The sequence below is a fragment of the Anastrepha obliqua genome, chromosome 3 (genome assembly GCF_027943255.1).
Source record: "Anastrepha obliqua isolate idAnaObli1 chromosome 3, idAnaObli1_1.0, whole genome shotgun sequence".
Lineage (NCBI taxonomy): Eukaryota > Metazoa > Arthropoda > Insecta > Diptera > Tephritidae > Anastrepha > Anastrepha obliqua.
The window spans coordinates 97,204,622-97,492,979 of NC_072894.1; the positions used below are offsets into that span (position 1 = coordinate 97,204,622).

Genomic DNA, 288,358 nt, shown 5'->3' on the forward strand with positions numbered 1-288,358 from the left:
AATTCATCAACTGTTTCTTATTAATATTTAAATAAACAAAAATTAAATGTTTTTCAAAATTTTTGTAAACGTTAGCTCACTGCGACTCAGAACAGTCTCAGAAGATACGGCGCTCATCATAGCTGGCCTATACTCTCTCGACCTGAAAGATAGGTGTTGTATGAAGTCAGAACTGTGAATTACAATGAAGCCCAAAGCGATCAGTTGGCACAAAAAAGCTATATATCAGCGCTGGGTAGAACTAGAGGCAGACGCGATAGGATAGTGCAAAGACCCACCACCTCATCTCCAAAATTGAAGCTTGGCTCCAAGAGGAAACACAGAGAAGTAGACTACTACCTTATCCAAAGCTTGATTGATCATGGCTGTTTTATAACGTATCTTTACCGCTTTGGGCAGGACTCCGTACTGCGGGCAGTGTACACCAGCAGTTGATGAAGGAACATGTGCTTTTCGTGTGCCTCCGCTTCAGAAGTCGAATGGCTAAACTGGAAGATAGCCTCGGCTGCAGCGTCACGCCCGAGAACCTAGAGCCACTGATGTTGATGAGTCAGGATACATGGAACAAAGTACAGCACATGGCTACAACAGTCTAAGTCTGATTCTAGAGAACGTCGAACAGCAACAAGGAAAATGCTCTCGAGTGTCCTCATTCTCACAACAAGATAGGCCTATTGGGTAATCAGTGATTCCTATGGTAGACATATGCTGACCACAGGCGTTGTGTTCTGTGATTACACCCACTAGTACTCTCAGGTCCTTCCTACTAAGGCTTAGGAGAAAGGTCGTTAATTTCCGGTTTCGTTCTTTCACAAAACACTTGGCTGTACTGCAGGAGCCTGACTCAAACCAACGCCTTTTATGAATTGATACAGTATTGGCACCTAGAAAGGGTGCAGCGTCTAGTGGCATACTTGCATAGTTTTCATTAGCCAGTTTATCAGTCAACTCATTCCCTGTAATACCGCAGTGTCCAGGCATCCATGTAAGACAAACTTTGTTTTGTTGTGCCATGTTCAGTTTTTTCTTTCATTCACCGACTAATTTCAAAGACCAGCATGGGTTAGCAAGGGTTCTTAGTACAGCTTAACTGTCACTGCAAATTCCAATACTGCTACCCCGCCACTTTTTCTCAATTAGCCAGTGCGCCACATTCAAGAAGGCATAGATTTACGTAAGGAATACCGTAGCCATCTGTCCTGTAGGCTAGGAGTACTTAGTGCCTTCAGCCAAATACCATCCAGATCCACTACCATCACTGGTTTTGTATCCGTCGGTGTGGAAAGTGTACTGAAATGCCGTTAATAGGTTTCCTGAATTAACCATTGTTCTCTATCCCTTTCCGACCGTGTACGCACAATTGTGCGTGTGAGTTTAAATCCTAATATTTCCGAAAATATCTCCGATAGTGCAATTTAACCTGATATACACAATTCTGCGAGCTATTTTCTTAATAAAAACACAACGAACAGTTATTGGTGTCCGTTATTTTTCGCGAATTTCGCTATTTTGATGTTGCATTTCAATCATTTGCAAAAATGAATCGAAAGAGTAAGTTAGAAAAATTATTTAAATTGTGTAAACCGAGAAATTTATTTTTAAAAAATGTGTTGTCATAATAATAACAAAAGAAGTTTTAATTAAAAAGTGAAATGAAGTGTATTTTTGTGACGTTAATTAATGTACAGCCAGTTCAGTTTGAAGTGACTCAATTGTGCGTGTTAGGACTTGTTTAACGAAATATTTGTTTTTTTTTTTCAATCAGAGTAATTGACTGAAGACGAAATATTGGGTGCACTATTAGACTCGGATTTGGGGGACTTTAGTAGCGATGATGATCTTCGAGATGCTACTTGGGAGTCACCTGGCGCGCACAGTGAATCTGCAAATGATGAAAGTGATGACAATGACGAAGGGAATGGCGAAGGTACTGAGGAACCACCATATGAAAACAGCAATCGCCGCGAAATTTGGAGGAAAAGACCATTTCAAATAAATCTGGAAGAGAGTGCTTCCATTTCTGTGGAAGTTAACATAGATGTGGAGTCCCCTAAATGCTATTTTTATAAATATTTTAATGACGACTTTTTCAAACGCGTTGCGGAATACACAAACAGATTAAACAGTTTTCGAAAGGAAAACCACTGGGGACTACAATTGGTTAATATAAATAAAGAATTTCTTTGGCATAAATATTGCGATGGGCTGCATACGTTATCCAAGATTGCATGTGCTGGGAGACCAAAATGAGGCTTTCAATTCTTGCTGATACAATGTCTCGTGATCGCTTTTTTCTTTTGCGAATGTGCCTCCATGTTATGGACGAAAATGAAGTGACAGAAGCAGGGAAACAATCAAATGTTTTTTGGAGGATTAATCCATTAATTGAAGCTGTAAGATCGGCATGTCGGAGCATTCCTAGAAAGCCAAGAGATAATTATCCCATTTACTGGTCGTTGCCCCGTGAGACAACGTTTTCTTAACAAATTAAAGAAGGGATTAAAGAACGAAGTATTAACGACATCTGAAGGGCTGGTACTCGATTTTGAAATCTACCAAGGAAAGACGACACCACTTTTCAATACGAACTTAGGCGTAGGTCCAGCCTTTGTTTTACGTTTGGTTGAAACACTTCCAGAAGGTTCAAAAGTGTTTTTGACCGATACTTTACGACAATACCACTCCTTCAAGCTTTACCTTACCAATGAAAGTGATATGGAAGAATTTTGTCATAGCGAGGATAATATTGTCGTGGTCCAGTGGAAGGATTCCAAAGCGGTAATATTGGCATCATCAGCTTATGGTTGCGGGCCCGTTTCCAATGTAAAACGGTGGAAAAAAAAGAAAAAGAGGTTGCTGAAGTACCGGCTCCAAGGATAGTGCGAGAATACAACAAGTCTATGGGAGGGGTAGATATATGTGATCAATTAATGGAGGCATACCGTTCGTTTTTCAAAACTCGTAAGTGGACGTTGAAAGTTTTAATTCATTTTATTGATCTTGCATGCTGCAACTCTTGGGTACAGTACAGAGAACCTTGCAAAATAAATTCGAAATCTCGAGCGGATTCTCATGACTTACTAAGTTTTAGATTAGCATTAGCTGAGCAACTGATAGCTGTTGCGAAAAGGCCACGTGAAGAGTATATCTCCGATACCGAAGAAGAAGAAATTCCAAGTGTATCTAAAAAATATCGACCATCTGAACAGCCATGCATTGATAAGAGGCTTGATAGGTACAATCATATACCAGAGGAGCATGATTTGTCATCAGCAAGATTTTGCCGGCGTGTTGGTTGTAAATCCCGCACACGTTTATTTTGTACCAAATGTAAAGTTTATTTGTGTTTAAATAAAAGACAAAATTGTTTTGCGGAATATCATACAGAAAAATAATAAAAGTGCCTAATAAAAATAAAATAAATTAACATTTCTAGCAACGTGCATTTGTATTTATTTATAGATTTTTTTTTGTATTCAGGCCGAAACGCAACAATTGTGCGTATCCTGGAAATAAAGGATACACATAAGATTCGGCGAAATAAACTTTTTAGCTATTTTCTACACTGACCAAAGTGATAGGGAACAAAAATGCATACCGATTGGTTGGCTAGATTTGCCATAGGTCGAAAAGGGCTATCTGGGAACAAACCGTCATACTTTTTCCCGAATCTAATATAAGGCTCCCGATTGTCTGCTGGCATCGAGAACAGTGGCGTGCAACGCTCCGACAACTGGTGGTATATCTTACAGTGACCTGTGCTTCTTCATTTCCCCAGACTTCGTTTAACTTGAACCTGTACGCCGCTTTCATTGATTCCTTTCGGATTTGAAGATCTAGACGTTGCAAGTTCAGGATGGCATTAAGGGCATCGCCATGCTAGGTAGGTAGGTAGGTAGGTGCCCCGAAGAGGCAACCCCGAAGCCCCCGGAAAACTGATGGAGGACCCCTTGCTGGTACTGGCCACCCCGTCCAGTACTGCTAGATTAGGAGACGCAGTCGGTTCCGCCTGCAGCCTCCTACCTACCATAAGCGGGTTCCCGCTTGTGACCCCCACATTCTTGCTGGAAGTCGGTTCCGACTTCCCCTCAGGGTCCCCCTCGTGTTCTGCTCTGCTAGTCGCTTCTGACATTTTGCTGCTACTGGGAACTTCAGCTCTCAGGGTAAGACCCCGGGAGAGTTTACGGGGAGGCGATTTCGCCCCTCTGCTCTACACCCCTACCAGCATGTAACCCAACGAACATCTTCAGCGCTGAAGAACTTACATCGTTTCCTGCGACATGACTTAGCTGCCCAGCGGCAAAATCTTTGAACTTCTAAACGATTCAATGCTTTACAAAAGTAGTATCTACATACATTCAACTCGGAACCGGCGTAAGCCACACATTTATATACTAAATATTGCATGTTGTGTTGCACATTACTTTTGTTTTTTACATTCGCCGATCATTTCTCGTTATCTTATTAGACTTTCAAATTTATAGATGTTTACTAACACACATACAGGCACACACACATGTGCCTATGTGCTTTAAAACTCATCTCCCATCCTTTTGCTCTGTTGCATGCTACAAGTATTAGCCTGGTATGCGCGTAAGTTCAATGCTTAGATAAAAACGGCTGCTAAATTACAACAAATTCCACTGGATATAACTACACAGATAATAGCTTTCGCTTTTTGTTGCCATTGAAGTTTTGTGCAACATAGAAATTGCACGCGATGCGATAATGTTAAAATGTTAACAACTTGGTTGAAAAACAAAAACAAAAAAATATAAAAAAATAAGTAAAAAAAAGTACATACTCGCTTTAGCTGGCGGAAAGCCTTGGCGCGTTAAAAGAAAATTGCAACAATGTTGCACGTGTATGACACATACCTCCATGCATACGCACACGCGCTCATGGTGTAGTCGCTTGATATCCTCTTAAACCCTAAACAACAGGATATGCTCTCGACTCTTAGCGGGTGGGGTGCAGCGCGCCGCTGTGACGTCCTTTGAACCAAACCGCGTGCGCCATACTCGTATATCTACTTAAAATGTGATGAGGCAGAAGTAAGCTGAAAGGAGATGAAGAAGAACTAAGTGGGAGAAGAAGTGGCAGAAGTACTAGGTTGTTCAATAAGTTTTGCGGTTCGATAAGAGTGAGCGTTGCTTCTAGTGTGAATTTTTTTGTGATTGATTTTTTTCTGGAAGGAAGCAAAACAAATTCATGAACAAATGTTGAAAGTGTGTCATGGAAAGTAAGTCATGAACAAATAGTAAAATAGAAAGATGGTTTGCCGGACTTAAACCTGATCGTACAAAGCTTGAAGACGATCCACATCAAGGACATTCAAAAACAGCAACAACACCAGAAGTCGTAGAAAAAATACAAAACATCGTATTGGAAAATCGTCGAGTGACTGAACGAGACTACGATTTAGTAGAAGCCCTAGGCATCTCATTGGGCAGAGTAAGCAATATCTTGACTTAAGTACTGGGTTTCAGAAGGCTGTGTGCAAAATGGGTGCCTCATTCGCTGGCAATTGAACAAAAACACATTCGAATGCGACTTTCACAGCAACATTTAGAGCGCTTTCAAAAAGATAAAGTGAATTTTATGCGTCGATTCATACCCATGCATGAGGCTTGGGTCTATCACTATGATCCTAAAGCAAATCAAGAGGCCAAAGAGTGGTGTGAACCTGGTTTTTCGGCTCCGAGACGAACACGTATCCAGAAATCGGCTAAGAAGGTTTTGTTTTTGGGATTCAAAATAAGTTTTGGATTACTTGCAAACTGATAAAGCAATAAATCTTGAATATTATTGTAACCTTTAAGATCAGCTGAAGAAAAAAATTCGTGAAAAAACACCCAGTTTGCAAAAGAAAAAATCTTTCCCATCAGGACAATGCACCGTTTCCTAACGTATTGCGCAGAAGCTTGGACGGGGACAACATCCGATAAGGCGTCCCTTGGAGTATTTGGGAGAAAGATTTTTGGACCTTTGCCGTTGGTGACAGCGAATATCACAAGCGATGGGACAATTAGCCGTATGAGCTTTACGACGACATAGACATAGCGTAGCGAATAAAGATCCAGCGGCTACGTTGACTGGGTCATGTCGTCCGAATAGAAACAAACGCTCCGGCTCTGAAAGTATTCGATGCGGTACCAGCTGGTGATAGCAGAGGAAGAGGAAGGCCTTTTCTACGTAGGAAAGATCAGGTGGAGATGGGCTTGGTTTCATTTGGTGTATCCAACTGGCGCCGGTGAGCACGAGAAAGTGGCTATCGCGCCAATCAAGAAGGAGAAGAATACACCGTGTCACAAGGGCATTTTGTCAGTGGTTAAAATTCATGCATTAAATTTCAAATTGTTCGGGTAGGCTATACTGAATAATAAAGGCTCAATTCATAAGTTACATTTAAAAATTACCAAAGTTGAAGATTCAAAACTTTTTTTTTAATAAATAAATAAATAAGATGAAGAAGCAGTAAAAAACGAAGGAATAAAAAACGGCGCATAGAACTTCGACGGGTTGAGGCTAAACCTTGCTTTTGTTATGTAGAATATTTCAGTATTTTTTTATCAAACCGCAAAACTTATTTCACACCCTAGTATTCGAGTAGTGAAAGAAGCAGAGCATGGCGCTCATAAGCGCGGTAGCAGCATCAAATGCGCAGATAAAAGTCTTTTGCTTCTTACACAATTTCATACCCGTACATCCTTGCATGTTCCGAGATTTTGCAGAGCAGCCGAAAATATATGTTGACAGCTGCAATTGCATGCCTTGAGCTGACTGACTTTTTCCAGCGGTAGCGGCAGCGGCTGCGACAGTAGCTGTTGCAACAACACATGCTGCGTCTCGATGCAATGTGACGCAGTGTGCAGTGAATGGCGGTTGCCACGCTGGCCGCGTCGTCGTCACCGCCTCGGTCACCGCTGTGTGACATATTGCTGGCATATCAAATGCCGCTTCACGTTGTATTCGTTTTCGTTTTTGTGTATCCTTTCAGGCGTTTTTTGCTTCTTTGTCATTCTCCTTAGCCTGGCTTACCATCCGCCAACATTTGCTCCTATCTTTTTTTTGTTAGTTTTTTTTTTTCTTTGTTTTCTTCTCAAGCGCCTATGGCATTTACTGCCAAGGATATTTCGCATGCTATGGATATTTTACAACTATTTACTTATCGTTTTCATTAGAGCAAATTGCAATCCTGTTTCTACTGTCTTGACTATTGCTTCTCTCTCCCTCTTGTTATTCCTACACGCTGCACGCTGCCTGCCTGCTTGTCTGTTTTGCCCTCTTCCTCTACAATCGCTTCTAATCCACTTTTCGTCCTGCTGTGCAAGGATTTATTTTATTTATATTTAATGTAATTGTTGTTGCTTTCTTGTTGCCGTTGGCTTCATTTAATTTAATTTTTCATTGAATTGCATTTAAGTTTTGAACTACCTAACCAGTAGCCATTGTTGTTATTGCACTGATATTGTCCTTGTTATTGCCATTGTCATTGCTATAGTATTGCGCCTTTGTGCGGTGCTTAACAAGCTCCCCAGTTGTTTTTATTATTGTCATCATCCTAGTTGCAGTTGTAGTTATTTCTGTTGTTGTTGCTGTTGTGTATCGTTCACAATGGCCTCTATAATGGCGCAAATTGAATTTGAATTGTTGCTTGACAATATTCTTTGCTCCCTTTATTCGCTAGGACCGTCTCCGCTCACCCATTTCACTATTCATCTCATTCATCGCACCATTCAATTCCCATATTTTGCTATTTTGATGCAGCCAAGAGAAAATTAGTGCTCATTGGAAAAAAAGAATAATTTTGTCACAGCAGCAGCGCCTACCTTTTTGGCTATGCGGCTATTGTGTCCCTCCAATCATGGGAAACAATGCATCCTTGATGTCCTTTGGCCTCAAGTACGTGCACTTATATTGGGCATATCCCGAACTGCATGCTGAGTGGAGTGCTTGAGGATTCTGCGTCTACTTATGTGAAAGAACGCCGCTTGAAAGTGAAAGAAAAAAATGGAAAAAAGAAGGGAAAAATCTGCTAGCCGTCAACGTAATTATTGTTGTCGGGGCTGGTCTAGTAAATATTATTCTTTACAGCCTCTCAAACAAAAAACTAAGTAGACATTCTGTTGCCTGCATTTTTATTTTCATTCTGCTCCTTCTTTTTTTTTAAATTTTTAAGTAAATCAGTTAAAAATCGGCTTTTACAAAAAGGTCGCCTAGTCTTAGAAATCGTAAATTGTATCAGCCTACTAATTCAATTGCAGCTGGTGTGCTGAGGGAACAACGAAGGATGTCATCGCCGAAGTATTGCAAATTGCAGGCACAAAGCAAACAAACGTGCACTTATATATACATAAGGATGTATGTATGTGCATACATACTAACATAAAAAACCGGTACATGCTTCCAAATTCCGCGTACGCATTCCGTTTTATTCCTTTTCAAGCATCTTCACAAAAAAACGGCAAAGGTCCTTCTAATTCGCACATAATTCTATCAAATTGTGTGTTATAGTAAATTACAGCGTTGACATATTTCTATTTAAGCAAGATTTAGTGTGCGTAGCACAGCTCCAGAGGATTTATTATAAGACATACTTCAGGGCTTAATATTATTTAGCGTTCAAAGTTTTGATTAAAAATATGTTTGCGTCCCTCAAAATGCATTATCATAGAAAAGATAGGGAAAATTTAATCAAAGGTTGGACAAATTTCTATTTGGTATTTCTATGCAACATCACCCAGCCAAGGGCTCATTGCAATTGTTTTGGATAAAAGAAGCTGTGGTGGTTAATAGCTACAAGGTAGCACAAAATTAGTCATATAATTTTGTTTTTCAATAACCTTTTAACTTAATAAAAAAAATATATTTTGAATGATGGAAACCTTCATTTTTATTCACCTTTACGCGCTCCATTTCTCCGCAGGTGTCTAGTTTCGTCTTCCCCTCAATTGGCGTGACAACCGCTTACGCGACTTTGCCCCAGGTTAACAAGGCGCGCCAGTCGTTTCTCGTGCTAACCGGCGCCAATTGGACACACCAAGTGAAGCCAAGTTCTTCTCCACCGGATCTTTTCAACTTAGTACTTTAAGAGCCGGAGTGTTTGTATCCATTCGGACAACATGACCTAGCCAGCGTAGCCGCTGGATCTTTATTCGCTGCGTTATGTCTATGTCGTCGTAAGGCTCATACAGCTCATCGCTCCATCGCCTGCGATATTTGCCGTTGCCAACATGCAAAGGTCCAAAAATCTTACGGAAAATCTTTCTCTCAAATACTCCAAGCATCGCGTCATCGGATATTGTCATCGTCCAAGCTCCTGCGCCATACGTTAGGACGGGCATGATGAGAGCCTTATAGAGTGTTAGTTTTGTTCGTCGGGTATTCGTCGGGCGAATACTTTAGTACCCAATTACCTACTTAGTCCGAAGTAGCACTTGTTGGCAAGAGAGATTCTACGTTGGATTTCAAGGCTGACATTGTTATCGGTGTTAATACCGGTTTCTAAATATACGAAGACTTTTACAATCTAGAAATCATAGCTGTCAACAGTGACCTGGGTGCCGATACGCGAGTACGCCGACTGTTTGTTTGATGGAAGGAGGTATTTCGTTTCGTCCTCGTTCACCACCAGACCCATTCGTTTTGCTTCTTTATCCAGTTTGGAAAAGGCAGACGTAACAGCGCGGTTGTTAAGGCCGATGATGTCAATATCGTCGGCATACGCTAGCAATAGTACGCTTTTATAAAAAAATATGCCTGAGCGATTAAGTTCTGCGGCTCGTACGATTCAGGTTGAAGAAGTCACACGACAGCGAGTCACCCTGTTTGAAACCTCGTTTGGTGTCAAACGGCTCGGAGAGGTCCTTCCCACTTCTGACGGCGCTGCTGATGTTGAGCAACGTCATCTTGCATAGCCCATTAGTTTTGCGGGGATACCAAATTCAAACATCGCGGCATACAGGAAACTCCTTTTCGTACTGTCGAATGCAGCTTTGAAGTCGACGAAAAGACGGTGTGTGTCGATTCTCCTTTCTTGGGTCATGTCCAGTTTATAAGTGTCAAATATGATTGAGTATGATGTCATTTACAAAAGTTTTACATTTTCCGACAGGGTGATTAATTTTGTGTTCCACGTGCTTTTTATCGGTGCCATCAGACTAAGTATTCCATATCTCTGGAGATTTTAACTAGACCAAGTATGCACAGTAAAACAGCTTTTACGCTTTCACTTTACACACCGAAGTGAAAGACATATGCGCTGAGCGTTTCCATATCAAGTGATGAAAGTATTTTGGATATTGTCTTCTATGCTTGTAGACTTGAGAAGTAAGAACTAAAATGAAAAAAAAACAAAATTAATTTTATGATTTTTAACCCTTAAGGCCGAGAGCTTTGTTTTGTAATACTCGCCCTAAGACGACGGAAAATTAGGTGAAATTCTAAAACTTTTATAAAGATGAAAAGTTAAACTAAACATTTCAACTGGTTTATGGAGATATGAATTCAATATATTTACTTGATTTGTAATTTTATATGACCAACAAACCAGGATGTACAAAGTTGGAAAATTTGTTAAAGAAAACTACAGCGATGATAAATAAATGAAAGGAAAACTGAATTTTTTTCATGTCCCCGTAGCGGGGCCTTTCACTTTCTATCGCATAAGTAGCGCCGCCTTTCGGCCGTTAAGGATTAAATTTAGTCAATGCTGAAAATTTGGTGAGGAGTTTTTTAAAATGACATATCTTCGGTTCAGTTCAATATTTTTATATAAGTTTTTTTTTTAATTTTTAGGATAAAATATAATTTAAACAAATTTTTGACAAACATTTTGGGATACAAGTTTGTGAAATTTTGTCATCGGTTCGTTTTAACATCTTTGCATATTTTTTTATTTTTTAAGATAATACATACTTATTAAAATTAATTTTTTTGGAAATTTGTTAAAAAAAATTTAGGGAAAAAATTAAAATTTTTAGTTCAAACTTTTTCGTAAATTTTTTTTTGTAATTTTTGGAAACATAAACTCTCAGGCGGCCGCCGTAGCCGAATGGGTTGATGCGTGATTACCATTCGGAATACGCGAATCTCGGTGAAAGCAAAATTAATAAAAACATTTTTCTAATAGCGGTCGCCCTTCGGCAGGCAATGGCAAACCTCCGAGTGTATTTCTGCCATGAAAAAGCTCCTCATAAAAATATCTGCCGTTCGGAGTCGGCTTGAAACTGTAGGTCCCTCCATTTGTGGAACAACATCAAGATGCACACCACAAATAGGAGGAGGAGCTCGGCCAAACACCTAACAGAAGTGTACGCGCCAATTATTTATTTATTTTATTTAACTCTCATAATTTTTTTAATTTTTTTAATCAAGGGCAGGGTTTTTTTGAGACGGCTTTGACCGGGTCCAGTCCACTCAAATGACTGTCGTTTCGACTCTGGTGTGTAGTGGTGGATCCATGTTCTATCCATTGTGACATATTGACGCGAAAACTTAGACTTATCTCGCTTAATAATGACCAAAGCGATTTGAATCGTCAATTCGTAGTTCTTTTAGTTCCGGCGTGAGCAAACGGGGCACCCATTTCGACAACAGCTGTTTCATAATCAAATGTTCGTGCAAAACAGTGAACGCACTGCCTTTTGATATCTTCAGGATGTCAGCTATCTCTTGCAACTTCACTTTGCGATTTCCCATGATGGTTTTGAGGGTTTTTTCAATATTTTCTGGAGTAACTGTCTCATTTGGACGACCAGGACGTTCATCATCATCGGTGTCTGCACGGCCACGTTTAAAGTCAGCATACTATCGTTTGATGGTTGTTTCCGAGGGAGCAAAGTCCGGATAACGTTTATCGAGCCATTACTTTGCTTCAACGGTATTTTTTTTGTCATAAAAAACAATGATAAATTAACACACGAAATTTATTTCAATTTATTGTTTTTTAAAAATAACAAAAGTAGCGTCACTTAAAGCACTGTAACTTGGTAAATAATCAATCGGATGTCTTGAAATTTTGACAGTATACTTCTAGAGCTTAGCACTATTAAATAACAAAATCGATTTGTTATTAGTGGTGCCATCTAGAGGTTCAGGTCCGGGACTTATTGACTGATGAGTTATCTTTAATTCTTTTTAACATTTTCATAAATTTTTAATTTTTTTTTAGCATAAAATACTTCTTCTTCTTAATTGGCGCGATAACCGCTTACGCGATTTTGGCCGAGCTTAATAAAGCGCGCCAGTCGTTTCTTTCTCGTGCTAACCGGCGCCAATTGGACACACCAAGTGAAGCCAAGTCCTTCTCCACCTGATCTTTCCAACGCAGAGGAGGCCTTCCTCTTCCTCTGCTACCACCAGCTGGTACCGCATCGAATACTTTCAAAGCCGGAGCGTTTGTATCCATTCGGACGACATGACCCAGCCAACGTAGCCGCTGGATCTTTATTCGCTGCGCTATGTCTATGTCGTCGTAAAGCTCATACAGCTCATCGTTCCATCGTCTGCGATATTCGCCGTTGCCCACGTGCAAAGGTCCAAAAATCTTACGCAGAATCTTTCTCTCGAACACTCCAAGCGTCGCTTCATCGGATGTTGTCATCGTCCAAGCTTCTGCGCTATACGTCAGGACGGGCATGATGAGAGTCTTGTAGAGTGTTAGTTTTGTTCGTCGAGAGAGGACTTTACTGCTCAGTTGCCTACTTAGTCCAAAGTAGCACTTGTTGGCAAGAGAGATTCTACGTTGGATTTCAAGGCTGACATTGTTATAGGTGTTAATGCTGGTTCCCAAATACACGAAGTCTTTTACAACCTCAAAATTATAACTGTCTACAGTGACGTGGGTGCCGATACGCGAGTGCGCCAACTGTTTGTTTGAAGACAGGAGGTACTTCGTTTTGTCCTCGTTCACCACCAGACCCATTCGCTTTGCCTCTTTATCCAGTTTGGAGAAGGCAGAACTAACAGCGCGGTTGTTAAGGCCGATGATATCGATATCATCGGCATACGCCAACAATTGTACGCTCTTATAAAATATTGTGCCTGAGCGATTAAGTTCTGCGGCTCGTACGATGCTCTCCAACATCAGGTTAAAGAAGTCACACGACAGTGAGTCACCCTGTCTGAAACCTCGTTTGGTATCAAACGGCTCGGAGAGGTCCTTCCCAATTCTGACGGCGCTGCTGGTGTTGAGCAACGTCATCTTACATAGCCGTATTAGTTTTGCGGGGATACCAAATTCAGACATAGCGGCATACAGGTAACTCCTTTCTGTACTGTCGAATGCAGCTTTGAAGTCGACGAAAAGATGGTGTGTGTCGATTCTCCTTTCGTGGGTCTTTTCCAAGATTTGGCGTATTGAGAATATTTGGTCGATGGTAGACTTTCCAGGTCTGAAGCCACACTGATAAGGTCCAATCAGTTGGTTGACGATGGGCTTCAGCCTTTCACACAATACGCTCGCTAGAACCTTATAGGCGATATTTAGAAGACTAATCCCGCGGTAATTGGCACAAATTGCAGGATCGCCCTTCTTATGGATTGGGCAGAGCACACTTAAATTCCAATCGGCAGGCATGCTTTCATCCGACCATATTTTGCATAGGAGCTGATGCATGCACCTTACCAGCTCCTCGCCGCCATGTTTGAATAGCTCAGCCGGGAGTCCGTCGGCGCCCGCGGCTTTGTTGTTCTTTAGGCGCGTTATCGCTATTCTCACCTCGTCATGATCGGGTAACGGAACTACAATTCCGTCGTCATCGATTGGGGTATCGGGATCTTCACATTCTCTATGACATGCGCAGCTGTCACTGTTTAACAGGTTCGAGAAGTGTTCCCTCCATAATTTAAGATTGCTCTGTACGTCAGTCACCAGATCGCCGTCTTTGTTCTTACAGGAAAACGCCCCGGTCTTAAAACCTTCTGTAAGCCGCCGAACTTTCTGGTAGAATTTTCGGGCGTTGTTCCTATTGGCCAGCATCTCAAGCTCCTCGCACTCACGTATTTCGGCCTCTCGTTTCTTCTGTCGGATAATACGTCTCTCTTCCTTTTTCAGCTCTCTGTAGCGATCCCACATGGCTCGCGTTGCGCCCGATCGCAGCGTGGCTCTATAGGCGGCATCTTTTCTTTCTGCGGCAGCATGACACTCCTCGTCGTACCAATTGTTTTTTCGGGCTCGCCGGAATCCGATTTCTTCTTCGGCGGCGGTACGTAGGGAACGAGAAATGTTGCTCCATTGCTCGCGTATGCCGATTTGTTGGGCAGTGCTTTCGGAGAGCAGGAGTGAGAGTCGAGTGGCGAATCTTCTGGCTGTCTGTTGTGATTGCAGCTTTTCGATGTCGAACATTCTTTGCGTAGGTAGATGCACGTTTTTTGCTGCACAGAGGCGGGTGCGCAGTTTGGCTGCAACAAGGTAATGATCCGAGTCGATGTTGGGTCCTCGGATCGTACGTACATCTAATACACTAGAAGCGTGTCTTCCATCTATCACAACATGATCGATCTGGTTTCGCGTTTTTCGATCAGGAGACAGCCAGGTAGCTTGGTGTATTTTCTTATGCTGGAATCTGGTGCTGCAGACTACCATGTTTCGGGCCCCGGCGAAGTCGATCAGCCTCTGTCCGTTACCGGATGTTTCGTTGTGCAGGCTGAATTTTCCGACTGTGGGACCAAAAATTCCCTCCTTGCCCACCCTGGCGTTGAAGTCGCCAAGCACGATTTTTATGTCGTGGCGGGGGCAGCGCTCATAGGAACGTTCCAGGCGCTCATAGAAGGAATCTTTAGTCGCATCGTCCTTCTCTTCCGTCGGGGCGTGGGCGCAAATTAGCGATATGTTGAAAAATCTGGCTTTGATGCGGATTGTTGCGAGACGCTCGTCCACCGGAGTGAACGACAGTACTTGGCGACGAAGTCTCTCTCCCACAACAAATCCGACACCGAATTTGCGCTCCTTTACATGGCAGCTGTAGTAGACGTCGCAAGGTCCTATGGTTTTCTTTCCTTGCCCCGTCAATCGCATCTCTTGGATGGCAGTGATGTCAGCCTTTACTCTCACGAGGACATCAACCAGCCGGGCAGAGGCACCTTCCCCATTAAGGGACCGGACATTCCAGGTGCATGCCCTCAAATCATATTCCTTATTTCGTTTGCAGGGGTCGTCATCAGTAAAGGCAGTTCTCATCCGAGGCTTTTTTAATCTTTTCATTGGGGGGGATTTTTAAGTGGCGGGTCCCAAACCCAGCGCACAACCAGCTATCCTGGAATGTTTCGCCTTCTCACGTTAGCTCACTCCCGAACGGGTGTTCGGAAGCTAACCAGAGGATACGTGGGCAAATCCCGGACGTTGTGAGCTGCTTGAACCATATGTAGAAGAATCGTCCTGGCCACTCCCAAGTGAATGGCGATCAGTAACTTTCCCCACTTGCGTGGACTTCTACACATGGAACCATAAAATACACTACTACAAAAATTTTGAAAAAAAAAATTAATATTTTTGTTGAAAATTTGTGAAAAGTTTTTTTTTTGTTTCATATTTGTGAAAACACCTCATACATTTTGTTTAGGTTTAGGAGGCAAAAATGTTGGTGTTTTTCGAGAATTTTTTGAACAAAGAAGGAATAATCAGAAATTATTTAAGTTTAGAGGATATTTTATTTATATTTTTAGATACACTTTTAAATTTTTTGAAGCTATTTCCGCGGGAGATAGTGGCGTTAGAGCGTGCTGTCCATGGACGATCGCCATCCGAGTGTCTTGTCGGTGGGAATTCTAAAGTTGCAATTTTTCTCTGAAATCAAAAGCAATTTTTTTTATTAACAACATATTTCCTAAGAATATGAACCTAATTATGGTAAAAAATATTGAAAATTGTATGCTTTCGAGGAGCTTGAACACAAAGTAGTTTTTTATACAATATTTTTAATCTATTGTGCTTAAAAAACCAGAATTAGGTTCATATAAATTAGAACTGAATAAAGAAAAAATCTCGAAAAATTTCAGAACTATGGGTCGATAACTTTTTAAGCTAGAAGGCCCAGCAGTTGAAAAAAGTAGTTTCGAGAAAAACGTCGTTCTAACTAACGCGCGCTACGGTGCCGAACCGACGGGTAGTTACTTAAGTGCTCATAGAATCAGGAATAATCAGAATTTCGCTTAAACATTTTTAGCACATATAGTATTCTTGATCTAAACCGGTTTCCCCCCTTAATAGCTGAGCCTACGTCCAAAATAAAGGTACATAGTTCTGTTCAAAGGTTTTGAGGGCAATGTTGAGAAGGTTTTTTTTTTTGGTGAAATGTGTTTGATTCAATTTAACATTTTCAGATTTCTTTATATTTTTTAGCATAAAAAATATATTGTATACACATAAAAAAAAATGTTGGAAAAAAAATCACTTTTTGCTCTCAAAACTCTCTTTAGGAAAAAAAATCCTGTTTTGCTTTTAATAATAACTCAACCTCTGCTCAGTAACTCCAGCAAGCTTCGTAATGGGTATACTTTAATTTTTCGCGTGTTATTCAAATACCCACAGAAATATACTTTCATCTGACGATGTAGAATCGCTTAACTGCATAATGCTTTCCTCATAAATATAATTTTCAAATAGCGAGCAGCAAAATGGCAATATTTGAAAGTTTAAGCTTTTAGCCTATATACAACCTTTTCGGGTGTTTGGCCGAGCTCCTCCTCCTATTTGTGGTGTGCGTCTTGATGTTATTCGACAAATGGAGAGAGCTACAGTTTCAAGCGGACCCCGAAGGGCAGAATTGATTGATTGATTTTATGTGGAGCTCTTTCATGGCAGAAATACATTCGTAGATTTGCCATTGCCTGCTAAAGGGTGACCGGTATTAGGAAAAACTTGTTCTTCATTTTGGTCGTTCACCTAGAGAGAACGTAGGTTCGCTCTCTGAATTCCGAATGGTAGTCACGCACCAACCCATTCGGCTATGGCGGCCGAATACATTCGCATTCATTACATACAATGAAACTTGTAGCTGGTTAGACCGTTCATAAATATTTAAATCCTTTTTAACGCAGAAAATTATAAAGAACTTGAAAGTTGAACTAACGGATGGCCAAATGGATGAAAAATTCATTTCAAAAACTGTTTACGTTTTTTCTTTCAGAGTAAATTTTTTTAAGGAATTTGAAAATTGGGTTGTCAGATGGCCAAATGGATACAAAATTACTTACAAAAACTTTTTGCGTTTCTTTTCAGAGTAAAATTTTTTGAGGAACTTGAATGTTGGACTGACGGATGGCCAAATGGATGCAAAAGTAGTTTTAAAAACTATTTGCGTTTTTTTTTCAGAGGAAATTTTTTGAGGAACCTGAAAGTTGAATGAATGAAAAAGTAGTTTTAAAAACTATTTGTGTTTTTTTTTTCAGGGGCAATTTTTTGAGGAACCTGAAAGTTGAACTGACGGATGGTTGATTAGATGGAAAATTAATTTCAAAAACATGTTTGGGGTTTTTTACGGTGAAAAATTTTTTAGGAGTTTAAAATTTGACTTGACTAATAGTCAAATGGATAAAAAATAAATTTCAAAAACTGCTTGCGCTTTTTTTGAGTAAAATTTGTTTTAGGAAATTATGTTTGAAAATTTTATTATTATTTATTTCTTTTTAAACCTTCATAAGCCCTCCGATAAACTTACTGATATAAAGTAAATCCATTCAAATGTGACAAAAAAATTTTATTTCGAAAAAATCCATACCAAGACGCACACCACAAATAGGAGAACGAGCTCGACCAAAAACCCATGTGGAGTGTAAGCGCCAATTATTATTATTTTTTTTTTTAATTCATCTTCCTTCCTCTCCTGATGTATTTATTTATCAATCATTCGAAAGTGACCTAAATCTTTCCGATATTTAAGTTGGTATGCAGAAATTATATCTCTAATTATAAGTCTATCTCAAAATAAATAAAATAAACAGTATTCTCTGTTCTGTAAACTGTTCGAAGAAGTAGTTAAAAATGAACTAATGATAAACTTTCAAGCGAGTAGGATATCTGCTTTTTCCCTTTGCTAGGCTCCATGTTTTGCCGTGGTGAGGTTGTAGGTAATGTCCTCACAGATGTTTCTGAAGCTTCGTTTTCCGATTCGCCTTATTTTATGTTGTTATGTGAACTGCGCATTTCTCACAGCACTCAATTTTTTATTTTGGCAGCATCATCGGAAGTACTAAAGGTCTCTGCTATTACTGAGCAATCTAGCGAAAGGATTTTTGAAATTTATTTTTCGCCTATTTCAAATAAACTCCCTCACTTGTAAAAATATTTAATATCCGTGTATGTATGTCAGATGTATGATATAAATGCACTGCTGGTATAAATTAAGTGGACTTAGTCAATCAATTTTTGTATTCCATACAAAAGCAAATCCTAGCCAATTCACCAGCTTGAGGGCACAAAAGTATGTATATCCATACGTAGTATCCTACTTGCGGGAACCGCTGCAAGTATCGGTCATAAAAGTGTCGAAAACACACTTTTAAACATCTCCCACCTAATTTTGAGTAATGGCGTCATTAGGTAATGAGGATGGAGGGTGGCAAAAAAATGTTAAAAGGTTAATCGTTCACAGGAACTCATTAATCAATTTCGGGTCAACAAAATAAGCGAAGCATGTAAATAGGCACATAAGCAAGCGACAAAAGAGAGTAATGAACAATCTGGGAAGGAAGGAACTAAGGATGTATGTGTGTGTGTGTATGTAAATATGCAAAAAGGTATAAACAAGACTAAGCAATATTTCGGAGATAAGGAAATAAGGAAATGCAAAGAAGAAGAAAACCAAGACGGAAATGAAAGCTTAGTCTAGCGTAAGCGAAAAAATACCGCAAAAACCCAAGATTGATATAGTAAAAAGAGCGATTACCTTGAGCGGTCAAGTTGTATGCATGAAATCGTTCTATACAAGGACATTTTCTTGTTTTTTTTTTGTTTTGTGTTTGCCCGAGCGGAAAGTGTATGCAGGCAAAAGGTGTAGGAACGAACGAAAGTGAATAAATTGCCAACAAAGTGAGAAAATTCGCTAAAAAAAGTAAAGTTAAATTTAAAAATCTCTCTAAGCAGACACGGGATTAGGAGTGAGTAGTAAAAGAGAAAAAGCATAGAATGACATAAGGAAGGCTGCAGATAATTATAAAACCCATGATGAGTCTATCGCTGGCGATTATGAGGTTAAAGCAAGCGAACGAGGTATGCAAAAATGCGTAGAATAAAGAGGAAAAGGCAAAGGAAGTGCGCCAGGAAGTACGCGATATGCATTTAAGGTGGGAAAAGGAGTAGAGCGAATTTACAAAGTATTTTAGGAGAATTTACAAAGCAAATAAACCCACAAAAATGGTAATGAGCAAAGCAAGAAAATTGTGCGAGAAAAAAGTCCCCTTACACACACACACACAATGCGAATCCCTTTGAAAGCGCAGCAAAAGGGACACTTTCGGCAGACATACGCGCGTGCATTTATCATTTACCAACCGCAAAGCGGCGTAGAGTAAAGCAGAGCGATGACGCTCTAATAGCCCAGCTATTACCCAAAGGAAGAAATATAACCGATTGGGCTGCGAGCTTTTGGGGCGACAAAGTGTTTTTAATTATGTGCGCAAACGTTCACAGGCTTAATGCATGCCCTTTCATAGTTTAACAAATACATGCAAATGTATGTATGTGTGCACAGTTGGGTGCATAATTATAGCAGCGCGTGGAAAGGGGCTTCACTATCTATTTACTTTTCATAATTTTTTTTTTGTATTTGATTAAAATATAACCTATACTAGGGCAAAAATCATATGAAGCCATGTTTTAAACTTTACGCAAAATAAAAAAAAAAATAGAAATTTTCATCAATATTCCGAACTTCTTAGCCGGGTTTGTTAGAAAATTTCGAAGTATGCAGTTTTATAGCTCTCTGAGTTTTGGTAGAATAAAGTGCAAATTTGAAGAGGCTCAAAAATCGCGTTGATTTTTGACAATTTTTTTTGCCGGTGATCTTGGTCATATTTTTCATATAAAAAAATTTCGAGCAGTCGCTCAAGTGATTTTTACCAAAAAATAACGCGAATTTTGAAGTACTTGAATTTTGGACTTTATTACACCAAAGGTAAATGAGCTACAAAACTGCTTACTCAAAATATTTCTTGAAATTCTGGTCAAAAAGTTTGAAATTTTGGAAAAAAATTTTGAAATTTTCATTTGTGTAAAAAGTTTGGAATTTTAAGCTACTATATTAAAAAAAAAATATTGAAAAAAAATTTTATTAAAAAAAATTGTAAAGCATTATATAAAAAAATTGTCTCAACCTGTCAAAATGTCGCATACCTATTATTGTGAACACAGCTGTTCATTTTTGTAAGTGTAAAATGGTTAGCCGAGCATGCGACACTTTCGTCCGGACTACCACATCCGCCAAGGCTCGTGCGTCAAAGCCTTTTTGCGCCTGGCCAGCGCATTCACTGAAGAGTTGTTTTTGTTCTCACCTCTTCCATTTAACCAGTTCATCTGTCAACTTCTTTGTGCGCGTGTTTAAGCAACTCTTTAATGTGACACCACACCACTCGCTTGCTCACAACAAAACCGCAAGGATGATAAGATCTGCTGGGTTCAACGGCGACGCTTTGAAGCTTCTGCAGTACTAAAACTTATTTTCCTACACGAAATTGGCATTTTTGTAAAAGGTAAGGCGGTTGCGTTAGCTGCGGGTGTGCGCCTCACTTGCGTCGAAATGAAAAACACCAAAAAGTATTGTCATCTAGTGCTTGTGTCCTTTGTCTTTGATGATGCATATAAAAGCTAACAACTTTGTATTCAATTTTCCATTCTCATTTCTTTGTAATATATTATTCTTCCATTATCCAGTCTATTCATTTTACATCGTTACATTGGTATAATTTCGCGCTTGTTTTTCAACTTTCTCCAACCACTTAAGTCGGCACAAAGGTTTTGCTAATCCTTTACCATTCCTCTCATATCTGTGCGTGTGTATGTGTGTGTGCTTTGTATAATTTTGTCTACTTGTCTGCGGTTTTCTTTCATATTATTTTATTTTTTGGGTGCTCGCCATTTGTGGTTTCGTTTGGTGTCCGTAAAATTATTTGCTTCGACCCAATAAATGTTCTACGGCTGACTCAACGTAGTTTGGGATAGATAAGCCATATTAGGTTGTTTACTCAACTTTCCTTTTTGCTCGCATGCTGTTATTTTTTTCGAGCATCGGGTTAAGTGTTTTCTGAAACGCCTTTCATTAGCTTAAATTGTTACTAAGAATTTTTTTTCAACTCACTTGGAAAAATTTACTTGCGCAAGGCCAAAAAATAATCGGAAAGGCACGTATTTTTCTAATTAAAAATGTAATTTGAGGTGAATGAAAAATAAACAGGCTGCTTGCAAAGGATTTCCTAATTGCATTAAAGTCAAAGCTGAAAGGAGGCAGATCTTATTACTTTACGTATTTGAGATTTTGAGAGCAAGTTTTCATATGATTCACGGATTTGCTTTGGGAGTTGTAGATTGGGTAATCAGGGGGGATTAATTTAAAGGCTATCGCATTTTAAATTGAAATAAAATAAAAAAATTTAAATTGATTTAATTATAATTTTTATGTAGAACCATTCATGGCATTTATTTATCAAAAGTCCGTAAACACCGATTTTGAATGACTCACTGGAAATCTTCGGTCGGTGTCTCGTGAATAACTTTAGTTATGTTGGCTTCAAATACCTCAATCGAAGCTGGTTCATCCACGAAGCTAGACTTAATAAAAGTCCCCACAAATAAAAGTCCAAAGGCAAGATAAATTACTCACCGAAAGGACGATGCAGTAAATCCATTGTTTCACAGACTGTAGACGCAATGGGCGTCTTGTTGGAACCAAAGGGCTTCAATTCCGGAGTCAGTGGTCATTACTTCCTCAGCCTGTTGATTGTCTGTCTCATATTCCCAAAGAAATTTAATTACATTTTTGTATAAAAAAAATAAAGTTAAGAAAAGTGTTTGCAAAAAGTCTATGGATGGTTAGTTTGTCGATAGAAACTGATATCAAAAAAACAAAATGTCCAACTCTAATAGCCCACAAAACATGTACATCTATGCCAACTGTGAGTGTGTCAAACTTCATATTGCTTCTATAATAACTTCTGTCGCAATTCTCCTCTCATAAATTTCCCTTCGGTTTTTACCAACCTTCTGCTTTCAAACTGTACCATTCCTGTAAAAGTTATCCGGTCAGAAGGCACGAGACTCACTCTTTAGATGGGTCATGAGTGAACCTATTTTGTTCCAAAATGCCATAGATCAAAGACCAAATATTGATGATAATTTTGTAGAAAGATCTCGCGGTCTTCACTCAGAAGGTCTCATTGACTCATAATTGGATACAAATGACCATCCCCTTCACTATCTTGGATCACTTGATAATGGTAGAACTGCACAGCGTAGACCAGTGATAGACACGATGGAGTAGTTCAACAAAAGGCAAGTGGATCCACTCACTCATCTACAGAGTGCAAGAATGGCTTGAAAGAAAGCATCTTGGCTGTAGCATCACGCCCAAGCATCTAGTGCAAGTGATGCTGAAGAGCAACGACGGAGTAACTTCGGTATAGCGAGCAGGTAAGGCGAAGACGCGAACGCCAAAAAAGCATGTAAGCCATCAAACTCGAAAATGCAGGTCAACTGACGATACCAGACATAGACACTTATCTTTCTGTGATATAGACAAGGACATGGTGGGTGGGGTAGTATTGATACGACAGGGATGGCTCTTTCCCCAAAAGATACAAACAGTGGGTGGTTACAAGCAGATTCTGCTTTCGACATACCATATCAAGACCTAAACGGACATAGAGTTTAGTGCTCGAACCGCCACCCGACGAAATACTTAACGATAGTACCAGGAGGATCGTAAAAAAAAAATAAAAATCTTATCTTAGAAAATTTGCCATGGATGATCCCGACTCCACTCTAATACTTTGTAATTCTTCTTAGCTGCTTTGTCAACAAAGAAATTTTTTACAATTGAGAATTGGGAAGCCGGATTGTGTTGCCAAGTAGCAATTGCATCTGAAGGTAGTTATCTTTTGGCTTGAGCTTTAGATCACTGATATATTTCTCACTTATATTTGGAAATTCTAATAGTAACGCAATTTTTTTCGATGGTATCAGTTTACGGGTCCACCTATCCTTTGTTCATATTTTCCACCGGTCTGAACCGAGCTGACTACCCTACTAAAAATAATCATTTTGCTGTACTGAAGACAGCCGTTATTTGGAATTATTCGCGATAAGTAGGACTGAGCGCTCGATGCCTTCTTTAGAGCGTTGATGCATTTCAAAGTTCAAACGACTGTCAGTAATCACTTCAAGACTTAGTTGTGATAATTTCAGCTAACACTATTATTCTGCTGCCGAGTACTGCTGGTGGTTTTCAGGCAGAAGTCTTTGCGATGCTGCAACCCTGCAAAATGCTTAGGGAACGTGGAAGCGGGGGAGATACTAACTTTTTTCCCATAGTCAAGCCATGATCAAAGCTCTGACAAAGCCATTGTGTAGATCCAAAGAAGTCAACTCCTGCAAGGAGGGCATATAATCTCTTGGGTGTGCAGGTAACGTTACTCTGATCTGGGTTCCAGGACATAGCTTGCTAGGAAGGGGACTGAATTGGCCTCATCCCCTTACTGCTGTTAAAGGGGAATTTAATAATTTATTTCTCAGGAAAGGCAAAAAAGAGCTCCATTTCTTCATGCGATATATCGAAAACCCTTTAGTCCCAGTAGACGGAGGACTCAGAAAGTCCTGAGGACTCTACGCCATTCAATTTCCTAACTCATTGTTGTGTTTACTAGACATTGGATTATCGACAAACACACGGAAAAGCTAGGGTTACCATTTGACGGCCATTGCAGAAGCTGTGGGGACCGTTCAGGGACTGAGACTGTTGAGAACTTTCAGTCAGGCCAGCTCTATATCAAGTAGTAGTATTTCCTAAATTCAGATCTCACAAAGTCTTGGAAATATCACGTCATTCAATTTGCAAACTGATAGCTATGTTTTCTGGCCATTGGACGATCGGCACACACGCGGAAAAGTTGGGTTTACCACTTAATCCCCATTGCAGAAGCTGTGGGGACTTTTCAGAGCCACTGTAACCGAATGTGTTTATGTGTGACTACCAGTCGAAGGTACAGAGGTTCGAATCTTCGGGCATGAAACATCAAAAGATAGAATACGTTTTTTTCTAAAAGCGTTCGCCTCTCGGCAGGCAATGGCGAACCACCGAGTGTTTTGCTGCCATGAAAAAGTTTCTCAAATCAAATTCGCCGTTCGGAGTCGGATTAACACTGGAAAAAAATCAAGACAGATACCACAAATAGAAGGAGGAGTTCGATCAAATACCAAATAAACGATGTAAGCGGATATTAACCCTTCATCCTTGCATTCCCCCCCTTTCAGGACGTCACCATCACTCTTGTGAAATATAACATTAATTTTTTTAAATTAAAATCTTCCAACCATTTAAAGTTTTCTTCAATAAACTCCATAAAACACCAAGGACATGTGAACGAAAAACGACAAGCCTTAACTTCCTAACAGCATCAACGGCGAAACAAAAACAAATAAATCTACTAGCAGCAAGCACTTTTTCCTCCGAGAAGTCATTAGTAACGATTAGCAAGTTAGTGGCGTGAGCGCGCGTACGCTGACATTGACTTCATTCATTAAAGAGCAGCAAGCAACTCGACAAGCTAACCAAGTAGCTGCTAGCAGCATAAAACAACAATGCCAAGTGAATGCAGTATTTGGTCTACTGCGCCATATGCGCATATGTATATGTACAAATGTCTATGTAGGTGTGTGTATTCATTGGAGCAACGCTTGGTGGTGCGCTACTGACATCGCAAATGTTTAGTCAGTTAGTTGGTTTAGTGCGTTGCTGTTTACTTAATAATATTGCATTTAAGACAAGACAAGGCGGCACTTTTTTGTTTGCTTTTACCACTCACACACCCACGCATAGACACACGCTTGCGCTTCGTGCCACACCCCAGCGCACTTGCAGGCATATAAAAATATGGTCCACACAAATGCTAGCGAACAACTAAATGCGCAGCAAGATAAACAAATGAAAGTGTCCTTTTTGTTTAATGTGCATCTGTTTGCTTGCTGCATGCATCTGGCTGTATCTCTGTATCTCTGTGTGCCTTTGTGTGAGTCTGTATGTTAGTGGCTATGTCAGTAGGTAATGTGCCATGCCAGAGTGGCTGCTCTGCTTACATAACTCTTCACTTTGTTGCCATACTTTACATGGTGTTTGTGTAGTTGTTGTCTAAGTAGTGTTTTGTGTTGTTGATGCGCCACTGAAGTGCATCCTTTTTCCGGGTGCAATGTACATTTTCTTTTCATGTCCTGCCGCTCGTAGCCACCGCCACTGCTTAGACTCTCATTTATGTTGTAGTTTGTTTTGTCAGCTCTCGTTGTTTGCTTTGTTTTGCTTATTTGTTGATACATATTTCCCTATGCTGGCAATGACAGAGGCGTACACAACAACAAAAACAAGAACTGCTGGTCTGATGTTGTTTATAACCAAATTGTCAACATAAAGTTAAACAAATTCCAGTAACTATTATGAGAGAAATAAATACTTAGCGTGCAAGTTAAACTAATGCGAAAGTAATGTATTGCGATTCAAAATGGGGAGAACTGTGATTAAAATAAGTAATATTTTTTCTTGCAGAAAATAGCAATTCATGGAAAGCTTCGTCGCTAAAACAAGACAAATCGTATATTGACCTGCAAGCAGGAACTTAGATCAAAAATTATGGACTATGAAGTGTGGGTGGTCTAAGACCAGGAAAGTTGTATCATAGATTGCAGATCGCAGAGCATATATGGATAGATCATAAATTCTAAATAAACGACAAACAATTTAAGGTTATTTATAACAGATTTTAGATCAAATACCATAGATCATAGGCTGCAAGTCATAATTTACATATTAGAGACACAGTTCATTGCATAACTTGGATTGTAGGCTATAGATCAAAGATCATAGATTATAGACCGTAGATCATAGGAAGCAGATCATACGTCAAAGATCATAGATGGTAGATCATAGATCATATATCAATTGTCATATACTATAGATCATAGATTATATACTAGACCCCAGGTTACAGATCATGGACCATAAAATCTAGACGACAGACCATAGATTGTAAACTACAGTTCAAAAACCATAGGTCAAACACAATAGATCATAGATCGTAGATTGTAGATCGCAGGTCACAGATAATAGATTATATATCAACGATCAATCTCCCCAGGTTATATAACATAGATCATAAAATGGCCATATCCCTCAATTTTGCCACAATTTACTGTATATTCACAGTAAACTGCAGACTGACGAAATCGATTTCCAAACAAAACTAAAAAACATCAAGTCAACTGTCTGCTCCAATTGCTTTGCTACTCCAACGCTCAACGCTGAGTTGTATTTTGCACCACTAGACATTGCGGGCAAACTTACTACGATAAAGTAGTGAGGTGCAACCTACGTCCGGACCAAATAGTGAAGATCTAGGTTGGCTCTATTCGCGAATGGTTGACTGTGGGATGGAAGTACCGTGAATGTGTCTTCTTCGAGGAATTCTTCATTTCATCTAAATTTATTCATCTGGCCCTATGCAGTGATTTTCATGCAGGCGTAGCTACTACCGCAAAGGCAAACGAGTAGCTTCTGACTAGTCTAATAACCTATAAAGAGGTAAATAAAGGGTTTTTCAGTAAGAGCGCTTCAACTTTTGAACTTTTTTGAATAAAATACAAACGGTTTGACTTTTTTAACTAATTTTTTTTTATTATCGAGTTTGAACATATACATTTAAGTATAAAATTCGATTTCTTTTGCATGACCACCGCGTGCACGTTTTACGAAGTCGAATCGTTGAACCAAATTTTCGACCAATCTTTTGCATAAATCGGCCGAAATTCCAGCAATTTCGCGTTCAATATTGGCTCTGAGCTCACAAATCGTCGCCGGCTTGTTACTGTAGACCAATGACTTCACATAACCCCAAAACGGGACGGCTTGTTAAATGGACCGTAAAATGGCCGTAATGCTCTTAAAGTAGCAGCAACAGAACGAATATTTTCATAAAAAATTTGCACGATTTGCAATCGTTGCTCAAGTGTGTAGCGTTCCATGATGAAATGTATACTAATGAAGTTTACAAATGACAAGCGAAAAATAAAAAATATTGCGTCGTTCGCACTCCCTATCGGAAAAAAGTTGAAGCGCACCTATTGAATAACCCTATATTTGTTGGAATAACCAAGCGACTATCCGAATTTTTGGCTCTCTGGTGTTGTAATCGGACATAGTTGGATTGTCATCTATTTCGGTTTCATCTGTACATTTGGGTACCAAGCTAAATTGTATTCTAGCTCATTGGCTCGTCACAGGAGACTGCACGGGTGATGATATGTCTAGGCAGAGCACTCTTTTCTTGGATTCTCCTTACAAGGAGGAAGCATCAAAAGCCTAACGCCTTCAGTGTGAGACTTTAACCCGAACTGCACATATTACCGTCAAAGCATCGATCCCACAACTACTACGGTTAAGTATTTCATTTGAACACTGGACTCTACGTCCATTTCTGTCCTGATGCAATACATAGAAAGTAGCATCTGTTTAAATCATTTGAAATGTCCCGACATGTCCCTGTGTATATCACAGAAAGGTGAGTTTCTGTGTCTGGTATTGTCTGGTATTTGCTTACATTCTCGTGTTTGATGTCTTATACACTTTGCTGATGTTCGCTTCTTCGCCTGCTCGTTGTATCGAATTTCCTGCATTATTTCGCCAGCCACATGCGGTACGTGTGTCCACATGTCGTTGCTCTTGAACGTCAGTGGCACTAGTGTGAGGCTACAGCCGAGGTTATCTTCTAGTGTTTTCCTAAATCTTCTGAAACGGGGACATACGAAAGGCACATGATCCGCATCTTTGTCGATTCCTGGCTCGCACTGCTCGTCGTATGGATTATCTTCTTGCCCAAAGCGATGAAGGTATGCTTTAAAGTATCCAACCACTAATTATTTCTTTCAAGCCATTATTCCATTCATCCATCAAGGCGATGAGACGGTGGCAGGCAGAACACCCTTAAGATATTTTTTTCATTCAAAAAACATGTGAAGTTTCCTTTAATTACTTACCTGCAATCTACTCTTGGCCAGTTGAACATTCAACCAGCTCTGCTAATACTAGGCAAGGAGCTTGACTTGGAGAGTTGCTAAGTTTTTCTGGGCACGATTGCATCGGGGATAGTTAATAGAACTTCTAAGACCAACGTAACCATATTTTTTGTTAGGTGTTAAAGCTCTTAACCGAACGCGGGCTGTTGTGAGTCACTGCGGTAAAACTCAATGAGTTTTTCTTCATCAATACCTGCAAGGAGGCTGAGAAGATGACATCAGCTCTGCATCATCGCGGTAAGACTCAATATATCTTTGAGTCCCTCCGAATGTACTTGCATGAAAGATAATCAGATAAAATCTCAGCTCATCTCAGCATTTACTCGTTAGGTAATCTGCTTTGTCGAGGGTGAGGTTTAAACATCTTGGATCTAACTTCCTACATACGCCTGAGAAGCTATCAGGCTTGGATATTAGGAACTTTGGCATAGGCACGCAGCGGATTTCATTCATATCTCTTAATAGTGTGACAGTAGCGTAGCCTTTTTCATATGCTCTTATCCCTATACTTTTTTACTCCCATCTAACAGTTTTGCTCAGCATTTACTTGTAGGTATAATCGAAGTTGTTTTTGTATTTTAGTACTACTCATTGCAAGCTAAAGTCTCAGCCGACCCTGCCACCATTAATCGCTCTTCAACTGTCATTATTAGTCCCCGGATACTACTTCTGGGGTAAACAGGTGCGATGCTTCAAAGTGTATGAATGCACTCCCCACATAGCAGTTTGTGCTCCAACATGAGGAGTATCTACTTGCAACCAAAAACAAACAAGTTCAAAAGGTAAATATTATTTTTAGTAGTCTCTCAATTCTAAAGAGGAAACAACAGTTGACATGATTACATATATCACTATTAATGCGCTAAGTGTTCTGGCTGTCATTGGATGGATGGAGTGCATTTGGAAATCGGCGGAACAACTTACTCAAATAACAACCAAATGTAAAGGAATAAGTGGCACAACGGGAAACCCACTGGGAAAAAACGCAGAGAATAAGACTTTAGAGGCCTTCGCGTCGAACAGCTCAATTTAATGAATTAAAAAAAAATATATATACATATATATGTATATAAACAACCACAACAGCAGCAGATAGGGCATTTGTAGCAGTTGGAATGAATCAATCAAATGCGCGAGCAAACTGGAAGCGACTAAAATTGAGGCGATGAGCCCGCTGTGACTTGCGCGCTGTATGAAAGGCAGCCGTGTGTGTGGCACAAGCAATGGCGTGAGCACCTTCGGGAGCATATGAAACACATTTTGTTTTAGGGTATTTAAAATATGTATGCACCACAGCATAAAACAGCTAATAAAATAATTTCGAACATAATAAGAATGCACAGCATGTCAATAAAAATCAGCAAAGGATGTGAAGAAGTCGAGGCAAACAACACAATTGACTGGCAAGAAGAATGGACCAAAAAGCAAAGGGTGAACCAGTTGTATGAGTGGGAATTTTGAAGTTGAGAATGTTGAAGACTACAAAAATAGCAAACAGCAAAAGTATTTGAACTCTATTAGAAATGGCAGCCAATGTAGGAAGTGCAAAGAGTAGAGGGGGCTTAAAAATAAAATGAAATTAAGAGGCAAGTGAAAATTATTGACCCCATGGGGCATGCTAAACAGAAAATGGAAATATGGGCATATGCATGCAAGCGATTATTAGTAGAAAAAGAACAAGCCACGTCAAAAAGGAAAGCAAAGAACATTTGGAAATTTAAGGTATTTGGTTTCAAGCTGGAAAGCCATAAAACAAAATATGCACCTTCATTTTCTAAAATATATGTGAAGTATATAAATGTTTATAAAATAGTGTGCATACACATTAAAAATGCCAATATGAGCGGTGATTAGCAATCCTGGTATTTCGGTGCATTTTTAATGTAATTCCGAATTTTCGGGATTTGTTTTGGGACTCACTGGGGGTATATATAAACACTATATACATATATATATATAATTAGCGCTTAAACCATTTTGGATGTTTGGTCGAGCTCCTCCTCCTATTTGTGGCGTGCGTTTTGATGTTGTTCCACAAATGGAGAGACCTACAGTTTTAAGACTCCGAACGACAAATGATTTTTCTGAGCAGCTTTTTCATGGCAGAAATACGCTCGGAGGTTTGCCATTGCTTGTCATTACTACGAATCTAAACAATCGGAAACCTATTGTTTATTGGATTTAAAATGTGTCTTTGAAAATAGTTACTCACATAAAGTCGCGTCTTCTAACTGTGATCTTAATTTGAGGCACACAAATCATACCAACGAATATTCTCGAATTGGTAATGTTGCACATTTATCCACTTATTGCACGTCAACAAGAGGAAATTCAGTAATTGGATCAATGTAAACTTAGTAACATTAATAAGAGTTTACTCTAAGTCTTTGCTACACTTTAATTTAAAAAAATGAATGAATTATCGTAGGATTCATATACTATATTCTGGCCCTATTCTAAACATCTATAGCATTTTTGTAACGAAACACGTTCTCATAAGCGACAGACGACCCATCCAGTTTTGACTTTGCCAATCTCCATTAGCTTTTTGGCTTTCAGACATGGCAGGCTAATGATTTAATCGCTTTGTGCACCTCTTCCTTGGAGGTCACCTCATCGATGTCGTTGCATTCTATTTTGATGCGATGGGTAAGCGCCTTCACTGCTTCTTCGCTACCTAAAGTGGCACCCACGATAGTTTTGACACGATTTCGTCAGTTCGATTAAGAGATCGCCTTTTTGGGTTCTTCTTATTGTCGATACTGATTCAGCGAAGTTTTTGAGTTTTTCGTCGCTTTTCAATTTCTTTAAAATGTCAGCGTAAGAACTAGTACCCGTTTTTTTTTTCAATTATTATGGCGTCGGGTCTTACTCTTCCCGCACTTTTATTACTAGCTTGTTTGGCCTTTTTTGAGTTTTTGTTTTTTACCAGTGTCCACTCGTTTGTAAGCTTCCTCTGGACTGAGTGAGAAGAAGCTGGTACATGAACCTTTTCCACTGCTTCAGCTTATTTGTTTTACTTGTAGGAGAAGCCTTACTGCCAGCCTTTTGGCGTCTAATGTCTGTGTTAATTCTTGGCCTGGGAGACGTTTGTGTGCTACTCGAATGGCAGGGTATATCTCTAGAGTTTCCTCAGCAGCTCCGTAGTTGCCGGATTTTATGCTAAACATAACGTCCTTCATAGGTTAATGGATGATATATTCTTGCTGGTCTCGTGGCTTTAGAGGCTTTGGGATTAATCAATCTCAGGATTGGCCTCTTTAATACAAGAATATTTCTTTCTCGTCGTCGTCACGTGGGAAAAGCTCTGTACTACATAATTCTTCCAATCACTGCTGTAAATAATAATAAATCAATTTCTTGACGAACCCATGAAAAGTTTTTATTAAAAAAGAAATCACTTGGCTCTAAGCAGCGTTAATGAGGTTGTAATATTGATTTGGCATCCACTTCTAGCGCTTTAAAATAAGGAAAAGCGAGTGTCTAATAATCAATGTGATTGAAAAAAATTCTTAAAAAATTAGTATCCGAAATAAGTTGTGTTAGATTAGGTTATAATGGTTGCACACTTGGGCGAAGAATTCATGTCCATCTTTTGTGATACTATTGCAAGGGCAAAGAAATAAAGGAACACGCTAGGACGAAAGAAGAGGAAGTAAGAGAAGAGAGAGTAGGGGAAGGAGAAAGGGGTGGAGTATTTATGGATTGCGAACGGTGACTGATTTGCGGTTGTGTTAGCCGCTTTATGCTCCTGATGAAGTACATCAAATTTTTGATATCAAGGCCTGCTATATCAGCAGGCGTAGGAAAGAAGTGAGAACCAAGATGCTTAGTTGAAGAGCAGGTGCTGAGATATTCCACTTCATCCTCCTTACAGCGGACGCAAAGAGGACTCGAAGTAATTCCAAGAATCACAGTATCATGGATAGAGACCTGTGAGGACACCCACGAAGTTTGAGAGCTGAGATATTGTCAATCTCAGAAAATGCCTCGAACGCTACCAATTCACTCGTGGCCAGAAGGATTTTTCGACTTTAGAAGTTTGTGTACTTACCTAGCGCTCCCTGAGTTAACACAAAACCCATCGTTCCAGTGGGGAAACCACCTCACAGGTCCATTGGCTGACTAGCTCGTCCGCTTCGCAGTTTCCTGCAATATCACTATGACCAGGTGAAAACTAAGTGAAATCAGGCATTCATAGGTCAGTTTCGAATGCATCGTGATTGAGCCGAGGGCCCTCATTGCGCTTGGCTATCGGATTAAATATTTACTGTCTTAACAGTAATTGCGCAAGTGAGTAGATAACCTCTGCTTGGAACACCCGGTAGTAATCCGGTAACCTGAATATGAGTCTGATAGAGAGATTCGAAAAAAGTACTAAGTAGTAAAATTTCTATATTCCCGCTAAGTGGAGTTTAACCAAGAATGATAGACAGAAGATTGCGCCCATCAGAGCGTAAGTGACGTCACGTTTGCTGAGTTGTGCAGTATTGCCAACCATTTGCTCTTCGCAATAAATTTAGTGCTTTTTTATACCGAAAATGCGAAAATTTTTAAGTTTCGTGTTTGTTTCTTTTTTTTAATTTAAAGCTATCGAAACCTTAGGTTAAAAAACAAACTATATTATTAAACAAAAAAAGGTTAAAAAAGGTCACTCTGAGAAGATTTTAGTGCTAGTGAAAATTAGTTGGTTTTTATAAAATTTGATATTTTGAAAGTGTGAATTTAATTTTTGGCTCCATTTAAGGTTATGCAAAAATATTAAATGCCCATCTCTCAACTCTTCTTAAGATTGAAAACCTTTATACACATTTTATAAAGCATTTGAACTTACTGAATGCGAATTAAAACCATAGAGGTGTAATCGTTTCTTCCGGTCATCAATCCTTAGTGAGACATAGGACATTAAGAGTTATATTAATTGTAAAAATAAACAACAAAATACCAAAAAATACTAAAGAAACCTTACTGACATTTTTACAAAAAGAGTACCTTATTTAGTTAATATACATAACTTCAAATATAGCAAAAAAGTCGTTCCCTTAACAAAAGAGTCTCGCTTAACAAAAAAACTCATAAATTAAATTGTACATAAATATGACACATTTATTTAAGAAAACGCACATTTTAAAGACAATTTGTCACGCATACAAAGTTCTTTAAGTGATTCAATAAAAATTTGTTGCGTTATTTTCTTTGAATGGGCATTTTAGTGCGTTTTTATACCCAAAGCTAGGCAACACTGCAGTAGCGAGAGAGAGAGATTTGACTACCGAAAGCAGAAGAACACCAACAACACCTGCAATCGCGGGCAATGCCACCAGATGTTAAAAAAAAGTAAAGCTAAATAAAACTGAGTGAATTATTTAAATAATTATTAAAAAATGTGTATTTTACAAAATTATAAACATGACATTTTAATTAGAACAGCTAGAAAAGTGTCATGAAGAAAGAACTAAAACTCCGAGTCAAAAAATAATAAAAAAACAAAAAAAAAATCCAAATCAAGTTACGAAAATGGCCATAAAAAAAAAAATAATTAATTGGCGCGTACACTTCTGTTAGGTGTTTGGCCGAGCTCCTACTCCTATTTGTGGTGTGCGTCTTGTGTTGTTCCACAAATGGAGGGACCTACAGTTTCAAGCCGACTCCGAACGGCAGATATTTTTATGAGGAGCTTTTTCATGGCAGAAATACACTCGGAGGTTTGGCATTGCCTGCCGAGGGGCGACCGCTATTAGAAAAATGCTTTTATTAATTTTGCTTTCACCGAGATTCGAACCGAGGTTCTCTCAGTGAATTCCGAATGGTGATCACGCACCAACCCATTCGGCTACGGCGGCCGCCAATACTGGAGCTAAAATCACGTAACTAGTTGTCAAATTCGCTGAGCGCAAAGTAACGGGACCACGATAGGCGCCATCTCATTATTCTTTCCATCATGGAGTTTAACCATAAAACTCTCCGCCATGAATAGACTGGAAGCATTTGAAATGTGACGGAGACGTTTCTAATGAAGAATGAATGAATTATAAAAATTCAACACGCCTCCTTTGCAAGCTAAGTCCAAATTAAGACGAAAAAACCTTCCAGCAAAAAAGCTTCTAAACACAAAAAAGCCTGTACATACTAACAAATTTTGTGGCTTTACTTTGTAAGATTTAGAGAAATGTAGATGCGCAAGTTAATTTCATTTCCTGAGGGGGCGGGGTTTCAAACAGGAAAAGTGAAAGGTATCTCGAAATAAGTATTTCAAATTCGTAAATTAGTATGCGAGTACATATGTGCAGTTATATTTCCAGGTTTGCATGCCTGCACGTATTCAACCATGTAAGATAATTTTTGAATTCCTTCAAAACCCCCGGTCACCCTATCTATTCCGAGCATACCAATGAGGCCAACCGAAAGGCTTGCCTACACAAAGGTTTGCTTTCAGTAAATTAAAGCTGTCAGTGGCGCAGAGTTGGAATGGGGACAAGTAATGCCACACACACCTTCACAACGGACGTATACTCGTACATTTAACATAGGGCCAACTGTCAGATATTGGCGAGTCAAAAAGTCGAACAGGAAATACGAGCGCTGGCGAAGGTAATTTCAATTTAAATTTTATTGAGAACAAAGTGAAAGTATGTAAATACTAACAAAACAAAACGAGAAGGCGGGGAAAGCAAATACAACAACCAAAGTCAAAGGGGTAAAGGTGAAAGGTTAATGGTGAACGGAAGTGAATGGAAGTGAAAGGAAGCATAAGACAGCTTGTAAGGGATGTGGAAAAACAAAGGACCAGAAGAAGAAAAAGAAATGCCGAATGAAAACCTGCTGACTGACGGGAAATACACGCCATAAAGCAGACACGGCCAATGTGGATGTTGGCACATACAGCCATACATACCTATATCTCACACATACATTTACTTTTGACGTAAGAGTGGCAGGTGAATCATTTCTGGGCTTATCGCGAAGGGTGCGCAAATAGACACGTGGGGTTGGCAAGACATTGAAGAAGCAGAGGAAGCTAGTCATCAGTTTTGAGAGGCAATAATCATGTATACATATATACCTACAGAGTAAAAGAGGACGCTTGCCTCTAGAACGTGGGCAGAGTTCGCGCTAATCTACGAAATTTTGAAGGACTATCGAAGAAAGAATTTTACGCAACGCCAACAATTTAGTAAGCCAATAATTTAGTTGATGTAATATACAATAAAATTTATGTATGCTATGAGTGGGGGCCGATACTTTGCTACTATTTTTTAGAAGCAGAAGCGAGTAACTTCTGAACTTTAAAGCCTAATTATGCTCTCAAAATTGGCAGCAATAAAATAGAAGTAAAACTGTTTATATATTTCGAAGCTTACCAGTCAAGAGGTCGCACCACTTTGTAGTAACACATTCAACTTTTGCCCTTCTCGAGTTCAACCGATGGTCATTTTAGTTTTGGCGCAAGTTTGTTAAACGTCGAGCACTAAAAGTGTTTAGGTAACGAAAAAATCATCAACTGAATAAAACATCGACCGTCGGCAAGTAATCTTTTACCGACCTCGACCTCTGCTCCCTGCGGGTTCCAGTCCAGTGCCATTCTCGTTATGCTTTCAAAATAGAGTCCCAAAATTTTCGGGATCAGTCAAATCTTGGCAATTGACATTGACACAAATAAGTACAACAAACTCTATACAAAATACAGTTTCGGGATCCCGCAATTACAAAATAAAATTAAATTTTGTAAGATCACACTTTAATATCAAAAAATAAGTACAACAAATCCTATAGGTGCTAAATTTAATATCGGGACTGTTCCGGGCTCCCTAACCTGCAAAATAATATCCCGAAATTGTCGGGATCAGTCAAATCTCGAAAATTGCCATATCTAGTATAAATGCTACTCGCTTTCCATTGTCAGGGTTTCTCTGTGAAGCAGCTCCTATTATTGCCAATAATCTCCAAACCTGGCTGAGGCGAGAAAATCAATGGCTTGAAAGCAAGAAAGCTGAAACAAAATAGTAATTATGATCTTTGGTGTTTTCAGTTAGGTAACATAAATCAAGATAATCCCTTCTGCATTAAGAAATCAATTAAGTTTATACCCAGAAGCTTGAGAAATGCAGTAGAATTGATGACAATCCTGACTCGCTTGCGAAACCAGCGCGTTGAAGTCCAGTTTCAAATAGTTGCTGAATTTCTTTTAACGATTAACAAAACTATTCTCATCATTATTGCGCCTTAATGCAATGCGACTTCTGCTGTGGTATATTGTGCTTGACCGCAAGCTTAAAATTGAAGGCTTCTTTTGAATTTGAGCACCTCCTTCTTGTGACATATAACGAAACTAAGTTCATGAAATTTTTCAGGTTCAAACAATTTTTATAAAATATTTCTTTTCTTCTTCACATTAAGAAAGAGAGTCTTACATACATTTTTTACATCAAATATTTTACGCATACCCCAAATCATATCCAGTGCCAGATCAGCCGCCTTTGATGAATCTATTGTTTCCCCACAGATTCTTTCGCACATATAATTACTTATTTTTCGTTAAGAAAATTAATTATTTATTTACTCGCACGTCAGTGCTTTCCCACCGATACTGCAAGTAATTAATTAAATGATTTTTCTATCCATTGCATTCCACTGAAGTCTAAAATTAAATTTCACACTCCTATAAATAGTGTTTTTTCCAACGCGTCATGCTCCGAGAAACTTATTCACACGCACACACACACACAAGTGTAATTGTGCGCTCGTATTTTGTTCTCATTCCTTGTGCTATATTATTTTGTTAATCGAAAATAGACAAATGATTTTGTTCAAATGTCAGTTTTAATTTTTCTACAAATTTGTTGCGCTCTCCGGAAACTGCGTGAGTTTATATGTGTATGGATGTATGTAAGTATACATATGTGTGTGTGCAATGTACAAGGGTGAATTGAGGCAGAAAAAATGAAAAGGCATATTTGTTTGACTTCGTTGCACAAAAATTGCGATAGGGAGCAAAGATGCAGTAGAGGAGTGGAGTTCAAAGACACCTACATATTTAGAAACGCGTGCAGGCTTGCGGTTGTGGAGAAAGAGAGTGTACTTTTTAAGATATGTGGAATATTTTTGGAAAATTTTAACAAAAGATTTCCTTGGCGATTTCCAAAACGTTTGTCATATGAAATCTTCGACTTTTTGATAAGTTTGGATAACAGAATTTGGAAGAAGTATTTATAAATGATACTAGCCCTTCTTATAGCCGAACTTCTTCGTGGCGCCGCAGAAGTTTTTTAGTTTTTTTATATCTTATTCCTGTGATTAGTGAACCCATATTAGTTAGTGACATAAACCTCATTAAGATCAAAGCTACTAAGAATATCAATTTCAAGCCCTTTTTCCTTGTCGATTAGTGCCAACTGCGAAAGTTTCTACCAAGGTCGGAATACAGATTGTATTTGAAGACGAGACTACAATCAAGAGAAACTTAATCCAGAAAGATTTAGACAACTGGGGTCTCACTCTTTCGCTACACCTTCGGATATAGCGGGTTCAAATATCATACATCTGGTGGAGTTCATCAGTAGCTTGATGCGACTAATTACGAATGTAAGTGAGCCACCGTCAACGTCGTCGTAAGTGCATGGTCATCATCTCCTAATCCCAAGGGGATTACTCCCTCCCGGATAAATTTTGAATATTTATCCAATCCACACAAAGGCAGCCATTAAACCTAACCTAACCTAATTCAAAAATATTTACTCATCATTGATCTCAACAGCTAAACATTTCACTCACCGCTCTAATGCGAATTTTGCTCTTGAAAATGGATTTTTTTGCAAGTTTTATTAGTTCAGTACTTGGAAAAAATCGACTGTCCGCTTTGTTATAACTTCTCTCTTTGCATCTTAGAGTAACACGAATTAGATGTCGGCGTTGACTGAAGAGTAATTTTTTATGAGTATTTTAGCAGCTTAAGGGATTGTAAAAAGCAAATATATCTACAGAAAATGACAAATAGGTGCAGAGTTGGGACAATTTGGACTTCACACTGTGGGTTTCTTTCATGAAAATCTTACTTGGCAGACAACTTCAACATAACCATGATTTTTACGAGTTGAATGAATGAATGAATAAGTTAATGATTGTTTGATTGAAAATTAGGTTGGTATTTCCACTTCATGATCTTTAGTGCCCCCTACTCATCACAGTACTTCATACAAGCTCATCTTTCTTAATAAACCTAAGATAGAGCAGTGTTGGGCTGAGCGTATGTGCCTTTCTTTTGATTGCATGCGGCCGAGATATCTTATTCTTCTTTACATAGCGCTATAGCATCACATTCGAGAGTGGATATATTGTTATGAGGTGAAACTAAAGGCGTGATTTGATAGGATTCTACGTTTCAGTGGAATAGCCTGCTATGTGAAAAATCTCATCAGACAAGAGAAATTTGGCTCACTAAGTTAATGAATTGTATTATCAACCACCTTGGCGATGCCAATTTGCCGTCTCGTACTTGCTGTTTCGACCCTACTAGACCCTTTTTCGGCGATGACCTGAGAGATTGCAGTTATATCGATGTTCTGAAAATTATTTCGGATGTAAGGTCCACTCATGAGATAGAATGAAAAACTGAGAACTAAATTCAATAACGCGAAGGTAATGGCAGACGCAAGTATTTGATTATAACCCGAACAGTTACGGAATTCCCATTACGCAACTTTCAGAGATTACTGAACAGAGCCTCTGCTATTAATGAAATAAATATCAAGAAATTATTTTGGTGAACAATTCAAAACAAGTTTTTTTTTTTAATTTTAATATATTTTATTCTATGAAAATAAAAAAATACCCAAGCTTATAAACCTCTCAAAATTATAAATTTTGTTTTATTATTAATATATTTCACTAAAACTCAGGGAAATATCTTGTCGATGAGTTGTTAAACAATAAAAAAAAAGGTTTTCGGAAAAAACAATTAAGTTTTGCGAATAAAAGAATTTTTTTTGTCAATAAAAAAATTATTTTTTGTTACGAAAAGAAATAAGTTGTGCAAAAAATAGTTTAATATATCTTTAAATTGCTAAAAAGAATCGAATATATTTCACTTCACAAAACTCTATACCAAAATTTCAACATAGAATAAGTCTCAAAATTATAAATTTTTTTCAAATTTTTTTTAGTATAAATATATTTCCCTACAACTATTCTCTCTTGCCGATGAGACGCTAAAAAAGATTTTTTTGTGAATTAAAAACAAAAAATATTTTACAAATAAAACAAAACGATTTACAGCGTTCTTCCATAGAAGAGTATTGCCAGTAATGAGCTATCTCACCGGTTGATTTGTGAGCGAATGATTCCCCAAAACTCGTATTTTGATAATACTTTTCCTACTCGCTTAAAACCATTTAACACTCAATATGTCAGAGAAATGCGTTTCTCGCTGAGAAGAGAGTTTTTGGTGAGCGAAGAAACTATGGTGAAAAGATTTCAAAGGCGGGCTCTTTAATAGGCTTTTAAGCGGCTCTGAGCGAATTTCACAGAATCAACTGTCAGGCTGACGTCATTTGAGGTATGTTCACAAATATACTGAGATTGTGTTAGTGATATACGAAAAAAATTCAACCAATGACACTTCCTTGCTGTCTCAACAACGACTGATTGGACGAGTGTGTGAGTACATGTGAAATTATCGTTCTAAATTCGGCTACCGAATCCCTAAGTGACGTAGTAGCCAAAGTTCCCCTCACTCCTTTGTTTTCCAAAATAGTTAAATAGCAAACCTGGTAATCTATCATTCTTAGTAGGAACTATCCAAAAAGGTTCTATAAGCACATCCCAGGCCAGATGATCTAAAACTTTAATTTGAATCTGCAAGTTCTGAAAGTAGTTTTGTTGAGTTGGAGGGGTATTACTTTATATAAAATGCCTCAGTACTTATCGTATATAGTCAGAATATTCCGCAGATGAGAGTTATTATTTATCACCCATAAAAAAAATACAGGTATGTCGTCGATTGGTACTTATGAGCGAATTTTTGACTAAAACAACTACCAATATTTCTAATCAATAAATCGGTTTGCTATTACAAAAAAAAAATTTACCTAAATGTTTGTTCCTATTTCCAAAAACTGCTGTTTACTTGAAAACATACTTTGCATGCTTGAGTGCTTCGAAAATCTGTTTCGCCTTGTACCATTCCTTAGCCCTAAAGGCTGGTAACCACCACAACCATAGGTACTCATACTTCAAAGCTCCAATTGAGAGCTGAAGGACCACAGTTATAAGTGGTATTAAGAAGTTTATGGTATTTGATGCTGCCAAAAAATCAAAAATTAAGTCATTGTCAAAATGAATTAAAAGTTTTGGCAGCAAAGTGGCAGTGAGGAGTTGAAGTTACGTGCCACATACTCCTTGCAAGTCAATTCAAGAGATGTGCTTTGGCATCATTCAATGGGGGTGCATATACGCATATAGTTACATAAATATGTATGTGTATATTTATATATATAACAAGTGTATACACGCATGCATGTATGTGTATAAGTACTTCTTGCAACACATCAAATAAATTGTACGAAAAATAATTGCCAACTCGTTTGGAAAATTACGCAAAATAACAACATAATGAAGAAAGTAGCAAGTGGCAAGCAGCAAGTGGCAACCGCTACAGCAACACCAATAACAAAAGCAATAAAAATTGGATGCAAAAAAGCCAAGCACAAAATAGCCAAGTTGAAATGGAACGCAAACAACGCAAATGAAGAACGCAACAACCGAGCACAGGATGGCAAAATAAAAGCGAGCGAATTCCTGCAACGCAATCGCACCGAAACACTACATTGATGTACAACAGACAAAAACAAAAAACAAAAAAAAAAAACACAAGAAACCTCTACCAGAAAGCCAGAATAGTTCGGATGGTCGTGAGCTATGTAATAGCTGATATTACACCACCAGCGCCACCAATCAGCCGAGTGGAAGTGGTGGTCGTCCAAGGATGCTGCCAACAGCAAAGTGGTCAAATTGACTACATTGCTGTGTTTGCTATTGTTGTTGCGCTGTTTGTTGCTTGTGGTAGCTGTTATCAGTGGTTTCGCTCGTACGTTACTCGTTGCCCATTGCTCGTTGCCCCTTGGTGGTGATGTTTTTGTGGAATCTCTTGCAATAAACTTCTTCTTTACAGTCATCGATTTCTTCCAAGAAACTTACTCCTGTTAATTTCAACTTATTAATCAAATTGCCAACGTAACGTGTATTCATTGACTAACTAACTCCATAAGGGGTGTGTGTACACCACAACGATGGCACTGGGAAACTACTGTACATAGGAGTACTACATACTTTTGTGTGTGCGTATAAAGTCGTAGTGTGCGTGGGCTTCCTGACTTGCCGGGACAAAAGTTTTTGCGCAGCGCAAGAGCGTTTGGGAAAAACAAATAAATTCATTCGCTACATCAATTTAAATTTCCGTTACGACCACCATGAAATCCAATTAATTAGAGAGGGAGAGCGACAATGGGAGTGAGACATCAAACAGTATTTGCCAAATTATTCTAAACATCTTTTATGTGGGTTGTTTATCAATAGGAGTTTCTCTATTAGTGGCCGATAGCATTTGCTTACCAAGTATTTTAACGGAGAGCAGTCGAAATAATAGAAATGGAATGAAAACCTTATTATTTGCTATACATTTTCTTTCACAACATTAAAGATAAAATAATATGTACTAGTACATCACCTTCAGTGGCAGTGTAAATAAAGTAAACACTGAAAAGAAGTTCAGTCAGCGCCCATAAAATGATTTTCTCTATCTAAAATGAGCTGACACTCTAAATTAGAGTAAAAATACTTGAATATTCTCTTACTTCATTTAGATGGAAGAGGTCAACCATAGCCATTGTCATCATAACTCCTGACTAGAAGACTTGAAACTAGTCGAATGTGATCGCCACGATGCTTGAACGCGAGGAGAACTGTAATGCGGTTAAAAGATACGTTGAAGGCGTATTACAGATAAGAAAGGTAGACTTTGACGCAGTGCAACAATGCGAAGCCGCATAGGCAGAGACATACGCAGATGAGCCTATAGCATGAAGTTGGCTAAGAGCAAGGTGGACCCAGATGTTTGTGAATATAATAGGTCCATTTCATGGACGTCATTCTGGGCCCTCCCGAAGTAATGCAACAAATAGTTCCGGGAAGGAAGTCTCCCGAAAAAGGGGAAGACCGATTTTTTTACTGGTCACAACACTCGACGCAGTAGGCGGCGGTTGCTGTAAGTGCGAAGACATTTTGAACCCTCCCTCACCAAGCAAAAACAAAAAAAAAAATTATAAAAAAATAAATAAAAATAAAAAATACCCGGCACAGATGGTTTTTAATGAGGAGCTTTTTAGTGGTAGTCACGCATCAATCAATTTGGATGCGGCGGCCAACGTGAAAGCATCAGCAGATTTGCGGAAAATATTTTTCGAGTGAAAAACCTGGTCGCAGGTATATAAATAGGGATCTTGTAAGGATAAATATGGAACGAAACTAGAAGTCGCTGCGAAGGCCAGAGTGGATGACAGTTTCAAATTACGAGGGGTGCCTTTTATATGTCGGGATTAGAGAACAAAAACTAATTTTAATCATTGAACTGTTCTGCGTTGTTCTAGTGGTACGGTTGCGACATGTCCAGTTTTTCCGAAAAAACAGGCGACTATTTTCTTGGAGGTGCTTCGTGCGCGAACAACTTTTGTTGGATTTGGTTCATCTTGAAACACCCATACAGTCGACTGCTGTTTACTTTCGGGCTCATACGCGTAAATCCATGATTCATCACCTGTCACGATGTCATAGACGTGTTTCGAAGCCCCGCGATCGTATTTTTTGAGCATTTCCTTCGACCAATCGACAGGAGCCTTTTTGTGAGCGATTGACAAATTGTGTGGGATCCAACGCGAACAAATTTTTTTGACAGTCAAATGTTTAGACAATATTGAATGTATGCTGGTCCCACTAATGCATAAGATTGTCTCAATCTCACGATAGGTCACATGACGATCTTGCAATATCAGTTCGTGCACAGCATCAATGGTTTCCGGAACAACCACTGATTTTGGACGACCTTCACGAAATTCGTCTTGGAGTGAATTACGACCACGATTGAATTCACCATACCATCGATAAACACTGGTCCTTGATGGAGCTTCATTGCCAAAAAATGAATTAAGTTCTTCCATGCAATGTTGCTGAGTTAATCCACGTCGAAAGTTGTAAAAAATAATCGCACGAAAATGTTCACGATTTAATTCCATTTTTGGACCGAGATGAATCTTTTAAGTTACTGTAAACAACACAAATAGTGCTGGTATTTCAAAACGTTCTGAGTACGTAAAAGCCAAAAAATGTCAAACTTTGAGACACAGCTGTCAGTTGCCAGATTGCAACATCAAGGTTGCCAATTCCTGCCAAATAAAAGGCACCCCTCGTAGTAACTTTTCCATGGCAGAAATACATACTTTCCTAGTTTCCTAAATTTTAGAGAAGTCCTCAATTTTCTGACACAAAAATGTGAAGCACATATGGCGCGCTAAGCAGTTAGAAGACGGTGTTCCTAAGCAACGACATGTGAGCATTCCCACTCTCTAGGACTGGTAGCGGCAGGCTAATTACCTACCCTACACCAGAAAGTAAAATAGATTCACGAAACCAACACAAGACTGAGTCTTGTCGAGGCCCTATGCTACCAAGTGGCAGGAAAACAAATTGTCAAAATACGCTTACCTCTATTTGATTTCCAATAACCTCTTGGCCTGTTCCGAAACACTTGAATTTAAACGCATTGATGGAACCCTAGAAAAGATAGCACAAAAACGACGAAACAGAATACTTTTTCTCTTAACAAAAGTGGAAGACCCGTCATCGGAAAGTAAAATCATGTATCACTTTACTCTCTTTTACAGTGTGATTCAGCTCTGGTGCATCGAAGAGCCTCTAAGGTAGCCTGAGTAAATGCCATACAGTTCATTCTGACCGCATTAGCCTACAACTAAGACATTCACTGGCACATATTACAAATATGTGGGAAGTTTGGAAAGGGTATCATTATTGAATGAACAGCTCAATGATGTCAGTCCTTTTCGACTCATTTCCGGAATGAGCGAATTGCCATTCTGAGTGACAGTCATCCTGTGAGATCAAATCCTCACTGGTCCTTGAATGTACCGAGAAACTTAATCTACTAAGAACGCATAATTGCATCTGCCTAATTTGGGTCACTGTGGGAAGTAAACAGTAGTGGGACAGTAAACAGTAGTTGGACACAGGGCTATAATTGGGAACGAAATAGCGTACGCATTGGCGAGAGAGGCCGCGGCCTCGTCTTTAGTAGGACCCGAGCCGTTCCCTGCTATAGGACAACACACCATCAAGGAGAAGCTTAGGAGTGAAGAGCTAAGCTAAGGGTGATTTGCTGACACCAAACTATGGCGCTATGCCAGGCGAAGCCCCTACTGGGAGGGTACAAGATTAGATTTAAACAACTCATAACTCTCCCTAAGGATAAACTGAGAATGCTCAAGGGCATTCTCACAGGCCACTGCAGACTACGAAGCCATGCGCACATGATCGGGATTTGGTTTATGGACTCTTGTCTCTTTCTGCGACCAATCTCAAGAGACTCTAATGTACCTTCTTCTGGAATGCAACGTTATAGCGCAGAGATGGTTGAGACATCTTGACCAACTGCAGCACAGAAGAAAGGTACATACGCTCAATCCAACCCAGCTCCATCTTGAGTTTAATAAGGGAACCGAGTTTGGTTATGGTACTGTGATAAGTAGAGGGCACAAAAGACCATGAAATCGAAGTGCACACCTCACAATGAATCTATCTAACTATCTTTCGACGAACGATAAGCCTTTTTACTTCTTAGTAGTAAAACCACGCGATCTTTTTTGATTACCATCTGAAATGTTTAAAAAACACTTTTTCCCAACATGGCCAATAAAAACTCAAAGTAAATATATGTTAACACACATTTTATTGCACTCGTATTTACATTTTACTTCTCATATAGATTGTATATATTAAAATTGTTTAGTAATTTCTTTTACCTTATATTTAAATTTTAAAACTTCAACTGGTGTGATAACTTTTCATCGCAACAATTTGTGCGCTGTTAAAAAAATATACAATAATAAAAACAAAAAAGGTGCTAAAACTGCTCAGCATTTCTTTGTAGCCCCATATTTTACTACACTAAAGAAATGGGCGCCTCACAAAATTTTCAGTGCTCACTAAAAGCGGCACATACATACAAATTTGTGACAGTGCATACCCTGCAGTAACAATAAGGGGCAGTCTCGTTAAGCACCAGGAGGGCACTAGACATTTCGTGACTGTCTCTCAACTACTCTCAACTTATTGTGTAACGGGTGCAGGGCGAAATATTTCGTGCTAAAGCTAGCACCGCTGCTGTCTATACTATATAACTCGTGTCTGTATCGAATATGGATGAATATGAATATTTGATTGCATTAATTAATTAAATAGGGCGGCCGCCGTAGTCGAATGGGTTGGTGCGTGACTACCACTCGCAATTCATAGAGAGAACGTCGGTTCGAATCTCGGTGAAACACCAAAATTAAGACAAAAAAAAACATTTTTCTAAAAGCGGTCGCCCCTCGGCAGGCAATGGCAAACCTCCGAGTGCATTTCTGCCATGAAAAAGCTCCTCATAAAAATATCTGCCGTTCGGAGTCGGCTTAAAACTGTAGGTCCCTCCATTTGTGGAACAACATGAAGACGCACACCACAAATAGGAGGAGGAGCTCGGTCAAACACTCAAAACGGGTGTACGCGCCAATTATATATATATATATATATATAATTAATTAATTAATTATATATTAAATTAAAAATTTAAGCAGATCCTTAACTGGTGCTTCAAGGCTTTTTTTCTTTCTTTCTTTATTAAGTCAATCAAGCAGTAAGTTCGGATCGATATATACCGGGTGATCAATCATGAGGTGCTTTTTTCAATAGTTAAAAAAAAACAAAAATGTAAATTATGTTCAAAACCTTTATTTATTATTTGAAAGGACATTCTTTGACATTTACTTTTTGAATATGACTTCATTCAAATGTTGGCCGCAACTACGCTTAAGGTGGTCCATTCTGAAGGTCCAATTTTCAATCACTCGTTCGAGCATTTCGACTGGTATGTCGTGAATAACACGCGTAATGTTGGCTTCCAGAGCTTCAATCGTAGCTGGTTTATCAGCATAGACCTTGGACTTCACGAATCCCCAAAGAAAAAAGTCCAAAGGTGTGATATCACAAGATCTTGGTGGCCAACTCACAGGTCCAAATGTCGTAGAGATCATTAGATTCAATTTCAGGTAGCAAAAAGTCCGATATCATGGTACGGTAGCGAGCACCATTCACAGTTACGTTGCGGCCATCATTATTTTTGAAAAAATATGGACCGATGATTCCACCAGCCCATAAACCACACCAGACCGTTGTTTTCTCTGGGTGTAAAGGTAGCTCTTGAACCTGTTCTGGTTGCTCTTCATCCCAAATATGGCAATTTTGCTTATTGACGTAACCATTGAGCCAGAAATGCGCCTCATCGCTGAACAAAATTTTGCTCGAAAACAGCGGATCTTCTTCAATCTTTTCAAGAGCCCAATCAGCAAAACGGTGACGTGCAGGAAGGTCATTTGGCTTTAGTTCTTGTACGAGCTGTATTTTGTATGCTTTTAAATGAAGATCCTTCCGTAAAATTGACCAAGTTGTTCCATACGACAGTCCAAGTTGCTGAGAACGGTGCCGAATCGATTCATCGCGGTTTTCACGTACACTCTCTGCTACTGCCGCTATATTCTCAAAGCTTCTTGCTGGACGGGGTCTATTCGGTCGAGAATTATCCACCAATGAATATTCGGATTCAAATTTGTTGATGGTATGTCGAATAGTGTTTAAGGCAGGCCGATTATGTTGACCATAATGCGGTCTAAGCGCACGAAAAACATTTGTCACAGAACGCTGATTTTCATAATACAGTTGAACAATTTGTAGACGTTGTTGCGGTGTGAGTCTTTCCATGATGAAATGCCAAACGCTGTTCAACAAATCCACGATGACAGTTTGCCACAACTCGCACGCGATCTGTAAAAAAAACGCAAATGAAAAAAACTCCTCTTAATTGATCACCCGTTATTACAAAAAAAAAATCTGAGTTGCATGAATAGAAGAATAGAATATATATTAGATATATTTTATTTAGTTTTAATAAAAACTAACCACTATTTCACTAGCTTGAAGCTATCTGTTTTACTAGCTTCCTGTATTTCCTTCACAAACATCTTATAATCACCCCATCGGAATAAGTTTCGAAAGCCTTGCAGGGACTGATAATTCCCACTTCGTTAGAAGTAAGTAAGTAAAAGCAGCATTTGAAAGCATTGTCTATAGATAGAACTAAAACCAGTACTGCTCCTTAATGAGATCGTTTTTCTCTAGTTACAAACTCGTTCGATTTACCACAGGGCATGTTTCTGGATTGCCGAGTGTTTACGAGCACATGTCACATGTCAAGTTGCGTCGATAAAATGAATGTTACTACATCAATACACAATAATAAAATTTTGTAAAACTACACGAAAGACAAATTTTATAGCCAAAACAAAAATAATAGGAAAAATATAAGAGGCAACAAAAGAACTGTTTTTATTGTTCAAAAAGGTGTGATATGTATGAGTTTAAAAAAATGTATGAAAATTTTAAGTTATGTAGGTTAGGTTACAGTGACATTTACAATGAACTCTAAAGTAGAGGCTCGTTCTGGTACCATAGTTCAGCATGCTAGTCACCCTTGCAGAATCATCTGAGGTCTCTAATGAAGTTCATCGTGCCTTTTAAAGCAATATTATCGAATTCACATAAGGTAACTAAAAATAGTGCTTCCCCCGCATGCAGGAGTGCGAACATCAATCCAAAGAGCAATTGAGTTATTGAGGACTTCTAAACTAAACATCGTTAAAAAATTTGTAAATAAAATAAAAAGAACTATCTAAATAAAGAATTTCGATTCAACGTACCAGTAAAATAATTGAACTGACATCACCGCGCGGCAAAAATCAAACCCTTTTTCGTTATCCAGGCAAAATTTCATATGTACGTGAAAGTATAAATTGTATATAGTAAAGCTGCATACTCAGTTTTTTATCTTCTCATAAATTAAACAAAAAAAAAGAGGTTGTCTGTAAAGTCGGTTTACTGACGATAGTTTAACGTGACAACGTCATAAGAAAATACTGATGTAAGGGTTGCAATTTTCAAAACAAAATTTTAATTTTATTTGTTTGATAGATATTTTGTATGGATATAGAAGAGGAGGTAAATGGAATTGCAATGGAATAGGTCAAGTAACATTTACACAAACGTGAAAAATTACGAAACATTTATCAAATTCATGAAAGATATGTTCAATTTCGATTGTGCATCAGACGTTAGTAAGTCAACAACACTGAGAGGCACCATCATCGATTTGCCTTTTTCAAGACACTTTACACTCGAAACACTCCCTTTCATTTCCTACTTTTTCTATCATCGTGCTATTCTCAACAGAGAAATGGTTCATTACCATGCACACAGGAAGAAGGCATATGCAAATACAAGTATGTGAATTTATATACAAATGCGCTTATGCATACATATACATACATATATATGCTCACTCAAGTAGGACAGAGCCAGATGTCGAACGTTGCCGAACGCGGGGGCCGATTGTGCTCTTTGTCGTTCGTTCCGCGGTCTCGCTTGCAGTTCAAGCACATTAGCTTACATTTGCTTGCATACGGAATAGATTCGTATATTTGATATGTCCATATGATTTGTATGCATCTTTACATATAGATTTGTTCTTTTTGAAAATTGCGCGAAATTGTATATGTATATGCATGTTTATATACATATATTAGTATACAACATATCTTATAAGTATATGGTAAATATTAACATACTTTTTTTCCTTCATATTTAATAAAAAATTAATAATAACAACATTAAAACAACAGGTATTATTAACAAACTTGGTTTTATTTTAAATTCTTCAAGTAAATCAAATTAATAATAATCAATAAGAAGGCATATGCAAATACAAGTACGTGAATTTATATATGTACATATGCGCATATACATACACATATACGCTCACTTAAGTAGGAGAGAGCAAGATGTCGAACGTTGCCGTTCGTTTGCTTTGTTTGCTTTGTTCGTTCCGCGCTTTCGCTTGCAGTTCATTCAAGGTAACGGCAATGAGCAAGGTAACGACAAATGAGCAAGGTAACGACAAATGAGCAAGATAACGACAAATGAGCAAGGTAACACTAATGAGCAAGGTAACGACACATTTTTTCGTGCGTGCAGCCGGCTAAATCGAATTATAAGACGTTATCACGTCAAAAACTTAAAGGACTTTTAAAAGACTAAACGAAAGAGAATAGATCCAGCTTAAAAAAAAAGCATTGATTGCTTTTGGTCAGATCAAGTAGAAGTTAAAGCTTATATCGAGCTTGGAAAATTTAGTACTCTGAGACTGTAGAGTCCCTTAAAATCATAAATTTATGAGATAGTGCAAATGCGAGTATGCAGTATTTCTTTATAAAATTTATAATTTCACATAAATATGAAAATTAACTCATGTTGTATTACGAACGCCGATGAATTTCAATATTCGGCGCTTACACCCTTTTTGGGTCTTTGGCCGAGCTTCTCCTCCTATTTGTGGCGTACATCTTGATGTTGTTCCACAAATGGAAGGACTTACAGTTTCAAGCCGACTCCCAACGGCAGATATTTCTTATGACGAGCTTTTCATGGCAGAAATATACTTGGAGGTTTGCCATTGCCTACCAAGGGGCGACCGCTATTAGAAAAATGTTTTTATTAATTTTGGTGTTTCACCCAGATTCGAAACTACGTTCTCGCTGAATTCCAAATGATAGTCACGCACCAACTCATTCGGCTACGGCGGTCAAGTCTGCTCGATTTCACACTTTTTTTGCGCAAACAATATTTGTTGAGCTAACGACATACATACATAGGTAAAGAGTTCTGAAAGATGACTTCTACAGGGTGGGCCATATAGCGTTTGCTTTTTTTGAGAATGGTAACACAAATGACATGTCAAATGTGTTCATAATTTACTTAACGGTTTGAAATTTACGAAATGGGACGCTATACGCTTGAACGAAATTGGAAAATATTGAAAACCTATTTCCAAAGTGGTGAGTCTTCTTCTCCTTCCGCGGTTACAGTAAATGGCGAGCGTTACCGTGACATGCTCAACGAGTTACACTCGAACGTTTGGCTACCATTTTTGAAAACCGAATAATCAGCCGAAATTCCGATATCAATTGGCCGCCTCGGAGCTGTGATTTAAGGCCGTTGGACTATTTTTTGTGAGGAGCCGTTAAGGACAAATGCTATGCGAACCATCCAGAGACGATTGATGCTTTAAAACACCAAATTGGGAGTTGCCATTCATGAAATTGGAGCCCAAACAATCGAAAATGTGCTTAAAAATGGGTTGATTTATTTTCATAAAAAATTATTTTCATAAAAAAATTAATATATGAAAATTAAATAATAAAGAAATAAATTCTCAAAACTTGTCAAAAGGTCGCTGGTATTTCACTCTACGTAAAGTACTCGCATTAAGGCGGTTGAAGGCTGCGTAGCCCCAAGGGTCTGTTTTTGTGCACTTATACTGTAATTTTTGGTTATAAATTTAGAAAAACAAAAATAATAAAAATTCGCGGAACTTGTCTTAAGCCATCATTCTGTTTTTCACTGAAAGTTTCTCTGTCTTCGAATCGTCTGTAAATAGTAGCTGAAACATTACATTGCAGCATCAATACATTGTAAATGTACTCAATGTAAATGTACTCAAATAATTTCCCACACTTTAATTTTTAATTCGAATTAGCGCTACTAGTATTACAACTGCTACCGTTTTTTTATAGTCTCTTAAAAATTTCAGCTCTTTTAAAAACAAAGTGCGTGTTGCGTCGTACACAAGAAGTGATACCTTCAAGGCAGACAAAGAAAGAGGAAGAGACCCGAGAGAGAATGAGAGAGAGAGAAAGAATATACATCTAAATAAATTCGTAACATTTGCAGAAAAACCAGACAAAATTTACAAAACACGGAGGAGGGTCGACCACTGTAGATAAACTCCGGACACAAACCGTGGCAAGAGCGCGCACTACTCCGAGCGTTTATCACCCGCACAAACGCAGCAATTCCAGGACCGCAGCAACGGCAAAATTACCGCAAGGCAATACCAATAAATCTGACGTCGGAATGGATAGCACTTTATAGTACGCACAAGCACTAGCCAGAACGTTAGCTAGTGAACGGGATAAGCGCCAAAAAGTAGGCACCAAAAATATATTTCCTACAAGTTTGCACCAACAAACAAGCTCCAGAAAGTAGGCAGTGTTATTTCTCACTAGAAATTAGCAACCACAAGGAAAAACTCAGGAAAATTAGCCTAAAGTGTATCTAAGATATATACAAGGTATACATAGCTGTCTCTCTCCTTTTCCTCTACATTATAACTTTTTTCTCTCTCGCGGAACGAAAATGCCCAAAATGGTGCATGGCCTTGAAATTTTACTACACATTCTCGCTTGTCCATCGAGGCCTAAGAAGTTTCACTTAAAACAAATGTGCCTTATTTTGCAATCAACTCTCACTGATAGAATCTTTTCTTGGTGTGGAGAAACATTCTTCAACGTTCTTCAATTGCTCCTGCGAATTCATTTAAAATCTTCTGAGAAGGGAAGCGAAGTATACGACATTGTACTTTTTCATGTTATAGTTTGTCTGTTAACATTAAAGTATTCGATCACCCAAATTTTGCTATGTAACTGTAACTATTTAGAATCGAGTGACTCTCTTTCGTGCATAAGAACTGATCTTAGACACATTTTACACCCAGAAAGCGTTCTCTGTGTCGTGTATTTCAGTAATTCGAAGTCGTTCAATCTAAGTCTGTTAGTGTAAGTTTTCTCACATGTTGCATGATTATAGACATACAGACTGATTCTACTTCTTTCTTTTGCTTGAAGTTGCATTATTAGCTGCAACTTTCGCTCCCTTATGTTTGTGACAAATTCACTTCAGCGTAGCAGCAACAGCTGTTAAAAATTAAATTCGTAAAAAAGCGAAATTAAAAATTTTCCAATTTTTTATATTCCTACTCTTTTCATATTATTTTAGTAGCTGTGTCTCTGTGTGTCCTTGCTTTTCTATACTACTACTTCTTATCGCCTTCATCACATCTATCGCATACTAAGTTCACGCCTCCAAGAGCATATTTATGCAACATCACATGTGCCGGCAGTTCAAGGCTATTGCGTCCCTGGCGCTGTGACATCTGTGTGATGAAATTTTATTATTTTATTGTATAGACTTTTGTGGTTATTTGTGTTATTATTCTCCAGCTGCACGTGTTGCATGGCTGAGTGAGTTTGTGTAACCGCAGTGGTATGTAGATTAGTTTTACTTTTTTAATATTTTACGAATATGCATGAGCATGTGGCGCTAGTTCTGACACTGAATGCATAAAAGATTAAAAGAGGACTTGTAAACTTGGAATTTATAGAATGATGTTTTTTTTTTGTAATTTGTAAAGAAGAGCAAGAATTTTTTTTTTTTTTTTGTATTGGCAAGTGTAATATATTTACAGTTAACTATAAAATGCAAATACCTTATAAATAGCTATGGCTACAGTAGCCCAAAGCTAGGCAGGAATATTAGCTACGTTCGGAGAATTGCGGCAGCTAAAGAGCTTTAAGGAGAAACTTGAAGAAAATAAGTTTACCTTAGCATGGCGCGAAACAATCTTTTTTCTTGTACCAAATTCTAATGGTCCATAAAACTTGCGCATTTATGCCGTAATGTGCGTGCACTGATTTTTGAGATTTGTTTTTTCGGCACGGTCTTGTGCATTTTCTCCATTTAACGCCGCATTTCTTTTTATATTAAAGGAAAAACACCCGACAGGCTAACAGAAAAAATTGTCAAATATCAACGTGATTTTTGACCACTTGAAACTTGCCCTTTATTAAATCAAAATTCAATTATCTGTAAAACTGCATATACGAAATTTGTCATAAAAATTATGAGTAAGCAATTAGAAATTTTGATGAAAATTTGCCAATTTTTTATGAATTTTATACAAAGTTCAAATGGTTCTTGTTGTAGTATGAGATTTTTATAAAAAAAAGAATTGAAATTATTAGGTGCGCTACTAAGTTCCCGCTGTTTGTCAATAGATGCCGCCAGCAGTGGGTGCTAGTCGATTCTAACATAACCTAAACGTGAAGGAAGGCCAAAAACCTTCGAAGAAGCTGAATTGGCGGGATTGCTCAATGAGGATCCGTGTCAAAAGCAAGAAGAGCTCGCTTCAGTATTAGGAGTTAGGTGACCAGAAGTTCCATTCATATGAAGACATCACAAAATGGCTTGATCCGTGCATAGCCTCCAATAATTCAATATAAAAACGGATTTCATCACCATCATTTCCAAAGCCAATGGGTCATAAAGGAAATGATGGTGATGAAATCTGTTTTTATATTGAATTATTGGGGCCAACTTCTGGCTATGTGTTGATTCAAGCACAATAAATGGAAAATGCCATTTTAGGACTACTTCCTGGTTATTTGCATAAGACGAAGAAAGAAACAGATAGACTCTAGATTTTCAAAAATTTACAATAGATATTCCAATAAAGCTGTGGAGGAATTCAAGCATTTAAACTATCCTAGGACTTGTTCTAGAGGTATATTATAAGAGCCACATTTGAGCTTCAGTGGTATGACGGTGGTGATTAATAAGAGTTTCGTACTGTGACAGACTCCATCCTGTTATATGCCGCTCCCATTTTGTCCCAAGCCCGAGAAATACACCTGCGAGGGGCTAGACAGTGAGTGCATTGAGAGTAGCCTGTGCATACCGGACTGTATCTGATAATGCAATTTGCGTGATTGCGGGAAAAATTCCACTGGATATCCGAACACGGGAACTAAACCGTCTCTATCCAAGGTAAGGTGCAAAACCTACAAGGGACCAAAAGTTGGCACAGCGAATGGCGTCACTTGACGAATGGCAGCGAAGATGGGATCATTCTTCTAAAGGCCGCTGAACACACGAACTTATCCCTAACCTTAACACATGGAGAAGTGGATTACTTCCTCTGCTGAGCGGACACGGGTGCTTTCAGAATTATCTGCATGGGTTTGGTTTCTCCGCCTCACCACTCTGCCCTACCTGCCCAGAGAATGTTGAAGACGTACGACACATACTCTTCGACTATCCAAGATTCGCAAGAGAAAGTGCGGAGTTAGCCACTATCCTTGGAATGTAGCCAAGCAAGACTAATTTAACTGGCAGTATGTGCATTTTAAGACATTGCTGGGATGCTGCATGCAAGTTTTCCAAGCAAGTAGTGCGTACGCTACACAAGCAGGACGAAGAAAGGCGAACAGTAGAGCTGTTTCAGTACCGACAGCTAGAGCAAAATAATATTAGCGTCCTGTGCCGCGTCTGATCACACGGAATACACCAGTAATGGAGACTATCACCGACGTATAACCTCCATAAGTCATAGGTAGAGAGCCTGGACGCAGGTTTCTTTTGTGGTTCTTATCCACAAACACGGCTCCACCCTCGTTGTAGTGAAAATGCGGTCCCGGGGTGGAAATCAGCCGAAGAGGAGAGATCTGTTTTAGTGGGAGCGTGCCCCACATATCATTGGCGCGACGGCATCAATTGCATGTTTGTAACATTTTTAACCTCCCCTCCCACAAAAACAAAAAAAAAAGAATTTAGTACTTTTCACACTTTCTACTAAGTTAGACGACGTACCTCAATCTGGTGCTTCACATCTGTTACTATAAGTTATCGCAAATCATTTAAGTATTTGACAATTGAAGAAGCACGGCTAATTATTCCTGGACTCGATCACTCCATAGACAAAGGTAAATGTGGTCACAGTGCTCCTCTATCACTTAAAAGAACAGGCAGATGCCTACCTTTCGTGGAGGGTAAAGATTTCTGATTTTGGACAGAATCAGTAGGAACACCAAAAATTGTAAGATAGATTCGATCGTGTTTTAGATATCAACAGTGCACCTGGGACTTAAACCTTTTCCAGCAGCAGTTGTCTTTCGTCTTACAGTGGCAAACCTTCTAATGCATCTCTGCCTAAAAAATGATTGCCAGAAAACCATCTGTCATTTGGCGGCTTTTTAAAGAGAGATAAATGACAAATTAAAAGAATGCACCATATATTGTAAGCGAAGTTGCGCATAAAGACTTTTTAATAATTATTATTATAAGCGCACTGAAGGTTATGTCTGAGCACTAAAGCAGAGTCTCCCGCCGACTTCAGTAACTAACATCAGATTTAAATTTCTCATTAGAACGCTTGAATCCTCTTGGAGCTTAGAAGCTGTACATCTGTGCAAAACTGGCCTTACTGGCAATAACTTTCTCATACCAATATCATTCCAAACCTTTACCCATTAGTAAACACCTTTGCTTTGCAATTCTTTTTCATACAGTACCTCTCTCTCTCTCACTCTCTCTTTCAACCCTTCTGAATATTCATGTATGTGCACTAGTGTTTGTAGGAGCATCTAAACTTTTCTTTAAAGTCCCACATCCCATGGCTGAATCTCATTCCTTGCAATCCTTCAACCTGCCAACTGCCACCAACCTTCACAGCGCAAGAGCAAATTTGACCTCGAGCAGCCGGCGTATGCGTCATTACTTTTAATTATGCCCGACTGCAATCATTACTTTTTACTGCCAAGAAATTCAACTAAAACATTTTCGAATAATTACCGAAATTTCAGGGAATTTGTCCTTAGAGATGCACTGCAGCAGCAGCAAATATGTAAGTATGTATGTACTGACAGAAAAAAATTACAAAATTCGCTTCTGCAGCAAACATTTAGAAAAACGGAAATGCCTCACAGAATCGCAAAAAAGTGGCGACTAGAAAAATTTGCAAAGTAAATAATACAAATAATTTGCAATGATATTTTTTTCCCCCTTTTTTTTTTGTTTGCTTCTCAGTTGCAACTTAAATACACTTTTGGGCACAATTTGGAGTCATTTTTCTTATCGTTTCGTATATTTCTCGTTTGCCGTGTAGTGGAGGCAGGCCGCCGTTGGTGTGGCAAGCAAGTGTAAATGTTAAGTGTGTAAACTGTTTGAAGTTGCTTAGAGACACCCAAAGGAAATTGAGTTGCCAAAGGCAATGCAGAATGGGGGAAATGCAGTAAGTGGGATAGAATATGAAATGTAAATAAATATAGCATAAAGCGGTTAGGCAAAAACGGTATGGAGATGGGCGATGGCTGTGATATGCAGCAGGTCTGCAGCCGGCATGATGTGTCGTTGGCAAAGCGTTCATTGGCAGCGCCGGAACCATTAGGCAATGATGAAGTGGCAGTGGTATAATGATGGTCGAAGTGCCAAAATGCCAGCGCCATTTGGTGAGTGTCAATATCTGCACTCAAATGAACGCGAGTAGATGTGTGGGTAAGGGTTTCTCCACTCGAAAATCATTATGGTTTCACATTTCTCACTTTTCCTTAAATGAGTTGATTATTGATCGCGCAGCGAGTGGGTGTTTGATATTCAAATACATTTTCCAGAAGCTGCCAAGTGTATGTGGCAAAAGGATGCAAAAGGATGAAGGCTGTCTGGAAGAAATTGTGTAGTTAAGTGGAGAGTAGCAAAAGAAGGCTGGCTTTGCAAATGAAATATCGAATTTCAAGCGTAGAGTGGCCAGAAATTGCAGTGAGAAAAATTTCTGGAATTATAAGGTAAAATATTTTATGCATTTTTGGTGTTTTACGAGTAAATGTCGCTTCAGTTAAAGGGTGCCGTGTTATGAGTTTCATCCTGCTTTCCTTTTCTTTTGACATACCTAACAGAGGTCGCCGGAGAAGAGGATTATGTTTGTGGAGTTATTAACTGTAGACGGCTGGGTTTCAGTAGTGTAGTGCTTTGGTTACCACTCGACGTGCTGGGTCTGACCCCTGTCTCCTGGCTAGAAGCCAGCAGCTCGTCTTCTGAAAGTGTGCTGGGCAGTTTTTGTTGTATCCGTAGTGTTTTTTGTATTGTTTTTCATTTATCTAAATGTTGGTCCCACGAGGATGGACGGAAGGAAATGGTCCGCCGCGGCTGAGCCGGCATACCGCGGTAAGGCACTTGCTACAACCGAGCTTGCCTGGGCATCGGAGGAGACAGTTAGCGATTGGTTTTTTAGGCACTACCAGTCATGCACGGGTACATCAGCATCTTAGCTTAAAGTGTTGACAAGGTTATACCACCTTGACTCGGTCGCAAGAGTCTTGGTTTGGTTAGGCTTACAATCACTTGCACATGAGGCCAAACCCCAAATGCAGAATGACCCACAAGCACGACAAGCAAATCTAAAATTATGCACTGTTAGGTTGTTGAACGCTTCAATGATGACAGTGTTCCACCATCGTCACCAAGCCGTTTCTGTTTCGCTCATTCTCTTATCGTTGAGTTATCTCATAAATATCGGGCTTAGGTATGGGTTTTAGTCGCCTCTTACGACAGGCATCCGTTACCTTGGGCAAAATCTAACTTCCTAGCGCACGTAAATTATTTCATCGTTCTTCTACGATCAGGAGAGAAAAATAAGTTAGTATCGCTTACCATTTGCGAGACATGAACTTTTGCACATGAACTATTTTTTATGTTTTCCTTTTTTAAGTAAGGAGAATTTCGACTACTTTAGGGAAAATCGATTCTGTTAAGAGTCACTTTAGTGAGTTTATTGGAATTTCGAAGGCTTTACTTAATTAGCTATAAAACTTGGCAGTAATTTTCAAATTCTAAAGTACAAGAAGGCCTTCAATTTTGGTCGACTATGACCCAAATTCTTTGCTATGGATCGGAGTCTTGGACAATAAGTGAAAAAGGCAGAAGCAAACTAAAAGTATTGGAGAGAAAAATGAGAATGGACCCCACAAGAGCTCAACGAAAAATAATTGACGTAAAAGTATTTTAAACGAGAGCAAGAAGCGCACCAAGATGAAGATGGATTGACAAGCTAGAAGACGACATGGAAAACTCAAGATTAACAACTGGAAGGGATCAACTAAGGATCGGGGCAAATGGAGACGTTTTGTCTAGCAGGCCAAAGCTCACACAGAACTGTAGCGCCAAATGATGATGATGACCCAAATATCCACAGAGTACCAAACCCAATCGCACCATATATCCTGCATTCTACTAAATTCTAGCTGAACGAGTCTCAAAAATTATATTTCGCAGCCGGAGTTACACATCATAAACGCAGTGAGAGAACTACAAGAGCAGAGTACCTAACTAAGTTGTTTCAAAATCAGCGTCTTCGGTGTCCACAAGAAAACGAGAACACTGAGGATTATGAAAAAACAAAAGGCCGAACGTTGTCTTAACCTGGTAATGCTAAACGCTTCATGCTACTGATTAAATTCTTTTACTCATTAAATTCATCATCCATTATTTCCATCTCATTCTCCAGACAGTTGCTACTAAAAGGACTAGAAGCAATGCTGAGTTTCTCAGCGGATAATATCGATTAAGAGTACCCCAATATTCAAGATTTGTGGTTTTGCTAACCTTTGAAGCTCGCTCGAGCGCCTTCGATCCGCTCGCATATAGAAAGATCGCGCAACCTTGCAAGTTGGTTTAGTTGCCCAGAGCTTGCTGAATTCATGCGAAGCCAACCTTTCAACCAGCAGACGACAGACCCAATCCTCTCATTCCGAGAGTATACCATCTCACAGGTCCCCTGCTCAGATACTCTAAAGGGCAGAATTTCAAAGAATTCGGATACGCACAAAGGGGAATCAGGCACCAGCTGCGAGCGTACCAACATCGAGCCCAGAGCCTTAATTGCCGCTTGGCTCTCTGAGTAAATGTGTGCTTCCTTGATAGTTGTTATAAAGGGCTTTCCAATAACAGGTGTTATTTGAATATCCCGCTATTTCGGTAGATGTCACTTTTGAAGCTGTCATTTTTTGATATTTGACAAGTAGAAACTACGCCATTAATAAAAATGGAACGCTGCACGCTTAAACAACGCATTGAAATGATTAAAATTCACTATAAAAATGGTGAAAATTTGGCAGAGACAGTTCGTAAATCTCGAACATTTTTTGGTCATCGTGAAGTACCTTGTGGACCGCAATACAGAAATTGGGGTAAAAATTCGAGCTGTTGGGACAAGTTAGTGATGTAAAGAATAAAACACGCGCACGTCGCTCAAGAACAGCCGAAAATATCGCTGTTGTAGCCGACAGTATTGAAGAAAAGCCAGGTTTGTCCATTCCTCCTCGTTCTTTGGAATTAGGCATTCCACAAACGTCATTACACCGTATTTTGCATAAAGATTCGGGTCTTAGGCTGATAAAGTTTACACAAGAACTCAAGTCGGGCGATCATCAACAACGTCGTGTCTTTGTTGACTAGGTCGTTGAAATGCATGCAAGTGATCCGGAATTCCATCGAAAAATCATCTTGAGTGACGAGGTTCATTTCCACCTCGGTGGCTTCGTCAACAAGCAAAATTGTCGGATCTGGGGCTCAGAAAATCTAAGAGTTATTGTTGAAAAGCCTCTCTATCCTCAACTTGTGACTGTTTGGTGCGGTTTATGGTCCGGCGGCGTCATTGGGCCTTACTTTTTCGAAAGAGAAGCTGAAGCAACAGTTACGGTGAATGGATTGCGTTATCGAGAGATGATTAACGATTTTTTATGGCCGGAATTGGATGGTATTGAACTGAACAATGTTTATTTTCAACAAGGTGGCGCTACGTGCGACACAAGCAACGAAGCCATTGATTTTTCATCAAAATAATTCTTATTGGAAAACCCTTTTCTAGGCCGCTTTATTGATTGTGATTACCTCCGCTTAGAACACACTAGAGTGGTTCGGTACTCTGAACTTGACTTTGGTGTAGAGTTTGCCACGAAACACTTTTCTTCTATTCAACTTCGAGCCATCAGGCCCTGCTCCCGAATGCTACACTCGCCAGCTCTTCCATTGAGGAAACCCAAATGGAAAATTTTGTGATCGGACCGAGCTACACTCGCAGATGAGCTCAAAGCTTCTTAGGACATTGGAATACCAATAACTGAGGTCAAGTTTGTAGGCTGAACTGTTCAATTTGGCTACGGAAAGCGTACCGGCAGCTTTGTGTACAATGTCCAAGGACTACATTTAGCATTAAAAAGGAAGAAGTAGCTTCTTAAAATCTTTACTCATGCCAGTCAAAATCTCTGCCTATCAGATGTGTAGGAGGTAACTATGGTGGCTAGTGAGTGACATTTAAATTTCCATTCATTCCTTTAAATTTAAGTGCATTTTGCAAATGTGAGAAGATGAAAAAATTCAAGTGGAAGCCAAAGTTTGTCCAAGGTGCCAAGTATGACAAATTAATATTTAAAGAGAAGATAGTTTTTTCATATTTTCGAAAATCGTCTTTTCTGATGACACCTGCTCTCTAACCAATTTTTGCCATGCCCTATGCCACAAATAGGCCTAAAAAATCAGTGGGAATTGGTTTGATATTTAGAAAAATCGTTTATTTATTGTAGCGCAAGAAAGAAAGGAAAATAAAAAAAAATTGGTATAGAATAAATTAAGGGGAAAAAAGAGAAATTGAAATACAAAATGGGAAATGGAAAACAGAAACTGGAAAAAAAGAAAATAGAAAACACTCAGCCATCAAGAAAAATTAAAGCTCAAATATAGGGTCACAAAAACCGTAATCACAACAGACTGTCTGGTTGGCAGGCCATTTGGTTGTGCGCCAAGTCGTCAGACAGTCTGTCCCAACACTTGGTCGTTTGGTGAAGAGTTAATAAAAAAAAATACAAAACCAAAAAAAAAAAAAACAAAGTTGGTGTCAGATTGCGCCACCATCACAGTGAGTGGTTGGTGGTCTAGGGGCGGTCTGCTCCAATTTGGGCACCGCCAACAAACTCTACATAAACTGCAAAGTTTTTTTGATTATTTTCATATAAGTAATGGGTTTTTTTCTATACTCGTACATATACATACATATGCGTGTATGTGTTCCTTACTTTTTTTCCACATATTCAATGCCAAAGCACCAATGATGGATTGCTTGGCCTGCTTTATTTATTAACAGCAGTTTTTTACTATAACTTCTGCTTTTTTTATTACTTAGTTTTGTGTTTTTTTACTTCATTGCATTTCGACCAATGATTATTTTCTCTTTTTCTCCATCGGCGTGTTTGTTTGTTTGTGTTTGAGTTTCGTTAAACAAATTGTAACCTGATTGCTCTCGATATCACTTTGTTCGAAGAATTATTTTTTCTGTTTCTTTTATTTTTTTTTGCATTTTTTATGTTCCTTATTTTTTTCGCCTTTCGCCATGTTTCGTTGATTGATAAACAAAAATCCTTTTTGGCGTAAATACTTACAGTTCTGCAAAGGGCTTACAATTATTTTGCTCTGAGCAAAGTAGTGATGGTGCTGCGCTTTTTACTGGGGTGTATGAAGGTTACTTTGTTCGGTTGCCTTTGCGAAATGAGCACAAAGCGCATTAATTTCAACGATTTATGTGCAGCAGGAACATTTTATAAATATTGTGCTTAACTTTATACACATTTTTTTGTACAAAATATGCACATGTGTGTGTGTATGTATTTGTATTTAATTTTATTTTTTTGCTTAGGCAAAGTTTTTGCTTTAAAATAACTCTTCAATAAAATTAATGGGATTGATTACAGTCAATAAAAGTCTTAAATAAAACTACATATCAACGAAAATAGACTCAAAAAATGTCTTTAAATTATATAAATTTAATTTATTACTTTATTTACTACTTATTTTTACTCGACCAAGTGAATCTCCCATGGCGCTTTCCGCAAAAAATTTAATATTTGGAAGAAATATTCCAAAAAATAAACAAAAATATTTACTACATAATTTCCTGCTAAGTCTCAATCCAAAAGCTTTTCTCTGCCTCAGTCATTGTAGATGATTATCAACTCTCTTTTGTGAGTACCAATACTTGATTCCAGTTAACAGTTGAGCTAAGAAATACCGGCAATGATATTCCTAGTGTTAGAATTGTTTTTTCCTGAGAAACTGGGTAGCCAGCCCCTTTACGATATGCTCCAATCAAGTGAGTAAAGGGTCTTTCAAAAGTGACGCCCAGATGTCATTAGTAAATAATTCTTAGACGGTAACTTGTTTATATCATCTGTGATATTTTTCAAGTAGACATATGCAATGGCTGACTGGACATTGGTGGGCATTTAAATGATTTCATTTTTCACATATAACATAACTCATAACAGCTGTATTTTGAATACAAATAATGAAAACTGAAAGAATCTTTTTACATTGAGTTTACATTACTTACAAAAAATTTTTATAATTTTACTATTTTAAAACAGCATTTAGGCGCGTCTTTTGAGATACCCTTGATATCTCTTACGCAGACTGACGCAACGTAGCTTCTATGGCCGGATTACTAATGATGATAGCAATAGATTTCCTTATTTATCATTCCTTTTAAAGAGCAAGATTCAGTTCCTCCTAGTATTATAAAACAACCGTCATCAACAATCTGTCAAATACCTTCCTCCCGTCAGAAGCCAAACGATAGACGCTAGAGTACTTCACTTCGGATTTCATTTCTATTTTCAACCGTGGATATACAGGATTTTCCAACAAGGCCAAGTCGAAATAGAATAAAAGCAGTGTGTGAGGTATTAAATAAATACATTTTTTTATTTCATGAACCTACATATGCCTTTATGTGTGGAATATGACAACATTCAAATGTCCCCCACGGGTTCACACGACAGCACGAATCCGAGAGCTCCTTTTAGAAGTCAGTGTGGAACTTACATTTGCTATGAAAACGAAACAATGTTAATTATTACACCTCTAACTCTTTATAAAAAAAAAAATTAAAAAAAAAACATTAAAAAAAGAAATAAAATAAAATAAACCTAATTTTCGTCTTCTTAATGGAGCTGTGGGCACTACATGCTTAAGTAGCTCTGAAAATCATTTTCCACATTCAAGGCTTTTGGAGCTTTTTTGTGTTTATACTGAATCTTTCGTATTCTTCCTATTTTTATTTTTTTTTTATTCCTTTGTTTTAGAAATCGTATGGAGAATCCTTAATACTAGCACGTCGTTTCTTCAACTGGGTAAGCAGTTTTACAGTAAAATACCATTCGCTCTATTGACCGGTTCAGAAGCAACTGGAAAATTCATGGAGAAAAATGTATGGACTTTTATCATTAGTGAGAGTAAGTATTTAAATATTATATAACTCGTAAACTTATGGGAATCTCACTACGAAACTGGCTGTGATTGGTAAATATGGTCTAAGCAACTCATCATCCAGTGGGTACTCCACTAATCTCTTCCAGGTTTCTCTAAAATTTGCTAGTGACCGCCAGTTTCTCACTCCAATTATTTTCAGATCATCTTCGACGTAGTCTAATCATCTTTTGCGCGATCTTCCCCCTTTTTCTCTCCGCTATCAGCATATAGTCCTAAATGGTTTTTTGGGCGTGAGTGCTTTCCATTCTTTTGACGGTCTAAGCAACTATAAAGCAAACACGAACAAATCTGAAGGGATTGTTTTTCAAAAATAAATCATGTCTCAAACTTTTTTAACACCAGAGAATCTAGAAAAGGCTCTTTTAAACTTCTGATTGGCAATGTCATGTGCGAGGAGCAGTTGATAATACCACGATGTAGGGCGCATCGTTGCTGACAACACTCATTTCATGATTCATCCCTGTTTTATCTGCTTCCTGATGTAAGTAACAGCACCATACAAACAAAAAATGGAAATTCTCTGAATTTGGAGCACCGCAGTGTGACTAAATTCCCTGTAAAGAAAATTAAGGAAATACGACGTGCAGTTTTTTTACATTCGAGTTAGTATTTGGCCGAGCTCCTAAACTTATTTGAGGCGAGTGTTTTGATGTTGTTCTACAAATGAAGGAAACTGAAGCCTTGAAAATATTTCTTAGGAGTGGTGTCAGAGTGAGTTGAATGAACATTTCAACCGCGTTTTCACCGTTAATGAAACCTAGATTCGTTGGAATGAGTCAAGAGTTCATACAAGAGATCAAGCAAAATTGGATCCAGTGGATAAAAAGGGAAAAAGGTGATCAAGAAAATGCAATGTGGAATAGTCTGCACCGAAGATTATGGCCACCATTTTTAGGAAACGTTGGGACTTTTTTTAATTATTTACTAGCCTAAGAGGTTCGCAGTGAGTCAAAAACTGGCTCTCAGTGTATTTTTTGGTTTTTCAGATTTTAAAAAGAAGTTACAGACTCTTAAGTCCTCAATCGACAGTGAGATGAAAGAGGACTTAGATAAAATAAAAAAAAAATATAGAATTGAAAAAAAACATCTTTTCGGGGGTATAGAGGAGTCATAATTATGATGTCAAGAGTGTATTTCACTCATTGAAGAACTAAAAATATTAGACCATACTTTTTCAACCGAAAAAGACTTAGTCTGCTATGTTTCAAAATAAAAGCGCTCGTGAATCCTGAAAAGGTGACGCCGACGAAGCAACAAACACGAAAAACATAAATACTTTGCCTAGTAGTCAGCCTAAAAGATATATAAAGAATTAATTTAAGATCCAACACCTCTCAGAAATCACGGTCTACCCAGCGCGAATGCAAAAAGTATGGGCAAACATGTCGCTTAAACGTCAGAAACATCACCACTTCCGGTGATGTGAACAATAAGAGGAAAATAAGTTCAACAGACGCATATAGTACAGCAATCGGCAACACCAACTGCTACGAAACGCCGCTCTTCCTGAAATTCTGCGTGCAACTTTTCCCTCAGTTACTCCTGCCAAAATATCACAACCTTTATTTCTCTTTTTTTTTTTCTATGCCGTTTGTATGTAAATTGACTTTTAGCACAACAACAAAAAAGTGCTGCAGAGATGCGAGAGAGTGTGAAATCGAATAGCTTTTGTATTTTTGTGCTTTTGTTTACCAAAAAATGAAATCTGCGCTATTGCTTGTGTTGCGTGCATTGCACATTTGGTTGTCGCAAATGCTGTTGACTTTAAATGCCAGTTGTTGTTGTTGATTGTTCGTGTGTTACGCCATGAGCTAACAAACATACACTTGACTGCTGCCACCATCAGGCACCAGCGGCTGCTAGAGTACTGCTAACAACAGCATCAACTACAACACCAACAACAAGAACAGCAGGCGATCCAGTTGTAGCAACAATATTTTTGTTAGGTGTGCTGGTTGTGCGCAATACTTTTGCTAGACATGTTGCCATGTCTGGGATTTTAATTAATTTTTCACTTTTTGCTAGCACTTGCAAACATCTCAACCAACTGACTGCCATCAATTTGCCACAGCGTTGCAAAGACGCTTAATGTGCAACTTTTTAAATGTACATTCAACATTTTTTACTGCTACAATTCATATGCAGGTACACAAATACATGTGCATGTATAAGTCCACGTGTATGTGTGTGTATGGCACGCATGCATGAGCAGCAAGGCAATAAGGCTGGTGTGTGAGTTATGAGTATCCAAGTGCCACGCGTTGTAGAATTGGGGCATTCGGCCCAAGCAGTAATCCCGTACTACATACTCCGGAACTACTTCATGGGTAGTACCAAACGAATGCAGAGTGGTTCAGTTGGTACACGAAACTGGGATTCCTTGGTAATCTCGCTGGCTAAGTTGTTTCGATCGAATTGTGGTTTGATTTTCGATTCTATCTCGCCAGCAATGCTGCAGTAAGGAACGAGGCCTACATTTAAATAAAAGAACCTGCGCTGTAAAATATATATTTCGTTTTAATTTCAAACATATCATTACTTTTCTCTGTCCAAAACACTCTTCTTGCCAATCTTCCATTATTCAAAACGGTACTGCAGATCTTCTTCTGTAACTCCTTAAGGATGCGTGCTACTTTCCTTTTCACTGCTTCAACGGGATAGAATATCATTTTTTAACGCGGATTTCGCCTTAGGTAGCAGCGGGTCTAAGATTGATATGCTGCACTTTATTAGGAACCTCTTCGCAAACAATATAAAACGAGGCCAGTACCAATACACCTTGGTTAGTTATCCACCACTTGCCCTTTCCATGATTTGCCCTTTCATGACCGAAATATTCCGGTGGCTTTGTAAATACTTTAATTTTCCCTCTTTCATTGTCAATGCCCGTAGATATATGAATTAATAAACAGACGAAAATAAGAACGAAATATAAAAAACGTGCATTTTTAGTTTTTTTTTTCTTCAACGTCAGTATTTTTTGATAAAGATTTTCAAATTCTAAGCATGTGTTTTTTCTTAAAAAATTAAAAAAAAAATTTCCCACAATTTTTTACTTTTTTATTTAGTTGTTTTTCAAAAATGGCCAACAAATTTTGTCAGAAATATTTTTTCCTATTACATTTAGAGAATTTAGGAAACTGTTTCCTACGATATTTTTTTGTAACATTTATTTATTTTTCACACATTTTTTCCCATAACATTAAAAAATAAAAAAGAATAAATGATTTCCCAACGCATTTGAATGTTTTCCGAAAATGGTTAAAGCAATTTTTCCCAAAAAATTTCCCACAATTTTTTACTGTTTTATTTATTTGGTTGTGAAAAATGACCAACAAATTTATCCCAAAAAAATTGTTTTAAGGAAAAAATTCTTTGCAATAAAATTGCATTTTATGTTTCTCTCTCACATCAACATTTTTATAAAGGATTTTCAAATTTTAGGGATGTTTTTTTCTTAAAAAATAACAAAAAATTTGTCCCACAATGTTTTTTTTACATTCGTTGGTTTCCAAAAATTGCCAAAAAAATGTTCCCCAAAAAATGTGCACTTTTAGTTTTTTTGTCTAACATCAGCATTTTTTTATAAAAGTTTTCAAATTTTAAGGATGTGTTTTTCTCAAAAAGTTTTAAAAAATTATTTTCCAGAATTTTCTTTTAATAGTTGTTTGTTTCTTTTCAAAAATATCCAAATAATTTTTTTACCTAATTTTTTTCCAAAAACTTTTCCCAAACATTTATTTTGATTTAAATAACATTTAAAAATGTCAAAAAATTGTTTGCCAATTGTATTTTTCCTAAAAATTTTGCTCCAAAATATTTTTGCCATACCATTTTTTAAGCATATTTTATTCAATAAATTAACGAACATTTTTTTCCCATAACATTTTTTTGTAAGTTTATTTCATACTCGAAATTAGAAAACCAAACATTTTTTAATAAAAAAAAATCCTCATATAACTCCACACCAAAACTTTCAACATTAAATATATTTCAAATCAAGGCGAATCTATTAAAGCTGGTGTTGGTAAATCAGCTGAGTTGTTTTTTTCTTTCGCCGTGTTCATGTGGCTGTCAGCCCAGAATGAAATAAAGGGAATTCATTATTTGTTTTCTAGTTTCTAAATACTTTGCTTTGACAATCAAACGTACAGAACATTGTTGTTGGTCTAGTGCCATCACCTTTAATGAATGCGCCTTGTTTCAAATAATTAAATTTGCTTCAAAAATTTTTTCAGTTTATCTTATTGTAACTCGAGCCTGCAACGTTGAATAAATTTCAAAATTATAAAAATTGTTTCAAAATTTTTGCAGTTTACTTTTTATTATAACTCAGTTTTCAGAAAATGTACGTCAATGTACAAAATTCTTGGTTCACTAGACTTAAAATCGCTTCTTAGGTTTGTAGAAAAAGTGAGCAAATTCCTACAGTAATCATCAAGAGCTGGCATCTGAGAAGTTATTACGATTACCTTTAGTAAGTAAATGTGAGCCACAAATTCAAATCTGCCAAACTTTGTAGACTCATCGCACTGTAATAGTCTGGTAGACAGCGCAGAAATAATTCGTCCTAACACAGCAAAAGGCGTAAAAACGACTGTCAAAAATTACACCTTAGTATTACTATCTTAGATATGCTACGAGTAAGAAGCGATTTTGGAAAAAGTGATATATAGTAGATAGTATCATTTTTTGATGGTTAAGGAAGGGCGTGATTTTTGACCCCACATATTTTAAGGTCGTCTGCATATATCAGAAAATTTGCGAATGAGAATCAATCACTCAAAATAATATAGTGAACTGTCCAAAATGCAACCAGTTCCGAACTCAATTCTAAGCCCCCGCTGTGGTGACTCTCTCCATATGATAATGCCGTGTAAGTGCAAATAGTCGAGAAAGCTACAAATAGTTCCGCCCTCTATGAAGGTAATTCTGTACTTTTTCTAAACCTGCGCATTTCACCATAGGGTACCAACTTTTGTTTATCTCTAGCGGTTGTTATAGGAGTATCTTGCTATCATTACTCTCATATGGACACATTCTCTTACATATACATACACACTCCTCCAGAGTGCTCACATTAAAAGCAAAACTTTTTCAACACATCTTTCTTCCACTTCCGCAAATGATCTGTTGCCACGCTTGTCTATGTGCGGCGTAGTACTTGGTCTCTGGCGCTTATTATCTAGCAAATTAAACATTTTGTTATGGATATTATTGCTGGCAGTTTTAAGTAATTTCCCAGCTTTCTGTCTACAAACTTTTCCTGCATAAACATAAATCGTTTAAAATAATTTAAAATTTTGCAATTATTCTAATGAAGAGCACAATGAATAGTAAAAATTGTTTTGGAGTTGTTAAAAGAGTTTTTTTTTGTTAGTTTGTTGAAATGTGAGTTAGATGGATTTCCTGTTTCCTGATATGCTACTTTTGAAATCCCATTTTAACAAAAACTTAAATATTAAGTGCCGTTATTTAAAGCCTGAATTTTTTCCAACCAACATAAATTTAATTTCATATTTATTTTATTTACTACTGCACTTGACTGCAATCACATCGCATGCGACAAAAAAACAACAAAGAACACGATTGTTTCAATTTGAGTGACAGCATTAACAATTCTATCCATCAGCATGCGAATATTTCAATGTCAAAGCGAAAAATTGCATTTATGCGATATACACCGAGAACTTTCAAAAATCACACACTCGCATGCAGAAATAAAATATGCATCCTGGAATCGAGCAACTCTCTGTGTGTGGAGTTGTCGGGCACAAAAAGTGTAACGCAACTCCTGTGAGAAATTATGATAGCAAGCAGGCGAGTGTTAAATAATTGCGTGTGTATGTGTGTATGTGCATATAAATGCCACATATGTTCAGTGTTGTTCGCCAACATTTTTATTTGCAATGAAAAATTGAAGAGCACTTCAAATTCTGAGTGATGGAAATCGTGTCGGATTGGACGATTGAATTTTTATATTTTTTTGTGCATGCATATTTTTATCATTCTATTTCATTTATATTCTTAAAGAAAAAATCGAATTTGAATATAGTGAACTTTATGAAATTGGTTTATTGGGCTTGAATATGGTAGTAATAATAATAATATATAATAAAATGAAATAAAATAAAAATAAAATAAAATAAGATAAAAATCGGAATCGTTCACGTAAGTCTGACGGGAAACCTCAAGAAGCTCAAATTGGAGAAGCACCTTATATATGACCTTCAAAAAGCGGCTCTGCTGAATTCTTGCCACATCATAAGAAATTCCCTTCAGTAAATTAGTATACATTTATTGTTACAATATTCACACCTGTACCTATTAGTTCTATTTTAATTTAGAGTACGATAGTTAAAAACTTATTACAACAGTGTAAACATCTGACTATCAGCTAAGCTGCCGCGAAGTTGTGTAAATGCCTCCCAAAGAATGGGATGTTTGATTAAATTATATTAAATAAAAATAAAAAATATTAAAAAAAATGTAATAAACTAAAAAAAACAATAAAAACTAAAATTAAATAAATTAAATAAAATAAAAATTAAGAAATAAACTAAAAAAAACAATAAAAACTAAAATTAAATAAATTAAATAAAATAAAAATTAAGAAAAATTTAAAAAACTATTATAAAAAGAATAAAATAAAAATAAAATAAAAATTAAATTAAAATAGAAATAAAATAAAAGGGAAAAATAAAAATAAAATGAAAATAAAATAAAATATAAATAAAATAAAAGTAAAAATAAAAATAATTGAAAATGAACTGACAATAAAATTAAAATAAAATGAAAATGAAATACAATTAAGGCTAAATTATATTAAAAAAAAGAAAATTAAATTAAAACAAGAAGTAAATTGAAATAATTTAAAAAACATTTATAAAAAACAACTTTATTTGATATTCTATACATTAAGAGACTTTTTTTTAATCTTTTAAGATAAAAAAATATTTGGAAAACAAATTTTTCGTGAAAAATTTTATTTTTGTGTAAAACTTTTTTTTTGTTTTTAACAAAAGTATGCATTATAACTAAAGATATCCCACTTTAAAAAATTCTATACCTCAATTTTCAATATTGAGTAAATTTGAGAATTGTCAATTTTTTTTTCAAGTTTTCCTAAACATTCAATTTCTTTTTTTGTAATTTTTTAAGATAAAATATATTAAAAAAAATTAAAAAAACAATTTTTTGCGGAAAATATTTTGTTTTCTTTTAACAAAAGTGTCCATTAAAAGCATAGATATTTCACTTTCAGCAACCTTACAGCTCAATATTAAACATTAAATAAATTTAAGAATTGATAATCTTTTTTTCAAAATTCAGTTTTTTTCATATTAATTATTATTATTTTCATTCCGTTATTTTATTTTATTTTTATTATCCTCAAATCTACAAATAAGCCAATTTTCAAAATATTTCCGGAATAAAATGCGCACGAACTTATGGCCTGACCTGATACATATTAAGAAGACGGCAACCATGAGTGCATTAGCGGGTCGCTGTAAAGAAAAAACTTATGATCATGCAAGTCTATTATTGCGACAAACTCAGTTAACCTCGGTGAGAACTGACTATATCGTCCCGACGGTAACATTCAATAAAAAATTTGGCACCATCTTTACATCTAAGGAAGAATGGTATAAGGGATTCTCTCTAAACAACTTCGACACTACAGTCCATACGAATGGCAATAAAATGAACTGCGGTATTGGAGCTGGTATATATTCTCATAGATTTAAAATTGAGAAGTCTGTGCGTCTCCCTAATACAAGCAGTGTTTTCCAGGCGGAAGTACTGACATTTTGGGAAGCCTCTAGGCTACTAATCACATATTCCTCGTTTAAGGGGAATATCGCTATTCTTTCGGATAGCCAAGCTGCAATCCAGGCACGGGGTTCGGTTACCCCAACTTCTAAAGTGGTGAGTGAAAAGCATGAAGTTACCTTAATCTGGGTCCCGGGACATCGGAACATTGAAGGTAACGAAAAAGCAGATGAACTGGTAAGAGGGGGATTTGCCATGAATAACGTTCTTGCAGAATCGGTATTCACACCATTAGGTGCAGTAGAGAGTACAATTTCCCAAAGATACCTCCGAATCGCGGATTGTAGGTGGAAAGGCCAGACGAAATGCAAAATTAGCAGAACGTTATGGCCCACCCACAACTTCAACAATCGTCGGCATTAATAAGCATGAAACGACGGGACTCCTGTAGACTAACGGCTTCTGGTCTATCGGAGAACAAGCCGCCAAAATGGGCATCCCTCACAACACATACTGTCACAGTTGTAAGCAACCGGAAAAAAAGAAAACAATCTTCCATTTCCTCTTTGAATGCCCTGCCCTATGGAAGGACAGAATGTTAACCCTGGGCAAACCGCTGTTCGAGAATCTCGAACAACTGTCTGGCTTAGAAGTCAACAATTTAATAAGATTCTTAAACCGCACAGACTGGATATAGTCATGCTCTAAATAACCGTTAAACAAGTTGGTAACGAGGATGTGGCAACAAAATGGTGCGAAAGTGCTAGTTGGATTCTGGAAGAATCACCACTTTAAACAACCAACCAACCAATAGCTCTTTGCGGCCTATATGTAGTTTATTTTTGCCCTCTGTGAGAAAAGCGTCCATGATTTACTACCTCCAAGTCAAGCATCAACATATTAGTAAGAGTCGGCTGGCGTAAATTTGCAAATTATCGAAATAAATCAATGCTTTTCAGTTATGACGATCGCGCTTTAAGCCTTTCACCACTCTTTTTTGGCCACCTTAAAATGCAAGTGTGCATGTAAACTTGAGCAATGAGCAAAAAGCTGCCAATAATTCTTGCTATAAAATATTCACTAACTGCTCGCTTAGCTGTAGAAGTTGAAAACTCATTCAATTAAGATGCAGAATTCCAATAAATTTGATACGAAATGAAAGATCCCAAATACAACACAAGTTCTCTAATAACTACTGAACAAATAAAAATAAACTTCGACTTGCATTGTGTTGGTGTTAGTGCACTCCTATTTCAAATATCCTGTTGTCTTTTGTGCCAGCATGTCTGCAATTTCAATTACATTAATTTGTCGCTCTTTGTTTTCGCACAAGGAGTATATAAATAAACGAAAAAAGAAAACAGAAAATATAGACGAGTATCTGTTGGTTGCCTTTGAGTGCAAAACTCATCCCATAATAGTTTAGTTGGCAACCAATTTTTCTATTGTCTGCTTTGGAAAAAGTGCCAAACTTTTGCGTTTGTATTGAAACTAAACACACATTTCGCACATAACTCTCTTACTCATACATTTGCAAGGCAATCCGTTAACAAAGAGGCTCTCCAACAACGCGCTTCATCCTTGCCACGCGCAATGTCAATGGTCAATGGTTGAGAAAATAAAAATGAAAATAATAATAGAAATAAATTGGGATATTGCACTTTCATTTTGGGCGCACACTCGCACACATGAGCACACACAGATAAAGTCACGAAAGTACAAATGTACGTATGTATGTATGCAGCTTCATAGCTTATAGAAATTTCATATCCTACGAACATTTGTACATTTCCACAAAATATTATATGGGTATGTGCTCGTTGACTTCCTCGCGCAAAACACCACCGCCAGCTATCAATAGCACCAGCACTCATTTGCGCAGTCAGCCACTCAAAGCGGTCAAGTTCAAGTTCGTTGTGCAAGAGCGCGAAAAAGTTTGTAATAAAAGTTTAGTGAACAAAGTTGGAAAGGATGCATTGAAATAAATGAAAAATGTGCGCAAGTACACGCATTCATGTAGCTTTTCACCACTCACTCCACTGCTTCTGGCATTGGGTGCAATATGGCTCACAAAGCACACAAATATCGTATTGCGGCGGCTTCCGCTTCGCGTCGAACTCTTCCGGCGTGACTATTGCAGTTATTTTGTTTAGAATTAAATGCTGTAGCACCAATTCGAATTGCAATCGGCACTTGCATGTCACAAGCAGAAAACACAAATACAGATGTAAACTAAATTCAAACCTACACATGAAGACCCCAGTTGGTATTGCGCTTTAATTGACTTAGCTATGATGAAGCCATGCAATTCAAGTGCCGTTGTTTCATGTCACGTGATCCAAATATTTTGGCAATGGTCTTCAATTCTTTTAAAAATTGGTTTATTTGTAGGTTTGAGTTATTAGGAGAAGTAAACTGAAAGTTTTTTTAAAAATCTGTTTAATTTTAAGATTTTTTCAAGGCCGAAAATTTTGGTTTGGAGTTGTTTAAAGTGAAATATCTTCGGTTTTATTAACATTTTCTAAATTTTCATACATTTCTATTTTTTAAGATAATAGATTCTTTTTAAGCTTTTTCATAAGAACTTCATTTTATTTGCTATTAACATTTTTATAAATTATTTTGTAGGATAAAATATTCTTGAATTTTTTTTTTTGTTTTTGATGAAGACAAAATTTTTGGGAAACATTTTTTTCTAAATGTTGAAAATTTTGGCATAGATTTTTCAAGGCAAGTATCTTCGGTTCCTTTTAAAATTTTTATGAATTTTTATTTTGTAGGATAAAAAATGTTCTTAAAAAAACAATTTTCTAATTCTTTTTAATTTTTTAGTTTTATCAGAACAAATTTTCTTTTTTGATAAAAAACATTTTTTTAAAATACCTAATTTTTTTTTTTTTTGTTGAACGTTTTTTTTTGCCATTTGTAAAAAATGTAATTTCATTAACTTCACAATTATTCAAGATTGATAATTTTTAGATAAAGTTTTTAAAGTTTTAGTTTCAGTTTATTTAACCTTTTTATAAATTTTTATTATTTAGGAAAAAATATTCTCGTCAAAATTTGTTGTTTTTGGTAAAAACTAATTTTTTGTACTTGATAAAAACTGATTTTTTTTGTTCAAAATTTTTGGAAAAATTCTGTCGTGCCATTTGCAAAAAGATTTATTTAATAAATTTTCAAAGACTGAAAATTTTGGGATAGAAGTTTCCAAAGTTAAAAATCTTCGGTTTTTTGCAACATTCTTATAAATTTTAATTTTTAAGGATAATATATTCTTTAAGATTTTTTTTTGTTTGATGAAACCTAAATTTTTTTTGACATTTTTGAGAAAAATTTTTTTTAATGTTGAAAATTTTGGCATAGAGTTTTCAGAGCAAATATATTCGATTCTTTTAACATTTTTATAAACCTTTATTTTTGAGGGTCAAATATTTTCTTAAAAATAAAAATATCTTTTAGATAAAGCTAAATTTTTTAATAATAACTACATTTTTTTGATAAAAACTAAAATTATTTTTGTTCAAAATTTTTGGTAAAATTTATTTTTTGAATATTAGATTTATTCAAGATTGAACATTTTTGGACAGAGGTTTTAAAGTCAAAAATCTTTGGCTTTACTTAAAGTTTCACATATATTTTTTTTAGCATAAAATATTTTTTTAAAAAACTTTATTTTTTTTGATAAAACCTTAATTTTTTTTGTTAAAATTTTTTGGAAATTTTTTGTTTTTTTTTTAATTCTTAAATTTTGGTGTAGAGATTTCAAAGCAGGTATATTCGATTTTTTTTCTTTTTTATGAATTTTTGTTTTTTCGGATAAAATATTTTCTTTAAAAATTTTTTTTTTTGTTCAAGGCTTAAAATTTTAGTGAAGTGTTTTCAGAGTAAGTATATGCGTTTATTTTAAACATATACACTTTTTAAAAAAAATTTGGAATTGTAATTGTGGGAAGTGTAAATACACTTTATATATTAAAATAAAATTTTAAATATAATATAAATTTCAAAAAGCTTTTCGTAATTCATTCTTATTTTTTAAGACAAAATATGTACAATACAATATATACAAAATAAAAAAAAATTTAAATTTTAATTAAAAAAAAATTGGAAAGGTTTTTTGGACATTTGTTTCTTATTTTCACTCAGACGATGCTCAGTAATTCTAAAAGTTTTTTCGTGAAATTTTATTAACGCTTCGAGTTATATTCAAAAACGTTCAGCTCACCAATACTAGCCTGAATTTTTTATTAAAAAAATAAGTCGGAAAAAAATTTGAGGGAAAGTTTTTCACAAATGACGATTTTCAATTCAATTTTTTAAAAAGTATATTTTCTTTACTTTATTTACTTATAAAAAAGTGTAATTTTATTAAAAAAATATCTTTCTAGCCTCTTTTCCACATGGTATCCTCTATTTCATATAAAAATTATAAGAATTGAACATCAGCAAGACTGTATGGTCGCCTTTCAATAAAAAAATTTAAATTGTTATTTCCTTAGTTTCTCAAAGTATATCTAGAATAAATACTGTGATGAAATCTACGAGCCATTAAATCTATTTGTTGTTAAGCTTACTATTGTGCTTAGATATATTTTCCTGCGGGGCAGCTATCTGCCGTACAACTACTGCCCCAAGCAACAGATTTTAATACCTGCAAGTTCAACTATTTAATTTTTAAAAATCAATCCAAGCGCAAATTGTTCGAAACTATACAAGAAAAACCTTTCAGCTAACCTTGAACCATCCGGTCAGCAAGACTCACCCCGTAAATACATCACCGCCCAGTCAGTTATCCATCAACATTTTTACCGTCATCTATCAGCTTGACGCGCCATCTACACACACATACACCGGAACACATACATATGTGTTTTTCTTGCTATGTTTTTATGTGCATGTGTGTGTGCTCACTTGCAAATGGTATGTCTATGGGTGTATGTAACTAAATGCCATTTCAAAGTCACGTGCGGCATCTGCTGGTGAATGCTACCTTTCACTCTCTCTGCCCCTTTTGCCATTTTGTTTGCCATACCGGCAGACACCTACTCACATCAGCGTCTGCTGTTTTTCCACTACATTGCTTTGCGTTGTGCACCACGCCCACTTAGCAGCTACCGGCAAAGTAACATACCAAAGCTATTGCAAAATTGCTGTCTGTTTTATTTCAAGTTGTTCTGTTATTTGTCTGGTTATTTTTATTTTTATTTTTATTTCTTTTTTTTTTTTTTGTTTTTTGTAAACAAAATACATTCATGTTCACGGTCATGTTGCAGTTTGTTGTGTCACTAATTGTTGTTGTCGATGTGGTTGATTGTTGCTGCACGTATTGATGTTTAGCAGTGCTTCCTTTTATTTTCTCGATACGTTTGCGATTTTCTATTTGCATTTACATTTTAGTCGGTTAGACTATCGAATAGTTTTATTCCATTTTATTCGTTGCGCATTCCGTTTATAAACTAATATATATAAATATATACATATACATATACATGTGCTTTCATGCATATGTTTGTTTATTAGGTTTGCCGATTTGGCAACTCCATGCATTGTGGTGCCACTTACCCTTGCACCGCCGCCTGCTTTGGAACTAGAAGATGGAATTTGTTTGTGAATATCTTTTGTTTGTATTTGTTTGTGTATATGTATGGACTAAAGTGTATTGGGTTAAACTAAAATTATAAAGTGGCCCCCTTCTTTAAAGTCTCAGACACGCTTAAAAATGTTGAAAGAATCCAGCCATTGAATGCTGTAGTACCTCCTTAGCTGCTTGTTGCTTTCAATTCAATGTAATAAATATTAGGACCATGCGCAATTATGAGCAAATTACCTGGCATTATGGCATTTTCATAAATCTTCATAGTAACACAAAAACAAAATTTGCCTTCATAACCTGTAAAGTCGATCTTACCTGGTTATTTACCCTTAACTTAGAGCTGCACTGTTATTAATTTTCTAATAATATTAACCTTTAGTACCTGAAAATTTTTAACCAGGCGGGTTATTTTACTTCTTTCCCCTTACTTTTGTTTTTGGTTTTTGAATTCTTATTATTTGTTTTTAAAAAAGGATGGCTCATTGAACCCCAATTTGAAACTTAATACAATACAAAATTTCGAGAAATTCCAGAAAATTTCGCTTGTCCATGGATTTTAATTAGAATTTCTAGCACAATTTTTGGTATGCATTTTTATGGTCCATTAAATTTTACTATAATAAAATATAAGCTTCAGGTTACTAAAAAATTTGATTTTTGACAATTATTTCCCTGACGGTGTCGTGCATTTTCTCGATATAGAAATAATTTCGAGCACTCCATATATGGAAAAAGTTTTGCCATCAAGGCAAAAAAATTATCAAAAATCAACGAGAATTTTCAGGTACTTAAAACTTGGACTTTATTATACTAGAATTAAATTAGCATAAATTATTATATGTGACTCACTAAATCATATTTTGAAAATTCCATATTGAAATGAGTACAATTTACCAATGCGAGGTAGATTTTCTCACTCACTCGCTAAAAAAGAAACGACAACATGCAAACTATTTCTTCTCTTCTTAATTGGCGCGATAACCGCTTACGCGATTTTGGCCGAGATTAACAAAGCGCGCCAGTCGTTTCTTTCTCGTGCTAACCGGCGCCAATTGGACACACCAAGTGAAGCCAAGTCCTTCTCCACCTGATCTTTCCAACGCAGAGGAGGCCTTCCTCTTCCTCTGCTACCACCAGCTGGTACCGCATCGAATACTTTCAAAGCCGGAGCGTTTGTATCCATTCGGACGACATGACCCAGCCAACGAAGCCGCTGGATCTTTATTCGCTGCGCTATGCCTATGTCGTCGTAAAGCTCATACAGCTCATCGTTCCATCGTCTGCGATATTCGCCGTTGCCAACGTGCAAAGGTCCAAAAATCTTACGCAGAATCTTTCTCTCGAACACTCCAAGCGTCGCTTCATCGGATGTTGTCATCGTCCAAGCTTCTGCGCCATACGTTAGGACGGGCATGATGAGAGTCTTGTAGAGTGTTAATTTTGTTCGTCGAGAGAGGACTTTACTGCTCAATTGCCTACTTAGTCCAAAGTAGCACTTGTTGGCAAGAGAGATTCTACGTTGGATTTCAAGGCTGACATTGTTATCGTTGTTAATGCTGGTTCCTAAATACACGAAGTCTTTTACAACCTCAAAATTATAACTGTCAACAGTGACGTTGGTGCCGATACGCGAGTGCGCCGACTGTTTGTTTGAAGACAGGAGGTACTTCGTTTTGTCCTCGTTCACCACCAAACCCATTCGCTTTGCCTCTTTATCCAGTTTGGAGAAGGCAGAACTAACAGCGCGGTTGTTAAGGCCGATGATGTCAATATCATCGGCATACGCCAGCAATTGTACGCTCTTATAAACAAACTATTTCACTGCTCCCAAATATTAGGTTGTATTTTTATTTGCAAACGGTGGCCATCGTTTATCGGAAGTGAATTACTTAAAATTTTTTTTTATTTTATTTGCAACTCTCCTCTATGATGGGCAACTCTATTAGGTGTGAAGTAGTGAAAGAAGGAGAAAAAAATATATAAGTGGGCGAAGAAATTGCTAAAATTTTTGGTGGAAGACTTCGATGCTGATGAATGGAGACCGTTTTGGAGTTATCGCTGTCGTAGAGAATTCTGTGCTTCCAATTAAGCACTTCTTTGCCTCGAAAGTTCTTATGATATGTGTATACATCATCATCATCATTGTTGGCTGGACAACCCTGGTCAGGCCTTCGCTTGCTGCAGCATATGCCTCCAATTGACTCGGCTTTGTGCCTGTGTCCTCCATGTCCGAAATCTCAAAAAACGTGAGTCTTCATCTGCCCCGTCAGTGAGCGGTGGACAGCCTCTTCTTCAAAGTCGCGGCCTTCGCTGAGAAGAGCTGGTTCCTAATTATGCTGTCGTAAGCTGCTTTAGAGTCTATGAGACGATGATACGCCGTCATACCGTATTCACGAGACTTTTCCAATATCATAAAATTGCTGACATATTCTCCCATTTTCAATGATTGTACATAATGGCCTGCTTTTACTAAGGCAGTGATCCTTAATCTACTCAGTAAAGTTACAAAGATTTTATATGATTTAAATCGGAGCATGCTTTGAACGTCACTTTAAATTTTCTGACGTTAAACCCAGTAGAACGTCAAATTGCAGCTTTTAATGCTATCTGTTTGAGTGGACTAAATTTGTTTTGGAACACGGCAATTGAGTAGTAAAATCCTCTCTCGACTAACAAAACTAATACTCTATAAGGCTCTCATCATTCACGTCGTAACGTATGGCGCAGAAGCTTGAACGATGACAACATCGATAAGGCGTTCTTGGAGTGTTTGAGAGAAAGATTCTGCGGAAGATTTTTTGACCTTTGCAGATTGGTGATGGCGAGTATTGTAGAAAATGGAATAATGAGCTGTATGAGCTCTACGAGGACATAGACATATTACAGCAAATAAAGATCCAGTGGCTACGTTGGCTGGGTCATGTCGTCCGAATGGATACGAACGCCCCGTTCTGACAGTATTCAATGCGGTAGCAGCAGGTGGTAGCAGAGGAAGAGGAAGACCTTCTACATTGGAAAGATCAGGTGGAGAAGGACTTGGTTTCGCTTGGTGTTTCCAGATGGCACCGATTAGGACAAGAAAGAAAGGACTGGCACGCTTTGTTAAACTCGTCCACAATCACATAAGCGATTATCGCGTCAATTAAGAAGAGGAAGATTGGTAATCCGTATGGCACTTAGGAAAATTAACTTCAGGCAAGCTAACGTCAGAGAAGAGAGGTTGGATCCCACTGAAAAAAGACCTGAAAATGACGAATATATCTCCGCACTGCATTCCAATATAGAATTCCTCAAATGAAAAGTTGTATGTTTATTTGTTCGGAACAAGTAATAGAAAAATGTTCATATAATCCTGAAAACAAAAAACAAGTATTTCTGTCAATTCTGAGTACACGCTTATATTGGTGGATTTTGTGTCTTCTCGGTGACCTCAACTGAAATTTACTGGCAAATATTTTTGTAGTATATTTTAGTCCATAAACGTCCTATTTATATGGAATTTTTTAACTTTTCTTGAAATAAAGGTCGAATTGAGCCTTAAAATGGAAAATAAAGCGTTAATATTATACTTTCCACAAATTTAATCCTTGTGAAATTCTATGACAGAAAGTTGTGAAAAATATTTCTGTCAGAAATCGATTTATCTCTTTTTTAGATAAGCCATTGGGGACTACAAATTAACTCAAGAAATGAGGAGACATGCAGTTATGGTCGCGATATGAGCAAATCACATCGACTTAGATCTCTAATTTTCCTAAGTACGCCCTTGAATTGGAAGCATTAGGCGGCGATGCAGAAGCTGTTGCAAAACACAAAAAACAGGAGGAACATTTTGACACTCTTCGATCTGCAGAATTTATTCAACAAGTTGAAGCGATCATTGAGGAGTACCCTTCATAATCAATGAGGGCCCTTGTGAGCGGGAAAGTTTAATGTTTCTAATGGTATTATCCGTCGAGGTGTCCATGAAGATCTCCGTTATAAATCCTAGATTATGCGCAGAAGACTGTTTATTTTGGAGCAAATACGAGAACAGCGAGTTATCCGAACCTCTTCTAAACAAAATTAAACAACTGACAAAATAAATTTTAATCCATACCAAACGATCAACCGCAGGAATGACAGATGGTCATGTTCAAATACTAAACTGGTTCCTGTTGGTATACGCACGAGGTTTTCATCCACTGTTATGGTATTGAGTGTTGTGGGTGAAGGACATGTCATGCCACCCCGCCAATCTCTACTCAAGGATTTCGTGGAAGTTCTTGTGCAATTTGTAGTGTTACATAGGTACACTCGGGTGTTTGCCATTACCTGCCAAGCGCGCGCGCAATTAAGTGTTTTATGCTCACAGTGGGTTTCCTGCAAAAATAAACGGTTAGACAGGGTTGAATATCAGAGGCATAATTTGTTCTTTTTATTGTTTCAATCAAAATATTCAAATTTCCTGAGTTGTGTAATTATGGGATTGCAAATTCTTAAGAAAATGTACGCCTTCTTATATATTTTCGCTTTCGGTACAACTTTCACTGCTATTTCGCCAGTAGCCGGTTGAGGTGCTGGACTGAATGCACAAATTTGCAATATTTCTTAGTTTTCGCAGTTAAGATACAGATTTTCAGGTACAGAAGACTTTGTTGTTTTGTGCTCAATTCAGTGCATAAAATATGCATTAAAAACAGGAAAACTTTTCACATAAAAATTCATTATTCCTCGCTCTGCAACGCTCAGCAATAGTTTTTGAACTTTTTTTTGCTTTTTTTTTTGTAACTTTAATCAACCAACGCTGTCTTGCAAGCACTTACCGAGGCAGAAGCTACATTTTTGAGCAACGTACATAAATCAGAAACTAAAAACAGACATATTGGTGCCTTGCACAGCATTTATTATTTTATGTATTCCGGGTTTTTTTTCGTTTGTGTCCTCAGTAAGAAAATATTTTGCGCAGGATTTTTTCAAACTTACTTCTTCCTACTACTGTGGCTGTGTATGTGGCCAACTGTGCTTTGCATAAATCAATTATATTGAACGCACCTTTCAGCGCACAACACGCCTGTTATTCTGCAGAAAAATGCCACAACAGGATATTAAGGATATTCGGAATGAATAACTTTAAGAGATAATAACAATAAGTTAGGTGGTAAGGAAAAATGTACAAAAAAAACAATTCACTTTCAATCTTGAAATCTTCAAATACCAGTACAAAAAAAAAAGACATTAGCAGGTACTAATTCAAGCACCTGCCTCCATCTGGCAACAAGTTTCCACTTGCTAGGTGCGCTACTTGCCACTCAAACCACTTGACAGCGCCCCCGCACAGATCTCGATAATGTGTTGGTGGCCTGACGCCTGTTTTTTGTGTTTTCCTTCTCATGATTACCACCAGTTATTTACTCATTTGTTTGCTCGTCGCGTTTTGTTAGGTTTTTTGTTTTTTCATGCCGTTCTTATCGCCGCTGCCGTAGCGCCTCTCCAATTCGTTAATTCGTTTTTTCGCTTTTGTTTTTTGAAAATTTTCTCATTCCAATATTTTGCTACGTTTACAAGCGTTGACAGAATTTTTAATTTCCTCTCGCGCCCATTACTAGCACTTATGCAATTAAACGTGTAGGCGTCCTTCCGGCCAAACGCTTCTACGCGCCACTCGCCACTCGCTTCACGTTTCCTCTCTGTTGGGGACTACTGAGCGCTCGCAGCAGGCACAATCTCTGACTGTGTGACGACCTTATCACCACCATCGCCGTCGAACTTTTTCTTGCTGTTAGAAAATTGAAATACAAATAGGCTCGTCCGAGTGCAAGAGTCACGTAGCGGCAGTTTGGTAGGCGCCTGTCTGCGCGTTTTCCACCATAGCCCGCACATCCCACAGCCAATGCTGCGGTGGTGAGTGGATAAAGGGAAGACATTGTCGACAAGCGGTGAAAATATGTAAAGAAAAGTTGTCTTGTAATTTGGTTTATTTTTAGTTCGAAATTACATTAGCGTGCCAAGGAGACGCAAAGCTGTAGAGTGGGGAAGGCGGCTGAAATGGTTGAAATGTTCGACAGCTTCGTAGAAGTCACCACCGAACTACTGGGTAAAGAACAATCGTACATGGATAAAATTATGTAAGACAAATAAAAAAAAAAGACATTGTAATCATTTCAAATGTCTATTGGGAAAATACAACAACAAACACACAAGCGGCACTTACTTCGGCCAAACCAAGACGAACAACGTAAACAAGACCAAAGTACACGACAAAACAAGCCTAAAATTATGACAACAATTTGGGAAGCAAATCAGTAAATAAAATTGAACAGGCTTAGATGACTTGAAAATAAAGAAAATGTTTGAAGAATCTGTTCATGCGTGATTAACAGGGCAACTCCAGATATGTAAAATATGTAAATGTGTATTGCGAGGGTTGAGGTTGAGTTGAAGTGTAGGTGGGGAAGGAAGTTTCAAATTGACATAAAGAGTGCCTGGTGGCAGAATTAGAAATTAAAAGCTAAATTAAAAAATATTTACTAATTATAAAACTGTATTTCAAATACTAATACAAAGAAGAAGGGTGCGGTTATTTTGATTATTTTCTCTAACGCCTTTACGTCGGATGTACTCTTGAAATCTCGCTTCCTTACCACTTGCTGGAGAATTAATGTCGGGAGCCATTAACCTCGCCAACGATACTTTCTTTTAGTGTTTGGATGCTCGTCGGATGTTGCTTCTTGGTATTATATGCTTGAAATAATACTAATATAATACTTCCCTTAGAAGACTTGATTTAATTTCCAGACTATGATCATTTTCCTGTTCCTATTGGTACTACATACAATTTGAATAACCACAGACAACAATTTCAACCCTTTCAACCCAGAGCGCTGAGATAGCCGTTGTTGTTTCATAGACTTTATCTTTATGATACCCACCCAAAAAAAGTCCATAAGAGTAAGTTCGGGAGACCTGGCTGGGAAGAATATGCCACCGTAACGGCTTATCAGTTTGTTAGGGAAGAATTCACGCAATATCGTCATGGTCTCTTTGGCCATGTATGGCGTGGCGCCATCTTGCAGAAACCATGTATATATATTTAAGGAAAGATATGCTCTCATTATGGTCAGATAAGAATCGTTCAGCATGCGCACCGAGTGTAGAAGTTGCTTGGTCTCGACGATTTTGAAAAAAAAATATGGTCCAATTTTTCCACTACTTGACAATGCAGACCAAATCCTCTCCTGGGAACTGCGAGTGGCTATTGATATTTTAGAAGTGGATTCTGCTCTTTCACCAATAATGCTCTAACCGAAAATGGCAAATTTTGCTTATTTACTCTTCCATTTAAATGAAAATGAGCTTCATCACACTTTTTACGCGGTTTGTTACCGTTAGGCTTAAGCGCTAATCGCACGATTTACACTTTCTTTCCTCAATACATATTTCAGGAACAATAGTTGTTGGAACTCCCATGACAGCCGCTCTCTTACTCACGAACTGACGTAGATTCTCGTGCAAACTTGTGGTGACAAGTTCAATATTTCCAATTCTTCTCGGGGCCGAGCCGGACAGATTCGGGTGTGCTGTTTGCCACCAAATGTCTTACTTGGAACCAACGCACCCATCAAATCTTCAATTGGAGCATCACGTAAACGTTGAATATTGTAACGCGAATAAAATCGACGACGAGCAGTTGCACACCAATCATTGGCCTTGAAATACGCCTCGATTGCGAATGCACGTTGCTTACCCGTCCACAGCGACATCATAACTAAATAGCCCGCATGAATAATAAGCCGAACTAAAGGCTACCCCACGGGGTACAGGTTGCGCATGCAGCCTTCAGATGGAGGATAGCTGTGGATAAGTATTTAGTAACAAATAAACAGTTCTGGACATGCAGCGGGTAGAAATAATAATACCCTATGATCAGAAAGTACCGGAAAAGTTTAAATAAAACAAAAGAGAGTTAAATTTCAGGCAACACACATGTGCCCACGTTGAACCCAGGGATGGCCTGCAGCTCCTTCGTCGCATTCTCTTTGATCTCCTCTATCGACTGACATCTCCTTCCGTAAAGTGGTACCTTCTACTTTGGAAACAAAAAGAAGTCACATGAGGCCATATCAGGTGAATACGGTGCTTGCACGATGGTATTTACTTGGTGTTTGGTCAAAAAATCCAGGACAATTTGCGCTCGGTGCGATGACGCGTTATCATCATGCAAAATCCAAGAATTGTTTCCGGTCGGCTAGGCAGGCACTAATGATCCGATGGCGCTAAAAAGTGAAAAGAAAAAAATATGGACCGGTTCCCACGTGTGCGGTTCGTTTAAATTAACCGGTACTTTTTGATCATAGCGTAGGTGTGGGTAGTCTTGCCTTATTGTATGACAAGTTTTTCATTCACAACGCCCCATAATTCCTACTGACAAGGCGAACTAATACCGCCTTCAAATAAGCATTCTGCCCTGTTTCCTCATCACGTCTGTCTTCATGTGAGGAGTGGCTCAAGCAATCTCAGTCTCGTAGTGAGCGGTTGGCTCTTGGCAAAGATATTCGGACTGGTTAAATGGACCATGTAAGTCGTTATCAGACAAGCAATTGAGCGCGTAAAGTTCCAAATTAAGACTTCCATCATTCAAAGTGATTTTTTTTATTTGATAAAAATATTAGTCAAAAACTAAATTGGATGATTAATTTAAAATTAAGATTAATTTTTAAGAATTTTTGTTACCTTCCCTTTAACTTCTTTATCTAAATTAAATAAAAAATAGTTTAAAAAAACTAAAAAACACGCTTTTATTGCTAATCGAACTAAAAAGTAGCAAATAAATTTTAATGACAAAGAGACCTATAATGAAGTAATAGCAAATCGAACGATCAGTCATAGTCAACTACCTCAGAACAGAATTATAAAAAAAAATTAAGATACAAATAGAGTAATTCAAATTAGAGTTAAAAGCGTGGGATGCTTGATATAGTAAATATAATATTACAATCATTCTATTGGCAACTACCTATGCACAGAAGATTATGAAAGTGAAGCAAAATGCATCCCACGCTTTTAACACTAATTTGAATTATTCTATTTGTATCTTAATTTTTGTTATAGTTCTGTTCTGAGGTAGTTGACTATGACTGATCGTTCGATTTGCTATTACTTCATTATAGCTCCCTTTGTCATTAAAATTTATTTTCTACTTTTTAGTTCGATTAGCAATAAAAGCGTGTTTTTTAGTTTTTTTAAACTATTTTTTATTTTCTACTTTTTAGTTCGATTAGCAAAAAAGCGTGTTTTTTAGTTTTTTTTAAACTATTTTTTTATTATGAATGAAAATTATTGTTATCATTGCGGTCAGTGAATTAATGATTCGATATATTCGTGTTATATTTTATTCCTTTCTTATCGACTGTGAGTCTAATGCTATGCAGTTATCGGCCGTGATAAAGAAGTAATCGGGATGAAGAACTTATTTCGTGGAGGGAGCCTGAGAAACGGCTATCCCACTCCTGAAACGGCCAGGCAACATCAAAATATACTGACATAATCAATATGTTACATACTTTTTCCCATATAGATCATTGATTGAAGTTCGAGCCTTGTTTTTCTGAATGAAAATTATTGTTTTCATTTAGTCAGTGATTTATAGGCCGATTTAATTGTGTTATATTTAATTTCTTCTTTACCGACTATATGTCCAAAGAAAGGCCAGCATTGGCCTTGACACAGAATAGATACTCTCAGCACAAAAAAAGGAGACCGTGGATTATATTGACACAATCAAAACGAGATGTAAAGTTCCAGTTTGATTTGTTTTAGTTCATTTTTGTTGTGAATTGTACTTCAATCGATAAAATTTTATAAATGAAATTATGGTAATGATAAATTCCTTCTTTATTTGCCTAAATTTTGTTCCGTAAAATAATTTCAAAATTTATGTTTTGATTATTTTATTGTAATTAACAAAATTACATCTTATATGAAAATTATTTCATCTTATATGAACATTGAATAGAGTAAATTTGCGTGTATGAGACTTGTAGTATCTACGCATGTGTAAAGACTATACAAAGTGAGAATGCAACTACCCTGAAAACGTTTTAGCCTTCTATTCGTTCTGCAGTGACGCGTGCCCGCGCAAGTTCGAATTCGAAAGAGTAAGTCGTAGACTCCCGAAATCAGTAAGAGTAACTCGGAGAGTGCAGGCATGCGCAGACCGCGCGTTAGCTCTGTCTTTCTTACTCTTCTACAGAAGATCTACTAATGTGGGCAAAAACTAAGGTGAATTTATTTGTCAAACTTCGCGGGACTAAAATTTCGCTCTAGTTATTTTTTTCATGAGTTGGCAGCACTGTTAATAACATCTGGGCCAACTTTCATGTGAATGTCATTATCAGTAATATATTTACGCTTGTGTTTGCCAAACGACCAAGAGAGCATTTTTCGATTTTTACAGTGTCTGATTTGATTGAGCAGAGAAGTGCCATCAAATTTTTTTTGCGGAATGAAATTTCGGCTGCGGAAACGTGTTGCATGTTGCAAAAGGCATTTGGTGATTCGACCATGTCGCAGAAAAATGTTTATAAGTGCTACAAAGACTTCAAAGAGGGTCGAGAACGTGTTGATGGCTTGGAGCGCTCTGGACGACCATCGACGTCAACAGATGACCAACACGTCAATAAAGTGAAGGACTTAATGCTCAAAAATCGTCGGTTGACTGTTAAGAACCTTACTGATATGATCGGAATATCAGAAGGATCTGTGAGAACCATTTTGAAAGACCATTTGGGCCTACGAAAAGTCAAATCTCGTTTGGTACCGAAAACTCTCAATTTCTAGGAAAAAAGTCGTCGCGTTGATGTGTGTGAAACAATGCTTTCAGATTATCAGGACAAGCTCAAATGCATCATTACGGGAGATGAGATTTGGATTTATGCTTCCGACCCTGAAACAACCGAGCAATCGAGCGTCAAAGTCGTTCAAAAATAAAGGTCATGATGACAGTTTTTTTCGATTTTCGTGGTGTGGTGCACTATGAATTCCTTCCACCTGGCCAAACTGTTAATAAGGAATATTACTTGAGCGTTATACGCCGTTTACGTGAAGCAATTCGTCTAAAAAGACCAGAATTATGGGCCAACAACTCTTGGTTTTTGCATCACGATAATGCACCGTCTCACACTGCACTCGTTCTTCGTGACCATTTCGCCAAATATTCCACGCATATCGTTCCGCAACCACCGTATTCGCCTTAATTGGCTCCGTGTGACTTCTGACTATTCCCAAGACTCAAGAGACCGCTCCAGGGAACGCGTTTCGAGTCGATTGAGGAGATAAAAGCTGAATCGAAGAAGGTGCTGATGGCTATACCGAAAATGGACTATTTGGCATGTTTCGAGGATTGGAAAAATCATTGGCATAAGTGTATTTCATCGAGAGGAGATTATTTTGAAGGGGATGAAATTGATTTACAAGAATAAAAAAAGATTTTTCATTTTACAACCAAATTCACCCTACTTTTTGCCCACAGGTAAAAAAAGAAAATATTAATCCTGGCAATCCTAATAAGGATAATGGAAAACTTTTATCAAATTATTGCATTGTCATCCGTCCTTGATAGGTGTGCAAAATTCCAAGTCCATCAGATTTTTAGAAGCCAGTGAAAATTAAGCTCAAAGATTCCGTTACATACATGCATGCATACATACATACATACAACCCGAGCTAATAAAAGTGTGTTAAAAATATTTCGTCTGCGTTATTGTGTACTGCACTCAGCCTTTAACTCTGCTATTGAATTTTAAGCAAATGGGAATAAGATTTCAAATTTTTAATTAATTTACCAGAACACCAACGCATAAATATTACTAATATATAATAATTCATTTAAATATAAAAAAAGTGTTATCCGTGAGTAACTTCTGTTGTTTTGTTGGTCTCCAACCAGAAGAGTCTTGCAACGCTTTTTAAAAGCAGCAAAAACAAAAAACTAAAAAAATATGCCCAAAACAAAGTGAAACCTTAAAAAAAGAACGATACATAGCGTCATGAAAACAACGTCAAAGAGGGAGGAAACGTAAATAGAAAACAAAGTATTTTTCTATTTGCGAGTGATTGTGGCAGTAGCTGGGGTCAATTGGGGCAAATGTTGTTAGAGTAAATGGGAAAATCCAATAATGCTGGAGAGTATTTCAAAAGCAAGCTAGAGGGGAGTACCGAGTAAGTTATACGGAAGAATGTTAATACGTATTAATACAAGCACAGTGCACTAATACATACACAAACATCCAGCCATTCAATGGGGATCAAATAGGCGACAAGAAAAGGAGTAGTTGGAGTACATAAGTGAATGAGTGGGTACAAATGGCTTTTTGAGCTGGAAGTGTAAAGCAAGCTGAGATGATGGAAACTGATAGGACAGAGTAGCAAAGCTTAGATCTCGACGCAAGGGGGAACGAAGAGCAGCAATTACAGAGGCCAAAATGTCGTGTGACAATTTTTGGCGGTACTGCCAATGGGAAATTTTGCTTTTGGAATGGTAATTGAGGCGACACACATAAACAATTGCAAACGAGATGGCACAGACATATCAGATAACAAACACTCGCAGACGGAAGGGAATAAAGATCACAAAGAGCAGCATAGAAAAAAAAGTGGCGGATATGGATTACGGAAAAATTTAGTAAGGAAACACTTCCAACTGCCTACAACGCGACAGCTAGCCTATGTATTGTAAGAGCTGAGCTTATCGTAATGTAGAAATCTGGATTTTAGTGTGATTAGTGTTAGGCAAGGAAAATTCTACTACATATTCAAGGTACAACAAAGCCGAAATGCGTTAAAAAAGGGAGCTTTGTTGTGTGTAATCCGAGCCGATATGAAGGGGATTGATTGTCAAAACACAACACAAACAAACATGACTAAATACAAATGAAAGCACACTGCGAAAATCTCTAACAATCTTCTAAAAAATATGGGCCATAAAAAATTGGATATGTTTACAACGGAAGCAATGGAGTAGATTTACGAGTGTGGAAGCATGAATGTACGGTGACAGTGCAAACAGACAGGGGTGTATTTAGAGCGGGTGGAGAGGATGAAAAACAAATAAAAAACAAAAATATTCGTTGTCATGATATACTCACATTCTTATACCGCTGAATTGCACGAAATTTTTAGCTTGAGCAAAAATAATTTTGATGATGAGCCACAAAGCTATCCGCAAGTAGTCAGCGGCTCCCAAATTGTTAGCCGAAATCCTGAAATGGATTATTGTTGAGGGAAAATGTGCGAGGCTTATAAAGTTGTAACTTCTCGTTCAAAAATGCGGCTGCAAAGAATGAAGCTCTTAGGGCCACATATGAATTAGATGTGTTGCTCCAGAAAGACTTCTTCAAGCCATCAGTGTCGTACCGAGGAAGAACAGATAAATAGATAGACTTGATTTGAGATTTGCACTTCGACCTCATGGTCTTTTGTGCACTCCGCTCAACACACTACCTCATCCAAGCACACCTCCCTTATTAAATTGGGTTGGGCTGAGCGTATATGACCTTCTTCTGGCTGCAATTGGGCGAAATGTCTCAATCTTCTCCGCGTTATAGCGCTGCATTCAAGGAGAAGCTGTATTGGAGTATCTGGGGATTGCTCACAGAAATGACAAGAGTCCATAAACCAAATCCCAATCCTGTGCAGATGACTGACCTGTGAGAGTGCATTTAGCTTTCTCAGTTTATCCTTAGTGAGACCTATGAGCTTTTTAAATCTGGCTTGGTTGTACTCTCAGTAAGAAAATCGCCTGACTTATAGTTTCCTATAGCTTGGTACCAGCTAACCTCTCATAGCTTTAGCTCTTCACTCCTAAGACTTTCCTTGATGTAGTGTTTGCCATAACAAAGAAGAGATCGAGTCCTATTAATAACGAGTCCGCAGCCCCTCTTGCCAATGCGTTCTGGCACCCAAATGTACGTGATATGATTGTGGGTTCTTAACCTATTCAGTTTCTTGGTACACTCAAGGACCAGTGATGACTTAACCTGAAAGGATGGTAATGGCTGAATGTCTTTCTAAATGGCAATTCCCCCATTCCAGTGATTCCTTATTAAATTGATCTCTGCACATAGACAGATGGCATAAACCTTCGCTTGGAATATGCTAGCGAGGAAGGATAGCGAATGTATTCTTATAATCAGCTTGTAACAGAAAAGCGAAGTATTTGGTGCCCAATCTGCAGAATTAATGTTTTGGCGGAAGTTTCTGTATCTCATCGCTCGAAACAAAGAGAGGTCTGCGGCGGGAGTTCCCAACTGATGCTATCATCTTGGATTGCAATGGACTTCAGACCCAAATCAGGAATCTTCTTTGAAACAAAATGTGTTCATCACTCCCTCGAAAGTAGAACCACTGTCTTTCAGGGAAAAGTAGCTGCTGCATATCTCGTACAAAGAGTTGAACGGAAATTGAGCCAAGCAGCTATAAGGGTATGATCGCGTGTATGGGCAAAGTCGAAGATTGAAGTTTGAGATACAGAAAGAGCAAGCTTGGTAAATGCATACCGACCTGAGAATGCTGCTCAGTCAAGCACAAAATTTTTGTCACAGAAACATCTTGACTACTGGCGTAGCTTTAACACCTGCTGGGAGCCTTAAATATTCCTTGACGTCTCACACAGCGGAAGTAATGAATTTCTACTAGCGTCAGAAAACCATGATTTGTGCGCTATTGTTGGTCTAACCAGGAAAATCATTCCATTGAAGCATTACCTCAACAGATATGTAGTAAGAAACTTCGCTTTTCGAGGAAAAGTGTCTAGTTATATTTTCTTATATGTGTGGATTTCCAGCTTTCGGACAAGGGTAAGGTACGTTCTTCAGCAAGATGACTCTTTTGAAAGCCGACCTCTAGGAGCTTAAGTCAAATAATGTTATTCCATTTACTAAATTGACGCTCTGTATAATTTAGCTTCAGATATCTTGGAAAACAGGAATGGTTTGGCAGCGATGATAGAATATGAATCAAACTTTTGCTTGAAAGAGGGAGACACTTTGCCAAACTATAGTGGATAACCGTCCAAATGTATGAAGGTATGAGGATCTCCAAATCTCTTTCACCCTTCGAGAAAGTAAGCTAAAAAGAGAAAATTCAATATATTCCCTAGGACCACTAAGACTAAAAGAAATGTCAAAGGCGAACAACCATAAAAACTTTGAGGTATTTATGAAAAAAATATACTTGTAGTATAGAATGTACCAGCCAAGCCACTACTCCAATTAATCTATTATGGTAATATGGATATAGCCTCTTCTTCTCAGCTCTGGTAGGTCAATCGTCGAAAATGTCGATCAAATCATGAAAATCGTCGAGTCAAACAGGCATATGCGCCATGGCATATTAACTGGAAATTCAACGATACATTTTTTGGAACCCTTTGTAAAAGGCTGGTCGCAAAAATAAGGTCGATGCGCAGGAACTTTCTTTGGTGAGAAGGCGGCTAGCAATTCAGTGATCGCCAACGAAGTTCGTTACTATGAGACTCATCAACGACTTGCCTTAATTTACTGAAATTGAACTTAAAACTACTAGCTTGAACAGATCGACTTGAATATATCGTGCAAAAAGTGGGAGTAGTTGCAGACAACATTTTAAAAGAGGGCCACGAGAGGCTTAGAGGTTTTTGGGAAAATAAAGGTGTTTCATAGACTAACGCAAGAGCAATTCCAATTTCCATTGTTGAAATTCTGGCAGCAACATAGCAAACTTCTAACGAAAGTTGCTTTAGAAACTCTATCCAAAACCTCCTCAACTAGTCTTGCAATAAAAGCAAGAGCAACTCTCAAATATGTGGCGTACTTTCCTTAAATTTCAAACTACTTGTTCTTAGTGGCACACCCTGATAAGCAGGAATGATAATTCGGGTGGCATATTCACAGCAATCCGGCATCGTCATCAACCACTGCTAAAGTACGCCTACGTTGAAGTGCAAGGTATGAAAAAGGTGCAGTTATTATCTGCTCGAATCTACTCTCCACTCATCTAAGCTGTTTATGATACTAGTCATTTACAGAGCAATGTCAGCTGCGATGGTCACCAGTGATAAGGCGCTTCTCGGACAAGTCGAACCCTCTTGAAGTGCATACTAATACAAATGCAAGCCATTGTATTGATGTGGTGGCTAAAGGACAAAGTGAGAAAAGTAGGTGGATGAAGATGCCTAGATATGGACGAGTAATATCAGATATGTACAAACAATACATGAACTGTGAACTACAAAGAAATTGGAGGAAATCACGGTAGAGTATGGTAAGATGGTAAGGAAGGGCAAAGGTGCGGCCTTTTGTTTTGTTATATTGAACAGAATCTGTGCGGCAGTCAGGCTACTGCTGCCACTGATGAAACTGGTACTTTTATTGCCACCACTGCTACTGCCTGAACTACTTTGTATATCCGCATGTACATATCTACAATACATTGACACCAAATGCTGATGTCGATAGGTAGATAACGATTTGACAATAACAACAAATGCAGCAGTAGACAGCAACACGGCAAGTGCCTGCCCCAGACTGGTAAGGTTTAAGGTATTTGGTTGAAGGGCACAGCAAGGAAACCAGCGAGGAGAGTAAGCAAAAGAAAGCAGCAAAAAATGGACGTAAGCTTGAATTAGAAACAGCTATAGATATGCAGTGATGTCATCACGAACATACATATAATTATGTATGTGCGTACACTTGGGCTCACATAATTAAGGTACTTTTACTTTTTTCAATGTTTCAACTTTTACATTAAATAAATAAATAAATAAAGAAATATTTTTTAAGCCACAATTTTTTTGGTTAATTCTTTATAAAAATATAGTTCACTGTATAACAAAACTCTTGTAAATCAGAGCTCCAAAAATTATACAAAATTCGCGAAAATTAAAAAAAAGTTATAAATTATCATTTTATAACATTTTCAACTTTTTAATCAGAATTTAAAGAAAACTTCTTATTACGCAGTTTTATAGCCCATTGAATTTTAGTATAACAAACTGCATATTTAAAGTCGCTTAAAAATCGCGTTGGTTTTTGAAAATTTTTACAAAATACACAAAAAATTAAAAAATTTCTAAAAATTATCAATTCTTAAAATTTTCAACTTTTTAATCGGAATTTAGAAAAAACTTCTGATTATGCAGTTTAATAGCCCATTTAATTTTAGTGTTAAAGAGTAAAATTGAAGTCACTTAAAAATCGCGTTGATTTTTGACAATTTATATTGCTTACGATGCTCTACATATTCTCTCATATAAAGGGCTTCGGACATGTGCTTGATATAGAGAATATTCACAAGGCTGCGAAAAAAATTCTCATAAATCAAAGCGCTTTTAAAATTACTTCAAACTTGCACTTTCTTACACTAAAATTAAATGGGTGATAAATCTGCATACTTGAAATTTTAAAAACTCTGATTAAGAAGTTTCGAATTTTGATGAAAATTCGTCGATTTATTTTTTATTTTTTACATAGTTTCTATTGTAATGTAAACATTTTTACTAAACCAAAAATATATAAAAAAAACTTATTAGTCAAAACCTTACAATACATCACGTCCCTATTATTGTGAACTAAGTTGTACATAGGTGTGAGAAATTTTTATTAGAAAAAGTATAAAAGTGAGTTTTGGAGTTCATTATAGTTGCGCTTGCGGCAGAAACAGGTCCTTGCAAAAAAGTAAAATTAGTATGGAGTGTTATTAGTAATCAAGATGGGCAGATTAAATTGCAAGCTGTTGCAATACATTTACAGGTGTCAATATACAGTTGCCAGTATGAACGAATATGCCCCCATAGGTATGCAACATTTTATTTGCATGCAGAGATCGCAAGATTGTCTATGCAATAAAAGCGATTCACAGGCGTTAGAACAATGAGCCAAATGAGTTGATAACATCAGAGAAGTAGGAGTTGAAGAAGAATGCTAACATTGGAAAAAATAGCAAGTAAATACAATTGGAAAGCTGGGTGGAGTGAAGAGAAAACTAGATAAGGTGCGACTTGTAAGTGCCTGTTGTGGCATGGAAGAGCAGAAAATTGACTTGCAAATTTAGCGCAAATTTGTTGGTGCTTTTTTCAGCTCTTTCTGTTAGCCTCGAATGCACAGTAGCTTGTCGATGGGAAAGTCGAAAAAAGTAAATAAATAATATAGAGTTAAAGTAAATGAAATAAATAAATTTTGTCTATAAATTCGCAAAAAATTTATGCGAACTAAAGACCCCACGGAGCAATAGCTATAGAAGGCATAATATAAGTAGATCTTAAGATCGCAGTGACCTATTTCCAAAAGTAATAACCGGATTTGGTCCAACGAGTCTAGTAAAAATAGTTCTTCCAGCAAAATTATTTCGAACTGTTAATGAAGCAAGAAGAGAATAAAAACCTCCCAGCTTAAGAAAATGAATTGGTATTATCGCTAAAAAAGTTCTGTTGTACTGCGTTTAAACTCCTCAGATCTAGGTTATTAAAAAATTAAACTTTCTCGGCTATATCTTTTATACCCTGTCTTACTGACAGGTTTTACTACCCTTCTTTTTTAAGCGGTTTAAGTTCAATGTTCCAAATAGAAATCTTGGTCCGTTTGACGTCTTTTGAGACGAATTTAGGAAAATTGCTTTTAATGCTATTGCTGCTATCAATGAATCCTTATCGGATTCCAACATTTTCACAAATTTTATGGACCAAAACTTATAGGATTCTAAATCTGCTCCAATTTGAAAGACTATTTTATGTGTAATTTTACTAAGTAATTAATCGGCCGCCGCAGCCGAATGGGTTGGTGTGTCACTACCATTCGGAAGTATCCAGGTGCGAATCTCCGTGCATGAATCACCAAATGATAGAAAAATCTTTTGCTTAAAGCGGTCGCCCCTCGACAGGCAATCGCAAACCTCCGACTTTATTTCTGTCATGAAAAAGTTCCTAATAAAAAATCAACTGCCGTTCGGAGTCGCCTTAAAACTGTGTGTTCCTCTTTTTGTGGAACAAAAACAAAACGCATACCACAACGAGAAGGAGGAGTTTGGCCAAACACCCAATGAATGTCAATAACCAGCATAAGCTGAGTGTATCTATCTGTTTCACATCTGCACGAAATCTGTCGCTTAAGTAATTTATGGGTTCCTTTAACTCCTATTTGAAGCACAGGGCATCAAATTTCCTTGTCTCCCAAGCAACGCATCTCTTAGTGGCCGATCGGGGAATGATCGGCAGTTATGCAGGTAAGATATAAAATATCACTCGCGGGCCAAAACAATCGAAATACTTGCTTTTAGGTGCTGATAGGATTCTATCACCAAGCTAGGGCAGGCAGTCTAGCAAACTACTATCGACTGATATTTGACTCCTTAACGAATCGTTGCCGGTAAGGCTGAAGGTTGATACAAATTGTTTTGGAATCCCTCATCAATTTCCAGATATAATAATAATGTGGTCTCTGCACCTGGATCCAACTAGATGAGATACAATTAAATGGCCTCAAATCAGCCTAACCCAACCAGTTTACGTCATTTCAACTAAAAATGCATATAAAAGGTTTTGCTTGTCTTTCGAGGCATTGCAGCACTTTTATTATTATAAAATGGCTATTTGTACACTGCGACCTAAAGAGGTATATTGCACAGCCATGTTTCCTACGCAAACAGTTTTAGACTATTAGTAAATCCTAAAACTGTCGTAGGCTTAATTTCAACCATTTGGTTCGGATCTACACACTCTCCGAGTATATTCTTTTAATCTTTAAACTTCTAGAGGTGGATCAGTGAAGACCACAAAACGGGTTGTGTCCCAGCGGAACAACTGGTGAGCCTCTTTTTGTCGACTCATCGTCGATTTCGCTTTCTGCATTCCTCAGTGGCTAGGTAACGAGCCCTGCAATCCTTAAGGATGTTAGAGAATTTCCTCTAACTGCGAATATTTTAAAAGTTCAGCTTTCTGAGAATATGCAAACCAACTCACCTTTCATACCTTTTAAAAGTTTTCAGCTTGCATAGGTGTAGACTGCCAGAATATCCGTCTGAAACATAGAGGGCTGAGAGTTTACCTGTGTTTGTTGCCTTTGTCCATTTTTGATTCGTTTTGTAATAATGCACACATCTGGGGTCAAGAGTATACACTGCATTTGCTTAACTATCTTAGTCTTGGAGTTTGTTGCTAAAACAGATTTCGAACTAGCAATTTAGTATCTTTTTAGCTCGAAATTTCTAACTAAAATAGAATTCGAATTAGATCATGGCATTTTTTGAGCTCGGAAGCTTATGGAGTTCAAGCATTGTGTCTGCCTCCAAGGTAGCTCGAACTAAGTTTAGATTTGTGACAGTCTTTAAATGAAACAAGTATGCATGTCTTTTTACTGATTTATACTGAGGCAGTCATTGGCATATCCAGTTAGTGCCTAGGCTGAACTCATCACATACGAGATAGTCCCGTTAAATTTTCTCATGGCTCTGGTTACCAAAAACCGAAGAGGCTATGGTCGTGCGAGCTCACTCGAATAGCTCACTTAGGAGTTTAGATCTTACAGTGAGTGGGCTAGAGATATGCTCTGGGCATACATATATAAGTATATATAGATAGATATTCCGGCTAGCAATTCGACGGTGCTTGAAATTGAAATTTGAATAGGTCGAGCCAAGGAGCACCAAGAGAGTTGGTGGCTCCTAAAACACTGAGGCTAAAAAGCCCATTGCATTTAGAGCTCTGGAAAGAGGATAGATATTCAAGGAGGAAAGGAAAAAGTATCAGGGAAAGAGATAGGAAGGAATAGAGACAGAAACAATGGTAGATCTGTGAGTTCTGGGAGAATTTTCCAGATTCTTTGGCAAATGTGTAAATATCCTCCAGTTTTAGAGAACGAATATTACTCATTCTCATGACATCGGAACCCAAAACTTCTAGTCTTGCTCTAGCAAAGGCGGGACACTCACAGAGAAAGTGCTCAGTTCTATCCATCTCCTACAAGCACGACATGCACATTGGGTCCTCATTGATTCCAATTGTGGTCATATGCTGACCTCATGGGTTGTGTCGTGTAATATAACCGACCATCAATCGAACGTCTTTCTATCCAAGTTTTAGTAGAAAGTTTGACAGTTTTCTTTTCGTGCTTGTCACAAAACACTTTGCAGTTCTGCAGCGTTCTAGACTGGAATGCAATCATTATGTAAATTGCATGCATATTCGGTGAGCCAATTCATTATTCCTGCGGAACTGATTCCGAATATTGGCTCTGGCCCCTGTAGGGGCACCGCAGATTCACGGTTGGCCAATTCATCGGCAATTTCGTCCTTGAACACCGGAGTGTCCTGGAATCCATATAAGTACAAGCCTGTTCTGTCTAGTGACCAAATTAAGCTTCTTCTTACATTCTTGAACAATCTTCGAGGTTTGCTTTACGTTCCCCAGGACCTTCAGTGTAGCCTGATTGTGACTGAAAACTCCAATCTGTTTCTCGCTTCATCTCCTCTCGATTACCCATTCTGCTACTTTCAGAATGGAAAAAGTTTACGTTTGGAAAACAGTTGCCTTTCATCCCTTAGCGAAGTGATACTTATTACTATCGTTTAAGTACCATCCAGCTCCAGACCCTATTTCATTCTTGGACCCATCGGTAAAGAAAGTATCCGTCAAACATCCCTGAAGGCAATCTAGATAGCTCTATTGCTGACATCAAATTTCCTTCCAAATGAAACTATGGGTATCAGGTCGTCTTTAAGTGCCAAAAATAGTGGATACTGCTCACATAGCAACTTAAAGATTTCTCCTGTGTTGCTTACTTAGATTTACATTTTTTTTTAGTTATCGACCGTTTTAAAAAAAGAGAAAGGGAAATTAACTTCCTCAAGATCATATGCACCAAAAATATTATATTTCAAGTGGAGCCAATATCGTCACTTTCAAAACACTACGCGCCCACTACGTGCTGGAAAATACTGAGCAAATAAAACACGTGTCAACATTTAGGCAGCCAACTTGAAATAGAAGTTAGCAGTCAACACCATGGCAGCAGTGCTAAGACAGTAAACAAAAATAGCCAGGAAAAATAATATCAGATATGAAATGCGCAAATCTCTTGATGGTGTGACTTAATGTAGAGAGTACGAGAAAAAAATTAGAACAGCAGCAACAGTTACTGCGTGAAGTAGCCACCAAGAGTGATTGTTGATTGCAGATTTGAATTGAGCTGATTCAATATAATAGGAGTTTGTAGGAGTAAAAGTAAATTGAAGTAATCATAGATGCGGTCGATGTGTGGGTAGGAGTAATGGCAACCAATCAACTAACATTGCGCATTCGAATAACCGTAGCAAGTTGTGTACGTATGTTTAAGCTTACTGGAAACGTGATTCTTCAAAGAAGTTACTTCACGGCTGGCTAGTGAATTGCAGGTCTTCACATCAAAGTTATTCTACTTATAGACATTTCATGGAGTTTACGTGGTTTACTGGTGCTCGTTTTTATGGGCTCGCAATCAAGAAAAAATGCTAAACTAGACAAAATTAAATTGTATTCACACGTTAAGGAAGTCCGCATTTTGTTTCCGGCGTGCAAAATTGTGACGGGCCTGTGTAACTCATGCAAATTACATATTGTTTCTTGGAGATTCGCAGGTATTCGATAATGGTGACTACCATAAAAAAAGTCTGTATGTTACATGTAGGATTTCAGATACGAAGCTCACATAGATCTAAAATAAATTTCACGCAATGGGAACTCCAAGCAAAGCAAAGTTATTTGCTCTAATTGCCATTCGGGCAATAATGGATTAGTATATCCTTCATCGCAATCAGATACTTTAAAATTAGACCGGCCATCTTGCAGCATTGGTATTTTATACATGGAAATACTACATCTTGGACAGATTAGGTTAGAAGAGTTGTTTTGTTAAGCCTAGGATTAGTGGTAAAATTGCTGGAACCAATGGGAGCGACCTTTCTCCTAAAACTCAGCCGAAAGGATCTGAGAGTACTGGTGTGTGTAATCACAGGTCATAACGCCTGTGGTCAGCATATGACTGCCATGGGGGTCGTAGACACTGCAGAGCATTTTCTCTTCTTGGGTTACGATGTACTGAGTGTGGATAAAGTTCATACTCTTCCTCTTCCGGATATTTTATATTCATCAATGAATCCAAGAGATTTGTGGAAGAGTGACCTGAAACTAATTTATCCGTCTTTCGACCCAATTTTTACCTTTCCAATCTCTATTCTTTCTACTGAAATCTATCCAGGTGTAGTACAATGGTGTCCATACTGAGTGCTTGGATTTGTCCAGCCCCCACAAATATAATCTAAAGTTTCCTGGCTGATTTTTCACACTTCCAATGTTTTAAAGTGGTTACTCACAACGAACAAAGGCTAATAATTAGTCTCCTAGACCAACTTTGTTCAAAAAGTATAGGGTTTTTCAGAAAGAGCGCTTCAACTTTTGAACTTTTTTGAATAAAACACAAACGGTTTGACTTTTTTAACTATTTTTTTTTTATTATCGAGTTTGAACATATACATTTAAGTATGAAATTCGATTTCTTTTGCATGACCACCGCGTGCACGTTTTACGAAGTCCAATCGTTGAACCCAATTTTCGACCACTCTTTTGCATAAATCGGCCGAAATTTCAGCAATTTCGCGTTCAATATTGGCTCTGAGTTCACAAACCGCCGCCGGCTTGTTACTGTAGACCAATGACTTCACATCACCCCAAAACGGGACGACTTGTTAAATGGATCGTAAAATGGCCGTAATGCTCTTAAAGTAGCAGCAACAGAACGATTATTTTCATAAAAAATTTGCACGATTTGCAATCGTTGCTCAAGTGTGTAGCGTTCCATGATGAAATGTATACTAATGAAGTTTACAAATCACAAGCGAAAAATAAAAAATATTGCGTCGTTCGCCCTCCCTATCGGAAAAAAGTTGAAGCGCACCTATTGAACAACCCTATACTAGTAAAAGAGACAATATTTTTTTTAAAATACTGAAAGAGTCCAAATATATCAAAAACTAATTTTTACAATGACTTCGAATTTATTTTTTATTTATCTTATGCAGTACAGAAGGCCTATTGATGCAAGTACTTGGAATGAATATTTTTATTTATTTATTTAATCTAAGAATTTGCAATCTTACAGACTACGAATAGAGCAGAGTAACTTAAAACTAAAGCAAATGTAGTGCGGTGGTATTAGTCATATTTTGGCCGCGGGTGCAAGATGGTTTTAAACAAAGAAAAAAAGATTAAAAATTATCGCGCTTCTTCTATCTCTCTCTCTCTCTTAGCTTCACAATCTGTGGTGGACCATAGCTTCATGAGCAATCCTCCTCCAATTCACTCTCTACCTTGCCTCATTTCTCCAAATACACGTTCACCGCTTTTAAGTCTGCTTCTATGTCATCACGCCATCTCTTTCTTGGTCGGCCTCTCTTTCTTCCTCCAATTGGACGCAAAGTAAATACCCTTTTTTGGATTCTTTCGCTGGGCATTCTTGTGATGTGACCAATCCATCTAATCAGCTGCACTTTAATAAAACATATTACATTTTCATCCCTAATAAGGTTTTCAGTTTCGTTGTTATAAAGGATGCGATACGTGCCGTTTTCAAGCCGAATAGGACCGTAGACTTTTCTCATTATGGTTCTTTCAAATCGCAATAACTGGTTTATATAATTAGCTTTCAGTGTCCCGATTTCAGCTCGATAAGTACGAACCGGACGTATTGCGCATCTTCAGACTGCTTTAAATCATGGTTTACATTTTATGACAATTTTAAAGAATTTTCTAGCTGTCAGTGTAAGGTCTACTTCAACCAGTTACGATTATATGTAGAAAATTTTCTAGAATTTTGTCAAAAACTTACTGCCATCAAAGTTCTAGAAGTTTGGGTAAAATAAAAAAAAATTAGAAATAAAATCGGTTACATTAACAGAAAAATCTCAAAAACATTCAGTTTCTCTTAATGTCTCTAAAAGTTAGGTCAAAGTCTTAATTATGTTAACCAAATATTTTTTTCAAAATTAAGTGCTAATATCTCGCACCTCCTGTGCCATTGTCCTGCTTTGTCCGGACGTAAATTTACCATCAAGTAGACAATATTTTAATAAATTGGAAGATCTCACAATAGTGGAAATCAGTGATTTTCTGAAATTATTGAGAAGTACACACTGACTTTAGGAGTGACACCTAATGTGGTGTTACAATGGGCTATGAACCTGAGTGTATCCCATAGTGGACGACCGGACAACCGCTTCAACCTAACCTAACCTAATCGCTAATATTGAAATTGCCAAATTTGGGATATTCACTCTGGTGTTGACACGTCTCAAAATTTAAGTAGCAACCTAGGCACGGCTGTGTTCAATATTATAGCAGCGCCACATAATTGCAAGGTTTAGGTTATTTATTGATTTTTAAATTAAATTAATTTTTTTATTGCTAATATTTAATAAAAAAAATATAAAATACAACGCTTAATGTCTAATAGAGAGAGAGAGTTGTAGTCAGAACTTTCAAAAAATTTAATTTTATGTTTTTTGCATTTTCTTAAAGTATAATATCTTAAGAATATTGTGTGAAAGTTTGAAGTGCATTCGAAAAATGCTTTTCGAGTTATTCAACAATTAAAATGGGCGCTCGGGCGCTCGGGCGTATTTCTTACAGACTATGAAAACAGATTATTGCTAAATAAATTAATCAAAGTAAAATTCAACTTATAATTAACCAGTTTCAATTGTAATGAGTGAAAGAAGGAGATAGCATTTCTTATAATTTAAAAAGGAAGATTGTTAGATAATGCTAAGAATTTAGTTAAACAATTCATTTAGAACCAATTTGAAGTGATTCTTTGTGGAAGAAAATCCAGGCCAGTATGATTAGAAAGCGAATTAAAATTACACAGAGTTCTAGAAATAGGAGTTTTGGAAGCTTTATTGGAAGTTCTTACCATTCCTAACCAGAAAAAATCAACTTCGCTGGGGAATATTGAAATGGGTTTTCTCCCAGTTATCAAATTCAAAAGGAAAGTAATGGAGAGAATAGTCCTTCTAATATCTAGTGATTTTAGATTTATGAGCAAGCACCGACTTTTATAGGATGGAACGCATAACGCACAAAAGCTTTCTGGACACGTTCAAGCCTACTAATATGACGAGTATAATATGGTCTCCAAATAAAGACGGCGTATTTCAACTTCGAATGCACCAGAAACGTATGTAACATCTTTAGAGTATATGAATCAACAAAGTCCGAACTAGAACGGCGAATAAACGCAAGTACGGAACAAAACTTTGAAATGGTGTCATTTAAATGTTTTTGGAAAGAGAATTTAGAATCAAATACCACACCAAGATCAGTAATTTCACTTCGATTGGATAAACTATTTAGAACCACAAATGTGGTAGGAAGTGGGTATAAGAGAACAAGATTTAGAATAAAAAATATAAAAACGCTTGCTTGTATTTAAATCTAACTTATTTCTTTTACACCAAGCAACAACGTTATCTAAATCAGATTGAAGGTTTAAAGAGTGCACTGTACTTGCCTCGGAGATTGCATCTTTAAATAATCGGCATACAAGAGAAAATTTGCGTTATTAAAACAACTAGAAATGTCAGTAATAAAAAGAATATAAAGTAGGGGACCCAGTATACTTCCCTGAGGTACACCAGAGGACGCAATAAAAGAAATAGATGACGCTCCATCAACATTAACAATGCATTTCCGAGAGGAGAGATAGGATTTAATCCATTTTAAAAGAGTGGAATGGAATCCTATAGCACACAATTTTGAAATTGAAACCCTGTAATTAACCTTATCAAATGCTTTTGAAAAGTCTGTGTAAACAGCGTCAACCTGTTTTTTTTCAACTAAATTTTTTCTTTCACATTTTGATGTACATATATATAAGTATACCTAAATATATATATTCCCTCTATATAGCTTCCTATACATATGTATTTAAAATTTCTAGGTAGTACAAGGCTGAAAAATATTTTCTTGTTGCCTAATTCTAATCGGTATGCTGAAAAATTGGATGCTGCTCGTATGAAAGTGGCAGATAAGCGCGCTAACGATAACACTCGAGAAGGTAGAATACTACGTTGGCAACAGCAAAACGAAATTTTGGAAGCTGTTGTGACGGCTGAACAACTATTATATGGCCCGGGCATAGATGGCACAGTGTAAGTAATTAAGGGGGGAGCCTGGTTTATGAGGTCTAAAAATTGCATCTCTTTGCGATTTTTTTTTAAGGAAAAAATTAATTTAGCAGTGCAAAGTTTTTTCTATCTTTTAATGAACATTTAAAAAGTATAAAAAATTTTTGTACTGGTTACAATAAGTTGAAAAAAAAATGTTTAACATAGAAATTATTAGAGCGCTGCAACGCTGGAGTTTCCAACTGGCGTACAAAATACAGCTCGTAATTATTATCTAAAGCAAAAAATTCAAATGGATTTCTAATTATCATGATTTTTTATTCTAGATGAACTAAGAAAACTGAGAGAAATTCCAAAATTTCAACGTTTTGGAGGTTTTAAAGAAAAAAATGCCTTTCTATAAAAAAAAAATTCACTTCAACTTGGTATAAAAATCTTGGAAAATTTTTTTATCTATTTTGTTAGTTCAAATAGAAGAGAATTTAATAATAAAGGGAACAAGCTATGATTCATTTCAAAAGGTTCATTCGTTTTTTTTCATTCATGTACGCCAATTCAAAGAAATCATAAAAATGAAAAGTCGAGAAAAGAAGATAAAGTTTGTACTATAGCTGTCCGGTCACAGCGTAACTACTTAACGCTCGCCTACCTTTGGCTTTGTATCTACGGAAATATTGAGAATTAGGCTCTGTAAATTTGTGTGAATATTCTGAAATATATTAGAAATCGCTTAAAATGAAAAAAAAACAAAAATTAATTTTTTTGACCTTATAAACCAGGCTCCCCCCTTAAATAATTCGTATAGCTCTACATAAATCGATAGCAAAACTTTAAATGCGTTTTTCTCAAAACTATGTTTTTTCAACTGGTGATCACTGTAAAATAAAAACCGCTTGGTAGATTTCAATAAAATGTGTGCTGCTTCTGAAAAACATAAAAAAACCATAACTGAACTGAATTTTTTCAAAAATTTCGATTTTTTTTTAACAATTAATTGTCGGGTTTTTTTTCTCGAAAATCTGAAAAATATTCCTGTGGTCGCCATATTGCTAATTTTGAAAGAAAAGAAAAAAAAAATTTCGATCAGGCAGAAGATTATCTATTAATAAAACTAATTTCTCTTGTCCGATTGGTTTAAGATGAATCTCCAAGGACTTGTGATGATCACCGCAAGGGAGTTCTGGAGAAACGGGATCCACACAAATAGCGTTAATTTTACAAAAAATAATTTTTTATTTTTCAATTTAGCTAAAGTGCAGTCGAAACATGATGTATTAATGCTATGCTTTTAGTTTTGTAAAATAAAGCAATTGACTAGCAAAAAACAATTAATGAAAATCCTAATTTTTTCAGACCTCTGACTACCCGTAATCCCATAATAGAAGACAAAGAGCTTAGGCCATCAACTCCAAATTATTATTTATTAAAAATATAGTGTATACTAGAAACAGAAACCTCGTAACTTAAAGTTTCAAACTTTTTACAAAATTAAAAACATATAAAAAAAATATCATCAATATCTCAAACTTTTTATTCAGAATTCCTAGAAAAATTTTGTGTATGCAGTTTATAGCCTACGAAATAAATTTAGTTATAAGAGAGCGCAAGTTTGAAGTGCCTTGGAAATCATGTTGATTTTTGACAATTTCTTGCTGGCGGCATTGTGCATTTTTTCTATATAAAAAATGTCAGGACTTCGTTATATGGAAGAAAATGCATAACACCGCGAACAAAAAAAAATTATCAAAATCAGTGTGAATTTTCAATTACTTCTAAGTGGCACAATATTATACCAAAATTTAATGAGCTATGAAACTACTCACCATGAATTTTTCTAGAAAATCCACGAATACTTTTTTTTAATTTTTGAAATTGTTTTTATTTAAAAATTTTTTTTTTATGTTAATACTTTTGGTTATATGGTTTTTGTTGTAATATTAGCTTTATTTTTATAAAAGAAATAAGAAAAAAATTAGATAAAAAATAAATGAATAGTCAAAACTTTTTAGTATTTCTTATTGTGAACACTGGTGTCTTTAGGAAGTGTCCACGGATCTTTGAAGTGGTTGGAAATTATATTTTTGGCGCAGGTGTTTATAACTCATATTTAATTTAGTAACTTAAGTTTATATAATAGGACTATGAATAAGTTCGTGCGGTTTTTTTCGAAATTTGAAACTTTATTGACGTAAAATGGTTACAAATTTAATATTCAAAGTATTGTCCATCGCTTACTACTACTTTTTCCCATCTTTCTGGCAATTCACAGATTCCCTTTGTGAAAAATTCGGTCGGTTTTGCCGCAATCCACGAATCGATCCATTTTTTGACTTCATCGTAATTACGGAAGCGCTGGTCAGCCAGGCCATGTTGCATCGATCGGAAGAGATAGTAATCGGATGGCGCAAGGTCTGGACTATACGGCGGGTGGGGTAGGACATCCCATTTGAGCGTTTCTAAGTATGTTTTGACCACTTGTGCAACATGTGGCCGAGCATTGTCATGTTGCAAAATAACTTTGTCGTGTCTATCGGCGTATTGCGGCCGTTTTTCTCGCAGTGCTCGGCTCAAACGCATCAATTGTCGTCGGTAGACATCCCCCGTAATCGTTTCATTTGGTTTCAGTAGCTCATAATACACAACACCCAGCTGGTACCACCAGATACACAGCATAACCTTCAGGCCATGAATATTCTGCGCCGACGTCGATGTTGAAGCATGGACAGGGTATCCATACGTTGCCCGACGTTTTGGATTGTCGTAATGGACCCACTTTTCATCGCCAGTCACAATTCGATGCAAAAAACCCTTTCTTTTGTGCCGTTGAAGCAGTTGTTCGCATGCCATAAAACGGCGTTCAACGTCTCTTGGCTTCAATTCATACGGCACCCAATGGCCTACCTTTCGGATCATTCCCATGGCTTTTAAACGTTTGGAAATGGTTGATTGATCAACTCCCAAAGTTTTTGCAACCTCTTCTTGCGTTTGAGCCGGATCTTGATCGAGCAATTCCTCCAATTCGGTATCCATGAACTTTGGCGGCGCACCCTCGCGTTCTTCGTCTTCCAAGCCAAAATCACCACTTTTAAAGCGTGCAAACCACTTCTGGCACGTTCGCTCAGCTAGAGCATGCTCACCATAAACTTCCACCAAGATACGATGACTTTCGGCTGCTTTTTTCTTCATATTAAAATAATGAAGAAGAATTCACCGCAAAAACACATTATTTGGCACGAAATTCGACATTTTCAAGTGTGGTAAAAATATTGTTGTTTACGCTTCAAATAAAAAACTTATACTGACGTTTGTGCCTTACGACAGTAGCTCTCCAATGAATGTTTGGAAATGTGGATCGATGGAATAATAATCAAGTTACGCCATCTGTGGCTATTTTTTTCGTCTCTTTTGACTGGACTAAGATTTGAGTCTCCGGGTATAAACCACCAAATGGTGGAAAGATTGTTTTGTAATAGCGTTAGACCCTCGGTAGGCAACGGCAAACCTCAGAGTGTATTTTATGAAAAACCATCTGCCGTTCGGATACGTCGTAAAACTGAGGGTTCCTCCACTTGTGGAAAACATCAAGCCGCATACAAAGAGGAGGAAGAGTACGGTCAATGAAGGGCTTAAGCATCAGTTATATATATGTAACTTAATTTTGCTTAAATAGTAGGAGCTGTAGTTGATTTGTTGTAGAATACTTTCTTCCAGGTCACATCTCCAAGGGGCGTCTAAATCCTTTAATCTCTTCCGAAGTTTACCTTTTCCAATCGCATGTCAGAAATTACTACCCAATTAAACTTTTCCCTCAGTCATCGCTTTATAGGTTTGTAGTCATAGCCATTTATAATATGCCATTTAAATAAATCCAACTATCCTTGTGCTCACTTACATACGCACACACATACAGGCATATGTATGTATATAAGTTGGTAAAAGTAAACGAAACAGTTATGCAAAAGTGGAAAATCGGTATAAATAAAATTTTTCTTGCTAACTGCCATTTCTAAGAAATTTTTCTTTCGCCCTCCAGTGACTAAAGTGCAAGAAGAAAAATCCATACCACAAATTACAAAAGCATTTACTCGCAAGCCCCCAAACGGAAGTGCTCAACTACAAAAACAAATACAATGTAAAGACAAAAACAACAGCAAAAGCACCAACTTACACCTTCAACAACTCAATTTCTGACTGGAAAGTTGATGATAAATCGCACTCAACCAGGACGCTACGTGCAATGGCCAACTTGTCGCTGCAGCAACACCACTAACAACACACACAGGTGCAGCGACACATCAGGGTGGCGTGCGAGCAGCATGAGGCGACGGTGACGCTACAAAAAGCACGCGCAGCATATAAATCAAAAGCAAACGAGTTGTTGCAAGTTGCAAATGCATTGCAAGCGGTGATGTGGCGCTACCGCCTTAAAGTATGCTATGGAATACATATTTTGCAATTCTACTTAGCCGTAGCGTTGGCGGGCGCCTAAAGTACATATTTTTCAACGCGGCGATAAAGCAAAAGTGAAATGATGAAAACGAACAGATGAAAAAGGCTGGCAGAGTGGCAAAGGAAAAAAAATAAACAAATGAAAATGAAAAAGTAAAAGTATGTTTGTGGAATTGCATAAAAAATGGAAATAAGTGCATTGGGAATGCGCCATATGAAAATAAAGAAATTTGTAAGAATAGTTTTGCTGGACAAAGTTTTTTGTGCAACAATAATAAAACGAGTAACAGCAGCACTGCTGGGGGGGGGTGATATACGAATACAAATGTTGCATGACTTGTCAGCGTACAGGTAAGTGCAACACTCTGCTTGCGACGTGCAACTTACATTTGCAATTTAGAACTTACCACAACCGTACCTCATTTTGTTCACAGTTGGCTGTCTTGTTGTCACTACTACTATGCTCGTTGTTGTTGGTGCATAACACGCGATTGCTTTTTTGTTTTGTTTTTGCTATTGTTGAGTCCTTGCTGCTTACGGTGGCTTGTTGGCTTCGCTGGGCTGCTGCCATTTCCCTTGCATAGATAAAATTTTGAGCATAGCATAACTAACGATGCAACAACGCTGACAGCCAAAACAGGGATAAATCAAGCCGCAGCATAATAAACGGGAAAGCAGCAGTAGCAATAGGGTGTGTGCGTTAGAACGAGGACACTGTGGGGAATGGTCTAGTTACAGTTACTAAAATTTATGAATCGGGAATTCAGTCCAACGGACTTTGACATATTTTTTAGCCATCCAAGTAAACATTTCAGGATATGCATTGTAAATCGAGCGCTCTGGGAGACAGCTAATCCGTACATTGAACCTGACTCTGAAATCTGGTTTACAGATGGGTTGAAACTTGCGAATGGTAGAACTGGTAGGGGTGTCTTTGGCTACACTTTAAAAGAACATTACCCTTGGGCGGTAGTCCCACTGTATTTCAAACGGTGTTCCTGAGAATTCGTTCAAAAAGCATTTTTTGCAGAGAGAAGATCATACGATCAGCGAACAGCCGGAGTGTCCAACGCAAACTTGAATTAAGGTCATATTCCATGGATCAGAACCCTTGATCCAAACTGGATAAAGATGAAAAGCGAATGGGTCTGGTGGGGAACGAGGACAAAAGGAAGTACCTTCTCTCATTAAACAAACAGTCGGCGCACTCGCGTATTGGCACCCACGTCACTGTTGACTGTTATGATTTCGTGGCTGTAAGAGATTTCGTTTAACTTGGAACCTGGCAGCTTTGAAGCCGAACGTAGAATCTCTCTTACCAACAAGTGCTACTTTGAAATACGTAGACAATTGAGTAGTAAAACCATCTCTCGATGCACAAAACTAACACTCTAAAATACCCTCATCACGCCCGTCCGATCGTATGGTGCAGAAGCTAGGACGATGTCAACATTCGGTAAGGCGTCCCTTGGATTGTTTGAGAGAAAGACTCCGCGAGACATTATTGTACCTTTACACGTTGGTGACGGCAAGTGTCGTAGGCTATGGAATAATGACCTGTATGAGCTTTACGCCCCAAAGACATAGCACAGCGAATAAAGATCCAGCGGCTTCGTTGGCTGGGTCATATCATCCGAATGGACACAAACACTCCGGCTCTGAAAGTATTCGAAGAAGGACTTTGCTTCACTTGGTGATTGGAACTGGTGCTCTAACCAGCGAAAAAACCCCGAGAAAGAAACGGCTGAAGCGCTTTGCCAAACTCGGCCAAACCGGGTAAACGGTTTTCGTGTCAATAAAGAAGAAGAAGAACCTTTTTGTGGGCCCTCCAACGCCAAAAGTACACAGGAAGTTATCAACGAATGGGGAAACACAGAATTCATTTGCCACTGGACAGAGTCTGCCAAACAGTTTATAGATATTTTTTAGGAATTTTTTTTGAAGAAAATGAAATGCGATCCTTTTGATTTTATAGTATGTTATTATTGACACCAAATAAACTATATATACAAAAACAATTTTTTTTACAATACATATTTTTTTGTAGTAGAGTGGCACCAAAGTCAGCGTCTTAAAAAAAAGACAGGTGGCTGGTCAACAGGATTTTGGTTCTTCAGAACATCTGAAACGAAAAAGTTAAACTGATTATTATTCTGCAGGGTTGTCATTCTAGCAGGTGCTACAATGGGAAATGTTTTTTTGAAAAATAACAAAATGACGGACTTTTGAAAAAAAGATATGTTTTTCGGGTGGTAGTATGGAAAGTTAGTGCTGAAAAGAAACGAAAGTAGCCTTAAGAAATTTAGTCAGGAGAAAATTTTTCAAGAATAATTATTTCAGAATTCGAAAGAACCCATGTGAAGAGCCAACTTTTCAACAAAATAAATAATAAAAAAAATAAAAAATAAAAATACTCATTGCTTTTACATTTCCCAATCACTTCGAAATTTCTTTCACTGCACAATTGGCTTGGCTCATTGCAGCCGAGTGTGCAATCTGGTTGGTCGAGTGGTGTCAGCGCGATTGCATTAAGTGGTCGTGGATTGTTCAAAAACAACGGGACTCTTTCGCTCGCGCGCTCCATTCTACTCAAACAGGAAACGAAAGTCGCTTTACCTTGCTGTTGGCGATGGCGTCATTACTTTTAAGTGAGTCACTCACTCCTCGTTCGAGTTCGTTTTTAGTTCAGCGCAATCTGCTATTGTTGTTGCTACTTGCCATTTTGTGCCAACTTAAAACAAGGTTTATCTGTTTTGCATACACTCCCACCAGCCAACTTAACTTTCAGTTTGTACTGGCGCCCACAGGTAACCGGGCGTAGTCGACAACAAAGCTCATACATCATTTACGGTCACGGTCGTTTGATTGCACTGCATCCCCCGCCCAATCTCACTCTCTTGACGCTGACGCTGGCTTCACAAGAGTACAATTTTCGTTGTTGTTGTTGTTGGCATGCATACATAAATTGTTTTTGTTTTATTGCTAGGTCCTCATATCTGTGGGTATCTTCGATGATTTGCTGCTCAATAAAACACCTTCTCTGCAGCGATTGCAATGGCTCGTGATGCTTGTGGCTCGAGTACAGTTTATTGTGTGGTTGATTACTAATCGTTTGTCTGTATTATGGAAGGCGATTGATGGTGGAATGTAGGAAGACAGATTAAGACGCCGCTGATGTAGTAGATAAGCTGCAGTGCTTCATTTATCTGGTATTTCTGCAAAATTTCTTTCAACTTTCGATTGGCTAGCTTGGAAGATGAACCATCACACTTAACTTAACTTGATATAAAAATTGAAAAATTTTAAATCGTGTGCGTTTGGCGATTAGCGAGCACAATTCATGCCTTCGTCATAAGTGAATACCGAGATGAGGTATAAAATCATGGCATATCATTTTACAGGTATCGACTTAGGTCACAACTTCTGCATTCACTGCCCCTATAGAAGAGTATGAGAATCTCATATCATATAAACCGAGACGAGATTCATTCCTCTCAGATGATTATAAAAATGGACAACTTAATAAGATATTGGGTGTTCCAGTGGGTCACATTGCGAGAAGGTTTCACTGAAATACTGCACGATTTGTACTTATAAGGGGTGATCAAATTAGAGGAATCGTAGTTTAAATTGAAATAAAGCAACGAAAATTCTAATTGATTGGGCAAACTTTAGTATTTTTGTATAGAACCATTCATGACATTTATTTCTAAAAGGTAATCTCTTTCAAATACTGGCTGCAACAGCGCCGTAATTCAGTCATTCGTAAACACCAATTTTTAATGACTCGCTGGAGGACTTCGGTCGGTATCTCGTGAATAACTTTCGTAATGTTGGCTTACAATGACTCAATTCAAGCTGCTTTATCCACAAAGCATTTACACTTTACATACCCCCCACACATAAAAGTCCAAAGGTGTGATATCACACGATATTGGTGGCCAATCCATTGGCCTGAAACGATAGGTGAATTGCTCACCGAAATGACGACTCAAAAAATCCATTGGTTCTTGAGCTGTATGGCAAGTGGCTCCCTCCGCCGTCTTGTTGGAACTAACTGTCCTAGAGATTACGGACCTCAATTTCCGACATCAAAAAGGCATTTATTATGGCGCGATAGCGTTCGCCATTCACTGTTACATTGGCGCCAGCTTCGGCTTTGAAGATATATGACCCGCTGATTCCCTAGGCCGAAACCGTGCTTACTGCCGTAGCTATTAAGCTAAACATGCGACTCATCGCCCACCATCTTAAGTTTGCCTGAGCGCGCGCGATGAAGCATTTTGCTGAGAGTAAAGGCGAAAAAATCCACTAATGGATTTCAAACGTAAAAGTGTGATTGCATTATAATTGGCTGGAAAATCACAACGTAACGTGAAATGATTCAAAAACTGAAGAAACGAGTTGAGCAAAATCCCCAACGAAGTGCCAATCAAATGGCGAAAGAACTGAAAATATATGACCATAGAATCCGCCGCATACTGAAAAATGATCTCAAAGTCAAGCCTTATGAGATCCAAGAGGCACATGATCTTACAACAAAGCAGCCACAAGTCAGACTTGAGCAAACATTGTGTTTTCTGACGAAAAATTTTTTCAAATTCAGCAATTCGTAAACTCCCAAAACGATAAAGTTTATTTGACCGACCGTTCATACGAGAATTTGAGTCATCGATTGGCCACCAGGAGGTAGCACCCGCGTGTGAATCCTCGAGTGAATCAAGAATGGCTAAAGAACAAAGTTCCGAACTTCGTAACGTCCACACAATGGCTCTCAAATTCAGCACACGAGAATCCGATGGATTATACTCGTTGGGCCATTTGGGAGGATGGATTATTCTCTTTGAACCAAGGTCCAAACTAAAACATTCACCTGCCTTGAAGCGCTAAAAAAATACATTGTTCGCGAGTGGGCCAAAATACTTGCAAGTCACATTCGGGCTGCTTGCGATTCGTTCCTGTACCGTCTGAAGGCCATAGTCAAGGGAAAAGTTGGTCATATCGAGCAAAAGTAAATTAATACCTCATTTTGAATTATTTTCACACATTTTTTTACTTTGAATTGAATAAAAGTAATTTTCTAAACTAATTTTTGATTTTGTTAACGACTTCCCATAACGAAAAGTTAATGAATACCGAAAAAAATTGTGTACTCAGTTGGGCAGTAGTCACGCGAGATCTGTCGAACAAACCGGAACATAGGAAAAAGTACCTCTAATCCACACAGTCAGCCGCTGACTAAATTTGTGAAGGAGTGTTAAAAATCTTTGAGTTAATTAATTGCAGTTTTATATTTTTTAATTTATTATTTTATTTTGGTCTTACGGGTCTGGCTGATTCGGATTTTCGTATTACATTTGTGGCATATTTTCTTCGTTTTCGCTGTCACTATTTCATTCTACGTCTTCGGTTTTCAATGAGGGACGTGAGCCAGCTGATATCGCATCCAAGTTTTTGACTCTATAACTCTTGAATTTTGGAGTACTGCTCTAGAATATGAAAAGATCCGCAAATAGTTTGTCAATATTTGGAAGAGTTCAAAGCAGCTGCTTGTATTCTGAAAATTTTCTACAAATGTAACAAAACACGAAGTATGTATTTTATCAGAATTTTCGAAACAACATGGGTGTGTCGTGCCTCCAATTTACTGATTAAATCAAACAAGCAGACGTATGTCACCTCAGTCTCATTTAAATACCAAGAAAAACTAACCCCATTAGTGATAAAGAAAAGCAAAAGTTTCCTCGTACCAAAGCGACTTCCGCATGCTCACTTCTAAGTATTTATGTTTTTCTTTTTTTTTTTTGTAATATTTTCACACATTTCATTGCATTCTGTTAATAATCAACGTGATTCAATTCCCATTTGTGCTGAATATTAATTTTGTTTACCCAATTTTTCTACTCTTTGTAACAGAAAAATTCTTGAAAAAAAAAATTTCATTCGACGGGCCACCGCAGTATGGGATTCAGCATAAAAATGCGCCTCGAAAAAACAATGTCCTTAAAACGGCGACAGCATAAAAATGAGACAAGCTCACGCTCCGAAGCGTTAAAAAGCAAAAACAATAATCATGTTTTCTCTTTAGTGAATAAACCTCATTTTAGTCGCCTCTACTCTGGTAGTCTGGCCAACACTCCGGCTACCCTTTCCACAAATAGAGCGTGCAACATCAGCACGTAGGCGCAACGTGAATCAGCAGAACGCTCAGAAAAGTAATGCATGTATTGATGATGAGCAAAAGCAAAGCATAGAACCAAAAAAAAAAAAATAATAAACTGCTTGAGGATGTGCGTGCTGGTGTAACAAGTGTTGTTGTACAGGCGTCAAACGATTTGTGCGCCACGAAAATCAACCTGTAGCTGCTGTGCCATGATTTTCATTGATTACAATTTTAGTTGAGTTGTGGCATGCAAGCTGGAGCCCTTCCTTCCGCTCTGCTGACAACTCTGCGTGCTTACGCGTTGATTAGGTTGATAATTTTCCAATAAACATGATAAGCAGCAGAGCTACAACAAAAACATCAATATCAATGTGTGGCAGCTATGGTGAGACAGTCGAATGTTCGAAAAAAAAAAAAAATAAATATTGTGGCAATAAAATTTGTTAGTTTTTATGCGCGGGCGTAAAGAAATCAAAGATAAATATGTGGCTGAAAACAAAAATTTCATTGGGCGTGCCAGGCATCACAATTCGAAAGGATTGGTCGTACGCATTTTTTTATATCTAGAAATATACATACTTGTATAAATAAACATTTACATGAGAGAATAAACGTTTTTTTTGCAGGAATTCCAATTTCCCCGTTTCGTTTATTATGCAAGGCGCGGGCAGCTTAAGTGACTCGTTTCGGAGCGGTAATAGTTCGTGGAATTGTTGCGCTATTTATTTATTTCCTTTAGACATTTTTTCATATAAACTTAATAATGAGTTTTTGAAAAGCAATAAAAGCGCTTTTTACAAGAATTAAAAATGAAAATTCTGTCTATTTATTGGTGATTACATGCAAGTACAGCTGTGTGCACAATATGAGTAGTAGTCACATTTGTAACTATTTATTTTTTATAAAAATCGAGTTTTTATGATATATATATATAATTGGCGCATACACCCTTTTTGGGTGTTTGGCCGAGCTCCTCCTTGTATTTGTGGTATGCGTGTCTTGATGTTGTTCCACAAATGGAGAGACTTACAGTTTTAAGCCGACTCCGAACGGCAGATATTTTTATGAGGAGCTTTTTCATGGTAGAAATACACTCGGACTTTTGCCATCGCCTGGTGAGCGGCGACCGCTATTAGAAAATTTTTTTTCTTAATTTTGGTGTTTCACCAGATTCGAACCGACGTTCTCTGCGAATGGTAGTCGCGCACCGATCCATTTGGCTACGGCGGCCGCCGCGGCGCGCCGTACTAATGATACTACCACAAAAACCATAAACCTTAGCGTTTGAGACCTTCTACAAGGTGGCGCAAAATTAATCACCTCTTCGAAGATTTATAATTTTTGCAAATGGCATCGCACGTCAATCATGTTGTTGTTGTTGTTGAAGTGGTTCAGTATTTCTGTTGAAATAATCATAATTAGCGACTACCACTGTGCTCGTCTGATCTTATTTTTTCTGTTTTTTCAGCAAACTTGTATCTCTATATCTGAAATTTCATTGATTTTCTGTAAGAAAGGCTTACCGAAGGAGGGATATCTTGCTAGACATGAACATTCGCATAAATAGTCGAAAAAACTTTCTTTCACCCCTCCGCCTGACAGCTTCTACAGATAGCATGGAAAAGAAAATTAAGTCTGGCTGCATGATCTCCTACCTTCCACCTCCCACTGATTGCAGTGATACGTTAGATATTTTTGTGAAAGCATCCTAACTGCTAATTTGTCCTCTGGATGTTGTACGACGGCCATGTTTTTCTTGGTTTAGAGCAATTGCTTCCACCTTCTTTCGGCTAAAGCATACTAGTATGAAGCAATAGATGTTTTTATTGTTTTGAATAAGGTAGCAAATGTCACCACCTCTATAAGCGCAGAAAAGATGGAGCTCAATTTCTTCATGTGCTATTTCGAAATCCCTTTGGCCCCAATACGATATACTAAGGACTCAGAAAGTTCTTTGGGCTCCTCGCCATTCAATTTTCAAACTCGTAGCTATGTTTACCGGTCACTGGACGATCGGCACACACGCGGAAAAGCTAGGGTTACCATTTAAACCCCATTGCAGAAGCTGTGGGGACCTTTCAGAGAAGGAGACTGTAGAGCATTTTCTCTGTAAATGTCCGGGTTCGGCAGATAGACGACTAAGGCCACTGGGAGCTCCTTTCTTCGACAGCCTGGGGCAGTGCGCCAACTTAAATCCAATCAATCTTCTCCAATAGCTCTGGTTGGCTGTAGATATCTGCCTGTTGGAGGTCTCATAATGGTATCAAAACGGCGCGTGAGTGCTACTTGAGGAGTGCCAGGTGCACTTCAACCATTTCACCTACCTACCTATAAGTCTAGTGCCGAATGTTTTCTTGCCAGCTCTTCTGCTACCTGATTACCCTCAATATTCCTATGATCGGGAACCCCCAGCAGAGTAATTTGAAGCCAATGACTGAGCAATTCTACTTATAGTTCCTCTCTACACTGCAAGACTAATTTGGATGAAATGGAATGGGTATCCAAGGGCTTCATACATATTTGATTGTATGAAAATATAGCTACTCTTGCACCAATTTCTTTGTAGTATTTCAGTGATTTGCATGCTTCTCTGATTGCTGGTAGTTCTGCCTGGAACACGCTGGCATAGTCAGGAAGTCGAATTGGTTTGGATAAGTTGAGCAGCTCTGAATAGGGGCCAGCTCCCATACCGCAGTTCATTTCAGAACCATCAGTGTAGATTTTAATAGTGAATCCATCATCACCTTCCCTTTCCTTCATTTGGCTCGCGGTGAAAAATGTACCGTAAAATCTTTCTTGAAGTTAAGAAGACACATACTTGACACTTTTAAATTAGACAGCTGCAGCATAAAAATAGACAAGCAATGGAACGTAGGGAAGGTAAAAATAAATATTTCCTTTATTCATAATTTTTTTTTATATAATAAATTATACAAAAATATTATGGGATGATTAATTTAGTGCCTCCTATGGCACCACAAATTTGTTTTGTTTAAAAAAAAATAAAAAATTCTGAGTATGCAATTTTGTAGCCCTTTAATTTTAGTAAATTGAAATGAAAGTTTTAAGTGCTTAAAAAAGGTCTTTGATTTTTTTATTTTTTTTTTTGCGGGTGGCCTTCTGCATTCGCTCCTAATAAAAAAAAGTCGATCATTCGCTATGTGAAACAAAATGTATGACATTGGCAACAGAAAAATGATCGAAAATCAACTCCGGTTTTTAGCCACTTCAAACTTTCACTTTCTTACACCGATATGTAATTTTGACTGAAAAATTAAATTCCTTCTAATTATAACAGATAAGCAATTTTGATAATTATTAAAAAGCGGCTGTTTTCATAAGACTTTTTAGTATTATTGTATATCAAAAATAATAAAAAAAAATTAGTTAATAATTTTGTTAAAATGAACAACGGAGAACATTCCGTCTGCTTTTCCGAGTTTGCACTGTACCTAGTCTCATCAGCGGTTCGCAGTGCACAAATTGCAGCCATTACTATATGCACTCCCGCATATAACTACACACTCAACGGGATGATCTACACATATCTATACATGCATGGTACCTGCACTGGCTGCGCTCTGTGTGTCGTGATAATAGGCCGCTATATTCGGCGGAGCTATTCTATCACCTGATAAAATTCTCTTCGCTCATCACTCTTACATAGTAATAACTGCATCGTAGCGCGACCAGAGATGCTCTTAGTGATAGGTGAAAATTGTGTTTCAAGGCCAACTCATAGCGGCGCATATCATAGCAAGTAAGTATATAAGGGCACACTGAACTATGTATGGCATAGTCCACTAAGTACTTGGGCATACCCACTAGGACTGGCTATCAGCAAAATTACAATTTAAAATTTCGTGTTTTAATTTAAATAATTTTTTGTTTGTTGGTAAAAGGAAGTGGAAACGCTCATTGAACATTTAAAAAAATTTTTGTTTGCTTTTATAAAGTTTGAAAATTGTATCGGTTTTGGTTGTTGTTTGAACTTTATTAAAAAAAAAAAACAAAAGTGTTTCATATATCGCACTGCTATTATTTTGAGCACAGATGTACAACATATCATATATTCATTTGCATTCATTTATTGTTTACGTTAATTGCTCGTGGCACATTGCATTCATAATTTTGTAGCGAAAATGTGTTCCGGCAGACAGTTAAGTAGAAATATAGGGAAGCCCATCTATTATTCGGCTTTTAATTTTGTTATAAAAAATAGACGCATGAATGTTTTTCAATGCATTTTTGTTAAGCTTCCTAAGCCCGTGTCAAAAAAAAAAATACGAAGAAATCATATGCCAGCAAATAGCGAGTGAGGCCAAAAACTTTGGAGCCTATCTAGTAAATATTATTAACTAAAATATTAAAATTGTGTTTATAATAAGATAGGCATTTTGAGTATTTTTTGTTTCTTTACTATGAAATTTCAATTATTTTTTTGTAAAAATGATATTTATTCTAAAAAAAGCCCATAATAAGCCAAGCTTCAAGCCTTTCACAAGATTTATTAAAATTCGCACAAGTTTTAATCTATACTAATATTATAAAGAGGAAAACTTTGTTTGTTTGTTTGTTACGAATAGGCTCAAAAACTACTGGACCGATTTTAAAAATTCTTTCACCATTCGAAAGCTACATCATCCACGAGTAACATGGATCATATTTTATTTTGGAAATAGGGCTCGAGATATAGGTCAAAACGTGGACCCGGGTAACCTTCGGATGTGTATGTACAATATGGGTATCAAATGGAAGCTGTTGGTGAATGCTTTAGTCCAAAGTATCTTTCATGCCGCTCCGTGACTAGGGTCTCGAGATAGAGACCAAAACGTGGACCCTAGAATGTGTTTGTACAATATGGATATCAAATTGAAGCAGTTGGTGAATGCTTTAGTACAGAGTATTTTTCATGCCGCTCCGTGACTGGGGTCTCGAGATATAGGTCAAAACGTGGACCCGGGTAACCTTTGGTTGTGTATGTACAATATGGGTATCAAATGAAAGCTGTTGATAAGTGCTTTAATACGGGGTAATTTTCATACCTATTGATGACTAGGGTCTGGAAATATATGCCAAAACGTGGACCCGCCGTGTCTTTGAACCGAATTAAACCAAACTTACACACATTGTTAAGGAGGTATTGAAGATGGTTTCCGTATAGTATGGATACCTATTGGTAGATAGGGTCTCGCGATATAGGTCAAAACGTGGACCCGGGTAACCTTCGGATGTGTATGTACAATATGGGTATCAAATGGAAGCTGTTGGTGAATGCTTTAGTTCAGAGTATTTCCATCCGCTCCGTGACTAGGGTCTCGAGATAGAGACCAAAACGTGGACCCTAGAATGTGTTTGTACAATATGGATATCAAATGAAAGCTGTTGATAAGTGCTTTAATACGGGATAATTTTCATACCTATTGATGACTAGGGTCTCGAAATATATGCCAAAACGTGGACCCGCCGTGACTTTGCACCGAATTAAACCAAACTTACACACATTGTTAAGTAGGTATTGAAGATGGTTTCCGTATAGTATGGATACCTATTGGTAGATAGGGTCTCGAGATATAGGTCAAAACGTGGACCCGGGTAACCTTCGGATGTGTATGTACAATATGGGTATCAAATGAAAGCTGTTGATAAGTGCTTTAATACGGGGTAATTTTCATACCTATTGATGACTAGGGTCTCGAAATATATGCCAAAACGTGGACCCGCCGTGTCTTTGCACCGAATTAAACCAAACTTACACACATTGTTAAGGAGGTATTGAAGATGGTTTCCGTATAGTATGGATACCTATTGGTAGATAGGGTCTCGAGATATAGGTCAAAACGTGGACCCGGGTAACCTTCGGATGTGTATGTACAATATGGGTATCAAATGGAAGCTGTTGGTGAATGCTTTAGTTCAGAGTATTTCCATCCGCTCCGTGACTAGGGTCTCGAGATAGAGACCAAAACGTGGACCCTAGAATGTGTTTGTACAATATGGATATCAAATGAAAGCTGTTGATAAGTGCTTTAATACGGGGTAATTTTCATACCTATTGATGACTAGGGTCTCGAAATATATGCCAAAACGTGGACCCGCCGTGTCTTTGCACCGAATTAAACCAAACTTACGCACATTGTTAAGTAAGTATTGAAAATGGGTTTCGTAAAGTTTGGTTGTAATTCGGAGCACTGGCAACGGGTACAGCGTTCTTTTGAGCCAGCCATAATGTCGCTTACTTTTTTAACGCTTGGGGCGGAACTGAACTGTCAAATTGACAGTGTGAGTTACAATGTGTCAATATTTCTTTCTGATTTGGATGCCATAAGGAAAAAGCGTAAGTGCAACATGTAAAAATTGTTTGTGAATTTTTTTGGAGTGGATTTTGGAACAGTGAATAATTTCTTACGAAATTTGAGAATTTAATGTGAAATCCGAATGAAATTATGTGTTCGTGGAAAAAACAATTTTTTTCGTTTTTTTTTTTTTTTTGAAAAATGGATAATGGTTAAAAAAGCTCCAATGCTTAATAAAACATATAAATTGAAACGAAAAATTCATGGATGATCAGGAAAAAGACGGTTGTTTCTTAGTTATTCATTTGCGTTGATTTGAAATTTAAAAACAATCTTCTTTTTTCCTGATTTTCAATTTGTATTTTATATTTACTCAAAAACAAATAGAAAAACAAAAAATATTGTTTATGCCAAAGCGATTGAATAAAGAATAAAGAAATAAATAATATGAAAACCATATATTTTCTGTTCTAAACCATATCTATTCTATTTTAGTGTGCCCAGCGAAGGGGGCGGGGTTTGCTAGTTATATATATATACAGCTTTAATTGTTTTCATCAGAATTAAAAAAAAAAAGGATACAGAGTTTTCTAGTCCATTAAATTTTAGTTTAATAAAGTGCATGTTTGAAGTCCCTCAAAATTTTCATTAACATTTTACAATATTTGCGCTGACGTTATTGTCTTTTTGTAGGCGGCACCGATATAAGCTGATGCAATGAACATAAAAAGCTACGCAAAAAGCGAATAGGCGTCTATCGGCTAAGCGCTTTGCGAACTACCTGCGGCTAATTCCGGTAGACATCCTGGCAAAAGAAATGAAGAGAGTACATATGTATAAGGCTATCCGCAAACGACGGTAGAACAAGGCGTAAAGATATTACAGCAGAAGAACGGCATCGTTCGATCGCACACTGGCAAGAGCAATGGAACAGAACTCCACGCATGAGTTAATACCCATATTTGTGACGCGGTTAGGGATATAAACTACCACTGAACTTAATTCTTTTCAGGGCACGGGATATTTAGAAAATATCTCCATAGATTTGGTGATGACAATTCACCAAACTGCCCAATCTGCAGTGAGAGGGAAGAAGATGTTGATCAAGTCTTGTTCCAATGCCTACGCCATGCTCCCGAAACCTTTAACATCTTAAACGGTCAAGATATTGTGGATTTTCTGCTGAAATCTTTTGATAACTGAAAGGGAATCTGCGCGGATGCAAAGCATATTCATAATGATACAAGACGCATGGAGTTTCGTAGGCGTTAACAGTAACTAGCAGACTTTGAGCGAGCCAGCCCCGTGAAGTGATACCTTTTGGACAGTTCCGCGGGGAGAGTGGTAGATTGTAGACAGTTGTTTAGTGCACAGGTGTAGCTGTGAGGTTACAAGTCATGCATTCTTCTATGCCGCTGTATCAGGAAAAAGGAAAAGGAAACCCTCTAGTTAACACTCAGATATGAAGTGCTTCTTTTGTGTATTTCATTTAAAGCATTGCATTCTGAAAGACCTTTTGTACCCTCGACATGGACTCAGAGTATATCTCTGAGCTTAGCTTCCGCAATAAATTTTACAATGATGACAAAGTTCCCTTTTCCACTAAGCCGTTTCTATACACGATTTAATTAGCCTATCAACGTTAAGTTAATTCTTCTAACTACCAGACTGTTGGTGAATTAATTTTTTTAAAGTCAGTAGCTTCTTCTTCTTCAATAGCTAGAAACATGGTCATTTATTTTAATATATATAAGCGATATTTTTAGCAGAATATCATGCCTTCAGTTTGATACTCGGCATTACAAACTTTAAAACTTTCCTTAAAACTACTTAAGACCTCTAGGAGAGTCAGATTTTCTTGAATCTTAAATAGATAATTGAGAAATCAACCATCTCTTGAAATACGATTTGCCATAGCAACTGAAATATTTAAATGTGAGTACAATTGAAAGCAAATATTTCAAATGAAATTGTTAACTAACACTTCATCTTCGAAAATGGATAACAGTTATGCAGACGGTTACGCCAAAACAGCTGCACGCGCTATGAGAATCCTTTCAAGCAACATTTCTGATTGTATTAAATCCCCCGAGGGTAAGGAAGGTAGGTTTTAGCAATAGCAACGTCGAAGGAAATGAAAGAAAGGTCTGCCGGAAGGCAGTCGCACGTATTTCGCGGTATTCAAAGACGATACTACTGTCACTCAAGCAATTGCACTGGAATGTGCACTATCAATGCACCCTACCCAAACCACTTCTGTAGGCCCAACCCCGTTGCGCTCACTCTCTCAGCCACGCTTGAAAATCAAATTCCGACAACTGCATTCAAATGCGTCAAGTCGAAGTGAAAATCATAGCCAACGCCACAGTAGCAGACGCAATTCGCAATTGGAGGCAAAAACAATGAATATCCATCAGCAGTTGTCAGCTATTTGTATCTCATTTTCCACTCGAATTAATCTTTTGAAAATGCACTTTGACGCTGTGTAGCGATGGCATGATAGTGAACCTGACGATGACAGCTCCAGCTTGCAACACTCATTATGGCACAATAGATATTGATGTATATGCGTATGTATGTATGTGTGTGTGTATGTATGCGTGAGTGTATAAAAGCCAAAGCTGCTAACCATGAAAAGCAACAAGGGGGATGATGTTGGGTGAAAGGAATTTGGTGGCGCATGAGAAACCCACACTCCACCGGCAGGTTGAGGGTCGCTAAAGCGTCGGCTTGGGTCTGTCGTGCACTGCAGCGTAAGCGATAAGCGGATACGAACGGATGGTGGCGTGCGCACCAGCGGATATGAGGTGCGGGCGCACACGCCCTTGAAGTGGTGTGCGGTGAGGTGTTGATGTGTCTTAATGGCATTAAAAACAACAACAGTAATAGCGGAAATAGCAGCCAAGTGCTGTAGAATACAGCCAAGTTGTAGCGACATTTTCGCGCGCTGCACGGTTCATTGCACAATGCGTCGTTGCGGAAGAAAATCAAGTGAATGTGGAAAAAAATGTGGTATTACAAATTGAGCTAATTTTTTTGAATATTTCTGCTGCTATTCGTCGATGCTTTCGTAAGGAAAAAAATGAATTTTAAAAATGCTCATATATGAAATATTTTTTTATGTCACACTTTGGGTAAATTTATCACACTGTACTTGAGTATTGTACGTTGCTGTTTTTTATAAGAAGTTAGATGTGTATGTGTATATGTATGTATGTATGTATACATTTATGTATGTGTATATGTATGCATATGTATATGTAAGTATGTATATATGCACGTGAAATATATGACCAAGTCTCGGCAGTGTCAATTAAGTCATCGTTGCCAGTTGAGCACATCGTTTCGCTACCGTTTTTGCCACACCCACAACTATAAGTGCACCGTTATCTTCGCCTTAAGCGCACTTCCATGGCAGGGGATGGCAGTAACCATTACTTTTGTAAAGAAATGCAATGAAATGCCAGTCACGCCAAGTCAAGCGCGCAATCCGCAAACCAATTGAAGAAAGCAACGAAAATCCCTGTCTGCTACTGTTACAGAGTTTGTTAGATTGAAAGTGATGAACGCATTAATTACTAGGGGTATTTAATAATAGTGACTTTATAATAATTTGTTTAATAATAAACTGGCTTCTACATCCATTAGCCTAGGTCTCGCTGCGTGCCCAATTTGTGGTGTACGTCTTTATGTTGTCCTAAAAATGGAGGATTTTACAAATGTATGGTGTTACGAACTGAAAATGGTTTTTTTTATAGGAAATACTCTCTTCATATTAGAGGTAGCCTCGTGGACTTGCGATTGCTACCGAGTAGTTAAAAAAAGTTTCTTTAGTAGACAAAAAATTACTTCTTTCCTTTTTAGACCTTTTTCGACTTTGGACGTGATTTTGGGACTCTTGGATTCTTGTATACAATGCAATGGAAACGAGTTTTTCAGCGAAACTTTTCACCTCCTTGTAGACAAAAATGAGAATCTCCCTTCACTCTGACTGTATCGGCTCCGGTTGGTTAGCTGACTACAATATTCCCAATATTTGTTGAAAAATGACTCCATAACCAAACGAGTAGCGAGTTGAGAAATAACGGCTGGACTATTCATACGATTGTCGATGTTTGCAAGGGCCAATGTGTTCGATAAAGTCATCAAAATAGCTCGTCTCGCAAACACAAAACGAATCGACAGTAGATTTTTCGCATAACACCAGTCCCTCATGACATTTCTCAAAAAAAAAAAAAAACAGGCTAAAAGCGTTAAGTAGCTACAAGGTGACCACTTGATATCGCCAAGGTGGCTAATAACACGATTACCGAACTTGGCGCGCAAAATATCGATTGTGTCGCAGGATTTGTGGTACGGCGCGCCATCCTGCTGAATCCAAAAATCATCCAAGTCTATTTCTTCAATTTCCGGCTACATTCAAATATTTATCATGCCTCTGTGGACTAACGATTGACCAAAATGGCGTTTCCAGCAGAATTTTCCAAGAAAAATGGGTCGATGATGCCAGCGCGCCAAAATTCAAACCAAACTGTCACTCAATGAAGTTGCATTGCCTACTCGACGACTACGTTAACATATCCGCCGTGATGAAACCCCGCATCTTCAGAAAATATGATTTTTCGAGCAAAATCGTTGCCTATTACGAGCTGCTCCAAGACTCCAAACTGAGAAGCGATAACAAAGCGATTGCTGAGTCGATAGCGCCTTGTAAATGAATCGTACGAGGTCTTTGTGCTAAAGTTGTTTCAGGCTTAGTGGTGAATTGTGCAGTTGTTCAGATCTACGCCGAGTCGAGTTTATTAGACTGAGTTGCACACTCTTGGTTTATGGCAGCCATAAAATCGTCAGCCCTCACTAACAAACTTTTGCACACACTTGCGTAAAGTTATTGTCAATTGAGCCAAAAGTTATTGTCAATAAACGCACTGTTTGGGCTACACAACAGTGTGTAGATATAATTGGCGCCAACACCCTGTTTGGATGTTTAACCGAGCTTCTCCTCATATTTGGTACTATTAGAAACAACTTCTTCTATAATTTAATGTTTCATGATCGAGATTTCGAACCGAACCTGTGCACTTGCGATAGTCAGGCACTAACCCATTCAGTTACGACGGTTGCTCTGCATAAATCTGTATTAAGTGATTGTTTGAGATTCTCCACATTTCGGTGGCGCACTTTTCAGGCCATAATCTCTAACTTTTTGGGGTCTGCTCGAGGATTAACTTATTTCAGCAAAAATGAAGCCTGTCATATTCTACCGTAACCACTCTTGGATTGTGGTAGGGAAGGTACTCTTGAATTTTTCACTACGACTTACAAGACATCTTCTTGGTACACTTTCGCCCACTTTTTATGTAATTTTTGCACAAATTCAAAGCAGTGTCGCTTCTATGGGATATTTGCTGCCAAATCCCGGCCGTGTGCTTAATTATAATCTGTATGAACTCTACATAGACTTCGTGACTTTTTTAATTAGGAAAACCACCGTGAAAGGTTTTTGCTTCAATGAAGAAAATATGTTCATGCCCCTTTCTAGCGTGCCACTGCAAAAGCTTCTTGCACCTTCCCAATATTATTTGCTTTAGTCGCGGAGTTAAAAAATGGCCAGTATGGCTGCGAAAAGGTCATCATGGGTAAATCGTCATCAAATCGGTAATCGTGCAATCGGAAAACATCTCCAACTCCCTGGTCATGACTTTTTGCTTTCTCAGACAAATTAAGCAAATTCGCTCCGTCACAGCATTATGGCTCTACTCATACCAACAACGCATTTAAAGTGGGCTTTAAAGTTTTTATTTTACAATAACTAAACTTGAATTCTCAAATCAGCCTGATTTCAATAAATTGGCTTGCTTATAAATGCATCACACTTTCAAACTTCATACAGTCGCCCCTTTAATCCAATCCGAAACAATTTCTATTGCTCACTGTTGCAAGAACAAACTCAATTGCCAACCAAGTCCAACAGCTTTAACAAAGCACTGAGGCGTAGGTGATATAATAAATAAAATAAAATTCACGCTCAAGAAAATGCAAACCGAAAAGAGGAAAAAAAATACACCAAAGAAGTGCAAACATGAACCGGCAAAAAGCAGGCAAATGCATATCAAAATAAATATGCAAATGCGAGAAAATGCACAAACAAACAAAAAAAAAGTCAGATGGGTCAGCGAAGCGAAGGCAAAAGGCTGGCGGCTGAAGCCAACAAGCGCATTTCAGAACTTCAGGCAAAGGGAGAGGACGTGAGTGCCACAGTAGCAAAACGCAAAAATATTGACGCAATTTCACGCTATTTCCATTTAAGGCAAGTGAGCAACCAAGCGTGCAACCAGACATCCAATGGAAAGCAGCGAACAATATGATTCGGCTACTTACATGCATACTCGTACACACACATATCTGCAAACACTTACACACCTGCACTTGTGTATGTGTATGGTAGTTCAAATATACCGCCACTTTCCTATGCTGAGTAAAAGCAAATAACTTTCTACGCGTTATGCCTTACACGCTTTTACAACAGATATTTCTTTTTTTTTTTTTTCTTTGCTTTTTCTGTTCTTTTATGTACTGCTCAAACGTTTTAGTTATTGTTGGTGCTGCTTTTATGGTTATGGCTTGATTTTTACCTGCTATTTGTTGCATCTTCATGTCAAACGAATAAGAGAAAACAGCGAAGCAGCAGAGAAGCAAATACAGCTTGAAATTCGAAGTGCGCTTTTAGGCGATGAGCAGCAAAGTTTGCTGCTACTCCTAAAGATGTTAGCTGTATGTGTTGGTAGACGCACGTATATACATACGTACGCATATAAAGGGGTAAGAGTGCGCATTTGCATGCATGCCTGTTACTTATTTAGCTTCCAGGTTTCAATCGCACTGACTTTCGTTAAGTGCAGTAAAACAACTTCAGGGAATAGTGGCTATTGCTTGGGTGCCCTTGTCTTTCCTTTTTACGCACAAACACACTTAATATTTTCGCTTTAAGAAACTTGCAGCAACTTGTAACCTGTTTGGCCGAGATTCCTTTCCAATTTGTGGGGTGGATCTTGCAGTTAACCTACAAATGGGTTCCTCTAGAATTTTATGTCACTTCCCTTCTGAATGGCAGACGGCTTTTATGAGCAGCTATTTCTAAGTAGAAATATACTAGGTGATTTGCCGTTGACTGTCAGAAGGGCGACCGCTACTTGAAACAACTTTTCCTATAATTTTAATGCTGTCATATCTGCGCTGGGCAGCGAATGCTACTCGAAAACAGCGGCTCGATGCAATGCGTTTTGGAATTTGCATGTTTTCACTATTTTTTCTACTATTTTAATTTTCATTTAAATTATTTTTAATATTTAAATATAATATAGAGATATAAAAAATTAGTTAAAGTATTTTAAGCTATTTTAAGTACTTTTTTGCGCATTTAAATTGTGCCTAATGGTGCCTAGGCATGTTCAACTTTTAACTTTAAAAGTAATAATAAAATGGAAAGGGAATGCATATCAAATGGAGATTCTAAGAATTTAGGCCCCTCCAACATCTTATTCTTAGCTCAGGTAGCATTTAAACTTCATTTTGTAATTGTGGAATAGAGCAAGTACGGCTGTGAAGTTATCCAAGTATTTTGGGCATTGTCGTCCAAAGGATTCTTTATTTTTAAGCTGAAGTATAATAAAAAGTAAACTCAAATAATTTTGAAAAAAAATTATAATTTTGATATTTATTTTTTTTTTATATATAATTTTTTATGTTAAAAACATTTGTGTTTTTTTTTTTTTTTTGAGTATAATTTTAGAATTAAATGTTTTAGAAAAAAAATTTTTTTATGAAAATTATTTGAATTTTGGTTTTTAATTGTTTATTTTTTTTCTGAAAAAAATTTATTTTTTTCTGTTAAGAATGTTAGGTAAAATTGTTTTTGTGAAAACTTTTTTCAAATGTGTTTTTTTCTGAAAAATTTAAATTTTTCTGTTGAGAATGTAGTTAAAAATTTTTTTTTTGATAATTTTTTTGAATTTGTACTTTTTTGCGCATTTAAATTGTGCCTAATGGTGCCTAGGCATGTTCAACTTTTAACTTTAAAAGTAATAATAAAATGGAAAGGGAATGCATATCAAATGGAGATTCTAAGAATTTAGGCCCCTCCAACATCTTATTCTTAGCTCAGGCAGCATTTAAACTTCATTTTGTAATTGTGGAATAGAGCAAGTACGGCTGTGAAGTTATCCAAGTATTTTGGGCATTGTCGTCCAAAGGATTCTTTATTTTTAAGCTGAAGTATAATAAAAAGTAAACTCAAATAATTTTGAAAAAAAATTATAATTTTGATATTTATTTTTTTTTTATATAATTTTTTATGTTAAAAACATTTGTGTTTTTTTTTTTTTTTTGAGTATAATTTTAGAATTAAATGTTTTAGAAAAAAAATTTTTTTATGAAAATTATTTGAATTTTGGTTTTTAATTGTTTATTTTTTTCTGAAAAAAATTTATTTTTTTCTGTTAAGAATGTTAGGTAAAATTGTTTTTGTGAAAACTTTTTTCAAATGTGTTTTTTTCTGAAAAATTTAAATTTTTCTGTTGAGAATGTAGTTAAAAATTTTTTTTTTGATAATTTTTTTGAATTTGTCTATTTTTTATGAAAAAAGTTAATTTTACTGTTAAGAATGTTAGTTAAAATTTTTTTTATAAAAATTTTTGGGAAAATTTTTTTAAGTTCGTTTTTTCTGAAAAAAGTAGTTTTTCTGTAAAGAAAGTTATTAACATTTAAACAAATTTTTGTTTTTTAAAAAATTTAAATTTTTCTGCTAAGAAAAGTAAAATTTTTTTTTATGAATATTTTTTTTTTTAGCTTTAAATTTTCTGTTAGTAATGTATCATAGGTAAATTTTTTTAAATTTATTTATTATTTTCTGAAAAAAATTTAGTTTTTCTATTAAGAAAGTTAGATAACATTTTTTTTATGAAAATTTTTTGAAACATTTTTTTTTTCAAATTTCTGAAAAAATTTAATTTTTCTGTTACTTTTTAAGTTCGTTTTTTCTGAAAAAAGTAATTTTTTTGTGAAGAATGTTATTAACATTTAAACAAATTTTTGTTTTTTAAGAAATTATATTTTTCTGCTAAGAAACGTAAAATTTTTTTTTGGAAGTTTTTTTTTTTTTTGTTTAGTTTTAAGTTTTCTGTTAGTAATGTATCATAGGTAAATTTTTTTTTATGAAAATTTTTTTATATTTATTTATTATTTTCTGAAAAAAATTTAGTTCTTCTGTTAAGAATGTTAGGTAACATTTTTTTTATGAACATTTTTTAAAACATTTTTTTTTTCAAACTGAAAAAATTTGATTTTTCTGTTAGGTAGGTAGGTAAAATGGCAAGAGTGCCACAGGCACACTTCAAGTAGCACTTACGTGCCGTTTTGATACCATAATGTGGACCATTACCTGTGCAAAGAGATGTTGATGTAGTGGAGGAGAGAAAAGGGATCTAAACTGCACAATTTCTTCAAGTCATCCCCAAAGAGGGCACACTAAGGAATCTCAAGCACCAGAGCCGGACATTTGCAGAGAAAATGTTCAACAGTCTCTTTCTCTGTAGGATCCCCACAGCTTCTGCAATAGGGGTTGTACGGAATTCCAAGCTTCTCCGCATGAGTACCGATCACCCAGTGACCAGTGAACACCGCAATGAGTTTGGAAATTGAATGGCGGGGGATTCCCATCACCTTAAGCATTCTGTTTCTATCGTATTGAGGCCATGCAGATCTCTGCACTCTCTCTAGTTAAGTGGTGTTGTAGCCCTTCTGAAGAGCTACCCACCAAACTAGGCAACCGTATGTCGAAATTGGCAGAACCACTAAGTTGTACATCCAAAGTACGACACGTGGCACGATACCCCATTTTTTGCCGAACATAGATTTACTTGTATTTCCTGGTGAATAGCATCCACTCCGTTTTGTCAGAGTTCACTCTGAGACCGCAACTGGCGGCCCAACTACTGAGTGTAGCCAGTGCACCTTCCAAAGTGTCAGCCATTACTGATGGGAAGGGTCCTGAGACCATTAGGACCAAGTCTCCGGCATCTGCTACCACCTTTACTCCTCCCCTGTTTAGGCGAGTTAAAGCTTCATCCATATCTACTAGCCAAAGGAGAGGCGAGAGGACGCTGCCCTGCGGTGTACCTCTATGTACGAACCTAGTGATTTTCGAAACCCGCACCCCCTGCCACAGCATTTATTTCCCTACTGCCAAGCAGGGACGGGATCCAGAGGTAGATAGGTCTTTCTACTTCCAGCCTATTTAGAGCAGTGACAATTAACTCAGCCGTAATATTATTAAAGGCGTCCTCTATGTCTATAAAGGCCGCTAAAGTGAATTGTTTTCCCTCCAGAGATTTCTCAACAGTTCCTACTACCTCATGTAAGGCTGTCTCGTTAGATTTCCCTTTCAGGTAAGCGTGTTGGGCTGGAGAAAGTCTGGTTTCCAAGTGCTCTCGAATGTGATAGTCGATCACTCTTTCGAACACCTTAAGAATAAAAGAGGTAAGACTTATGGGTCTGAAGTCCTTGGCCAAGACGTGGCCCCTCCTTCCTACTTTAGGAAGTCAATCACTCTTTCGAACACCTTGAGAATAAAGGAGGTAAGACTTATGGGTCTGAAGTCCTTGGCCAAGACGTGGCCCCTCCTTCCTACTTTAGGAATGAAGACCACCTTGGTTTTTTTCCAGCTTGCAGGGACGTGGTTTAGCGAGATACACGCCAAAATGATCTTATGAAGGACGGGTACTACCAAGATTTTAGTCTTATGAAGCATCACTGGAATGGTGCCATCGATACCTGGAGATTTGAAAGGGGGAAAGCTATCGATTGCCAAGTTTATTCTGTTGACGGACAGAAAGATGTCAGGGACATCGCAGGTGACCCCTCCTGCCGATTTGTGCCTTCGTTACAGACTGGAGCAATAGAATTTTCCGGGAAATGGGCATCAACATGGATTTTTAGAGATTCGCCTGCAAATTCAGCCCACTCTCCATTCTCTCTTTGGATAAGAGTTTTACAGGAGTGGTACTTGGAGAGAACTCTGCTGAGTCTGGCCGAGTCTCTTACGGATTCAATGGATTCGCAGAACTCTTTCCAAAAGTTGCGCTTCGCATCTCTGATGGCTTTCTTATACTCTTTCAGAATTACTCGGTAATCTTGAAAGTTCCTTATTTGATAACATTTATTGAAGACTCTCCTAACCTTCTCTTTCAAGTTGGTCAGCGCCTTACTGCACCAGGGAGGAAAGTCTTTCTTGCTAAAATTTTTCCGTTAAGAATATTAATAAAAAATTTATTTCTAAAAAAATTTAATTTTTCTGTAAGAATGTAGGAAACAAAAATTTGTATCAAACTTTTTTAAAATTTTATTTTTTAATTATTTTGTGAAAAAAATTAATTTTTCCGCTGGGATTGTTAGTTAAATTTTTTTTTTAATTTTTATTTGAAAAATTTGAAAGTTTCTGTTGCGAATTTTTGTGAAAAATTTTTTTTCTGAAAAAATTTTATTTTTCTGTTAAGAATGTTAGTTAAAATATTTTTTTTGCTTACGTAAATTTTTATGTTAAAAAGTTTGGGTTTGACTTCCTATAAATTGGTAAGCATTTTTTTATTTCATTTTAATTTTAAATGAAATCTTTTAGATAAATAAATTTTTTTCGTTCTGAAAAAAAAAATGCTTAAAAATGTTACGTAATTGCAATGGCCAGTTTTCTGTTAAAAATATTTACTAAACATTTTACATTTAAATTGAATTTTAAAATTTAATTTTTTAGAAAAACTTTTCTTTTTGAAGATTAACAATTTATTATAAATTTTTTTGAATTTTGTTTTTCGAAAAATAATAATTTTTATATTTAAAATTTAAGTTAAAATTTTTTTTGTTTTTGTCAATTTTGGAAAACCGCACTTCTCAGATTTGTCTCTTATTTTTTCAGTTATAGCAGAGACGTATTTGGACATAACGTGGAAAGCTATGAGAATCTGATAATGAAACTTTTAGGAGTCACTGTGCATATTCCCGGCTATCAACGAAAAAAGATTAAAAAAATTACGGCGATATTTATAAAAAAAAAAAAAATTGTATATTGTTTCGAGCAAATTATATGCCACCATTGCACAAGATTTGCACAGCTACACAGAAATGCTGCAGCGCCGAAATGCATAAGGTTGGCGATTAGAAATTGTGTCTATACTTTTCTAGAATAAATACTCGTATAATAAAATTAGAAATGAAAAAAATGTGTCCAAGTAAAAGCATAAAATCCATGCATTTAAGGGTTAAAGTGTCTAACAAAAAAATATTTGCAAATGCATAAAAGGCGAACTTAGTGTTAAAACATTTTTTGTTTTTCAATACTTGTTCCACCATTTCAACTGCCCGCACTTTATTACCACTTCCCTATTTTATTTACTTCTTTTCATGTTTTGTGGTCAGGCGGCAGCAGCTGTTGCTGAAGCTCTATCTAACCAGCCAACTGACCAGCTCCCAACTGTCTATCTTTTTATGCACAGGCTGGTATATGGATAAGTTTGCTTGTGTATGCTGATTGCAAAACATGACCAAAGACATAAATTAGAATTTTCTAATTAACAGGCGTTGCAGGACAATGCAAAACTAACCTACAAGGAAATTCGCTTGTACCCAACTGATTCCTTTCTAATGAATTTAGCACCATTGCTGGTACAACTTCGTTTTCTTATCTTCTTCGAGTGTCGCTTGTTTACCTTTTGCTTACCTTTTTGATATTTTGAAACTAATATTAAATCCAAAAATGTTCACCGGCTGAACACAGATGTACCTAACCGCGATATAATTAGAGCAAGCACGGTTGAGAGAAAGCAGAATGTTGGGTACATCGGCGCACCACTACTCAGCTGTCAGTGAAGTGGATGGAATCAGTTGTTGTGTTGACGTAATTGTAGATTTTTGGTTTATTGGTTGGCAAATAACTTTTTTCTTTTTAGTTCTCTATTTATCCTTTCTATTCACTATCTATGCATTAACCTAACTCAACTCTTTTCTTAGCTCTCTCTTACAACTCAACTTCAATATCGTCTCGCTCTTTTTTTTCATTTCAACCTTCGTTTTCTTGTCACTTCTTGTTTTCTATTATTCCAGAGTAGCGCAGTGGTCCGCAATTCGTGAAATAGTACCAGTTCTAAACCAGAAATGTTTCACAATACTTCAAAGTTTTCGTATAGGGCATACAGCGAAACCAATAAAAATCATTTGTACTTTATTTTTGTCGCCAACACAAATAAATAAATTAGCAAAATCCAATCACGAAGCTATTAGGAGGACACATAACTGCGATGTGCATTTACACACAAATAAGTGTAGGAGTGTAAGTGTGTAGGTGTATGTGTACGTGTACGTGTACGTGTATGTGTGCACTTCTAAACACATTTGGAGCAGCAAGTAAAGTTAAAAGAAACTGTAGAAAAAAGTGAGCCTATTGAAACCAAAAAAGTCAAAACGGCCATTGAATCGCGTTGCAGTTATGGTTTCAAAAGCGTCAAAAAATTGTCCTACTGAAAAAAGCAGACAAATATTTTTAAAGTCAGTCCTACTCCTGTAGGGAAATGCGTAGGATTTTGATTTGTAAGTAGGCATTGCTTCTCATTTCCATAGATACAAATGGAAAAATATTTCGGCTAACAATTACACTGAACAACAAAAATAATACTGCACAAGAAAAACCAAAATGAAAAACAAAATGTGGTTCTGACCATGGACTTTGGTAGAGGGAGCAAAAACTAATCGGCGATTTGAAAGCTAACGCTTGAATTGTTTTTTTAATTTTTTGTCGGCTAAAAATGTTCAATCATTTGCACTTGCTTGTGGCAAATTGGCATGGGAAACTAAGTGATCCTTATATTTTGGGTATATGATGTGTTCAGCAGTTCTGTAGGACACATATAGGGCAACCCTTTTGTGGAACTTTTTAACCCTCTGACTGCTCAATGGATAGGTATTTTTTGTCTCTTTTGTGGAACAGGGCCAAAAATAATCATAACAGATTTACATAGAGGGTTCACAAATATTCATAGGCTACAAAAGTATATTTCATAAAATTCTCCCATAAGTCTCTTCTTAAACCAAAGCTCAAAACTCTATCCAAATAATTTTTGACTAAAAGTAAATATATTCGGTGGTAACCGGCCATCTGGTCTGCCAGCAAGTGGATTATTTAAGAAATAGTGAATTATTTATAGGAAAAGTAAAGCGTTATGACCATTTTAGTGAGCCATATATCACGATGTGAATATGGTATCGGGCCATACTGAAAATGGACTCAAAGAAAGTGGACTTAGAGGAAATTATTTAAAACTATATATTTTGTAAGGCCAATTGTGTGTTACAGCCTCCCATACTGGAGTTAAAAATTAGAGAATTCTATACCTTTCGATCAAATTGAAAACCCAGTCGATATCGGTCGAAGATTTTGATCACATCAAGAAAAGAACCGATTTAGACAGGCATGCGAGAGCTTGAAATGAAACTGAAATTTGTAAAGGTGTAGCCAAGGAGCATCAAGAGATTTGGTGGCTCCTAAAACACTCAGGCTAAAAAGCCCATTGTATTTAGGTTAGGTTAGGTTAGAAGAGAAGGGAAGTCAAGGAGAGAAGGAGAAAAGTATCAGAGAAAGAGATCGGAAAGAATAGAGACAGAGATAGAGATAGTTAGTCCTGTGAGAATTTTCCAGATTCTTCGGTTAATCTGTAAATATCCTCTAGTTTTAGAGAACGAATATTACTCATTCTCATGACATTGGAACCCAAAACTCGTAGCCGTGCTCTAGGAAGGGCAGGACACTCACAGAGAAAGTGCTCAGTGCTATCGGCCTCCTCCAAGCACGACACGCACATTGATTCCAATGGTGGTCATATGCTGACCTCATGGGTTGTGTCCTGTAATAATACGGACCATCCATCGAACGTTTTTCCTTCCACGTTTTAGTAGAAAGTTTGACAGTTTTCTTTTCGTGCTTGTCACAAAACACTTTGCAGTTCTGCAGCGTTCTATACTGGAATGCAATCATTATGTAAATTGCATGCATATTCGGTGATCCAATTCATGATTTCTACGAAACTGATTCCGATTATTAGCTCTGGCCCCTGTGGGGGCACCGCTGATCCACGGTTGGCCAATTCGTCGGCAATTTCGTTTCCTTGAACACCGGAGTGTCCCAGAACCCATATAAGTACAAGCATGTTTTGTCTTGCGACAGAATTGAGCTTCTTCTTACATTCTTGAACAATCTTTGAGGTTTGCTTCGAGTTCTCCAGGGCCTTCAATGCAGCCTGACTGTCATTAAAACTCCAATCTGTTTCTCGCTCCATCTCCTCTCGATTATCCATTCGGCTACGTTCAGGATGGCAAAAACTTCTATTTGGAAAACGGTTGTCATTTCCCCCAATAGCATAGTGGTTCTTATTACTATCGTTTAAGTACCATCCGGCTCCAGACCCTCTTTGCATGCATTCTGGATTGCTCCATTGCTCACACAATGGAAATCAGAAATCAAATTTCCTTCCAAATGAAACTGTGCATATCAGGTCGTCTTTAGTTGTCAAAAACGGTGGATACTGCTCAGATAGCAACTTAAAGATTTCTCTGTGTCCCGAAGTTCCGTCTTCGTGCCAGAAACCATATTTATGGGGTCTACACATTGCTTTTATTGCTTCCTGTTGTATCTAAAGATCCAGGGGGAGCAAATCAAGCATATCATTTAGCGCATCACCAGAGGTTGTGCTTATGGCACCCGTGATGCATCAACATACACTTCTTTGTAGCCTGTATGGTCTGATAAGTGCTGTGTATATCCATAGGACCACAGCAGGTTTCAGACCCCAGGTTTTAAAAGTTTTCAAGTCAGCTTCTTATCCAAGATTATATATAATATATATATATATAATTGGCGCGTACACCCTTTTTGGGTGTTTGGCCGAGCTCCTCTTCCTATGTGTGGTATGCGTTTTGATGTTGTTCCACAAATGGAGGCACCTACAGTTTCAAGCCGACTCCGAACGGCAATTAGTATTTTATGAGGAGCTTTTTCATGGCAGAAATACACTCGGAGGTTTGCCATTGCCTGCCGAGGGGCTACCGGTATTAGTAAAAACTTTTTCTTAATTTTTTTTTACCTTTCACCGAGATTCGAACCAACGTTCTCTCTCTGAATTCCGAATGGTAGTCACGCACCAACCCATTCGGCCACGGCGGCCGCCAGGATTACTCCTAGATATTTAACTTCATTGGAAAGACCAAGTGTCACACCTTTCACTGTTGGAAGACTCAGTCCATCCAATTTCCGTTTTCCCGTAAACAGGACTATGGTTGTTTTGTTCGGATTAACGGAAACACCTTGTCTCATGCACCAACAATCGATTTTGTCAAGAATCCTCTGCACTTTCGTGCAAAGCCTCCTTAAGGTTTTAAACGATGTGAGCGCACAGACATCGTCCGCATATGGATGAAAAACGAGTTCCTGCATCTCCGCTAGTAGAGCGTCTACGACGAAGCACTACAGCAGCGGAGAAAGAACACCCCCTTGGGGACACCCTTGCTTGGCTCTGACTATGATTTGTTCGTCACTGCTCCCACCAGCGGTTAACAGCCTCTCAGAGAGCATGAAATATATCCATTGGTTTGATTAACTCCATGTCGTTCGGCAGAAGAACATATTGAGCCGAAAGTGGCATTATCAAAAGCCCCTCAATGTCCACGAACACGCCCATTGTGTATTCGTTAGCTTCCAGCTCGGTTCCAATCTTGCTAACAAGATCGTGCGAGAGCTTACTCAGCTACCCAGAAATTAAGGATTAGCCAGAAAGCTATATAAAATCATTCATGCTAGTGTGATTTTTCTGATAATAAATTTAGTTTATAAATACATTTTTTTTCAAAAATTTATCACGGCTGTTAGAAAAGCTTAAAAGATTTGTCAAAAAAATGTTATCAACGGATTATTTGCGAAAAACCTGTGATGTGAATAGGGTGACTTAAGATTAAAATCGTTGAAAAATACCTTTTCAATGAAGACCTAGAAGTCTAAATCGGTCAACCATTCGGTCTCCTTCAACCATTCGCGCAAAAAAAGTCAAAAATAGCATAAAAAATGTCGTAATTTACTTTATTTATTTATATAAACTTTTTTCCGGGGCCGAATGAGTTGGTGCGTGACTACTATTCGGAATTCAGAGAGAGAACGTTGGTTCGAATCTCGGTGAAAGATCAAAATGAAGTCAGGCAATGGAAAAGCTCCTCATAAAAAATAGCTGCCGTTCGGAGTCGGCTTGAAACTGTAGGTCCCTCCATTTGTGTAATTGATGTTGTTGACGCACACCACAAATAGGAGGAGGAGCTCGGCCAAACACCCAAAGAGGGTGTACGCGTCATTTAAAAATATATGTATATTTATGCCTTTTGATTCGGCTGATTAAATAAATTATAAATAAAGGGTGTTTTTTTTTAGAGGTTAGGTTTTCAAGTTGGCACTACTTTTTTCGTAGATGGTCTTTTTGACAGCTGTCACTTGATTTATGCTCAGTTTGGTTTCCCATTTCATAATGAATAGACTTGCACCTGAACAACGTTTGCAAATCGTGCAAATTTATTACGAAAATAATGGTTCGGTTCGCGCGACGCATCGAAGAAAATTTTGTTCAGCGATGAAGCTCACTTTTGGTTGAATGGGTATGTCAATAAGCAAAATTGTCGCATTTGGAGTGAACATAATCCGCAAGCCATTGCTGAGACGCCGTTACATCCTCAAAAAGTCACTGTTTGGTGTGCTCTATGGGCAGAGGGAATCATTGGTCCATATTTCTTTAAAAATGAAGCCGGCCATAATGTTACAGTCAATGGAGAGCGCTATAGAGCCATGATTAATGACTTTTTCGTGCCTGAATTGGACGATGTTGATGTGGACGACCTTTGGTTCCAACAAGACGGCGTTACATGCCACACAGCCAACGCAACAATCGATTTATTGAAGGAAACTTTTGGTGAGCGCATTATCTCGCGCCGTGGACCTGTGGCGTGGCCTCCAAGATCGTGCGATATAACACCGCTGGACTATTTCTTGTGGGGCTATGTGAAGTCGCTTGTCTACGCAGATAAGCCGAGACGATTGACGTATTGGAAGAGAATATTCGGCGCGTTATTGCGGCCCCAATTGCTGCAAAAAGTGGTCGAAAATTGGGCCTCTCGGCTGGAATTTATTCGAGCCAGCCGCGGCGGCCACTTGCCCGAAATCATTTTTAAAAACATAATGGCAAACCCTTATCTTTATAATAAAGCTAAATTCTTGGCCATAACATTAAATTATATACGTTTTATTTCATCTTGAAAACCTAACCTCTAAAAAAAACACCCTTTATTAATTATTGTTATATTATTTAATATTTTTATGGAATCCATTCAATCTGACACCCTTTCACCATCTCCAATTTTTAGAGGTACCTTCACATCCGTAAACCTTAATATTTGTTTGAAATATTTTCGCAAATGTTTTAAAATAAAAAAATTTTTAGAATTCCAATGAGATTTTCCACCACTACGGTTTTTTTTTATTTTGTTTTCTATCTAAAACGATGCACCCTAATGTACATATGAATATTTGATATATTTAAAACAAAACTACGCATAATCCATTGTAATTAAAAGTTTGATTTCTAATTAAAGCGCAAAAAAATTTTACTCAGATACCGTTAGCTAGAAAATTTGCAGAAACTAATATGTTGGCCAGCGTACAAATGACGGCTGTAAACTGCCATACTGTCTCGTTTATATCAATAAAATATGCCACTAGTAGAAAGGCATAAATAAAAGAAGATACTATGCGTGTGTAAGCGTAGCGTCTAGCTTGCGTATGTTTGCATGAGTACTCACTCCACACCCCTCACATATTTGAATGCTCTTAAATATTTAGCAAAAAATGATTTATGCTTTATTGGCAATGCAATCGTATGAATTTTTTTTTTTTTTTTTTTTTTTTTTTTCATTGTATATTAGTTACAGCCGTACTTCGAATGCCATAATAGGAGTTCCTGTGTTTATTGTTATTGTATTATTTTTTAGGGTATGAATGAAAATTGTGGACACATTTCGGGTGGTTGCTGCAGTATACCAGCAGGGAGATGAGCAACGAACATTCTACTGCATGAACTGGTATTTAGTCATACTACTTCGAGGGTGACTAGAATTGCACCAGTTGCAAAATTACCAATTAGGGCTCTCTGCAAAAGAAATACTTTGCTTTTACTATAAATAGCAATGTATGACCCGTGAAAAAATGTTCGTAATGGGGTTTACAAAGATTAGGTTACTATTTAAGTCAATCATCTTTGTTTTTGTCTTTTATACACCACTTCCTTAACTAGTTCTATAACTAAAGTGTGATTTTTTAAGAGCTATAGGAAAGTTAAAAAAAAAAAAACGTAAAATTTAGACAAATACATGAAAATTTTATTTAAATCGATAGTAAAGTTCACATAATTTAATATTTGAAGATGTACTTGCATTTTGGGCAAAAAAAGTTGGATATCATTTCACGGTAGCGCTCACCATTCACAGTTACGTTACGGTTCGCAGCAGCTTTGAAGAAGTACGGTCCAATGATACCTCCAGCACCAAACTGTGACCTTTTCTGGATACATTGGTAGCTCTTGCAATTCTTCTGGCTGATCTTCACTCCAAAATCGACAATTCTGCTTATTTACGTACCCATTGGACCAAAAAGGTCCTTCGTTGCTGAACATAATTTTTCGATATAAAATTGGATCTTAAACTTCCTTAACAGAACACGCATTTTTATAATAAAATTCAATGATTTGCTAGACAAAACTGAAAATGTTTGACAGTGAAACAAAAAGAATAAAAAGATAATAGCTAAAAAATCCCCCGTTAGTTCGTTAAATATTTTGTAATTGATGTATTAGCAGATAATTGGCATATTGTAGAATTAAACCTTGATAAAAGCAAAAACTAAGAACAGTTGCTAGCATTGAAAAACGATAGATAGAAAATTACAAGAATTATTACAAAAAAAAAATACAAAAATTACAATTACAAACCAAACAGAAAGTAAAAAGTTCAGAAATATTAGTTTAGGTTCGATTGATTGGCTGTGATCCGACACAATTAGGCCTGAATAGCCCCATTGGGCTACCACTGGATCTCGTTCTTTACCCTCCTGAGTCTTTTCTGAACCAAACTGTGCATTTAATGAATTTCGAGAAATTCGGCAACCCTATTTAAGAGACCGCCTCAATTATGTCAACAAAGGCGAATCCGAGCGTGACAAACCTTTTTCTGTATAGAGCAATGCATTTACACAGGACGTTTTCCACGGCTTCCTCTTCTTCAATATCTTAAGTGCTTCAACAAAAGGTACCATCAGTCTATTTGAATGCTTTCTAGTTAGACATTGCCTTTTTTACCTTTTTTTATATATCCTTGTTCACTCCGCTCGGGAGCGTAGGTCCTCAACAAGACTCTTTCAACGCGCACGGTTCAAGGCTGTTGTTTTTTGCGCCGTCCCATCGACCTATGCTCCCTTGCGGGTTCCAGTACGGTGCCATTCTCCTGATGCTATCTGATGGTTTTCTAATCGAGTGACGCCACTTTCTGCATTTAATTTGCCATAGGAAGGGCTCCACATTCGTGGATCTCTACAGCGCGTCATTGCTAATGGTGCTCTGCCCTACAGATGTTGCAGAGAAGTATGTTCATGAAAGGTTGTAGTCTCTGTGTGATGGTTTGGAGTCCAGCCATGCTTCACTTCCGTACAATAGTACAGACTTCGCACATGAGCTGAATATTCGCAGTTTAGTGCGTCTGGAGATTTGCGAACTCGCATTCGCCGGAACGCCGCCTTTGCTTTGTTAAGCCTGCAGTTGACGTCTTCATCTGATCCGCCGTCTGTCGTGATAGTGCAGCCGAGGTAGTAGAAGCTTTCGACAAATTCCACCGAGCACCCGTCAACCATTACATGTCTTGCTTTATTTTTGTTGCCTCTCATAGCCTCGGTCGCCGTAGCCGAATGGGTTGGTGCGTGATTACCATTCGGAATTCACAGAGAGGTCGTTGGTTCGAATCTCGGTGAAAGCAAAATTAATAAAAACATTTTTCTAATAGCGGTCGGCCCTCGGCATGCAATGGAAAACCTCCGAGTGTATTTCTGCCATGAAAAAGCTCCTCATAAAAATATCTGCCGTTCGGAATCGGTTTGAAACTGTAGGTCCCTCCATTTGTGGAACAACATCAAGACGCACACCACAAATAGGAGAAGGAGCTCGGCCAAACACCTAACAGAAGTGTACGCGCCAATTATTTATTTTTTTTTTTTTTTTCATAGCCTCGGTATTGGTGATGTTGACCTCCAGCCCGACAGTGCGAGCCAGCGAGCCGAGCCTGTCCGCCTTCGCTTGCAAATCAGTGAGTTTCGCCGATGTCTCGGTCCTCAAGATGTCTGGTGAAAATACATGCTACCCTGTTAGCACCACTCTCATATTTCTTATATCTTGTCTCCTAAGATTCAGTAACAATTTTGTAAGTAGCTAAGGGAATCGATTTTAGTACATTATCCGGGTGAACATTTCGCGTTGCACTTTTCCTAGAAAGCTCATCTGCTGTGCAATTATCTTTTATACTTCTATGGCCTGAGACCCAGATCAGGTATACCTTTACATATTGCAATACTTCACATAATAATTTGTGACATTCAACTACTGCTTTTAACGAGTGCTTCACTGACTCTAACGATTTTAGAGTTGCGTGACTATCCCAGGAGACATATACTCCCCTCGTAGTTAGGGGATCTTTTTTTTAAGATCAATAATCCCTCCCTTGTGGCAATAACTCCTGCGTAAAAGACACTACCGTGACTCGGTAATCGAAAGGATGCACTGATGCACAGCCTTCCCGAGAAAACTGCTCATGACTCTATTTTCATTTACCCACCGTACCACTGTCTCAGTCCTTTTTAGAAGGGACAGAGTTGGCAAAGCGGTAAAGATCGTATTGATATGGAGCTCTACACTAGAATAGAAATCTATAATAGCTGGAGTAGTAGAAATCCTTTCTAATATAGTCTAATATAGAACTATTAAGAAGGTTCGACTACAGGGATGTTAAAGCTTATGTGCAGGCATGGGTGAGTTTGTGTTTGTGTGTTTCTGTTCATATTTTGGGGAATGTGAGAGTATTAATATTATTGAACAAGCAATAAATATACAGCAATTTATCGCATTACAATGCAGCAATAACAACAACAACTAAGCCACATAACTAATAAAAAATTTATTACAACAAATTGAAGTCGTACGTTCAAGTAAGTGCGACGAGAGAGTCAAGTGAGATTGGAAGGGGAGTGCAAAGGCCTCCAATAATCAGCTAGCGTTGCAAGTCAAAATGCCAGCAGAGTTTGTAATTTTTTTAGCAACAATACCACCACCACAATCACCACGACCGCCACCACCAACGAGATAGTCAGCCAAAAACCGACAGATGTGTGCGTAATAATGCCACATACCAGCCAACGAATAACTCCCCAGACAATAAGCAGTAGCAGATATCTACTGTGGGAGTTCCCCACGAGCATCATCAGCCGAGACATTAGCGGCGCCCGTCGACCATCCCAGCAAACTTGCCACTAGTCGAATGTTGTAATAAACAAATGTGAGTACACGAACGAAATAGTTTTACAGCACCGCTGTGAGATGTTCATAGCAGAACATCTAATAATACTTTCGGCTGAAGGAAAGCCAACATTCACTTATTTACTGACTTTCTGGCTTTCTATTTGTACCTATGCATCCATGTGTGTGTTTGTGCGTTTGCTTGCTCTTCCAGCTAGACAAATAATCATGCATTGACTTTGTCTACTTGGCTGCCTTTATTGTTACAACTGCGAATGCAGACACACCACCTCAATTCATCCGGAAGCTGATGTTAACATTGGCTACACCACTGCTTTTTTTCACGCCGCTTCGTCATGGAATTTATTATTACAACTACGTAATTGTTTTTTGCCTATGGAAGGTGATTTGGTTCACATATCGCAAGCTAACTCTCTGAACATATGAATTTATATCGAACGTTTTTTTAAGAGCTCGAGAACTTAAAATGATAATACAACACAGAAATATTGTTGGAATAATTCTTTTTCTTATTATAGTCCGGTAGATAATTTCATGGCATTTATTTTTCGAATATAATTTCCGCCATTTGTTCGCCGCGGCTACGAGTGCCATATATTTTTCCCAATAAATCTGAATAATAAATTTGAATGAGCCCAATCAGCAATAATGGGACGCTAACGATGGTTTTTTTGCTTTAATTCTGGCACGAGTTGTATTTTATGGCGCGTAAGCCAAGATCCTTACGAAAACAATTTTACGTAGTCGCAGGGCCAAGACTAACAAGTTGAGAACAATGGCGAATTGACATTACGGCGTCTTCTTTAACACTTCGCTCTATGAACTTCGAGAACAGATTTATTTTTTTCAAAGTAAATTTCCATAATTTCTGATTTGCCAAGCAATACTGAACAGACATTTCAACATACATAGCTTGCCATTCTCAGCAAACCATAGGTTTGGATATCGATAGTTCTCATGCAGCTAAACAACACCCGGTACATTTAAAGAGCACCTACAGTCGAACCCTAGTACGATGAACTATATTACGTTACCGGAACGTCGAAAGACCGTGACTCCACCAACAGATTTTCCTTTAAATGTATACGGAATATTTATGCTGCTTCAGCAACAATAACGGCAAATCTTTCAAAACGCGTTTACAAATATATTTTTGTTGCCCGCTCTACCAAAATCCAAATAGTTTTATTTTGGCGTGCAGTAAAATTTTATTAAGCTTCTGCAATGATTTTTAGAAGCTCTACAAAAAAGTACTCCAAGGTTTTTGCTAAATTATTAACGAATGTGTCAGTAACTTTCCGAATAGAATTTCCATATCTAATTTTTGATGCAAAATATGGGTGCATCTTCAGCTGAGTTGGTTGTGGTATCAGCAATTTCAAACAGCGACATTTTTGTTATTATTATGAGGGGATTTAGCACTGCGATCTGCAAGGTCTATTTTGCTCCCGTCGTGGATCCAGAGTATTTCTCTGAGTCCAACTCCCTCAATAAATTTTAGAACTCCTCTATTTTTTTTTAGTTTTATTTTTTTTATTTATTTCCTCCTCTGGCAAGATATGTTTGCCAACGGAATGTCACTCTTATTTATGAATGCTGGGCACGATACCAGCACAGGTTTGGTGATCTCATCTTCCTCCCTATAGAACCTGAAAGATTCAATCTTCAAAGCCCTGTTACAATTCATTTGAGTTTTCTAAAATTATTCTTAATAAATTCTTTATAATTTTCTTATAAATTAAAGCTACTTTTCATTGATTTTTATTGCGATAAACCTGGCAGATTATCCCAGTATGATCTTCTTTGTTTATCCTCTACTTCCAGACTGACTTTCCTAGGTCACAAATGGCTCTGCGTATATAAATGGGCGGAAGCCCTCTTTCTGCCTAATTTATTTGACTTTTCATTCCCAGTAATTTCTAAGTGCTCTGGAACCCATAGGATACGCAACTGGTTGTTCTGACCTAAGATATTCAACTTATTAAAACATTCCAGCATCAATTTTGATGTAACGTGAAAAGAGTTGCGAGAATTGATTGCTGCCTGGCTATCAGGAAGGATAGCTTTTAATCTGATGTTAGAGTTCTGTTCACAGTTAAACTGCGTGCATCTTTCTTTTGTGTAGACTTCCGTTTGACAAGTATTTGTATTCTTACTAAGCGCTTCTAAGTATCTTTTTCTCAGTGGGCAGACTGCACCTTCCTCGGTGAAGGATCCGTGCGTATACCACGTTATCATGTTCTGGTTTATCTTGGGAGTTTACATAAGTCTTTGTATTGCTCAGTTCAGTCTTGAAGTATTTGATAAAACTGAAAATCGGTAACATCATGCCGCGAGGTATTAAGATCTCAGAGGTTAGTCCAGCAAGAATACCAAACTTCTTGCGACTTTGATGAACACTTGAGCCAATGGTAGCTTTGGCTGTGGTTAGAATAACCCTCCTAGCTTGAGATTGGATATGAACGTGAAGGTGTGAGCTCTAGAAGAAGCTCCATTGATGCCGTGGGACATGCACGCATGGCTCCACGCGAGTCTTTGTAATTCTGTTAGTGCCGTTAATACGAGTACTATTTGCCTCGCCTTGCAATTCTCCCAGTCTACTGCGTTTTAGGAAATCATTGGTCAGACTATAGCCGCTTAGATACATCGTAGTGATTTTTGGTCTACTTCCCTCATTTCTACGTGCAATCGATTTACACGTCATGAATATTATAATGACCTTTTTCGCCACCTCTTCCATGGTAATTTTTGGTCAAATTTTATACCCTTGAATGTTACACCAAGAAAGAAACACTAGCCCAATAACGTTTGGAATTGCTGCTCCTTTTAGACTTCCGCTGTGTGGCTTTTATGGCTACGTTTCAACTCTAGAGCTTCTCGATACACAGTTGAAAACGAAGAATCACATAATCGTTAAACACTTTTATCATTTTTACAAATTTCTGTTGCTGATGAACCATCCAAAACTAAGAATTTTATCGCAGCGCGATATTCTATTATTTTCTAAGAAACTATTTACACTGACACGTAAACTTCAAATCACAAATGGTAAAGAAATTATAAGTTGACGCATCGAAATAAAAATTTTTGAGCATTCAAATGCAAGATCAAGGCGAATCTAATAAAGGTGGTACAGGTAAATAAGCTGATTTATGTTTTTACTTTCGCCGTGTCCATGTGGCTGTCAGTCCAGAATGAAACAAGGCGAATTCATTCTTTGTTATCTACTTCGCCAATACTTTGCTTTGACAACCAAACGTACAAAACATTGTTGTTGGTCTAGTGCCACCAGCTTTAATGAATGCGCCTTGTGCGAGATGAAGTGTTGAAAGAACGTACACATATACGAGCGTCGTTTGAAATATCCATGGGAAAATAAAAACGACTTAAGTGGGTTTGGGTAAACCTTTTCTACTTTTCGAAATATTCTACTTTCAGGTTTATACACCTCGTCCAAAGCTGTTGTAGTTTTTTGATCCCTTCCGAATAATACGATTTGTCCAAGTCTGAAAAATAGTTTATCGTTTTTGCAACCACCTCTGCGTTTGAATGACATCTTTTTCCCGCCGGTCATTTCTACAATTTGGTGAACAAATAGTAGGCCGCGGGATCTAAGTCTGAATAATAGGGGAGATATAAAGCGAGTTGGAAACCTATGCTTATTAATTTTGCTACCACAACTGCTTAGGCGTGAGGTGTTGCGTTGTCGAGTTTCTTGAAAATTACTCGGCCTCCTCGATTCAATCGAATTGCAAACGCAGAGAAATAGACCGATCTGGCAGAAACTTGGTGCGTGTGCTTCCAATGAAGCTACTAACTAAACATAACCTCGATATGCGCCAGTAGTGGCATCCCTCTGACTTTGCACGTACTTTTCAAACGAGTTCTATTGAGTGCTCCACAGATTAATAGATGTGGCTCTGAATGCTTTTCCACCAACTTATGTTTTAAACAGAAAAAAAATTTCACTCTCCTATGCATTTGGCAGCCATAATAAAGGGGTGTTAATCGATTTAACTTTTCGAGACAGTGACGAAGATGAAAGCATTTTCCCGTATTGCGTACCCTTCCAAGAACTACATCTAACTACACTTTGCCCGTCGAAGCTGCGGCAGTCTGACTTTTCTTCATACCGATTACAAATAATGATGTGCTTACAAAATATGTAATCACCCTGGAGACTTTTTGCAGCCACAGCTACAGGAAATCCGCAGAGACTCAACTGCATGACATTTGACTATGTGGCAAGAAGGCTGTCAGGCATGTGAAAACGCACTGTAACTGAAGTGTAAAAGGAGTGCCAAGTAACAAGTTGGCAAATATTTGGAAATTAAAAGCAACAAAAGTTGTCTTTCCATGCAAACATATGAATCTAACTCTACATGCAGGGGGTACACGGCTGTCCAACTGGCTGCTTATGCAGCACCAGACAATTGCAACCACCCACACTTCTGAGCTGGCATTTCTTTTCAACTGCGTCATTCTCATATTTAACTTCAACTCCAGCATGACCAGTTTCTTTACTGACGCGTCTAATCAAATTGACTTTTCGCGCTAAGCGCCGCTGCCCCCCTCAAGGCACGACAAGGCATTTGCTTCCTTCCGCAACTACATTTTCATTTTCAAATAATCTGCGCTTCTACTACTTGTAAATGCACTTTCCTGTTTGCTGTTATTGTTGCTGTGAGTGCTGCCGCTGTTGTCAATATTCGGAAATCTTCTTATCAAAGCCATCATCAATCATGCAAAGTAGTTGGGCGTTGTCAAAGCGAAGCAAAGCAAAGAAAGGAAAGCGATGCATGGGACCTCAGCAGCTATACAAAGGACACGCGCGTCTTCAAACGTCTGAATGAGAACAAAGTGAAGTTAAGTAAAGGAAAGTGAAGGAAAGCGACCCAAAAACAAGCAACGCAAAAGCATTTTCGTTGCCGTCGTTGGCGTCGGAAGCAGTCGGCAATGAAATTTGACGCGCTTAAGCAACTCATTGGCGGCATGTCCCCAGGGGATATACATATGTATGTATATGTGGCTGAGTATGTGTGTGCGTGTGTGTGTGTCTATTTACACGAAATAGTTGTTTGCTGTTTTCAAAGCAAACGAAAGCAAATATTCTAATGCAGCAATGAATACTTAAAGAAATTCCGTATTTGACAAATATGCGCATGTGTGCATGTGTGCATGTGTACATGTGTGTGTGCATGTATATATGTATGTGTGTATGCATGTATAAATAAATAAAAAGTACATTTATCTTTTAGTTTTAGTGACAAGTACGAGTATTTTTATAATGAATGATATACCTCAGGGATTTCCAACTTACTTCAATAGCTGCTGCCAAGGTATACGGTGATCGGGGCGACACAAATGACTTTTTAATATACTTACATAAGCACATTCAAAATTCATAGCAATGCCATTGTATACCGACTGACAATACATGCGCCGCTATGACCTTTGATGGCGTTCAACATGAAAATTACAGCTTGCTAGAAATATGTCGCTATAATTTTGGTTTCTGATAAAAAAAAATTTTTTTTATTAATTTATGAAAAATAAAAACACGAAAAAACGTTGTCCATTTATGCATTCGAAACAATAACAGTGCCTAATATTGCACTGTCGCATATGAATCTCGATTTGTAGAACAACATAAAGAAGCATGCCACAAATAAGAGGAGGAGTGTATGCGCTTATTATTTTTTATTTATTTTTTATATGAATTTCAAACGCACGTGGGTTAAGCTTTACCTCCAATCTAGGGTATTGGGATCCCTGAATGGACGACTCCGCAGTTTTAAGCCGCTTCTGAATGGTAAATAGTATTTCTGATTAGATTAGATTAGATTAGATTAGATTAGATTAGATTAGATTAGATTAGATTAGATTAGATTAGATTAGATTAGATTAGATTAGATTAGATTAGATTAGATTAGATAAGATTAGATTAGATTAGATTAGATTAGATTAGATTAGATTAGATTAGATTAGATTAGATTAGATTAGATTAGATTAGATTAGATTAGATTAGATTAGATTAGATTAGATTAGATTAGATTAGATTAGATTAGATTAGATTAGATTAGATTAGATTAGATTAGATTAGATTAGATTAGATTAGATTAGATTAGATTAGATTAGATTAGATTAGATTAGATTAGATTAGATTAGATTAGATAAGATTAGGTTAGGTTAGGTTAGCCTGGTTGGCAATAAGCCGCGCATAGACCTTTTGGTCCCTAGCGATACCAGATGGAGACCGACCTCTATGAATACCTGAAGTAGACATCATGTAGGATGTCAGCGCTTTTAGCGAATCTAAGTAGGGCTGGGAGCTCCGCTTTAGAGACGTCTTCCAGACCTTCAAACAGTGGTGCTCCCAGGCATTTTAGTCGCGTTTTTAGTAATGCCGGACAAGCGCACAGAAGGTGTTCTAAAGTCTCCTCAACATCCTCTCTGCATTTCCTGCATTTGTCCGTGTTAGCAATCCCTATTTTGTACGCATATGCAGCCAGTAGATTGTGGCCTGTTAGCATACCTATGATAGTTCTGCATTCCTTTCGCGAGAGCGTAAGTACGAATGGAGTCAGTTTTTTGTCGTTAGTCCTACACATGACTTTTGCCGTTTTGCATGTGGTCAAGTTAGTCCACCTAGCTTCCACTTGCCTTTTCATGTGGTCGTCCATTTCGTTGTATATTGTGTTTAGCGGTTTTGGTATGTCGTTCTCTTGATCAAATGGTAGCCTCACAGCACTTTTTGCTATCTCATCTACTATTTCGTTCCCCATAATGCCTTTGTGACCAGGTACCCAGTAGATATGCAGCCTATTGTTTCCGGCTAGCCTTTCTATGGCCTCCCTGCTCCGTCGAACATTTTTGGACTTAATACAATATGAGCTTATTGCTCTTATTGCTGCTTGACTATCCACGTATATATTAATTGTCGAATTCTTTCTTGTTCTAGAGTAGGCTAGCTCCGCGGCCTTCCCCACAGCAAAAACTTCCGCTTGGAAAATACTGCTGTGGTCTGGTAGCTTGATAGGCTGCCTTATTCCTAGTTTTGAGCAGTAAATACCTGCTCCCACTCCGTCTGGAGTTTTCGAGCCGTCTGTATAGATGTGAAAAGTTCTATGGCCAGGCTTCATGCCTTTGTGCCATCCCTCCTCTTCAATTGTAGTGCGAAACCTTCTCTCCCAATTGAAGTACGGAGTCATGTAGTCCGTGCCACCTGAGCTCCACTTTCCTATTGAGCTGTGACCGAAGGTTCTGCAGGTGAATACCCCCGCAGCCATTAGCCTCCTCGCGGATTTCGCTGCCAGGTTTTCCGCCATGAGGTCAATAGGTGGCATGCTGAGTATCTTCTCCAGTGCCGCCGTTGGAGTGGTTTTCATCGCTCCTGTTATGCACAGAGCAGCGAGGCGTTGAATCCTTTCTAGCGGCATTAAGTATGTCAGTTTTTTTGTCGCAGTCCACCATACTAAGGTTCCATACAGCAATATCGGTCTGACTACTGCTGTGTAGCACCAATGCATCAGAGAGGGTGATAGACCCCAAGTAACACCCAGCATTCTTTTACATGCGTACAAAGCATTACTGGCCTTCTTCACCCTCTCCTCGACGTTGTGCTTCCACAGCAATTTGCTGTCCAGTATTACTCCGAGGTACCTCGCATAGTCTTTGAGAAGTAGTTCGTTATTGCCCAGCTTCGGTAGGTTCCACGCCGGAACTTTGTACTTCCTGGTAAAAAGTACCATGTCCGTTTTTCCGGCGTTTATCCCTAGCCCTGCGCGGGATGTCCATTGGTGTATCGTTTTGAGAGTGTTGTTCATCACATTACTGATAGTGTCCAGGTACTTTCCCGTAACTATTATAGCTATGTCATCGGCATAAGCCACTAGTTTAGGTGCCCCTCCGTCAAGTTTCTTAAGAATTTCATTTGCTACAAGTAACCATAATAGCGGTGATAGTACCCCACCTTGCGGAGTACCTCTACATGCATATTTGGTGACGCTCGCATCGTTCCACTCCGCTTTTATCTTTCTGCTAGCTAATAGCTGCCTTATCCATAGATAAACCGCGGGTTGCACGTTAAGTGACTCAATGCTGTTTAGAATAGCATCTTTTGTCACGTTGTTAAAGGCTCCTGATATATCTAGAAATACTCCTAGAGCATACTCCTTATATTCTAACGCCTTTTCTATGTTTAGTATAAGTGAGTGAAGTGCAGTTTCAGTGGATCTGCCTTTAGTGTAGGCATGCTGCGCCTTGGATAATTCGTCCGGCGCAATTGTGTCTCTAATGTATGTGTCTAAAATCTTCTCTAACGTTTTCAGGAGAAATGAGGTCAGACTAATGGGCCTGTACTCCTTTGAGTAAAGAGGGTTGCTTTTTCCCGCTTTTGGAATAAACACAACCCTCGCCTCTCTCCACAATACAGGAACGTAGCTGAACCTCAGGCATCCCCTGAATATCGTTTTTAACCATGGTACCACAAGATGGCTTACCTTTTGGAGCATGGCCGGGAAGATTCCATCCAGTCCTGGCGATTTGTATGGGTCGAAACTTTGTATAGCCCATTCTATTTTGTTGTTTGTAATTATGTTCGTCGGGATTTCGTGCACAATATCTCCTCTAGGTTCGAGATCTGCAGTGTCCGCACACCCTGGAAAGTGTGTACTGACTAGGTCTTCTAGAGAGTCCTCACAGCTGTCAGCCCACTCCCCGTTAGTTTTTCGTATTGTTCTTGGCATAGACGGATTCTTGGATAACAGTTTCCTAAGTCTAGCCACATCGTTAGTGCCTTCCATACTGCTACAGAAGTCTTTCCAAGATTCTCTCTTGGCTTTACGTATCTCTTTCTTGTATACTTTTAGCAGATCCTTATACTCTTTCCAACAGAACTCATCGTCAGCCACTTTTGCTAACCTATAGAATTCATGTACCCTACGCCTTTGTGCTCCTAATTCCCTGTTCCACCAAGGAGGCTTCACCTTGCGTCTATTACGTGTTGGAGGGCAGGATCTTTTAAAGGCTTTAACAAGCGTAGTTGTAAACAATTCAACCCCTTTCTCAAGCGCGATGTTTGTCTTGTATTTCCGGGGTATTATTGGTGTTTTTGATAGTATATCCCTATACAAGTCCCAGTTCGTATTCTTAGGATTTCTAAAGGATGTAAGCTTGTTTTTTGAGCGAAATATCACCTGAAAGCTTATGTATCTGTGATCAGAGAATGAGGGCCTACTCAATACTTCCCATTCCTGAACCATAACATGCCTGCTTGTGTAGAGTGTTAAATCGAGTACATTCTTCGAGGTTGGTCCCACATATGTTGGTTCCTCACCTCTATTAGCTATTTCTAGACTACTTTGAAGAATATAGGTAAATAGTGACTCACCTCGGTCGTTTATGTCTGCACTTCCCCAGACTGTGTGATGTGCGTTTGCGTCCGTCCCTACCACCAGAGCATGCTTCTTTCTGGCAGCTGTTTCTACCAGCTTCCGAAGTTCCGCTTGTGGTGCTTCCTCATCATGTGGCATATAGCAGGACCCAAAGAGTAGCGTCTCATCCTTGCAGCCCTCCAGCGCCACCACTGTCAGATCGTCTGAAGAGAGATTGTGATCAATATAAGAACATATACTTTTTTTGACTAATATCGCTGTTCTTACCTTATTTTTTACAATCGGGATGTATGTGTTGTAGTTTTGTGACTTTAGACCGGAGACTATGTTGCCCGACGCTATCCATGGTTCCTGGACTAGAGCCACATCGTAGCCGACTCCCTCTATGTTGAGCAGGAGCTCGGCTGAGGCGTTTTTACTTTTGTGGAGGTTTATCTGAAGGACTTTCAGCATCTAGCCTCAGTACCTCCTCGGGGTTGGATACTACCTCCAAGTCGCCCTTCTCCACTTCCTGTATATTGAGGGAGGCTTCCAGGATCTCTTCTATGCCGAGATCCTTTTCCACCTCCCCCGCAGCGAGCGTGTTGTGATTGTCGTCTGCCGGGTTGCGCTTTTTGAGGCGAAGGTGCACGCTACCAACTCCCCAAGCCATCCTCCCGAATCGCGCGTAAAGCAGGTCCTCTGCCGGCTTGTTGATTTGGATAATGTAATCCTGGCCACCATCAGCAGTTGTTGGTTTTGCCACGCTCAACACTTTCCAATCGTCTGTCGGCACGTCCGTGTTTTGACGTTGTAGTAGTCGCAGCGCATATTCCGGTTTTACCACTCGCGGAATGAAAACCTTTGCCTTCGGTATTGAGGGAATGCAGCTGCGATCAACGATTTCCAGTGATGCCCCCTCCCACAGGCCGCGAAGCGTTCTCACCGCTTCCTTTAGCCATGTGAGCGTGGGGTCATCCTTGCACTTTATTATTTTGACGCCGCTGAACCACCCTGCTCCGTCGAATGCTGGCATGGGTGCGTTCGGCTCCGCGTCCATTTTAGTAAACAAGGTTTCCAGTAGCTTCATCTCCACTACCTTCCACCGTTCCTGCGACATTCGCCCCAGCTGGTCGCTGCGGTCAGTGAGTGCCACTATGAGATGCCTCTTGGCAATTTCACTGGCCGCTACCGCTGCTTTCGACGTCGTAGGTCCTTCGTCTCCGTTTTTAGGTTTAGCCGTCTCGTGCCTGTGCTTCTGCTTTTTTGATGGCCCTGAGGCCTCACTATCCGCAGAACGCTGCCTCTTGATGGCTAGCTCTTCTTCGATTTTGTTCACATATTTCGGGTTCGAGGCTGCGAACATTGGCTTTGCTGCGTAGAAGGCCCGGCCATTTTTGATCTCCTCTCTGGCCCAAGCCAACCGTTCCTCCTCTTGCTTCGTCAGGTTGGACTTGCTGCCAAATCGGTCACAAACTTTGACCGCAGCCTTGTATCGGGCTTTGGCCTTCAGCTTCTCTTTATCAGGCTTGATCCTTGGTCTGTTCTTGCTATCCGAAGCAGCACCATTGGACTTAGCCGGAGAACGCAGAAGAGCCTCTTCCTCAGCTGTATTGATGCTCCCGGCGCTTTCGTGGTCCGAGTCTTCGTTGACAACGGCACCTCCGCGCTGAAGAGCGTTCTGTGTGTGTTTGGCAGTGGGATTGCGACCACTGTAGCCTGCTCCCGCTACAATGGAAGTTTTGTTGCTTGATTTTTCATCTGTATTCATCTTTTTCGTACGACCACCTGCTCGACGAGGCGAGCGCAGTGGTCTATCTGTATAATGGGGAATTCAAAACGGTCCACCACGGCAGCGCCCCATACCGTGGCAAGGCCACAGTTACTTCCTAAGGCGGCCCGGTGTTAGGAAGGCGCCGTTGAAATACAGCCGGTCTGGTGAACCCCCTGGCTGCAAACCATCCAATGGGCACGGTGTCGCATAACACCCTGGATTAGGGGGTGGGCTAGGAGAGGAAATAGCGGGATGTGAGGGGTTTGGGGATGGCAAAGGGATCTTCGTCGGTACGGTGATCTTCGCATGGTGATTGGTTGGCCACCAGGTTCGCCGTAAGGCGAATGGATGGCAAGCCAGTCTCCATATGAAGCTTCCCTCTTAGTTCGTGTTGGGTTGGCCCCCATGCTATGGGGGTCAGACCACCACTTAAGCCTCATCCCCGCGTCAAGGAGACCAACATGATGAGATAGATAAGATTAGATTAGATTAGATTAGATTAGATTAGATAAGATTAGATTAGATTAGATTAGATTAGATTAGATTAGATTAGATTAAATTAGATTAGATCAGATTAGATTAGATTAGATCAGATTAGATTAGATTACATTAGTGGGAGGGGGTTGGACAAGTGATAAGAAAGATAAAAAGTGTGTGGTAAGACGGATAAATTAGTCTGAGGTCACTCTCCCAAAAATCTCTTGGATTCGTTGATGAATCTTAAGAGATCCGGAAGAAGAAGAGTAAGAACTTTATCCATACTCAGTATATCCCAACACAAAATCCTAAGTCTGATTCTGGAAAACGCCGGGCAGCTACAGAGAAAATGCTCTGCAGTGTCTTCATCCTCAAGATAGGATAGACATATCGGGCTGTCTACGACCCCCATAACAATATTTGTGATAAGCTTCATTATGACAGAAATGTATTCGGAGATACCGACTATGTTGTACGCACACAAGTAACATACGTCAAATCATGCAATTTTGTTTTTGAATAACTTTTTTATTCAATAAACAAAAAACAAAAATGATTTTGAGTGATACAAATCTTTAGTTTGACCTTGACGTGCTTCATTCCTTTTCTGTTTGCGCACTGCGGCTGTCTAGTCCACAAGTATCAAATATGACTGGCATTCAACGTCTAATTATAAATTATCAAAAATTATATAATTAAAATTGATAAAAATTATAAATTAAATTATAAATTCGCCACCTTTTACATCACACACCCACAGCCTCGACTATGACGGTTCTCCCTTATCGAATATAGTACAACTGGTGCCCTCTATGGAGACTCGTTTGTTTCTAGGAAAAGAAATTTCAGCAGGACTAGTTTTTTTCAGTATCTTTTGCAGGAAATTTTATTTCAAATTTTAGTGATTGCAGCAGTTATAACGATCTTTCCGTCAAATGTGAGTAATACAAGGTGAAGTCCAAAATAAACAAGACTGGTGCGATAAAAATGTTTTTGTTCCTTTCCATTGGAAGGGCATCCCTACCTGACTTCCAAATAAAGTGTCAGTATATTTGAGTCATCGGTACAAAAATGAGTATCGAACAAAGAGCTAATATCAAATTTTGTTTTAAAGCCGGTAAAACATTTATCGAAACATTTGAATTGATGAAAAAAGTTTATGGCGATGATTGCTTATCTCGTGCCAGAGTTCATGAGTGGTTTACACGTTTAAGAGATGGTTGTGAGGACATATATGAGAATGAACATACGGGTAGCCCAATCACCGGGCAGTAATCACCGAAAACTCCATCGAAATTGCTTGTAAATTTACCAAAAATGAACCGAAATCATTGTTGGAATTCATGGAATCGGAGTTAAATATCTCCAAAACATCGATTTATCGCATTTTAACTGATCATTTGGGCTTACGAAAAGTCTGTGCACGTTTCATTCCGCACAAATTAACTGAAGACCAAAATTAAATATTCGAAAACCCTCATGAAAGAGGTGAAAAAAGACAAGACATTTTATTACAACACTGTAAATGGTGATGAAACATGGTGCTTCCAACATGAACCAGCAACTAAGCGTCAATGTGCCGAATGGAAGGCCCCAGACGAGTCACCACCCATAAAATCGCGTTTGAAGAAGTCAAAAATCAATTCAATGCTCATTTGTTTTTACGATTCCAAAGGAATTGTTCACAAGGAGTTCATACCAATAGACTTAATCGGCAATGCAATTTTCTGTCTTGGCATTTTCAAGCGTTTGTTACACCGCAAAGGAGAAAGCTGGCGCTTATTGCGTGATAATGCACCATCTCATCGATCAATTCTTGTGACTGATTTTTTGACTAGAAACTCGCATTTTAACCATCAATCACTCACCGTGTTCGCCTGACATGGCTCCCTGTGACTTCCACCTATACGGAAAATTGCATTTGGCCATGAAGGGAGAACGTTTTGCGTCCGTAGAGGCGATCCAAAGGGGTTGTACAGGCATTCTGAAGGACATTCCGCTCAATGACCTGAAATAGTATTTCGAAAAGCTTTTAGATCGCGAAAAACAGTATATCGAGCCCATCAAATAAACTCAAAGTTATCAGAACAAAGCTCCTGTCGTTTCTACATATTTTAGCTTGGTCTCTTTTATTTGGGACTTCACCTTGTATTTCGTTACTACTAAGATTTAGTAAAAAAATGTTCTTGAAAGATCGGCGAATTGGGTACTACGTGACCTAAAGTCGTGCCAAAAAGGTATACCCTAATGACCCATCAAATTCACCAGTCATTGCCTTTTCCGAATATCAGATTTTGTAATCGATGCCACATCACTTGACGGAGTAGAACTACAGATCATATGAACGTAAAGAGTAATTCAAAAGAAGCAGCGCCTAGATGTTGTTTCAAAATAAAAATTTAGATTCTCTCAGGTTCCACTAGTTTTATTCAAAATACGGCACTTAAAAATTATGTGTATGCGAAAGTTGACATCATTTAAATGCCCACCATCGCAGGTGTAATGAAAGAATATTTATTTGAGTTAAATATATTTATTTATTTATCGTTCCAAGCTAGGCATCCAGCTTGGCGAACGATTATTTTCTTTATTGTGTCTTACATACTAATTACAAGCGTTTTTATAGTAACTTTTATCAATGCAAGCCAACAACAATTTTTCGGTGTTTACTTGTGTAATATGATTCTAGCATTCACGCGCCGCGCATATAATAATTACGTTAGCTATATTTGCGTTTACTTTCAAGTGTAATGAACCTTTTAAGAAATATGATACTTTATTTAAACGGCACAGCACAGTGAATGCATAAGTGGACAATAAAATAAAAACCAAAACAAAATGTTTATGAATATTAATGTTAAGGCATATCCGACTTATAATCATACTACACAGGCCTGCAAGTAAAATTCGCCAAATAGCCGTTGCATGATTGCCTTTTTGTTGAGAACGTCGAGCTATCGATGTTGAAGATTATTTAGCAACACTTTTCCATACAGCAACAATATTCTCAACAGAAAGTCCAGTTTTTGATCTTCTAGTCCTTTTTCTGTTCTCCATAGAACCGGTTTCTTGAAATTTTTTCATCAAACTTTGAATTTTCGACTCATTCGGATAACTATTTCTACTAATTACGAATTTCGCGATATGTTCTTCTTAAAGATCGACTATTTTCATGAAAATAAATTAAAAAATAATAATTTAGTTAATAATAATAATAAAAAAAATGTTCATAATGAGTTTCAATAATTTAAACGCGTTGTTTTGTGGTGTAAAATTGCACAGCTGCCTTCTTGAAAAATATTAAAGATGACATATAAAAGATACCGTCTAGGAATTTGTCAATACTGACACCTAGACGTCACTTTTGAAAGCCATTTTATCAAAACCTTAGGGTATTCGTAGAGAGTTTCAAGAAAGAATACTTTCTCTTAGGTGATATCCGAGATGTGAAAAAGTGGTCACTGTTGTTTTTTTTTAGTTAAAAAAAACTTAAGACTTACTTGTGCACTTTATAATAGAAAAAAATTAATTATTACAGAACTGTAAATTTACCTTTTACTATTCCTTAAGCCGTACAAATATATTTTGTTTCATTCTGCTGTGAGTTACAGGGTGTTAACAGTGGAAATCAAAAAAGAAAAATTCGGTACATTTGCAGTTTTTCTTTGCCAAAATGGAAGTCAGATCAATGACTGAATTGTGAATGGTGTTTATGGTGCCGACACTGTCATAGTTAATCACGTGCGATTTGGGTTTCGTCGATTCCGATCAGGCATTTTTGATGCTATAGAAAATGGCGATAAGGTCGATAAAATCATAGAATGAATCGAAGTTGACCGGCATTTTAGTAGTTGTTGCATCATCCAAAGCTGGATTCAAGAAGAAGCTCGATGTTTGCCACACCAGTTAACACCAAAAAAGATGATGGATCAAATTTCCATCTGCAAAGCCTTGGCCAAGCGGAAGGAAATCGACCCATGTCTTAAGCGGAAATGATGACTGGGGATAAGAAAAAGCGGGCCTAACGGCTAAGAATATTCTACTGTGTGTTTGGTGGGACGTGAAGGGGATCAGGGCCACAAAAGACTATGAGGTCGAAGTGCAAACCTCACAAAAAATCTAATCTAAGAAGGAATCATTTATTAGGTGCGCAACTAAGATGCCGCCACCAGTGTGTGCTAGTCGATTCAATCATAACGTAAACGCCATAAACCAAGCTTAGATATTTGGTAAAAAAACTGCTTCGACACATTAGTGATTTTGTTTTGGTATCATATACTTTTAGTTTTGTGAAAATATTTGATTATGAGCTGTTCTGTATGGCCAAATACTAAATTCGAATCTCTACTATAAACAACTGGACCGTTTGAAGCTAGCGATTGACTGAAAACGGCCAGACTTGGCCAACAGAAGAGGTGTCGCGTTCCATCGGGACAATGCAAAGCCACACACGTGTGCTGGGACTCGCCAAAAACTCCAGGAGGTTAGTTGGGAAAGTTTAATACATTCACATTCACATTTTTCTCCCATTGCAAAAGTTGCTGAGTGATAAGAAATTGTCAGCAAAAGACGATTGTCCTGATTGGATTGAAGAGACGAAAATCGATGATTATAGTTTTTCGCACATAACCACCAAGACTGCTATAAGAGAGGCGTTATGAAGCTACCTTTAAAATGGCAACAAATTATACAACAAATCGGTGTGTATTTGATCCAAATGGGACAAACCGAAATATTTAAAATACAGTTTTGAATTTTAAGCAAAAATAATGGATTTCTTTTTTCCCAAACTAATATAAATAATATATTTATTTCCCCCTCAAGGGCATTATTACTGAAGCTTTGCATTATCACCTTCACCCAAAAAGCAAAGTTACTAATTAATATACAGCAACGACATGACAAAAATGGCAGGAAAAGTATTGTGAAAAGTAACATTTATGGCGTGCACAAAAGTACGAGTAATTCGACAAATAATAGGACACAGCAGGGTTGCCAGGATAACAATTCCACACATACTGCAGACAAATGGGAATTATTCATGTTTTTTTTCTATTTTTGTTAGAAGGAAACCAGGAAAAATTGGAATAGTAGCATTGACAACCAGCAGACGTCAACGTGACACACTTACCATAGCAAATAAAAAAAATGGAAAGCCATACGCGCTTAGTACAATATTCTTCGGCGTGTATGTCCTGTGCACGTGCATATGCTGCGTTGGCTGAATGATCTGCAAGAGAAGTCCCACAGTGCTAGGGTTTCTGTGACTGGGTGCAGCTATGAAAATTAAATGCACTTAAGCGGATTAGGACTCGAGTGAACCGAAGCAGCTATACTTGGCTTAATCTACTTCCGAAAAGAAGAATTTTGTTTTGTAATATAGTCGGTATGTATGCATGAGCACAGATGTATGTAGATATATAAACATTTTGCACGAGTGGATTAAGTGTAAGTTGGCTTGGATTGGATATAACCAGCAAAATAAAGGTAAACATTATTGTAATTTGTTGCTTTTGTTTTTTTTTTTTTGTATATCTTTTTTGTATTTGCCCTCGCATGCATTGCTGTGCGCACTGTGGTTTGTTCCACATTTTCCTTTTTCGGTTTTTGTTAAATTAATTTGAATGTCGAGTCCATTTATTCAACCAATCTGACTAAGTACACATGTACGGGTTGGTTCTTTCAACAAAAGCCTTGTTGACATACAAATTAGTACAACAATTAAAGCAACAACGACTTTCCAATCAATTGCAACAAAAGCGAAATGCAAATATTTGTTGTAGGCCAAATTTTCAAAATGTAACATAAGCTGCCTCCACTGCTGGTGCAATGCGGCAGAGCAGAAGGTCTAAGGAAGACTCCGGTATGTATGTATGTGTGTAGTTAGCTATACAATTGCTGCAACTGGGCTGTGCGTGTTTGTGTTTGTGTGCGCTCTTGTCAACCTGTCAATCAGGCCACCTGGGTCAGTTTGTCACTCTCATCGTTGTGGCAGCTGTCGTTTGGGAGCTGAGGGTTTCTAGAAAAACAAAAATCGGTGCATAGTGAAATTTTCATGGGAAATTTAGTGACTGGCCAATGTGAGGGTAGCAGGCATATTTTGTTTATGCAGTCATTGCTTTGCAGTTAATTTAAAAGTCAAGTTGCTGAACATCTGCTGTTAGTCAGATTGCAGTCAATACTTTTTGTTAGCCATTGCCGGTGAGTAGAGGTGGCTGGGTACTCTTCAAGCTATCAAAAACGCCATTAAGTTGAAAATTCATGTATTATGGGGCTACGGATTTATGGAAATTTTGCACAAGTTTATGAGCGATTGCATGTCACATGATCCAAGCTTTTTGAGCGAGATCTTAAAATGAAACAAGTAAAAAAAAAATTAATCACTCTGAGATTTTTTTCAATATTGAAAATGTTGGTATGGAGATTTAAAAAGTGATATATCTTCGATTCCTTTCAGCATTTTTAAAATTTTCTTTAATTTTTTTGAAATAAAATAAATAAAAATTTCCAATAATTTTCTGAAAAAACACCCTAACACATTTTTATATATTATATATTATAAAAAACATACTTATTTATAAAAAAAATTTTTTTCTGCAAAGTTGTGTAATTTTTCAGGAATTTTTTTTTTTATTTGCTAAATTTTTTTATCATTTGCGAAAAGAATCGTCTCTTGAATTTTTTTATTTGGTTTTTTTTGATAACTGATCATAGTTGTATTCCTATACCCTCCCGAATAATATTCAAATACGTACGCGAACCAAGCAAGCAAAGCTTGAAAAACGTTACAGTGGTTCGGCAGCTGAAAGAGATGGTTAAGTAGTTCAACGCCCGGGTGGGCAAGGATGGAAATTTTGGTCCCACAGTCGGAAAATTCAGCCTGCACAACGAAGCGTCCGATAACGGAGGCTGATCGTCTTCGTCGGAGTCCGAAACATGGTCTGGTCTGGTCTGCAACTCCGGAATCCAGCTTTATAAAATACACCAAGTTACGTGACTGTGTCCTGATCGAAAAACGTGAACAGTTCCATCATGTTGTGGTTGATGGAAGACACGCTTCTAGGATTTTAGGTGTACGTACGATCAGAGAAGCTTGACCCGGATACTTACCTTGCTGAAGCCAAACTACGCACACGCTTCTGTGCGACAAACAAAAAAACGTACATCTAATTACACAAAGAATTTTTGACATCAAAAAGCTGTAATCGCAACAGACCGCCAGAAGATTCGCCATTCAAACCGGCATGCATGAGCAATGGAGCAACATTTCTCGTTCTCTACGTACCGCCGCCGAAGAAGAAATCGGATTTCGGCGGACCCGAAAAAACAATTGGTCCAATGAAAGTAAGCATGCTGCCTATAGGACCACTGAAGAGAGCTGAAAAATATAGAACGTCGTATTATCAGAAGAAAGAAACGAGATGCCAAAATACGTGAGCATGAGGAGCTTGATATGCTGGCTAATAGGAAAACGCTGCAAAATTTCACCTGAAAGTTCGTTGGTATACAGAAGGTTTTAAGACCGGGGCGATTTGTTGTAAGAATAAAGACTGATGACTGACAACCAGAGCATACTTAAATTGTGGAGAGAACACTTCTCGAAACTGTCAAATAGTAACTGCTGTGTATATCACCGAGAATGTGAAAATCCCGATACCCCAATCGTCGACGACGGAATTGTCATTCCGCTACCCGACCATGACGAGGTGAGAATAGCGATATTGCGGCTAAAGAAACAAAGCCGCGGGCGCCGTCGGACTGCCCGCTGAGCTATTCAAACATGGCGGCGAGGAGCTGGTAAGGTGCATGCATCAGATCCTATGCAAAATATGGTCGGATGAAAACATGCCTGCCGATTGGAATTTAAATGTGCTCTGCCCAATCCATAAGAAGAGCGATCCTGCAATCTGTGCCAATTACCGCGGGATTAGTCTTCTAAATATCGCCTATAAGGTTCTAGCAAGCGAATTGTGTGAAAGGCTGAAGCCCGCCGTCAATCAACTGATTGGACCTTATCAGTGTGGCTTTAGACCTGGAAAGTCTACCATCGACCAAATATTCACAATATGCCAAATCTTGACCCATGAAAGGAGAATCGGCACACACCATCTTTTCGTCGACTTCAAAGCTTATACCGCTATATACCGCGATGCTACCAAACGAGGTTTCAGCCAGGGTGATTTGTTTAACCTGATGCTGAAAAAAGTCGTCAGAAATTAATAGCTCAAACACAATTTTTTATAAGAGCGTATAATTGTTGGCGTATGCTGATGATATTGACATCATTCGGCCGCCGTAGCCGAATGGGCTGGAGCGTGGCCACCAGATTCGAAGATCTGTGAAACACCAAAATGAAGAACAAATTTTTCTAATAGCGGTCGCTTCTCGGCAGGCAATGTAAAACCTCCGAGTGTATTTCTGCCACGAAAAGGCCCCTCATAAGAAACCATTTGCCCTTCGAATTCGGCTTAAGCTGTAGGTATCTCCATTTATGCATATAAACTTTCTTCCTATATACTTGTATAATATTTTCGGTACCTAAGCAACAGGCAATTCTCGGAACACGGGATATGCATCACTACTCCAACAAAGTATTACAAATACAACAATTTCTCTCCCCTCCCGTTCCGTTTTCCGCTTCTTGCCCGCAGCTAGATCTTAATTTCTGCTGCGTCATTATTATTTCACTGCAATCCCTTTGCCAACCATTTCTGTTTGATGAAACGCCAACAGCTGTTAGCAAATGAATCAAGAACATCAGCGCTGCATACCTCAGTATTAATCGTAAATGTGACTTTTGTTGTTTTGCACGAGAAAGGGGATTAAAAAGATTATTATTATTGTAATAATTTTCTCTATACTACTTAATCCTCTCATGCCTAGTGCTAGGACACTATTTAATTATTCGCTGTACATTTACTCTGCCTTCTTCTTCTCCTTCTTCCTGCTTTTATTGTTTCTCTGATCTACTCATTTGTCATGACCTGCCCAAGTGCAGTGCAGTTGGTTAAGAGGATTTTTGTTTACATTGAAAATTGTGCGTAAAAATTCAAACTGATTTCAATTTATGCATTCATTGTTCACGAAATTCATTCATTGTTGAATTTTGCTCCTCTTCTAATTGAAAAGAAATTGAATTAAATACAGTTAAGTGTGTTTTGGCATTTGTCCTCCAGGTATAGTGTTTCCATATCCGGTTCGATAGTTTGCCATTCTATATTCAAGTATATTGTTGACTTTAGGTGTTCAGCTGCTGCTCCACAAAACTTTAAGGATATTTCTTAAGAATTTGATGCCTTAATCCGTTTTCGTAGTACGAGTTTAGAGTAGAAAGGACATTTGAGAAAATTATTGTTTGTCAACATCCTGCTGACAAGCAGACAGGGTACTGTCGCAGTCTTAATAATTTATATCTATGATTTATTTAGCTTTTGATTTATTGAACTTGAACTCTTAATTTGATAGGGGAAGAGATTGGTTTTACAGCTGTGAATATATGAGATAAAATTAAGAAGAATAAGAATAAATTTCTCAACTTTCAGTAAGTGTTTGTATTTGCTTTTAATTATCATTACCCATATATCCAGCTACATCAGAATCGTAACAGTTAATAAATTTAAGAATTGAGGATAGTAGATTTGCCTTCCTTGCCTGCATTTTTAAAGTTCGCCTTGTGAATAATTGAGTGGAGTTGCCTGTCTCCCATCGTTCGCGGCTGCAGGTGGCGGATAGGGGAACGCTCGACAGATACGCAGTTTAGGTTCCAAATAAAATACCACTCGCGGACCAAACCCCTGCATGGAGGTGTAAGTAATTTTCATCTATCTCTAAGCTGGGATTAGTGGGATAGCAACATACTTATTCCAATCTAAATTGCTGGCGAATCGTTCAGTCGCCTTATGCTCAACTAGGAGTTAAATGAAAACTATATATACGATATGTACATACCAACAATTCAGCTAACTGTTCTACACTGTTGGAAAGATTAACTTTCAATGTTCCCATATTTAACCAGCGCCGGATCACAATATTTTAAGTTGGAGTTAAAAACTTTTACCCTTAAAAACTTTCACCAAAAGAGTTAAGGTGCCAAATCGGCAAACATAATTTAACTTAGATAGGACTCTAAAGTTATGTCAAATGCACTCCTTTTACTAGAGTCCTATATGAGTTAAATTATGTGCCTGATTTAGACCCTTAACACTTTCGGTAAACATTTTTAACTGGGAGCTTTAAAAATCCTATTCTTTAAATTCTTATTCTTATTAGCCCTATATCAATCACTGTTCGGTTTTAGAAAAATTTTACTATAAATGGGGTTTTCGGAAAGAATCCATATGGATACAAACTTGGTGCCTGAAAAAAAATCCTTCAATTTTATTTTGTTTTTTATTCCAATTTTTATTGGTTTCAGTGTTTAAAATACATCAAAATTCATTTTCTTTACATATAAAAATGAATGTTTGTGTGTATGTCATCGATGAACTCAAAAACTACTGGACCGATTATTATAAAAATTGGCAGGTATATACTACTATGGGCAAAAAGTAAGGTGAATTTGGTTGTAAAATGAAAAATCTTTATTTATTCTTGTAAATCAATTTCATCCCCTTCAAAATAATCTCCTCTCGATGAAACACACTTATGCCAACGATTTTTTTTCAATTCCCGAAACATGCCAAATAGTCCATTTCCAGTATAGCCATCAGCACCTTCTTCGATTCAGCTTTTACCTCCTCAATCTACTCGAAACGCGTTCCCCGGAGTGGTCTCTTGAGTTTTGGGAATAGCCAGAAGTCACACGGAGCCAAATCAGGCGAATACGGTGGTTGCGGAACGATATGCCTGTAATTCTTGGCGAAATGGTCACGAAGAACGAGTGCAGTGTGAGACGGTGCATTATCGTGATGTAAAAACCAAGAGTTGTTAGCCCATAATTCTGGTCTTTTTAGACGAATTGCTTCACGTAAACGACGCATAACGCTCAAATAATATTCCTTATTAACAGTTTGGCCAGGTGGAAGGAATTCATAGTGCACCCCACGACGAAAATCGAAAAAAACTGTCATCATGACCTTTATTTTTGAACGGCTTTGCGTGCTCTTTTCGGTTTGGCCTCGCCTTTAGCACGATATTCGCTTGATTGGTCGGTTGTTTCAGGGTCGTAAGCATAAATCCAAGTCTCATCTCCCATAATGATGCATTTGAGCTTGTCCTGATAGTCTGAAAGCATTGTTTCACACACATCAACGCGACAACTTTTTTCCAAGAAATTGAGAGTTTTCGGTACCAAACGAGATTTGACTTTTCGTAGGCCCAAATGGTCTTTCAAAATGGTTTTCACAGATCCTTCTGATATTCCGATCATATCAGTAAGGTCTTTAACAGTCAACTGACGAGCACTAACTCCTTCATTTCATTGACGTGTTGGTCATCTGTTGACGTCGATGGTCGTCCGGAGCGCTCCAAGCATCAACACGTTCTCGACCCTCTTTGAAGTCTTTGTACCACTTATAAACATTTTTCTGCGACATGGTCGAATCACCAAATGCCTTCTGCAACATGCTAAACGTTTCCGCAGCCGAAATTTCATTCCGCAAACAAAATTTGATGGCACTTCTCTGCTCAATCAAATCAGACATTGTAAAAATCGACATTGGTCGTTTGGTAAACAAAAGCGTAAATATATTACTGATAATGACATTCACATGAAAGTTGGCCCAGATGTTACTAACAGTGTTGTCAACTCATGAAAAAAATAACTAGAGCGAAATTTTAATCCCGCGAAGTTTGACAAATAAATTCACCCTACTTTTTGCCCATAGTAGTATATGTATTTTTTTACGGAGAAGGTTTGTATGCTTATTGATACCACTCGCCACCAGGTGGCGCTGCAGAGTAGCAACTTCTGCCCCATTCAACCGATTGGCATAAAAATTAGTATGATTATGTATTTTTAAGCAGAGGAAACGTAGCAACGCGCGCCGGGTACAGCTAATTTTCAATAAATAAGAATTCGAATAAGAATTATACACTTCAAGTTCATATTTACTAAAATAAATAAAGGCAAAAATAATGCTTGGAATAATAAAAAAGAAAAATTAAAAGGAATTGTCTTGCCAAAAATTGTATTCATTTCATATATAATAAAAGTCTTAAAGGGGTGCCGGTGGTCTAGAGCTCCCAAATTTAGCGTATATTTAGGATTTTTTTTTTGCAATAAAAACAAATGAAAAACGATATTTAAATTTTTTAGAATTTTTATTTAACTTGTTTTACATACAAAAAAAGCTAGTAAAAAAAACTTTTTATTTTAATTGTAATAATTTTAAAAATAGCGCTGAAGTTGACCTTCTCGAAAAATTGAACTTGGACGCTGTTGTCGATTTTGGCTCTTCTACTTATCTGAAACACAAAAACCAGAAAAATCATCAATCAGTATGACTGTAACTATGTCCCGTACTAGAATAAAAAAAATTTACAAAAAGGCGCGGTTTTGAATTTGACACTATAAAAATTGGGATTTTTTCAGTTTTTATAAAAAAAATACGCAATAATTGAAATAATAATGGGATTCTAGTATGGGCGACAGAAATTGTGTTGTGAACAACATACAGGGTACGCCATCTTTTATGTCGGTATATAAACGCTGAATAACTTTGTCATTTACCAACCGATAGACTTCAACATACATGTTTTCGATACGTCAATTCAGTACAATTTCAACCATGGATCGCTTTACACCGAAACAACGCGCTGAAATAGAGACGCTATATATCGAGAATAGTCGTTCTATTGTTCTAACTCAACGCGCATATCGCGGCAAACATGCACCGTCTGACAATACTATTCGTCGTTTAGTGTCGAATTTCTTTGAGCACGGGACAGTAGGAGATCGTCAACATGCCGTTCATCAACGACCAAGACGTTCCAATGAACTTGTTCAAGCAGTGAGGGAGAGCGTTGCCCAGGAGCCAACAGTGTCGTATTGTCGCCCCGCTCAGCATTTTGGCGTCAGTGAAACCATAATGCGGCGTATTTTAAATTATGATTTAAATTTGTTTCCGTATAAAGTGCAACTGACACCAAGAATATTGCCGATAGACCATTCACGTCGCTTGGAATACGGCCAATCAGTCGCTCGAATGGTTGACACTGAACCCAATTTTTGGAAGCAAATTTTAATAACTGACGAGGCACATTTTAACTTCCGTGGCTACGTGAATAAACAAAATTGCCGCATTTGAGGAACTGAGAATCCACACGAGATCCATGAAACGTCATTGCATGACCGGCATTTGCGCCAAAACCATCATTGAGCCATATTTTTACCGAGAAAACGAAACGATCGATGGAAACCGATATCGATGGATGTTGGCTCATTATGTCTGCCCGCAAATGCGTGAGAAAGGTTTAGGGTTACTGGTTTCAACAAGGCGGTGCGCCATGCCACACCGCGAATGCAACAATTGAATTTCTGCAACGAAAATTCCCCGGGCGTCTAGTGACATCAGAATTCGTTTTAGAGGTTTGGTTCCTTCAGCAAAGTTTCTTATTTTGATCCCTAGAATATGACTTTCACAGAGCAATGGGCGATTTTTGTGCCTCCCCACAAATTGACCCGGCCTAGTGTACACTTACAGTTCACAAAAGTAAACCAAATAAGAAAGTACTTGTACTAAGTACAAAACACAAACACGTAAAAATAGATAAAACTAACAAGAGACTACCCGAAAGTGTATCCTTTTATAATAAAACTAAATTTGGAGTCGACAGCACTGATCAAATGGCACGAAAGTATACTGTCAAGTCAGGTTTCAGAAGGTGGCCACTTCAAGTTTTTTTTAATATCTTGGATTTAGCTGGGATAAATTCCTGGATATTGTATAAAAACACGGCGGGTGAAACTATATCAGGGAAAGATTTTTTGTTCCGCTAAGCTGAAGAACTTGCTTCTGAATATTCGACTTCAGGGGAAAAACCACAAGAAGCTAATATTCCAAGTTCAATTGGTACCCCGCCTGTACGTAAATGGTGTAAAATAGGTTATTGCAATAATAATCAGACCACAACTATTTGCAATATATGCAAAAAAATGTATGCGAAAAGTGTACACAGAGAAAAATCTATGTGTGTAAAAATTGTGGCTGATGTACAAAAAACAACAAAAAGTTTGATTAATTTATAATGTGTGTAATCCTATTTATTTTATTTATTTATTTATTTATTTTTATTTTTTTTTAATTTTTTTATTTTTTTTTTCTTCATTAATTATTATACTTTTCTTTAAGACCAGTCATTTTGACTGGTTTTGGTAAAAGTAGTTATATTTAAATAGAGGGTAAGTCTAGTGTTAAAATTCGAGGTACACTAATGCGCGGACCGCTCTCTACCTAGTTAATGGGCCATAGAAGCTATAATATTGGGAATTTCCGCATAAAAAATTCACAGTATATTCTTAAGATACTATACTTCCGAAATATCAAAAAAAAACAAAAAATAGATTTTTTGTAATTTCTACACCACCGGGTCCCTTAAGCAGTTATCGCGACAATCAAGAAGAAGAAATAATTGTATAGTTTCTAGCTATTCCAGTATTATTCCCTTCAAGCAACTATCTTTCTTGAGCACGTAACCTCACTACCTTTAAAATTTCCACATGGAGGCCCCGATCCAAAAGGGTGGGATTGTACTATTTTTAACTGAGAGATTGCATGTACAAATATAATAAATATATTCTTGTATATACTAAATATATACCATACATATGTATATATGTGCGTGTGTTAGTCGTATATCAAAAGCGTTGACTAGCACTTTGGCTAATCGGCTTAAGTAATTGCAATGCGTTATATTTGCAACGCTTGATTAGCGTTTAATTAATTGCATTAGTCATAAGCAACGACAACTGTGCGTACATACATACACACATGTATGTTATATATCTATTGGCATACGAAGTTGTAAATGAATTGCGCCGACATGTCAACAAGACTTTGTACGTAATTACTAAGGCATGCCAAATACAAAATTACATAAGGCACTCTAATTGGAACTACATTCAATATATGTATGAATGTGTGCTCTAATGTATGTGAACACACACCCACTATATACATACTTGGCTATTTACATGCCTATTAGTTAATAACTAAGTATTGTGTAAACACACGGGTACATATATCCGAATTTCCCAAGTATCAATCGCCGTACGCCCTGCCCGTGCCACTTCATGCGGACTTGTCCAATTCCGGTTCTTATTCATGAACGTGTTTACATACCAACACACACACACACACATGCATATGTACTTGGGAGTGGTTTACTAGTAATCTACAAATGTTAATATAATTACTTGTTTGACACCACGAAAAGCGCAATAATTCAAATTTCAGCCAATTAAGTAAGAAATACCCGAAATTTGTACTGCTTAGCTTTATCAGCATATTGATGCGTATGTAAGTGTGAAGATGATTGCATAAATAGAAATTTGAGTACAATATTTCACTGTCGCAACTACAATACATTTCCCATATTTACTTATTTATATTTATCGGAATATAAATATATGCAAATAACGTGAGAAAATGGGAAATGAAATGAGTGAATTAAAATATGAGGATGTCGAACCGCTTCTTAAGTGTATCCGCATCTGAAATTAACAAGGCTTGTTATTTATATTTCTGATATTAGGTACTTCTGCGTTGTCGGGCGCTATCTGACGTTTCCATTAGAAATTTCAACATATTTTATCATAAATGCACTCGACGTGGTTCGAAATACTATTTTACTTGCCGTCTGCACGGGACAGTTTTGCAAAGACAATAGCAAGAGCCTAACTCAAAACCCTTTTCACCAATACAGGATTCGGCACTCGAAATATAACAACTTCAAAAGGCCATAAATTTAGTTTGGAAAATTACTTTTATTCAATTCAAAGTAAAAAATCTGTGAAAATAGTACAAAATTACGAATCAATTTACTTTTGCCCGATATGACCAACTTTTCCCTTGACTATGGCCTTGAGACGGTACAGAAACGAATCGCAAGCAGCCGGCATGTGACTTGCAGGTATTTGAAGACTGGTGAATCTTTTAGTTCGGATCTTGGCTCAAAGAGAATCATCCATCCTCCCAAATGGCCCAAAGAGTATAATCCACCGGATTCGCGTGTGCTGAATTTGAGAGCCATTGTGTGGACGTTACGAAGTTCGGAACGTTGCTTTTTAGTCATTCTTGATTCACTCGAGCTTTGTAAGACGGTGAGACGAGTCCTGTTGAAACGTCCATGGTCTGCCACCGAAATGTTTGTCTACCCACGGCTTCAAAGCAACCTCCAGAAAACTTTTCCGCTAATATTTCGTATTTACCTTAACGCCAGGCTCGATGCAAACGTTTGCAGAGCGCCCATCTGCGGTTACAACGGCTCAATCCATTTCTTGTGGTGGGTGCTGCCTTCTGGTGGCCAATCGATGGCTCAAACTCTCGTATGAACGGTCGATCAAACAAACCCTATCGGTTCGGGAGTTTACGAACAGCTCAATTTGAAAAATTTTCTCGTTAGAAAACACAATGTTCGGAAATCGACCGCACCAAGCGAAGCAACTCCTTCCCTCTCTCAAGTCTGACTTGTTGCTACTTTGGTGTGAGATCATGCGCCTTTCGGATCTTATAAGGGTTGATTCTGAGATCATTTTTCAGTATGCGTCGGATGCTACGCATATTTTTAGTTATTTCGCCATTTGATTGGCACTTCGTTGGAGATTTCGTCCTAGTCGCTTCTTCACTTTTTGAACTATTTTGCGTGACGTTGCAGTCTTTTGATGACCATCTCCACTACGTTTCGCGATGGTACCGGGATCATTGTTACGAATAATGGTGCGATAAAGAAAAACTTTATTTACTTTGAGTTGCTCGAGCTCACGAAAAATCGTTGGTTGTGATGTTCCAGCCAAATATAATGCAATCACACGATTACGTTTGAAATCCATTATTGATTTTGTTTTTTCGAGTTTACTCTCGGCAAAATGCCTCCTCGCGCTTGTAAACAATACTCTAGACTGTCATAAGCTAACTAACAGACAGCTGATGTCCATGCGTAAGCTGCGCGAGCGGTCTGAAGTTGGTTACACTTCGAGTGCCGGACCTTGTATAAGATTTTACTCATATAAGTCCGTTAAATTTGAGGGAGCTGCAATATATAAACTATCAGGTTATGAAGAATAAACTAACTTTATTAAATCTATAAATAAATGCAATACCAAATTAGTATAGTTCCTTGCTCTGGTGGCTGATAGTAGTCATACGACGCTTTTTAATTAGATTTTCTGCAAATTGTCTTGGTACGCAGTTTTATAGCTTATTAAATTTTAGTGAAACAAAGTGCAAGTTTGCAGGTGCAAAAAAATCTCGCTGATTTTTAACAATTTTTTTCGTTGGCGGTATTGCGCGATTTCTGCATATAAATTGAGATGTTCAGCGGGGATAAAGGGTTTGAACAAAATTCTAATTTTTATATAAGGTTTAAAACTTAGATTTATATGGTTTTTTTTACAAAATGAGTTGGAATTTCATAAAAAATAATGGGCGTTCAATTACAAAAAAATAGTCGAAAATGACCAAACTGTGGGTGTGTTATTATTAGTCGCAGCTGTAGATGTAAGATTGCTCTGATGTACTCAAGTTAGATGGGGCTTTTCAGTTAACTGCATTACGCTGATTTGCAGTCATACGTCATAATCACATTTTTAGCTCTTAGGAAAGATGCTCCGTCCTCTTTCCCAATATCTGCTTTTTTCCTATAGATTAAAATGAAATTTTGATAAAAAATATAAGTTGCCACACCAAATTCGAGTTTCACAAATGAGCTTATTTAGAAAATAACAGTATTAAAGTATAAATTTGTATGGCAGTTACCACACCCCTTTCCATAACAATTACGCCCATCAAATATCGGAATTGAAATTTGGTTATTAGAGAAGAAAATTTGCATGGGGACATTTTTTCCTTGAAGTTTCAGGCTTACATACATCTGTACAATTTCTGAACATATGTCTGCAATTGCTTCAAATTGGAACTATTTTACATATCCGTACAATTTGTTTAAGTACTAATCCAAATGTATTGGCCCACTAAACTTACTTACGGCGCGACACATGCCAATCCACACCCCACTCATCTCATTACCATACAACTCATAATCCGCTTTATTTTTATTATTGTTATTGTTATTGTTAATAAACTCGCATATAAAAAGATATTCTATGGCAGCAATTGCAAGCGATTCAAGTGAACGGTGTCGGAAAGTGAAGAAGACACCCAAGAGACAGCAATAAAAATAAATTTACTTTATGCCACAAATAAATTGCATTGCATGTTGCAGCTAAACGCCCGCTTGTCATAGCAAAGTGCGCCACAGCGTGTGCGACAATTTAAGTATTTTGTATAAATATACGAGTATGTATGCATGTATATGTGTAGATATGTAAATAGAAAGTTGCTTGTAAGCCGATATATGCACCCTCTACTTCAAAAAAACTGAATTCTTTCTTATAAAAAGATATTGAGGCGGTAATTTAAGATATATTTTTGACTTCTATTAAAGCAATAAGGGCCATGCAGAAGAGCCATGCTTTCCATAGGGAGGAGAATCCACAGAAAATAGTAATGATAAGAATTTGTCTTTGAAAATCTGAAAATAACTTCAATGGACTTGGGGTTCATAAGGCAACCTTTTTTCTTGCAATTTCTTTTTCAGATTTTTAGCATAAAATACATTTATTAAAAAATTTGTTTACTTAATTTTTTTGTTCACCATTTAAAAAAAACCGTTTTTTTCGTCCAATCGGTCGAGGCTACGTACATCTGTAAGCGATCGCTGGTTGGCTGTACGCATTTGAATATAACTCGAAAATTTAATAGAATCATCAATGAAACTTTCAGAGAATACTGAGTCTAATCCCAGCTGTTAGTGTAAAAAATTAACAATATATATTCTGAGGAGAGGTATTTGTAAAAAGTGAAAAAAAAGTTCCCAAAAATATTGAACAAAAAAATTTAATTCTTTTGAAACCTTAAAAAATGTAATTTTAGCCTAAAAATTAAAAAAAAACAACATTTTTAAAGTTAAATAAATATCAGAATTATTAAACTTTTTCCAAAATTATACAGGGTTGGCCATATTAAACTGACCCATGTGATTATTAAAAAAATATGGAAAAAGAAACATTTTTTTGTGTTTCATTGTGAAAAACATTTAATTTAGTTCAAGGAGATTCGTTTACATCACTTTTTGAATATGATATCGCGCAAGTGGTCGCCCTTAGCATGTATTTGGATATGTACAGGGTTGGCCATCTTAAACTGACCCATGTGATTATTAAAAAAATATGGAAAAAGAAACATTTTTTTGTGTTTCATTGTGAAAAACATTTAATTTAGTTCAAGGAGATTCGTTTAAATCACTTTTTGAATATGATATCGCGCAAGTGGTCGCCCTTAGCTCGTATAGCGTAATGTGCCCGTTTTTCGGCGTTTTCCATAGTTTTGGCCAGCGTCTCGGCCGATATGGCCGCTATTTCCCGTCGGATATTGGCCTTAAGTGCGCCTAGTGTCTTTGGCTTGTTGACGTAAACCTTAGATTTCAAATTACAGTAAAAAGTTATAGGGTTACTCAATGGGTCAGTTTAATATGGCCAACCCTGTATATAAAACTAAAAAAAAAATTTACGAAAAATAAAAAAATAAAAAATTTACAAAACCTACTTTAAAAAACTCCTTTCCAAAATGTTCGACGTAAAAAAATCTTAAATCTATTTCATTAAAATTATTATATATTTTTAAATTAAATTTTAGCCTAAAAAATAAAAAAGTTACAAATATGGTTTCAAAAAACATTTTATCAAAATTTTCCACGAGACCTTAAAATATTTAATTTTAGCCTAAAAATTAAAAAAATACCAACATTTTCAAAGTTAAATAAATATCAGAATTATTTAACTTTACCTAAAATTACATATATAAAAAATAAAAAAATTTTTTTCGAAAAATAAAAAATTTACAAAAATTAATATACTTTAAAAAACTCCTTACCTGAATTTTCAACAAAAAAAAATCTTAAATCTATTACATGAAAATTATTATATTTTTTTAGATTAAATTTTAGCCTAAAAAATAAAAAAATTACAAATGTGGTTTTAAAAAACTTTTTATCAAAATTTTAAACATTAAAAAAAATTAAAATTATTAAATTATTTCCAAAACTATTGGCTGTATAACTAATTAATTTCGTACTTTTTTGTTAAAAACCAGATTTATTTAAGCATAAAAGTGAAAAAATATTTTATTCAAAATATTGTCCATGGGAAGCGGCAACTTTTTTCCATCTTTCAGACAATTTATGCATTCCATCCCAAAAAAACTTCTCATCTTTTGTGCCGAGAAAGTCATGAAGCCATTTTTTAATACCTTCAACATTGGTGAACCGTATTCCAGAAAGGTGTTTCTGCATCGACCGAAACAAGCGGTAATCAGAAGGAGCTATGTCTGGGCAATAAGGCGGGTGAGGTAGAATTTCCCATCCGGCATTTTCCAAATAATTTTTGACCGGTAGTGCAACATGTGGCCGAGCATTGTCATGATCGAAAATCAATTTCTCGTGTCTGATCGCCCATTCTGGCAGTTTTTCGGCTATTGCTTGCTTTAAACGTATCAATTGTTGCCTGTACACACCACAGCACACCCTTCTGATCCCACCAAATACAGAGCATTACCTTCAAACCATGAATATTCGGCTTTGGTGTCGATTTGGCTGGTTGGCCTGGCTTCACATATGATCTTTTACGCTTTGGGTTGTCGTAATGAATCCACTTTTCATCGCCAGTGACAATACGATGCAAAAATGATTTCTTTTTGTGGCGATTAAGCAGCATTTCAGACATGCAAAATCGTCTCTCAACGTCTCTCGGCTTCAATTCGTGTAGCACCCAATTTCCGTGTTTGTGAATGTATCCGGCTGCTTTTGAACGTTTAGAAATGGCTTGTTGAGTGACTTCCAATGTTTTTCCAAGTTCCTCTTGAGTTTGACATGGATTTTGATCGAGTAATGCCTCCAATTCTTCGTCTTCAAAATTTTTTGGTGAACCTGATCGCTCTTTGTCTTTTGAGCCTAAATCACCACTTTTAAATCGTGGAAACCACTGCTGACATACACTAACATCTGGAGCATATTTAGGATAAGCTTCTTAGAGTAAACGATGTGCTTCTGTTGCACTTTTCTTTAAATTGAAGAACAAAAGCAAACCTCCCTGCAAATTCTGTTTTGTTGGAACGTAATTTGATATAATAATTTGTACAATAATAAAAAAAAATTGTGTGTTTACTATTATTCAATGTGGCATATCAAATTTACTTGATTTTTCGACGTGATTTTACATAGAACAGCTGTCACTGTTAAAATATTGACTAGATAAATAGATATGAAGTTAGTAACAAATACGAAATTAATTAGTTGTACAGCCGATATATTCGTTAAGAATTCAATTTTAGCGTAAAAATTTGAAAAAAATATGCAAAAAATAATTTACCAAAATTTTTAATAGTAAATAAATATGAAAATTACATTTTTGTGATCTTTAGTTACAAAAATTCCTTTGCAAAAGTCCTTACCCAAATTTTCTACATAAAATAGACGTTAAACTTATTAAATTTTTTCTAAAATTTGTAAAAATTTAATTTTAGCATTAAAAATAAAAAAGAATTAAAAATATGACTTTGAAAAACGTTTTATCAAAATTTTCAACATTATTACTTAATCTTAAAACTATAAATTTTGTTTTTAAATTTGTTCAGTTTCTTCTTATAACGCTCAAACGGCTACAAATTAAACAAATTTAAGAAAAATTTAAGACCTTGCCCAAAATACTTGGGTCACTTGTAGTCGCTCGCTCAATTACGTATATGGAATTAATCTCAATAATGGAAATAATCTGGATTTTGGAACATATTTTAAAAGAAATATTCCTTAAAAGCATCGGCCAGCTCGTCTGATAACGCAGAAAAGCGTGAACAATTTTTTGTATGGATAAGAGAAAGCGAATGTAGCCCTACGGACTCTCAAAAAACATTTTTTAGAAAAAAAAAATTTTTGACTAATTTTTCCCCTAATAAATTCTGTTTTTTTTTTGGAATAGAGTGTTCATACATACATGCATGTTTAAATTCTATAAAAAAAGCAGGACAACCCTTACTTGCAACGACAGCATCAAAGCAAACCGCCACACCAACATGCCACGAGCAATGTTGCATGTGGAAAGTGTGTTTTTCATGGCCCATAGGTGAAAATTAGTTTACGAAATTCAGTAAATTTTTGTTTTTTTGTTGTCAGTATTTACTATGCTACTTATGCGCTAGTGTGCGTATATGCCACATAGCATAGTGGTAAGAGTGAATGTAAATATATTTCATTTTTGGTTTGTTAGCCAGTGGTTAATTGTATGCAAACTGTGAATGGTGCGTGCACAGTCCACCCTTCGGAGTGTGTGACATTTGTTTAATTTAATTTCGCGCGCGCGCCCACATTCCCAACATACAAATACCCGCACTTTTTCGGTAACGCTGTGCACTCCTCTAGCCGTATGCCTATCCGCACCCACAACTAACAAACGCCACCAACAAAAAACAAAAACACAGATAATTTCAGTGTAGCCTTACCAATTGGAGAGAAGACCTGCTTTGCCCATCAGCTGCTGCAGTGGCTTTGTTCAGCCCACTACTTTGACTGGTAAAAAAAAGTGGGAATATGGGCGATGAAAAAATGATAAAATTGGAAAGTGGGAAAGCTCAGCGCAGCGATGAAAAATGCTTAACATTTCAAATGCACGCCAGCCAACCATTCAACCAACTATTTGCTAGAATTGTTTGCAATCGTTTGATGGTGGGTCGTTCGTTTCAGTCGTGACAAACACACACGCACACACACTCATACGTATTCTATGTAAATGGTGTAATGAGTGTTGGAAAACGTTTTATCGCTACCATCAACTGGTATTGTGTACATATGTACCTATAAGTGTAAGTACACTTATGTTCAAAATAACAGCAGCGCTACATATATCAGTGATTTCAGTATTTATGCATTTTTTATGATTTTTTAATTAAAAAAAATAGTTTATACTACAACAGAAACTTTCTAACTTTCAGTTTCAAATTTTCTAAAAAAAATAGCAGAATTCAAAAAATTTTGATTAAAATTTCAAAATTTTTTTTCTGAATTTTTAGAAAATTTTCGAGTATGAAGTAAATTTTGGTATAACAGAGTAAAAGTTTCAAGTTGCTCAAAATTAAATTTTTAAATAAAAAAAAATTATAGTTTATACTACAACAAAATTTGTGTAACTTATCCAAAATTTCAAATTTTTTAATCCGAATTTTTTTTGCTCAACATTTCGTTAATTTTTTGAATTTTTGTTTTTACTCGGTCGGTCTCCACACACGAAAAATGTTGAGTTCCCGTTCTATGGAAGAAAATGCATTATTCTTATTATTAAAGGGGCTACCCATTAACTACCAACTTAAAATTGGCAAATGGGGTTGATGACGTGAAAACATGGCCTATTCCTCCCGAGTGTCAACCGCACCTTCACGTGGTACCACCACCTGTTTATAATGAGCGAGGCTCTGATGTCCGATCATAGACGGTATAAACTTAAAAACTTGCGCAGAGGAAATGCTGTAGCCAACTAGACAACTGAACTCCTGTCTGGAGGATGAGCTGGCCACCCAAGCACTAAGCCAATCCATCACCTGTAAATCTTAAAGAAACCTCATAATCCAACTCGGAACAAGCATACGAAGAAAATGCATAACGTCATCAAAAAAAAAAAAATTAATATATTATAAATCAGAGCGGATTTTAACCGCAAAACTGCTTACTAGGAATTTTTCCAATTTTTTTTTTAAATTTTGTGTAACGTTGAAAACTTAAAGTTTTCATAAAAAATAACAAAAACGTAAAACAAATTAACAAAAAAAAATACAATATAAAAAAATAAAAAAAAAAATTAAAAAATTAAAAAAAAAATAAGAAATTAAAAAAAAAAATAAAAAATTGTCAAAATTTCGTAAAAAGGAAACTCTGCTATTATTGTGAACACAGATGTAAATATATGCATACACATTGAATATGGCTCTAGCAAGCAATTGCAGCACAAATAGTATCGCCATCACCATCAACAACACCATTTCCCTTACATTGTCACACGCAATGCACATACGAAGAGGTGAAAGCAGAAGCAAATAGTCGAGAAACAGCACAATATTTTACAATCATTCACAATATTTATGCAAAACATAAAATTAATGGCACACCAACACATATGTGGAGGAGATTCTTATAGGCCCGACGATGCTATTCTTACCAGTAAAGCTGTTAAGCCCGATTTAAACTGACGCATACCTTTGCAAAGATGGAAATCTAATACTGCTGAGATCAATCCAATAAAAGAACAGTTTCTATTTTTCACAATTTTCGTAAATAAAGTTACAGAGCAGCATGAAAATCAGGTTAGGCTCCGCCGCACACTTAGGCCAAAAATAGCGACAGGATCATTGTTATACCACAGTTTTGCTGTCCGAAGCATTTGTGGTTTTTAATTAATTTTACGCGGCCTATCAGCTCAACATCAAAACTGAGTATTTGAAAAAGGTAGGTGAAGGGGAAAGCGTAAATTTAGGAATAAACCTCTCGAGAAGACATCCCATCGTCAAGCTTAGAGGCAAACAAAGACAGCTGCTCTGACTCCTTCTGTCATTTTGGATCCATCTGTAAAGAAATTGTATTCGTGTTGATCGGATTCTAACCCCTCTGCCAGTCATTCTGTTCTATTATTAAACCAGGCCTCTTGCTTAAATTTACTTGTGGGATAACGTATAATCGAACCTCCAATTCATATCTTGTATGTTGCTGTGACCAAAATGCCTTCGTGAGAATTGTCCAGTCATCCTCAGTCTTAGTTCAGATCTTTTGGCTGAGTTTCTTACTACTAATTTGATTGGATGCCAGTCGAGAAGTCGTTTTATTGCCTGGTTGAAAGTTAAAGTGAGGTGGGTTTTTCAATTGCTAGGTGGCTGCGTTTTAAACGCTTTAAATAGCGCTTAAGGCACGATCGAAGAAACTTTCAATATCTACCCGCTCCCTACAGCAGATGAATTCTCTGTCTCATTTCGCATTTCCCAGTTCAATAAAACTGACCGGGCTATGGACAGAATTTAATAATGTTAGCATGGTTCCCATACTTACCAACTTGTCTGCAGTGGGGCTTTCAGGAATGTACCCATGTATCCAGGGACCCATACTGAATTCGTAGCATTTATAGCACAGCCAGTTCATGAAATTCGCTTAATAAGCGCAACTTAATGAGCCATAATTTAAAAGCTACTATCTATCAAGTACTATTGACGTACAGTAATACGCGTATTGTTGTAGACCGAGGGGCCACTCCCGTGCCGGATAACCACCTCACTTTTAGTTGCCAACTCACCTTAGAAGACGTTACAAAGGTTCGGCAGCCGTAATCGAAGCTCTTTTGAGTAGATCGCACTGCAAACCTTATGTTGTTGTTGCAGCAGTAACTTTGCCCGGTCAGTGTAGTGTAATCGCCGGTAGTCTTCGTCTAGCTCATCTAATGGTAGGCCCAAGAAACTTGCTGTTTCGACAGGTTGGGTACAGAGGGAGAGGGGTGTTAGATGAGGGGAAGTTAGAGCTCTTCATCTGCGATGGGTGGTGGCTGGACTTCGATGACGGCATTCGGGGGTCGGAAGTCATGAGCTTAAAAATGTGGTAAGGGTTTCTCGATGAATGTCGTTGATTGTCTGTCTGTATACTGTCCGATCCAGTAGTTGTCGGTCTGTTTTATTCTAAATCCCGTACGCGTAATTAAGGAAGTGCCCCCTGACATGCTTGGAAGGTAGCTCAGCTCATGCAGCAAATCGACAGTAGTTGGTGCGCATCAAATTTATGCTGCTCTAAGAAAGTGATGGGGGGAAATTTACTCCAGTGTGTCGTTCGCGTACTTGTTTTTCGTATGCAGCCATCGTCAACAGAAAATGTACACCACATATTGACAAGTGTAGGACACTTTCATCGGCATCAAAATCAACTATTTCATCATCCAAGTCAGATAAAAAATTTTCCGCCTCACTTTTTTTTAGATGCCGATTTCTGGACCACATTCACTCTTTATAGAAATGGGCTTGAAAAAGAAACGAAATCATTAGTAATGAATTTTTTTAAGTACATTAAAAAAAATAAAAAAAAATAATACAATTTTTTAAAATAACCGAACAGATTTCACTTGAGCAAACTCTATACCAAAGTTTGCAACATTGAGTGCGCCAAAATGGTAACATTTTTCGAAATTTTTTCAGTTTACTTTCTATTTTTCTCAATCCAACAAATAATCTATTTTCTTAAAACTCCAAACTACTTGCATCACTTGACATGTCATCATTTTTAGTTCCCTTCCAAACAGTTTTATTAGTCCGATTTTCGCCACTTCCATTTCCGGTCTCAAATTTCCAACAGCTGACATGGAGTAGCTTTTTGGAGTCTGTACTACAAAATGTAAATTGAAACCTGCTGCTAAAGCATCCACCCACAAAGTGGAGGAAATTACTCACCCCACTCATACACACAAACAATAACTCACACAAGAAACAAAGGCACCAGCACACTTGGCCGAACAGGTTCTATCCAAATAGTGAGCGCGCGCGCAAAACACCAAAAGGCCTAAGTAACTTCGTCAGTCTTTTGCCAAATTTATTACCATCTAAATTTGTTTCTTACTCCCTTTCCCATTTTAGCTCATTTTTGAAACTCAACCCTAAATTTGAATATGTTCGCGGTACATTTGCACGCCGCCCGCAGCATTTATTTGTTGTGCCAGCCACACTAAAAGGGTGGCAATATGTCACATGCTAATACACACACACAAGCTTTGCTGTAGACTGTCCCACGTACTTTACAGCATGCGATTCCTTATAGCACAGGGCGCGCTGGGTCTAGGAGTTGCCGCCGCCGCCATCGCCACTGCCACTGTCACATCATTGCCTTTATTAGTTGCCCAGTCATTGCACTAACGTGCGCCGCTCCCCATGACGGGTGCGCTCTATGCAATTCAATTACATTTACCCTTTTACTACTCGCCTTTCCTTGCTCTTCGACCGCTGCCGCACATAAATTGAAGTGAAAGAAAAACACTTTCGCCGGCCACATTACAAATGTCGTCGCAATCGTTGGCAATGTTGAGATCGTCATTGGTCTGGTATTTTTATGGCAGCTGCCAGTGACAAACAGCAAGTCAACAGCAGGAACATAAGGCGAAAGCAGCGAAGTAGGAAATGAAAAGGACACCGATGACATTGTGCACAATTTTCTAGAGCAGAGCATTTCTTATGCGTTTGTTGTTGTTGTTGTTATTGTCACTGGTGCTTTTGCTGCGTTGTTTGTTATGCAAAAATATATGACGAGGATTTCAGTCAGACAGTGTCCTGCGCACATATACAAGCAGATATTTGTACAATTATATACCAACACATCCTTGGCAGCATCATTTCATTTACTGTGTTTACTCGTAGAAGTACACACGTATTTATACCGTCCCCTTCCCGGCTACGTATGTACAAACGTATGCTCAAATGCATAAAATCTTTGAAATATTTTCAAATCCGTTTACTTTATGGCATTGCTTGCTTACCTACTTACTTGGTTATGCGCACAAATGTGAAATTATGTTGCATATTTTAAGGCGCTTAACGTTGATGTTGCATAAATAGAGTTCTGGTATTTGCGCTAAAACAACTTACCGAGTGGATTTCACTGCACTCACTTTTTACGGGAGGAGAGTCACAAGTATGGCTAGCAACTTCCTGTTACTTACAAAAATATGCGCGTGTGTGTGTGTGTGTGTGTGTATGGGTACAGCTGCTGTGAATGAATATACAGTGTAAATACAGCTATAATGTATGTAAGGCGCCTTTGCAGATGTATAAAGAAATGTGAAATCAAACCAGTTACGAGTTAGGAGTGTAAAAAATGAGAATTTCGCACCCATACCAGTGTGCCAAATAATAGGAGCGCGACGAATTACAAAGTTTTAACGATTTTTTTTGCTTTTCTTCAGTTTTTGTAATTAAGTTCTTTTAAGATAAAAGTATAGTGCCATCTACAACAAAAACCTAATAACTCAAGGCATCAAGCTTTATACAAAATTCGCAAAGAATTTAACAAATTTCCAAAAACAAAAATAAATTAAAATAATTTTTTTCTGGATACACAGTTTAAAGCCCACTAAATTTTGGCATAGTAAAATGCAAGTGTGAAGTAACTCAAAATTCACATAGATTTCGCAATTTTTTTTTTTTTCTTTAAGCGGCTGAGCATTTTAAAATTTAAATCTTGATATTTCAACCGGGCTCTAGGGAACTTTTTAAGGCTAACAGAACCGCAGCTCTCGAATTTAATAGGTATCTTTACCGTACAATGTCCGCAAGGTGCGAGACTTGGGATTGCTTCAAGTCCTTTCTGCAGAAGCTTTCTGGAGGTCGAGGTGGAATCATCTCAGCACCTTCTTCTCAGCTGCACTACTCTCGTCGGCCAGCAATTTAGACATCTGGGCTCTCACTTTTTCACTACAGCTGCGAATGTTGTGGATTTAAATATCACACACCTGGCGAAATTCATCAGTAACTTGAAGCGGTTAAAAGGAATGTAAATAGCCACTATTAGTCGTCATCCTCTAATCCAAAACTCCATTTTTTTTACACCTGTCTGGTTCTTTTCCTTCTCTTTTCCCCCCACCCCCTGTATGGTAACATTTTGTGAATATTTGTCCAAGTGGGCCCCTCGCAAGGAGCGTAAAAATCTTGCGTTTTCCTTCAAGATGCTGCAAAACAGGTCCATATGTCGAAATGTAAAAAGTGCACGAAAGTAAAGGCTTACGATCATATAAATATGGTGGACTAGCTCCCTCAAAATTCCTTGGCTTGGCAAGCCATCTGCTGGTGTGGTATATAGTAGGCACATTTATCCTAACCTAACCGAACCTGTTAGTTCATCCCGCTGGGGTGTAAGGAGATTTTAGAAATATATCAGCTTCCTATAATCTCAATTCCTACTCTTACTTCCGCGTGGTACACTCTGGTAGTCTGAGCAACTGAAGACGCGCATCCTATTCGCATGGGTGGCAGGGTCAGAGTTAACAAGAGAGAAAGCTTCGGGGAGGTCTACTTGACACATAAATTGTGGATGTATTCCAAGCCGGCGAGGCATATAGTCTTCAAGAGATACCCTGCGACATCCATCTTCTACGGCAGCAAGCACGTCGGATTTGGGGGTGCAAATTTATGTTTATATGGAATTGGTTCTATTCATTCGGGACAAAAACAATTGAGGCTAATGATGAATTCATCCCGCTCGTATTATTTTGAGCATAGCTGTAACAAAACGGGTTACTGAGTACAAAAATAGTCAGACTCGGGTGGGACTAAAGTAAAAGTTAGTCGATTGTAACTAAAGGATTTTCCAATAACAGGAGCTACAGCTGAATGGATTGCGCTATCCAGAGATGGTTAATGGTTTTTATGGCCGGAATTGGATGGTATTGATCAGGAGAACGTTTATTTTCAACAAGACGGCACTACGTGCCACACATGCAACGATACCATTGATCTTTTCCGGGGAAAATTTCCGGACCGAGTTATCTCTCGAAGAGGTGATCACAATTGGCCACCGAGATCTTGTGATTGAACACCTTGTGACTTTTTTCTTTGGGGTCACTTGAAAGAGAAGGTCTACGTCAACAGCCCAGGGTCGATTCAAGACCTCAAGATGGAATTTGTGAGGCTATCGAGGACATGGGGCAGCCACTTTGCAATTCGGTTATGGAAAATTTCATGAAAAGGATATTGTCCCGTAAGGGTGGTGGTGGTAATTTGCCTGATGTTATTTTCTACTATTAAGGACATACCTTCCTCTTTATAATGAAATAAACATCCGATCATTTATATTAAAAAATAACATTTTTCTTTGAATATCAAAATAACACCTCTTATTGGAAAACCCTTTAGTGTAGGGACCAATACAAAATAATTTGTACTTATCTTAACAATTTCACTTCATTTGAAAAGGACATCAGGAGAATTATTTACTGAAAATGGTTTGCCTGTCTGGGAATCTCCTCTGCTACCCATTACTTTCTCGCCTTGAAATTCGTTCATGCTTCAATTAAAGAGTAGCCAATACAGCCGGATTGTTATAGGTATTTCTAGATAAGTGATTTAGTCGCTACTGCTCTGTTTTTATTCGAGTACAATGAGTAAGAGCGTGGATTTCCGCACTGTTTAGCTATTGAGTTTGAAGAAGAAATGTAGCTATGATAGCTTTAATGCGTGGATCCTTACATTGTTTTAGCAGCATTGTGCAGTAAACCATGACGATTGGAACACGTATCGATTCATGTACATTTGTTACAGGCATTGACGTATATAAAGAAATACACATAAATGCATTTTCTCGCGCAACTACATATTTAACCACAAATAATAATTTCCCTAATAATGTTTTATTTCCTGCAGACGCCATAAATATTCCAATTAGTTGTTGTAATGAAAATAAATTACTCACGCGACAGAAGTGTAAATCCATTTCCACTGTCTAAACGAAGATAATAAGTCATTGAGCAAGGCGTTGGCTTCGCGAAATATCCCCCTAAGTTGAAGATTTATTGCGCTTTGATAATTTTGATGATAAACACCGATGCTTTCGTGGTTTTATGCAATTAAAATGTTTGTTGATTTTCTAATACAGATACAAACGAGACTATTTATGACACATAGTAAATACAAAATGAGTTTTTAATATCAATATCCCGATTATTTTCTGCTACTTAATTGGTCATCGAATTGTCTCACCACTTTGGTATGCCTTTGGAAAATAGACGCTGCACATAGGGGTATTTGAACAATCTAAGAGGCCAAAAGTATTTTTTGGGTTTAACGTGTGCTAATGTATGTTTCTGAATAAAACCAACTGAAATAATGAACTTAAAACATTTATTGAATGAAATATAATATGAGAATGAAGAAAGATTTACAAGATCAAACATAAAAAAATATAAACAATTAAAAAAAGCATCCAATCAAATGGTATTATCTAGATTTTCTTCATCGCTACGTGAAGAAAATTCTAGGTTTGGATCGGCAGGCATGAGCATTTCCAATGTTTCTGGCAGAAATGATTGGGACTTTCTTCTTTTTATTTGCCTCCTAGAGCTCATTAAGGGGTCCGAACTTAAAAGGAGGCGGTTAAAAATATCCCTGTTGCAATTTTCTCTAGTAAATTTTCCGGCAAAATCTAGCCGGTAAGAGCGGAAATGCTTATTTCGGGCTTCTGCAGCCTCTTCAGAGAGCTGGCCAATTGGTAACAAAGCACTCTTTATTATAACAGCTCCATGAATAAGTATTTTGTGCATTGTGGGTGTCATGGGATGCCACGGATAAAGATCCACATATAATCGATCAGCTTCTGTTGCATAAATATCATATTTTTCAGGATTAATTTTATGACCACTAGAAATTGTTTCTAGAATAACTTTCAGTCTATATATTAATTCGTAGCTGATGCCTGTTATATCGGATGCTAATTGAGGATTGTCGAAAAATCTTCGGCTTGTGTTACCGAAATTCGCCTTTGGCATATCTATTAACAATCCCGTTTCTTGGCGAAACCTGTCCTGGATCTCTTGTTTTCTCTCTTTCTCGAGGCTGTTTTCAGTTTCTCTTTTTCTTGCTCTATATTTTTTTACTGGCAACTTACAAGCCAAAGGGAGAATGCTCTGAAATATTCTTATCCTGGCATGTAGTACCGAAATTCCGAATTGAATAGCCTCGAAATTAACATCTATTGTTTTATCCAAATTGTTGAAATCCTTTGAGGTTGTGCCGCAAATGAAGCAACGACTGGTTGATGTGGTTCTTGTGGCAGCATTACAGACCTTTCCGTCAACCATTGTCATTATAAATTCGTGTTTCAATGAATAATCTTTGCCACTCAAGTCAAATTCTGTTGCAACCAGACTGTTTATCTGATTATTGACGTTATTAATTTCTTCCTCCGTTACATCAGTAGTCTCTTTGATAAATTTAAATCTTATAGGCCGACAAAATCGAGGAGAAGATGGTGTTGGATTTTCCCATATAGTCTTTTCCATGTTTTGGCCGCATACTAATTTAACAGGAACAAAGCAGCTTTGAAAAATGTTCGTATCTGAATCCGTATCATTTTCAATCTTTTGTTTGAACTGGGTCTGTTGGGACCCGTCGCAACCCCATTTACGAATTAATTTAAGGGTCTCACATTCTTGGACCTTCAATGTTGTTAGTACCTCTTCCAGGTAGTCCGATAATCGTCTAACGGTAAGGTCGACCAAAGGTTGCAATTCGGCTTCCGCACCTATACTATTTACAGTGCAACATTCTGGTGGCGGATAACACTTCTTTTTTTCTTTTTGTAAAAGACTATAACAAGGAAAGAATTTCTTATTTATTCTTCTTATTGTCTCGTATTGGTCTCGTGTTAGATCTGCATCGATGAACATTTGCATTGCTTCCTGGACAGATAAGGGGCAAATTTTATCTTTTGATGACTTTGTTCGATAATAGGCCTTTTTATATTTGGTTTCGCGAGTTGGCGAACTAATGATTTCTTTTAGCACATTCGAAGCATCTCGTTTTCCTGACTTTCTTAATTCTACTTGCGCAGCATGCACGATAAGGTTTTGATCAAAATTAGAGCGCATTTCCTCAGTTTTTCTTCTTTTACTTCTTTCGCTCAGATCTCCAAAAGATTTACTCGGTCGCCCTGTTCGATTTGAAGGACTGTCAGCAACAACGGGAATGGTGAAGGTTCCGTTCAGCCAAGATTCATTACTTTTTAGGAATACCGCTTCTTTATAATGAGCTTTAGTCCATCGATTTTTAAATTCTGATTTGAAATGTGCAAAATTGCTTTTCAACGTCTCAATTTGATTGTCAGAGAATCCTTTAATAGACATAAACTGATCTTTCAAGAAATTTAGCCTTGCCTCTATGTTGGGTAAATTTTCATTGTTCATGAGGTCAAACAAGTATTTTCTAGTCACAATCCTCATTCCCGATGCTACCATTGAACCTAACACAAATAAATATTTCGCTTAATCTCTTGTAAATGAAAAGACCTTTTTCATAAAATTTTACCAACAACATTCAAAGTACTAAAATACCGTTTATCCGGACTTATCCGGATCAAATTCTTTGATGAATTGTCAAAACAAGGTACATACTAAACAATTACAATCGAATCTTAACCGGATCTATCTCGATAGTATTACTTATTGACTAACAAATATTATTTTAAGAAGAAAAAAAGTAGTTTGAGAAGGTGTGTACTTATAGGGTTGAAAAGTTAACTTTAATACTTGAAAATTATAAAGATTCTAATTGATTTCATTCATTACTAACCTGATGCTTCAGAATCCATAACTCTTTACTCCACTGTTGAACACAAAAACATAAAATTTCACTTTTAAAGTTTGGGTTTTGCAAGAGTGCCGAGAACAGATAACGTACACGAGGTGATACGATCGAATTCCGACTGCCGTTATCGTATGTCAAATGCTTGTAGGGTGCGCGGGAGGGGCTGGCTTTTGTTCTCGGAAGGGTCAGGTACCTCAGGAAGTCATTTTTCTAAATATATTTATTGTTTTGTTAAATGGACTTTTGACCCCGTAGATCTTTCAAATACCTGTATGTGCGCTGGTCATTTCTCACGAGAGCAACGAGGTTTGAGAATGTCAAATAGTCAAAGCTAAGCTTCACTAATTTTTCCCAAGTAGAGAAAGCCTTCAGACAGACGTCCTTGGATTAAAAACTTGCCTTCATTCGTCTGTATATATGATATTCATTTATTTATTTCCAGTAAAAATTAGTCAACGAACGGTAATGGTAATTGTTGTAGGGGTTAGGCTAAGGTTGTCCGCCCCTAAGTGCTTAATTTTAATTATTTACTATTGCTTCAACTCCTTAGCAGAAAGCATTCGTAAGTCTTCATTCTACAGCAGATACGAGCTCAGGATTTTGTTTATCCTGCCCAGAAAGGAAAACAGAACTATCGGACCTCACAGAATATGTGCAAAGTTTTTTATTCCGATATCTTTATTGATAGTAACGGTACATTTTTGTTTGGTATGCCAAAGTCTGCACTTGCAGTCCAACTTAGGTATTCGGTTGCAAAATTCTTCTTTAGTCATTACTCTCTTCTAACGCAAAATACTTCCTAAATACTGTGCCAAAATTTCAAGCAAATCGGAGAAACACTTACGGAGATACATGACTTTATCCGAAGTAGACTAGTTGCGGAAACTTGGGCCATGGAAGACTTTAAATGAGTTTTGTGCATTTATTTTCCAAGCTTCGATTTTTTTGTTTTTACTCTCTTCTAACGCAAAATACTTCCTAAGTACTGTGCCAAAATTTCAAGTAAATCGGAGAAACACTTACGGAGATACATGACTTTATCCGAAATAGACTAGTTGGGGAAACTTGGGCCATGGAAGACTTTAAATGAGTTTTGTGGATTTATTTTCCAAGCATCGATGTTTGGTTTTTTACTCTCTTCTAACGCAAAATACTTGTGTGCACGTGGTGGTCTTGCAAAAGAAATCGAATTTTATACTTAAATGTATATGTTCAAACTCGATAATAAAAAAAAAATTAGTTAAAAAGGTCAAACCGTTTGTGTTTTATTCAAAAAAAAGTTGAAGCGCTCTTACTGAAAAACGCTTTATCTGTTCGTAAGATTGAGTGGGGGTTGCGTAGGAATTTAGGGTATTGAGGTGTCCAGTAAGATTTCCTGGTTTAAAGTTTTCTTTCATAAGAAAATAGAGTGCTCCGTGACACAATATCGCGACTGATGTCAATGACGAAGTATAAAGATTAAGTAGATCTCCTAGGTTTCCTGGGATGTCAAATTAATAAATGCCTGCTTTTTGAGTTGGAATCGAGTTATGAAAACAAAAACGTCATAGAGCAAAGCCAATGAACACTTTTTGGACACGTTCAATTCGGCTAGTATGAGAGGCATGGAAGGGTCTCTTAAGATATCTGTTTTGCATTATAATAAATGTTGCGCTTATAATCTCGTATTCTTGATCGGTTTATATAATGAAAAATGTTTTTTAATTAATATATATTTATAATTACTTTTTGAAAAGCATATCTATATATATAAAAAGAAGTTACATTTCCTTGGTAATCTTATAACTCAAGAACCGCCAAACCGATTGACACAAAAATTTTAGAGTTCTTTTCTATCTTTGAGGAGGTAGTTTGTGTGAAGTTTGGTTGAAATCGGTGCAGCCGTTCCTGAGTTATGACATTTTATGTGAGTAATGGTTTCCTCTCATACGAAATGCCTGTATGGGAAAAACAACAACAAATACACAGCCGCTTATGAGCGTTTCTGTTGTGGTTGTAAGTGTATTATGTTAATATTAATTTTGGACGAAAATATAATAAAAACTGGAGCATTCAAGGAACTGGAAAAACATTTTTGACTTTATTTAATTTAGCATAATTTATTTAGCGTAAAAAATTGAAATGGAAATTAAAGAATCAAAGTTTAATTACAAGTTTTTATCGGCTCTTTCACCTTACCTGTATATAGGTGACCACCACAATCAAATTTTAAAAAAGTACAGAAAAGGCTATTGTGACATCTTTAGAAAGTATGTTGAATGAAAAAAATCAACTAATTCAACTGTTTAAACATTTTACGAGTTCTATAAAGAAAACTTATTTAATATGAAAAATTTCTTGCGATATAAAAAAAACATTTTATGTATGGTGGTGCGAAGCCCACTGGGAAATGCTAGTATAAAATAAATTCTTTTCCCTTTTATAAACATTTATTGTACTATATATTTCTTATTTTTAATTTTTTATTTATTTTTTTTTGCTAGGAAATAATTTCTTTTTAGATAAAAAAATTTAATAAAGTATTACAATGCTCTACGTATCTAAAATTATAATTGGATGTAAATATGGCAGTATTCTTCCTCAGCACCCAGAATTCACCCTCATTTCATACACTGACTTTGTTGACCCACATTTGTTGGTATCAAAACTACCACTCTTTGCTTGTCTCTATTTCTGGCAAATTACCTACACATCTCGCCTTCTGTATTCTTTATGTATTCTGTCTCCTGTGTGGCTGTTATTAACCTTTTATTGACCATGACATAGTGCACATTTCTTGTGGGAAGGGAGACAAGTCACATTGTAACATTTGACCCCAACAAGTGCAAGCATACACGTAAACCCTGCGAAATGATAGCCACCAGTCAGCCTCCAGAACAAGCTGACCCCACACGACAAGCAAAACTTGCGTTCATGAGTGAGTTTGTGTGACGCACAATTATACATTGGGGAACTATAAAATTTGCTATGGCGCTTGGTGTTTCGTACTCACTTCCTTGCCTACATATAAATAATATAAGCTACTAAAATTAGCAGTCGCACAATTTTGCCTCAACGTACCTTCCACTTTGTCCTACTTTAACCCACTACTACGAGTATTCATCCGTTTTGTGTCTCGACACTGAGCGTGATTTAATGCATTTCCTATAATAAACAAGTCTGTCGAGCAACTGACCCAATACTATAAACCTATACTTCCACATATCAGCTGTATAACGCAGAAAAATTTTCACCACGATTGTTATAAATTATAAATATAATAATATAAAGAAGTGACCTTTATTCGCCAAAAAAACAGGCAAAAAATGAGCGAATTTTTGAAACCGCCAACGGCTAGCCGAAAAGCAAACAATGTTAGCTACCTATGGACACAGTGCCATATAAATTTCAGAAGTGACAGAAAGCTTGGCTTGCCAAATAGTACCTTATAAATATAAGAGCCGCAGTACATTGTTGGCAGTGGAAAATATACCTAATAAGCAGCTAGAAATCAGAAAAATAGCGATAAAGCAGCATAGCGCGAGGGCAATAAAAGTAGTGCAAAAATAAACAAAAGTAGATAACAAAAATGCTGAAATAAATCTGAAAATGGTAGAGATGATTTGGTCTTCTTGTGAGAGGAAAATTACGAAAATATTTTGCGTTTTATTATTTGGCTCCACTTGACAATACAGTAAATCACATGGCTTCTTGGAAGGATGCATGAAATATTGAAAATATTATTAAGAAGATGAAAATGAAACGTGAAGGCAACCGATTTCAGTGCCAAATGGAATGAATGAAATTGACAGAATGAAATCAAAGTGAAAGGGTTGGATTGGTATGTAGAAAAATAAAACGAAATGAAATGAAATGAAATGAAATGAAGTAGAGAGGAAAGAGTATAATAGAATAAAGAGCAATTTAATTTAAGTGGAATAATTAAAATACATTAAAAAAATATAAATTAGTAATAACTAAACAAAATTAAATTAAAGATAACTAAATAATTTATAAAATACAAAATAAAAAATTAAAATGAATAAAAAATAAAAAATTAAAAGAACAAATAAAAATAAAATAAATTAAAACCAATAACATCAAAAAAGCAAATAAAATAAAAATTAATTATGAGAAAATGAAGACCGTACGATTCATCTAGGAACTATGGGAATATATTATATATAAATATATATATATCTATATATATATGTATATATAAGAAAATGAAATGGAATAAAAAATATATAAAATTCAGTAACTTAAATTTAAAATAATAAAATAAAAAAAAGAATAAAAAAAAAATTGAGAAAATATTTAATTAAAAGCAAAGTCCAAAGGGAAGGAAGGGGAAAACAGTAAAAAGCAAAACAAGAATACAAATGAAATAAAATAAAAATGAAAATTAATTATAAAAAAATGGAACGCCCTGAAAAATATATAAAAAAAAATAAAAATAGAATAAAATAAATGAAAGTTAAAACATAAAAAGGAATGAAAAGAAGTTAAAGGTAAAAGGTAAATGGTAAGGTGGAGTAATAAAAGCAAACTTAAGTTAGGTTAGGTTTTTAAACAAGTTCATGCTTATAGATGAAGACCTACCATCACTCCCTCAGAAGGAGCTGGTACAATTCATAAGCATACTTAACAGTCAATAGACAGCATAGGGTGCACAATAGATCAATATGGTCGCAGTACTAAAGGCCCATACCTTAACCCTTTACTACCATTAACCATTAAGTTAGGTTAGGTTGAAGCGGTTTTCCTGTGGGACACACTCAGGCTCATAGCCCATTGTGATGCCGCATGGGGAGCTTGTCCATATCTCTCCTAAAACCATTGTGTGCTTTTCAAAAATTTTAGAATATCTCTGATTTCTGAAGAACTGAGATCTTCCAACTCATCAAGAAAAAGAGGTTGTCTGTAAAGTCGGTTTAAAAAAAAAAACATAAATAATTGACGCGTACACTTCTGTTAGATGTTTGGCCGAGCTCCTCCTCCTATTTGAGGTGTGCGTTTTGATGTTGTTCCACAAATGGAGGGACCTACAGTTTCAAGCCGACTCCGAACGGCAGATATTTTTATGAGGAGCTTTTTCATGGCAGAAATACACTCGGAGAGGTTTGCCATTGCCTGCCGAGGGACGACCGCTATTAGAAAAATGTTTTTATTAATTTTGCTTTCACCGAGATTCGAACCAACGACCTCTCAGTGAATTCCGAATGGTGATCACGCACCAACCCATTCGTCTACGGCGGCCGGTTTACTGGCGATATTTTAACGTGACAACGTCATAAGAAAATACTGATGGAATGGTTGCATTTTTCAAAAGAAAATTTTAATTTTATTTGTTTGATAGATATTTTGTATGGATATAGAAGAGGGGTAAATGGAATTGCAATGGAATAAGTCTAGTTACATTTACACAAACGTGAAAAATTACGAAACATTGATCAAATTCATGAAAGATATGTTCAATTTCGATTGTGCATCAGACGTTAATAAGTCAACAACACTAAGAGGCAACATCAACGAATTGTCTACTTTTTCTATCATCGTCCTATTCTCAACAGAGAAATGGTTCATTACAATGCACACAGGAAGAAGGCATATGCAAATGCAAATATGTGAATTTATATACAAATGCGCATATACATACATATATATGCTCACTTAAGTAGGAGAGAGCCAGATGTCGAACATTGCCGAACGTGGGGGCCGTGTGCCTCTTTGTCGTTCGTTCCACGCTCTCGCTTGCAGTTCAAGCAAGGTAACGACGCATGAGCAAGGTAACGGCGCATTTTTTGTGCGTGCAGCCGGCTACATCGAATTATAAAACGTTATCACGTCAAAAATTGTTTACCCAAAATAGTAAACCTGCGTCTGGATAGAGCAGGACAGTGGCATAGTAGGTGCGAAATTGCCTCTTCCTCGCCCTCATCTAGACAACTTCTACAAAAGTCATGTGTTTGCACACCCATCCTTTGGGCGTGTCTACCTATTTGGCAGTACCCCGTTATGATTGAAATCAGAAAGATTAAGAAAAAGTTTTTTCTAATAGCGGTCGACCCTCGGTAGGCAATGGCAAACCTCCGAGTGTATTTCTGCCATGAAAAAGCTCCTCATAAAAAATATCTGCCGTTCGGAGTCGGCTTGAAGCTGTAGGCCCCTCCATTTGTCGGACAACATCAAGACGCACACCACAAATAGGAGGAGGAGCTCGGCCAAACACCCAAAAAGGGTGTACGCGCCAATTATATATATAATATATGTATATAATGCTTTCGATGGTGTGGTTGACATCGTATCGGTTATCAGAACAGATGCTAGTCTTTGAATCTTGTCAAGTTTTTTGATGTTCACACCCTTCTAAAAGGCATTCCACCATATTACAATACCATAGTAGAGAATTGGCCTAACCACTGCTGTGTAGAGCCAATGTATGATTCTGGGTTACAATCCCCATTTCATCCCAATAAGCCTTCCGCAGGAGTACAACGCGGTCATAGCTTTCCGTGCTCTGTCTGCAACTGTGAGCCCAAAAAAATTAAGTTAAGCAAAATAAAATAAAATAAAAATAAAATTTAGTTAAAGTAAATCAAATAAAACTAAATAAATTCAATTAAAGAAAATTAATATAAATGAATTAAAAAAAAACAAACATAAATTAAAAAATAAAACAAAACTAAAAATAGATAAAATAAACATCAAAATACAAGTAGAAATAGAAATAAAAATGCAAATAAAATAAATAAGAAAAAGATAACGGAAAATAGAATAGAACAAAAAGAAAATTTAATTAATTAAATTTATTTTATTTATAACAGAAATAAAATAAAGCCAATAAACAGTCAATACGAAAAAGAAAAATTAAAATAAAATAAAGGAAAATAGAATAGAACAAAAAGTAAATAAAATGAAGTAACTCAAAACGACCTGTGCAGATACTGCGAGGACGAAGATTAGGAAGTATCGAGCATACAGTTGCTGTGCAGTTGTCCCGGTCTAGCCAGAAGTCGACTCGCTCTTCTATGCTCTCCACCAATTGGCAATCTTTCAGTACTCTCGAACCTGAAAATCGAATCTCTCATCAAGTTCTCGAAACGAATTAATATCTTTGACCAAAATCTACAATAAAAATCTCGGTTAGGTGGGGAAATCATATAACATAATGAGCTCTAGGGCAACACAATGGACCCAACTTGCGGTCTATGTGGCACTCCGATGCGGGGTCACCCTTAAACCAACCAACCAACCAACGCAAATTAAAAGACGTTAAAATAAAATACAAACATGTAATTCACTGTATAAAATAAATTTAACTGAAATACATTTCTTTTTTTTTTTTTGTTTTGAAGGATGACGCAGTTTAAAATACCATCATTTAGTTAAGCATACTGGATCTCGTTTCTCTGTGACTGCTTTGAAACCACCTGTTCATAGTTGAGTTTTCTGCGAGCTTTTTCAGGCTTTTGTGCTGCAATGACTGTGGCTATATCACCTGCGTATCCGCTTATAAAAGTATTATCGGGCAGTTCTGAATTAAATGTCCCGTCAGAGCAAACGTTTCACAAGTCCGAACGTAGAATTGGACCTTCTACAGCTCCCGGTAAGAAACCTAAGCATTGGAACACTCTGAGGTTTAATAGACGAGTTTGGAATTTCGTAAGTAACTTCTCATGACCGAAAATGAACACTGCCCTATTGAGGCACTTCTGCGCCAGTTATAACTGTGGAAAATAAATCTGATTTCAATGCCACTCTGTAGTAAGAAGCGAGAATACGAATTGTGGGCAAACATACACACTAACATATATGTACGAACATTTGTATGGTCTTAAGCTTGACATGGCATTTTTCGACTTTCAAATTTCTGAAGTCAGTAACTTAAGTGAAGCGATTTGAACAATAACTTAGATAATCATGCAGATAATCCTCCTTAGCTCCGACCTGTCGAAGTTTGATTAGTCTTTCAAGTAAATTGCTGACTTCGGCGCTAGGAAACTGTCAGACGAAACTAAAAACGATACATATTTGGAGCACTTGACAGGAAATCGGTCTTTGACAGTCTTTCGTATTTAAAACATTTTTCAGTCGATTCTGCCTTGAGTTCACCAACTTTTGGTTGTATAAACTGCTGAGGCTTACATATTTCCCTATAAGTACATATTTCTTGAATCCGGCGCTATTAACATTCATTCTGCATTCATTTCGTACCTAACTTCTACTTCACTAATGTTGCAGAATACGTTTTTAATTAAAAATATGTTTCTTTTCGCCCCACTAAAATTTAAGAAAAGTCCTTGTCTCAAGGTGTTGGAAAACTTCGAACAGTTCCCTACATGAAACGTCTGCTGTAGGCCACACAAGCAAACTGCCGCCAACCAAATCAACTTTCATAGCAACTTTTGCAAGGGTGCCAGTTATTATATATGAAGCTTTTCGGTTATGGCGCACTAGCCTGCGGTATTTAACGCGCAACTATTTTTCGTGTCATTTTGTTTTGTTTTTTGTTTTGGTTGCTCTCTACTCAAGTCGTTTGCTGCCATGGTAGACATGTCAACAATTTCCACTGCATTTTGCTGTCATCGTTTGTTGGCAACCTTTGCAATTTAGAGTCACCCCCTCACGGCACAACTTTATCGACTTTCATACGCTCGTTTTTTCCTTGATGCCATCAATGGTGGCCTTTGTCTGCAGAGCAGGTCGTTAGTGTTTGTTGTTGTAGTTGTTGTTTGTGAAATTTTTTCTTATTTCCCCAAAGTCATGTGTGAATTTCACCGCCAGCACCACTAAGGTGTTTCAAAAATGTACACTTGCCCGCCCCACTCTTAAGTGCCACTATTCTTCTACCCTTCAAATATTTTTTCCGGTCCATAGATACACATTTTTTGTGTGTTGTTTTTGCCATTTCTTTCCTGCTGCTCAGCAGCTATTTCTGCAGCATTGGCAAATTAAGCTTTAGGGCGAAGTTTACGGTTAATTTGTGGCTATGGCTCCCAAAAATTTTGAGATACCACCAGACCGGGTGGTAATGGCAATGGGGTCGTTGTAAACCAGTTCTGGCTTTTGATTGTTGTTGCTGTGCATTGTTTACGTTGTTGTTGTTGCAACTGTAGTTGTTGGCGTTGCTGGCATCGTAACGCAACAAAGTAAATTGCAAAGTGCGAGTTAATTAAGGCTGCTATGTTATGGCCCCATACATTTATGCCGGAACTTTCTTGTGGGTGGATTAAGAGGCGATATGAAGTTCCTACTACTCTCTAATATAATGGCTGCTATCTGCGAATTGTGTAGGGATCCAAATGGTTTTTTTTTATAGGAATTTATGCAGTCGTTTATCGCTTGGGTACTTTGAGGGAGAGGGAGGCAAAGCTCGTTTACAGTTGCAATTTTGCAACGACGCTCTTCACAAAAATTTCAAATAATTTTGTGTAGCAGGAGAAGAGATATGTAATGACATGCATAGATGAAATGTGCTTCAAATATTTTGTTATATTTATTTATTTATTTAATCAAAAAACACATTGCTTACAGGCTATGAATGAAGTTGTGTTCCATCATTAACCGGAAGGATTGTACTTCAAAATAAAAAAAAAAACAGTTCGGAAAAAAATTGAGTAGTCTCTTTTTTATAGCATTTTTAATTCCGTAAAGTTATATGGTGGACCCTATATTATTATTTTTCGCTTTTCTGATCAATTTTATTTTAAACAAAAAAAAATTGTTTTCACTTATGAATGTTAGTTCAAGAGTCTAATTTTCTCCCATAAATGGAAGGATGAATTTTATGCCACCTCTGAGCGGGAAATGGATTTTCCTAAGCAGCTTTTTCATGGCAGAAATATACTGCAAGGTTGCTACTGTCTGTAGAGAAGCGACCGCTATTAGAAAAAAATTTTTCAATCATCTAACGTTTCGTAGCCGAGGTTGCGAACCCGGTCACTAGCGAATAGTAATCACGCAAAATATTTTAAGTTAAAGGGTAATAAAAAGCAACAATACAATTTAAGTCTGACAGTCAAAAATTCTTGCTTGATCGAATTTTGAATTTAAAAATTTTTCACTTCAAATTTTAACGAAAAAAAATGTAAGGAAAATTTCACTGCAAACTATGACTTGCACGGACTGCAAAGGAGGACTTTAAAGCTTAAGGGCGTACGATTGCTATCACTCCCAACTGGGTTCCTGGCCATAGAAACATGGAAAGAAATCAGAAAGCTGATAAGCCGGCAAGAATTAGGCACCCTATAACGAATCCGATGCGGTAGAAATAGGGTGTACCCAAGGCGTGCGCAAAAGGGAGATGTCCACGCTATTCCAGAAGCAAACCGTTGACCGACGAGCTAACACAGATACATGCAAAATATCCAGAACTGGCGAATGGCTAAGAAAGCCACAAGCAGACTTACTCAGAATTACGTCCACAATAACCGGTCACTGGCCTTTGGGAGACCATTGCCAAGAAGATGGGGAGGCTGAATAGCGATACATGTAGAAGCTGCAGTCAAGGAAAATCTAAGGAAACAGTCTATCACTATCTTGGAAAATAAAAAATCAAGGTCTAAGGCGGAAGAATAAGCATTGAATTGAAGTGGCATCATCCTTAAAACGTTTTTCATTTCTTCCTCCTTAAAGAGAAGCTCTTCCTGCTCAAGAATATACATTGGCTATGACTGAGCTAACATAGAAACGACGAATAGAAATGAGCTTTGTTCTGTGTAACTTCGAGTTTATTTATTCAAAATAGTCCCCTCAGGCCCCGATACCTCAGGATGTCGATAAAAGCCTTTTGGATTGCCTCTACGGATGCAAACGTTTTCCTTTCATGACCGAATGCAATCTTCTAAATAGATAACAGTCACAGGGAGCCAAATCCGGCAAATATGGTGAGTGGTTGATGGTTGATGGTTAAAATACGATTTCTAGTCGAAATCTGTCACAAGAGTGGATCGACGTGATGGTGCATTATCATGCAATAAGCGCCAGTTTCCTCCTTTGCAGTATTCAGGGCGAGTTCGACGAATACGATGCAACAAACGCTTCAGAACGCCAAGGTAAGAAATTGTATTGACGGTTTGACTCGTTGGCACGAACTCTTTGTGGACAATTTTCTTGGAATCGTAAAAGCAAATGAGCATCGACTTGATTTTTGACTTCCCCGAACGCGATTTTTTGGGTGGTGGCTCACCTGGGGCTTTCCATTCGGCACTTTGACGGTTAGTTTCAGGTTAATGTTGGAAACACCACGTTTCATCACCAGTTACAATGTTGTAAGGGAAGTTCTTGTCTTTTTGCGCCTCTTTAATGAGGCCTTTCGAATATTTAATTTTGGTCTTCAGTTAATTTGTGCGGCATGAAACGTGCACAGACCTTTCGTAAGCCCAATTGATCAGTTAAAAAGCGATAAGTCGATGTTTTGGAGATATTCAACTCCGATTCCATGAATTTCAACGATGATTTCGGCTCATTTTTGATAAATTTACGAATAATTTCGATGGAGCTTTCGTTGATTACTGATTTTGGGTGGCCCATATGTTCATTGTCATTTATGTTCTCACAACCATCTCTGAAATGTGTGAACCCCTCATGAACTCTGGCACGAGATAGACAATCATCGCCATACATTTTTTCATCAATTCAAATGTTTCGATAAACGTTTTACCGATTTTAAAACAAAATTTGATATTTACTCTTTGTTCGATACTCATTTTTGTGTCGATGACACAAACATACTGACACTTTAGGCGCAATAACTTCGCTTCCACTAAGCCGAATGTCACCAAACTGACTTCACTGGAAGTCAGCTAAGGATGTAACTCCCAACGCACTAACTCATTAATATGATGGCGCCATCAAAAATATTTTTATGATGCCAGTTTTGTTTATTTTGGACTTCACCGTGCATGTATAATATTTATCAAGGCTCGCTTCTTGTCGATCTGAATATATCATTTAAAGTTAGTCACTAATTTCATCATTGCTCGCGAATACCGGACGTCTCTTATCAAGCTGGCGGAATAATTCCGCATCCATTTGGTATGGGTGCCAGGTCATATTGGCTTACAAGGGAATTGTAAAGCGGACGAGTTAGCGAGAGAGAGCGCAATCACTCGCCTCCCTCTTGATATGAAAATTGTAGGTATACTCCGCTATTTCACTTCAGCCAACACGAGATGGGCTGGTAGCCTGATATGTAAAGCCACAAAACGAATTTGACCAGAATGCGGAGTCAGGCACTAAAAGACGCTACTTAATCTGTGAAGGCAAAATGAATCTATGGTAATTTTTTTAAGGGGTTATGTACTTCCAGAATTTGCAACAAATCGATTGTTTTTGCAGATTCCTTATAGTTTTATGCGTATTTCTGTGGAAGTCAATTGTAAAAATTCCCCATAGATACAAAGTTATGGTAGAAAATGTAACTGCCCGACGAGAGTTTGATGCGCACAGGTATCTTCTTGAAAGATTAAACTCGTTTTTCACGAAACTACTTTTTCCGGGACGATCTGCATGATAACTCATATAGTTTTTAATATTTTTTGATGCGACTTTTTTTTTAGTATTCGAAAGTTTTTTCTGCATAGTTTTGGTTTTTGATATTTTTGTTAAAAAATTTTATAAACATAATTAAAGTGTGACATTTATGACGTAAAACGCGTACTTTTTTAATACTTTAAAATACCGGAAATTACAAAATTTTTCGAGATTCAAAAATCCGGCTCAACAACTGTAACTACAACCTTATTTTACTAGAATTTTTTTACTTTTTTCAAGAAGAAATGATGCAGACCGTGGAGCATAATAATAATACATTTTTTATAAAGGTTAAGTACTAATAAACAATGCATACAATTTTTTTATATTTATTTCTATTTTTATCCGTTCTAAAAACAGTTTTTCTTTTAGCGCTTGTTTGGCGCTGCTAGACATATGTAATCGCTTAAGCACAGGCCACTTTCTTCTAGGTCGACATGCTCAAAGATTGAATGTACCTCAATTCGCCTATTGCAGAAGCTTCAAGAATGAGTAGGTGGTAGAGTCGGTCAGGCATCTTATTTGTCACTGTTCTTTGCGTGGCATGTAATTTTGGCTCATCGTTCTTAGATGCTATCGATGACCTTAGAGACACTGATCAATGATCAATGAGTTTGCACTTAAGGGGATAGGGTAGTCAGAATTTAACAAAAAATTGGATTTTTTGTTTTTGTATTTTCTTAAAATATAATATCTTGAAAATATTGTGTGAATCCGACAAACACTTTTCGAGTTATTTAACACTTAACAAAGGGCGTTCGGACGCTCCGGAGCTCGATAGCAAAACTTTAAATGAGTTTTCCTCAAAACTATGTTTTTTGAACTGGTGATCACTGTAACTTAAAAACCGCTTGGTAGATTTCAATAAAATTCATATTGCTTTTGAAAAACATAAAAAACTCGCGCCTGGTCGAAAGATTTTTTTTCAAAAATTCCGATTTTTTTTTTAAATTAATTGTCGGTTTTTTTCTCGAAAGTCTGAAAAATATTTCCTGAGGCCGCCATATTATTAATTTTGAAAAAAAGCGTCGATCAGTCCCAAGATTATCTACTAATAAAACTAATTTCTGTTACCGATTTTTTGATCGCAGCGAGGGACTTCTGGAGAAACGGGCTCCACACAAATCGCGATAACTTTGACAATTATTAACTTTTTTTTTTGAGATTTTGCTAAGATCAAGTCGAAATATGATATTATATATTTATTAATGCTATGTTTTTATTTTTGTAAAATAAAGCAATCAACTAGCAAAAAAATGATTGAAAATCATTATTTTTTGGGCCTCTGACTACTTGTAACGGCTTAAAACAAAATGATTCAACGAGGAGTAGTAGGTAAAATGCTATTGGAGTATCTCAAAGGATTAGTAGCAGTCTACATAAGTCTAAGTGAGTTGGTTTAAAGACCGACTGCCACTTCCACCTACCTACCTTTCTACCTATATAACAGATAGATTAAAGCTAAGATTAGTCCCAAGTTTTTGACAAAGATTATTTTGGAATTTTCATTTCATACAGTAACTCAAAATTATAAACGAAAGTTTTTAAATAAATCCTCTTGAAGATGAATTCTTTGAAATGCCAATTCAAATTGCCTTTTGCTTCTGATTTGCTGACTTTAAGCAATAAAATTTTAACAAGAATTACATAACACTCTACCACAAAGAAATCACGCTGATGGGGTTAGCATTGACACAAAAAGCGCAGTACAATTAAGTAGTTATTATTGTTGCTTAAGTGCAGCGGGGCAATGTTCATCATCATAAGGATGGGCAATTATTTATACAGTCGTGATATGCAATGAGAACAGGGCAGCGCAAAGCAGGCAGGATCAGTGGAAGAGAACGATAATACAGCGAACATAAAGTAGTAGTTAAATAACACGAAGCAACAACAATAACATATACAAGTGCACAATACAACTGCAGTGCTTTGCATAAAACAGTTCTCCAACTGCATACTTTCGTATGTATTGGTGCCAGCAGACTCCCAAGCGAATGCTGCAGCGCTGCGAGTACGAGTACGAGTACTTATGGTTATGCAGTTGTTAGCCATTGAATGGTGAGAAAGTTTAACTTGGTTCCAGCACACACGCACACACACACGCGACTTGCAGCCACTTGACATGCCCACACATACATACACACATTTGCACAAGATGCCATATTCAATTCTCTGTTACTTCACACTTGCCGCAGAAGCGACGTCAGCAATACCACAGCCTTGCACTGCATTGCAATGCATTCGGCTAGTGGGGCACGTGAACGTCAGCAAGGCTGGTTGCGCTAAAGGCGCCACAAACTGCTTGGTTGCGATAGTTGAATATAGGTGTAGCACATATGTATGTGTAAATGTAATACATATTTACATGCTCCCCTTTTTCACAGTTTTCTACGGCTGTATGCAACATTGCAACGCTTGCTGCTGTGCTTAAGGGTAATCGTTGGTACTTTGTTACCATTGCTTTTTGTTGTTGTTGGTGCTTTTGAAGTTGTTTCTGTCTCTTAGCATTTAAGCTTAAGCTTTTGTTGCTTTTATGGTTGCCATACGCGCTCAAATGAAAGGTTTGTATGGCTGTATGTATGTGTAAAATACTTGTATTCGTGTTGAACGTGGCCAAGAGCTATTTTAATTTCGTGCCACAAAAGCAAGTGGATGGCAACAGCAACAACAGGCAACCAGGGCCCAGCGATATATTTCTGGATATGAGCTCAAAAGGCCAAGACGTAACGGATTTACTATATATTGGAATAATGGAGAAGGCAGAGGGGGGTTTAAATGAATTAAAATATATACACCAAGTCAATACTTAAGTGATGCGGTAAATAGGTCAGTGAATTAATCAATTTAATTAGATGAGCGAGTGGTGTATAGCGAGCCAGGTACTATAAAAGTAGCAACGGGTTTTTAAGAAAAAAAAAGTAGTTAGTAGTTAAAGAAAAAAAAAATTCCCATATTTAATCCTCCGTTGGGCAGCCGGGTCTTCCCAGACCTCTTTCGACTTTGGACGATAATTTAACATATTTCTATTATAGCTAACGACTTGAGCTTCCAGGTGGCTTTCGAATTTCATTTTCTATCGACTTATAGATATAAACTTTTACAAAAGATCCTAGCACAGGTCAAAAAAAGGACAGACCCGTGTGCGCAATCAAAGGTTTTTAAAAAGGTGTTTCAAGGAGGGTGAACGATTTTTAATAAGAAAAATATATACAGTAATCAGCCTTACTTTTTAAGCAGTTTTATTAAACCTTTTGGCTTATACAACTAATATTCTTCAAAATAGGACCCTTGAGCGTCAACACACCGCTGGTAGCGGTCCTTTCACTGCAGGAAACATTTTTCAAACTCATCCGCCGGAATCGCGTTCAATTCGGCTGTCACAGTTTTTTGGATCGCTTCGATGGAATCGAAACGCCTCCCCTTCAGCTTTCTTTTCAGGCGCGAGACAAGAAGAAGTCCGGAGGGGACAGGTCTGGGCTGTAGGGAGGGTGGGGAAGCACCGGAACCCCCATCTTGGCCAATGCAGAGGTGCAGAAGAAGGCGGTGTGATGAAGGGTCCAATTGTTGACGAGGTCGGGCCGAACCCGGGCGACGCGGTTTTTAAGCCGAAGGAGCACTTCTTTGCTTCCTGGAGGTACAAACTCCTTGTGGACGATGACTCGAGAGTCGAAAAAGATAATCAGCTGCGTTTTCGCCACTGCAAAATCCTAACACACTTTTAAAACTGCTTTCACGCGCGAAGCATTGTTGACTGCACCGCTGTTGCCAGCGAACTGGGCCCGGTTTCTAGTGGAAGGTGAAGGTCCAACGATCATTTTCCCCCACCAGCCGATTCGGTTGATCGCTTGGCAGACGCTCCGCGCGGGAAGGCTCATTACTTTTCAATCAAACCCTGTACTTACTTCCAAACAACAAACCCTGTGTTTGACTCAGGAAAGCAGAAAGCGAAAAATTAGCGATGGCGGAGAAAATCAAGGGAGCAGAGTCAGATATATGCGAGAAGAAACTACCCTTCAGAAGCATATTTTTTCAAAAAATTTAGAGGTGGGCACACAAAGTGCATAGAGCAGGGTAGGGTTCTCAAGCCCGAATTTCCGGGCTTCCGAATTTATGTACCGCAAGTTTCGGTCCTGTGAAATGTAGACACAAAACCCGGGATACCGAAAATTTCAGTATTTTAAGTCCCGAAAAGTTCGGGATTTTTAACCTTCAGTACCGAGATTTGTGATTTCTTACGAAGCATATGAAATGTAGACGAAACAACCGGGACCCCGAAGTTTTGGTATTTCAAGATTTGTAATTCCTTGCGAGGCATATGAAATGTAGAGATCCCGTAAAGTTTGATATTTTACGTCCAAAAAATTCCGGGATTTTTTACCTCCAATACCGAGATATGGAATTCCTTACGAAGCATATGAAATGCAGGCAAAAACCGGGATCTCAAAAAGCTCGATATTTGATGTCCCGAAATGTCGGGATTTTTTACCTACAATACGGAGTTTATGAAATGTAAACTAAAAATCCGGGATCCCAAAATTTTGAAATTTTAAGCCCCGACAATTTTGCGATTTTTACTTACCGTACCACGTTTTGTAATTCCTTACGGAGCATATGAATTGTAGAAAAAAAACCGAGAGCACGAAATTTCGGTATTTCAAGTCCCGAAAAATTTGAAATTGTATACCTACGATACCGAAATTTTTAATTCCTTAAGAAGCGTATGAAATGTAGACGAAAGCACCGTAACGCAGGTAATTCCCTACGAAGCATGTAAAATCTAGACTCAGAAACCGGGATCCCAAAATTTCGATATTTGAAGCCCCGAAAATTTCAGTATTTGTATTATAATTTTTTGTATTTGTAATTTCGTACGAATCATATGAAAGTAGACAAATAAAATTTCCTAAAAAAGCAACAATGATTTTAACTTTTTTAGCAAATCGGATGCTTTTGAACACTTTTTTTATGTTCTTTTTAACAGGTGGCGCAAAATTATTTATGCAATTTGTTTTTTTTAATAACTCTTTTACTAAATAAAAAATGATTTTGAATGATGGACATCTTTTTCTACCTTTACGCGCTTCTTTGCTTATTTGTTAGTGCAGCTGCTTAGTTCACACAAAATTATAAATTATAAAATTATAAAAAGCACTACATGCATGTGTATGCATTTGTTGTAAAAAAGTTGCACTGACTTATTTAATTTTTTATTTGACCATGAATGAATATTAAAGCCTGCTACTTTCCGCTTATTCCGCTTAAATTGTACGTGACTAAAAAATATATCAACTTTTTTCAAACACTAAATGTGTATGTATGTATGTTTGTACATTTGCATGATTTTACGGCTTTTGCATAAAAAAATTAGACAACTAGTTTTTGATTATTTTATATAAAGACCCTATGATCAAAAAGTTAACAGTTTTCTTCGATTGCCAAGGCTTAGTGCACCATGAGTACCTTCCATCGGGCCAGACAGTCAAAAAAGAATATTATTTATCCGTTTTGAAGCATTTGAGAGATGCTGTACGTCGCAAATGGCCGGAAATGTGGGCAAACAATTCTTGGATTTTGCATGATAATAACGCGCCATCGCACCGAGCCCAAATTTTGCTGGATTTTTTGACCAAACACCAAGTAAATATCATCGCACAAGCACCGTATTCACCTGATATAGCCCCGTGCGACTTCTTTTTGTTTCCCAAGTTGAAGTTACCACTTCGTGGAAGGAGATTTCAGTCTATAGAGGAGATCAAAGAGAATGCGACGAAAGAGCTGATGCCATCCTTTCGTCGGCCTACTAGGGGTGCATGTAGGGATGGGTTAAACGTTGGCACATTTGTGTTGCTTCAGACGGGTCATATTTTGAAGGAGATAAAATAAATTTGCCTAAAATTTAACTCTGTTTTGTTTTATTTAAACATTCCCGGTACTTTCTGATCATAGGGTATATTCAGTAGTGCCACAAATGCTTTGAAAGTAACCAATGAATTCACATGGGAAAAACGCATTTTTCTGTAAATTTTATTGAAAATGTTTACTGATCGATATTACTTAATCTCCTCTTTTAAAGTGCCTTCACAAGTGGTCAAAAATCGGAGTGTTATACTTTATTTAAAAAAACATCAATTTAACATATTTCTTATAGGGGCCACTAATATGGAGGAGAATGTACGGAACCGTTCTCTATTGCCTTAGGAGTTAAACAAGGAGATGCCCTCTCAACGCTGATATTTAACCTGTTGCTACATGCAAAACTTATCGAAATAAACCCGAATGGAAGCATCTACAAAAAGCCATTTTCAATGTATGCCTATGCAGAGGATATACTAATAATGGCAAAAACTAGAAATGAGCTGCAGGCTGCGTTCAAAAAGCTGGAGGTAAGAATACATCTAGCTGGACTGATAATCAATGCAGAAAAAACTATGTATATATATGGTCCGATCTAGATCAAACATTGCATCCAATGATCTGGAGGGTGGCATACACATGCCAATGTGCAAATGAGTTCGCCTACTTGGGCATTACATTATCAGCCAACCAAAACAAGTCGGTAGCAATCAATGACAGAATACGAGCAGCCAACAAAGCATATAATGCGAATCTAAAATTGCTCAGATCTAAAATATTATCGCGTGAGCAAAAATTAAGAATGTATAAAGCACTCATACGACCTGTGCTTGCATATGGCTGTGAACTATGGACGCTGAAAGCTAACGAGACAAAACAGCTAATGTGCTTTGAAAGAAGAGTGCTCCGAAAGATCCTATGGTCCGCTTAGACTGGCAGATGGCACTTATCGCTTAAGGCACAATGCCGAACTGGAAGACATAGTAAGAAACTAAGAAATAAACTATACTAAGATTTTTTAAGTCTCAACGACTTAGATGGCTCAGACATTGGGCTAAAATTCCCAGGGAGCGATCAACAAGAAAGGCACTAAATGTTCGCCCAATCGGAGAAAGAAAAAGGGGACGCCCGAGGAAGAAGCGGCTAGAAGATGTGGAAAATGCGCGTGCAATGTTGGAAGGAAGTGGCAAGTGAAGGAAGCAATGGTTCACTAAGGACTGTGACGCTAAGAAGAAGAAAATAAATATTAAATTTCAGCACCTATTTAAATTTCCCAATTAAGAATTAAATTTAGTTTGGGAATAAATTTGAGGATAACATGAAGACAAAAAATGTGTTTTGGTCCGTCCTAATGTATGTATGTATAAATATTATATATGTACAATAGAAACGTATCATACATCCCTTGTTGGATGTTTTGACCGGGTTTCTTCTCCAATTTGTGGTTTAATGTTTTTCCAAAAATGCAGGAACCCACAGTTTTCTGCCACCTCCGATCGACAGATGATTTTTAATAATAAGTTTCTTTATGACAGAAATACAAACGGAGATTTGTCATGAACTGTCAAGGGGCAGGATTGCAAAGCAAGTCACCAGTAAATAGAAAAAAAGCTCTCCCTCAGATCCTTCACAAGGCTAACGGACCATATGCTCCACCATTTCTGTATGTTATCAGTACTTAACCTCTCAAGTAAGCACCTACGGATAATCATACACTCATCCACACTGATACCAGCATAGTTAGCTACACACACACACACAATACTCGTAAGTAAGAGCTAAACCCTAAGCTGAGCTGTGAAGCTGAATTAAGAAGCATGCAACTGTTTTGTTGAGCTACTGATACAGAGCGAGCAGCTCCATTTGAAGGACATGCACTTGTTGCTAGTGCTTAGCTGCTTGTTGCAGCTTGTTGAGTTGCTTTTACGCTTTTGCAATAAATGCTAAAGGCTACTTTCATGTGAACTTGCATTTCCACACGTATGCGTTTGGTTTAAATGTATGTGTGTGTATTTATATAACACTGCTGATGGTGATGATTCGCCACTTGACTCTTGCAAACTCAACTGTCTGACTACTCATAACATTCAGCCACTGCTGTCAGAAAATCAAAGCAAAGCGAAAAGGTAAATAGCAATAAATGCATAAGAGCATCTTGAGTAGCATCATTAACCTTGTTGCAAGGCCAGGTTGCAGCTTCAGCTGGATGAATTTGTGTACCTACATATATTCCATACATACAATAATAAACGATATTGTGTGGCTTTAGAATTTCAATTAATTTTAACTTATTAAGTATGGGCTAATGTTATTTAAAATATTTCGTGTTTATAAATATCGGAAAAAATGCTTTAATAGGAAATAGGGAAAATAATAATGAAAATTAAAAGAATAGTTAAAAAACAAAAAAATACAGTGTTCTCATGCAGTTCTCTGCACTCTCTCTAGTTTAGTGGTACGAGTATTGTAGCACTTCTGAACAGCTACCCACCAAGCTAGGCAACCGTATGTCAAAATTGGCAGAACTACTAAGTTGCACATTCAGAGTACGACACGTGGCTTGATCACCCTTTTTTGCCGAACATAGACTTTCAGTCATACAAGGCTATATGGCCTTTTTAACTTGATTTTCTATGCTGCTGCAGCTTCCAGTGGAGCTTGGGGTCAAATATTACACACAGATACTTGACTTATGATGAGAGTGTGAGACATTGGTTGTTTAGTCTTGAAAGCTTAAAAGATGGCGGGTTGTATTTCCTGGTGAATAGCATCAACTCCGTTTTATCAGAGCTGATTCTGAGATCGCAACTGCCAGCCCTGAGTGTAGCCAATGCACCTTCCAAAATTTCAGCCATTACTGATGGGAAGGGTCCTGAAACCATCAACCAAACCAAGTCATCGACATATGCTACCACCTTTACCCTACCCCAGTTTAAACGAGTTCAAGCTTCATCAATAGCTACTAGCCGAAGACGAGGCGAGAGGACGCCGCCCTGCGGTGTACCCCTATGTACGAACCTAGTGATTCTAACCCCTCCTGCCCCAGCATTTATTTCCCTACAACAAAGCAAGGACGAGATCCAGACGTAGATAGGTCTTTCCACCCCTAGCCTATTTAGTGCAGTGACAATTGATTCAGTCGTAACATTATTAAAGGCGCCCTCTATGTCTATAAAGGCCGCCACAGTGAATTGTTTTCCTTCCAGAGATTTGTCTACACTCCCAACTACTGCAAGTAAGGCTGTCTCGGTAGCTTTCCCTTTCAGGTAAGGGTGTTGAGCTGGAGATAACCTGTTCCAAAGTGCTCTCGAATGTGATAGTCGATCAGTCTCTCTCTTATGGGTCTGAAGTTCTTGGCCAAGACATGGCCCCTCCTTCCTGCCTTAGGAATGAAGACCACCTTGGTTTTCTTGCAGCTGGCGGGAACGTTGTTTTATCGAGATACCCCCATAAAGATCTTATGAAGGACGGGAACCACCAAGGTTTTAGTCTTCTGAAGCATCACCGGCATGATACCATCGATATCTGGAGATTTAAAAAAGGGGAAAGCTGTCGATTGCCCAGTCTATTCTGTTGACGGACAGGACAGATGTCAGGGACATCGCAGGTAACCCCTCCTACCGACTCGCGCCTTCGTTAGAGACTGGAGCAAAGGAATTGTTGAGTGTACTCTAACGGGTTTATGTGGAGCTGTTTTGTTAGTAAAATCCACATGAATCGATTTTGACTCATTTAATTGTATTCTCCAATTCTCAGTCTAGCCGACAAAATTGTCGATAGAACTTTTCAATTTTGTAGCAGGTTTGTATTCGTTGAGTCCAACGGCAAATATACCCGTGTCATCAACGGGCTTCATACGGACAGATCCGGAGCGCTTTACTCTGAAGAATTTATTTAATATGTACCTCTCCATAATGGCTGTAAATTCAGACCTTCATGCCAGACATTATTAAATGCTTGAGCGACGTCAAAACACATTTCCGATAAGACTTTGTTGTTTTCTCGCTCTTTTTCTATAGTGTGGACTAATCGATATATTTGGCCGACTGGGGTAATTTTTTCGAAAGGTTTTCCCATCCCTGGTAGTAGAGCAGTTGGACGGTAAGAAGCCACTCTATTTGATAATTCAAATGAGAATTAAAAATCCAAGTTCGAAGACACAAGATTTTTCAACTTTTGATTCATGTGTCTCGTGGTAGAATAATGCATTCAAGATCATGAAATTTCACAAAAACATGAAACTCAATCATGAAATTTTATCTCTCCATAAAAATTCACTTATAATTTTTACGAAAGAACTCCTGGATTTGAACATAGTTCCTTACCACCATACTGTGCGAAATTTGTTTCACATATCGGTAAATATGGCAAAGGTTCTATAGAAATAATTTATTTTACTTTCCCTTTGACTGACAAATATTTGAATTACATACATAAAAATGGCCTCAAATTTTCAATTAACCATGCCTTCCTAATTAAAAGTAAAGATACCACCTTAATGAAAAAGTTCCCAAAATATATTCAGAAAATTCAAAATACAAGATTCTTCCTCAAAAGTGATATTAACGCCTTCAAAGTACTTCTCATCAACTGCAACGCACTTATGCCACCGTTTGATCCAGTTCTCGAAACATTTCTGAAACTTTATTTTCAGTACAGCCATCAGAGCCGTCTTCGATTTTTCCACTACTTCCTTTCGGCTGTTAAAACACGTTCTCCTTAGTGCTTTTTTTTTTTGACTCAATCTTACAGAAAATGTGGTAGATTTGTTCATGATGATGTAACTTTTACATCAAGCAATGGCAACAAATGATAATCACAGATGTGGCAATCTAACAAAAGACAAACAGAACTCAAAGCAGTTGACTTTGTCAGTCCTGGCGGATTGTTCCGATTTCGATGGACTGTTTTCATTTAATTAGATCCTGCTAATAGCCTGCGCGGCCGCCGTAGCCGAATGGGTTGGTGCGTGATTACCATTCGGAATTCACAGAGAGGTCGTTGGTTCGAATCTCGGTGAAAGCAAAATTAATAAAAACATTTTTCTAATAGCGGTCGCCCCTCGGCAGGCAATGGAAAACCTCCGAGTACATTTCTGCCATGAAAAAGCTCCGCATAAAAATATCTACCGTTCGGAGTCGGCTTGAAACTGTAGGTCCCATTTGTGGAACAACATCAAGACGCACACCACAAATAGGAGGAGGAGCTCGGTCAAACACCTAACAGAAGTGTACGCGCCAATTATTTATTTATTTATTTTAATAGATGTCATCATCCAGTATTTACACGAAAGCAGAGCTGACGGTAATTTTTTCGTAGTTAAAAAAAATCGGTTTGTGATACTTTTGCTGCAAATGAGCGATTTATACTCCACAATTTCTAATAATAGAAAATATTTAAACAAATTTTTAAATAATTCCGCTTATAAAGAGTTTCGTGATATGTCGATGAGTGCTTGCTCAATTTCGTTGGCAAGCAAGCCATTGCCAGGCAAGGCTGGTGTTTTCGAAATTGTTTGAGTTATTTATTTACTTTAACAAGTGTGGCCAGCTCTGCTGCAAGTGGCACATGCGTGCGTGTTTATATTAGCATATGTGCGTGTACCCGTATGAGTATCAGGAGAAGTTTTTAATTATTATTTTCCCCTTTTTTAGCAACGTCAGCAACAGCCAACGTGCAACAGCAACAATGCATAATGCATAATTGCACGCTTTGGGGTACATATGAATTTTTGTATACTCATCAAATACCCGCGTTTACTCGTACATATCTACACAAACATTTAGCGCACAATTTTTGTTTTTTAATCCCTACATAAACTTGACTTCTGTCGCGCTTTATCAAATGCTGTGGCAAATATTTTGCGGTCTTGATGAGAATGTTGAAAATCGTATTGACATACACGGAAGTCGTACACAGCGGTGCATATGTGGGTGTGTGCATGTGTGTGAGACACAAATATTGTTGCAGTAATATTGCCGGTTGACATTGTTGCTGACAATGACATTTTCGCTGAAGAGTAGACAATTTGTTGCTTGGTTGAACAATAAATGGCAGGAGGACACCTTGACGTATCAAAGGAGGCACTGTGTCATATTATTGACACTCAACTGTCAGGCGAATAACAGCTACAACTCTGATAGCTCTATAGCAGCTATCAAATGGTTCTGCTGCTCTAAGAAGGTTACAATAAAATAGTTTTCATTAGAAGCAAAAAAAGTTAATGACAACGTAAACTGTCACGTAGGCTGTGGGAACTGATATTTTCCTATATTGTGGATTAAGTCGCGTCAGGTAACTAAATAAATAGCTGTATATATTCTCGTAAGGTTCAGAGCTTCGCCCAACAATTTGTACAGGAGTGTTATTGATCAAAAGGTGTGAAGCCTATTGAAGAAGAGCCCGTGAAAAAGAGCTCCGAAAAGTTTACTGCAGATTTCTTCAAAGGTCTGGTCCGTCTGCACAAAACGCTACGAAACTTTCAGGCCTCACTGAGCGTAGTCTTAAATATTTTTCAGAGAGTATCTCTTACACATTACAATCAAAAATAATATTTGAGGACATTTCAAAACTGAGGACAAAACAAAAAACAATCGGAAAAAAGTTTTATAGAAAAAAGAAAACGAAAAAGTTTTTATCAGAAAAAGAAAAAAAATTTTAGAAGCAAAAAATTTTTTATATGAAATTTTACAGAAAGTTTTTAGAAAAACAAGAAAAAATTTTTAGAAGAAAACGAAAAAATTTTTTAGAAGAAAAAAAATTGTATAAGAAAGGTCAGAAGGTATTTTTTAGTAAAATGGGGAGAAGAAAAAAATTTTAGAAGAAAAAGAAAAAAAATTTTAGAAGAAAAACATTTTTTATAAAAATTTTACAGAAATTTTTTAGAAGAAATTTTTTAGACAAAAAGAAGAAAAATGTTTAGAAGAAAAAGAAAAAAATTGGTTTGAGAAATTTTACAGAAATTTTTCAGAAGAAATTTTTTAGAAAAAGAAGAAGAAAAAGTTTTTAGAAGAAAACGAAAACATTTTTTAGAAAAAAAAAATTTTTTTTTAAATCTTACAAAAATTTTTTGGAAACATTTTTTGGAAAGCGTTTTTTCGAGAAAATTTTTATTTTTTATTCAAAAAATTGGTAAATAGTTTTTTTTTTTTTAAAGTTTTCCAAAATTTTTCTTTTGCTTTGGAAAAAGTAGTTTTCGAAAAAATTTTGAAAAAAAAAATTATAAAAATGTCAAAAACAACTTTAAAAACTCTATCATATTTTTCAAAACTGAATAAATCTAGAATTATATACTTTCTTCAATATACAACAAAAGTTAGGTTAGGTTAAGTTGGCTAACCTACCAGATTACTTGTCTAAGACAAGACAATCGGTGGCTCGAAGGGTAACTAAATTGATGGAACCACTTAGATCTTTTTAAGACGGTAATTAGTCCCTTCGTGAGACATTTTGCAAATTTTCCAGGCCTTCAAAGAAATAATCGCTAAGTTATTTGGCACGGCTTCTTTGAAGTGCAGGGCATTCGAGAAGGGTTTATACCGAGTAATTTCTTCTACATTTCCACAACTCCTATAGAAGTCATTGAGAGGTGCACCCGTTCTACTGGCGAGAATGCCAACAATGCAGTTACCCGTTACAGCACCTGCGAGAACGCTGCTGATTGAGCTGTTGAGTCCAAGCAGAGATTTTGCCCTTTTAAAATTCAGTTTTGGGCCTGGCGCTTTGGATACCCTGCAGTTAGTAGTCAGAGACCACCTTCTATTGGTTTCCGCGTTTACGCAGTGTATAGTTCGTTTAGAGGAATACTTATGCCCTCTATCACTAGTTGAAGGTCAAGCTCAGAGTCTTTCCTTGCACACTCATCCGCTCTTTCGTTTCCCTCCACTCCAGAACCGAAGAAAGTGTGGTGTTGTGTTGTTGCAAAAGCGAGAGCGACCTCCTGCATTCCTTAACACATCTTGAATTAGCAACAAAAATGGTAGGGCTTGCTGGAGGAAACTTTAACAGTTTATGTTGTTGTTGTAGCAGCATAAACATGCCCCATATACGGAGAATGCTGCTGAAGTGACAGTCCTTGGCCACATATAAAGCTGGGTCGTTCCGGTTGCACAGACCCGACTGTCGTAGAAACGTCCATCAGTCTTATCGTTTTTGCTGATCTCAGCTTGGAAGACACTAAACTAGACTGGGAAAGTTAAAATGCGCCTAAAATATAAGTATAAGACTACTCCCTGGCTTGTGGAGTGGGAGCACCTAAAATGTGCAAGCTAGAAGAGATTTGTGTAGATGCACTTTCGACATGAAGAAATCATAATTTCTAGAATGAAAAGATTAGTAACTGTGTTCTCGAAGGCAGAGGTCCTCCAGCGTCATTCTAGCGATAGAGCGAGGCTGGTCCAAGAAGCTTCTGAAAACCAGTGAAGTAACCAAGTGACATCGACTAGGTACAACTCGGAAAATGAGCATTTAATGCTGGAGTAATAGAAACAAGCTCAGAGAAAATTACAGAGAGCCACCGTTGCATGGCTGGCACATGAACTTGGGGCTGGTTTGATAGAGCAGGACTATTTAGTGATGGCAAAAACCTCAAATAAAATAACTTCATGCTGATGTAGATTACGGCAGTCTTTTCGAAATTGAAAGAATGGTGGTAGGTTTAATGGTAGGCTGAATATATCACAATGGCTAGAGGCGACATCTACCCTAACTTTGCAATGCGCTGCTTTTGCTAGATATAAACTCAGATCGGAGCTCCATTACTAATAAAGGAAACTCAATAGTTCAATTAATGTGAACGTTAAACAAGAAGGGTATCAGCTCCACTTAAATGGCAACAAAATGGTCTCAGACCAAAAACTCGTTCCTGTAGTATTATAAATCTGTGAATCATTTCCGTGAATAAACACTTTTTGAGCGCATAATTTCCACATTTGCCTCACATCAACGGCATGTAACAAAATTCCAGTCTATTACACCAATATCGCTGATACTCTTTTGCTGATACAATGGCACCACACCTCGAACGAACCTCCATAATGAGTAACTGCTATCTACGTATGTATGTGTGTTCTACGCGCCTATACATACACTAACTCATTAGACGCAAGGTTAATCGGTCGGCTGGGTGATGATTTAGAATCAGCAAAAGGGCATAGCTGCAGTACTGCAGATACACGCATACAAACTTATGCATAAGCAAGCACATTTCTGCAGCAGCGTATATGTGTGTGTGAGAGTGTGTATGTGCGAGCTAAAGCTCTGAGTTTGCTACAATCAGCAGTTACCCGGATAATTAGCGCGAGCCAAGCTTAGCGGTGGGAGTGCTCGTATTTGAGTTGAGCTGAGTCGAGATGAGTAGAGTTGCGTTGACTGCTGACGAGTGCTGGATTTTATGTTGGAAATTAAAAACAAACACAAACTCAAAAGCGCTGCACCACAAGGTACACAAATGGTGGTGGTGATGATGATGCAACATGCCACAACAAATAATGCACGAGTTTGAGTGTCGCAATAGCGGCCGATTTATGTTTTTATGCAGACTTTGATTTGCAGTTTGTCGCTGCTGACTGTTGCCAGAGTGCGATGGAATTGTTGATATTACAAGGTTCGACCACTGCTGCTGTTGATTTTTTGTGTTTTTGTTTTGTTTTTGCTTTTTATTTGTTGTTGCATTTTGATTGCCTGCCTAGCTTTGGCTGTTTAATTTTTGATGTGCGCACAAGGCGAAATATTGCTGTGTTGCCAACTGCTATTGTGCGCTGCTGCACGTTCTGCACGTTCTTCTTCCCCGCCCTGGTGCTCTGTTCGGCCTCTATTCATGCAACGCTGCAAATGTTCATTCAACACCCGCCGGCTCACCGTTCGTTCGTTTACACTGCGTCAGCAAATACAACTCAAATATGCCTGTTGTTGCTTTTCTGCTTTTTTCTTTGGCCTTGCATTTGCAACCTCACAACCGGGCAACCTTCCATCTCCCTTACGCGCGTTTCCAATTCTGGCACTTTATAGAATATCATCGTCTACTACTAATTGCTGATAAGCTTCGCAATTCATCAAAATGTGCGTGTACCAGTCCATGAATTTTCCATTCACCTCCTGCTGTGCGTGTGGGCGCGTCCACCCCTTGAAATTTTTGCTACTCATGCCCGTATGTTTATCTACAGTTTGCCAACTTATTTGCTTAGACACTAAATTTTAATTGAGTTACCTTCAGCTTTGTAGCAAAATGCAACGCATTGGGATTAAGTGATCAAACAAGTTGCTTATAGATGGGTATGTATGTATGTGTATGTGGCATGAAGCAGTCATCACCAGCCCATGAAATCTTCACAAATTACCCTCCCAAAGAAATAGTGCTCAGTAGGAACATTTTTGTGTATGAAGACTTTTTTGCGACATGAATGCAAGTCTACTATTCAAATCAACTGCATTTTTCAATATTTCAGTTGTACATTACAACCAATCACAGGTCTCTATGAGTATTGAAATCAATGAATATTTCAAAAATATGATCTTTTATAAGACCAATAAACGCCTCACATGTGATGTGGAGTAGCCACCTCACTTTAATCGAGCCCATTTCTTAGGCAGCGATTGTAGTACGAGTGACCCATTTTTGTCTCATATTCCCCAAAATTTGTATACAACCATGGCTTTGAGTTAAAAAAAATCCTACTATTACTCTACTCTCGAATTGTTGTAAGGAGTGTTTTACTTGGAGCGAGCTTTCGCAGTTTATAGCGGCCATTCTGATCATATTACAGCTGCCAAACTTGGCGGAAATACTTTTTAGCCTTGACATTTGGCCTTGAAAGTTTATATGATTAAATAACAAGTTGAAATAAGTGAAATTTATTATCAAGCTCATGACTGTCTTCGTCAAACATTCCATTGCTGCATCCTGATTGCGGAAAGATAGCAGTTTAAATGGAGCGATGAAAATTCACGGCTCATTCGTCACTTCTACACTCCGAAAAGTCTCTAATTACTATGGATTTTGGTTCAGCGGTATAATCGCTATATATTTCATGGAAACTGTTGGGAAATTGAGTACCATTTACGTCAAGATGCCATCTAAAAGTGATCAACTTTTAATCCAAGTCTAACAAAGGTGAAACACGAGGTTCCTTTGAAAATTCCGTGCAATGTCAGACAGATGGCACTACAGGCGCGTATCGAGGCCATGTTTTGCTAGTAGCATCCCATCAAATAAAACACATTAAGGTTCAGTGAGATCAGTGATCTATTTTTTTGTGTTTGACATTCGTTTGAAGCGAGAAAGTCGAGTGGTTTTCCTTTTCCAACACGACTACGCAAAATTAATGGAATAAGGGTTCCAACTCGTTTCATATCTCCCTTAATCTCCAGATTGGGCTTCCTTGGATCTCTTGAACTACTATCTGTTCCCTAATTTGAAGAAATGATTAGCGGAAATAGATTTTACACAAACGAAGAGGTGATTAGAGAAACGCATGGCTATTTTTCAGAAAATAATTCCGTGTCTGGTTTGTCATTGCATAAATTTGTCACTAGGCTCGAGAGACTAGCCTATAATCAGCAGATATTAAAGCTGAATAATAAAATGCGCGAAATAGATGATGCGTGACGTAAAGCTTTCCTACCTGCCTGGTTATGGAAAGAAAATATTCGGGTTTGAGCAGCAGCAAATTCTCCTGTTCCTCGTGTATAGCATTTCATCTTCAAAAACTGAACTCATGGTGCGCTGTTTTCTCAGAATTAACAACTTAGTCATGAGTGTTTTAAAAAAAAATAAAGAAAATATCGTAGACCTCACCAAGGACCGGTTGTGGGCTATGTTGCATGAGTTCTTAGTATTGAAAATCGATGAGTTTTAAATGAGAGTTCAAGTGGTGCCAGCAAGATGCTGCTATCAGGCACACAGCGCGCGATACCATGGAGGTCTTGATGAACAATTTTGCACATCGTTAAAGGATTTAGGTTTGCTAGAGAGATCGCGTGATCTAATGTGATCTTACGTTCGCAATCTGTTTTCTGTGGGATTAGGCACAAGAGCTAATCTGCATAAGCAAGCTGTGGTATCTCTAGGCTTAAAGATTAATATCCGTCAAGAGATCGATGATCAAGCGATGGAGATCTGCAAGAACGTGGTGTCAAATACTCTGGAAAAGTCGAAATTAGATATTTTTTAGCGGCTTACGAGCAACACTCACCTAGAAATTGGCAAAATAATGCGAAAAATATTGACTAAATTCATGCGAAATTCCATATGAAATGCTATAAAATGAGTCAAAATTCGGCCGCCGCTATTAGTTATAATATTTGATACATGCAAAATGCAATTTGCTGCTTTAAATGCCAATACACCGTTAAAAGAATTTTAGGGATTTGCAGCAAAATAAACGAACGCTACTTACGACGCCATCTTATAGATTATATGAAGATGTAAAAAACTCTCCTCACTCTCAACTTAGGCAGGTAATTTCCAACTGGGCACAAACCCTTAAAATTTCCAGCTATAGTCGTAAACCACCCATAGCATACGTGTATGTGTAAGTGTATTGGCTTGGCGTGTTTTCCATGCGCCCCTCAACTGCACCCCTACGAATTTTGGTACCATTTCAAGGGCTAATACATCAGCCTATCGTATTGACCTAACAGATTATCAACTAATTGTCAGTTTATTGCTGATCTACTCCTCAGGCTGTAATTACACTGCATAATGCCATTGTCAGGCATTTATTATTGCCATAAGAAATAATTATGGTTGTGTCAGAGGCGTGGCATTAGAATTGAAAATTGTTATTTGCAATGAGATGCATTTTGCTTAATTGGCTGATTATTCGAAATGCATGGCAAATATCTGCACCCGAACTTGCACACACACCTATACTCCTATAGGCACATACAATTGCGTTCGCAATAGTAGCAATTATTTATTATTTGTATCAATTTTTTGTATCTTTTTATAAAAGTGTAATTTATACTACAACAAACAAACATGCAATTTAAAGTTTCAAACTATGTAAAAAAATTCAAACAAATTAAAAAAAAAATTGATTCAAATTTCAATTAAATTTTTTAAATTAAAACTTCAGGTAAGCAGTTTTATAGCCCATTAAATTTTGATATACTATGTATAAGTTTAAAGTGGCTCGAAAATCTCGTTGATTTTTGACAAATTTTTTGCTGGCGTTCTTGTACATTTTCTCCACATAAAAAAAATTCGACGATTCGTGATATTGAAGAAAATGCATGACAAAAAAAAATTACCAGAAACCAGCGTGAATTTTAAGGCACTTTAAATTTGCACTTTTTTATTCCAAAATGAATTCAGCTACAAAACTGCATACCCAGAATTTTTTTTTAATTTTTCTAATATTTTTTTACTAAAAAGTTTGAAATATTGGTCAAATTTTTTGAATTTTTTAAAATGTCATACAAAACTTAAAAAGCTAGATTAACTGGTTTTTGTTGAAGAATAAAATACAATTTTTATTAAAAAAATAGTTACATTTAGTTTGAAGCAAAATTTATTCAATACAGAAGGCTGCATACTCGACATTTGCTGAAAATTTTCACTAAAATGTTTGAAATATCGATAGAAACTTCTTCCATTTTTTGAGGTACTTTAAAATGGAATGAGCTACAAAACTGCACACCCATAATTTTTTTTTTAGTTTTCCAAATTTTTTTTGACTACGAAGTTTGAAATATTTGTGAAATTTTTTTTATTTTTTTAAAATGTTGTGCAAGGCTGAAAAGGCTGAGTTAAATGTGTTTTTTTTTTGAAATATGATATAGTTTTTATAAAAAAAAACTTTTAATTACTTTGAAAGAAAATTTAGTCATCACTTAAAGCTGCTTATTCGACATTTTGCTGACTAAAATACTTGAAATTTTAAGCGAAATTTCTTTCATTTTTTTACATTTGGGCTTGAAACTGTGGGATGCATGGAATATTTCATACAAAAAAAATTATTAAAAATTAGTAACTCTAAAATCTCCGAAATATGTCGCGTTGCTATTATTACGAACGTAGGTGTAGATGGTGTTTTGCATATCCCAAATAATGGATTCTTCTTTTTAAGAAATCCCGCTTGAAATATTAAAAGATGCTGTTTTTAATTAAAATTTCTGTTTGGCGCTGACTCTTTTATTAATTCATTCATTGCATTAAATTTATTATTTATGCTTGAGTTCCTAAAAACAATAACATTCAATTTTTTTTTTTCTTGAAACTAGTTTCCTTTAAAATCTTCATTTCCTTTTTGAAATCCTTTCCATATTTGTAGCCATTTATTTACAGTTGTTTGCGTATTTTCGACCACTCACCGACGCCTTACGTCTCCAAGGAGTGCTCGCTAATAAATCTCATACCTTTGGCAATTTTTTCCATAATTTTTTTCAAGCAACATTTTTTAACTTAATTGAATTAAGTGCACACGACTTACACTTGAAGTGGTACTTGAACTTGAGCTTCAGCTTATTTGGCTGGCTGGTTTTCAACGCGTCCTACTCCAAACTTCAACGGACATTGGCCGCATCAAAATCAAAATCAAAATAAAATGGATTAAAGAGTGGTGCATGAGGAAATCGTTGAGGACGTCGGCTAAATTTTCAAGTGCAATCTGAAATGTACAATTTTTTTTCCACCTCAGCAGATGGGCAGTTTGTTGGTCGTTCAGAGTGGACATGAAACAGTTAGTGGCGGCTGTGAAGCGGCATCAAATATGAGTTGGGTTGTTATGGCTGTATATACCTTTTTTTTTTCTTTTCTTCCACAGCTAAACTCCGCCGTTGCTCTGTGCCCTGTCGCTGTGTCTGCTATTGCTACCGCGCCTACCGCCCCCTGGCTGCTTTGATGCAAAATGCTTTTACTTGAACGCTGAATTATTTTACACGCATGACTTCATGTGCTTTCCTTCGTGAAAGAAAAAATGCGAAGGCTCTTAGTTTGTGCAAATTTTTTAATCAAGAAAATATTTTAGTTATTTTTTATTATTATTTTTTTAACAAAATTTTAAGATTATTCGCCATTTGCTTTGGCTGTTTGTGCTTTTAATTTGTAAACAATACATTAATGGGGGATGCTGAGTGGAGAAATGGTTATAATTAGCGGAGGAAGAGAAGCGAAATGGCTGAAGTGTATTTACTTTATTGCAATTCGTTAGAGTGATTCCATTTAGGAAATAAATTAAGAAAAGGGAGTTGAAGGTACTACAAAAACATCTTACATGCCATAGTGAAATCTATTAGCAACGGAATATACCAAGACCTCATATTCGTAATTTTAGACTTTTATACGCCTAGAGAAGTTTATTGATCAGCGCCAAAGAAATAAACCTTCGGAGAATTTGAAAATTTGTTTAAAATTTTATAAAAAAAATTGCTAACATCTTATCATATAGAATAAATCATTATTTGTTTAAAAAGTTTATTGTTTATTTAAAAAAAAAATCAGTATTGCCAGATAACTTTTATTTTCATTTATGCAAGAGACTAATAATAATTTATTTAAGAATACATTTTTGAGATATTCTTTGGAGAACGAACTACAGTCGAAAAATTTCTATTAAAAAATTGCCATTAACAAAGTAAAAGTTCTCAAATTTATCTCGTCTATATGACGGAGGAAATCCATATTAAAAAAAATGTTTGATGCTTGAAGAAGGAAACATAGTATTCCAATACATCTATAGTCGCACAGTAATTAAAAACAATATATAATCTATTATTATATATAAATTATAATTATAAAATATTATATAAGTTCAATGAAAAATGCAGAAATTTTGCGTCTTCCGTCCTCTATATGGCACAGTTATTTCATATTTAAAAAAAAATATTTCAGATATTCCCTGAACAACGTCCAAATCTATAAGCAAGCCTTAATAGTGAAATTTTGGAAAATTCGAAAACTTGTTATACAAAAAATTTAATTATCGTTCCAGAACTTTTGGGTTTTCCGTACTTTGTATGGCGCGATTGTTTCATATAAAAAAAAGTTGGCATGTTGCCAGAACTACGTCTATGTCTGCATCTATGGGCAAACCCTAATAATCAAATTTCGGGAAATTTGAAAGAAATTTCAAACAAATATATATATGTATCTACATAAATTTATATATACAGAAATTTTAAGTTTTTCACTTTCTATATCGCAAATCCATATTATTATTTGGAAAGCAATCACCAAAAGCGAACTTCCGGAAAATTCGAACAATTTTATATAAGTATAAGCAGTATTTTTAAAATTTTTTTTAATATTTTTTATTGAAAATTGTATAGGGTGGGCCATGTGAAATTTGGTTTTTGAATCGGCTATAAAAAAAACTAATCAATATTTTTTAAAACGTTTTTTTTATTTTGAAGATAGAACATTGTCATTTATGAATAAAAAATAATATCGTTCAAATGACTGCCACGACTGGCTTTACAGTAAGCCATTCGATCAACACATTTTTTAAGCACATTTTCGATTGTTTGGGCTCCAATTTCATAAATGGCAGCTTCAATTTCATGTTTTAAATCATCAATCGTCTCTGGATGGTTCGCATAGCATTTGTCCTTAATGGCTCCCCACAAAAAATAGTCCAACGGGCTTAAATCACAGCTCCCAGGCGGCCAATTGATATCGGAACTTCGGCTGATTATTCGGTTTTCAAAAACGGTAGCCAAAAGTACGAGTGTAACTTTAGCAGTGTGACAAGTTGCACCGTCCTGTTGAAACCAAAAGTCTTCCATGTCATTCTCTTCAATTTTTGGAAACAAAAACTCGTTGAGCATGTCATGGTAACGCTCGCTATTTACTGTAACCGCGGCTCCTCGCTCATTTTCAAAAAAAAAAAACTGGCCCGATGATGCCGCCAGACCAAAAACCGCACAAACAGTGATTCGTTGTGGATGCATTTTCTTCCCTACAGTAACGTGTGGATTTTCTGAGCCCCAAATCCGACAATTGTGCTTATTGACGTAGCCACCGATGTGAAAATCAGAAAAGAAGAAGAAGACTCACCACTTTGGAAATAGGTTTTCAATATTTCCCAATTTTGTTCAAGCGTATAGCGTCCCATTTCGTAAATGTCAAACCTTTAAGTAAATTATGAATATTTTTGACATGTCATTTGTGTTACCATTCTCAAAAAATAGGTGGTTCAAAAAGCAAACGCTATATGGCCCACCCTGTATTTACAGTTAACTATAAAATACAATAAGCTTATATCTACTGTTACTGTGACTTGAATTTAGAAAAACGAGCAACAATACGCAGCGTTCCCAAGCGGTCCCCCATCCAAGTACTAACCGCACCCGACGCTGCTTAATTTCGGTAATCGGATGAGAACCGATGTTTTCAGAGCGATATGGTCATTAACATACCAGGTTGTTCAATAAGTTTTGTGGTTCAATAATAGATGGAGTTGCTACTAGCCTAAACTTTTTTTGTTATATTGGTACATATTAACGTATGTAAAGTTTCATTTCAATCTATCAATTCATTCCTTGTTTACAGGCCAATTAGTATCGACGTAGTACAGTATTTTCTACAATGAAAAAAATCAAGTGTCGTGCATTGATTGAATTTTGACTTTTCGAAGGTTTAACACTAAACCTACCGATATTTTATGTATTCCTATTCCTATCAAAGTGGGTCAAATGACCCGTCTTAAAAATATTATATACATTATTAAGATCACATATATTTCTCGGTAAAACAATTAGAAAGAGAAGAGTAAATCTTAAAAAATACATTCGATGTATTTCGTCGTGAAGGCAAACGACGATTTAATAATGTTATTTCTAAGAACTTCTGACAAAAAGTTTAAAATGGGTCATTTGACCCGTCCATGGTAGGTTTAGTGTTAAAAGCAAAGGAAATTTATAAACGAATGTTGAAAGTGTATAAGGACTTTCCGCTATCAATTTTTAGGGTAGTAAGATGGGTTGCCGAATATAAACATGGTCGTACAAGCCTTGAAGACCACCTAGTCAAGGACGTCCAAAAACAGCAACAACAACAAAGGAATCGTATAAAAAATATATGTAGGATATCGTATTGGAAAATCGTCAAGTGACTGAAAGCGATTTAATAGAAGCCCTAGGCATCTCATTGGACAGTTAAAGCAATATTTTGACTGAAGTATTAAGACTCAGAAAGAGGTGCCGTATTCGCTAACAATGGCACCAAAACACATTCGAATGCGACTTTCTTAGCAACATTTAGAATATTTTCGAAGGAATAAAGTGGAGTTAGTGCATCGATTCATCACTATGGACGAAATTTGGGTTTATGCCCATTATCCTAAACTAAATCAAAACAAGAGACTAAAAAGTGGTGTGTACCAGGGTTTTCGGCTCCATTAAAGTATTTCACAACGTTTCGAATCGATAGACAAACGCAAAAAACGAAAATTTAAAAACTTTTATGTCAATTTCGAATGTCAAAATGCAAAAAAATGTGAAATTATCAACAACAAAAAAATTTGAAAAATCTTTTTACCTCGATTTTTTTCACATTCATTTTCCTCTAAGTTCGACTGAATGCTACATATTCAAGAATTTAATATTTTGAGATACTCTTTGCAGAACGAAGTAACTTTGCACATCATACATATTGGGGGTTTTTTAAGCTGCATGAGAAGTATCGATATCGATAACTATGGCTTGCTAACTCAGAAAGTGCCAGAAAGTAAAAAAATAGTAACATTTCTATGCAGTAAGGTTGTGTAAGTCATCATGTGTCGTTTAGTGCCAGAAAAACGCTTTCAAATTGTGAAAAATTACTTTGAAAAAGAAAAAAAACAATCCACTCGCGAAGTTCATAGAGCACTTCGCTCACTTTAAGTGCGATTTACACTCTGACGGCATCTTCAGTTCTTAATTCTTTCGAAATGAGGAAGGCGCTGGCGTAACGGTGCATGGCAAGCACTATCGAGCCATGCCGACCGAATTTTTGTTTTCAAAAATTAATTAATTTTATTTTTATTTTATTTTTATTGCAATATTTGTTTTTTATGTATCCGAAAATTAATCAGCTAAAAAACGACGACATTTGGTTCGAACAGGGGGGCGCAATTAGCCATACAACGCGCTTGATAGTCGACTTATTCCCATATCAATTCGGTGCCCACTTTTTTGCCAGAAGTGATCCTGCTCACTGACACCTCGTTCGTGTAATTTAAAGCCTCTGTATTACCTTTTATGGGGTTATGTTTATGCCGACAAAGCAGCAACTATTCAAGCAGTGAAAGCCAATTTTCAAGCCTCCATTGACACCATACGGCCAAATTTATGGGAAAAAGTAGTAAAAAATTGAACTGATCGAATGGACCTACATGGACCTACCTACTTGAAGCCGCGGCGAACAAATGCCGATTGGCATATCCAAATATGTCAAATAAAATAAATGTCATGAAATTATTTACAAAAACAATAATAAGAAATAAATTCATTCCATCAATTATCATAAAGACTCCCGATAAATTTGCCTAACTGCAAAAAGGCAATATACTGTCTTCACACTACATTCTGTCAAAAAGCGCGCGTTACACATATGTCTACATTTTTTCTGCTGGAATGTTGGTACAACTCTTCTCTATAGCCTCGCAGAGTTTGAGCGCAATCTGTCATTTAGCTTATTTTTGGCATTTAATTATATCAGTCAACCTCCGATTTTCACTATGGATAAAAATATCGGACGAAGAATTTGTCTTAAATTTTATGTTTTGAACGGGATTTCGAGTGCCGAATCATTGAAAATATTGCAGAGAGCCTATGGCGAGTGTGCTTTATCAAAAACACGGATCTACGAGTGGTAACAGGCTTTTGCAGAAGACCGAGAAGTCGTGGAAGATTCGCTCCAATCTGGTCGCCCATCAACGTCTTAAACGGATGAAAACGTCGATAAAGTCAAGGAAATGGTGCTCGTGACCTTAGCGTGTCCCTTGAATTAATTCACAACATTTAACACCATCAATTGAGCATGAGACGCGTGGCTGCTCGAATCGTTCCAAGAGAGTTAAGTTTTCTCAAAAAATTCATCGGAAGAAGGTGGCTAAAGACATGCTTGAGCACGTAAGTTCGGACCCAACGTTTGTCCAGCGCATCATCATCACATCATAACAATTGATAAGGCATGGGAATATGAGTTTGACACGCAAACCAGTCAACAGGCGTTTGAATGGCGGTAACCCAAAATGCGCCGAAACCCAAAAAACCACCTCAAAGTTAGTCGAAAGTGAAAGTCATGCCACTCGTTTTCTATGATTCTCATGGTGTTGTGCACTCGGAATTCCTTCCAAATGGTTCTACGGTAAATAGAGAATATTATTTGGAAGTTATGCGACGTTTGAGAGAGAAGGTGCGTGGGAAACGGCCCAATTAGTGGAAATAAAACTCATGGATCTTGCATCTCTGATAACTCACCGTCTCACAAGACTCATATTCTGAACACTTTCTGGCCAAAAACTCGACAAATAGCATCGAACAACCACCGTATTCACCGGATTTAGCTCCCTGTGACCTTTTCCTTTTCCCAAAACATAAATTTCCGTTCCGCGAACAACGCTTGGGGTCGACAGAAGCCATTAACCCATTAATGACAAAGTATAATATATCATACGCAAAAAGAGCTTTTTTCAAAAATTCACCATAAACCCAATATTATATAAAAGCTTTTTATATTTACAGGGCGAGTGAGATAAAAGAGTAATTTGAAAAGAAAAGCTTTTTAGTTGTCATTTAAAGCTCTTTTATTTACATTTTTCGCGCCAATTCATGTAGTGTTTTTCGGAAAAGTGAATAATGCCACGCAGGTGAGTTTTATATCTTAAAAAAACCAAGCAACAGTATTATATACATAAATACGTGCATGAACTCAAAGTTGAAATCATGAAGCATCGAATACATATAAAATGTAGTGAAAAATTCGCCCCGAAATGTGTTTTAGCTTTTTGTAAATCATTGCGTATGTTTTATCATACGTAAACGCTACCCCAGTTTGGCTTTACGGGCATTCATATATAACACGTTTTTATAGACAAGCAACAACTGAGGAGATAATTGGATGGCTCGAAGATCTGAACGAGGACGATAATGCAGACATTATAGACGACATCAGAAATGCCAATTCAATCGATGTGACTTTATTTCCACCTGAAGAACAAAAGTTATCCGATTGCGATGATGCAGATGGACGATAACGGTACACGGGGCGACTTGGACCGCGGGGTTCTAAAAAGGCCATGCGCCATAAAAATTGCCAATTCAGAAATGGATAATGTACAGTTGTTTTAATGATGTGATCAATTCAAAAACCTCGCGGTCAGTGACTTCCACTCAAAGGAAAAAGAAAAAACCCACAATTCGTCGAAAGTGGTCCAAAATAGAACTAAAAACAAGAGAAGGCACAAACACAAAATACGCGTTCACACTCCGGATATTATAGCAGATATTTTGAATAACGATTTAAATCCATTCAACTTGTTAAACTAATTTTTGATGACGATTTTATGAAATATATACAAGTACAGACTATAAAATACGCTGTAAACAAAGGATATGAAGCGGTGACCATAAATCTTGAGGAATTGTACACTTATCTAGGCATCCTTATACTAAGTGGGTACACCAAAGTGACTATTCTCAACCATAATTTCACTTGATTACCTGATAAATTTATTAGTTGCATTTTTAGGTACCAGCTATTCGGATGTACTGGGGGACGGAAAGTGATGTGTACAACCATTTAGTGGCAGGTTCAATGGCGCGGAATAAATTCAAAAAAATACATCGGTACCTTCATTTCAATAATAATACACAAATTGTAGTGAATAATAAAGCATTCAAAGCACAACCTATTCTGGATCATTTAAATACAAAATTTAAAGAGCTTGGAAAACCATTTGGAACTTCATTTTCTGTAGACGAATCGATGGAGCCTTATTTTGGTAAGCATTCTTTCAAAACCAGTAGAACTTCGTCCAGTTTCAGCACGAAAGAGGAAACGAGAAAATGAAACTAGATACGATGGAGTCAAGCACTACGTAAATAACTCAAGAATTCAACGCCGATGCAAATTTTGTGGCAAGTGTACGAAACTTATATGCATGAAAGGTAGTTTCGGATTGCACCCAGATAACTGTTTTTACAAATATCATGTAATTGACTTATCAAATAACTAAGAAATTTAAAAATGTAAAGATGTATAATGTGTCACTTTATAAATAAAATGTTGATTTGAATTCAAAACCTATGTATATATTGAAGTTTTATTTCATAGAAGTAGCTCTCCGTATACGTTTATGTACGATATATCATACGCTTTGCCACGCCCACATCTTTTGAGATATTTTTTTGAAAAATGGAAATAAGCCGTTTAACATCAACACAAATACTTGTTGAAAATTTCAGTCACCTATCTTAACCCGTTTATGTGTGAGCATTAATGGGTTAAGCAGAATTCGCTAAAGAAACTGAAGAAGATCTCTTCAATCGCTTTGATGACTGGACTAATCATTGACATATGTGTATTGCTTCGAATGGAGCCTATTTTGAAGGCGACAAAATAAAGTTTTATGACTTAAGAATTATCTTGTGTTTTATTGAACAATTCCCGGTACTTTTTTGACAAAATGTATTTACTCTACTTGTTGTGCAATTCGAATAAAAATATCATCTACATCATTTTCATTTCACTTGTTTTTTGTGTTCAATTTATTTTTTATTTATTGCTTTGTAAACATTATTTCATATCAACACTTCTTTTGTCTGCACCCGCTCACCTCCAATTGTGATTTCGTGCATTGCGGCCGGATTGTTTCTTATTGCTTGCTTTATTTGTCTACAAAGGTCGCACTTTGGAAAAAAATTTCCTATTTTTTCTTTCAATGCAAGCCACTACTAGACAACTAGACAAACCGGGTTTACAAGGATAAATATAAAAAATTAAAATCGCGGGAAGAAACACAAACGCATGCATACAAGCGCACAAATGAATTGTAATGAAAATTGAAAATATTTAGGTAATAGTACGAGCGAAAATCGTTTGAGGCTCTTTCCGCGGAATTGCTTGCAACAAAAGGGAAAATACAATACAAAACACCAAATACAAACTCCTCGTACTCGTGTGCTGGCATTTTCCAATTCAAAGTACTCACACTTTGACTTTCAGCTTGCAATTGGGCAGTCGATTTCATCCTTTGCGCCGCCAACAACAATGGTTGGTTTATTACGAGTTACCAGTGATACCGACAGCAGATACTTCAAATTTTATTTTGTATTCTTCATTTTTTATTAGTACTTTTTCGTATAGCCATTTTCCCTTTGAGTTGCCTCAATTGCTTTGTTCAGTTATTTCTATTATATTTATTGCTCTTATAGTGGTTTGTTGCATATTTTCTATATAACTTGTATTGTGTTTAAATATTGTAAAAATAAAAAATAAAAATTAAGGCATGGAATGTGTTTTGTTATGATTTTCCACTCAAATGATTTTATTATTATTTTTACGGAATACAGAAATCTCTTTTGATTCAAATGAGTGGAAAATCCTTTAAAAACAAAGCGAAAAGTTTTGAAAAGTCTTTAAAAAGTTCTTCTAATTAATAGATTAGCGAAGGGAGGAGGTAGTTTTTTAACTTAGTACTAAAGGGTTTTCCAATAAGAAGTGTTAAGATCAATGGTTTCGTTGCATGTGTAGCACGTAGCGCCGTCTTGTTGAAAAAAAAATCGTTAATCATCTCTCGATAACGCAATCCATTCACCGTAACTGTTGCTCCAGCTTCATTTTCGAAAAAGTATGGTCCAATGACTGCGCTGAACCATAAACCACACCAAACAGTCACACGTCGAGGATAGAAAGGTTTTCCAACAATAACTCTTGGATTTTCTGAGTCCCGGATCCGACAATTTTACTTGTTAACGAAGCCAACGGGGTGGGAATGGGCCTCACCACTCAAGACGATTTTTCAACGACCCAGTCAGCAAAGACACGACGTTGTTGATGATCGGCCGTCTTGAGTTCTTGTATTAACTGGACTTTATAAGCCTTAAGGCCAAAATATTAATGCAAAACACGTTGTAATGATGTTTGTGGAATGCCTAAATCCAAAAAACGACGAGGAATCCACAAATGGACAAATGGGTTTTCTTCAACACTGTCGGCTACAACAGCAATATTTTCGGCTGTTCTTGAGCGACGTGCGCGGGTTTTATTCTTCACATCACTAATTTGTCCCAACAGCTCGAAGTTTTTCACCAATTTCTGTATTGAGCCCCATTTATCCAAAGATTTCACCCAAAATTGATGCACTTTCTATAAAACTCTAGCAAAGGGGAACAAAACCTTGATTTCTTGTCTGATTCTGAAAGATTGTTAAAAAAATACTGGCTAATTTGAGGAGCAGCTTATTTATGGCAAAACTTCCTTCCGATCTCGTTTAAATTGCTCCACATACTGCTTCCAAGTTAACAGCAGCATCCGCTTGCTGTTGCTTTTGAGCAATCGCGGCACCGATCAGGCCAACAATTTTTTCATCGCCAATTTATCATGTAAGATATTAATTGTCGCTTCGCTCGACACCACCCATGGCTTCTGTTACTTCGCGCACTTTCGTTCGTCGATTAGCGAGAATCGTGTCGTGGACTTTTTGCATGATTTCCTCCGTAACCACGTCTGCCGAGCGTTCTGGTCGCTCCTCATCAAAAACGGATGTTCGCCGAACTTTAAATTCGTTGAACCAATATTTAACTATGGTCATAGAAGGCGAAGCGTCCCCATAGACAGCATCCTTTGCTTTTATATCCTCGCATTTTTCCACATCCAAAAACAAAAAGCGAATTACTGAACGATACTGTTTTTTTTCATCTTAGCGAAAACCACGAAGCTGGTCTTACTCGAACAGCTTTCAAATCCAAACTAACCTATAAATCAGTCTGAAATTTGTTTTGCTGTCGTTTGATATGATAGATGGCAGCACACAATACTAATACCAACTTTCTTCGGGAGCGGCCCCTGTCATTAAACACAGGTACTGATTGAATTGCTCACGTTTACTATCTGCGACTTTAAAGGGACTTGAGCTAACTTCTTCTTCTTGATAGGCGCAATAACCACTTAAGCGATTTTGGTCGAGTTTAACAAAGCGCGCCAGTCGTTTCTTTCTCGTGTTTGCCGGCGCCAGTTGAAAGCACCAAGTGAAGCCAAGTACATCTCCACCTGATCTTCCCAACGCAGAGGTTTCCTTGGTATTACCCAGCAAGGCGAAACACAACAAATCAATTCATATATAAGAGATTTTATTTCCACATTATTACTCTGGTTCATGAAAAACATCGATTCACGTGTAGCTTGGCGACTGATGAAAGTACACCCTCGCTTAAACCAAGCGGAACCTTATCCACTCACATTCCATCAAGGGACGAGTGAACGTGGTGCAGTATTTGGAGACAGAGCCTGATGAACCTGTCCACGGATGGCACGAAGTTGTATAGAAGGGTTGACGGAGGAGTTTTCTGTGAGCATCTAAGCGTCAAACTCAAGTCCAGGTTACCATAACACTGAAGTGTACTCCAAGCCGAGGTAACCGCAATCAAAGAAGCTGCTGATTGACAGCTCATTTGTGTAATAACTGCGACGGCAGTAATTATCTACTCCAACAGTCTAGCGAAAGTTAGGGTCCTCAAAATTAGTCACAGAAAGCCTGACTTCACTTTTGATGGCATCAGAATTCTTTGATATAAGCCCCATCTGGGTCCTTGATCACAGCGACATTGCAGCAAACTACGAGGTGGGTGGGCTAGCTAGCAAGGGGCCGGTCTGTGGGATGGTTTTGCCGCGAATGGAGAGGATTGGGATCTCCTTGATTACCCGCAGTCTGTTTCTGCAAGGGTGAGCTTCGTGTCAACTCAGCGAAATCGCATAATCTTTCTGGGCATGCCTGATTTCACCTTCGAATGCATACGAATTTCTTTATATAATCTTTCTGGCCACGTCTGGTTCGGAGGCGTTCGAGGGATCACGGTTAGCAAAATCTCAGCTCTCGAATTTCGTGGGTGCCCTTACAGGATGCATGCTGTGAGACGCGACATTACTTCGAGTCTTTTTTTGCGTCAGCTGCATGGAGGCGGGGCTAAGATTCAGACATCCTGGCTCGCATTTCTTTGCTATGCCTGCTGATATAACAAGCCTTGATACCATCAACCTGATGAACTTCATCAACAGCACGAAGTTCGTCGTTTAGCCGAGATCCTTCCGTCTTATTAGTTTTCACTTTCTTATTTTCTCTGCAATGGTATCTGAGATCTTCGTCAGAGTGTGCCCTCTCTTTGGGCAACTATTTTAACCTAACCTAAGTTACGCAATGCATTAAACTGGAACTCCATACTAAGAATTTTACGTGTCTGCACTAAAATAATCGCAGTCTTAGCACACTAAGTTCCGTAATAAAAGAACACTTTCTGACAGGTGGTACACCTAGAGGCTAAGCGTGCGGACTCATTAATTCTGCGGTAGCTGCCTGGATGAAAGAAAGAAAACTTGAAGAGGAGAGAAAACGATGATTTTACACCTTTTGCGCCACTGTCCTGATCTACCCAGACGAAAATTTCCTACTGTAGGCCGACATTTCTTAAAAAAGTTCGAAGGTCGCAACACCATGGAAATCAGAGGCATAGATATTTTAATCAGTTCATATCGCTTTTGGGAGAGACCGGAGAAAGATCCACATACGACATTACAATGGGATATGCGCTGGAGTGAGTTTCTTAATAGACATAACCGTTACAACCTGAAGGAATTATTGAAAATTTAACAGTATTAGGAGTTACCCGCCAATCCATTTCCAACCGATTGCATGCTTTGGGAATGATTCAGAAACACGGGACTTGGGTTCCTTATGAGTTAAAGGAAGGGTTTTTTTCATCGCATCGAGACGGATGCTGAAAAATGGATTTATTACAAAAAACCAAAGAAAAGAAAGTCGTGGGTACTGCCCGGTCATGCTTCTACATCATCGCCTCGGCCGTATATTCATACTGCGAAGGTTATGCTATGTGTTTAGTGGGACCAAGTTCATGTTTTTTTTTTATGAACTGATAAAACCAAGCGCAACCATCACTGGGGTACGGTATCGACTTCAATTGATGCGATTGAGCCGAGCACTGCGCGAGAAGGGGCCGCGGAGAAGCATGAAAAAGTGATTCTACAACATGACAACGCTCGGCCTCACGTTGCCAAACCCGTTAAAACCTATCTGGAAACACTGAAATGGGAAATCCTACTCTACTCGCCATATTCTCGATATATTGCGCCGCCCGATTATTACTTGTCCGGATCGATGGCACATGTTCTAGCTGACCAGCAGTTCCATTCATATGCAAGACATCAAAAAATGGCTTGATCCGTGGATAGGCTGAAAAGATGAACAGTTTTACCGCGACGGTATACGAGATCGACCAGAAAGATGGCAAAAAGTACAGGGTGGCCCATATAGTGTTTGCTTTTTCAACCATCTATTTTTTTGAGAATGGTAACACAAATGACATGTCAAATGTGTTCATAATTTACTTAAAGGTTTGACATTTACGAAATGGGACGCTATACGCTTGAGCACAATTGGGAAATATTGAAAACCTATTTCCTAAGTGGTGAGTCTTCTTCTTCTTCCGCGGATACAGTAAACGGCGAGCGTTACCGTGACATGCTCAACGAGTTTTTGTTTCCAAAAATTGAAGAGGATGTCATGGACGACATTTGGTTTCAACAGGACGGTGCAACTTGTCACAGTGCCAAAGTTACACTCGAACTTTTGGCTACCGTTTTTGAATTCCGATAACAATTGGCCGCCTCGAAGCTGTGATTTAAGCCCGTTGAACTATTTTTTGTGGGGAGCCCTTAAGGACAATTGCTATGCGAATAATCCAGAGACGATTGATGCTTTAAAACACGAAATCGAAGTTGCCATTCATGAAATTGGAGCCCAAACAATCGAAAATGTGCTTAAAAATTGGGTTGATCGAATGGCCTACTGTAAAGCCAGTCGTGGCAGTCATTTGAACGATTTTATTTTTCATTCATAAATGACAATGTTCAATCTTCAAAATAAAAGAAAAAAGTTTGAAAAAATATTGATTAGTTTTTTTTTATAGCCGATTCAAAAAGCAAATTTTACATGGCCTACCCTTTAGTAGCCAACGATGGACAATACTTTTAATGATTCCCTTGTAACAATTTTTTCAGAATAAAGTTGTGTTTTCATCAAAAAGAACAACGAGAACTTAGTTGCGCACCTAATAATAATTATTTTAAATTTTTTTTTTAATTAATATATTTTTTCAATATTTTTCATTTTTTTATTTCATTGAAAACAGTGAACTTTGCCATTAAATATGGAGTACAATTTTCTTCGAAAGACCCCCCGATTTTGAATTCATCTCACCGATAGGAATTTCGATTTTATGTTTTAGCTCTCCGGTTGGCTGGTAAAATTTATTCTTAACGGCAAAAATAGTCGAATAAGGTTAAATCGCAGCTGACACCACAGTTTCGACTGATTATTCGATTTTTCATAAGTTTCTAATTTTTTAATATTTCTTAATTTTGTTTGAACTAAATTTCGAAAACTTGAAGTTTGATATTTTAGCTGCCAAAGGAAGAAATTTCTATTGTTCAAATTCCAAGGGCCAGTTGGACCAGCTGCCATGAATTGCTGAGCCATTGAGTAGAGCGTAAATGCGGTAACTATTCACAAATTCAATACATAAATAATACAGTTATTTTTCTCAACTTTATCTTTCGTACAAATAAAGGGTTTTTCAATAAGAGCGGGTAGATGTTGAAATGGAATAAAACAAGCTGTGTGTGAGTTATTGACAAAATTATTTTTTTTTATTTGAAAGGCGCATATATGCCATTAAGTGTGGAATATGACATCATTCAAATGCCCGCCTTGGCTTCTTACAGTGGAGCGGATCCGAGTAGTCCAATTTTCAATGACTCTTCCGCATAGATCCGGCTGAATTTGAGCGATGGCCTGTGTTATGTTCACCTTTAAAGCATCGGTCGATTGTGGTTTATTTGCATAGACCTGAGACTTCAAGAAACCCCACAGGAAAAAGTCTAGCGGGATCAAATCGCATGATCTTGGTAGCCAATTCACATCACCCCTGCGAGAGATAACCTTACCCTCAAATCGTTCATGCAGAATGTCAATCGTGGCGATTGCTGTGTGGCACGTAGCGCCGTTCTGCTGGAACCACATGTCATCTAGGTCCATATGGTTCAATATGGACCATAAGAAATTGGTTATCATCATTGTGTAGCGCTCGCTGTTGACGGTGACCGCCTCACCAACGTCGTTTTCAAAAAAGTATGGACCAATGACGCCGCCACACCAAACGGTAACTTTTTGAGGATGCATTATCACTTGGTGAACCTCTTGTGGATTGGTGTCGTCCCATATACGGCAATTTTGTTTGTTAACACAGCCATTCATCTAAAAATGCGCCTCGTCACTAAAGATGATTTTTCGCCCAAAACTGGGGTTCTCTTCCAAACGATTCGAAGCCCAGTCAGCGAACAAACGGCGTTGTCTATGGTCTTCAACTTTGAGCTCCTGCGTCAGTTGGATCTTGTACGGTTGTAGGCCCAAATCCCGACGCAAAATTCGCCAAGTTGAAGTCTGCGAAAGGCCAAGTTCTTGTGCACGGCGAGGAATAGACTGCCTTGGGTTCTGCTATACACTTTCACGGACCACGGCAATGTTCTCGGCTGATCTTGCGTTCCTTGAACGTACGAGTATTGGCTGATTATTTACTGACCCGGTCGTCTCAAATTTGGCCAGCAAACGTTGAAGAGTCGACTTTGAAGGGCCACCACGTCTACCGAAAAATCGGCGCAATGCGCGCAACGTGTTAATAAACACTCATTTTGATAATAAAGTTTTATCATTTGCACGTGCTGTTCAATCGTATAACTTGCCATGATGATTTGGCATAAACAACTGAATAATAAACAAAAGATTTGACAGATGTCACCAAAACAAAATAGCTGCCACAGGGCGCCAAAATCGACCCGCGCCAAATGAAAAACCCTTTAGTTTGAGGTGCGGCTTTCCTAATTAGACTTTGCGCCTGTGACCTCGTGCTGCTACTGTAAGCTCTTTTTGCTTTTGTACAACATTTCATTCTTTCATTTCTAAGCCGCTCATTAACCCACTAAACACAGGAGAACTCGAAGTTCCATTACCTTGGGCACTTCAAAACTACAAATACGACGACAATCTCGAAAAGTTGAGAACTACTTCTGCGAAACAAAAGCAAAATCACTCAAACTTGTGTGCCCACTTGCGCGCATCGATTGCTAAGCGAAGGAAAAATGTGGCAAGTAGATTTTGAACTTTGTCAAGGACGTTAATAATAATGAGAACAACAGGCTCAATAGAGCCGTCACGAACAAATAGTGCAACACGCTATTTTCCACCTATAATTGCAATATGAAAGTAAACAAAGGGACAGAGCAAACAGTTGGAAAATGTAGTGGGACATTGTCGTTGCAGTTGAAATGAAAATGAAAGCTTCGACGGCGAGTGTGTCGAGTGCATTTTTAATGGTTTCACTTTCAATGGCGTTCGGCCGCCGCCATTTGTCAACAACAATTCAGAGCAGTTGCAATCAGCGAATATAATAAAATACGTACCAGCATACACTCACTCGAGCTTGTAACAAAAAGCGACGGCCATGGTAAATGAGAAAAGCGAATAAAATAGGCACCAAGCAATACAAAGGGGAAACTATATTAATAATTTTTTTTGTGAATTTTTTTAAATTGTTTTCTTATAAAAAATAAAAAAGTAATATTAAAAAATACAAAATCAGCTGAGTGGAAATATTGCTGCTAAGACGAGCCGTAAGAGGGGCACGCTGTGTTGCAGTACACAAAATGCGGTGCAAGCGTTAGGCGCCGATGACGTGGGCGGTGAATGCAGCAGAAGCCTGCGTTGAAGAATAATGGAGCTGTGACGATATTAGTGGCGATGGCGCAGGGACACGGCGACGCGGGGGCGCACTGGAATGCGACAGCAAAAGCGAATTACAAGTTTATGAAATCAAGAGCGGGTAGTGAACGCGAACAATGCCCGACAATGCGGTTGCCATTGCCCCATTTGTAGCTCCACCAGTTGTTGGCTTGCAAGTGCACAGGTGGCGTCAGGTGGCGGCAGGTGGCAGCTGGCAGTGAAAGCAGTGAAAGCGCGCGCGCGCCTATTGTCAAAGCGCCAACTACTTACATACATAGCGGCGCATACGTCCCTGCCCGCCACCGCATGCAGCTGCTGCAATCCATTTATTTTATTCTTCTGCATGTTGCCATATTGCGTTTGCATTGTGTTGTATGGCCGCAAGGAATTTTTCTATTGTTTCAACTTCTTCAAGGATGCGTACGATACGTATGGCTGGGTGGCAAACGCGACATAGCATGGCATGGCATGCATGTCGAATGCAGTGAGGCGTAAAGCAAAGAAATTGAAATTGCGCGAATTCGAGATCTTAATGGAAAATGTATTTTTCCATTTTCATTTTATACGTTTTTTTTTCTTCTTCTTCTTATTCCGCTACTGCTACGCGTTAAAACGCGTTTAGCGTTGGCAGTTGTGGCATAGTTGCAACAAGTTTGTACCGCATAGATATTTGTTGATAGGAAATTCGAGTGTATTGGCGAAAGTTTTCCATTTATGCCATAGCCGCTGCCATATAATTGAAATTCTTTGGAAAATGCACAATGGAGCGCTTGAGGTTAAATTGATTTGCGTTATGAAATGAAAAACATTTTCCATTTAGTTTCAAGAATCTCACTTTTTTTGCTTGAAATTTGTTGCTTGAAAAAGTCTGGAACTTTTATTTTTGCGAGGTATTGTTTAGAGCTGACTGAGCAGCCGTAGTTTTGAAAAGTTTTGCAAGAAGTTCCGTGTATAGCATAAACTTAGGCGCTGTCATTTGTACTCTAGTGAACCAGTTTTGATTGTTTTATGAAGGTAAGCAATTTTGCATTTTACATTTTTAGCCCAGCAACACAGCCAACTATGCAACAATTCAAAAGTGCAAGTAAAAGTTGTTCTGCAGCCTGTTTTGTTTTAGGCGCGTAGAACTTTGAATTTTCAACCCTTTTTTCCAAGACAGTCATTTTATAGTAAGTCGAGTTTCTGCTTAAGTTGAGGTCAGTTTCAGGGATGAAAGATTTACAAGCTTTGACCAAAAAACAGGATTGAGAAAACAAAATTCTGAGGGGAATTTCTGCCGCCACGACACAATTTTAAAAAATATCAAAATATTTAAAAATAAAAAAGAGGGGAAAAAATTATTCAATAAAAATAAAAAACAATTTGTAAATAAAATATTTGTGTAAAATATTTTTTTAATTTAGAAAAAAGTGTTAAAAAGAACAGAAAATACATATATATTTCACTTTAAAAACAGCATAACATTAAAAACTTGTTTGAATAAATTTCCAAATTAATAATATTTTTTCAAATTTTTTTTTATTTGAAAACAAGTAAAAAAAAATAAAAAAGAATTTTTTCAATAAAAATAAAAATAACTTTTCCAAAAAAAATAAAAAAAATACTTGTTTTTATAAAAATTTTTTTCAAGAATAATAAAAATATATATTTTTTTACTTAGAAAAAGTGTTAAAAAGAACAAAAAATACATATATATTTCATTTTAAAAACAGCATAACAAGTTTTTAACTTTGAATAAATTTCCAAATTAATAATATTTTTTTTAATTTTTTTTTTATTTGAAAACAAGTAAAAATAAATAAAAAAGAATTTTTTCAATAAAAATACAAATAAATTTTCAAAAAAAAATAAAAAAAAAATATTTGTTTTTATAAAAGATTTTTCAAGAATAATAAAAAAATATTTTTTTACTTAGAAAAAGTGTGAAAAAGAACAGAGAATACGTGTTTTTCGAAAAAAAAAATAAAAAAACAATAAAAAAATTTTGTTCAATAAAAATAAAAAAAAAATGTTTCAAAAAAACTTAAAAAAAAATATTTATTTTTCTTGAATATTCGGCAGTCGAATTCTGCACGATAATTTGTCACTATTCACACACTCGTCCAATCAACTGTTGTTGTTCAAAGGGCAACGAAGTATCATTGGTTCATTTTTTTCGTACATCACTAACACAAGCAAAATTTTGTTAAACACATCACCTGCTACGTCAGACCATCAGCTGATTCTCTTAAATTCGCTGAGAGTCGGATAACGGGCTGTTATTGGCCACGCTTTCTCAATTCTTTTCACAATGGTTAGTTCGACTGTGAAATTCATCATGAATAGACTCACGGCAGAGCAACAATTACAAATTGTTCAAATTTATTTGAAAAATATAGCTCAAGTCACGATGAGTATCCACAAACCAATATTGAATTGGCACGTCATGCAGAAAAAGCCACCGTTTGTTGCATCCGCTGCTCTGTTCTTAAGGCAAGTTATATATCATATAAAAGAGTAGTGATCAGCTCAATAACAAATTAGCAGATATGGGAATCGGAGAGCATAAATACAATATTTTTCATATTTCCTTCGCTAATTCTCGTATATCTTAATTATAATGGGTAAAATATTATAAAGAAACAAATTTTTAGGCGACGAAGAAATTACTAAAACTTTCCTGGAATACCTCCATGTTGACGATTCGAGACTGAGACGCTTTTGGGGTTGTCGCTGTGGCCGAGAGTTATAAGCTTCCAAATATTTGCTTGCTTCTCGAAAAGTAAAGTGCCTTCCAAAAGGCACGCCTAGATGTTGTTTTAAAATAAAATTTGTAAACATTTAGAATCTGCCAGGCTTCACTATTTTTATTCTAAGTACGGTTCTTAACAATTTTATGAGCAAAATTATATTACTTAACATTTTGAAATGACATCATCACAATGAATAGGTCTACAGATTAATCCGCCAAAGGTCGATTCATGAATTTCTAATAGTACAGAAAGTCCAGATATCAATATTCAAGGTTGTTTAGCCACACTTTTCTTTCTACCTTCGACAGAACCAATCTATTGAAACTTTTCTACCAACCTTTGCATTGCTGACACTTTCGGATGATTATTTCCATTCCAAAAATCACGAATTTTTTAGATATTTTGCTTTTAAAGATCGACCATTTTCCTAATAAGTTTCAGTGATTTTAACGCGTTGTTCTATGGAGTAAAATTGTATATATGTCTACTTGATAAATCTCAAAGATATCATAAAAAAGATATCGCCTAGGAATTATTCACTACTGACATCTAAGCGTCACTTTGGAAAGAATTCAATTCCCGTAAAGCACGGGTAATGGGAGCATTACTGGCATACTTAGTATCAAAGTGTAAAAAGGGTAGAAGTTCCTAAGAGATCGCTGGGGAACATTAAATCGAATCAGTTCCAACAAGTAGGGACAATCAATTACTCCAGTAATAATATTATGAGTAAAAGACAGACACAGTATAGACCTACGAATTTCTAAGGACTTGAGACTTGTAAGCTTGAGACGAGCAGAATATGACGACATGGAATCAATAAAATTCAGAGACCGAAGGGCATATTTGAGAAATATTTTTTGCACACGTTCGATTCTATTGATAGCCTGCTGACTACAAGGTCTCCAAATAAACACAGCATATTCTAAATGAGATCTAACAAAAAATGTAAAGAGTAACTTAATGGTGTAGGGATCAGAGAACTTAGTGGCGTTCCGTCTGACGAAGCCCAACATCGAAAACGATTTGGAATTAATATAATTTGAGAGGATGATTTCAAATTTAATTAAAGCGTTGCTAATATCCTCCGGAGAGAGGCAAAGACCTCCAAAATTCAGGGCATAAACTAAGTTAGAAGAAAAGTCGGACGGAGGATCAAGTTCTTCGTCAACAAAATTGGATTTAAAAAACTCAACAAATAAGTCTGCCACTTCACTTGGGCGTCGCGCTTGACTATTATCGAAAAACATACCAGTTGGAACACTGGCACTACTCCTTCTAGATTTTATGTATTTCCAGACGATTTTGGGATTTGCTTTAATGTTTAACTCCATGTTGTTAATATAGCTATAACATTATAGAGAGATTTCTTTATTTAACGAAACACAAATGATTCTTCGTAGATTTAAACTTCTTGAAAAAATTATTTTTAAGATTTTTAAGCTTTTTAAAAGTCTGGGGTAATTTATAAGGCCTTTTCTTGGGTAATTATTAGGCTTGCTTTTGGCAAAAGTGTTCTCTTCATTTTCAGCATTATTAACGTAATAGAAAAATCTTAAATGAATAGAATGATAGCAAATATTTCGAAGTTGTATACTAAGGAACTGAACTTCAATCGGTTGAGTCATCTTTGATTTGCGGTAGTTTGCAAATAAAATTTTATGATTTTTAACAATTCTTGTGTTCATCATTCACAGACGACTTTATATTAAAAGGGTCCTAATTTTTAGTTTAAACGTTGGCCGGTCTTATTTCAGTTCCTTCTCAAACAAGTAAATTTTTCTCCTACATCAGTTGTAACCAAATATAATTGAGACTTGCTGGAATCAATGGAAAATGAGAAGCACTCGGAAGGCAACCCGGTTTTTTGTCTTCAAAATATTTAGCTAAACATGTGAAATTTTTAGAAAATATAATAATATAAATAATTGTTAGGTGTTTGGCTGAGCTCCTCCTTCTACCTGTAGTGTGAGTCTTGGTTTTCTATCGTTTGGTGTTTCATGTCCGAGGTTTCAAACCTTGTAACGCACCGACCCAGGAGCGCCAATCAATTAAAATATTAGCAGCTTTTTCTGCATGAATTTGCAAATTTTTCGAGAAGCATCCAAAAACTTTAATAGCAGAAACTTTGAAGATATTTTTAGGAAACGAGAAAAAAATAAACCTCACACTTTTTATGAATGAAATATAGTAAAATTTGGAAGCAGTTAGCATATCATTGCCACCAAGTGGAACTTTAAAAAATGTATTAGAAAAATAAATAAACTCCCAAGCTTTTGCTCGGACCTGACGGAATATATCCAGCAAAGCTTAAAAAAGGAGGAGACAGGCTGATTGAGGCCCTGAAAAGGATCTTCACAGCCTGTCTTGCACTTGGTTATATACCACCCCAATGACGACGCTTAAGAGTAGTATTTATTCCGAAACCAGGAAAAGATGACTATTCCCTAGCAAAAAGTTTTAGACCAATCAGTTTGACATCGTTCGTGTTGAAAAGTCTAGAACGAGTAATGGAGAAACATATTCGAGTGGGGGTATTGCCGAGAAGTCCACTTAGTAGAAATCAACACGCTTACCCGAGAGTAAAATCATGTGAATCAGCCTTACACGATCTTGTTAGCAAGATTGAAGCTGGGCTGAAGGCTGACGAATACACAATGGGCGTGTTCGTGGGCATTGAGGGGTCTTTGGATAATGCCACTTTCGGCTCAATATGTTCTTCTGCCGAACGACACGGAGTTAATCAAACCTTTGTAAAATGGATACATTCCATGCTCTCTGAGAGGCTATTAACCGCTGGTGGGAGCAGTGACGAACAAATCATAGTCAGAGCCAAGCAAGGGTGTCCCCAAGGGGGTGTTCTTTCTCCGCTTGGTCGTAGACTGTCTACTAGCGGAGATGCAGGAACTCGGTTTTCATGTCCAAGCATATGCGGACGATGTCTGTGCGCTAACATCGGATAAATCCTTAAGGAGGCTTTGCACGAAAGTGCAGAGGATTCTTGACATGATCGATGACTGGTGCGTGAGACAAGGTCTTTCCGTTAATCCGAACAAAACGACGAATTGGCCAACCGTGGATCAGCGGTGCCCTCACAGGGGCCAGAGCCAAAAATCGGAATCTGTTCCGCAGGAATCATGAATTGGATCACCGAATATGTATGTAATTTACAAAATGATTGCATTCCAGTCTAGAACGTTGCAGAACTGCAAAGTGTTTTGTGACAAGTCCGAACACATAACTGTCAAACTTTCTACTAACACTTGGAATGAAAGACGTTCGGTTGATGGTCGGTATTATTACAGGACACAATCCATGGGGTCAGCATATGACCACCATTGGAATCAATGTGCGTGTCGTGCTTGGAGGAGGCCGATAGCACTGATCAATTTCTCTGTGAGTGTCCTGCCTTTGCTAGAGCACGGCTACGAGTTTTGGGTTCCGTGAGAATGAGTAATTTTCGTTCTGTAAAACTGGAGGATATTTACAGATTTACCAAAGAATTTGGAACATTCTCCCAGGACTAACTACCTTTGTCTCTGTCTCTGTCTCTATTCTTTCCTATCTCTTTCTCTGATACTTTTCTCCTTTCCTCCTTGACTATCTACCCTCTTTTCAGAGCTCTAAATATACTGGGCTTTTCAGCCTGAGTGTTTTATGAGCCACCAAATCTACTAGTGCTCCTTGGCTCGACCTTTTCAAATTTCAATTTCAATGTCAAGCCTTTGCTCCCTTTTCATTGTACTCCCATATCATAAACACAAATTCAACGTAATTACTAAATATTTTCCTTTGTAAATCCCTGTTGTTAGCCAAACTCCATGCATTGTTGTTTGCCCCTTCACCAAACAACTTGAAAGCGACCTCTAAGCAAACACTCGCGCTCACCTGCTCTCTTAATCCCCACTCAAGTATGCTCGAGCACTTTCTTTGCTGTGGTGTCTGTTGCTTAATTAACAATTTAAAAAGTAAATAAATTGTTTGAAGAAAATTTTACTTTACTCAAAAACCAAGGTAAACTACAGCTATTTATTGGCTGGTTATTTGCTTGTGGCTTGTTTGTCGTCTGCCCGTCTGGCTGGCAGTCTGTTCTGCTTCGCTTACCTTTTCCTTTGTAGACTCATTTTATTTGCACAATAAATACGGCAGCATACCTGCATACATACATACATATTTTAAACTAAGAGATTTTTCTTTTAATCAGCAATGCTGATGCATAGACACACAAACACACTGCCACACACAAATACTCTCCTAAATAGTTTACCATTTCTTACTCGTTATGATTCATTTGAAGTTATTGTACACAGATTGATGAGAACTGTTACAGCTACACAGTCACTCATAGAGCTGAGAGCAGAATACAGAAGTATTAGAGATTACAAATAAATGGTTGAAATTGAGTTTTAAGCCAATATTTGTTATTTGCATTAGTTTATTTAACTCGAAAATACACTTTTCCAGCAGCAATGAAAATGATTTTCATTTAATATTTTGAATTTGAAATAAAACCAAATTTTCTCATATTTTGTTTTCATAACCTAGGCTTCTAACTGCAAATATGCAGTTATCTTGCTGATCTATGCCAATAGTAGCCTCTGACCTTTGAGTTTCGTATTTAATAAAACTAAGTAAAAGTCGCAAATATTTGATCGACAAGCAATTGACTATTGTTTTCTGCAAATTTAAACAAAAAAAAACACAGAAATTAAACAAATAAATGAATGCGTTCAAGGCAAGAAATTTAGCAATAATAAAAATATATTGCATACCTACATTCGAGTAGTTAAAGAAAAATGTAAATGAAACAAAAAGATTTTACCATTTTCTTTCTCTTCAGCCTCTTCAACCCCCTAGCTGTTCCTATCCCATTCCAGATAAACGCTTATACTGACGGCTTTTGTGTCTTTGGCAGCCCTACTGAATTTATCTGACAAATATTTTCGTCTAAAACTTTAGTCTTAAAATCTGACTTTTGAAAGGATTTTTCGGGCTTTTCTTAAAAATTGGGTAAAATTTACCCGTAAAATGTGAAGCTGGAGGGTTATGAGGTTTTGCAAAAATAACATTGACCAACGAAATTGCAACATAACTGGCATTAACTGGAAAAATCGAGCGAAATGGGAATATCCTTGCATGCGGTCGGTATATAGAAGTGTTTTAAGCCCTGAGATATCACCTGAACCTCAAGCTGGTTCATCACAGGAGAATGCTTCTCCTTGCATTTAAAGGCGAATACTGACTGTAATGACTTTGAATGTGACCTGGAAACGCCATTCAACCAAGTTGATTTGAACGCGATTATCAGAGATTTGGGTCTATCAAAGTCTGCTTCTGAACTTAAGGCGTCTAGGCTAAAAGAGAGAAATTTAGTAACAAGTGAAACTAAAATTTCTAATAACAGTACAAGAGAACAAAATCTTCTGAACTATTTTGCTGAAGAAGATGACTTTGCATTTTGTAAAGATATACCTGGTTTAATGGCTACAATGGGATTAAAAAATTACGTTTCTAATGCGTGGTGTTTATTCATAGACTCATCAAAACGGCGTCTAAAATGCCTTCTCTTGTACGCATCTTAGGTCGTAGCCTATTGCACATACTACTAAAGAAAAGAAGAATACACAATTGCCCTGGTGTTAGATAAAATAAAATATGTCGAAAACAACTGGCTCATATGTGTCGATTTAAAAATTGTACACTTTTTTCTAGGCGAACAAAGTGGTTGCACAAAGTATCCCTGTTTTCTTTGCTTGTGGGAGAGTAGAGCTAAAACACAATATTGGATTAAAAAATAATGGCTACTCGGGAAGCGCTAGTTTCCGGTCAACAGAACCTGATAAACCCACCTCTAGTATCAAGGGATCGTATAATTTTACCCCTATTACACATAAAACTAGGGCTTATAAAATAATTTCTAAAGAGGTTTTTACAAAAACGAAAATTGTTTCCTTTTCCTATGATAAAAGTTTCCAAAACTAAGTGCAGAAAAGCTAAGAGCGAGAATTTTTGATCCTCCACAGATGAGATCTTTAATAAGGAATCAAATTTTAAGGACGTTATGAAAGAGATCGAGAAAAACGCATGAAATGAGTTCAAATTTTTTTGGGATATAAAAACAGTCGCGCATTAAGTTCTACTTTCTTCATAACCACCTCGATTATTCCCTGCCGTCGTTCTGAATGCGAGGCCAAAAAGACTCGGTGATCAAATGCTCCATGTAAGCCAATCATTTTCACCACGGCAGTAAAAATGTTTCTTTCGAAAAACACGCATGAGACGCAATGTGCATTTGACTTTAAATGAGACTAAAGAAATGTATCTCTATACCCTTTGCATGCCTAATGAAGCAGTATTGCCAGTTTTCGTGTTATAACTAAATTCCCGGAACTAAATCACCAACGCTCGTGCATACGCATCTATCAATCAGATAAGATTATAACCCGCATTCTCATCAAGTTGCTCCCTTAAGCAATCCAATTCATACAACCGAAGAGTCATAATAACCTTAACTTACGCAATCAAAGCGGTGCACCAATACAACAACAGTCGCTCTTCAAATTCTTAGTCAATTTGCTGTTGGTATCACATCTCAAAATTGTTAAACAAATATTAAAATGAAAATAAGCTTAAAAAAATAGCAACAGGAAATTTTGCTGCTCTTGAGCAACTCAATGCGAAACAGATTGTTAAATAAGAGTGCAGAAAATAAATTGTAGTGCAACAGCATATATGACATGACATAACAGAAATTGCTACTTGAAGCTGGACATCAAATCAGATTCATTTTCTGGTTGTTTGCTACCTACGTGTGCACATATGTTTGCATGTGTGTGTGCGAGAAAGTTGCATTGCTTCTGCAATATTTGCTCTTGCACTTTTGGGTAATGTTACCGTTTTTCCTTGAAATCACTGAAGCGCATAAAGTTTCCCAATGCTGCAGGATGAATAGCAAGCGTATATATTTATATATTAGAGATGCTAGACGCGGGATCCCGATTTTTTTTTTTTTTTTGAATTTTGAAAATTTCGGGTCTTTTGCATACAATTGGCAATAATAAATAATAAAAAGTGATTAAGGTAGTGACTTTTGAATTTTAATATAAATAATTTGCAAAGTTGCGTATTAAATATATTGAGTCAGTGACTATTTTTAATTTAATTTATTTAATTTAATAAGTTTTAAGTAATAAAGTTGACCGCGTTCAACCAAAGCTCAATGTGCGAAGTGCTAGAATTTTTATCACGACGTCATATATTGAGCTTATGCTCAGCGAGCACGCAGTTTTTTCTGCTAAGTTTGCTCTACTTCTCATCGGAATTCAATCAGCTCCTGTCTCCCACCAGCTGTTTTGAAGAATATGCGCTCTGGATAAGTCGTAAACACCGCCAAGAAAATTTCTTCAATTTCTTGCATTCAAACAAAAACAAAACCTCCTGCTCTTGTGAAGCCGATTGAAACATTAACTGATATCAGCAATAAACAACAAGTATCTATGGAATTTATGAGTATATCGATTGATACCGTTCGTGCTGAGAAGTCCCGCTTGATTAACTTACTCTCCACTTTGCATGGTAATAATAAACACATGCAGAAAAAAACTGGACAGCATGCATGAAGTTTTTCTCTCGTTAAAAAAGATGAAGCGACTGCTCTTCTCACTGTTGAGGCCAAAAATCTGCACGTCTTTATTAAAACCTCCGTGCTCAAGTCGAATGGTGATAACACACATAACCCTGCTACTACGTTAGGGTCTTTTGATGACCCAAATTGCATATAACATCACCGTATTTCTAACTGGTGGAATATGTTTGAAAGTTCTTACTACTCAGTGCATCAATTGTTGAAATATATTGAATTCAATTAGTTTTATCACCATTTTAGGCTTAGAAAATTGTTTATTGCAAGTGCTTACGCATATCATGTTCGGGTCATTTTATGACCCCTATCATATTTGTAAAACGAATAGTAAATATATAATGTAATATCCCCTGTTGCAGAGTCATCGTCTGGAATATCTCTCTGTTGTGAATGCTGGAATGCGTTTACAGTTATAATTTTGGAATTCAATAACAACTAAACCAAATACTTTCAGTTCTGTGCTAAATATTGTAGTGATCAGTTGCTATTGTAAATCTAAGTTTATAGACGATAGATTTTGATAAAACATGGAATCTAGACATACTGTAAGTATCTATATATAATCTACATTTTTTTCTAAATTCATACTAGTATTTATATGGCCAAATTCGTTGTTGTATTTACTTGGCCATAATGTCAGCGTGGACAAAGCATGACATTGGTTCATTCTTGAGTGACCTTGAAGACGAGGCAAATGATGATTGTGATGCTACTTTTGTACTTGAGGAAGACGAATGTTTATCTTCAGAACAATCCATTTCCAGTGGCACAGAAGTCTTCATTTCATTGACCGTAACTAATAGCACAGAAGTTTTTGATAAAGATCGGATGATAAAGTGGACAACAATACCTCTTCATCGTATTTCAAAAATTCGTGATACTTTTGATGTACGCCTTACAGAAGCTATGAAAAGGGATATAATTCACCACAGCAATTTGCAAGGAAGTGCTGCTTTCGAAAATTTTCAAGCTATAGATGCTACTGAGTTCAATGCTTACCTGGAACTTCTTATACTTATTGGTATTTATTTACAATATATTTTTCCTATTCTAATTGTATAACGGACATATTATTCTTGTAAGAGTCTATCGGTCATACGGCGAAAGTCTTAACTCCCTGTGGGACGAATTTCATGGAGTCCGTTTCTGAGAGCAATCATGTCTTTGGAGCGTTTTAGCAATATTTCTCGTGTACTAGGATTTGACGATAGGCAAAGAAGAAGATCAGAACAAAGAGGAGATAAACTTGCTCCTATTCGCACATTTTATGAGCAATGGACTCAAAACTTGCAGCTGCTTTACGTTCCAAGTGCTAACATAACGATTGACGAACAGCTTATTCCGTTCCGAGGTAGATGTCCTTTCAAAGTATACATTCCAGGTAAACCTGGGAAATATGGCATGAAAGCGTGGATAGCAGCGGATTCTGACACCGCATTTTGCTTACAGTTCCAAATATACTTGGGCAAAGTAGGAGACAATGCTGAAAGGAATCAAGGCGAGCGGGTTGTTCTAGACTTAGTGTTTTCATACCGTGGACGAAATGTGACTACCGATAATTTTTTTACGAGTCGTAACCTTGCATTAGAACTGCTAAAGCAGAAAATTACTATTGTTGGCACAGTAAGGAACAACAAACGTTTCCTGCAGGTTCATGCAACATCACAAGAATTGCGTAAGCTTCCAATACACTCAAGTAAATTTTTTTTCATGAAAAAGAAACTGTAGTTTTGTATGTGCCTAAAAAATACAGAATGATTTATTTGCTTAGCGCCCTTCACCATAATAGCAACATTTTGGAAGATCATCCAAAAAAAATTCCGGAAATAATTGAATACCACAACTCGACAAAAGGTGGAGTCGACACATTGGACCAAATGCTTATTGCCCTGTTGCCCTGTTTTCTAAACGCTTTTATAATATGGACCGAAATGTATCCTGAATGGCAAAAAAATAAATTGCACAAAAGGCGCCTATTTTTAGAGCAACTCGGTGAAGTTTTACTTCAGGAACATATCAAGAGGCGTAGTCGGCTTCCTCGCGCAGAAGCCTCTGCATCATTGGTACGAAGAATTCGAGAAGAAGACAGTGCATCACCATCTACGAATTCGCCTTCTCCAAAACGAAAATGCGCTAGTGAACGGAAAAGGTCAAATTTTGCCCGCCGAAAAAGGAAAAAAGACCTTTACTGAGTGCATAACTTGCAAAACACCTGTTTGTCCGTCACACCGCCACACAACCACTCTAACGACAACATATTGCATTGATCACAAGCCTTAAAAATATTTTTGAACTGTACAAATTTGAATTTTCTCAATAAAAAAAATGGGGTCAAAATAAGACCCGAACATAACATGTGTATTTTTTTTCTAACATAGTAGCAGGGTTAAAAATCAATTAAATGCAGCTACTCGCCCGTCTTCATCACATAGCACCAACGCTGCTCTTTTTGTTCATCTGTTGTCTCTTCCCATCTTCCTAATACTCCTCCTACATTGAGTGTGAGCATTGCTGCTGCTGCTTCTGGTGTTTTAAACTACACTAATACCCATGCTGCTGCTGCTATGTTGAGAGAGGCTAAGTTGGCGGCAGAGCTATTAAGCCACTGGTGTTAGTGGAACGACGCCGACGCTTCTACACCCACTGCTTCTGTCATTTATGCCGCTGCTGCCGCTGCTAATACTCGTATCAAACACGTCAATTGCGCGCACTCTCACTGCTTCATTAAATAATGCTAATGCTGTTGCTGCTGCTGCTCACATCAACATGTCGATTGTGGTAGCCAATCTAAGCACTGTTCCAGTGCTTCGCGATCATATTAATACTCCAACTTCTTGGACAGCCGTACAAGGGCGAGGGCGTATAACGAATGAAAGTTCAAGGGTGTAGTCCTAATTCTAGTACTGAGCTGGATGTAGTAGCTATGAATAAGGGGTTATATCTTGCGTTCTTTAAACATTCTGTTACTGAGGATAAAATTATTTCTTATGTTTTTTTCTTATTTTTTATTAATAGAAATAATTACGGGAATGCAATAAAATCTGATTCGACCTCATTGTTCCCGATGGGTAGACAAAGGGTTAATTCACATAAACAGTAATTTATTCCCAAAAAAATCAAGTCAACTATATGTTTAAAATACAAAAAACCCTAAGCTTTGTTTAATTTCGGGACGGCCCCGCGATTTCGGGATTACAAAAACTTCTCGAAAACTTCAGGACTCGTAAAATTCTGAAAATTTACAGAAGTTAAATGGATTTAGAAAAAAACAGTTTTTGAAATCATCAGATATTACGGGAATGCAATAAAATTTCATTTGGTCTTATTGGATCCGATCGGTGGAACAGGGCTAAGAGTAATATAATCTTGAAAAGTAATTCACTAATATTATTAAAATACAACAAACCCTAAACTTTTAATTTCGGCACAGTCCCGACACTTCGGTATTACAAAAAATTCCCCAAAATTTCGGGATCAGTAAAATCCTGAAAATTGAGATCCTCAATACACTCCTAGAACGACAGAGTAGCATTGCAAAACTACAAAAAAAAACAATTTAGAAAAAAATATATAACAAAAATATTGCCCTCAAATAAGAAAGCACAAAATGTGATTTGTAAGATGTCAATTTATTTTTGCAACAACATGAAATGTCAACTATTTGTGCATATAAAACGGCAATGTATGTGTTTGAGGATATACGAACTCATACTTTTGCATGCATTTACCAAAACCCACCCATCCGCATCTACCCTTCTAACCTGCCACCCTCTCACTTTTCTGCCATTGGCACTTTCAACGCTACACTGATATTTGAATTTGTCGCTAACAGCGCCCATCGTCAAGTGTCATGTTGCATACTCGTAGTTGTGTACTATACAAGATTCAGTGTGCAGTATGTAGCGTGGCACACTTTATGCCGTTGCAACTGGCTTGTTGTGAAATTTTGAAATGTTAACTCTGGCTGCCTTTTTCCAATTTTGTTGCTATTTGCATTGCTTACTTGCCGTTGGCATAGCTGATGTTGCAAGTTGATACTTTGTTTCACAACTCGCTCTATTCTCGCACTCGTAAAAGTTCGCAGTAAACTCAATACTCTGCCATACTATTTGCTACAAAAAGGCATTTTGTGTGCACATTCAATTGCAAATAAAGCGGGAATTTGTAAATAAATAGAAAATTGGCAATCGCGTTGCCACAGTTGCTCTACTGTCGCTCTTGTACGTATACATCTAACACATCTAAAGGCGCACACACACACATACACACAGGCACATATTCAGAATATGACAGCTTGAATTGCAGCAGTTTTGAAGCGTACACTTCTTTTCGATTGCTTTTTAGAGCTATTCGGTTGGCTGCCAAATGTCATATTGATAGTTGAATTCTTAGCTCCGTTCAAGTGTGTATGTATGTGTGTATGTATATAAACTCAAAAATTTATTGAAAAAATATTGCTATACGAAATGACTAGTTTATATTCATCGACGCTGCTAAAAATCTAGATAAAAATTCGGTAGTACTTGATAAGGAAAAGAAAGAATTTTAACGAAGTCTGCTTTTATGCTTCTCAAATGCTCTTTGATGCAATTTATTTTCCTACTCAATGTATACTAAGGATACTCTCTTCAGGTGAAGTCATTTACATATACACAAACTTTTAAATTTCGGTCGACTAGCATCTCAAGCAGGTATTTATTTGGGGGCTTCTTGTGGATACCAAAATAAAATTATTTCATATGGGTTTTTTTTTGGTAAGGAGGTTGAAATCAAAATGTCAGAAAAATTAGCAAAGGTGTCGTCACACGTATGGTATGTGGAGCACGCTGCACTGACTCTATAACTTTCCTCCGCCGCGGCTAATTTCCACTCTGGAACCGCGTTAGCATTTATTGAAGGTGATGCCGCGTTTATGTCCATTGACACAACAGGTTTCTGTGTCCAGGTTCCGCTCCTGTGAGCGTATGCAAACTTTCCGCCATCGATAATATCCACGCCTCCAACTGCGTTCAAAAGCGGTTGTGAGGGAAATGAAAGATCGGAGAATATGCAGTAGTCCGATACTCACAAACTATTGTCCTGTCTTCTCTTTCATACAGAAGTAAATGTTTGACTCAATGTCGTCGTGTATCTGTCGTCGATTTGTCTAAAATACTGCATCTTCACTGCCAAGCTGCTGGCAAAGGTATTTAAAAATATGGCAGATGTGTTTTTATTAGCTCGAGCCGTGGAGACATTTGACTCGTAATATCGTCGATTGACGCGCTCTCTTTTGTGGGGCTCGTTTCTGTATTGCCATTCACTGGAATGGGAGTGATGAGCCGTTCTGCTGCTGCAAGAATGCTGGTTGGCGTATACTGCGCTGATTGTAGCCCTCCAATGGCGGTATTGACATCTGAATGTTACTGTGCCCGTTGTCGGGGTTATCAGCTTTGACATTTTTGAACGCTGTGCGGGCTGGTCCGCTTCCAGCTGCATTAAGGATTCGTGCGTTCTTTGCCGAAGTGGATCTTAGCAGTAAGCTACTTTTTCTGAAGGCTGCTCTTCGATCCACGTTGTCATTTCGACCATCTCTCATTCCTACTTCTGTTCTTTGCTCGGAGCTTTTTTTTTAGATTTTGTGAATTCATAATCAATTCTTTTGAGTCCCGACTTCGGGCCGCATTCCTTACACGAAAGTGCCGTTTCCCTAAGTGTCCCCATGGTTATCTGTGGGAGCAGTGAGGCCATGCGATGGTTGCCTCTACGCTTCATGGGCAATAGAGTTCAGAGCCCAGACAGTAACTAGTCAGGATTTCTCAACTAAGCCTGCACCACCAACTTAATGGTGACGTGTAAGGAACGCACCCGAAGGCTTCCCAGAGTTTTAATGAGACGAAGGCGATTGTAGCATTAGCCTATCAGCCATTTCGCTGAGGTGTCACCCTCCTGTACTGAGGTGATAAAATACTTTCACCAGCCCATAGACTTCCTAATCTAAGAATATTTTCCACTATACCGTAATCAGGATCTTACTGGTCTCGATCTTGATGAGCTATTCCGTAATCAGGATCTTACTGGTGTCGATCGAGCCGAGCCAATTCCTCTCCTGCCGGATTTTAGTCGCCTCTTACGACAAGCATGTCTTACCGCCGATATATTCTTTCCCCCGACACGCTGGGGTATATGCCCATATTGGCTTAGGTATTGATGTGTAGATGAAAATTTTGTTATCCAGTGATAATTCGGATTTTTGATTGAGTAGCCACTAAAGTGCGCGAAGTTTTAAGCCCAGCTGCTTAAGCTTCAAGAATATATGTGAAAGCTATCTTAGTCTTCTATAAAGTTCAATACCCAGGCAGTGAATTATAGTTTTTGGAGGACACGAGTCTTTACGGAGTGTGAAGGTTGTCTGTACTATTTTGGTTTGGTTGGCTTTTATACGTCACTTGCTCAATCATGTACTGACTTTGCCGAGGTTGTGCTGCAGTAGAGATGAAGCAGTGGAGTCAAGATCATTTTTGACCATTACAATCCTGTCGTCGTAAGGGTACATCGGTACAAATGCTGTCTGTTTCCTTGGACACAAAGGAGTTTCTGGAAATTGTATCACACTCGAGGCGGCTAGGAAGAAAACTGATCTGAAATCACTCAACTCTGCCCACGTTGAGGGCACCCCTTTACCCTCTAGCTCTCGATATGCTCGCTCTGAATCACGCCGGCGAGCTATTGCATGGATCAAAGACTAGTGAAGGCACACTTCTCAAAATAATGCAATCGGATGTCTAGTTGTGCGTGCCTAGCATTCGATGAGTGACAGACTTGAGGCTCACTGGAAAAATGAAATATCAATTCACCCCTTTCGATGGTTGCACACCTTACCACTGGGAGAGGACTTAAGTACAGTCATTGAACTAAGGAGCTATGCCATCTCAGGTTCAACCATGTTGGATAAGTCTTTGAAGAGACTCTGAAAACTAAAATGCAACCAATTCCCAAGTCAAGGTGTGCTTGGAATCGTGCGGAGCACTGAATGGTGCAGGGAATTAAAATATGTGCATCGCTAACGGAGTTTCCCTCTCGAATACATGGCCGCCTGCGAGAGTAACTGGGTCCTTACCCTTTTATAAACGTAGGTTGTGGAGCTTAAAGGACGTCAGGCAAAACAGCCGTAAGAACCAGATGACATCAAATCATAGAAATACATTTTCCTAACAGCGGTCATCTTCGCCGAACGTGGCAAAACTTAAAATGCCTTTCTGACATACAAAAGCTTCTCATAAAAGTAATCTGTCATACAGAAGCGACATGTAGCCCTGTCTTTAGAACGCACACCATGAATTGAAAGAAAAGCTCGACCAAGCGCCTAACCACACCTAACAAGGCATCTTCTTTCAATGCGCTGATTTCCGAAACAGATAAACCGATTTCGACGGGCTCTCACTTACAGGTCAACACATTTCTTGAGCAGATTTTGGGCTACATTTAATGCCGAAAGTATTACTCTGAAGTTGGTGCAGGCAGCGAGGTATATATTAAAAGTGCAGCAACACTAGAAATCTTTTTGCAAGTGTGTGATAATATTTCTGAAGGTCGAAGTTTGACTAAGTGTGAACTCGCTGATAGTAAAGGCATCTCAGATGAATGTGCGTTGTAAATTTTGCATTAAGTATCATAGTTCATACGTGCGGAAGAAGGTGTTCGAAGAGTTAATGGCTCAAGGGTCGCTGTCTTTCGTTTGAGGCACAAAGTTTAAACTCGTTTTTCTCGAAACTTCTTTTTCCTGCACGGTCTGCATGATAACTCATAAAGTTTTTAATGCTTTTTTGATGCGAGTTTTTTTTAAATATTCCGACTCGACAGACTATAGCCACAACTTTAACAACTTTTACAAGAATTTTTTTTACTTTTCATAAAGTTTAAGTGCTAATAAACAATGAGTCAATTTTTTATATTTATTTCTATTGTTATTCTTTCTAAAAACAATTCTACCATTCGGAAGTGCGTAGGCCCGAATCTCTTTGGAAGGCATGATGGAACTCTGAATGTTATGGTAGATGGACAGCGAGACTAATATCCGATCTAAAAAAGTGGGTAGAAAGAAAGCACGGTGAGCTTAACTATTACCTCATACAGTTTTTGTCTGGACATGGGTCCTTTCGCAAGTATTTCTGTCGAATGGGAAAAGTGAGCCTACCAAACTGCATATATGGAGCTATTAGTGTATTTACGCCGTCGCAAATTTTGTGGAGGAAATTATCCGTAAAAAGAAGCGTGAAATGGAAACTTACGCTAAAGAGTATTGAGCATTGGTTTCTTGGCCCTCTACCTCGAAGCAATGCGGAAGCAGTCACGGGGTGGAGGGAAAAATCCAAGAGAAGAGGAGTCACTACACACGTAGTACCAACGGTGGTTACACATATGGTGCCAAGGCATTTTTAACCCAACCTCACCGCAAAAAAAAAGCAAGGCTCGAATCTCCGTGCGTAAAACCCAAAAATTATAATAGAAATGTTTTTTTCTAATCTCCGAGTTTATTGCGGCTATGAAAAAGCTCCTCATACGTTCCGCCGTTCTTAGTCAGCTCAAAACTGTAGGTGCTTCTATTTGTGGAAAAGTATCAAGACGCACGCCACAAATAGGAGGAGGAGCTTGGTCAAACAGCTAACAGAAGTCCACGCGTGAATTTTTTTCTTTTTCTCTACTTGAAGATCTCTGAAATAAGTTGATTGAAGCTGAGAGAGATTATCTGTGAATTTTGTAAAGTAAAATTAAATTAAATCAAATACTAATTTTTTGTAGATATTTTTTAGGAATTTTTTTTGAAGAAAATAAAATGCGATCGTCTTGGTTTTACATATATTTAGTACGTTCTTATTGACATCAAGTAGTACAAAACAATTTTATTTTTTTTTACATATTTTTTGTAGTAGGGTGCCATCAAAGTAAGCGTCATAAAAAAAATAGGTGGCTTGTCAACAGGATTTTGGCTCTTCAGGACATCTGAAACGAGAAAGTTAAACTGATTATTATTCTGTAAGCGTGTCATTCTGGCAGGAGCTGCAATGGATTTTTTTTTGAAAAATAACAAAATGGTGGAATTTTGAAAAAAGGTATGTTTTCCGGGTGGAAATCAGACTGTAGCATGGAAATTTATGGCTGAAAAGAAACGGAAAAAAATTCCTAAAAAATATCTACAAAAAATGAGTATTTGACCAGACTACGTCCTTAAATAAAACAAAATAGCATAAAATAAAATCACTAAATTTATTCGATAATAACTATGAACAAAATGCTCCGATTTGCACAGGAATTTTTGTATTTTGAAGCCAATTTTTACTGGAAGGTTTTTTTCGACAAAAATTGTACAAACTTATAAAAGAGGCGTACTAATAAACTGCAATATGTATATTAAAAAATCATAAACTTAATTTTCGAACTGCAACAAATCAAAAATTACTCTGCCGATTGGAGTACTGTCACTTTGCCTCAAACCCTTGAAACGCTTGCTATCACTTTGCAATAATCACATCTATCACTTATTTTCTACTACCATTAGAATTTAGAAAAATGTTAATTTCAAAACATTTAGTTGCCTTAAAGACAGTAGTACCGCATCGAAAGCGATTGAATTTTAGTGCACTCACGCGCAAACCCATACTTAATTCGTAGAAGCAGAACTTGCCGCTTGACTTTATTCCTCATGCCTGGTATTTCCCGCTGTGCTAGAAATATAAATCATAAAACAATCCATCATATTCAAAAACATGCAATGCAGCACTGTACGATATCTTCATGACAAACAAAACAAAAAAATATGCAAAGCAATAAAAAATGCACCGAAATAAAATGTAAATTACCGAGCGATACTGGAGTACCGAAATGGGCAGCGGCAGCGGCATGGGCAGCAGCAGCAGCTAACAGTTGAGCGATCCATAAAAACACAGAAATGTGGGTAGACATACACACATATTTATTTATATGCAGGCGTGTATGCATGTATGCATATCCACAAAGGTGCTATGTGTGTGTGTGTGTGTAAGTTAACCGCAATTTCTGGCAACAAACCGCCGCGCAGCCATCAAATGCACCATTCAGCAGGGCACTTAGCCAATAGCCAATGCCGCGTGGCGCATCGAAATTGGGACAACGCATTTCGCTTTCGTTTGCAGCTGGCTGGCATTTCTTTCAAACACTTTTCGTTGGCATTGCGCGCACTTCAATTTTTAAGCAATTTTCTTTTCAGTTTTTTGTTTTTTTAAACATTGTTTGGTTGCATTCTTTTTATGCACCCTTTAAATACATGGCGGGTTTTTAGAAAAAAGGGAGAGCGAGCGCGAAAAACAAAAAATTGATTCGCCGTTATGTGAAAGCGTTTTCATTTTCTACCTTCACTCTTTGCCGGGTATCTCCCCAGGCGCAACTGCATATGCTGCTGGTGGTTATCTCTTTGCGTCATCCTGTTGTGGTGCTCGCATCTACGCTTTCGCATGCATTGTCGTTTCCTACATTTCCGAATTTTTTGAGCGATTTTTCTAAAGTTGCTGTTTTTCTACTATTTACGGCGGCGCGTACCCTTCAAACATGCAATGCGCGCGAAAGGGCCGACGCGTTGTGAGAAAAAATCTTGGTGCAAATTGAAATTTCCATAAAATGCGCCCATTTGTTACATTGCTACGCTTGCTTTTTTCTCGGCAAGCATTTCAAGCTGCCCTTCCGCTGCCTTCAACTACTTCTGTGTGCCGCTTGTCCATTCGCAGTCACTCTCATCTGCTCTCAACCTCTCCCATCTTGGCTCTGTTGCGTATATTTTCACTTTTGACGCATATTTTTGCTATTTACACTTTGATTGCACTAACCTCGTTTTGCTATTTTTGGCGTTTACTTTTTCGCATATTACTTCCTTTTTCGCCCGAATGCCTTCGCCATCACAACGCCAAGGGCAGAGCGTACACACAAAATGAATAAATGAGCATTTGGTCGTGGTCATCGGTCTGCCTTGCATCAGTGCTGTACTTTTGGTATCTCGGTCAGCGGTTGCAAGTGCAACAATTTATGTAGCATGAACGTATATATGTAGGTGCTTTTGGATCATACAAATATTTCTTTTATTAGATGTGGTAGGAATATAAATGAAACTTTTCATTATTTCATTTTCTTTTGGCGACAAAAAGATTATTTACTTTGAATTTCTTGTTCGTAGAGTTCTTTCATAGTTGAGCGCAAGTCTTGGAATTTTAGGTTATTTCTATTTTTAATTAGTTTGCCAGAGCTCTAAGCACCAATCGCGTGCGCATAACCAGAGGACGAGCCACTCTCCTTAAAATAATGAAAATAATTTCTACCAAGTAACTAAAAAATTTCACATCTACTAATTTTTGTGCTTGCAACAATGTGAAGGAAGCAATTGTCATCATCGGCTGCGTCGAATTCTCGCTCCTCTAAAGTCGCTAAGGAAGCCGAGCGAACGGATTTAGAGACTAACAATCAGAAGTACGGAGGTTATGTGAAGGGATATTAGGGTGTTTTAGAAATCTGAGGAAGCAGCTATCAGCATTCTATAATCTCAATTCCTAACCTCCCCTCCACGTGGTACTACCCTGTACTCTGACTAACCATAGATGAAGACGAGGCATCCAATTCACATAGGAGGCACGGTCAGGGCTAACGAGAAGGGAATAGTCGGGGCTGCAAAAGCCGTCTATTTTTTAGGCCTCCCGCTATAAGAAGCTTATCAGATGGATGGTCTCCACCTTTTTTGAGTTACAGATATAGAGAAATGAATATAAACCCACCAGAAATACAGTTCTCAAGTGGAAATTTGGAGAATCCACCTACTATGGCAGCATTAACGTCGGATTTGGAGGAGCATAATTTCTGTTCATATGGAATTGAATCTACAACTGTAACCTTTAGGCCCTATATTTCATTCGGGACAAAATGAATTAGTGATGATGATGAATCAGAAGGTACATACAATTCCTGTCATCAAACACAAACCTTTAGTGTTTTCAGCACTGGCTGAATATAATAATTTGGAAAAAGTCAAAATTTCACTCACTTGCATCCGCGAGTACTCTCAGTGAATTTTACAATATTTCTGGATTATGAACGGTGACTGATTTATGAGTTCTAATGAAGCTCATCAGATTTTTGATATCAAGGCCTGCCATATCAGCAGCAGTAAGAAAGAAGTAAGAGCCAAAATGTATGGATCTTAGTCCCGCGAGAGCAGGGCAGCTAAGGAGAAGATGCTGAGATGATTCCACCTCATCCTCCATACAGGCGATGCAAAAAGGATCCAAAGTAATTTCAAGTCTCACGGCATGCATACCTCGCGTACACCCTCAAAGTTTCAGAGCTGAGATTTCGTCATCCTCAGAAGATCCCTCGAACACCTCCGATCCATATGTGGCCAAAAGGATTTCGTGAGCTTTCAAGTTTGTGCACTTTCTCAGCTGAATTGACGCGAGGTAGAGTGCAGATTGTCAAGGAGATCTCAATACTCTCCTTTTGCCGGAAAGTCCCATGTCTGGCCAGTTCATTCCCTTAGCAGTTTCCCCCACTGTCGCTATGACCAGGTACCCTGACAAGCCTTATATCAAAGAACTCGGATGGACCCGAAAGTGAAACCTTATCCGTTTCGAATGCAGCGTCATTGAGCCCAGAGCCCTAATTGCCGCTTGGCTGGAAATATTTACTTCCATGACAGTTATTATGCATGTTAGTAGTCAATCAGCGGAGGATGGGGCCATGTGTAGAAGTCCACGCAAGTGCGGAAAGTTACTGACCGCCATCTACTTGGAAGTGGCCAGGACGATTCTTTTGCATATGGTTCAAGCAGCTCACAACGTCCGGGATTGGCTCACGTATCGTCTGGGTAGCTTCCGAACACCCGTTTGGGAGTGAGCTAACGTGAGAAGGCGAAGCGTTCCAGGATAGCTGGTTGTGCGCTGGGTTTGGGACCCGCCCCTTAAAAAGGAGGATAAGACTGAAAAATGTAATTTGATTTCACTCTTTCACGAATATTTTGGATTCATTGATGAATCTTAAGAAATCTGGAAGAGGAAGAATATGAACTTTATCTACACTCAGTACATCGCAGCCCTATAGCCTAACCCTGATTTTAGAAAACGCTCGACAGCTACAAAAAAATGGTCCGCAGTGTCCTCGTTTTCCTAGCAGGAAAGTCGTATGGGTCGTCAATGATTCCCATGGTAGCCATATGCTGACCATTGAGGGCGTTATGCACAGTGTTTACACCGACCAGTACCCTCAGGTCCTTCTAACTAAGTTTTAAGAGAAAGGTCGCTAATTTCCGGTTTGGTTCTTCCACAAAGCACTTGGCTACTTTGCAGGAGCCCAACTCAGAGCAACCTTTTCTAAGGTAGACCTCATGAAGTCATCAATCGATGAATCGATGCAGAATTCACACCTAGAAGGGGCTCAGGGCCTAGTCGCATGCTTGCAGAGCCTTCATTACCCAGTTTATGAACCAAGTTGGTAACACTGTTACGGTTATCATGTGAATCTTTCAATCTTCGAAATTTGTTCAGAAAATATATACAGTATTAAAAAGAGGATGGTTGTGCTTATAAAGAAAATTGCCGACGGTTTATTTGGGTGAGTCTGAGTAGTAAATGTAACTACAAAACCAGTAGATTGTGCATATCTGCTCAAGAAAATTCACTCAGGGATTTTCCTTTGTCTCTTGTAGGTGTTGCTAAAACTGTTTATGGGAGGACGCTAGCTCAATTTAATAAATACTCTTCTTCCTAAGGACTTACATTTTTCTTACTCTAAGTCTACTTTTAAGAAGTTACTCATAAGACACTTTTCATAAGGCGACTGTTTGTATGTATCTATCAGCACAAGCATTCTGTTTGTTGATTAATAAGTGAAATAAGTAAAATTTGAAAAATACCTATTTACAAATTTTGCATAATTGTGTTTTTGGTTGAAATTATACTCAACTCTCTCTATTTATTCAGATAGTGTATTTGAGAACTCTGCTAGTGTAATAATTCTGTTAGGCCTCTGTTATGTAAACGTCCTCTGTTGGTGTAAGAGCTCTGTCTATGTACCAAGTTCGTTAATAAAAGTTCTTCAGTTAGTTGAGAGTTCATCACTACCATCATCGATGTATGCAGAAGAAGAATATAAAAGATATTGGCTGGCAAGGAACTTGCCTACTAAAGAGAAGTTCGAATACGTGCTGCAACTTTTGTATTAATATATATTTATCTTACTCGCTGAAGCTCTAAAAGGCTGTTAAACTCTTACATAGTGAAAGAGTATTCAGCAAACGCTGCACCTACTTAAGCACCTGCACTCACACTTAAACAAGACTGCATGCGGATTATGTGTCCATTTTTGTTTATTTTTTATCCAGTAACACAAGTTTTAACCCCGTTAGGGGCTATTAAGCTGCGCACAAATATAAAATGAAATAAATTTTAAATTTTTGAGTGCCCCCACGCACACACATGTGCGCCCACGTGGTGTGCGTGTAAAAGTATGTATTTACATGCAACTACATTTTTTGGAACTTAAAAGCATGCGTTTCACTTTTAATTGCACAGATTCTTATGCAATTGAGCGCATAGTCATTGCCATGTTGGCTCCTACTAAACAACAATAACATTAAAAGCTCCTACAACAACCAACAATAATGGCTGGACAGTGAAATTCCAGTGCACTTGACACCACACAGCAGCCACACAATGTATGCCACCGGGCGAACGACCAAGCGCAAGGCATCAGCTCCACACAAAAGCTTACACACATACAAATATAGGTCATATACGCAATTCCATTTGGGCACAGAGGGTGTAGAGTGTTTGAGTGGGAGTGTGGGCACGTGTGGTGATTGTGGTTAAGGGCTGGTCGGAGGCCAGGATTGCATGGCTGTCGGGTGTTTATATACTCGTACAATACCCAGAAACCAAATGTTGAATGTATGGGTTTGTATGTGTATACATATAAATATATGCATGTATATGTGAATGTACATTACACTTATACTTACATATATTGCAGTATGTAAGACGAGCGTGGGTGTATGTTGCAAACCGTAACTGTGCTACTGTGTCGGAAATGCACAGGAACTTAATGCGTAAATGTTAGGGCGGTTCACAAAAATGGGATAGCACAGTGTATATACAGTGAAAAACAAAAATCGTATTTTTATCAAATAAGGTGTAAATGACTGTACATGAATGAATGGCATACATGGCTGTGAAACTCGGTTTACTTCGAGTCCTTTTTGCGTCAGCTGTATGGAGATGAGGTGAAGTCATCTCAGCCCTTTCACCTTCGCTGCCCTGCTCTCCTGGGCGAAAATTTAGGCATCTTGGCTATGATTTATTTGCTACGCCTGCTGATGTACGTATGCAGCACCATCATACTAACCATCTGATGAATTTCATCTATAGTATGAATCGGTTAACACAACCGAAACTCAGTTATCCTTCGGTCGTTATCAACATATCCCTCCTTCCGTGTGTCCTATTAGTTTCCTCCTCCTTATTTTTTCTGCAATGGTATCACAAAAGACGATTCTGATTCCTCCATCCAAGTGTACGCTCTCTCTGCGCGACCATTTTAGTCTAACCAATCAATTCCGGTCGTCATCATAGATATTTAGTTGTTCGACTATTTTGTGAACCACCCTTGTAAACATATACGCATCAGGAACACTAAATAATTGTACTTATATATACCAGTGTGGTTTTTATATAAAATAAATTTGTATTCATAGCACTCCTGGAGCTTCAAATTTATATACCCATATACTATATCCACTCCCCAGCAACCTGCTGGCATATATCAGCTATTTTTATTATATTCTGTCACAAGTAGGACTCAGACCGGTTATTTGTATCCCACAAATCCGGTGTCAAGGTGTGTAACCACTATGGCATACATATTTATCCCTGCGAATCTTGCATTCCTATATCCTTTGGCAAGAAGCGGACGTACGGACAACGCGTTGTCTCGTTGCTTTCGCAATATAGAGCATATCCTACCGTTGCTATATAAAATTGTGCGTGTGTGTATGTTCGTAGATTTCTTCAATCTCTGGCGAGTAGAAAGTCATTAAAGTACTTGATAAGGACACGTAGGTAACCTATATTTGCACGTGAGCATTTATTGGGAAGCTGTGAAAGCACAGAGTGGAGCGGAAGCTCAAGAGGACAGGCTTTGCCAAGAATACAGTAGTAGTGGTAGTGGTGGCGAAGCAGCGAAAATGAAAAACTTCACAAATATGATTAGTAAAGCTAGCACAGTTTGGAGTATCAAAATTTTCACTGAAATTATTTTTAAATTGAGTGTTTGAGTTTGTGCAATGTACTGAGCATGAAAATATGTGGGTTATTTAAAGCAAACTGAATGTATGTTGTATAGAGAATTAAAAAGCAACCTGGGAAATGAAGAAGTAAATTCATTTATACTTATACTTATACTTATACTTATACTTATACTTATACTTATACTTATACTTATACTTATACTTATACTTATACTTATACTTATACTTATACTTATACTTATACTTATACTTATACTTATACTTATACTTATACTTATACTTATACTTATACTTATACTTATACTTATACTTATACTTATACTTATACTTATACTTATACTTATACTTATACTTATACTTATACTTATACTTATACTTATACTTATACTTATACTTATACTTATACTTATACTTATACTTATACTTATACTTATACTTATACTTATACTTATACTTATACTTATACTTATACTTATACTTATACTTATACTTATACTTATACTTATACTTATACTTATACTTATACTTATACTTATACTTATACTTATACTTATACTTATACTTATACTTATACTTATACTTATACTTATACTTATACTTATACTTATACTTATACTTATACTTATACTTATACTTATACTTATACTTATACTTATACTTATACTTATACTTATACTTATACTTATACTTATACTTATACTTATACTTATACTTATACTTATACTTATACTTATACTTATACTTATACTTATACTTATACTTATACTTATACTTATACTTATACTTATACTTATACTTATACTTATACTTATACTTATACTTATACTTATACTTATACTTATACTTATACTTATACTTATACTTATACTTATACTTATACTTATACTTATACTTATACTTATACTTATACTTATACTTATACTTATACTTATACTTATACTTATACTTATACTTATACTTATACTTATACTTATACTTATACTTATACTTATACTTATACTTATACTTATACTTATACTTATACTTATATTTATACTTATACTTATACTTATACTTATACTTATACTTATACTTATACTTATGCTTACTAAAACAAAATTATGAACCAACTGTCCTTTTATAAAAAACTTATGGAAATTTAAAATTGAATTAAAAGAATGTAGAATGAACAGTATTTCTAAAAAACAAAATTATGAGAATTATGAAGAGAAAAATAGTCAAAACTGCTGAAAATCTTGCGGTACTATAATTTTATCGCAGACTGTATGAATATACAAGTATAAGTGCTTTCTTAATCCCTTTTAAATCTCGTAAAATTTGATTTCTAAACTACGAGGTGGCGCAAAATGAATCATCCTATCAGAAGTATTCTCGCTTTTTATAAGCAAAATTTCACCATAGAACCTCGAAGGTTACAAAAAATGAAGCACTTTCAACAGCAGAAGCAAGAAAAAAGAAACAATTGTACTTTTCTATACTCGTAAAAGAAAAACCCCACCAAAGTCATAACCATAACCTCATAACCCAATTTTGCGTCACTATGTTCACACATAAAAATGTACGCAAAACAGAAAAAAGTTATGATAACAATAACAACAAGTGATGAGCCAATTTGATTTGTTTGCATTTCACTGCAATTGCCACATCACAGCACTTTTTCAGCTCAACGCTGCTAGAAATTGATCTCCCATATTTTCATAGCAGCGCTTTCAATCACCATGACGACCGTAATGACAAAAACAAACATTACTGCTGGGGCAACAGATTAAACACTCATACGAAGCCAGCCTACCAATGCGCTCTTGTCACTTGCTCTTGAGCTTTGCTCTCCGCCAGCCCTATCCCGACGCGAGCAGCAAATAAACCACAAAATCAAATTGTAGGTCGTCGCTTCACTTTCATTTGCAAATAAATTTCGCTTTTGTTATGCCAATTTTTTTTTAATATATTTTTTGTTGCTTGCTTGCTGCTTCTCCAAATCAAAAATCGGCGCTTAAAAAGTGTACAAATAAGAAAAAGAATTAAGCACACAGACCGATGTATGTGCAGGCGTGCTTTGAGTATTTGCATATTTTGTAATGGAATGTGCTTCAGATGTGCAATGTGCATATGTAGGTGCATATGCACATAAAGGGTGGCCCCATTAGACTAGTGTACGAGGCTTAACTTTCTTCGCAAAACGACTGTTTGTAACTGACTAACGCAAACGAAGTGGATATAAAAATTAGGATGGCCAAAAAAAAATTTTTTTTTTGCATACCACCGCCTAAAATTGATTTATGACCAAAAAACATACTCATTTTTCCTATATTTTCATATTAATGCGAAATTTCCGATTCACTTCTGGTGCAGAAAGAGTTTTTTCCCGCTAAAAGTGCCGAATTTTTAAAACTTTTGATCCCACTGTAAGGGGCTCTGATTCAAAACATGAAATAATGGGTTTTTCAATAGGTGCGCTTCAACTTTTTTCCGATAGGGAGGGCGAACGACGCAATACTTTTTATTTTTCGCTTGTCATTTGTAAACTTCATTAGTATACATTTCATCATGGAACGCTACACACTTGAGCAACGATTGCAAATCGTGCAAATTTTTTATGAAAATAATCGTTCTGTTGCTGCTACTTTAAGAGCATTACGGCCACTTTACGGTCCATTTAACAAGCCGTCCCGTTTTGGGGTTATCTGAAGTCATTGGTCTACAGTAACAAGCCGGCGACGATTTGTGAGCTCAGAGCCAATATTGAACGCGAAATTGCTGGAATTTCGGCCGATTTATGCAAAAGAGTGGTCGAAAATTGGACTTCGTAAAACGTGCACGCGGTGGTCATGCAAAAGAAATCGAATTTCATACTTAAATGTATATGTTCAAACTCGATAATAAAAAAAATTAGTTAAAAAGTCAAACCGTTTGTATTTTATTCAAAAAAGTTCAACAGTTGAAGCGCTCTTACTGAAAACTCCTATATTTATTCAAGTCATTTTATAACAGAAGCTACTGCTGTTCATACCACTCAAACCAAGGGCACTCCCTTTATTAGGTTTGAATTTCTTCACTGTTATTGTTTTTCTCATAACCTGAGGGTCTTATATAAAAATAGGGCATCCAGCTTTCATTAGGCGATGAACACTTGCAAGCGTTCCAAAAGTTATGGAATTTTTAAATCATTGGCGATTGGTTTAACCTGTATTCGCATATGTGTGCGTGTATGTGCGTGCGTGCAAATTCATATATTGGCTTATAAATCAGCTTTAGCTCGACATGGCAGACATTGTTACAACATGGCCATTAGCCAGATGTCAAAGGTGCGATTTGTTGTGTGGATAGCGTTGCATGCGCAAAAAAAATATCTGCAGCCTAATTTATTGCCTGCACTGACACAAATTCCATTGCATTGCTGGCTGCATTCTATCACTATTTTTTGCCAATCAGTTTAAAATTGTTATACATTTTTCGAATTTTTTTCAATAATTCTTTACCTAGCCATAGACAAAAATAATTTCAGTGCATTGTTTTTGCGGCGGATAAATATTTATTTACGGCAGTATTTGAAGAGTTCGCAATATGCCAATATGCTTGCTATTCGCCACACAATTTTGTTGTTGTTGTTGGTATTTGCTCACTCACAATATTTTGACACGTTTTGGCTTCTTTTTTAGGCAAACCTCACTTTTTCTCCACCGAAAGTTTTTATTAATTATGCAACACAATTTCCATTGATAATATGTGGCATGAATAATTTACTTGTTTTTTGCGAATTTTGATGTATTGCGTGGCATAAATTATTGTTTTGTTGCATGGCAAATAAATTAGATGCCTTTATAGTGCGTTTTTTAGCATTCAAATCAGGAAACTGATACTGCATTGTATAAATTTAAAATAAATGTGAGAGTACATGCATGTGCAAAATAATAGCAACGGGGCAGCTGAATTTTTTATAAAGCGAACTTACTATTTTCTTTTACTAATTTGCATTTGTTATGTTGTTTGAAACAAATTTTATATTTTTATTTGAATTCGTTTTTCAAAAGCTTACGAAACTAAAAATGTAAACTACCGCAGAATCCAAATTTTGTGAATGGAAACGTTCTTTGCTATCAAAAATAAGCAAGTGAAATATCTTTGGTCTTTCTTAAGACTAAATTTATTTTTTTAATTTTTAAGATGAATATAAATAAAACAAATTTATTTGGAGAAAAATTTCTTATTTATACAAATTTTTTCCCAAAAATTTTCAATGCCAAAAAAATGTTTTTTTCTAAAAAAATTTTAAGATTTAAAATGTATTTCCAAATTCTTAAGATAAACAAGAAAACTGACATACCATGGCCATAGATCTTTTCACATCTATACAGAGGGCTACCTTGTTACCTGTTAGACTACCTTTTGAGCAATAGAACGACATACCTAAACCGCTAAATACAATATAACAGGTGACGCTAAAGTAATCCTCCTATCACAAAATGCTATAAATTTTGCGATTGGCCCCTAATGTCAGTTCTGCTTTGACATTTGTGTAGTAAACACATGCGAAATACACGTTAATAAACTATGTTACGCTACACTGTCCCAGAGCGCGGAATATTGCTGACTATTTATTTGACCAATAATCGGTCGGTGACTTTGGCAGAGAATATTGCTGCTGTAGCCGAGAATGTCATGGAAGCGCCGTCGACATCGGACCAGACGACGTTCCACGCAAATGGGTATCAGTCGACGGTCTTTACAGCGAATTTTGGTGCAAGATTTGAAGATGTTTCCGTACAAAATCCAGACGGTGCATCAGCTGTTAACTGCTGACCGCCAATCGCGTCTAACATACGCTCAAGCCATCCTTAATCACCACCAAGAGGAAGATGATTTTTCATCAAAAATAATCATGAGTGATGAGGCTCATTTCCATCTTAGCGGGTACGTAAAAAAGCAAAATTTACGCTTCTGGGGCACTGAAAACCCGCGTGTAACCTACGAAAAGCCATTACACCCGCTCAAAGTCACTGTATGGTGTGTTGTTTTCGCTGGAGGAGTCGTCGGACCTTTTTTCTTCGAAGACATCGCGGGCCAAACGGTTACTGTGAATGGTGAGCGCTACAGAGCAATGATCAACGAGTTCTTTTTGCCGCAACTTGATGAATTGGGATTGGAAAACATGTAGTTCCACCAGGACGGTGCAACGGCACACACTGCACGTGCCACAATCGATATGCTGAAGGATGCATTTCCCGGGCGCCTAATCTCCCGTTTTGGCGATTTGCACTGGCCAGCAAGATCGCCTGATTTGACCGCCCCAGACTTCTTTTTGTGGGGCTTTCTGAAGTCGCGGGTTTATGTCAACAAGCCTCAGACTCTTGCAGCTCTCAAAGACAATATCCGTCAAGAATGTGAGGACCTATCGCCGGCAGTTTTGGCCAAAGTGATGGAAAATGCCATAAAAAGGGCTCAAATGGCAATCAACTGTGGCGGCGGCCATTTACATGACATCATATTCTCGACTTGATGTAAAAAAAATTAAAAGACCAGGTAAAAATAATCCACAAGAAGAATCAAAGTTTTTCATTTGTTTTTTAAATTACAGCCAAAAAACATCGCAAAGTTACTTTCGCGCCACCTTGTACAATGAAATGGACGACCACATGAAAAGGCCAGTGGAAGCTAGGTGGACTAATCTGACCACATGGAAAACAGCAAAAGACATGTGTAGAACTAACAACAAAAAATGACTCAATTCGTACTTACGCTCTCGCGAAAGGACTGCAGAACTATCATAGATATGCTAACAGGTAATAATCTATTGGCGGCACATGCGTACAAGATAGGGATTGGTAACACGGACAAATACAAGAAATGCAGAGGGGGTGTTGAGGAAACTCTAGAACACCTTCTGTGCGTTTGTCCGGCATTATTAAAAACGCGACTAAGATGTCTGGGAGCCCACTGTTTGAGGGTCTGGAGGACGTCTCAAAAGCGGAGCTCCCAGCTCTACTTAGATTCGCCAAAAGCGCTGACATTCTACATGATGTCTACTTTAGGTATTCATAGATAGGTCGGTCGCCATCTGGTATCGCTAGGGATATGCGTGGCTTATTGCCAACCAGGCCAATCTAACCTAACCTAAGATAAATATAAATTTAAAACAAATTTTTTTTTAGAAAACTCTTTTTTCCATACTTTTTTAAGTTTTTAAGTTTTAATTTTTAAGACTCAAATTTTTCTTTAATTTGTTAAAGTAAGTATAAATTTAAAAATTTTTTCAAAAACAATTTTTATAAGTAACAATTTTTTCCCCAAAAATTTTCAATGCCAGAAAAAACTGTTTCCCAAAAAATTTTTAAAATTTACAATTTTTTTCTAACTTTTTTAAGATAAATATTTGGAAAAAAACTTTTTTCAAAAATGATTTTTCTAAAAGACTTTTAAAATTAATATAATTTTTTTTTAATTTTTTAAGATAAATATAATATAAAATTAAAATTTTTTCCAAAAACAATTTTTATGAGTAACTAAAAGAACTTTTATAAGTAACACATTTTTTTCCAAAGATATTCAACGCAGAGAAGAAAATTTTTTTCAAAAATTTTTTAAGACCTAAAATTTTTTTGTTCCAATTTTTTAAGACAAATATAAATTTCCAAAAAAATTCAACCAAACTTTTAAAGATCTTAAAAAAAATTTTGGAAAAAATTTCTTTTCTGCATTCCATTGACATTTTTGCTCCCCTCACCCGTTGGTCACACTCCATCGTACGTTGTAGCCATCTGACGAAGATGACTAATGGTTGTTGTTGTTGTAGCAGCATAAACATTCTCCATACAAATATGGGGACTGCTGCTGAAGTGACAGTCCTTGGCCGGATATAAATCCGGGACGTTCCGATACGTAGGGCCGACTGTCGTGGGAACGATGACTAATGGTTTCACCGCTCTAAGTAGGGACTTAATAAAATTCGCGCACTTATGAGAAAATCGAAATACGTAAGATTTTAGTACCCAGTTGTTGTATAATAAGTTCACATTTTTAGTTTTCCACTAATGACGTCGCAATCTCTTCAGAAAGCACCTGGGAGTAAAGAATGGAGAACATGAAGGAAATTTTAATATGTTTTCAACTTAAAATTATTCTTTTTGAAAAATGTGAAAAAAAATAAGGTTGTCAAAAAAGTCTTGCGGTATTTTTATTGAATTTTCAATTGTTCATAAAATTGGTTATAATAATGCGATTTAAGTCAAATATGCGCCGTTTTGTTCGATGACGAGTTCCCAACGAGATGTCAACTTCATAATGCCCCTCTTATAGAAGCTCGCTTCCCTATTGTCAAAAAAGTCGGAGAGCCAATTTTCACAGGATTCTCTTGTGGACAACTTCCGACTACCAAGCTCGTTCGCCATGGACAAGAATAGGTGGTAATCACTTGGTGCGAGATCCGGACTATACGGTGGATGCAAAAGAACCTCCCATCCGAGTTGGCGTTGTCCTGATGGAAGACAATTCGGCCTCTGTTGATCAAAGATGGCCTCTTCTGCATGAGTGCTGCGTTCAAACGGTCCAGTTGTTGGCAGTACAGGTCCGAATTGAGCATTTGGCCATAGGGGAGCAGCTCATAGTGGATGATTCCCTGCCAATCCCACCAAACACACAGAAGAACCTTCCTGGCCGTCAATCCAGGCTTGGCCACCGTCTGGGCAGCTTCACCGCTTTTCGACCACGACCGTTTGCGCTTCACGTTGTCGCAAGTGACCCACTTTTCATCGCCAGCCACCATCCGCTTCAAACACGGGTCGATTTTGTTGCGATTCAGAAGCGATTCGCATGCATCCATCCAATTTGTATCGCTGAATAACCTTGAAAATAAAATAGCTTTTTTTTATTATATGCACCTGTACATTTATATTTTTATATTTTATGCGTTTATGAAAATTTTCAAGAATATTCAATACAAAATTTAAATGCAAATTTTTCGAACGTAATTGCTTTTTATTATATTAAAAAAAATTTTAGTACACCGCAAAAAGTTCTGTCATTTTCATTTCATTATTCCAGGTTAGTGAATTTTGCGAATTATTTTCAGCTATCAATTTAGAAAATTTCAATCAATAAACAATTGCTGACACAAATTTTGCGCCCATGGTGACAACACAATTGCTGCATCACGTTGACAAATTACTTGATTGCTGACCAACCAATGCCAGAATATTTAAAAATCCTCAAAATAATAGGAAAATTTCATAACTAATACAATAAAGCCAAAATCACTGTGGCACTGTGGTGTACAAACACCAAGAATAATAAAACACAATTTCATCAAACTGTATACATGAATAGGTAATATGTACGTACATACACACAGATATAAATTTCTACTCATTGCATACAAAAAGAATAGGATTCATATTGTCATACAAAAAAAAACGAATGGCAGAATTTTTCAAAACAGCTGGCTTACCGGCAAAGGTATACATTCGCATATATGGATGTGTAGTAGTGGGCATAAAAACCCTGTAGGGAAAAATTTTACTGATGAAAATAATGTCTGCTTCAGAACTAGTTTGATTTCACCAATTCGGGACCACTTCGGAATAAAAAAAAATTGGATACGCAATTTTTAGCTCATTAAACTTTAGTGCAATAAAGTGCTTGGAACACCAAATGATAGATAAAGGTTTATTTCTAATACCGGTCGCCCCTCGGCAGGCAATGGCAAACCTCTGGGTGGATTTCTGCAATGAAAAAGTTCCTCTTAAAAAACGATTTGCCGTTCGAAGTGAGCTTATAGCGACATCCCATTATGGCTATTAACCCTTAACTGGTCCGGCGTCGTCTGAGAGACTACGTCATATAAACAAACCCTGTTTATTTGCTACTGGAACCACCTACATACGGGTCGCTCCGCCTATTCCTTCCCCTATTGGTCATTAAAAAATAGTCACATTTGTGTCGATTTTGTTCAGTTATACTCTAAGTTAGGAACGATTATATTTGCGCGGTAGTCTGTCAGACTACGCCGGACCCTTTACGTGACTTTAGCGCGTGTTTCAAATATAGTGAGTTATGGCTGGGCCATCTAAACGGGTGCGTTTGGGCGATTGTGATTATGAAGAAACTCTCTCTAAGTGGAATAACGAAGACACTGATAGTGGTAGTGATATAGACGATGTGTCAGACGACTATAATATTGAGTCAGAGCATGACACTAACTCGGAATTATCTGAATATGAGGAGGACAATGACAGTGATGAAGTGGACTCAACGGAAAGTGAAAAGAAATATATATATGGCAAAAATCGGTATAGGTGGTGTACTTCAGAAGTTCATCCATCATCTAAAGTCCGAAAACATAACATTGTGATGAAAGTTCCCATACTGAAATCAAAGGCAAGGATGCTTGGTGAGTCTGCAGATCCGCTAGCTATTTGGGGCTTACTTTTTAGTGACAATATATTTGAACATATTATGCAGTGCACTAACAAAAAGCTAAATTCGATGAGTGAAAAATATTCTGCTGTTTCAAAACACCACCAATTTGCAACAGATGAACTGGAAGGGACATATTCAGAGCAGTTCTCAGTAAGAAAAGATTTGCTGTCCTTTTGGCTGCGATAAGATTTGATAATCGAGAAGATAGAGAAGAACGCAAAAAGGATGACTCTACTGCTGCTATATCCTTCGTGTTTAACAGTTTTATAGAGAATTGCCAAAGTTTATATGGATTAGGGCAATCTGCTACTGTAGACGAAATGCTGGTGAGTTTCCGTGGGAGATGCCGCTTTAAGATGTAGATGCCAAACAAGCCAGCAAAATATGGCCTTAAAATTCAGTGCTTAACAGACGCGAGAAACAGCTATCTTTATAATGGTTATATCTATTGCGAAAAGGGCTCGGATGGTTTTGGTCTCAGTGACGAAGATAAGAAACTTTTAAAACCTACGCAAGCAGTATTACGCCTAGCAACGCCGCTCTTCAACAGCAATCGCAACATAACAGCTGATAACTGGTATTCTTCAATACAGTTAGTGGACGTCCTTCTAAAGAAAAATTTAACGTATGTAGGCACCCTAAAAAAAAATAAACCCGAAATACCACAGACCTTCCTACCCAATCGCAAAAGAGCTGCTGGATCAACATTCTATGGATTAAGGGAGGAATGCACAATAATTTCCCACGTTGGGAAAGTTGGAAAAGCCACCATTCTGATATCTTCCATTCACGACAGAGAATACACTGACCAATTAACTAATAAACCAGAAATAATCACCTTTTATAACGAAAATAAAGGAGGAGTTGATTCCATTGACGAAAAGTGTTCAAAAAGTACATCCAGTCGTCGTAGTCGAAGGTGGCCATTGACAATCTTTTTCCGTGTCTTGGATATTTCTGCGCTAATTTTTATATTCTTCATCAGTGTTACAAAAACAATCCAATAATAAAAGAAAAAAATGTTTTTGGAAAACAGCTAGCTATGCAATTGGTGGAAGATCATATGAAACGGCGCATAACAATGATGAATATACCACGTGAAATACGAACCATGATTAGAAGGATACTTAGAGTTCCAGAAGAACAACCAACTAATGATGAAACAAATCTTATTCTCCAAAAACGTAAGATTTGCCATATATGTCCTAGCAACAAACACAGGATGACCAAATACCTATGCGTTTATTGCAAGAATCCAGTCTGCTTAGGGTGCACAGATCCAATCTGCAAAAACTGTATCTCAAACTTGTGAGCTTTGGGCCTTGCTGGATACAAAACCACCTTCAACTTTCCATATCTTTATGAGTTTTATGGTTATATAATGATTTACAAATCAATTCTTAAAAAAAAAATAGTTAACTAGCTTGTTCTCACTTTTTTATGATTTTTGGAAAGAATAAGCATTTTTTTTGTAGATGTGTGGTACATTATTCCTTCTTGTGTTTATAATTTGTTAGACTTTGCCCCAATTGCATGTATTTTTACTAAATATAGTTCATTTGTGTTCATAATATCGATGTTTATTAAAAAATAATAATAACTTTATGTTGTGTTTTATTATTGAGCTTCAAAACGTACTCGTCTCACAGACTACGCCGGACCAGTTATGTTACTCATGGAGTACCGGACCAGTTAAGGGTTAAAGAAGCATTTATAAAAATTGATAGAGCGGCAAGAAGAATGGTATTATCACTTAATGCAGACAAGATAAAGGCAACGCTGTCATCGCCACAAGGACAAGAAGCAGTGCAGAGCATCAATTAAAGTCTTCAAATTGGCCCCCTATATTTTCGAAATTTCTTACGAATTCAAATATCTCGCTGTTAAAATCGACAATAAAATAACATAACGACTGATATTGATCAAAGAATACTTCCCGTGAGCTGATGCAACTATGCGTTACAAAGACAACTAAACGGTATAATTCTTGGAAGACTAGCGCAATTGAAAATTTATCGTACCATCACTTATGAAACTTGGAAACTAAATAAGGCTGATGAACAAAAACTCGCCACTTTTGAGCGTGAAATCCTATAAGAAATATTTGGTGTTGTTTGCAAAAACGGCATTTGGAGAATACGATTCAATTACGAGTTTCAAAGACTGTATAACCATCCGGATATTGTCACGACAATAAAGCTTAACCATCTACGATGGGCTGGTCACATTATAAGGGCGAACGAAACATTCTCACCTAAGGAAATCCTACTGGGTAGATGCAGAAAAAATAGAGGCAAAGGAAGACGAAAACTCAAATGGTTGGACGGCGTAGATCGGGACGCTGAACTATATGGTATACGTCGTTGGAAAACTTAAGCGAGTCATAAATCGAACTGGAGACAAATGTTATAGCAAGCCAAGACCGATACCGGGTTGTTGAGCTAACAATGATGCTGATAAGTTAGGCAAGGTTTTCTGTGGCAGTCGGCTAAAGTAGAGCGAAACTCACTTAGACCATGTAGGTCACTGTGTAACACGGGAACCTTAATGTTAGTGTTCATGAGCCAATTGGACTCTCCTATGAAGGGTAGGATAGGTTTTATCCCAAACACCGAATAGTTCCGTAAGAGAGTCAAAATGATATTTTACCAAGAACCTTGCTCTACTCCTAGCTAAGGCTGGACAGTTACAAAGGAAGAGTTCTGTTTTTTCCTTTTCATCATCTCTACAACTTCTGCAGTATTCATGCGATAACATTCCTAGCCTAGAAGAGTACCTACCTAACAACCAAAGACTGGTGACACAAGCCACGATCTTCGAGATATTTTCTCTTGAGAGGTTAAGCAACTCACTTGATCTACTCTTATCTATTTGCTGCCAAATTAGTCTGGTTGTAACACACATATTTTCTTCTCACCATGACCTATTGGCCTCCTGGAGAATATTATTTTTTATCCTTAATTTGCAAGTTGCTATAGGGATTCCAATGTTGCCTCTGTTTACAAAAAATGCAAGATTAGTACCCTTTCTGGCTAGCTCATCGACCCTGCAATTTCCATCAATATCTCTATGTCCCGGAACCCACATAAGGCTGACCTTGAAGATAGTGCTAAGATCACGCCTGGCATTCCTGAGCAATCTTTCATCTTAGTATAACTGCCTCCATGGTTTTGATGGCCGCATAGCTATCCGAGAAGATATTTATCATGGTTCTTGTTACGGTGTGGGCGTTAAGATACACAATTACCTCATTTATGGCTAAGACTTCTGCTGATATACGTTATAGTAGTCCGGAAGTCGGAGCGATAATTCTATTCCTAATTCCTTTGAAAAAACTTCATAGCCTACTTTATTTTCTATCTTGGATCCATTCGTGTACAAGTTTATTTTCCCTCTTCTCCATGGTGTTTGTTTGTTTGCCACTCTATTCTTGACGGAATATTAGTCTTGAAGAGCCTGTTCAAGGCGGGTTTCGGGAAGGAGCAGTCGATTTCTTGGTTATAACTACTCATAGTATATAATTAGTATAGAAGCGTGGACGAAACTCCGGGTTTTCTGGAGCGCCATACTGTTAAGTCGAAGCGCTGAATCGGCGGCCCCGTGTTTTCCTACCAGATTTAGAGCAGGTAAATTGAGTAGCATCTCGAGCGCTTTATTAGAGGTGGTTCTTAAAGCGCCAGTGATGCATAAAAATGTAGCTCTTTGGACCTTGCTCAGCAGTTTCACATAGCTTGCCTTTTGAGTTGATGGCCGACACATCATCACTGTGACAATGAAGTGCATGTTTGAATTGGCTAAAAAATTTCGTTGACTTTTGATCATTTTCCCTGAACGTGGTGCGCATATTCTCCATACAACGAATACACATTGTTTTTAGGAAAGATTAAAAATGCAATATTAAAAAAGCAGGTATAAATTTTGTTTGCCAAGAATCGAAACTATGTTAGAACGTCTTGAGTGGTATAGTATGCCCGATGCTCTTCTTATCGACTGTTTCCATTAATCTAATTTAGCACTGGTTCGGGGGTGGTGAATGGTATACCGTACTAGACATCAACTGGAAAATTTAGTACTAGTTCCAAACTATTGAAAAATGGATGCAGTGTGTGGCAATTGACATTCTGTAGAACATCGGCATATTAAATTCACTATATCCTTACATGGAAAAAAGAAGGAAAACGAACTGGGCATGGTACTAAACTCAGCAGAACTCAAACCATCTCGAAAGTAGTGTATTTTCCTACAGGGTCATACCCTTATTACACCCATATATGAACTCATACGCGCATGCATCGCTATGACTATAAGTGAATCACTTTTATTCGCAGCAGTGGCGGGCAAACAATCAGCGCAACCAGGTAATGATTTCAATAAGAGTTCGAAATCTGCGCTCAATTTTCGACTGCTCGCCTGCATTTGTTGTCAAATTTTATTTTATTAGATTTTGACATTATGGCTTTTATTCAATCAGTTGAGTGGGCTTAACATTTTTTCTTCTTTGCAAATTATATCAAAAACAGCAGCGAGTGAGCTGTGTTGGAAAATATGGATATAAATACATGCATTTATGGATATGTACGATAGGGTGAAAAATCTAAAACAATCTGTTCTTTTTAATGTATCCCACTGTGTAGCCCCGCTGTTAGGCGAACTCGTGTTGGAAAATGTGTCAAATCACACTGGGCCACTGTAAGCGACGCGCTGCTGTCGGCATTGATTTGACATAAACGCTTACAGCATTAGTTATGCACATACATATGCACATGAAAAGCGATAATTCCAAAAAAAACAAATACAAAATGCAAAGGAAATAAATAACAATCGCATGACAGTCATAGTGGTAAAAATGTTAGGAAGGGTGTTAATATTTTTGTTTTTAATTGAAATATAAAAGAAGAAAAATTGTGGGAGTTGGAGACCACAGTTAGGGAAACTGAATGCAAACGAAATGATTTCATGTTGCCTTATACTTAATTCCAGTTAGACTGATATACACAATCTTATGTCTTGGATCCATCTCCATGCAGCCTTAGTCGTAGGAGGACCTTCGAATAAGGCAAATTATAGTCAGATTGAAGATATGACCAAATACGATAAAATATCAGTTCAATACATTTTGCCAAGCCATCTGCTTTGTACTTCCCATGTCATGATTTCAAGTCCATGGATGTTTCACCAGTGTAGGCGGGTCACACATCTTTAGTCCGATACCTTTTATTGTATTGTAGATTACGACAGACTTTGATGGATCGAATAATTTGGGATCCGAAAACCGAGCTCTGTATTTGCACTACAACCATGAGCAAGAGAGAAATCCTTAGCCCGCGAATCGTAAGACTCAGATTTCACATTAAAATTCTCTCTGCGAAAGACTTATTTTGGAGTCTAAAACCAAGGTCCTGCTAATGCAATGCCACAGTGAGCAAGTGAGAAATTCTTTACGAACTGTGCACATTTCATATATTTGTTACATCAAGACTAAACTGAGGAGCAGTTTTTTCTCCAATGTAAATATAGCGTTTTTTAATAGGTGCGCTTCAACTTTTTTCCGATAGGGAGGGCGAACGACGCAATATTTTTTATTTTTCGCTTGTCATTTGTAAGCTTCATTAGTATACATTTCATCATGGAACGCTACACACTTGAGCAACGATTGCAAATCGTGCAAATTTTTTATGAAAATAATCTTTCTGTTGCTGCTACTTTAAGAGCAGATTTTCCAAAAAATCATCTTCAGTGATGAAGCTCACTTTTGGCTCAATGGCTTTGTCAACAAGCGAAATATGCATTACTGGGCAGAAAGCAATCTATACGTGATTCATGAGGCACCGTTGCATCCCGAAAAAATCACTGTTTGGTGCGGTTTACATGCCGGCGGCGTAATTGGCCCATATTTTTTCGTTGACGAGAACGATCGCCACGTTACTGTGAATGGAAATCGATACCGCGACATGATAAACGATTATTTTTGGTCGCAATTGAATGGTATGGACTTAGACGACATGTGGTTTCAACAGGACGGGGCCACAAGCCACACAGCATACGCTACAATTGATTTGTTGAAGAGTAAGTTCGATGAGCGCATTATTTCCAGAAATGGACCGGTCGAATGGCCGCCGCGCTCGTGTGAGTTGACTGACAAGACTATTTTCTTTGGGGTTATGTGAAGTCATTGGTCTACAGTAACAAGCCGGCGACGATTTGTGAGCTCAGAGGCAATATTGAACGCGAAATTGCTGGAATTTCGGCCGATTTATGCAAAAGAGTGGTCGAAAATTGGGTTCAACGATTGGACTTCGTAAAACGTGCACGCGGTGGTCATGCAAAAGAAATCGAATTTCATACTTAAATGTATATGTTCAAACTCGATAATAAAAAAAAAATTAGTAACGTCAAACCGTTTGTGTTTTATTCAAAAAAAAAGTTGAAGCGCTCTTACTGAAAAACGCTTTATATAAAATTTCTTGGGCAGCACTCGCTAAGCTTACCGAATTTATGAATGAGTTAAATATTCGGTTTTTTAAATAATTGAAGTAATTTTTACTTCCCTCCTGCAGGCAGTGATCAACAATTTTGCGATAAAAATAAGGGACATCTTACTGCGTGTGCCATATAAATACAATTATTTTAAAAAGTCCAATGAAAAACCTTAATACATTTAACACGAACCCAAAACCAACAAACCAAAACCTAAATATATTATTGTATATTTTTTAGATTAAGTTGAAAAAACTAATTTTATAATTTATACAAAAAAGGCTATTTGAATTTCTATTTCTTTAGAGTTCACCTGTAGCCAATTTAAGTTTTTCGACTAAAATTTTTTAAACCAGAATATCGACTTCATACTTTTTTTAAGCTCAGCACAAATCTGTGGCCATAATTCGGAAAATTTCTCCAAACTTACCAAAATAATCGAATTAAGCGCATAACCTAATGGACCCTAAAGGCCTAAGTGAGATCTTTTGTTTAGATCAGCCAACAATACCTACATAAGCTAACCTTGTCACATAACTGTAATTATTATATAAAGGGTTTTAAATAAGAGGTGTTATTTTGATTTTCAAAGAAAAATGCTATTTTTTAATATAAATGATCGGATGTTTATTTCATTATAAAGAGGAAGGAATGCCGTTAATAGTGGAAAATAACATCAGGCAGACGACCACCACGACCACGCTTACCTTTTCATGAAATTTTCCATAACCGAATTGCAAAGTGGCTGCCCTATCACCTCGATAGCCTCACGAATTCCATCTTTGAGGTTTTGAATCGACTCTGGGCTGTTGGCGGAGACTTTCTCTCTCACGTGGCCTCAAAGAAAAAAGTCACAAGGTGTTAAATCACAAGATCTCGGTGACCAATTGTGATCACCTCTTCGAGAGATAACACGGTCCGGAAACTTTTCGCGTAAAAGATCAATGGTTTCGTTGCTTGTGTGACACGTAGCGCCGTCTTGTTGAAAATAAACATTGTTCAGATCAATACCATCCAATTCTGGCCAGAAAAGATAGTTAATCATCTCTCGATAGCGCAATCCATTCACCAATAACACCTGCTACTGGAAAACCCTTTACTTATGCACAGTATGTATGTATGTATAATTGACGCGCACACGCTTTTTGGATGTTTGGCCGAGCTCCTCCTCCTATTTGTGTTGTGCGTCTTGGTGTTGTACCACAAATGGAGGGACCTACAGTTTCAAGCCGACTCCGAACGGCAGATATTTTTTATGAGGAGCTTTTCATTGTCTGTCTCGGAGATTTGCCATTGTCTGCCGAGGGGCGACCGCTATTAGAAAAAACGTTTTCTTACTTTTTTTGATCTTTCACCGAGATTTGAACCGACGTTCTCTCTCTGAATTCCGAATGGTAGTCACGCACCAACCCATTCGGCCACGGCGGCCGCGCAATAGTCAGCGCATTATTTGCATTATGGCTACTAAACCAAGCAAAAACAAAGAAAACCACACAGTTAAACATTGCATCAGTGGCGCCAGCAACAGGCACCGGGCAGCCGCGGTAATAGCGCAAACACACCAAATTTAGCGAAGTCCTCAACCATCTCTGTGTGATCCTTTTGGTAGAAGCATGTGACACACAGATGGCGCTCCAAACAGTAAGAAGGCGTTGTTCCTAAGCAACGACAGGTGGGCATTCCCACTACTTAGAACTGATAGCAGCAGGCTAATCACCTACCCTGTTAGAATTCAAATAGATTATCGAAACCAATGCGAGGCAAGTCTTGTCGAGGCCCTAAGCTCCCGAGAGGAGTGAACAAGAAAAAAAATGTGATGACTCTTTTGGGGTTTTGACATACTCAGCCGCAGTCGTCGTTTTGCAAGCAAACATCGAACTTATCACAGCTGGACTTTAAATTTTCCGCACGGTGTTATCAATCGAAAGACAAGTGTTTTTTACCTTTTACTTATCCTTTCTGGAACACATGAAAAATGTCCAGTGAAGTTGAACCTATCAATACTCTTAAAAATAATATAATATATATATAAAAATATCCTGATGATAGTGGAACTTAGTTTCGAACTTTTTTGTGAGAATAAATTTGTGCTTTGTAGAACAAAGAAAATGCGATACAGTTCTGCCTTCTGCGCATATTTTTCTTTGCTTTTTAAATTTTACACAAATTAGCTCTGAAAAATGCTACGTCCGTGGCTTACCTACTTTTCTACATTGGCACCTCTATCAGTTATTAAGTCATTACTCATTCTGTTGCTGAATCACTAACCTATTGATGGAAATGCCTAAACGCTACACTTGGGCCCACTCGCTTCAAAATGTTGAACAAATTGAAAATATCCGCTGTTTCTTTTTTTCGTGTCATCTGCAGCTCCTGTCTTTTCAATGATACAGCAAAAACTTGGACATTTGACAGCTTTAAATATTTAATGGACTCCAACGTCTATTGCCAATAAACGTACAAGGTGCACACATACATACATACACAATTGTCAAGTGCGCCTGGGGAGGCAACAATAAATGCATAAATGAGTTTTTTTGTTTTCCCGCAGTTCTGCAATAGGAGAATATTTTTTTGTTTGCCTTAATATTTCATATTTCCTTCAATAGGCGTGCAAACACACATACATATATATGCACCTTTGTATGTTAGTTGCATTTTATTATTCTTCATTTGCCTGCTTTATTGTGCCAGTATGTCTGTGGTGACAAAGCAGTAAACTCAGCGTGCGAGTGTTGTCCTGTTCAATGATTCTTTTTGTTAAAGATTTATTGCCGACTGATTGTTTCAAATTTTTATTCTTTTTTTTTTTTTTTTGCTTTTTATGTTATTCTATGTTTGGCTATTGTTATTGTTGTATTTTTATACAACTTACTTCTTGCTTTCTTTTTTTAGCATTTTTTTTCTTTATAGGTATATGTTCCTCTCAACAGCCATCGTATGAGCAGTTGGCAGGATGCACCAGGACGAAGCGAGACCAATAATAGCAAAAGCAGCAGCTTAGGCGGCATCAGCGACACATCATTTGTCAATTTTAATTAATTGAGTTGGCAGAGCGCTTAGAAATCGTCTGTTGTTTTCTTATGAACAATTTCCGATTTTGACTTTGTTTTGCCTTTTTGATTTCTTGTTTGATGAAATGTTGAGAAGAGAGTTTTAAATATTTGATTTTCAATATCGGTGAATTGATTAAATTGAGATTGGCATTAACAAAGTGGGCCGTTTTTATGGTAAGTCACTCCAAAGTTTCTTAGGTCTACCAATGGGTCAGTGAATTGTTTTTCATAAAAAATATTTTCTCTGCAACTTGTCGATATATGGTAATCGATTTATAATTTTTGCCAATGGAGTTGTACTCCAATCATATATGGGAGTTGTAAACTAGTCAGTTATAAAATAGTATCATCATCAGCATAGCTTGTTTGTATCCCTAGCGGGACATAGGGCACCAACCACACAGCACCTACGCGCCATCTCATCCGATTATTGGATAACGAATTCACCTGCTTCCAGCTTAGCCTGAGTGGATCTGTCTCCCGATCCACAGTTTTTTCCAGGTTTCCCTTGACCTGCCAGCCGCTTTGCGTGAGTTCCATTCCATTGCCTTCTTCGATAAGTTACCAATCCACTTCCATTTATGTCTTCTAATCCAAATGTCTAGCCGCTTCATGTTTGCTATTTCGAGTAATTCCTTGTATGACATTATTTTTGCTCAGAAAATTCCGGATATAATCCTTAGACAGCGGTTGATAAAAATGTGTAAGCGACTGATTATAGCGGTGCTGATTTACTAGGTAGAGCTACTGTGCAGCAGTATCGAGAGCACATGCGGCTTGCAGAGACTAACCTTTAAACTGGAACTCAGGTTATTGTTTCGTCATACAGAGTACACCATTGCGAATGCCACTCTGGCTTTTTCGATTCGGGAGTGTAGGTATGTCTACATCTGACAGCTAAAGTATACAAACAAACAGCCACGCAATGAAGCGCGTAGAATTCAAAATAAAGATTTACATCTCTCAAAATAATTTATTTTATTTAATAAAAAAGTTATTAGAATTAAAAATTGGATGATTAATTATGCGCCACCTTGTACAATACTTGCTTCCCAGTTAGACGCCACCTACCTAAAGACTACGTTTAAATTTTAATGCGCAGTTGGACTTGGTTACTTGGTTAGTTCTAAAATGTACTTATTGCTCTTACACAAAGAATTTTTACTTGATAAGGCATTTTTTTAGGAATTATGTTTGGGGTAAAAGGAGTTTTTTTGTTTTGAGATTAATTATTGATCAAAATGTATTAATTATTGATCAAAATTATGTAGAAAAAGACCCCTTAAAAACAGAGTTATATATACACCACAAATTCTAGGCATTTTTCTAAGTTTTTAATCAAGTTGGAAGGCTTGATTTATATGGCGTCGGTTAAAGTATGAAATATAATACAGGGTGCGGAAGTGTAACCAACTTCAGACTGCTCGCGCAGCTTCAACCTTTGGCTAAATGACAGTTCAGAGTCTTGTTTACAAGCACGCGGAAGCATTTTGCCGAGAAGAAACCCGAAACAACAAAATCAGCAATGGATTTCAAACGTAAAAGTGTGATTACATTAGATTTGGCTGGATAAACACAACCAGCGATTGTTCCTGAGCTCGACCATCTTAAAGTAAATAAAGATTTTCTTTGTCGCACCATTATTCGTTACAATGGCATTGCTAGCATCGCGAAGCGTCGTGGAGGTCGTCTTCAAAAGACTGCAACGTCACGTGAAATGGTTCAAAAAGTGAAGAAGCGACTTGAACGAAATCCCCGACGAAGTGCCAATCAAATGGCAAAAAAACTGAAAATATATGACCGTGGCATCCGCCGCATACAGAAAAATCAAATCAATTTTAAAGTCAAATCTTACAAGATATAAAAGGCGCATGAACTCACACCAAAGCAGCAACAAATCAGACTTGAGAGAGCAAAGGAGTTGCTTCGCTTGGTCGAAAGCGGTCAATTTCCGAACATTGTGTTTTCTGACGAGAAAATTGTTCAAACTGCGCAATCCGTAAACTCCGAAAACGATAGGGTTTATTTGATGGATACGAGAATTTGAGTAATCGATTGGCCACCAGGAAGCAGCACCCACCACAGGTTATGGTGTGGGCCGCTGTAACTGCAGATGGGCGCTCTCCAATCATTTTCATCGAGTCTGGCGTCAAGGTAAATACGAAACATTATCGGGAAAGTATTCTGAAGATTGCTTTGAAGCCGTAGGCAGACAAACATTTCGGTGACAGGCCATGGACGTTTGAACAGGACTCGGCACCATCTCATAAAGCTCGAGTGAACCACGAATGACTAAAAAACAAAGTTCCGAACTTCATAACGTGCATACAATGGCTCACAAATTCACCAGGCGCGAATCCGATGGATTATTCTCTTTGGGCCGTTTTGGAGAGCAAAGGCCGAACTGAAATATTCACCAGTCTCGAGGCGGCGGAAAAAGCCATTATCCGCGAGTGGGCCAAAATACAAACAAGTCAGATTCGGGCAGCTTGCGATTCGTTTCTGGACCGTCTCAAGGTCATAGTCAAGGGAAAAGTTGGTCATATCGAGCAAAGGTAAATTGATTCTTTACTTTGTATTATTTTCACATATTTTTTACTTTGAATTGAATAAAAGTAATTTTCCAAACTAAATGTATGGCCTTTTTAATTGGTTACACTTCGAGTGTCGGACCCTGTATTGGAGTTGGGTCTATCAGTAGGATCCTAAATCAGAACAAGTGGTAACGAGTGGTGTGAAGCTGGTTCTTCGGCTCCGAAACGAGTTCGTGTCGAGAAATCCGCCAAGAAGGTGTTAGCACCAGTTTTTTGTAATGCAAAAGGAATTTTGTTTGTGGATTACATGAAAACTGGTAAAACAATAAACTCTAAATATTATTGTAAGCTTTTAGACCAGCTGAAGGAAAAAATTCATGAAAAAGGACCCAGTTTGCAAACGAAAAAAATTCGTTTTCATAAGGACAATGCAGCGCGTCACAAGAGGATTTTGACAATGGCTACAATCTATGTGTTAAAGTTCGTATTATGGGGATATCCACCGTGTTCACCGTACTGGACCCCTAGCGACTTTCATTTCTTTTCATACCTAAAAAGATGCATGTATTAAAAGCGTTTTTCATCAAATGATGAGGTCATAACAGCTGTGTAAACGTACTTTGCAGCCCTTCCAGATTCTCACTTCAGGGATGGAACTCATAAATTGGAATCTCATAGGAACAAGTATATTGATGGTGAGGGACACTATACTGAAAAACAAAGTGCACTTCAAACAACTTAAAACTGTGTTTTTCTTATTGAACCGCAAAACTTATTGAACAACCTAGTATGTACCACAAGGCTCCGTGCTGGGTCCTCTATGGTGGAATGTGCTTTACGACGGAATTCTCCGCATCCCAATGCCAAAAGCAGCCCAATTAATCGGTTCCGGTTAAGCGGATAATACTCGTATTGCATTGGCAATAGTAGCAAAAGAGCTTCACCAAATTGAGGCTATATGCAGTGCAACTAAAAAACTGGCTTACATCGTCAAACCTACAGCTTGCGGGCCAAAACACTGGAGCAGTTTTGAACACAAGCAGAAAAAATATTGACAACATCATACTAAGCATATACGGTAGGGCGGGTCGATTTAAAAATCGCTCATTGCTCTGTGAAAATCATATTCTAGGGATCAAAATAAGAAACTTTGCCGAAGGAACCATACCTTTAAAACGAATTCTGATGTCCCCCAATCTGGGTCGAACGAAAAATCCCACTTTGACCCATTTAGAGTGCTCCAATCGAGTCCAAATGTATTACCGACCCTCACTAACTTTGGACGGCCGATCCACCCATGCCAGTGGCACACTCCCTAGAACTCCCCTGGGGGGTTCCCCATACAATCATTTCAAAATATCACCATTTTTGGCATTTACATGAGAAAAGAAATTAAAAAGTTCGACCCAAATTGGGGGACATCAGAATTCGTTTTAGCGGTATGGTTCCTTCGGCAAAGTTTCTTATTTTGATCCCTAGAATATGATTTTCACAGAGCAATGGGCGATTTTTTTGCCTCCCCACAAATCGACCCGGCCTAATATACGGGTATAACATCAATACCCAACGCTATTCGAAATACTTGGGAGTCATGATTGATGCGCGCTTAAACTTCAAAGCGCACATTGAAAAAACTTGTGAGAAAGCAGCTCGGGTAAATACGGTGCTATCTCGAATAATGGCTAACATAGGCGGGCCAAGTCAGAACAGAAGGCTACTACTGGCAAAAGTTACCCAATTCATTATAATGTATGCTGCACCTGTGTGGGGACAAGCGTTAAAATACGAAACATGCGGCCAGATTACAAAATGTCTGTTTCGACTGAGCGCCATTATAGGCGC

The 288,358-nt window shown here is 37.5% G+C and overlaps 1 protein-coding gene and 1 pseudogene across 1 annotated transcript; both read right to left on the bottom strand.

The window, feature by feature from the left end:
* Window positions 1-11,514: 11,514 nt before the first annotated feature.
* On the bottom strand, window positions 11,515-153,676 carry LOC129242129 (uncharacterized). Its single transcript, XM_054878687.1, has 2 exons — window positions 153,210-153,676; window positions 11,515-11,783 (listed from the first exon to the last, which is right to left on the bottom strand). Exons 1-2 carry the CDS (start codon window positions 153,664-153,666, stop codon window positions 11,515-11,517), a joined length of 726 nt encoding a protein of 241 aa, XP_054734662.1. The 5' UTR covers window positions 153,667-153,676.
* A 70,940-nt stretch (window positions 153,677-224,616) lies between these two features.
* Window positions 224,617-224,735, bottom strand: LOC129243153 (5S ribosomal RNA; annotated as a pseudogene).
* Window positions 224,736-288,358: the final 63,623 nt, after the last annotated feature.

Bases quoted from the DNA above. Each gene is read 5' to 3' on its own strand.
- LOC129242129 (XM_054878687.1), bottom strand. From the start codon at position 153,666: ATGCTGAAAGTCCTTCAGATAAACCTCCACAAAAGTAAAAACGCCTCA. The intron at 11,784-153,209 runs GTGAGTCACTAT...GTGGCCGTGCAG, and splicing joins TGCAGACATAAACGACCGAG to ACACCGATGATGATGAACGT.